The sequence below is a fragment of the Rutilus rutilus genome (assembly GCF_951802725.1).
Source record: "Rutilus rutilus genome assembly, chromosome: 1".
Classification (NCBI taxonomy): Eukaryota; Metazoa; Chordata; class Actinopteri; order Cypriniformes; family Leuciscidae; genus Rutilus; species Rutilus rutilus.
This window is the reverse complement of record NC_140209.1, coordinates 53017063-53301089: the sequence shown is the minus strand read 5'-3', so window position 1 is coordinate 53301089 and position 284027 is coordinate 53017063. Positions and strand designations below refer to the sequence as shown.

The 284027-nt window shown below is 37.4% G+C and overlaps 10 protein-coding genes across 19 annotated transcripts; 5 read left to right on the top strand and 5 right to left on the bottom strand.

The window, feature by feature from the left end:
- The first annotated feature begins 2377 nt into the window (after window positions 1-2377).
- grid2ipa (glutamate receptor, ionotropic, delta 2 (Grid2) interacting protein, a) lies at window positions 2378-32559 on the top strand. Of its 7 annotated transcripts, none has more exons than XM_084405745.1 (24): window positions 2379-2845; window positions 3132-3173; window positions 3812-4065; window positions 4982-5314; window positions 5439-5593; window positions 14904-15179; window positions 16876-16961; window positions 18119-18188; window positions 18775-19062; window positions 19187-19338; window positions 19432-19560; window positions 20033-20139; window positions 20249-20423; window positions 20569-20930; window positions 21062-22837; window positions 23237-23324; window positions 24590-24679; window positions 24986-25182; window positions 25357-25512; window positions 25723-25809; window positions 25948-26077; window positions 26298-26416; window positions 28859-29023; window positions 30078-32559. In XM_084405745.1, the coding sequence occupies exons 1-24, from the start codon at window positions 2758-2760 to the stop codon at window positions 30159-30161; spliced, it is 5409 nt and encodes a 1802-aa protein (XP_084261871.1). In that variant the 5' UTR covers window positions 2379-2757; the 3' UTR covers window positions 30162-32559. The 7 variants fall into 7 exon arrangements, with proteins under 7 accessions (XP_084261869.1, XP_084261868.1, XP_084261871.1 ...); XM_084405744.1 differs by having other exon boundaries at window positions 19429-19560; XM_084405743.1 differs by having other exon boundaries at window positions 2378-2845; window positions 3827-4065; window positions 19187-19560.
- Window positions 32560-32565: 6 nt separating this feature from the next.
- Window positions 32566-47932, top strand: slc5a11 (solute carrier family 5 member 11). Its single transcript, XM_084406734.1, has 16 exons — window positions 32566-32743; window positions 37274-37443; window positions 37584-37655; window positions 38258-38362; window positions 38488-38547; window positions 39575-39679; window positions 39755-39860; window positions 41287-41367; window positions 41466-41671; window positions 42181-42316; window positions 42408-42515; window positions 42618-42768; window positions 44550-44718; window positions 46311-46526; window positions 46651-46789; window positions 47604-47932. Exons 2-16 carry the CDS (start codon window positions 37309-37311, stop codon window positions 47825-47827), a joined length of 2013 nt encoding a protein of 670 aa, XP_084262860.1. The 5' UTR covers window positions 32566-32743; window positions 37274-37308; the 3' UTR covers window positions 47828-47932.
- Window positions 47933-48418: 486 nt separating this feature from the next.
- arhgap17b (Rho GTPase activating protein 17b) lies at window positions 48419-84009 on the bottom strand. Of its 2 annotated transcripts, XM_084406329.1 has the most exons (21): window positions 83696-84009; window positions 77361-77400; window positions 69287-69391; window positions 69134-69210; window positions 68578-68689; window positions 68419-68495; window positions 67271-67388; window positions 67122-67190; window positions 66631-66712; window positions 64786-64913; window positions 64058-64169; window positions 63643-63724; window positions 63049-63129; window positions 62847-62960; window positions 62633-62724; window positions 59972-60107; window positions 57873-58109; window positions 56081-56220; window positions 55455-55871; window positions 51098-51144; window positions 48419-50073 (listed from the first exon to the last, which is right to left on the bottom strand). In XM_084406329.1, exons 1-20 carry the CDS (start codon window positions 83746-83748, stop codon window positions 51137-51139), a joined length of 2280 nt encoding a protein of 759 aa, XP_084262455.1. In that variant the 5' UTR covers window positions 83749-84009; the 3' UTR covers window positions 48419-50073; window positions 51098-51136. The 2 variants fall into 2 exon arrangements, with proteins under 2 accessions (XP_084262455.1, XP_084262456.1); XM_084406330.1 differs by lacking the exon at window positions 57873-58109.
- Window positions 84010-85982: 1973 nt separating this feature from the next.
- aqp8b (aquaporin 8b) lies at window positions 85983-87819 on the top strand (the record flags this gene model as incomplete). Its single annotated transcript, XM_084421947.1, has 4 exons — window positions 85983-86284; window positions 87181-87307; window positions 87393-87607; window positions 87681-87819. 4 exons carry the CDS (start codon window positions 85983-85985, stop codon window positions 87817-87819), a joined length of 783 nt encoding a protein of 260 aa, XP_084278073.1.
- Window positions 87820-90393: 2574 nt separating this feature from the next.
- Window positions 90394-93110, bottom strand: cbx8a (chromobox homolog 8a (Pc class homolog, Drosophila)). The gene is made up of 5 exons (XM_084406842.1): window positions 92965-93110; window positions 92765-92808; window positions 92292-92357; window positions 92121-92187; window positions 90394-91976 (listed from the first exon to the last, which is right to left on the bottom strand). Exons 1-5 carry the CDS (start codon window positions 93031-93033, stop codon window positions 91209-91211), a joined length of 1014 nt encoding a protein of 337 aa, XP_084262968.1. The 5' UTR covers window positions 93034-93110; the 3' UTR covers window positions 90394-91208.
- Window positions 93111-96569: 3459 nt separating this feature from the next.
- On the bottom strand, window positions 96570-101950 carry cbx4 (chromobox homolog 4 (Pc class homolog, Drosophila)). The gene is made up of 5 exons (XM_084398366.1): window positions 101632-101950; window positions 101494-101537; window positions 101063-101128; window positions 99571-99637; window positions 96570-98948 (listed from the first exon to the last, which is right to left on the bottom strand). The coding sequence occupies exons 1-5, from the start codon at window positions 101698-101700 to the stop codon at window positions 97668-97670; spliced, it is 1527 nt and encodes a 508-aa protein (XP_084254492.1). The 5' UTR covers window positions 101701-101950; the 3' UTR covers window positions 96570-97667.
- A 33369-nt stretch (window positions 101951-135319) lies between these two features.
- Window positions 135320-170167, bottom strand: tbc1d16 (TBC1 domain family, member 16). Its single transcript, XM_084413912.1, has 12 exons — window positions 170028-170167; window positions 162535-162741; window positions 160944-161346; window positions 150338-150526; window positions 149549-149696; window positions 148386-148550; window positions 148073-148221; window positions 141838-141972; window positions 140878-141064; window positions 138628-138807; window positions 137494-137640; window positions 135320-136481 (listed from the first exon to the last, which is right to left on the bottom strand). Exons 2-12 carry the CDS (start codon window positions 162707-162709, stop codon window positions 136215-136217), a joined length of 2145 nt encoding a protein of 714 aa, XP_084270038.1. The 5' UTR covers window positions 162710-162741; window positions 170028-170167; the 3' UTR covers window positions 135320-136214.
- A 55-nt stretch (window positions 170168-170222) lies between these two features.
- gaa (alpha glucosidase) lies at window positions 170223-181422 on the bottom strand. Of its 2 annotated transcripts, XM_084413893.1 has the most exons (20): window positions 180484-181412; window positions 179424-179575; window positions 179091-179256; window positions 178921-179017; window positions 178724-178843; window positions 178524-178642; window positions 177535-177666; window positions 176017-176127; window positions 175743-175856; window positions 174876-174960; window positions 174666-174783; window positions 174417-174550; window positions 174004-174155; window positions 173102-173250; window positions 172884-173025; window positions 172358-172456; window positions 172102-172266; window positions 171609-171761; window positions 170843-170922; window positions 170223-170282 (listed from the first exon to the last, which is right to left on the bottom strand). In XM_084413893.1, exons 1-19 carry the CDS (start codon window positions 181015-181017, stop codon window positions 170860-170862), a joined length of 2805 nt encoding a protein of 934 aa, XP_084270019.1. In that variant the 5' UTR covers window positions 181018-181412; the 3' UTR covers window positions 170223-170282; window positions 170843-170859. The 2 variants fall into 2 exon arrangements, with proteins under 2 accessions (XP_084270019.1, XP_084270018.1); XM_084413892.1 differs by lacking the exon at window positions 170223-170282 and having other exon boundaries at window positions 170726-170922; window positions 180484-181422.
- A 463-nt stretch (window positions 181423-181885) lies between these two features.
- tnpo2a (transportin 2a) lies at window positions 181886-203246 on the top strand. Of its 2 annotated transcripts, XM_084417984.1 has the most exons (25): window positions 181886-182013; window positions 183304-183403; window positions 184898-184973; window positions 185109-185258; window positions 185605-185711; window positions 187520-187653; window positions 187761-187842; window positions 189701-189823; window positions 189903-190021; window positions 192388-192448; window positions 192647-192818; window positions 193038-193190; window positions 194203-194428; window positions 196492-196663; window positions 196753-196839; window positions 196925-197032; window positions 197126-197284; window positions 198396-198483; window positions 198612-198710; window positions 199116-199211; window positions 199415-199490; window positions 199611-199710; window positions 200197-200271; window positions 200380-200522; window positions 200608-203246. In XM_084417984.1, the coding sequence occupies exons 2-24, from the start codon at window positions 183305-183307 to the stop codon at window positions 200485-200487; spliced, it is 2670 nt and encodes an 889-aa protein (XP_084274110.1). In that variant the 5' UTR covers window positions 181886-182013; window position 183304; the 3' UTR covers window positions 200488-200522; window positions 200608-203246. The 2 variants fall into 2 exon arrangements, with proteins under 2 accessions (XP_084274110.1, XP_084274111.1); XM_084417985.1 differs by lacking the exons at window positions 199116-199211; window positions 199415-199490; window positions 199611-199710; ... (1 more) ...; window positions 200380-200522; window positions 200608-203246 and having other exon boundaries at window positions 181910-182013; window positions 198581-198710.
- A 688-nt stretch (window positions 203247-203934) lies between these two features.
- Window positions 203935-263682, top strand: tmem104 (transmembrane protein 104). Its single transcript, XM_084421015.1, has 10 exons — window positions 203935-204201; window positions 204458-204546; window positions 205839-205960; window positions 213259-213340; window positions 214707-214803; window positions 214908-214988; window positions 219072-219171; window positions 220646-220742; window positions 245726-245819; window positions 262044-263682. Exons 2-10 carry the CDS (start codon window positions 204502-204504, stop codon window positions 262805-262807), a joined length of 1482 nt encoding a protein of 493 aa, XP_084277141.1. The 5' UTR covers window positions 203935-204201; window positions 204458-204501; the 3' UTR covers window positions 262808-263682.
- Window positions 263683-284027: the final 20345 nt, after the last annotated feature.

Below are 284027 nucleotides of genomic sequence, written 5' to 3'. Positions count from 1 at the left end.
ATTTGTCCAGCTGGACACAGCAACATTGGCAATGACGTGAGTTTGGGATGGGACTATCTGTTTGACCAGTGGAAGACATTCACGATGCTTGAGGAAGACAAGTGACGCGATTCGGCTGTAAACATGCATCTGTCCAGTCCTAATACCCAATATTGTGAACTAAATTAGAATGTGAACTTAGTACACCAACATTTAAAAGTTTGCGTCAGTAAGATTTTTATATGTTTTTGAAAGAGGTCTCTTATGCTCACCAAGGCTGCATTTATTTGATCAAAATAAAAACAGTTGTGCTGCATCATATTTTTGTGGATACATTGTTCCTTTTATGAATAGAAAGCTCAAAACATTGAACTTGTGCCTGACTGATTGATATATTTCAGTCTACAAGCCCGCATTGGCTTCTGTCGTCTTGAGATTTGGCAAGGCAAATACAGTACGAGGTTGGTGTATTTTTCACGTCCGCTCTGTTCTTTCATTAGGCGATAGATCGATGTAGCAGTAGACGCTTCATTCTGGCAGATCGGGTTCATGATGAAGCTTTGGTCACCTTGACTCTACTTGTCCTCCTTCCCATCAGCTCATCATTGCACATGCGCAGTGCTTTGCCCCTCCAGGCCTTCACATATGCCCATATATTATGACATCTGTCTTTTATTTCCAGCTATAATTGAATCCTGACCTGACTTGCTACTGATCCGTTGAAAAGCCCTCTGGTTTGACATGTTTCAGCGTGATATTAAATAGGGTTATCAAGGGTCATCTTTTAACATCATATGCCTTTTAACACACGTTATATATTACTGTTATCTCTCCATTATAGCCAGCAAGTGCAATTGCTTTTGTTAAATGATCTCACTGGACGTTTATAGATATTCAGGTCACATTTCACTTCACAATCAAAACATACAAATAAGATGGAATTTTATATATATAAACAATCGTTCATATTTTTTTGTACAATTTAAGCACAATATCTTGTATACTCTCGTTGTTGTAATACGATATTTTCATATTATTTTTTTATTTACTTGTTTTATTTAATTTAGTTTTTTGTTTGTTTACATTTAGAATTTTTTTGTTTTGATTTAATTAACTTGTTTTTGTTTTGTTTACATTTTATAGATTTCTTTTTCTTTTAGTTTTATATATTATTTTAGTTTTGTTTAAAATGTATATATTTGGTTGTTTTGATTTTACTTGACTTGTTTTGTTTAGTTTTATTTATTCTTTTGTTTACATTTTATAGATTTATTTATTTTTGTTTTGTTTTGTTTTATATATTTGCTTTAAGTTTTATATATTTAGTTATTTTGTTTTGATTTTACTTGGCTTTTGTTTTGTTTATTTTATTTGTTATTACATTTTTTGTTTATTTTTGTTTTCTTTAAAATGTATATATTTATTTGTTTTTATTTTACTTGACTTTTGTTAATTTTAGTTTAGTTTTATAAATAGTTTAGTTTTGTTTACATTTAATAGATTTGTTTCTTTTTGTTTTGTTTTCTAAACTTCAAGGTTAACTTTTGTTTTGTTTAAAATGTATATATTTAGGTATTTTACTTGGCTTTTAGGTTTGTGTTATTAGTTTTTGTTTTGTTTAAATTGTATTTTTTGTTTCTTTTTGTTTTGTTTTTAGTTTTATATATTATTTTTAGTTTAAAATGTATATATTTAATTATTTTGTTTTTAATTTACTTTGCTTTTGTTTATTTTACTTTTATGTATTTATTGTTTTGTTGAAATTGTATATATTTGTTTATTTTTAAATATAATTTTTTGTTTTGCATAAATTTTGTATATATATATAATATTGTTCTTTTGTTTTTTATTTTAGTTAAGGTTTTTTTATTTTCGGTTAAATATTTGTTTTGTTGAAAAGTTTTGGGAGATCCTTTTATTCAAAGGTAATTGGAGTATATTTATTTACATGAAAGTAAACAAAGTACTTCACTGCACTTTAATTACTTCCCTACAACCTGAGGTTAAGGGCACAATTGTGATGTGCTGTTGCTTTTTCTTAGCTGAGGTCAAACCAGCAACCTTCTGGTTACCAGCCCTGAGTGCCACAGATCTCCTCATTACTTTCTGACGTCATGCTGTAAATGCTATTAATATCATATTAAATCATACCTCTCACTGCAGTGTTGGAGGTTAACCATTCCTGCTGTTCTGAGACCGTTTTTTTGTGCTGCATAAGGAACAGTTGGAAGAATGGATCAGATTCTTAGACTGGGAATTGGAGTTAAATGTACCAGACTATATCTAACTGTACCACAGCATCTCTGAGGATCTCTAATCGGAGCGCCATCCTTTGCTGCTCTGACAGGCAGTTTCTGGGTCAGTCCTCAGCCCTGAGAGAGGGCCCAAACCACCAGCATCACACAGAGAGAGAGAGAGAGGGAGAGGGAGGTATTTATAGAAAAATGGGGCTTCACTGTACCTTTTTCTTGCAAAAGAATCATTAAAAGACCCAGCTAGCTTGTCCCAGATTTCTGCTCGGTACTCTGCATGAGAGTTAGGACTGGACCAACTTAGTGGAGGATGTAGAGCCTCGGCTGCAGAGAGCTTGACAGCGCTCTCTTGATCTACACTGGACTGATTTCTTCATCGATGGAGGCTAAACCTGCTGGATCAGTTCTTTCACTGAAGGCTTTTTTGGTAAAAAATGGAGCAGTGACTTGTTGAGGAGGGCGATGACCTGACCTGAGGTGACCTCGTAGAGCTTGACTTCAATACCATTCAGAAGACCCAGAAGCCATGATGAGAAGATTTTTGAAGAGCCAGAAGGGCCGTTTCTCTCTTCGCCAAAGCCGATCAGGATCCCGCAGTGCCTCCAAAGATTTCTGTAAGTTCGTAAAGCAAAACATGGAGCTCTGTAAGGCGGTGACCGCATAGTCATTACCTGAGAAAAATATTCTTGTATTATAGATGTTTTATTAAATAGTTTAGATGCACTATATATATACTATATTATGTATATTTATATATAAATATATAGTCAATTTTTTTCCTCTCCAGAGTGTAGATAATACTTATGCCATTTTACCTTATATAATATGGTATATAATGCATACACACACAATCATTTCATACATACATACACAAATTAATGTGTTTCTTCACTTCCACAGACCCAAACCCTAACGTGCTGAGAGAATTCCCACTGAATATTGGTGCGTAAAGTAATTGCTTGACCTTCTTTTTTTTTTTTTTTTTATCTGTTATTAGGTCAGACAAGTCAAATGAACTAGATAGATTTGGATAGATGGATGGATGGGAGATGTCTTTTGGTGTGAATATTTTAAATATTCTAAAGTTAGAATTCTATATTTTTAGATATTGCTTTAGATATATTGTTGAGTATTTTGTGTGTGTGTGTGTGTTTACGTCCCTTTTTCAAGATACTGTATTTTAAGAAAGATGCCCAGGGTCTCTGATCATCTGCCATGTGATCACCTGTCAGTGTCTCTGAATATGCCATAGTCCTGCTGCAGACGTGAACAGAGCAATAAACTGCAATGTTCATAATGTAAGACAGTGAGACGGTGTTACAGGGAGAGAGAAAGGACAGCGGATCAACATGAAACCATGAATATGAGAACTTGCAGATGTCTTGGTGGAAGAGTGTAGTAACATCTCACAACAAGAACTGGCAGATCTTCTGCGGTCCATGAGGATGAGATGCACTGCAGCTGGTGGACACACCACACACTGATTCCTACTTTTGATATTGACCACCCCCTCCCCCCTTTGTTCAGGGTCTCATTATTCTATTTCTGTTCATATACATAATTTATTGACTTTTTCCCAGAACTGGGACTTCCAGCAAATAACCAGGGTTGGCCAGAGGACTTTGGCTTTAAGCTGGGTGGAGATGGACCCAGTTACATCCTCTCTGTGGTGGAGGGCAGCAGCGCTTACATGGCCGGGCTGCAGCCAGGTGACCAGGTTCTGGAGATCGATGGGCAGAACGTCTCCTCTCTCAGCACCAAAGCTCTCGTCGCTCTGGCTCAGACCCTCAAGACTGTGCCGCCCAGCATCGGAGTTGTGTCTAGAATTGAACAGGTCAGTTTGTTTTTTATTGATGTTATATTTTACTGTTAATAACTAAATGGATGGATGGATGGATGGATGGATAGATGGACATACAGACGGACGGATGGATGGATGGATGGATAGACGGACAGATGGATGGATGGATGGATGGATGGATGGATGGACATACAGATGGATGGATGGATGGATGGATAGATGGACAGATGGATGGATGGATGGATGGGTGGATGGATGGATGGATGGATGGATGGATAGACGAACAGACGGACGGATGGATGGATAGACGGACAGATAGATAGATAGACGGACGGACGGATAGATAGATAGATAAACGGATGGACGGACAGACAGACAGACAGACTGATAGATAGATAGACGGACGGACGGACAGATATTAGATTGATGGATGGACGGACGGATAGATGGATGGACGGACAGATAGATGGATGGACAGACAGACAGATATTGGATGGATGGACGGACAGACAGATAGATAGATAGACGGACAGACGGACGGACAGATATTAGATGGATGGACGGACGGACGGACGGATAGATGGATGGGCGGACAGACAGACAGATATTAGATGGATGGATGGATGATAGACGGACGGACGGATGGGTGGACAGACAGATATTAGACGGACGGATAGATAGATGGATGGATGGATGGATGGGCGGACAGACAGATATTAGACGGACGGACGGATAGATAGATAGATAGATGGATGGATAGATGGATTAATGAATGGACAGACAGACAGATATTAGACATAGATGAATGGACGGATGGATGGATGGATAGACAGATGGACAGACGGATAGATAGATAGATAGATAGATAGATAGAATAAAGGTAACCTTGTTGTCTAAAAGAGAATTCAGATCTCTCTTCTTTTTCCTTTGCAAAAACTAACCACTACAGCTGGACATTGCCCCAGGGCCTGATGGTCGTTTTGGCTTCACCATAGTGGGAGACAGTCCCCTGCTGGTGGAGAACTGCATGCCCAACTCTCCAGCGGGCCGGAGTGGACTGCGAGCGGGGGACTATGTGATGGAGGTGAATGGAATTCCAGTGAAACAGCACGAGACAGCGGCGGCCATGATCAAGGCCTCTCAGGGACGTACGCTGCGTCTCGGCGTGCTCCGTATTAACCGCTGGCAGAAGCGCACCAGCAGCAGCATGAAGGAGACCTATCAGAGCGGAGACATCGTGAGGCATGACCGCAAGCACAAAGCTCTGGAGTTCAACAAGAAGGTCAGTCCTGAAGGCATGTAAAAATGGTTCAACTGTAACTCCAACGCCCAAAAGTTTCGAACCCCAGTATAAAAAGTGTGTGTGTGTGTGTGTGTGTAAAATTGTCTGTTTTGAATTTTTATAGGTTGAGGAGATTTTAGGGGAGGAGCCTGAGGTGAAAGAGAGGCTGTTTGATTTGCTGAAGCAGTATGCAAATGAGAGGGATGTTGAAGGGCTGGCGTCCACTCTTCCAGAAATACTGCTCACCGAGGAGCATCAGCAACTGATTGACAGCATCAGGTACCAATGAGACCCGCCTCCTTTTGTCTTTTTTACCAATTCCAACTCATTGCATTATAAGTTTCCTCTTTGTGTTTGGATTGTAGACAATGCTGAATTAGTCCCACCTTGTCTTGCATTGCACACACTACAAGATTTGAAAATATCGCACCTCAAGACGGGCACAGATCGCATTGCTGACCTGCTCATACTTAAACATCGGCGACTGCAGAGAGTGCCGATTTGGCTGCTATCCAGGGGTTTTGTTGCAAACTTTGGAAATCATTCTGTAACCGCAGAATCCAGCCAAAGTTGTGTAATGTGAGCTTCAAGACCATCAGGACAGCCATTGAACTGGATGCTTTTGTTTTATATTGTGAATCTGAATTGTTCCGCCTGTAGTGGAAATGAATGGTGCTAAGAAATTGTTAACTGAATGTAGTACTACCTCTTCTAGTTCCTCTTGGATTTTTCAAAGGTCTGTATAATGTCTCATTATATATTTTCCTATCTAACAATAGAGGAGGTGCTGATTAGGATAAAAAATCGTTCATTAGAGATCATTTCTCTCCGAATTTTCATTAAAATGAGAGTAACACCATCTTTATAGCACTTGGAAACTTGGATCAATCCACTTTCACATAAGCAGCCGTGGTTAAGAAAGCTATTTGTTGTATTTCAATCAAAGCCATTGATAGTGTTGTATTTCTATGCATCTTCTGTTTTGTACCACTTCCTCGCACAAAAGATACCTCCTTAACTCTCCTCTGATGCTCAGCTTCAGAGTCTCCCTGTTAGTTTTATGCTTCAGTTTTGTATATTTTACATTTCTGGTGATTTCTGAGTCATCTGACCTGATCTGATAAGCTGCAATAATTCTTTCAAAGTGGATTGAAATATTTCAGAACAACTTGTTGTACAGTGAAATAGTGAGAGAGCAGCTTTATGTAACATTCATGTAAAATTTGCCATGTTGTCATTATGGACGGCTAACTTGAATCCAATGAGCTGGCTATTCTCTCCCATCCTTATTTAAAAACACTTTGTGGGGTGACAAACCGGAACACTGGTCTCATCGGATCCGCTTGTTAGAGAAAGTGTTGAACTGACGCCGATATCGATATCAGCTAACCCTACCTAGTTCACTTTGCTATCGGCATTTTATTCGCTCTAAATATCTAAACATTAGTGTGAAGAAGAAAAAAAACAAAAACACCTTTAGGGGCCGCTCACATATCGCGCATAAAAACGCGTCGAAAACGCTAGGCGCGCCGCGTTCTCCTTTTTCCAAAGCGCTCGGGTGGTTGCGCTCCGGAGGCGTCTGTCGTTGCTAAGCTTGGTTCTTGTCACGTGACCTGCGGTGCGCTTGCGGCATTCTGAAAAGTTGAGATGTTTTTATCTCGATGCGGCGCGGACGCGCTTGGAAAAAACGAGCGCGTCGCACCGCGACCGCGTCGCTTCCATTATGAGCGCGCATACCGCGCGGCTACATTTGAAATAACGAACTTGCGCGCGCAAAAGACGCGATATGTGAGCGGCCCCTTAGATAGCAATCTGCACATGCGAGGGACATTGGTTATGCTCATCTTTGCTCGCTCCTTTTTTTAAATGTTTTCTAATTTTTTCACGTAACACATAGAAAAGACCTGAACTAGAAGCGATGCGATCTGTTTTACCGATTACGGAAGTTAAGTTGCGCATAAGCCGTATAACATCATGTCAGCTATCTAAGTTTAGCTTTATCTGACTTATGGCTTAATGCAAAAAATTCTTTGCATATTTTTATATATAAAACCTTTGATCATAGATGATGTATTTCATCATTCCTTAACATTTTTATCATCATGAACAATTAGACCACAGATTGAATGTAAATATTATTCGATTTTAATTAGAGATGCGCCAAGACTGTCTCCGCCGATACAGATAGCAGATTTTTCTAAATATCTGCCGATACCAATACTTTGTTTCTTAAGGAAAAAAAATTATCTCCCAATTAATGCTTTAATCTACACAGGGAACCCTCTCAGTTGGTACACTATAATATTAGAGGTTAAAATTTTGCAACAGAGCCCAAGCTATTATATTTAACTGCTATTTATTTTCAGGTATAATAATTACACTCAAATAAAAACTGAAATATTTGTAGACAACTCAGCTGCACATAAGGTAGATTTCATAAACACTTATCTTCATGACAAATGTATTCAATCATACATATATAATTAACAGTAGATAAGCTTTTCTTCAGTGTTTTATAGCTAACTAACAAAATGTGAACATTGGCTAAATGCAAAGTTAAGTAACACTGTGCACAAGCTGTTTTATTGACGTCTTTCTGCGGTTCTCAACTTTTCTCTATTATTTATAGAGTGCAATTAAAAATTAGCCTGACTACGTCAGACTTCCTACTTCCGCTCAATTTCATTTCGCTTCTGTATTCAGTCTGAGAAAGCGTAATAGCTTTCCGTTTTCTCCGGCCTGAAAACAGCCGGCCAATCAACGAACAGAGGGCGGGCTGAGAGCCGTGACGTAGACACTGATTGGACCGTGGATGCGTATAGATTTACTTCACATAATCTGCAAAAGTCGTTCACAGCCATGTTCACTCCGGTATTTCGCTCGATGGTTTTGTTTTCGCATCATACATGTGTTTACAGTGGAAGTTAGATGCGGCTGAGCATGCGCATAACACACGCCATAACCAAACGTTATGTGATTGGCTTACGGGAACCAATGATTTTAAACTTCCGACAAGCGCCCCCCCGCGAGAAAGAAAACGCTTTTCAATTATGATATGCCAGACTCTGTCTACGAAGCAAAGCGAAGTAGCAGAGTTTGGTATTACCAGGCTAATTAAAAATAACATGAGTTTAATCAAAGTACTTTACAGTACACGTAACATAATATAACTCTTCTATAACATCGATAAATACCTTTTTCCGCAATTGAAATACTGATTGAGCGACTACATTGGTAAGTTGTTCTGTATCTTTCAACATACCTTCTGATGTTCATGCATGTTTTTTCGTGCTATTGTATTGAAGTGTATTGAAGTAAAGACTCGCGCTCTGCGCTGCTGCTTGAGCTGAGGCGTTACAGCGATCTGTCACGTCACATTTAAAAGCGTCAAAGCTCTTTGTGATTATTGGATAGGAAGTGCGCTACAAATAATGTTTGGTTTAAGGGAAAAAACGCGGATCTGGCAACCCTGGCTTGAACTACGGTGATTCATAGTTTCGAATAGATCCTGCTTTAACGGCGCTGTTAAGCATCAATGCATCATTGTCATGTTAACTTCGAAAGCCCTTAATTCAACTCAACACAAGAGACATTTTGCGGTCTGACATGTTTTTCAAACCCTTTTGATTGACAGGATATAATCGGCCCTGATCAATTAGCCTATGACAAATAGTGACAATAATTGCTTTTATCGGCCGATACCAATAATTGGCCAATAGTCGGTGCCTCACTAATTTTTGTATAATTAAATCTATTATTATTATTAGATTTATTATTAATTATTTGACATTATAGAGACGTTTATTATAATTAATTTATTATAATTAGGTTCAATATTATATTTTGTGAAAATAAATATGCTCTCTAAGAAATGTCTCTTTCTCTTAGGTTTGTCGGTTCTGTTGCAGTAATAACTCGCTGATGAGGGTTTTTGTCAGGAGAATTTGACTCGTCTCAAAGCTGAAAGGTTTTCAGTTTCACTAACAGAGCAGTTTTAACAGCAACCGCCTCTGGCTACCAGTGAGGAATTATCCCTGTGAGGTTTACCAGATAAAATACTGTTTCATCAAGTATTTATCATATAAAGATGTTATGATTTAAGTTTAAACTCTCCGAAATGGGAACTCTTTTGGAGTGCTCTTACCTTCATGAAGAGTGAATTATGAAGAAGGACAGCATGCTCCAGATACCTGGATTCACACTTCTCGTCAGCTTGTTCTGATTAAACTCTTGATAAGCCTATCCTTGTATTATCAGGAACCATGAAAGCCTTTTTTAGCAAGTAAGAAACATTTTTGTATTTGCACAAGCTTCAGTTTGCTGTCATTTTCCATTGTTCAGAGGCAGGTTACTCTTTTATAGGATATTGCTGCATGTCTTTATGAGAAGTTTTGGTATTAGAATACTATTGTTGGTGTTTGTTTTAAATATTGATCAATTGAATGAAAAGATAGTTCAGTTCAGACATTTTTAGCTCATTTTCCTCATTGATATCACTGCATTTTCACTGTCCTTCAGTGGACTCGAGCGCTGACCAGTTTGTGTGCTGCGCTCTGTCCCTGCAAAAATTTGCCCAGTTCTCCCCATGGAACCTCCCTATTTTTATGCAGCCTACTTCTTGTAATAAATCTCTCTTAGGTCCGTGACGCACCAGAAGTTTGAACAAAATCCACATAACAACTTTCTTGATTTAAACTACAGCTGAGGTGCAAAGATCCGGCTAACTAGATTTTGGGACCTTACCTTAAATGTTAAAAGAATCAGTTCTTCGTGGCTTCATGTTTTGCATTCAACTACGACTTTTTATCTGGTTGGTGTCGGTTGTGCAAACTCAAGAGTTTTCTGCTTTTGTCCTTGTGAACCTGGATACTTCAAGGATCTTAACTCATGCATTATCTGGATCGGATTGAATAACTCTCTCCTACATGATGACCTGCCTTAGATATCCAGTGGGACAGAGTATCTATCCTCTCTCTCTCTCTCTCTCTCTCTCTCTCTCTCTCTCTCTCTCTCTCTCTCTCTCTCTCTCTCTCTCTCTCTCTCTCTCTCTCTCTCTCTCTCTCTCTCTCTCTCTCTCTCTCTCTCTCTCTCTGTTCTTGCTGCACTCTTTTATTCTATTCTCTCTCTCTTCATCTTTGAAGCAGCTGCAACTTTGCCTCTCGTCTGCAGTTGAAGGCATCCGGTCTACAGTTCTGGATGTAGACTCCTTTCTAACGTTAAACTCCCCCAGGCAACCCAGCTTGGCAGTGTAGGCGATCTTGCCAAAGCTGACTCGATGATGACGTGAACTGAAGTTTCCTTCTTCATACGTGCAACGTCATCGCTTCTCAAGTTGGCGCTAATAAGCATCTCCTCATCTGGCTACTGGACATAATGGCTTTTCCAACTATCCTGTTTTATTCAGTGAATGATTATTTCAGCTCTATGAAGAATCCTGCACTGAGATCAAGAACATCTCATTGTTTCTTTGAGACGTAATGTGAAGGAGAGATGGGACTCAGGCGTTTTCGGTAAGGAGAACCTTCTCATGCTCAGAGAAACTAGTTTCAGAAGTTGGGGTTTGATTCATTTTCTAGAGAAATTATTACTCTTTAGTCAATTATGCCATTTCAAGCAGATCTAGATCTAGAGAGCGAGTAGAAAAAAAAAGATTAAAACTTTGAGCTTGCTTTCTTTAAAAATGCATTTTCCATCATTTTATGTGATTGAGGACTTGTTAAGGGGATGTTCATCAGTTTGTAAAGTGCATGGCATGCTTTATGTCGATTACAACTATACAAAGAGGAATTAAAACAGTTTGAAACAGGTTTAGAGTTCACGTGTGTTAATAGATGTCTTTTATAATTGAGATTCTTTAATACGGTCTTCATTCCCACCTTCATTCATTTTGAAAAGTGTGTCCTTGATCTGCGTTCCCTCCCCTCTCTGACTCGGGGTTAATTTTAGATTTAGTGTGACCTCCTTCTAATTGAGGGCATCTTGAACTAAATAAAAGTTAACTTTGAGAGAAATGTGGATTTCAGTTGCATTAAGAGTTTTTGGGGAAACTTTTAAGAAGGAATACACTGAGGAGAGTTCTGTTGCACAGTTGTACTTGGGTACAGTAAGTGTGAATGAATGACATGAATCTTAAAAAATATTAGTTTTAAGTTAGTATTAGTTTTGTTTTTGCTTGGAACGTAATGTCTCACAATTGCTGGGCTCTGAGGTCTTCAGAGGCTAGAAGAACAACATATGTCTGATGGAATACAACAACTTTATACAAACAGGGATAATGTAATGTAGAGTGAAAGCATTCATGCATATGAGGTTATTATTTATATGTACAATTGCAGTTTATAATCTAATCTTCACCTCAGTACTATTGTGATTAGATACAGTACAAGGAACGATTCAGTTTCTACAAATACAGATTGCAGATCTGTTCTGATCAGATGATGCTAAATGCAAGTAATAAAATAATCAAATAAATAAATAAACAGGCTAATCAACTTTTACAGAAGACAAAATTCTTCTAATATCCTTTATTGTTGAGGTCTGTGCATTATTGTTATTATTAAAATCACTTAATAGTATTTGTTATTTACACTGCCAGGAAATCAAAAGCCATGGTAACTAATAAGCACAGACAAAGGAAACTGATCTAGAAACAGTGCAGATCAATTTACTGGATAACAATAAACAACGACAGAGACAAACCAACTCAAAGTACTAAAGAAACACAGACAAACTAAACATTATCCCTGACATTACATATCCCCGGGAAGGCGCGTTTTCATGCTGTAACCAAAACAAAAGTCCAACAGAGGATAGTGGGCAGGGCTTTGGAAGAGGACGCAGTACTGGCAGACAGGACAACCCATGACGGAGGAGAAGCCTGGGAGGCGATGATGGCTGAAGGAGTCAGTGAGGAGATACAAGCAGGAGGAGACAGGTGGGAACTGTCAGAGAATAAGAGAACAGAGAATAACCAAGACGAAGGCCCTCGGTGGGGCCGATGCTAGGAGTAGTCAGGGTGGAGTCCGCGGTACAACCACCAGTGATGAAGCCAGGAGATCTGGAGACCCAGGCGTAGCAGAGGAGATGACAACACTGGAGGCCAAGCCGGAACTGCAGCGATGAGCGGCCGAGGTGGAGCCTTGGTCTTGGAGGACTGAGACGGAGCCGGTACGACCAAGGCGGAGCCTGACGGAGCCGAAGGGGTGAAGAGACGAAGCGCAGATGAAATCCGTGGTGGAGGCAGAGCGAAGACTGACCAATCGGAGCCGGAGGGACAAGGTAGCTCGTCGGAGCGGTAAGGACGACGGTTCCAGGTGAAGCAAAGGGGACGAGAAGCCAAGGTGGAGCCAAATGGTCGACGGGCCAAGGTAAAGCCAAGGAGATCCGCTTGCAAAGGCAGAGCTGGAGACTGGAAGACTCGAGGCGGATCCGAGTGGCAAGGCAGCATCAATATAGGAGCCAGCAGAGGTGGGGCCGAAGGACTGGCCTGCTTGGATAGAGGAGGCGGCAAAGGGAGTCTGGGTGGGAGTAACAACGGACTGTCGTGGCTGGGATGAGCATGGCGTGTGTGGAGTGGGCGTCCTTCTTAGGCTCCTCAACTGTAAGGGGAGATCCAGTCATCCACAATGCATATTCAATGTAATGAAGTAAAGTGTATCTCCTGTAGGCAAAGCCTGGGACGCAAAGGCAGCCTTTTCCACCTTCTGACCACAAGATGTCGAACCATTTTATGATACAGTTGAGGGGAAAGCCTCGATGCTTTGCAAAGCTTAATTTCACCATCACTCCAAAAAAGATAATCTACAACGAAAAAGATCACAGGAAAACACATGGCAGCATAAACGACACAAGACAAAGAACTGAACAAATTGAGGGCTGTATAGACAGGGCAAGCACAGGCAAGAAACAAGGTAAATCTAGAAACAGTGCAAAGTAAACCAAATAACAGGATAACAACTCAAAACAATCAACAACGACAAGGACAAACCAACTCGAAGTACTACAGAAACAGACCAAATTAACATATCCCTGACAACAGCTTTTTGTAACATTATAAATGTCTTTACTGTCACTTTTGATCTATTTAATGTATACTTGGTGACTAAAATTATTACTTAAAATCTTACTGATTGTTTGGTGGTCTATGCTGTTCATGATAATATTAATCAATTTCATAGTTTTATTTTATTTTAAGGACCTTATGTTTATTTTTTCACTATACACAGTTTTGGTGTTGTGTTGTTTCTCCACTTGTTGCCCAGAGTAGAATCTGTGTCCTGCAGCTAAACTAGTTTTAAAGCAGTGTTTGAGATGAGTGCATCTGGAGGATTAACCCAGACTGAAGCTCTTGAGCTGGTTCTGGGTTGTGAGTTGTGATTGTGTCCTTGCTGATGCATGGGTTCGTTCAGTTTTATGCAATATCTTCGGCTTTCTCAAAATAGTCCAGTGGGTAATGCACATTTAGTGCACTAAAAAAAATAAAAAAATAAGTAAAATGTACTAAATTTTCCTTTTTCCATATTTTTTAAGTAAATTTCATATATGGAATTAGGTAAAATCTCCTTAACTAAGTTAAGTAATTTAACAACGAAAATAAGTAACTTTAATTTGGCCAGTTAAAGTTTGTTGAGTAATATCTACTTAGTTAAAGTTTACTTTTCAATATTCTGTGTAAAGTACAAATTCTCAAACAATATAACACTGAATTAAGCCATGCTTTTAAAGTGTATGTTAATAATACATTGTCTTGTAGTCAACATGACTACATAATAGAAGTATTGTGGTACCCATTCAAACACTGAGATAATGATTATTACTGATAATAATGGCTATTACAAAAATGAGAATGAAATGACAATAATAATTGAGAATAATGAGAATTACAAAATAAAACCAATGCAAGAATGTTAATAGCCCTAGTATAGGCGCAATTTTCTTTATAGGCTAAATCAATAATATATTTTACTCATTTTGAGATGAAAAATATGACCTAGGCATATGCATATATATATATATATATATATATATATATATATATATATATATATATATATATATATGTATCTCAAGGCACAGCTTTATTTTTGTGTATCTAAGGTTGGTAGAAGCTAATGAGGTTGTTTATAACTTTGGACTTGGTTTTAAAGGATGGTGAGAATTAAAAATTCAGAGACGGCTTGTATCACAGAGGGATAAAAAGCACTCTCTTTTTCACTTTAATTATTTACCTCCCAGAACTTCAAAATACCCATCAGACATCTTTCAGAAGTCACCTGCTTACCTGCTTAGCTTTTGAAGTTGATCAAACAGGATATTTTTACCTGCACCTCTTCACAGGAGAGTAAAAAAAACAACAAAAAAACGCTTCATTGCATCACATGAGCCCCCTTTTTTTTTTCATAGCAGGTCACAAACATCTCCATAATCTGGTGTAATTATAGCAGACTCTTTCTCATAGCTGTCCCTCCTCCTCCATCTTTGCCTGTTTGTCTCTATCCAGTGTCTGTCTCAGTAGGCATGGAAGTGTTCACACGCCTGAACAGTTTCTCCTCTGTGACTCCGTCTGTTGTGTGTGTGTCATGTTTGTCAGGATCTTCATCCCTAAGAAGCACAGGCAGCGCTTTGATGAGATGGTCTCTCAGAGTTTGATCAGTCGGTTGAGGGGCCGAAGCTTCAGCGAGCACAGGAACAACCGCCTACGGCGCAGCCGGAGCGAAGACCACCCCGATCGACTGCTGTCTGTGTCCACTAGAGCCAGTTCTGTGCCCCGGACCTCAACTGAGGATGTGGTCATGCCTCCTGCCCGCGGCCTCCGCAAGACCACCTCTCTCATCGCAGGCCATTCCAGCTCCTTCTCTACCCGCAGGTCAGTGAAAGTGTCACTCTCAGAAGAATTACACACTTTTCTTTTTCTTCTGTGGTTTATTGTTGATGTGGTAGAAATTGGTAGAGCTTTTGTATTTTGGAATGTTTCATATTCCAATAAATCAGTTAGATTTCCTTTAACAATTTGTTTTACTTTTATGCTTTTTAATTGTAATTATTCTTATTATTTTTATTTATAAGTTTTATTTATGCTTTCATTTGATTTTTTTTTTATGCTTTTATTTTATTTAGCTATATATATATATTTTTTTTTGTTAGAAAATAGTTGTCATGTGTTACATTATTAGGTTCATGTAAATATAACGCTGAGTGATGGAAGCATGGATGGATGGATAGATGAAAGGATGGATGGAAGCATGGATGGATAGATGGATAGATGAAAGTATGGATAGATAAAAGGATGGATGGATGGATGGATGGATGGATGAAAGGATGGATGGATGGGCAGATAGATGGATGGACAGATAGATAGATGGATGATGGATGACAGATAGATAGATAGATGGATGGATGAAAGGATGGATGGATGGATGGATGGATGGATGGATGGATGGACAGATAGATGGATGATGGATGGATGATGAAAGGATTGATGGATGGATGGATGGATGGATGGACAGATCGATAGATAGATAGATGATCGATAGATAGATGATGGACAGATAGATAGAAGGACAGATAGATAGATGGACAGATAGATAGAAGGACAGATAGATAGATGCACAGATAGATAGATGGACAGATAGATAGATAGATAGATAGATCCCTTCTTGTTGGATTTCCAATTTTCACAACTGTTGTAGCCTGTAAATGCTGGAGATTTTATGTCACTGCAATATTTCACTCTTATAATTCATGTTATTTTTTGTCATATTATTTGACACCTGCGTATGTGTGAGAGAGTAAATATGACACATCACTAAGATTCGTCCGCATTATTATGCTTTAAACGTTACTACACGAGTGTATTTCGTAAGTATGAATTAATTATCTCTTAATTTTGTGTCTGATACATAAATAGGAAAAGGTGGGAGGATGTGAAATCCTGTCAGTCACTAGTACAATACACACTTAATGAAATATCTCCGGGAATGCAGGTGTAGTTTCTCTTTAATAACGTGGGTAAGACTGAATGTGTGGTTTCACTGGAGAATTGCTAGCTACGTATTTACATAATGACAGCATATGCATAATGGAGATTCCTTGAGCCACACAGGGAAAGCAAATGAAGTCTGTAGAAGAAGAAGCTCTTTATATGCAGCAGTAATCTGAGTATATGACTGTAGTGGAAGAAATTCAAAGAGATTATTTGACTATATCTATTAATAGCACTACCTTTAAAGAAAACAGCAATCAGAATAATATATGTGGCACATGAGCAGATTGTATCTGTATTCATTTGCTTTCTCTGTGTGGCTCAAGACTGAACAAACACAATATAAATAAATATATATATATATACATATACACACACACGTTGTTTACGGTATATATACACTGTGTAAACGTGTGTTTGTGTGTGTGTAGTTTCTATATAATATTTTCCAGAAATATAAAATTCATACTATTTTAATAAACAAGTCAGCCTGCATTATATAAATAATCAAGATATTCTACTTAGACATCTTGTTTTTTAAAGATATTTTCTATTTCTTTTCCCCATTGTGTTTCATTAGGACAGTACGCGTGTACAAAGGGAACCAGAGTTTCGGGTTTACTCTGCGTGGCCATGCTCCAGTCTGGATTGACTCTGTAATACCAGGTATGAAATGAACAAAAATGGTTATGGTTATAAGTAAAGTGTCTTGTGCCAATGTTAAAACATTTGATTAAACCTTAATATTTAAAGGTTTCACTATATATAGTATTAATGGATCAAGTGTTGCCGTTTAGAGAAAAACAATGGGCACATACGTACATATATATACACATATATACATATATATACTGTATATATGTATGTATATATGTGTATATATATGTACGTATGTGCCCATTGTTTTTCTCTAAACGGCAACACTTGATCCATTAATACTAACACTTTTTCTATTCTATATCTATTATCTTTATAAAAATACAAATAAAAAGTACACGTACTGCGTTAGATTAAACTGGGAAGGGTCATAGCACTTGCATATTGTTGTCCTATTGTTAGTTTAATTGCTTCTATTGTTCTCATTTGTAATTCGCTTTGGATTAATGTGTCTGCTAAATGAATAAATGTAAATGTAAACAACTTGGATTTTATAAATGAAAAAAAAAAAGCTTCCTTTTTACATTTGTTGTTTGACAGCAATATTATTGTTGCACTTCAAAATTATTCACAGAGTAGTATTTTCAAACGTTGAACTTTCGTCTTTATAAGGGAAGAGCTTGTGTCTTGTGATGCATTTATTGTAGTTGACATCCTACAACAAAACAAGTCTATTTTAGAAATATATAAAAAAAAATTGGACATGAAACAAGTGAAGGGGAGTCAATTATTAGACATATTACTGAAGCAGATGACGTGAATGCTGAAGTTCTGTCATTTCTGACTCATGGCGGCCATTAAAAAGTTAGGCAGCAGAAGCTGGCAGTGTGCAAGAACAGTAGGAGATGAGAGAGAGAGAGAAACGAGAAGACACAACAGCAGACTCTCCATAGGCTGATTCAGAGGGGCACAGGTGGTAGAGCTCTGTTTTTATCTAGCACAAATCCTTTTAGATTCACACTTTTCCCACAACCAGCACTCAAAAGCCAAAAAGAGGCATCCATTCTTGAGCAGGATGTGACAAACACCCAAGCTGCAGTGTGTTGACTTATAGATCTCACGTCATTTCAAAGGGCATCTTGAGCACAGCTTAATCTCAGTTGGAGCACACATGATCTGCTGTCAGTAGTTACTTTCTGCTTGGTCTGTTGCCATTCCTTCTCCAGGCAGCCCTGCTGAGAAGGCGGGTCTCAAACCTGGAGATCGCATCCTGTTTCTCAATGGGTTGGACATGAGGTGAGGCTTGTGGTCGGGTTGCATTGGAATAGATTGCTTTTATCCTAATGTGGATCTGCAATAGAGTTTAAAGCAAGCATCACTATTATTTTTATGCATAGGGTGGGTTAGAGATTTGAACAAACCCCTAAACATAAGTATTAAACTTTCTACATAATTTGGAAAATACTCAAATAGGTGTGCTGGTACTTCTCAAAGCCATCAGACTTGGTGGATAAAAAAAAAGGCAAAATAGCCCCATAGAGACCAGAATATGTGGTGGGTGGGGTCTTTTGACCAGTTAGTATCCATTTACAACCCCCTAGTGACACCCAGAACATCCGACCAGCCCCATAGGAGCACAATAACTAACAATCAGAACTCCTTAGCATCCACCTAGCAGTGCCATGGCAGCAATGCACAACACTATCATCGCAGTACTTGATGATTCAGTTCTCTTTGATACATTGGTTATTGGTTAGAAAAGATCTGGTCAAGTTCCACTAATATATAAATACCCTTTGTGATCACATTGAATCTTCTTTGCATGTTTATAATCCTGTAAGATAACACTGTATGTGTGTCGTGTATTTGTTCATTTTCTCAGGAGCTGTTCACATGAGAAGGTGGTGTCTATGCTGCAGGGGAGTGGGGCAATGCCAAGCCTGGTGGTTGAAGATGGCCCACCAGTCTTCACCATGGCTGAACCAGAGCAGGTGGAGATTTCCCCCCGCTCCCGTGCTCCTGTGCTCAGCTCCCTGCAGTGGGTCGCTGAGATCCTGCCTCCCAGTATCCGCGTACAGGGCCGCACCTTCAGCCAGCAGCTCGAGCACCTTCTCACGCTTCAGGAGAGATACACCATTTGCAAGGCCCTGGAGGCCTTCTTCCAGCACAGGTGAAGGACATGCCCATAATATTAAGTGAAAGAAAGTGTATTCTCAGATGGAAATGTTACGTTGCTTCTCTGAGAACATTTGTGTGAAACTTGATTTGATTCACTTTTTCTTTCGTGCCATCAGAAATGTAGACACTTTGATTGTGGACGTCTTCCCTGTGTTGGATACTCCAGCAAAACAGGTGATCTGGCAGTTCGTTTACCAGTTGCTGACCTATGAGGAGCAAGAACACTGCCAGAACAAGATCTCCCGCTTCCTTGGCTATAAAGTTACACGTGAGCACTACTTTCTGGTCATTCCTCTTCAGTCTGTACAGAATATTTGTATATATGCTTGGATGTACTTATTATTGATGGTGCCAACAGCAGATCCTGAACCTCCAGCCCATGAGCCTCACCGTCGCAGCAGCTCTATGAAGGTGACAGGAACCACCTACAGGAGCAGTGTGAGGGGACGCAGCTCAGATGATCTGGTTATCGGCACTCACCTGGGCATGGGTAGGCTGTCTTCAAACACTATGTTGTAGTGGTTTTCAAAATCTTTTGTATGCTGCTAATGCCCCCCAAATATGATTTATCTTACTGTTAAAAACTATAGTCAAAATAGTGGTTTAATCTCATGATTTCCGTTTAACCTTTACAAAAGAAAATTGGTAAGTATGTTTGAAAAATTGCTGTTAAACATGTCGTTTACCTTTGACAGCCCTAAAGAAATACATTTAACAAAATTCTCTATAATTTTTCCACTGACCCCCTAGGACCTGGAGGTCTGGCATGCTGGCATGAGTTCAAATGAAACACGTTTACACATGAAACACAACCTATATATATATATATATATATAGCGAAATTAGCATTACAGATCATGAAAACAGCACTGCAGAGATTATTGTAGAAACCTGGAGCTCATTTCTCATCAGCTTTCTTAGCAAACCAAAATAGTTGATGGGCTATTTTCTTTCGTCATAAGGAATTTGCACTGAGCCAGTGGAAATGGCGCCTATGAGACTAACTCCTGGAGAGAGACAATCAGGGGATGGAACATCCTTACCAGAGACACCCAACAATCTGACTAATGTGAGCGCTCTTCTTTGATTTGTACAGGTTTGCAAACACTGAAACGGTTGAGAAATTACACAAATGCACTGTCTTTATATTAACAACCCAGTCCCTGTGCTCTGTCTAGCTGTCAGCTGTGTATGCCGAGCTGGAGAATGTCTATGCCGGGAAGAGATCCAAATCCCTGAAGACTCGAGCTCCTCCTGCTCCTGACTCTCTGGTTAGCGTGGATGTCTTCCCGCACGCTTCCTCACAGTCTGTCAGGGCACACTCTTCCTCTCCATCTGTTCGGGCCACTTCAGGTACATTGTGCATTGTAGCTTCTGATTTTCTAGAATGTCCTTGTCATTTCTCTGTGTAATAGGTGGACATTTCATTTGAGGCTGAGTCTAATGTCAGAGACATTTTATCTTCCTAACCATTGGTTTTTCCATCTTCATCTCTCAGGTAGCCGCAAATCTGCATCAGCGCAGTCTGTGCCTCCTCCTCCGCCACCTCCGCCTCCTCCACAGCCTGACTCTTGGATGCAGGAGCCTCCCCTCAGTCCTCAGTGCCCCTGTTACCCTCCAGGTCTTCCCTCTCAAACAAGTGCTGAGTCCAACCCCTACATCAGTTTAGACAGCCCACCTCTCTCTCCACCCTCTCCTCCCGACTACCCTCCTAGTCCACCCATTCGCAAAAAGCGCTATACCTTCTCGCGTCCACCCCGTACCCCAGACACAGATCTGTTCATGGAGGCTCTGAGTGAACAGCTTGGACAGCAGTTATCTGTGGATGACTTCCTGTCACCAGAGAATGACTATGAAGAGGTTTGTATATTAGAATGGTTAATTGCTTTGCTATTTGCTTTTTATTGTTGTGACAATACTTCATTGGCTTGACAAGTACAGTGGCTAATCTTAAATGCCATTTGTATGTTTTGCTTCAAAAATAAAACCAGGATGTTGTCCAGATGACTTTCCAGGATGAGGAAGATGAGGTAGAGGAAGAGGAAGAGGAGGAGGAGGAAGAAGAGGAGGAAGAGGGTCCATACATGCCTCCCGAGTTAAGCAGTCCAAGCGAAGTGCATAGTAGCAGCGATGATGCCAGCTCTCTCACCTACTCCTCCAGCTCTGAGCACATTCCTCCACACCCTCTGACTCCTCCTCCCCCTCCCCCTGTCCAATTCAACGACCAGCCTACACCTGCTAGATTCACCCCTGACCACACACCTCGACAGTTGACCATCCGTCGCCACCCTGGACCACCTCCTCCGCCTCCGCCAAGGGCTAACCCGCCTCCAAAACGACAGTCCATTCACAAGGTGTTGCCCACACGTGATGAGCAGATGACTCAGCACCAAGTCCTTCAGGAGCACCACTCACTTCCAGTTCAACCAACAGCTGGCCACCCTCAGCAATTTCAGCAGCAGATGCACCAATCTCTGCCCCCTATGCTTTCTCCAGAAATAAACCAGTCATCCATCCCCAGTCATGCAATGTACGAGACGCACCATCAGGTTAATCCAGCTCACCAGGTTCATCAACACCACCAGATGGAACAGGATCACCAGATGCATCCAATGTATCAAAATAAACCAAGTCGCCAATCTCAGTCTATCAAAGTGCATCAAAACCGTCACTCACACCAGACTGTTCAGACTCAACTCTCTAGTTCTATGGATAGGCTTGATAGGATTGAAAGAAAAGAACGCTCGGATAGACATATATATGAGATGCAGCCCCAACCCTTGCCTTCAGATCAACAAATACAACATGCTTATCAGATACATCAGAGTCATCAGGCCCACCTCTCAAGCTCTATGGATAGACTTGACCGATTGGAGCACATCCAGCGCATGGAACGCTTGGAGAATTTAGAGCGAATTGAGAGATTGGAAAGGGCTGATAGACAAATGCACAGAGCACACATGGCTCAAGCCGTTTCTCAAGCTATTCAACCATCTCAGCAGACTCAGCAACAGTACCTCCAACAGATGAATCAAGCTCATCAAGCCTACCCACCCACCCAGCCTCCTCCGCCAAGCCGCCACATTCACCAGATCGAACACATACACCAGGTTCAGCCCATCCAGTCGGCTCCTCAGTACCACCAGATCCACCAGCCCCACCAAACTCACCAGAACCAACAGATTCTGTCAACCTTCCAACCTCATCCTTCACAACAGCCGCAGCAGCCACAGCAGCTTCAGCAGCAACAGATGCAGCAGCAACAACAACTTCAGCAGCAGCAGATTCAACAGCAGCAGCAAATTCAACAGCAGCAGCAAATTCAACAGCAGCAGCAGATTCAACAACAACAACAGCTTCAGCAGCAGCAACAGCTTCAGCAACAGCAAATTCAGCAGCAGCAAGTTCAGCAGCAACAACAGATTCAGCAACAGCAACAGCATCGCTCAACCCCTCAGATTCCCCCCATTGCACAGGCCAGGCAGAGCCCTCAACCCATGTATCACGAATATCGTCATCACCACCACCATCATAGCCACCATGAAGCCCAGTCCCAAACACAACCACCAAGTACTCCCCAATCTCAAACTCACCACTGCACTGAAGGGTCCACTGTGGAGCCACCTCCTCCACCACCATTACCCCCACCTTGCGTGCCTCCTCCTCTACCAAAGGCCTCACCGCAAAAATCTGATTCCAGTCATATGAGTGTAAAGAGGCTACGCTGGGAACAGGTGGAAAATTCTGAGGGAACCATTTGGGGACAGGTAAAGTAGTTTGCCTTGAAACCAGCCTGAAAAGCTGAGTGTTTGTGTGGTTAAGAATTGATTATGTCTCAAATAGCTGTTATTAGAGATTTACAGCATTTTCTCTTGACTCAATAAATTTAGACAATGTTCTACATCAGTTCTGGTAAGCTTTAAGGATATCTGATTCAAGTGGTTGTTTATTATATTTGCGGTTTCAAACTGGAAAAAGAGCATAAACCACTCACAACTGACAAATCTCTAATATTTGGAGGAGACCTTGAAAGGAAGTAGTATACCATTTGAGACATATATTGAGGTCTGTAGTAATGGGGAATATTTCATGAGGTCCATTGTCATGTGTTTGTCTTATTCCATTAGAATGAAGTGTGTAAGGACAGATGTGTTTTCTCACTGCAGCTGGAAGAAGACTCTGATTATGACAAGCTGAGTGACATGGTGAAATACCTAGACTTGGAGCTTCATTTTGGAACACAAAAGAGCCCTGGTGAGTAAAGTTTGAGTAAAGTTATATGTATTAATCATTTCCAAGCTGATGCAAACAAGCTGCTGACCAGCTTCTGACCAGCAATCACCAATTGCTTTAAAAGAGAAAGATACAGTGCAGTGAATAGGTAGTAGGCAACATTTGTTGTTTGTAGAGTGTACTGAACTCCATTTTGAATGAACAAAGATAATGGAATATTTCTGTGTCTTTTAATACTTAAAAGTACAGTAAAGTCCATCATTTAAAGTGAGAAAATGAGGAACACCTGTGATTCTGCCCAGAACTGGCTGTCCTTGAAAACCGAGTGTTCAGACAACAAGAGCCATAGTAAAAGAGGACACTAAGATGCCTACGGCAGCTTTTAAGGAGTTACAGTCCTCCTTGACTGAGACAACAATAGCTTGCACATATCATGAATCTAGCTCGAACTGAAGGGCTGCAAGAAAAAAAAATGGGGAGGGGGGACTCTCACCTTGAGAGACCTTGAGAAAATCTCTTTATAGCACATCTTGTGGAAGACAAAAAGACATAGAGGGAGATTCTAAGGTCTTATATGATGGAAAATTGAACTTCTGGGCCAATGAGCTGTTTGTCATTGACCTTTAATATAAATCCATAAAACATTTAGCCGCTTTTCCACCGGTGAGCCGATGGCTCTTAGAACGGTAAGGAACGGTTCCAGTTATATTTCCACTTGAGTTTGGTTCGGCACAGCAGGATTACCAACCATTTTCGGCCTGGAATTCTCGGCCCGCCAATGGAAAAGTGGCTTTTGATTTGTTTTTAATTTTTACATTTTTTAATTTTTTATAAAACCCAATAAAGAAATATGCAGGGGAAATTATTCCTTTAATCTTTTGAGCATCTCAAGTTATGTCAGAAAGATGAACACTAACACAATGTTGTGGTGCCAGTGGTAAATGTCTTCACGCCCAGACTTTCCGCCTTGCAGTGTGAAATGGGATTGTTCATAATTAAGTTTTAATTGTAAATGTTGGCTGTACAAATTATTTTTTGGTTTACTGTGGATGAAGAATGGTGGCAAAGCTTGCCAGAAAGCTCTTCTCCAGTCTATGAGGAGGCAGGCTTGTATGACAAAACTATGTTTTCCTATCATTTCCAACCAATTTCACTAACAAGCTCATATGTAGGAACTCCCCGAGAGGACTTGAAGGCACTATAGGACATGACTATTCTTTTTTACCAATTGAATCAGTGTTTACCCTCATAAGTTCTTTTCACTCACGGTACGATTCATGTCTCAGTCTCTCTTCCAGAGTTCTCACCTCAGGTGGAGACTTTCAAGAAGAAAGATGTGGTGGAGATTCTGTCCCGTAAGAAAGCCTACAATGCTTGTGAGTAACAAACAATGATTGAAGTCAGGGAATTTTTCTCGTTTTCCTTTTTCGGGCTGTTTAGATGATGTTCATGTGTGCTTCCCAGTCAAGTATATACTTATATATGACCGTGTCCTTTTTTGTCTTGAGTCGTCACAGTATTTTTGGTTTTAAATTAGACTTGCTAATTTCAATACAACAATACAACATGCTCTTTTCGCTTACCATCCCGACTGTTAGACGATGAGCATCTTAGCTTTTAGCCATTAGCATGCAAGCACATGGTCCTTGCACACTTTATCGTCTCTTCTATCATTTTTATAGCAATCTTGATTGCCCATCTGAAGCTGTCGCCAGGCGAGCTACACCAGGTGCTGATGACGATGTCAAGCGAACGCTTGGAGTCCCCACATATTAAACAACTGCTCCTGTATGCCCCAGATGATGATGAGGTCAGACAGTACGAGCAGTACAGTGATGACCCAAGCAAACTCAGCGAGCCTGATCAGTTTGTCCTACAGGTACATGAAGAATAAGAGGTGTAATGATAGAGTTTGATAAATAAATGATGATTATTTTGTTTTAGCAGGATATTTATCATTACGATTTTTTTGTTGCGCCAAATACTATGATTATATGTGTATTTTTTTTGTGTGTGTATAATTTTAACAATTTGTGCTTTTGTATATATTCAGATGCTTTCGGTGCCAGAGTATAAGACCCGCTTGAAAAGCCTGCATTTTAAGACTACATTGCAAGAGAAAACAGAGGAGATGAGAGGGGCCTACGACTGTATTTTCCAAGCTTCAATGGAGCTTAAGAATAGCAAAAAACTGGCCAAGATTCTGGAGGTATAATTCCTTCTGTCATTTAGTTTCTCCCCAGGCATGCATGATCATACATGCATGGTCACGCAATCAAACAAAGAAAATCATTCACAGATAAAAGACTGTTGACATGTTCTTAAGGCAGGCTGTTCATAATACACACTGAATACTGTTGGATAAAAATGACCTTCTTATCATGACATGTAGATTAACTTGTTTGTTTGTTTTTTCCAGTTTGTGCTGGCTATGGGGAATTATCTGAATAACGGCCAACCAAAGACCAATAAAACGACTGGATTTAAGATCAATTTTCTCACTGAAGTAAGCCTTGTCGCTGTATATGCATCTTTTGCAGATGAATTCATGAGGTTCATCATTAGGTTTCGTTCGTAAAAGTTTATTTAAAGCATTCATTTTTAACATTTATATAACTACAATTCTCCATTTTTCTGCTTGAAGCTCAGTACCACCAAAACAGTGGATGGAAAGTCAACATTTCTTCATATCCTGGTGAAATCATTGTGCCAGCACTTTCCCGAGGTTCTGGACTTTAGGAAGGAGCTTATGACGGTGCCACAAGCAGCCAAAGGTGAACATCTACTAGAGTCCAGTTCCTCAGGACGTTTTTCTTATGCAGTCCGAATTCATTCGGTTTTTTAGTGATGTTTCATGGATGAAGGCTAAAGACAAAATCCATGGTCCTCATCAAGTTATGTCTAAGACATGGATCATCATTCCCATTTAATGTTGGTTTCCATAGAGGGTGCTGCAGATCTCTTTAATATTTGCCATTGATTTGTTCTCCACAGTGAATCAGAGAAACATCACCTCTGACTTTGACGACCTACATGCCACAATCCAGGACATTCGGTTAGCCTGCCAGCAGATGCCAGCCGCCGCTGAGGATCGATTTGCTGTTGTTATGAGCGTATCCTTCATCAAAATATCTAAAATGGCTAGATATGATCTTATGGTGCATTCAAGTCCACATGGGAAGTTCATTTTTACCAGTTGGGAAGTCATAATTATGACATCGGCTGCGTTCAAATAAAACTTTGGTCGGAGATATTGATGTACCTTTTTCAACTAGAATTTAGCTAGATTTTTATACCACATTCACAAAATTATGCTAATGTGCATTGGGTGTGTTATTATTCAATTTATGACGGTGAATGTATATAGAATTGTTATAAATTTGTATGTAAATTGTACAATACTATGGTATTTTATGGTATTGTACATGTAACTTTGATGTAAATTGAAAGAAAATCATTAATTTGAACAAATTGACCATTAATACAGCTGCAGCATCTATTAGATGCAACATGTTTTCTCTCTGACATGTGGAAACTCTAGGTTTCCACCAAAGTCCTTGGAAGAGGAGTTCAAGGTAACGAGAGCTAGGGAAGTGTTGCTTTACAGAGACTCAAGTGAACCAAAGGTGGCAACGGCTGGAATTGAAGTGAGGACTGGTTGGAAGTAGAAGGCTGAGGAGGCTGTTCGACAAGCAGAGGCAGGATTACACCACAAAAGGCTGGTGGGGATGGTAACAAGAGGCAGGGCTGGACTGGGTTCCTTTTCAACTCCCCACATGGACACCACCAAAGGGAAGGAAAAGCGCTGCCTAGTCCAGGAGGAGGTGAGAGCAGTGGTCGAAGAGGAGAGAACCTGCAGGACAGTAGGTATGTGGCAACAGGGTGCCTGGACACGATGGGAGAACGCGATCGAGAGGAAGGTGACATGGGCGGAGCTGTGGAAAGCAGAGCCACAGCGGATCAAGTTTCTCATCCAGTCGGAATACAATGTGCTTCCCAGCCCATCAAACCTTCACATATGGGGCAAGGTGGAGTCACCAGCACACACACACACACACACACACTAATATGCTATTATACTCCATATAACTCCATGTAAAAGCCAGAAACTAAGCTTTTTTTTTGCACAGGCCTATCTAAAGGGTTAATGGTGCCACCTGGTTATCAACAGTAAAAATTACAAATTTTACCTCTTCCCAACAGGCAAAACCACCAACAATCAAAAATGCATGATTATATGGTGTCATGGCTTTGCAATCAAAAAATGTGGTTATAATGGAAGTCAATGGGGCAAAAACAGCCACGAACAGTAAATGAGGGAGAAAAAGTTAAAATCTGATGCTGCACAAAAACTACCAATGCATCAAAACCAATGTTGTTTCTAATCTTTGACATGTCCAAGACTGTGATAAAAGGTAAAAAAAAATCCAGTCCACAATCACATTTTATATTGAAAATAAGTCATTTTGTGTGTTTTTTTTCCCAAATCAGTGACATCATTTATGAATTTGGCAATTAAAGAGTTAAAATCCTGAATTTTTTTTAAACATTTAGTAGTTTTGATCAGGATTGAGGTTGATTAATAGATTTCTGCAAAAAAAAATTGAATTTTTTTTTTTATCTGATACATTTTTACATCAGTTTAAAGTAGTGGCTGTTTTCAGCCACAAACATAACGAAAGGGTAGTGAATTTGCCCACAGTGTACTGTTGAGTTTTTGAAAATTTTCAAAGCATTTTCCCAAAATATGTGTCAAAATAAGATTTGTCACCAAAAATCATTCCATTTGCTGAAACACGGAGAAAGTTATGGCCAAATTAAGACTCAAAAATACCCCATAGTGGATGAAAACATCCCCAACAGCACATAAGGGTTAAGGTCTGGTCTCAACCACCACCTTAAGACCAGATGTCGTTCTCTTGTCTGAGTCCACCAACCAAGTGGTTCTGTTGGAGCTTACAGTCCCTTGGGAAGACCGCCTGGAAGAGGTCTTTGAGAAGAAGCTTGCCAAGTACGAGGGACTGGTCAGCGAGTGTCGACAAGCCGGATGGAGAGCAAGGTGTCTCCCAATAGAGGTAGGATGCAGGGGCTTTTGAGCCCAATCCCTGTCCAGAGCCTTCAGTCTGTTAGGCATTGAAGGAGTGAGGAGGAGAAGAGCCATCCGCAATACCACTGAAGCGGCAGAGAAAGCCTCAAGATGGCTATGGCTCAAGAGAGGAGATCCATGGGTGCAGGGTAGCTAGATTTGCCAACTGGACACAAGCTGGTGTCTGATCCGCCACAGCTGGGTCGCCTGGATGAGGGTGTATGATATTAAAACACCCAATGACTCCAGGAACATCACTGAAGATGTGTCTAGTAGCATCAGTAGATGTATTTGCATAGAGAATGGAGTTTTAGTTGCAAAAATGGAATAGTGACACTTTGTATTAAACTTTTCCAAGCAGATCCAGGTCAGATACCAAGCAGGACAAGATTATATGAACATTTCGACCATGGAATATGCTTGATATTTGCCAAATTCATCACAAACCACCTTAACTACTTGCATGTAGGGATTTCTGGAAAACAGTCACCCTGCAGTGCAGTCTCTGGAGTCTCTGCAGCAGCTGGCGATGGAAGAGTTCTGCAAAGTCGCTTCATTCTTCGGGGAAGATGGAAAGACCACCGCCACTGAGAGTTTCTTTGGTATCTTCGCTGAGTTCATTGCCAAATTTGAGGTAAGCTTTTGTATTAGACAACCTGATGGATATTTATCTTTCAATTTGTCAATGTCAATCTAGTAAATGAGGTGAATGCTAGCAAAGAAATGCATTGAGGCTTTTAGCACAGACGGGTGGAAAAATAGGTCACTCATCCTTCCCTCATCAGAGCTCACTCGAGAGCTGTTTTTAGACATTCTCTACTCGCTAATGTTTTACCAAACATTAACAATGTCTGTTACAAGACTAACACAAAGAACGTCATTGATGCACGGTCAAAAACCAAAGAATTAAAAGTTGCAATATTCACAATAAAGAAAAGCATGAATTTCATTGTCAAATATATTAACAACTGATATTTATTAAAGATACCCAAGATGAATCGCGTGAAAATGTTAGTAAGAGATATCACCATACTTCCCCGGTTGACTGAGATTAAAAAGAATTGCAAAAAAAAAATTGTATTACAAATTTTCTAAATATGCAAATGAGGAATTATCTATTTAAATAAACACTAAATTTCCCAAAAAATTCGACATATTAGAGTTAAAGGTTTATTTACGGTGGGCTTTTTGGGTAACTCTATCATAAATTAGAAAATACACTCAACGGGGGAAAAATGTTGCATAAAATCAGGTAAATGACATATGAACAGACCCCTCCGTAAAAACCTTCAGAATATAGATAGGAATAAAACGGTAAAGTTTGGTGTATCTACAATGTACATTAAGTGCACTGAAATAGACATTTCTGGCATAGCTCTGGAGATAAAATATATGTACTTTAATTAAAACCTACACATGCAAAAAAGTGCAATAAAAATGAACACTTAAAAGTGTATTTTGAATGTTTTATTTCCACTAGTATGAAACAACACTTTATGAAAAGCCAAATAGGCCAAAATCTCAAAATTGACCAATGCTTGACAAAATCTTTTTGCCTGCAGTGTCTTGACTTAATAGTGAAAATGATTCGATTTTATGACATTTCTTATGTACCATGAGTCTGGATGAGGAGTTTATATTTTTTCGGTATTATATGTGTATTCCAATATGTTTGTTGTTGTTTTTAGAGGGCTTTGAGTGATATCCAGACCACAGAAAACCCTCCGCGCAGCCCCAGGAGCCCTCGCACAGCCTCTCCTGTAGCCTGGTGACGAAACCACCCAACATGAGGCACACAGACTTACAGTACATAAAACGCTCACTTACATACACTCCTATACCTGTCCAGTCTGATTTAGTGATAGCCTTACGGTAATTCAAGGACACGTGTACAGTAACAATATAATGAGTCCTGGTGAGTTGTACAGGTGAACTCTCGGGCACAGATCGGACAGGAAAATTTCTGTTGTAGAGCAAATAGTGCAGGGAAAGATCATAAATGGCTTAAAAACATTTGCTGTTTGATTGTTCTTGGTACTCAAACACCGGGACGTTTTTGCCTCTTGTAAATGGACGAGCCAAAAGTTGGTGCAAGAATTGCCGCCAAACTTTTTGCAGTGGATTTGTAAACATTAATAAGTGCAGTTAGATAAGATATATTAAAGTTTAATTAGGACTGTGAGCGTCTTATTTGGCTGACTTGATATATTAATAAAAGTGTTGTTTAGGAGAAAAGTGCTTTAACAATGTGTCTTAATTCTGCTTAAATGTATTTAAACAACTTGGTGCGGAGTTGTTTCTTGGTCATTGTACTGTAAAGCAGGTTATTTTGTTAAACTAATGTCTTAACTGATAAAAAGTAATTCCTGGTATGCAGAATGTTTAAGTGCAATATATTATGAATTATTGATGATGATTTCTTTCAACAACAAAAAACTGCATTGATAGAGAGATATTATTTTACAAGAGAGGCAGTTACTGTAGTTGATATAGGCCTATTGCTTTACTAGTTACAGAAACAATGCTGAGCTAGATTATGATTTCATAATATGCAATTGCTACTTTTAAATATTAACTTTTTATTAAAAATGAACCTTTGTGCTGCTTTATATCTGCTTTAATTCCTATTACCATAGTGAATCATATTATTCTTGTATCATTCTTTTAAGTGCTATTCTGAATGTTCAAAAACATTAAACTGGACTTGATTTGTATTAAACTGTCCGATTGTAAAAACAAATTGTGAAAATATCACACGTGGTTGAGCCTTCATCTAAGTGTTGACTGGTTTCCCAGATGTACAAATATTTATATAATATTTACCATGTGAATTCATTTTAATTGCATCATGGTTGAAATTAAACTAAATGTAAGGAAAATATTTTTACCTTATGATCAAATCACATTTCATCGCTTTCATTTATTACTGTTATTTATTGCAATGTCAGTCATGTAAAGTTTCCTATATGCTTAGAATTTTTCTTTTAATAGCTAATTTCTGTGCTCTCATCATGGATAGGACGGCCCAAAGAAAAATGTTATGTTTGATCGACTTCGGGCCCTATTTTAACGATCTAAGCGCATGGTCTAAAGCGCAGGGCACAAGTGCACTTAGGGCGTGTCCGAATCCACTTTTGCTAGTTTAACGACGGGAAAAATGGTTGGCACGCCAAGTACATGGTCTAAAAGGGTTGTCTCTATTCTCTTAATGAGTTATAGGTGTGTTTTAGGTGTAACGTGCAATAAACCAATCAGAGGCTCATCTCCCATTCCCTATAAAAGCCAGTTGCGTTCGCGCCATGACTGATTGCTATTTACATGGCGGTATTTGCAAGCGGAAAGACCGAACGCGTCTCCAGAGCGCTAATGGATCTACTCGTGCGCTAGGTTAAAGCGTGTGAGCAGACCATCTACGGGACAAGCCAGATTCCACCATATCTTTATGTACACAATATTAATCTTTTACATTGTAATCCTTTTATTTTTAATATTTGGCATGTTTGTGTGCTGCTGCGCGTCCCTGTGTGTGTAATAAGCAGAGTGTTTGCGCGTTGTGGACCCGCCTATAGGCGCACATTACTAACGCGCTCTTTAAATAACAAAATAAATACTGCGCCATTGACTTTAGACCAGGTTTCAGTTGGTTTGGTCAATGGCGCAGTCTATTTCAGTTGCCTCAAAATAGCAACGCGCCAACAATGCGCCTCAACACACCTCGTTTTCAGACCAGCAGCCCATGGGCGCACAAATGGGCGCAAATGCATTTGCTATTTAAACAACGTGGCGCAGGATGTGAAAATGATAACTGCGTCAGGCTGAAACTAGCAAAAAACACTTGCGTCACGCTCTCCGCTGCATTGCGCTGGGTGTATGATAGGGCCCTTTGTCTTTAAAGTGCCATAGAAGGCGAATTAATGGTTGGTGGTGATAAATGCAAGAAATATACAAACTTCTAGGGTTATGATCATTTACAGGGCAGTACAGCACTTTTACTATTGTTTAGTCATTTGAGAAATTACATGATGGCCTTTTCAGAGTTTGTTTTCCTTTCTTTTGTAATGTATCATGTATAATAAATGTTGGTGCCTCCCTCTACTAAGTAACTCTGTATAAGTGATGTTGCAACATCGTTCTGTTGTCATTACTGTTTTGGTAATAAAACGCCCTTACATTTTAACCAGCGTGTAGTGTTACATGAAGGCAAGTGGAGTTTGACCCCTTTGATCGGAGAGGGATCATCTCAACAGTACTGAGAGAAACTCTGGGTTCGTTCACTGGAGACCCTGTAAATTCCTGTTTGAATGGACCCTTGACTAGGATAGAGACCTCTGACTGTTTCTGACCCGTTATTCAGGTTAGTTTTGTTCATTTATTTATTTTTATTTATGTAATGGCCATATGTGTACAAGTAAGTGTACTCATCTTGAAAAAGTGTTTGCAGTCTTTGATTCAGCTTTGTTTAATTCTTTAGGCTGAAAAAGCACTTTTGATTGTTAGTATGCTTGTTTGTTTTATTTTTGGTGAGGGTTCATTATATTTAATATGAAATACAGGAGCATTAATGGATATTAGTGTCAGTAAGAAGAATTAGTAATGGGCTACTACTAATGCTGTAACTTTCATTTTAAAATTATATTTTTGCAAACACCTTTCATAACAAGTTTGCAGACTTCATTTGCAACTTTACACTTCTCAATACAATTCCCTTTCAATTCGGTCTCAACGTTGTGTCAGTGCTGACCCTATGGGGAGAACACCTTCCTCCTAGAAATACTGAAGCCTCATTGGAATAACAGCATTGTAACACAACGGCCAATGACGTTCAAGCGTGTGAAATAGGGACGCGAAAGCTCCCTAAAGTGGCAATATCTCTCCTTCAGACAGCTGTTCTGTATTTGGGCAATTCCACGCAAAACTGTCACATCCATAACGCCAACACAATGCCATGGTATTTAGTTGGCGTTATGGATGTGACAGTTTTGCGCGGAATTGCCCATTTAAGAAGCCAATTACTACTTGCCAATGACATTTACTCCAACCAGCGGACGGCACCTGGATTGCTGCTCCCCTGCATGCGTTCTGGTGAGTATGACATTTTCTTTCAGCTTTGGAAGGACGTGGCTATCCTCACTGTGTAGTGATGAGTGTCAGGATCCTTCATCTCTGTATCGACATCATCTTTGATGATAAACTGGCCTCCTGCTTCCGCCCTCCGCCACCCAAGAGCCACAGAGCAAGACGCAGCAGCAGCTGAGACAGGACAGTCAGGAGACGAGCTCATGCCAAGTCAGTATCCGTGTGCCTCGCATCCACCTGAACTACTTGTGATTTTCACCAGGGACAGTCTCCGCCCCTCTTATGGACCCCACAGCCTGGTCTCTTTTGGCATGTCAGATGATGATGATGAGTATGACCTGCAGTGAACCTTAGGAGTCCATATACACCGCCCCCCACCTCGAAGCGGCAATCTGCCCTGTATAAAGCAAAAAATATCCCATTGGTTTGCTCATTCACATGATATAAGAAGTCCCCGTCTCACAGCAGTGGTCTGCCATGTTCAGAGCTCACTACAGATATACGCAGCCCCCTCCAACCACCTCAGGCCTTGTATACAAACAGCTTGTATAAGCGCAAAATGCTCCAGTCACTCATTCACACAATGTAAGCTGAGATCCCTAGTTGTCTTTGTGCTATGATTGTTTCACTGTGCTGTGTGCTTGCCCCAAGGGAGTGGAACTGGGTTTTATTTTGATGTGAGCCCACCTTTCACTGGAGCACTCCCAATTTATAATTACTCTCGGCATAATTGCCGCCTTATTGATATTTGGGCATTATGTTGATGTCATGTGATTTATAAAGCACCAACACTGCAGTTGCTTTCCTGTCATTTAGGCACGGTGTCAAGCCAGATCCGGTAATTCAGCATTACTGTACTGCCACTTTGCTCTCATCCACTCATGACAACGACAGCAAGACTGTCCGCTCTGTTGTGCCTGTCTCTCACGTCAGCTAAACCCTCCTTGCCCATCTGGCCCATTTTGGGATTTGGCTTTAGTTCTGAAAGCCTTTATATGTTCTCCATTCGAGCCTCTCCATTCGGCATTGCTGAAAGTGCTCTCTTTCAAGACAGTGCTTTCGCTTGCACTCGCATGAGTTAAGCGTGTTCGTGAAAATGTGCTCTTTCAGTCAGCGAGTCCTGCATGTTTTTTTGGCCCGAGGTTACTGTAGAGTTCCTCTCAAACCAAGAAAAGGTTATGGTCCTGTTCAACACTGTTCAGAGCCAAGGTTATATCAGCTTTTGCACTGAGTAAACCTGCTGCTGGAGTTGCACTAAAGGTTTGTCGGTTTAAAAGCAGAGTCTATCCCATTGGATTGTGGATGCGATGGCTTTGGCTTACAGTTCACAGAACATGGAATGCCCTATAGGTGTTCGAGCCCACTCTACAGACTCTATAATCTGACGATTCTTCGCTAGCTTTTCGGATCCTGTCAGTGCAGGAAAGCTAGTTTTATGGTAGGAAGCCCATAAGTACTGTTTTGTCAGCAGCTGTTTATTTCTACTCTTCATAAGCGTTCATGTTATTATCATCTTAGAACGTGCTTGCGGCGGACGGATAGGCACAGCCCCTTCTCTTGGGCATGGTGTTTCAACCAGGTCCACTAGGCTTTTTCGCCATTGCAGGGCAGGTAAGTAAAACCTCTGAAACAGCAGGGACATCTGTTATGTTATCCTCATATTTATTTCATTGTCACTGCAGTGGTTTAGGTTTAGGCCCCTGACACAGCATGGTTCAACTGTAGTTGATTCTGTGTTAGCAAACTGGGATTCACTGCTTCCATGTCACTGTTGATAGCGGCTTGATATGCCGCTTGAACAAGCGTTATTTGACTTCAGTTGGTTGTTAAAGGGGTGATGAACTGAGAAATCAAATTTTCCTTGAGCTTTTGACATATAAGAGATCATCATACTATAATAATATCCTGTAAGTTTCAGAACTGAAAACTACCTTGTTAGTCCAATAAAAGCTTTTATAAACATCAGGCTTAGCAAACGACTCGTTTTTCAAAGTGGGGAACTATGACGTCAAAGAGGATAAAACACCGCCTCCACAAAAGAAGATCAACGCCTACTTCAACACGGCCTGTTTAGCCCCGCCCACCGATTCGCCCAAACATGCTAAATAACATAGGACGACATGATAATTGCTAAACCAGATCGAGCTACTTCCAAGCAATAAACATGCTGTTTACTAAATATTGTGTAGTGCCTGTTTGTGGAAGAAGACAGTCTGCATAAGCTTCCTTCGGATTCCAGCATGGTTAAACTTTATTAAATCAGTCAATCACAATTTCCCGACGGATCTGCCAGCAACATGTAAGTAACCATGTGTATTCTAATGCCTGATCTGCGATCAGCGATTTCTGATGTGTAATTATTCAAGTTCAGATATCTTTCTCTTAAAATCGTTCAATACTATTTATGCATCAGTGACTAAACGATCAACTTCACATAATTTCTCGTAGTATTATGAAAATAATCTTTTTTAAACTGTTATTAAATTATATACAGAAAGCGATCAAAGAACGATCCCTTTCCATTCGCCCAAGCTGTCAATCAAACAGCACAGCGCGATGAAATAATGACACTGTTACACTACACAACGAAGCTCTTACTGTGTATTCACATCGTGTTTGCATTGTGATTTGGTGTAAGCATTTGCGAGAGTGCAAAAATTGCGTTGCAATGATAAGATCTTTATTCACGCGATCAACAGACTGTCTGTCATCTGCTCAGTCAGTGCTCATCATGCTGCAACCTTTCATGCGATGTAATAGATTTAAATATAATGCTTTAAACGATACTTTTCACGATTTGTTAATCTCGATAGCTGTAATAGTAAAAACGTAGTAAAAGTTTTCGAGAGAGTTCATGTAATACTAGCTATTTCATATGCAAGCATGTCAGCCAATCACAGCAGTGGGCGTTTGCACTGCAGTCTCACAGCAGACACGCCCCTTAAAACGGAGCGTTCAAATCTGAGGCTGAAATCAGGCTTGGGAAAATGGCTTTTATTTATAAATTATGACAATTTTTGATGTAAAAATCATACTAACATTATAAGGGCACCCCAGGAAACATTATAAAATAATAAAACAATCCAGTTCATGACCCCTTTAAAGTCCCCCTGTGGTTAAAATCAAACTTTTAATGTTGTTTATGTCTATGTGGTATTTTTAAAATGCTTTAAGACAAGCTATTAAAATGCTTTAAGTCGACACCGTTGCTGAGTATTTTCTCCTTAAAGGTTGTATCAGTGATTTCAGGCCCCCCAAAAAATTATCACATTCATCTAATCTTTCCTAACGATCCGCTAGCTGCCCGCCCCATAAGCAGGCCGTCAAAAAAAACGTGTCTCTGTAGGCAGCCTAGGCTCTGAGATCTGCACACAAAAACAATTGGTTTCACCAACCACTCAAAACCAAAACAAATAGTGTTCCAACCAATCACCAACAGGGGGAGGGTGTTGTGAGGTTTTGTGCTCGTGCACGGCTGCACGCGAAGTCGGAGCTGAAGAAGAAGCTGGCTCAAAACCTCACAACACCCTCCCCCTGTCGGTGATTGGTCTCTATTTGTGCTTTATGAAATATTTGCCCTGTCGTCCTTTCTTATAAGTTAACTTTTCAGTTTTATATTCTGTTGGAAACCATTTGACATTCCTCTGTTGTAACATACCCGGTATCTTATTAAACGACAGAAAAAGCATTAACATGCGAATACAGGCTAGATAATGTATAATCAGTAAAGACATAGAGTCACGTCTGGACATCATTCCATTGAATGTGTGTATGTGAGTGAGATTATCCACCATCTGTTGTTTTAAAGTGACACACCTGAGAAACTCCTTGACCTTTGACCTCATGGCTGCCACCGAGCATCCCAATGTGTCCCCTTCCCCCACCGCTGAGGTCACATCTCCGCCGACCACCCTCGCCACCACAGATATAGTGGTGCTTGTTATCTACTTCCTCTTGGTTCTGGCTGTGGGCTTGTGGGTAAGCTTACTGAAATGACAAAATGCACTACTATATAATTTCACAGTGACAAAATGTTACTCCAGTAAATGTGTTACTTATCACATTTATGGCTTACCATCTTGTATCTGGCATATTTATAACCTTTGCTCACCCAACAGTCCATGTGGAAGACCAAGAGGAGCACAGTGGATGGATATTTTCTTGCCGGAAAAACCATGACTTGGTGGCCGGTGAGTAAAAAAGTGATGTTGTCTCCAAAAAAAAAAATCAACAAACAGACAAAATAACAAGCAATTACATTTTGTATTAAAAAATTATGCCTATTTTTAGGAACATTATTTTCATGAAAATTAGGCACGAATCTGGAGAGATTCATGTTATAAAATACTTTTTTGTTAGATAAAAATAAATCTAGTATTGAAATCGAATTTGAGCCTGTAGGGGTTCGTTTACACGACCACAATGTACAAAAAAATTGGGAAAATGTTCTTTGCTTTTTTTTTTTAAACAGCTGTATTATTCATTCCAGGCCAGTAGTTGGCGATGTCACGTTGTAAAGTAACACTACGCGTCTATAGAGTGAACATGTAATGCACTCACCGTTTTCACAAATTCTTTTAGTTTACAAGTTTACACAGTGACGATAACTGTATCATTTTCAAAAACTTGCACTTTGTTTTTAGGCTTTCAGGTTTTCAAAACGCCATTATCGTATAAATGAACGGCCAAAAAAACGCTTAAAAAGTGTTCTGTTTAGTTGTGGTGTAAACGGCCCCTCACAGATCAAAAGTAATTTCCAGCTCACATCTTTTCCATCTTCTATCATGTGCAGGTGGGCGCCTCTCTGTTTGCCAGTAATGTGGGCAGTGGGCACTTCATTGGGCTCGCAGGCTCTGGGGCGGCAGCTGGTATTGGTGCCACTGCTTATGAATGGAACGTGAGCACACAATATGCAATTTAAGAGATAGAGAGTACATTGATTTGCTGAATATACCACATTATAGAGTGCATTATGGAAAAAGGCAAAGGTGGATAAAGTGAATGTCTCATGTTCATTTGCAGGGCATGCTGATGGTGCTGCTCTTGGGCTGGCTGTTTTTACCCATCTATATTGCATCAAGGGTGAGAAAACAAACAGATATGATACAGTATTACATACATTTAGGGTCCCTTTAACAGATCTCAAACAACAGATTGGATGTTTTTTTCAATTTAAAACCGTAAAATGTTTGGGGTTGGTACAATTTTTTTCGGTATAAAAAAGTCACTTCTGCTCACCAAGGCTACATTTATTTGATCAACAATACCGTAAAAACAGTAATATTGTGAAATATTATTAGCGTTTAAAATAACTGTTTTCTTTTTAACTATATATTAAATTGTAATTTATTCCTGTGATCAAAGCTTAATTTTCATCATCATTACTCCAGTCTTCAGTGTCACAGGATCCTTCAGAAATCATTCTTTTATGATGATCTGATGCTTAAGAAACATTATCAATGTTAAAAATGTTTTTGTCAATGTTTTTGTGGAAACTATGATGATTCTTTGATGAAAATAAAGTTATTTAAAACTGAAATCTTTTGTAACATTAATTGTTAATGCCTTTATTGACACTTTCGACCAATTTAATGCATCCGTACTGAATAATCTGTACTTTAAACGTTGTATTTACTGACCCCAAACTTTTGGACTGAAGTGTACACACACACACACACACACACACACACACACACACACTCTTGTACATCTATCTTTATGAGGACATTTATTGACACAATGCAATCTCTAGCCGCTTACCCTAACCTTACCCATCACAACTAAGTGCCTAACCCGAACCCTGACCCTAAACCGACCCTTAACCTAATTATAAACTTATCCCTAAAACCAAGTCTTGACCCTCAAACAGGCCTTTAAAGGGGTCTCAGAAAGTGAGGACCAGCCAAAATGTCCTCACTTTACTCTCTTTGTCCTCACTCCAATGGTCTAAAACTCAAACTGGTCCTCACAAAGATAGTTGTACAAGTACACACACACACACACACACACACACACACACACACACACATATGCAACTGTCTTTATCTAATTGTTTTTGCAATTAGTGTGAATTAAATACAAATTAGGATTATTTTCCATTTCTTTTCAGGTCACAACAATGCCTGAGTATTTACAGAAAAGATTTGGTGGCATAAGAATACAGTTATTTCTTTGTGTTTTATATCTATTCATCTACATCTTCACCAAAATATCAGTAAGTAAGATAAATAAACTTGACTCTGACTTGGTAATCAGCTTTGAATAGATCTGCCTGAGTGTCTGTGTGCAGGTGGACATGTATGCAGGAGCTGTGTTCATCCAGCAGGCTCTGCAGTGGAACATCTACCTCGCTGTGGTTCTGCTTCTCGGCATTACGGCTCTGTACACCATCGCAGGTCAGATATTTTGTTACTCTTAAGGGCTGTTCACACCAAAGCAGGACAACATAAAGACACCATCTGCCGCTTTAAAGGGTGTTATTAAAGGCCTTCTGAAAGGTCAGAGGTCACTCTTCCGCCAGAACTTGACTCGAGTACGGCCGTTGCCGGAAGCCAGTGATTATAGTTTATAAAGTTATAAATAGGTATATTTTTCTTATACAAGCGCATCGTTTCACTTCAGGAGGCCTTTATTAACCCCCTGGAGCCATATGGATTGATTTTATGATGGATGGATGTGCTTTTTTGGGCTTCAAAAGAAGTCATATACACCTAGGATGGCTTGAGGGTGAGTAAATTATGGGATGATTTTCGTTTTTGGGTGAACTAACCCTTTTAATCTCTTTAAATTAGTTGGATTCTGATTGGCTGTCAGAGTTTTTATCGCTCATCGGTTCTGAAAGTGATACTAACGATATCGTTCCCTCATGTAGTTATCGATATGGTTTGGATATCTCTATTCTAATGGAATTAGAATGATTATTTATAGTTAGTGATAGGAGAAACGAAGCTTTTCGAAACTTCAAATGTTGAACCAGTTTCTTCTCAAACTGATGTACTGTTTCGAAGAGCTCGAAATGCCACACGCTGGTGATGGAGTCAACTATGGTCGCAAGTTCTGTTGAATTGTGTTTGTAACGAGGAATTTGCAACCATAGTTCACTTTGGAAAACACACCCCAGAAACGTATAAATGCATTGCGATGAAAACATGCATAAAAACACCTTTTACAAACCAATTGCCAATGTTTTATTGAAAGTGTAGTCTCAAATCGTCTTATACCATGGAATATAGTGCCTGTAGTGTATAATATGCTATTTTATTCAACTGTAGGACATTTTGTTTGGTTTATGGAGGGTTTGGTAAATCAAAACTTTTCGTTTTTATTATACAAATGTGTCATTAAATGTTTAAAAACTATGAACACTGGTTCATGGGTTCACAGAGATCGACATTTCAAAACTATCCTCCTATCTATATTACTGTATATGGACTATCTATCTATATTGATGTTCTAGTATCTAGATCAATCCATCTATTAAGAAATTATAGGTCTAAGTAGGTTTAAGTTTTAGATCTATCTCTAACTTCTCGCTTTAGAAGGTCTATATATACCTAGAGTTCAAGTTCTAACTACATAGAATGATGTTCTAGTTCTGTCTATCTAGCTACATCTCAGAAGGTTTCGAAATAGTTACGACTAAACAAAGCCTCATATACTGAAATCATGTGGCTTTGGCATGAAACATGCTCTGAGTCACTGGTTCTGAGAAAGTGGCCATCACTAGTTTTGGTTATCTATCTTGTTGTGAACGGCCCTTTAATCCTAGAAATGAGGAAGTCTTGTAATCTTCTAAACCATATCTTGACTGATTGTTCACAGGTGGTCTGGCAGCAGTGATCTACACCGATGCGGTTCAGACTGTCGTCATGGTGGTCGGAGCCTTGATCCTCATGGGCTTCAGTGAGTGACTAAGACAGTATGTTCACGGAACTTCTGAAACTTCTGTGCAATAATAATATACTCTTTTTTTTTTTTGTATTAATTTTTTTTGATGTCAGGTTTTGCAGAGGTTGGGGGATTTCAGGCTGTCCTGGACAAGTATCCTCAAGCTATTCCCTCCATCCGAGTGCCCAACACCACCTGCGGAATCCCTCGTGATGATGCCTTTCACATATTCCGTCACCCTGTGACCTCTGACCTGCCGTGGCCGGGAGTAATCCTGGGCATGTCCATGCCCTCCATGTGGTACTGGTGTTCTGACCAGGTGAGCGACCAGTAGTGTTGATTGAACTTATTTAAGACACATTACCCATGATGGGTATGATGGCTTCTATATTTTTATATTGATCTATCTCTAAGTTCTTGCTTTAGAAAGTCTAGATCCAGCTAGAGTTGAAGTTCTAGATTGCTAGACTTAAGTTCTTGATCTGTCTAGAAGTTCTAGTTCTTTCTATCTAGCTACTCTTGTGAAAATATAGTGCACTTAATCATACTGAATGTGCACATTACTCTTAATTGTAGCTAAAGCATAGTTTCTATCTAGTTTAGAACAACCCTTTACAACTCTTCTTTAGCAACCACCTTGTAATCATCCATAAGATCTTAGCAACTGCCTAGCAACAACATACCTTCCAAACATAATATTTTTATGACAACTCTGCTGCTGCTGTTGATTTATTGCTGTTGTTGATTATTGTTATAGATTGTTACTGCTGTTGATTGTTGCTTATATTTAGATTGTTGATTATATTTTATTGTTGTTCCTGTGTGCAGGTGATAGTGCAGCGTTCGCTTGCTTCCAAGAACATTCTGCATGCTAAAGGAGGATCTCTGCTCGCCGCTTACCTCAAAGTTCTGCCCTTCTTCATGATGGTGATTCCAGGCATGATCAGCAGGATACTTTACCCAGGTGCACCACTGAAGCAAACATCAGAGTTTAAGGCCTCTAAATGTACAGTTTGTTCTATTGAAATCCATATGAACGTGTGTGTGTACTATAGACGAGGTGGGCTGTGGAGACCCAGATGTGTGTAAACAGGTTTGTGGGAATCCTGTGGGCTGCTCGGACATTGCTTATGCCAAACTGGTGATGGAGCTCCTTCCCGCAGGTATCAGTGAGATTCTTTGATTTGTTTACGTATGTTGGTTGTTTTTCAGTTTCTAGATCTGCTGGCTGAGCTAACTAATTTTTCTTGTGTGTGTTTGTCCAGGTTTGAGGGGTTTAATGATGGCTGTGATGTTGGCTGCTCTCATGTCCTCTTTGACCTCCATATTCAACAGTTCCAGCACCATTTTCACCATGGACCTGTGGAGAAACATCCGCCGCACTGCCTCCGAGTGGGAGCTCATGATTGTGGGGAGGTGTGACATCAACAAGCTGTTATACACACATTAGAGTTTAAAGGCAAATTCATCAATTTCTTCAGCCTGTAAAGAGCCTATTTGTATTTAAAAGTAATTGGCTGTCAGAAAGACTCCAACATTCATTAAAATTTGGTTGAAATTGAAAATTGGGTTGATGCCGAAACCCAACGTTGGCTTGACGTCAACCTCCAACATTGGACAGATGTTGAATTTTGTTTGGAAGTGAAAATTGTGTTGATGCCCAAACCCAGCGTCGGCTTGACGCCAATGAAATATCAGCATCTACTGATATTATAATTTAATGTTGTGTGGACCTTATGATATTTAGCAGACCTTTGGTTTTGATTAACATACCTCATGACTGTCTGTGTTTGACATCAGTCATTGAATTTTAGTTCCTTTAGGCCCCGATCACACCTAACGCGTTTTTCAGGTTCGAAAACGCGAGGTGCACAGCTTTTACCATCACACAGAACGAGCAGTGCGCTGCGTTTTTTATGTTGCTAGGCAACCACTGAAACAACTATCCTGTCAGTCAAGTAAACGTCAAATCAGCCTTTTATTAAATATATTTACTTTCTGTTAACATTGTGGTAGTTACGGTCGTGAAGTCGTTAAGTTCCTGGTAACCTGCGAGAGCACCACAAGTTTATCCTCCATCATCGCACTCTCCTGGCGTTCAAGCAACTGTAGCTTTTATCACTAAAACGGAAGGCCCGCCTCTCACTTCATTCAATTGGACAGTGAAAAAAAACGCGATGACGTCGGGCGCTTTTTCCGCTCGGAGTTGCTTTTTTTTCAACTTCAAAAACGCGAGGCGCAGCGGGCGGTAAAACGCGAGGCGCAGCGGGCGGTAAAACGCGAGGCGCAGCAGGCGCATAAACAGCGCGCAGAACGCTCGCTGCCATAGGAAACCAATTGAAAACAGGCGCCTCTCACTGCAAAAAACGCGTTAGGTGTGATCGGGGCCTTAACTCTTTCACTGCCAGCATTAAAAAAAAAGTGACATGGCCCCCCAGAATATTTTGTTGTATGAATATCTGAACATGCAATCATTCAAAACAATAGTGCCTCTGCTTTTAAACATACAAACAAAAAACGTTTTATCTTAGTTTAATGCATTCTTTTTTATCAACACTTAAATGTGGGTAGATTTCATTAAAAAAGCAACATTTTGAGCAAAAAGCTGAGAAATTGCATTTTTGTCAAAGACTACTATGATCAAAACATAGATGGAGTAGATCGAGTCCCTCAACACCCCCAAATCTTCACAGTACCTAGTCCTGGGTGGACAATGACATTTCATTCCGTAGCACTAGGTGGTTTTGATTCATATGCCGTTTAATGTTGATGATCGCGTTATTTTACATATGCATCTGCTTACATATTGTGTTTTTATCAGGAGATTCTGATTCTGTACTCTTTCAGAAGATGCGTAATAGCGCCCCCTACCATATAACAGTGAAAACACGGAAAGCCGGAAGTTTCTGTCAATGGCGGGAAAAGAGTTAATAACACAACTTAAAACCAACGTGTGTCGGTATTCTTTGTCATATTGATATTGAACAGAACTTAAATTAAACCAAATATTAACGTCTTATGATGTTGGTGGCCCACTGGATAGTTAGAAGCTGTTAACCTGTAAAATTCTCTTTTGGTTGAGTTTTTACTTTTGGCAAATGAATCTAGTATTGTCATTCTAGAAATACTTAATATATTTAGCTCTCTGGTAAAGTCAGCTGTTTCAACTGCTGTGTGTGTGTGTTTCCATGTCAAAGAGTGTTTGTGTTGGTGTTAGTGGTGGTGTCAGTGCTGTGGATTCCTCTAGTTCAGGCCAGTCAGGGTGGGCAGCTCTTCATCTACATCCAATCCATCAGTATGTACCTGCAGCCCCCCATAACGGTCGTCTTCCTTGCGGGATGCTTCTGGAAACGGACCAATGAGAAGGTACAAAACCGATCAAGCATTGAAAGGTTTTTTTTTTCTTCCTTTTTAATGTTTTCATCAGATTTTGAAAAGTATTCACTAGTAATTTATGTAAATTCACACTCATATCATGGGTTAAATTATAAATAAAGTAATATCACAAGCACTGTTGGCTGAGATTTTGCCATAGTAATCACAGTGGATATCAAGACCAACAACACGATTGATAGTGTGAGGTATTAAAGATATTTTGCCGTTTGCTTTGTCTATTTTTGCACTACCAACAAAAATAGTTCAAAAGCGAAGCTACAGCATAAGTGTTGTGCTGTACAACAGACCAGAGTGAGTTCCTGAATTAATCAATGTTTGAACAGTCGGTTGAGTGAATGAATATATAATGACTCACTCATATAGATGGTAGTTGTGTCTCCAATGACCTATACACTATGAAGTAATGTGTAATATGGAAGCCCATTTCTGCCAAAAAATAAATAAAAAATGCTTTGGAAAATCATAAATATAGTTAAAGGGTTCTAATTCTGGTTACAATTATGACATACTAAATCATAATTATAAAAGCGAAATGACAAAAAGTATAACATTCTTTTTTTTTTTATTGACTTGTCTCATAATTTTATCATCTCATAATCGACTGTCATAATTTTGACTTTTTGTCATAATTATGACTTTTTGGCCTGGTTTCACAGACAGGGTTTAGATTAAGCCAGGACTAGGCCTTAGTTCAAATAGGACAAAAAAAAAACATAAAACTGCTGTGAATCTTGAGACAAAACAATGGCAGTGACATATTTTAAGATTTGTCAGTGCAAGTCTCTTTCAGTTAAAACAGCTCAAACATGCATTTTAGTCTGGAACTATCTTAAGCCTTGTCTGTTAAATCGGCGGTATATCTCATAATTATGACAGTGTCAATGCCAAATTTTTAATCTCATAATTATAACAATGTCACAATTTAGACTCTTTATATCATAATTTCTGCTTTTATCTTACAATTATGACAGCATGTCGTTAACTTTTTATCTCATAATTAACTTATCTCATAATTACAACACTGTCACAATGTCGACTTTTTAATCTCATAATGATGACTCACAATTTAGACTCTTTATCTCGTAATTTCTGCTTTTATCTTATAATTATGACAGCATGTCGTCAACTTTTTATCTCATAATTAACATCTCATAATTACAACATTGTCACAATGTCAACTTTTTAATCTCATAATTATGACAGTCACAATTTAGACTCTATCTCATAATTTCTACTTTATTTGTCATGTCAACATCTCATAATGACTTTTTATCCTATAATTATGACAGCATGTCATAATGTCAACTTTTTATCTCATTTACTAATTTCACTTAGTGTCTCATAATTTCTACTTATTATTGACCTTTTAACCTCATAATTATGATAATCCATAATGTACTGTTCTGTCTAGTATATGAACTTTAGAAGGTCACACACACACTCATACAGCACTTTATATACAGTGCATTCCTAATTAGTTTCTGAGGTATTTTATTAATATATATTATCAATAAATAATAAACACATTAACTGATTTCTTTTCTCTTGTGACGTTGGTGTAGGGTGCATTCTGGGGTCTGATAGTGGGCATGTTGGTGGGCTGTATAAGGATGATCCTGGATTTCGTCTATCCTACACCGCTGTGCTATGAGAGCGACACCAGGCCTGACATTATCAAATATATTCACTTCCTGTACTTCTCCATCATCCTCACTCTCCTCACACTCATCGTGGTGGTGTGTGTTAGTCTGGCTACAGAGAAGCCCAAACCAGAGCAGGTAAACACACACACACACACAGTTTGCAATTTCACAAAAAACATACTTTGTACTCAGAAATGTCTTTTCATAAACCTTAAGAACACACACACACGTCCGGTATAAAGGGCTTGTTATTTTGCAGATCAGTCGTTTGACGTGGTACACGCGCTTTGATCCTGTGAAAGAAAGCGAAGAGGTCGTGGCTTCAGATCTCTACACGATCGAAGGCGCCACACAGAACACAAAAGACATGGAAAATGATGCATATCAAATGAAAGAAGGTACTTTTTCCAGTTCACATGCATGATTTTGTCATTTTAATTAAACAGGGACAGATAAGTCTCAGTATGCTTTAGGATACATAATACATACATGCAATGGTTTGCCAAGGTGTTGTAAATTAAGTTTATCCTGATTTATTCTTAGTTTTATGCTTAATTCTTTGAATTTAATAGTCCAGTTATCCAGAAGAGGGAGACAAAGTCATTTAATAATTAAAGTGTTTAAATGAGGGGAGGAAGTAACAAAAATCTGAGTTATATGTGAAAAATTTGAACGTGAAATATAAGCATACGACACTTGAAATCACACTTAATATCTGAACATAATCTCGTTAAATTATAATATAAGTTATAATTATGAAATAAGTTACAATTATGACATACTAAGTCATAAATTAATCTAAATTAAGACAAAAAGTAATTTGTGTCAATTTCGACAATCTAATTTGTCATAATTTTTACTTTATCTCATAATTATGTCATAATTTAGACTTTTATGTCATTATTTTAACTTTTTGTCTCAGTTAACTTTCTATCTCATAATTTTTTACTTTTTGTCATTCTTTTAACTCCAAAAAACATTGACATAACACTTAATATTTGAACATCATTGCATTACATAGAAATCACAAAAGTGGCATCTGCAAACAAATGGCGTTGGACCATTTTTTGGGGCAATGCAAGTGTCTAAATGCATTTGGCAGGCAATATAAAATGCACTTAATCCATCATGTATATTCATGCAGGTCACACTTCAGAAAGGTTTAGTTTGAATCTGTTTACGTGTAATTCTGAGCGCTGCGTTTCTCCCCAGACTCCTGTAGGTCTGTGTCCAGTGAAGCGGGTTCCTCTAAACTCAAATCTGCTCTGTTCTGGATCTGTGGAATGGAGAAGCAGAAAGAAGAGAAGCCCATGTCTCCTCCTCCAGCGACTCCGATGTGTTCCCTCGAGGAAGATCCCTGTATGAGACACCTGGTAAACGCCAACCTCATCGTCTGTATGTCATTGGCTGTGTTTCTCATCGCCTACTGGGCATAGTCACTTGTCCTCTATCATGGATCGTTTAGTGTGATTGGTGTTAAAGTAAATCTTCACTGAGTATGTAATTAATAATTGACCGGTATGCTTATTTATTTATCAGTCAGTTTTTATTTGTTTGATAAAGACATTAAATGACAGTTTAAAGGTAGGGTAGGCAATTTCTGAGAGGCTAGCTTTGAAAGCATGAGATCCCACCCTCCCTTCAGAGCGTCTCCAAGTTTCGCCATAGTGTCGCCCAGATACGGCCCACATCTGGTACGCCTGGGATCCACATGTACCAGATGTGGCCCGGATCTGAGCCGAAACTATGTTGCTGTCTGGGTCAGAGCAGAGTCTGCAAAGCATCACAAGAGACACCGTTAAATTACCTCATGTCTCAAAGCACAGTGATTGGATGTACATTAATCCACCATATTTAATATTTAGACCACTTCTATTATTGATTGCTATCAGGATGTTTCAACCAGTATAACAAAAAGTGTATATGAAAAACATTGCCTACCCTAGCCTTAACTAATATGAAAACTATTTTGTCCTTGATGTTTCTGTAAATTAAACAGTGTTTGAAAAACAACTTTTGAGATCAAATTTGCTTCTGTAATCAAGCATTTTATTAGATATATAATCAGAAAAAAAGTTTGTGTTGAAAAAAAAGAAGAAGAATTTTTACAACATTTGTTCATCTGAGGCACTGGAGAATGTGAAGAACAAGAATTCAGAGGCAGGAAATGTGCACACAGATATACAAAAGGGGGATAAACAGAAGAAAAAAATCAATATGTACAATTAAGAAAGCACATTAAAGAGAACATAACCACAGAAATAAAATGCATAAAGGAATGAACGACTTTTGGCTTTCTAGCTGACGGTTCCTGAGCTTGACAGATCCATAAATCCTTTCATTCACTCGTTCACATTAATGTTGTCAGTGCTGTTTGTGCATTGCATACAACATGATGAAACAAACCCCTAAATCTCTGACACAGGATCTTCTTAAAGAGCGTCTTTGGTCATTTTGACAATGAACTATTTCATGATAGTATGTGCAGGGTTTATTTTAGTGGATCAAAAACTGTGTGTAGATGAATCTGATAAACTGATATTGGTATCCTCCACTAAAAATAAACCTTGTGAAACACAATTACCATTATTTTTAAAACAAATAAACTAATAGAAAACTGACTATAATGCCATAATACAGTCAGTATTGCACCCCAGGACAAATACTTAAAAATACTAATCACACATATCAAATGAATTGTATCTGTATAATCATTATTTTTCATTGTCAACCTCATTTCAATCCAAATTTTCTATTTCCTTTTTTTTTTTTTTTTAACAAAGTATTAAAAGAGAAAAGGAACAATTAAAATAAATGACATTCACCATGATAACCAACATAAACATGAAGTGAAGTGTGGAAGATCAGCCACACAAACTCAGTGATTTGCACATATATGTCGCTTGTTACACAAAACTCAAAGACATTCATATTTGATATTTGAACCCAAATCAGATTTATGCCATTTGTGAATGAAATCAAGATCGTAGAGCATGTTAATATGTGCGTACTGATTTCTTCCCGGCTTACGGTTACAATGAGCCAGCATTGTGAGGACAGAGAGACTCCAGGAAGCTTCTAGTCTGCTTTTGTTTCAAGTGGGACTGTTTCTGCAGGGGCTAAAGGTTAAAGTGGCTATGTTCGGAATAGCATACTACTATACTACTTTTACTGTATGTAGTATGTATACTTTGCATACTTTCTGTATGCTTCGAATATACCCAGATGACCTACTATATATGCACACTGTGCTGGGTGCCGTATCCCATAATGCAATGCATCAACTTGACCTTCCATTTCCAGTGTCGTTTGGACTAGAACTGTTATGACTCATTATTTGATCACGCTTCCAAAAGTTAAGGCATGTTTTACTTGAAGAACGCTTAACTATCTATTCACGAGGTAACCGGTATATAAAGAGGTCATGTGACAATGTTTGTCTCATGTTGGATACGTTCACATCCTTAAAAACGGTAGGAATATACGGTGCAGTATGCTAGTATTCCATTACGAACATAGCTTTCGATTGGCTGTGTGAAGACTTGACTCCGCCCACCTCACAGGGCGGTGTTTTCTGATTGGTGTTCATCCTCTGAGAGTTTTTCCATGGATTCATCCTCCGCAAGCTCCGGGACAAGATCCAGCCCTGGTCCCGTAAAAGATCTCTCCTCTCCATCTCCATCTGTGAAATCATAATGCATAATTATGAAATATTTTAGCATCTTTCCACCAAAACTAAACTTCATAAAACCTGCCCTTCAGGGAAAATAAGCAAAATTAGTGAAACCAAGAATGTATAATTGAACAAGAAGCACTTGAATGTATTTTGGATATCAAAATGCATGTTATATCACTAACATCAATATTAATATTATTTTATTGAATGATAACATCATGAAAATAATGTTTTTAGTTGTGATACAGCCCATTTATATCTAACCAACTACAATACTAATATTATACATCTTTAATATCCAAACATGATCAAATATACACTACTGTTCACAAGTTTGGGGTCAGTAAGATTTGCATTTATTTTAACAAAAAAACTGTAGAAACTGAAATATTATTACTATCTAAAATAACTTTTTTATTATTTGAATATATTGTAAAATATCATTTATTCCTGTGATCAAAGCTGAATTTCCAGCATCATTACTCCAGTCTTCAGTGTCACATGATCTTCTGCTATGCTGATTTGCTGCTCAAGAAACATTTATTTTTACTATCAATGTTGAAAAGTTATATTTAATATTTGTGTGTGTAAACCGCAATAAATTTTTTTCAGGATTCTTTGATGAATAGAAGGTTCAAAAGAATTTATAAGCATTTCATAAAAAAAAAAAAAAAAAATTTATTCTTGCATTACAAAGAGTTAATTCTGATCAATTAAATATGTCCTTGCTGAATAAAAGGTATTTCTTTCAGCAGAAAAATAAATAAAACTGACCCCAAACAAAAAAAACTTCAATAATGTTAAATAACAGTATCTATGGCACAGTTAACATTCACCCTGCAGAAGCAGCCGAGGTTCATGTTTAGTTGCAGAAAGCATGTGCTGGCACACTGGTTAGGCAGGTTGTCATGCATTAACTTGCTGTTAGTCGGGTTAAACAGCCACCAGGACGGCTGCTGCTGTGCAGAAAGCGTTCAGACACACAGACTGAGCTCAGAAAACAATCGACGGATACGCCCACAGTTCTTACCATCGCCTGTCACTCAAACCACACCTCACAGGCAGAAGATCACACATCTGTAACAGTGCAACAACGTCACAACATGTTCAAAGTCAATCACTGATGATGACCAACCACCAGGCAAAGTGAAGCCAATCATCATTCAGATGGCTGTGAACTTTCATAAACACAATCAATCACAATCTAGTGACCTTTAAAAGTCAACATGAAGGGGTCTGCAACTCATTTTACTTCTGTCAAAATAAGTGGATTATGTAAAGTTGCAAATATACTGTACACTTCAAAAGTTTGGAATAAATAAAGGTGCAGTGTGTAAGATTGCCAGCTAGTGGTTGAAATGGGTACTGCAGTGTAAAGTCACAATATCGTCAGATTCAACGCGGGTTGCCAGATTGAGGACACGCCAAGCACAACGAACAATGGAAGGCAGGCAAGTTGAGGAGTTGTTTTATCCGCGGTTTAATACAAGATTTTTAGATGGATGCCGAGAGTTTTTAGGTCGGGTGGAATCTGCGATCTCTGACCCAGTTTGTTTTTATGCAGTGTTTTCCACCAACTGGCAACCCGTGGTGTCGAGGATCACACAGACCAAAGCAAAAACAGACATTCCGACACAGAATGCACATTACAATACAGGAAAAACAGCAATATTGTGAAATATTATTACAATTTACAGTAACTATTTTCTATTTGAATATATTTTGAAAATGTAATTTATTCCTGTGATGGTAAAGCTGAATTTTCAGCGTCTTCAGTGTCACATGATCCTTCAGAAATCATTCTAATATGATGATTTGATGCTCAAGAGTTGCTCATTGTGAGATAAAAAGTCACAAATGATCTTTTAAAATGTTTTATTCTGTGGCAGAAACAAGCTTCCATAGAAAACAGTGATGCATTCGTCAGGATTCTTTAATGAAGAGAGAAAGCCTTTATTTGAAATTGAAATAGTTTGTAACATTATAAATGTCTTCACTGTCACTTTTGAGCAATGTGGTGCATTCCTGCTGAATAAAAGTATACAAAGTTTAAACAAAAAAAAAAAATACTTTTGAACAGAGCTTCATTGTTTTCGCAAAAAAATGCAACTGTTTTCAACACTGATAATATGTTTCTTAAGCATCAAATCATCATATTAGACTGACTTCTAAAGTGACACCGAAGGAGCAATAATGCTGAAAATACAGCTTTACCATCACAGGAATAAATTACATATTAAATGGTAATAATATTTGCTGTTTTTACTCTATTTTTGATCCAACAAAAGAGAATTCTTTCAAAAAACGTAAAAAAATCCAAACTTTTGACCTGTAGTGCAACGTGCTAATTAAGACCAGGAACATGTGTTAGGAGAGTAAACAGGCTGCACTTTGACTTCATGTTGACTTTTCGGATGAAGGTCTGATGCCGATGAACCATCAGAAAGTGTGTCATTAAACACTAGAAGTGGTGATTTCTTTAAACAGTGCTGATACGTGATTCACGCTGGTGGGAATGTCATTGAAGCGTCCGCCGTGAACGTGGCAGCAGAAGCAATGCAGTAAACCAGGAGATCCTGAACCTCACGCCAAACTGTGAAAGACTCTGGGCAGCTGCTGATATTTCCACAACCACTGGAAACGGTTCATCTAATCGCAGCATGTGGTTTCACTGACCCAAACTTACGACTAAGATTATTACACACGACGCATCCTACAGAGAGGCCAATGATGACATCTGTTGTTATAAGGGATAAATGTGAAATCCAGATACATATCTTGTGTGTGTGAGTGTGTGTGACTGAAAGAGGGTTCAGTAAATATCAATATTAAACACAAAAACGAAAGATTTGTGTTCAGCCATGAGCTGAAATAGATGGATAATTAAACATAACAAAGGAGCTGAAGGCATGATGAATGATGATCATTAACTGTCACGGAACATTCTGTTTTTAAGGAACAGAGCTCATCTTTTAAATTAAGGCGAGACACGGCAGGCAAAAACATCGATTTTTCATGCAGCTTTTTAAATCTTTAAATGCCGTTTTCTCAAAATGAGTTTTTTGTCATTTTCCAGTACAAACATCTCAGCCTATGTAGCACCAAACTTTCCAGTTATACACTTAGCAGTATTCTGAAGATATTTTCAAAGGGATTTGTTAATAAAACCATTCCTGGCCTGATTTATGTGACATTTTAATCAGAGAAATATGGCGATTTTTTTAAGGCTATGGACAGCATATTTTGATTTCCTAGGTAATGAAAGCATTGATCCTGAAATCCCTCTGAATTTTAATTTTTTTTCATCTTGTGTGTAAACAAAATGAAAAAATAATTTTGCGCCTGGCTTTATCATATGTTCAGATCTATCTATCGAAAATATATGCAAAATTGTGCATATTTAATGAGATAATGACTAATATGCATAGTTAAACATACAAATTTCATAATTTTTTTTTAATATACTTGTGTAAGTAATCAACTGAGGAAGTTTCATGGTGATATCTATTATTTTAAAATTTTACCCTACTCAAGATTCTTTCACCCTGTCCCACTTTGATTTCTTTGGATACAACTGTGTTTGATTTTCAGAAATGTTCTGTGTCAGGAAGACGAACAGAAGAATAGATATTCTGAGATTCATATATAATGATATTTGCTGCCAATTTTAACATTCAAATTCAAACATTAATTTTCCATCGATCGCGTGACATTAAAGGAATGGTCAGCACAAGTTAAGCTCAATCAACAACATCTGACATTGTGTTGATCATCACAGAAAATCATTCTGACGTTCAGAAGAAATGAACCAGAATCGTGTTTATATCTATAATATCTTTAATAACTGACTTTAGAAACTTCCATTTTAAGTGCATTATTTTTGCTTGTTTTTACCAATGTTTTATATTTCATTTTATTAATATTTTTATATTATTTTCTACATGCCATGGATGCTGTCTATAGAGTTTAACTTCTATTTAACACGAAACATTCAAATAATTCCGCAACCTTTGCATTGCATATTTAAATGTAAATATTAAATCTAAACTAGCCACAACTATACAGTATATAACGCATAAAACAAAGATGCTTTGGCCTGTATTAAAGACCACTGCTGTATGTACTGTTGAACACTACATTCATCCAGTGAAAATACAGCTTGTTAACTCTGGATCTGGGGTTGTTTAAAAACTGCAGCTCTCGTCTATAATGACCTGGCATGGACGCTGTCGTCTGAAGACGAAGTTCTTTCGTCATGTGAAACGATCCTAATGGAGGGAAACCCTCAGGGCAGCTGTTTGGCAGGGGCTAGCGTTGGGCTTCCAGCCCAATAATGAGCTTTTAATGAGGGCCATTATATACAGACACTGGACACCTGTGGTTTTATACACACTTTAGTTGTAGTTGATTGAGATGTCATAAAGTGAGTAAGCGGCATCCATTGACCGCTTGACATTCCCATAACACTTGCACGGACATGGTGAATTTTTGTTTTGTTTTATGGTCGTGTGCATTTGCCCTCAGGAAAAGGAAAACGTTATCTCTGGTACATCTATAATATAGAATGAAATTATAAAATAATTTATCATTTTTATTTATTTTCATTACTATTTATTATAATTATATTAGCTACACGATGTACAATATTTTGATCATATGCTGTGTTTTTGTTTTCTAGAAATAAAATAACCTTTTTTTTAAATAAAAAAATAGTTGATTATTTTTATTTATAAAAGTAATTATTTTCATTACTATTTATTATAATTATATTAGCTACACAATGTACATTATTTTGGTCATATGCTGGGCTTTTATTTTCTAGAAATAAAATGAAATAATCATTTTATAAATAAAAAATAAAATAATTTATTATTTTTATTCATAAATGTATTTTATTATTTCAATTATTATTTATTATAATTATATTAGCTATACAATGTACAGCATTTTTGTCATACTTAATATAAATAAAACAATAAAAATATATAAATTAAATATAAATATAAATTTAAACTAAATTAAATATTTATATTTAAATATAATGAATTCAAATTCTTAATTATAAAAATTATATAATATTATTTATAAAATAATGTAAGTATTTCCATTGTTATTTATTATTATTATTAATTATTATTATTATTTGCCAGCCTGTGGAAAAATGTCACAATGTTGTTGTTTTTCATTAATTTCCATCAAACTGCAAAGTTGAATTCTTTTAATACATTTGTTCAACTAACTTCAAGTATGAGCAATAATAAACCTTGCCTTAGTAAACACAAATAATAACAGTAATAATAATAGTAGTAATAATAATAATAATAATAATAATACAGATCGAAAAGCAGATATTTGATATAGTGCCAAATAAAAGTGCCTATTCTTACCCGAGATGATCTTGGATCCAGAAACACAGACACCATTGGCCCCGTCGCTCGTTGGTTGGGGTGGTGGCGGGCCGGTGGGTTTGGGGCGCGTGCGAGGGGTGGGTCTGGGGCGCGGCAGGGAGCCGGAGGGGTAGGTAGTGAGGGGGGTCTGGGAGCTGTCGTGGGGCGGTGTACCGGGTGGGGTGGGGGTTCTGGGAGGGGACGGGTCTGGTTCTTCAGTGCTCTGGGGAGAAGGCTGGGGAGGAGGTTGAGGAGGAGGGTGACTGGGCGCCTGGATGGGGGTCTGGTTGTTGCGACGGGGTGCGATGCTCGGGACAGAGGGCTGGCCTGGCGTGGGCTGGTTAGGAGCCGTCTTTACGCTCTGAGGTGTGGCAGACGTGGTCTGTTTGGGAGGTGCAGGTGCTTGTTTCTTTGTACCTGAAACAAAGAAATGACAGATTTAGTTAACAATAACAATATATTTATTTTAGTTCATTCGAATTACTTTCCACACACTATTAAGGTGAAATAAAGCAAACGTGAGATAAAAACCACAGCTTTACTGAGGAACGGGAAATGTTGTTTCGCTCACGGCCACGTCGTGATCAAAATGTTTGCCATCTGGGATAAGGGCGATTAAAACTCACCTCTGCGCACCATGAACGGACTGGGGCCCTTGGGACCTGAGGTAGGGGTCCCCACATTCAGCGCAGCGGGTGTCCCACTCGAACCTCCCGGTCCGTTCCTCACGGCTGGAGGTGTGGTCGCAGGTTCTCGGGTCACGTTACTGGGAAGGGAAGAAAAGCAGGGAACTCATATCATGGGATTACATTACAGACCAGTTAACATGCAGGGAATTAACATGTAGTGGTCCAAGTTGAGTTAATGACTTGCAGGGAAAAGTTAATACTGATGTCATAAAGAAAAACTGTTAGCGTAATTAGAAGTGGGGTTTTTTTCTGCATGCAGTGCATCTTTTCCACTATAGAAAGAATAAGCAATTGAGAAAGACAAGGCAGGACACACAAACTCGAGCAACAGAGAATATTCTACAGAAAAGATATGGAGAGAAAGACTAGAAGGATTTTTGCCCTGACCAGGATGAAATACTGTGAGACAGCATGATCGTTTGAAGAATCATCCTTGACTTGCATTCTGAGAGGCGTTTGTTTGAATCCTTCCAATTTGAAAATCAATATAGGTTGGGGGAACTCTTCCTTTAAAAGTATTATGGATAAAATATTGGGGGGAAACAATAATAAATTATAACCAATAATAACTGATTAATCACATGATTTCCAACCAGTCTTTAGAAAGCAGAATAAAAATGATTGAATAAATAATTTTCATTGAATAATTGAACACTATTTTTCTTGTAACCTCTTTATCCCAGTTTAGAAACCCTTCATACAGCCTATTATTTGGGTCTGAGGGCTACCCATAAAAATTTTGTCCCGGGCCTTTATGTATTTTCGCGACGACACTGTCAGGATAAATCCAGGGTAAAATGTCTTGACCAAGGGTACAAGTGTGAGAGTTTATTAGACTGGGTAAACCCAGCCTGATCTACTGGCGATTTGATTTCGCCTTGCAGCTCAAGCTGGAAACCTGTACATTTATCTATCCTGCTTCCGTTACAAATATGTGGGGACCAATCACAAACTTGCTTATCCACCTAGCGCGCTATTGGTTGGTTTAATCCAATCCAATTCCTTTTAACCTCTCGACGATGCTCAATTGCTTCTTTTTAGCAAACAAATCGCTCGAGTGGGTGTAAATACCACTAACTTTCATGGTTTTTTTTGCACAACCTGCAAAAATCGCTCGATGCCATTGCTGCTTCTGCAAACCGCTGATCAATGCTCCAAACCAACACGTTTGTTGACACGTTTCCTGCCTGGAGTTTTCGCATCGCTCTGCAAAGTACGTCACCCGGATCGTTGGTCTGATTGGTTGAAGGACTATCCGGTTGCGTACAGAGTCATTTGAACTATGCCCGTTGATCACGCCTCTTGTGCAGGAGAAAACACAGAGCAGACTCTCCAGACCAATGTTCAATCTTAAAAGACTGAGCTTGGTCTGGTGATAGCCAGACAAATAGTTTATAGCTGTAACAGGGATCATTTTCAGATTTTTAAAAGCGCTTCAAATAAAGAAACATGAGAATTTCACAAAGTCAATGTGCATGACACAGAAACAAATGACGGCATTTGATTATTGCCACCCCAGGTATCTTGAAATGTTTGCAAACCTTCTTCTGAGATTGTACCCAATTGATGGCAATTCGATTAATTTTAAAGCAGCGTTTTGAAGCAATAATCAAGTCAGCGGCACAAAACGATGTGCACACAACACACAGATTTTGGCGGGCGGCTCCTGACATCTGGCAGCGGATGGCATGGTGAGGTAGAGGGACTTTACGGTCGCACCAATCCTTACCTGTTCTCCGCAGCAGGGTTCTGCTGAACTAAAGGCTGCTGCATCTGAGACACCACAGCTCCCGCCTGCCCAGCCTCCAGACCCCTGCCACTGGGCGACTGAGGGGAGGGCTCAAACACGGGAACCCCCCCGGCGTCAATGGGAGGGAGAGGGGGCTGGAAGTTAGGCGTGGAGTGCTGCTTTTTATATATTGTGCCAGCTTTACGAGGGATGATTTCCGGCTGTTTGTTAGCAGAGCTACAGGGAAGAGGGGAGACAGTATGAAACACTCACACTAGAGAAGGACAGTGGGGTATTAGTCTCCACAGAAGGGAAGGAGGAGAAGGACAGGACCACCACCTGACCACTGGGACAGCAACCAGAGAGAGATACTGGGAATGGTTGAGATTTTAAATTGTTTTTAGAATTTAGCGCATTTTCAACATATTCATTTTTCAAAAGTATATCAAATTAATTCATTATACATATAAGTTGCATAGTTTTGTCAGTAGGTTTTAAGTAGGACTATGAGTAGGTCATTTGAATCATTCACTCAACCAATTTATTCAAAAAACACGGATTCATTTAGGAACAAAACAAGTCTTTATGACTAGGTCATTTGAATCATTCACTCAACCAATTTGTTCAAGAACATGGATTCATTTAGGATCACCACTACTTTGTGTTGCCCGGAGACCCACAATGGTTGACTTCATGTGGAACTACTTTTGTTGACAGAGCAAAAACAGCCAATATATAGTACAATACACACTATGCAATGGAATGTTGTATCCTTAAATAAAATTAAAAAAACTGGGTAAGTGTAACTCTTTACAAGGTTCATTAGTTAATTACCTAAGTTAACATGAACTTCAGCATTTATTAATCTTAGTTAATATTAATTTCAACATTTACTAATATGTCATTAAAATCAAAGGTTGTATTTGTTAACATTAGTTAATGTACTGTGAACTAACATGAGAAAACAATGAACAGATGTATTTTTATTAACTAACATTAACATAGATTAATAAATACTGTAACAAATGTATTGCTCATTGTTAGGCCATGTTAGTAAATACATTAACTAATGAAGCTTATCGTAAAGTGTTACCAAAAACTGTATAAATAAGGTATACGGTATATTTACGTTAGTAAATGACACAAACTTTGACACATTTAAGTATTTTTCCACGAAATTTAATTTCAAAACCTAGCTTAATTTTTTTTTGCATGCTAAGATTTATACCATAGTGCAAAAATGAAGCAGTCATTCATTAATGAAGCATTAATCAATTTTGTTATTGTTAACTAGAACAATTTTAAAAAAAAAATGTTTTTAATAAAGCTGAAATTTAATAAACAAAACAATAAAAATGACAAAAGCGCATAGCAAAATGACTAAAAATGTAACTAAGTAAAACAGGAAAGCTAAATTCAAAATATGAAGTGCTATATTAGTATATAAATAATGCTGACATTAATTTAGTTTATTAATGAAGCAGTCAAATCTCTTTTAGAGAGGCTGTGACATTCCCCTGAAAGGACTGTCCTGTACCTGAAGCACAAGAACATTCACATTTTCAAGCTCAGAATTTTGTTGGCATGATCGCCTGCGGGACGAGACAGAAGCATTCTGAACATACCAAGCTTATAAGAGCGGGTCTGAACACTTTCTGCTCATACACTCACTGGATAACTAAAATTGGAATAACTGAAATACAAATAATAACCTTTTATTCCGACAGATGCTGAATTAGTGTTTTGGAAACCACATCAAAAACGTGACTGTTTTTTTTTTTTTTTTGACTTTGGCACCAAGTTCATGATCATGAAATATATCAATAATGCGTTTATACATAGCTATAAGCATACACTTTATTTATTTCAGAAAGCATACAAATAAGCAACGGTTGACAAAAAAACAAAAGAAAAGCAAAGCAAAACAAAAGAAATTAGGAAAAAACACAGAAAAAGTTGCATGTGTCATTTGAAATGAACAGGTCTAAACAGCCCCCAGCTCTGCTTGGACTGTGACGGACTCACTGGCCACTACATATGACGCGGACACTACTGTGGAGCTGGAGTCATGTCTGTAAACGCGAGGGTAAGACTTGTACCTGTCTTTGCGGGGAGTGTCATAATCGAACGAGCCCTGGCTGCCTGGGCGCCTCCTGTCTATGGATCCGGCTTCGGAGTCAGGGGTACCCGGGCACCCAGGCATGGAAAACATGCCTGAAACGTTGAAGTCCACATCTGAAGAGCAAAAGAGCAAAGGCTATGAATAAACAGCCATGACTGGGTGAAAGGAAGTACTTCTTAAAGAGGACAAGCTCAGTTCCAAACCCTAGTGAGCTGCCTATTTTGGCAACATTTTAGGCAGAAATTAGCCGGGGGAAAATATGCTGCCTTGTTTTGACCCAATCTGAAGCAGTATTGCTTGAAGGTTTTATGGATAATGCGTAGTTATAACTAACTGGAACTACAAACTAAAACATTTTTGGTTAAACTTAAAAACTTGAATGGAAATTAGAAATGTAATGTTTAAGCTGAAGCACTGAAATTGCTAAAACTAAAGATATATTAAATATTTAAAAAACTAATAAAAAAATTATCTGATAAACTTGGTATTGTAAATTACAAATATTGCCTATTTTACAAATTGCTTTTGTTCATCTTTTGTAAGTTGCTTTGGATAAAAGCATCTGCTAAATGCATAAATGTAAATGTAAAAAACTAAAAGTTGATTCAAAATATAAATGAATACTATAATAATAATCTCATCAAAAATCATGATCTTCATTCTATCCAAGATGAAGAGAATGAAGTGGTGAAGCATTGGTTGATTATCGATATGTTTCGTTCAGTTTTGAAAAGTATTGATAAAATAGTTCTAATTAAATGTAATATTTATTAACTCATCAAGTCATTAGTTTAGACACATGCTAGATCATGCATGAGAGATCAATGCTCATATTAGACCATTGCTGCAAAATTTTACTTAGCTGAATTTGTTTTACAGGTATATAATAATTTACATAATAATTTACAGTCGGTTTAGAAAATTTCCAAGTTGGAAATCCAACTTTAAGTGTCACTTTAAGTTTCAAGTAGGAAGCTGGAAATTCCTGGTTTGAAATTTCCGAGCTGGAAAAGGCAGGAATGGAATGCAGCATAAATCGGAAACAACTGTGAGCATTAGTCAAGTCTGTAGTGTGTTCCTTATGAGCTTGCATCACAGTTAGGATGTTGTCTTGTAAGGCGCCAGCCTATCTAGGTCAAGTCACCTTTATTTATTTAGCTCTTTATACAATACAGATTGCTTCTAAGCAGCTTCACAATAATAAACATGAAATTAACAATCACTGACAAACTTCATTCATCAAATTTAAATTCCCCAAAAAAAGTCAGTTCCAATTCCAATGCTTCTGTCTCGCATAAAATTCTAGCAGTTCTCAACCTTTCTGACTCCTAGGCCCCCATAGTCTAAGACAAAATTTGACACTCACTAGGTTTAGAGCACAGCTACAGTCAATAGCCGCTTTCCGACCAAGTAGTTACAGGAACTTAGTTCTAGGAACTGTCCACTTCTAAACAGTTCTATGAACTACTCTCCCCCAAACTCAGTTTTGCTGTTTGCGTTCGCACTGGCCAAGTGGCCATAGGAACTGGTAGGAGGGGTAAGGGTGTGACGCAAGCACGGTGACTTTTATTTTGACGGCGCGACGGACCTTTATTTTGGCGGCGCTGAGAACGCCAGAGCAAACAATGCTCGCATTCTCTGTGTTTATTAGTTAGCGATCTGTCTAACAGTACTGTTTAATATGTTATTAGATATACTGTCTACTTTCTATAACAGTTCTATGAAAAAAAAGGTTATTAGCCTATGCCGTGTGGTTGATGTCCAGTGTTGCTTAGGGTGACCATACGTCCTGTTTAACCAGGACATATCTGGCCAGGATTTCGAGATCGCCCAAAATGCCCGGGATTCGTCTTTTGCTTTCTACAGTCACCATTCATTATGTTTACATTATTACGTTATTTGACACTGACACGTACGTGCCAGCTTTGCAGGTCATGCATTCTGATTCACACGGATCCCGATCGAGACGAAAACACAGGAATTTTCTTAGCAATGCTTAGACGCACATCAACCGATCACTTGTTTAGCGTTCATGTAAACACTACATTCAGATTAACCAATCGGAATTAATTCAGTACTACTGAATCAAAAGGTGTACATGTAAACAAAATGAATGGCGACGAGAAAGCAAAAGCCGAATCGCGGATATTTTGGGCGATCTCGAAATCCCGGCCGGACATGACCTGGAATATGGTCACCCTAGGCTAGCTGGGCAGATAAACATAATCATGTTTGGCTGGGTCCTCTCAAAGTTGCGTTGGATTTTCTCTTCAGCATAAAGGTTTAGAGACCCATCTATCACTGTTTTCCATGTTTGTATAGTTAGTTTCTGGAGTAAATATATAGGCTATAATCTGTGTGTTTACATTCTAGCTGTTTTAAAAATGGCGGGTGCTGGTGTTCCCGGGTGCGTTCGGCCAATCAGCGTACACTAACGTCACGGGTAGTTCCTATAGTGCTGGTTTAGACCCTACTCTGAAGTAGGACCTAAATTAGTTCCTCCAAATAGAGTTCCTAGAACTAAAATCATTCCTAGTTCCTGCGGTGCGAACACGCCGCCATCCGGGTACTTTAGCCAATAGTTCTAGGAACTGTGAAAAGGTTCCTCAGGTCGGAAAGCGGCTAATAGTAGTCTTACCTTCTGGAAAGAACCAGCTTGAATGGTTGATCATCAGTTCTATTATTGACACGACATGGACGGAAGTAGTGGCTGCCATTTCAGCGAGGCTTCTAGGAGAAGAACAAAACTGTAACATGTCAAGCTGCTCCACAAGAAGCATCAAAAAGGTCATGTAATCCTAACAATTGTATATAAACAATGCAATTTGGGAAGCATTGCGTGTGAATCTCACCCCTCTGTTTTGGCCCACAGCAAATTGGGGCCCAGTACGATGGAGATGTTGCTCGCAGTCATCTTGTTGACGTCGCTTTCCAGAGAAAGCTTGGCAAGAAACTTCACCAGGTACCTTCACAGACATGGATTAGCATGTTACCATCATAATAGTTTGTTAAAGGTCAATGCTAAAAGTTAGTTCGATGTAGTGGCAAGCAGACCTAAAATTGTTTTTGTTGGGCTTCGGTAACATGTCACACACCACCCACAGCGCCTGAAGCCTCTTATCAGAGTCAGAAATACTGCAGACGAGAGAAAAACAAAGAGAGAATATACACAATAAAAACTAAGTTTCAAATCTGAAACACCTTCATCAATATTATTTAAAGAACTGGGCACATTCATTTGGGCATATTTCAAGCCTGACACCCTTTGAAAAACTTTGATGTCAATCATTTGAAGCACCGAGACACTTCCAAGCTAATTCCACTTTACAATCCAGATCAGAAACCCTCTGAGTTGCAAAGCAATCGTCTTCCAGTTGAAAGGACAAATCGAACACATGAGCTTATGACTGCTGACGTCAGCTCTCTACCCTACTTGACGCAACCCTCTACCTCATTTTCTGAGGTATTTATGATCCTTGAACTTTAATGTTGAATGCTGCCTGAGGACTTCTGTTATGTTAGTGGACACCACACGTGGAATATTGGTGCATTTAAAGAGTGAAATTTCAAAAACTGGGAGAGATTCACTTAAAAAACCTATATTTTCGTCTGAAGTCATGGACATTGGTGTATGTGAATGTGCTTTACTTTGAGGCTTGAATCCACTCTTCATACAGCTGGTAGGTCATCAGAGGTTCAGGCAGCTCCCTCAGGTAAGATTTGAGGGCTCCTAAATAATCATGAGAAAAGAAACCCGACATCAAATGCATCTGCAAGCCCTCGATTGTGTTTGAACTTGACTTGTAAAGTGTAAAGAGTTAAAAATATGGCTCTAGTTGTGGTACTCTTAACACTGGTGACAGAAATGAAAGGTTTCAGCTTTCAAAATAGCTCAGTGCCAATATCCTGTTTTTATAATCAGCTACACAACCAAGCATGGTTTAAAATAAAACAAATCAAGTCTCGTTTACATTTTGGGAAGTCCTTCTAAATGCAGAAATGACATTTTAGCTCTGTAGCTAGCTGTACCTCAACAGCTCAATTTATGAAAAACAGCATGTACCAGCGACAGCGTGAGGGTCAGAGTAAAACTCCTCCAGTTGGGAAGTGGAACAGTCCAGTGCCGCCTTCAACTTCTTCAGTTTAGAGGCTCCAGCAGCGATACGGAACAAACCCTGGCACGAAAGCAGATGTTGTAAACGCACAAGACCTTTGCAGCGAGCAGTAAAATATAAACTGATATGCTTGTGTGTGAAAATGACTGAAAACACAGTTTTCGGATGGGTCAGTGATGGTTTCGCAGGGAAACGATTGTCTCCTTTCACTGCTATTATTAATCTGGGTTTGGCCAAGAAGGAGAAGTGAACAAATAGATGTCTGTAACAGATATACTGCTATCTCTCGCTATCTCTCTCTCTCTTTCTAACTGTGTCTCTTTATCTATCTGCCAGTCTGTCTGTCTGTCTGTCTGTCTGTCTGTCTGTCTGTCTGTCTGTCTGTCTATCAGAGAAAAAAGGAAGGCTTGATATTTATAAACTCATAAAATGTTAACTTGCAGCCCTCCTTCATTTGTATTCTGACAACTGTGCAACTTTATTTTTTTAAATGCATGTCAAATATATGTCATTCATCCTTTCAAAAAACTGGTTCTGTATAAAGTGCCCTTTGCTAAATATTTGAAAGGCAGAAAGATTGAGCCCTTCCCTGAAAATGACCACTCTCTGCCACTGTGTATGCAGTAATGTGCATCAGCTTCCCCATCATGTCATCTGATCTGACAGCGTGAGATACCTCTTCCTGCATGCCGGTCTCCAGCAGCATCATGACGCAGGCCTCTATGGGCAGAGCGATCTCTCTGCTAGTGCGCTTCAGATGTTCCTCCAGAGCTGTGCCAAACGCTGGCTTCTCTATCCATTTATCTATGCCAGGTCACGGGACAGAGTGAGAATGATTTGAGTTATGACAGGATACATTTAAGAATCATCACCAGGTGTGTGTGTGTAACACTGATTCTGTCAGACAGGATGATTTGCCGAGTGAAACAGGATACATTACAGTGACGGCCAACAGGAAGCTTTGAAAGAGAAAGAATGATTCATATCTTGATGACTAGCCAGATCGTTGGGTGCATATCATAAAACCAGTCAAGAGCATGTCTGGGTCATATTTCACCCCAAAATCAAAAGAAAATCTGTCTGTCTGTCTGAATTTTAATCTCATTACTGTAATATGAAAAATATATTAATAATTCTAATTATAAATTAAATATACAGTATTTCAACAAAGTACCGCCAGTGCAGTTAAAGCAGATTATTTTTCATTATGAGAATACGGTAATGACAATAATCATTGTGAAAAATGACAACAACAAAAAAATTTATCAAAAGTAAAAAGTCTAAACAAATGACAATAAGAATTTGGGGGGTGAAATGTGCCTAATTGTCAAAAAAATAAATGTCACAAACGCAAAAACGCTTACTTTATTTAGGCAATATAGGCTATATTAGAGTGAATATGACTCTAACATATTCTATATATTGAAAATAAATAAAATCAAGCTTTTATTAAATTACTGTGATATGAAAAATATATATACTAATAAATTGACAATATAATAAATTTATATTAATTTACAATATAATTATATATTATGCATCATTTATATATATTTTACTGCCTTTTTTATTTTACTGAGGTTATTTTGCATTACACTAATAAGATTTGGAGGGGAAAATGTCCCCCTCTATAAAGATATGGGACTTCCTGCTTAGAATGACGCAAAATGACGATTTTTGCGTCATTGTAAGCAGGAACTGCAACACTGAAATCCTTATTTCTCCCGTCTCAGGGGAAAATAAGGGAATAATGCACGACCATTCAAAAACATGACTGGGTTTCTAACGATACAAGGCTTGATGCAAATGGGTGAAGTGTCCCTTTAATATTATTGTGACAATAATGTCACAATGCAAAAAAAAGCTTACTTTTCTTTGTTCCTTCTTTTTTACTTATTTTTGGGTGAAATATGCGCTAGCAAACATGTTTTGGACAGATTATGTGAGATTCACCCTTTTAGTTTATAAGTTGTGAAAGTTTGAACATAATAGAGATCAGATTGACTCTGTTTCAGCACACACATCACTCCGTAAAACACTCTGTGTTTAATTGTTATTAAAGGGTTAGTTCACCCAACGCACGTTCACGTCTGCGTCGTGGTGCTCTTGTGAACGCACGTTGGAGATTAATATTTTGTAAATTAAGTAGTAAATTATGTCTTTTTGTGCAAATAAAGCACTCACGTCGCTTCATAAAATTACGGTTAAACCACTGGAGTCACATGGATTAATTCCATGATGTCTTTACAACCTTTCTGAGGCTTGAAATTGGTAGTTGCGTAGGCTGTCAATGGAGAGACAGAAATCTCTCAAATGATTCACTAAAAAAGATCTTAATTTGCGTTCTGAAGGTCTTACACGTTTGGAACGACATGAGGGTGAATAATTAATGACAGAATTTTTATTTATGGGTGACCTAACCCTTTAATAAGGCCACGATTTCATAAGTGCGGTGAGTGATTCATATGAAACATTTATCCAGCCAATGCTCTGTCCAGGAAGTGAAGAGTAAATATCACACCTTGCTGTGACTGTATGGTGGGCAGGACGCTCTCGATGGACGCCAAGGCTCTTCTGTGGTATTCAGCTTGAGCTTCTAACAACTGTCAAGACAAAAACAAGCCTCACTTTTTTATTTTTGTTTTGAGAGAAGTCAAGTTTGTGACTAAATGACCTTTAATCTACTAACTGGCTATATACTGTAAAATATTGCACAGTTAAATTGACTCCACTGGTTAGACATGCTAACTACTAGCATACAGTAAGAAGATCTATGAATAACACAAAAAACCCTTTCAGGCAAGTCATTTCAGTCGGCGGCCATCTTTGAAACGCCTCTCCATGTCTTTTTTTTTTTTTTATCTAAAGTATTTGATACCACTGAACTTTGACCAGTTTCCAACTGATAAATATGCAAGTTAAATTTATTATTCCTGTATAAATTCGACCTTTATCAGACATCATTTTTCTTGTGTGGTTCAAGCTCCCGTAAAGCTCATAGAAATGACTTACCAACACATAATAGCGTGCATATTCTCCTTCCTTGGAGGAAAAGTTGTACATTTCAGCTGCTAGTTGATCCTAAAGACAAAACAAGATCAGACTAGGGTCAATGTGCTACCTAAGGTCACCCAGACACCTCAAAAAAATCTGACTCATACCTTGCATATTTCCATTTTGTTCTGAGCTTCATCCATCTCCTCCTTAAGTGTGTCAATTTTGGCAGCCATTGCTTGAGTATTTGCAGCTGACGGAAATGCCTTTGAGGCCTGGTGATACCTGTATTACAGGAGTTTAAAGTGTTTTCTCTATTATTCCAAGCAATTTGCATTGCAATTTCATCAAATATCTCAAAGCAACGGAAGATAATCAGCAGACGCTGGTGTGGTTATAGTGTCATTCATTTACACAACCATTCAAAAGTTTGGGGTCGGTAAGATTTTTTTTTAATGTTATTCAAAGGAGTCTTTTGCTCACCAAGGCTGCATTTATTTGATAAAAACTACAGTAAAAACAGTAATATTATTACTATTTAAAATAACTGTTTTCTATTCTAATATATTTTAAAATGTTATTTATTCCTGTGATCAAAGCTGTATTTTTAGCATCATTACTCCGGTCTTCAATGTCACATGATCCTTCAGAAAATCCTTCTAATATGATGATTTGATGCTCAAGATTTGTTTTTTACGACAGTGACATTGGTTCCGGCATTGTTTGCAGAAGTCTGCATTAGCGCCCATCCCCCTTTTCTGTGGCGTTGGTTCCAGAAGTATTTTTTCCATTCATTTAGATTTTTAAAAAGTCTTCATTAAAGCGTTATAAGCCATGAACCAAGCCAATCAGCAACAAGGTGATTTACAACACAACAAACGTTGATTTGAAGCAAAAACATATTTGAAAATCTGATAAAAAGACTCTCTGATTGGTGTAATTTTCTGTACAGCATCATGGGTAATGTAGTTTTTCACAGTAAGGCTGTTTTTAAAGGTTTATAAGTTATCGTTCAAAATCAATTTCCTTATTACTTCCAGAACCCGACAGTTGCACTATTATCAAAATCAATGCTTAATATTCTTAATATAATCTTACTATTATCAATATCAATGCTTAATATTATTTTGTGTTACAATTTTTCATGACTCATGACATGAAAGAACAGCATTTTTTTTTAATAGAAATATTTTATAACATTAATCATGTCTTTACTATCACTTTTGATCAATTTAATGCATCCGTGCTGAATAAAAGTGTTATAAAAACAAAAACTGAACCCAAACTTTTGAACAGTAGTACGCCATCTACACACCTGGCTTTCGCAGAATCAAAATCCAACACAAGCTTGGCTAAATGTTTCCTCTGCTTCAGGATGTTAGGAATATCCACCTTCAAGCACAAAAATAGAGATATAACCTACATTGCCTGTTTAAAAAATCAGGTTATTTTGCAGGTCTTTGGCGTTACGTACCTCTGCTAGCTGGTTGAGAGGGTCTAGAATATCTCTCTCCAGCTGAACTTCATGTTGGCTCTGCTCAAAGGCTAGTTTGTTTTCAGCTTCTCCACAGACTTCCATCATCTTCCTGTAGACACAAACATGCTTAACATCATGCTGCCTGGTTGCTTGGATTAACCGATGCTAAATAATAGGGCTGGGCGATATGGACAAAAATATTCCTTAAAATAATATCAAACAAATCTAGCATAATTCAAAAACAATTTACTCTTGCTAAAAACAGTATGAACCAATCATAGTCAAGCAGCATGAGGTCACATTTTCCATCATGAACAATAATAATTTAGCATTTTACACCCGACTATTATGCATTTTACTGGGATAACAAATATTGTTGGATAATCATGATGCTTCCACTCTGTATTTTCACAGATCATGACCATAAATGAACCTCCTGCCTGAAAAAACAGATGACTCAGGGATGTTTGGTCACATTCAAAGTTTTCTCATTATGAGTATGAATCACAGATCAGGCGGATGGTTTTGTCAGTCAAAGAGGTCATAAACTCACCCAATAAAAGACTCTTCTCCGAGCTGATTCCCTCCATCCACCATGGATTGTGAAAGGGCCGTAAGAGGAAGCTTTTTCTAAGAGAATAACAACAACAATTCAGAAGTGTGTACTATGGAGGCATTTGAAAATATAAAAGCAGCTGTTACTTACATGTCTCTTCTCCGCATCCGTGCCCACGTTACCCTGCAGACACATGGTCATCTTCTTGTGTGCATTATGGGAGACCAATCGCATATTTTCCAGGCGCCGCTCAATCTGTATTAATGCACACATTTGATTCAAATTAAAAATGTATTGGGACTTCAGTAGTTCCCAGTTCCATCATCAAAAGTTCCATTCACCAATGTTCCATTATCATGGTTACATGCACACCTGTTCTGCATTTCCTGTAATGCTTACCACTTGAGTCTTTGCAAAGTATTGTGGGTCTTGTACACCACCACCCTTCAGTTTCCTGTTCTTATAAATGTGCAAAAAGCCTGTTCAGTCACTTCATCTGGACTGTGATTCTGGCAAAGCGGTGATGTCAGAGCTGAATTTTCAGCATCATTACTCCAGTCTTCACATGATCCTTCAGAAATCATTCTAATATGAGGATTTGATGCTCAAGAAACATTTCTGACTATTATCAATTTTGAAAGTAGTTGTTCTGTTTAATATTTTCCTCAGGATTCGATTAATAGAAAGAACAGAATCTTTAGTAATATTATAAATGTCTTTAGTATCACTTTTAATTGATTTCATGCATCCTTGTTGAATACAAGCATTAATTATTTTTAAGTGCCCCGTTATGCTTTTTCAGATATTACCTTTCATGTAGTTGAGTAATATACTGTAGCTGTTTGTGAATGTAAAAGGTCTGCAAAGTTTCAAAGATCAAACTGCACGATAAATGGAGTTATTTTCTCCCAAAAGAAAGAACCGAATCTGAACGACCTGAAACGAGTTGTTAGTCATTCCAGTCTCAGTTTCTGCTTGCCTTGAACCTACTGTATGTAGTTTTGTAAACATTGCCTACTTTGACCCTCAAACACTGTAGTTGTAGCTGAGGCCTGAAAGAGTTTGGTTTGTGTTGTCGACATGTCGAGAAGACGCTGATTTGTTCAAAAGCAAGTGCACTATGCTGCACTTCCAAAGGATGAGGACTCGCGCTCAAACTGATATAATAAAACCAAAACCATTGTCACTGTTCATATCACTATGTATCAAGTGCTGAGGTAGAATTGAAATCCAGATATGGTAATCGGCATTTCGTTTCCAGCACGTGCTGTAAGCAGTAGACCAATCACAACAGATCTGACCAATCAGAGCAGAGTAGACCAATCACAACAGACTGGGTCATCTGACCAATCTAAGCAGAGTAGACCAATCACAACAGACTGGGAGACAGATCTGAGCAATCAGAGCAGAGTAGACCAATCACAACAGACTGGGAAACAGATCTGACCAATCAGAGCAGAGTAGACCAATCACAACAGACTGGGAAACAGATCTGACCAATCAGAGCAGAGTAGACCAATCACAACAGACTGTGCAACAGATCTGACCAATCAGAGCAGAGTAGACCAATCACAACAGACTGTGCAACAGATCTGACCAATCAGAGCAGAGTAGACCAATCACAACAGACTGGGAAACAGATCTGACCAATCAGAGCAGAGTAGACCAATCACAACAGACTGGGAAACAGATCTGACCAATCAGTGCAGAGTAGACCAATCACAAGAGACTGTGCAACAGATCTGACCAATCAGAGCAGAGTAGGCTCTTGGGACATAGGGGTTTAGAGAGACTAAATCCTTTATCAAACCATTTCGGATTCAGACACTGTGAGAAAATAGATGATGCCACAATTTATATAATGGAAAATCAATGTGTTTTTTTTACCTTTGATGAATGTAAACCTATTGTAGCAGACCAATTAGAAACTTTAAAAATAGCATAATAGGGGCACTTAACAAAAATCTTTTGTGCATCTGTTATGAAAAGTATGGTCATCTCCAGAAAAATGGTGCTTTCTAGTTGTTTTTTTCATTGAGTTGGCCATCAGTTTATGTTTTTGACCTGCAGTCATAAACAGTAGCTACAGCGGAGCCTGGACTGGAAAAGCTTTTAAAGTGGACAATATGGTTAAAGAATTAAAGTTACAGTGAACATGAGGAACCAGGCAAGAAAAATGTCTGCACTGCGCCAGCAAAGTGTGCACTTTAGCACATACAAATGGCTGGAGTTTAGAGACAAGCTGGCTGTTTGCCTACATCTTTCAATATGAGAAAAACTCTGTCAAATGTCATTTCAGTTCACACCTCCTACCTTCTATCTGATCTGGTTCTATTCTTCCTCAAACCCTGAGCTCTGTGTGCAGAGGTGATATGTATTTTTAAATCTTAACAATAAGAGACAACTATAAGTCAGCCAATTGTAGGCTGAATTTCCTGTAAATGAAAAACTGTGCCACTATTAAAATATCTGATCATCCCTATCAGCCCGATACTGCAATGTCAGCTCAACCAATGGCATAAGTCTGTTTGTCCAACCATTGAAGTTTTGGGGAAACCTATTTGGGAAAAAACAATACACCAACCATTTAAACCAACACCTTTAAATTCACCATAAAATCTAAACGGACAAAAAACAGAAATTGCAGTATTTATTATAATTGATTATCCATGCACATCTTTCTTTCTTTCTTTTTTATTTGTGTCCTCACAATCTTTAATCAAAGCAACTTCCCCTCCATCTTGCAGAGACATCTCTCTTCTCTTCTCTGTTTTCAGGAACAGAAAGCTGCCAAACTGGCTGAGTGTTTTCTTGCAGAGACTTTTTCTTTTCTCTCATTCTCACGTGTATAAGAGGCGAATCCTCAAAGTGTGCCTGACAGCCCCTTAAATAACTTCAGACAGTCGGGGTGGAACTGAAACCCTTCGTGTGAGATGACTGCTCCTTTCAGCATCTCAGTCACGCTGCTTCTGTTTGCAACTCAAACCCATTTCTATAAAAGCTCACCACAAAGACAGCCGATTCAGAAGTCTCTCTGCATAGAAAACAACCGATATATGCAACCTACATTTAGACCTAGAATCGCACCGTTTATTTTGCACACTGCCTGTGTTGTTTTAGCGTCTCATTCACTAAAGGAATCATGCCAATCATACTATGCTGCAAACATGGGCAACGAATTAAAGCTGTTTTCACAATCAAGTCACAGTTTGTACAGGACAGCTTGCAACAGTGCAGAACAAAGAAAACAACAACGATCTGGTAACACTTTACACAAGGTTCTACAAGTTAACATTAGCTAATCTCTACCTCATCACACACACTATTATACGTTAGCATAAACTAACATTTAATTTAACTATTTAATTGAATGCATTCTGAATAAACAATAATTAAAAACGATTAACAATAGAATATTTATGAGAACAACCTAGAGAAATAAATGCTGTAAAAAATATGATACCTATTGCATTAACTATTCTTAATATTGTCTCAATTTAATATATATATATATATATATATATATATACATACATGCATACATACATACACACACACATATACATAGGTAAAAACTTTGGGGGTCAGTAATACTTAATACTTAGAATTTAATTAATTAAATGATCTGTTTCAACAAATATTAAAATATTAAGCAGGATAGCCATTTTTAAAATCGGTAATAATAAGAAATGTTAAAAAGGATTTCTGAAGGATCATGTGACACTGAAGACTGGAGTAATGATGCTGAAAATTCAGCTTTACCATCACAGTCAGAAATAAATTACATTTTAATATATTACAATGGAAAACCGTTGTTTAATAGTAAATTGTAATAATATTTTACAAAATTAAAGTTTGTTCAGTATTTTTGATCTTGGCATGCACACACACACATACATCTTAAAAATGGTTCCTGCTAAAAATTGCATATTAAATGTAACATTCCACTCATTTCCCATCAACCAGTTATCAGTGTTCAGATACAGGTTTGTACATGGAATGAGGAAAAGGGAAGAACTAAGAGGAAAAGAGCTGCAGTACAGATGTTCGGATCAGAGCCCCACAGTTCCAAGCAAAGCAAACGAGACAAACAGGAAATGATGACGAGGCCACACCGACCTGTGGCCGCAACTCATCCAGCAGGGGTCGAAACACACTTACTGAGAGTGACTCAATACCTCAAAGACTTTGAAACGGCCGTTAGTCAAGCTGCTCATAATTTAAACTACGGTCAAGCTATTCTGTTAAATGAGTAGTCGGATACACTGCAACCTACTAATGACCACATTGAAGCCATTTAAGGGGACAATGTATAGGCCTATCACTAACATACATAATAGATGATATTTAATCAGATATAAATGATCTCTTATTTTTTGCAATAATGGATGACTTAAAGGCACACTATGCAAGATTTGTACCTTAAGGTGAGACACTACAGGTGAATAGGGTAACATTTTTAGCTAGCAGATATCACCATGAAACTTTCCCAGTTGATTACCTACATTAAGATGAGAAAAAAATGTATTACAAGTTTTCTGTAGTTTAATGTTTAAATATGCAAATTAGGCTATATCTAATTAAATATGCGCTAATTTGCATATCTGAGTATTGGATAAAGCCAGGTTAAAAATAATTTTTTCATTGTTCACATATTAGATGGGAAAAAAATTACAGAGGGATTTATGGATATCTACTTTTGTTATCCTGTAAATCAGAAAATACTGTCAATAGCCTTAAAAAAAAAAAATGTTGCCATGTTTTTTGGAACAAAATGTTATATAAATCAGGCTAGGAATAATATATTTACAAATCCCTCTGTAAATGTCTTCATAATATAACTAGGTACAAGACTGGAAAGTTTGGTGTATATAGGTGCTACTCAAGTGGAGATTTCGGACTTGGAGAATGAGAGAAAAGTCATTTTGAGAAAACGGCCTTTAAAGATTTATCATCAGCCAATGAGATTGCGCATTCAGCCCTTTTACTTTCACGATTGGTTGCTGATAAAAAGGAAATGACCATATTTGGATCTGACAGCATTGTACAGGAGAGAGAGAGCTTCCTAACGGTGCTTCTGATGACAGGGAGCAGACAGCGATCGCGGAGCAGCATGTTGATTAAGAACGCCAACTTTTGTTGAATTTATGAGAAATCTACAGACGCAAACAGACAAAGTGTAGTAAAATAAAGACCTAAATGTGTATTTCGGACTTTTTTTCACCACAAGTCTAAAAGAAGACATGTTATTGAAGACAAATATCCCCAAATCTCAAAATTGACCAGTAAAAAAAAAAAAAACGATGTTTTTGGCAGTGTCTCGCCTTAATATAACAGCTTCGAAATAATTTTGATGGTAAATGAACTCGTAGTAGGGCGAATCATCCCGATAACAAAGCAGGGGGGAGGACGCCGCTGGCAAAAACAGCAATACAAGTTTGAGAGTGGCGCCCCAACAAATCTCGGGAGAATCACGACTTGCTTTACGGCACGACGTCACATACATCAACAACATATGAAGCAGCCTCTATGGAAAACACTAGCACGCATTTCAGACGTGAATCATGGCAGAGTCGACGAAGAAAGCGAAGACGGCTCTGCGTGAGTGCTATTTACGACAGTAACGTTAAATACAAGTACTCCACAGCGACTCTAGGGGGCGCTGTTTGAGAAAAACGGAAACTGCATAGTGTGAAACTGCATACCAAAAAACACAGTATTTTAAAGAGAACCCATATGCTTTTTTACATTACAATGTTGTGCTTGCGAAGGTGGTTCTGGATTTATCAGCTTGTTCTTCTTGACTGTCATTATCGGACCATATACGGACACCATATTTAGCGTAGTTATAGTATTTACAGCGCCTCAGGAAGCTTCCAAAGATGATACTCGCAGGTTATGGTAACGGGTGTTACATTTCCGACACGCTCTAAGCGGCAGACCAATCACAACAGACTGGGGCTGGCTGGCTGACCAATCAGAACAGACTGCACTTGTCAGAAGGCGGGTTTTAAAGAAATCGAAACTAAAACAGAGCGTTCAGTCAGAGGGTGAAAACAGGTGCTGCAACAATGTAAATTATAAGAAAAATTATACGTTTCTTGAACATTAAATGATGTAAACTTATTCTAGTAGCAGACCCCATAAACAAACATATAAACATGTAAAGGGGACTTTTAAAAATTTTTGCTACAAAACAAGACATAAAATGCAAAGCAGAGACGTAATGGAATTAATCTATGAATCTTCTTTTGACCAGTTCATTTGCATGAATCATCCAAACTAAAATGAAAAGGGACATTCCAATACTGTATAAGAGAGAAAATATATTTTAGATGAGTGTATGATTATTGCTTTAGTACTATCCGTTGTAGAGCTGTTTATGCAATACAATGTGTCATAAAAACAGCGTTTAGTGAAGCTACACTGCTAACTTTGGTCGAAAAAAGCAGCTCATTTTTGTTTTGAAACCAGCAACTGAAAAATATAGAGCAGTTCACAGTGTTACTCCCCAACGCTGGATCTCAAGAACTCCAACCACGACCAGGGAAACCAGCTCTAACGGGCCGTCTGCCAACACCACTGCCTTTTAATCTGGCAGACCTTCAAAACCCAGGAAACATTCCAAACCACTCCGTCTGAGTCATTTCAAGAGGGAGTTTATGGCCCATTATCATGTTCCTTTTCCCTCCTGCAAGACTTAGAGCAACCAGGCAGTTAAACTTTGACCCTTGGACATGGAATGCATGAATGAAGGTGAAGGAGCAGCATATAAAGCTCTGGCGAGAGTCCGTCGAGTCTCAATGATTTCCCTTTCAGTTGTGCACAGGCATGTCTGAACATGAGAGGCTTTTTCAACAATGAGGTAGTGACATTAGACTGATTTGTTTTGTTTTTAGAGTGAGTGTTTGCTTTGGAAGATTATGGCTGTCATGCAGTATATTGAAATTAACATCATAACGACCCGCGTCTACATACGCTATCACAAAGCTGCTAGCGCTTGGTGCTTTTCGAGCTATTTCAGGCTACTTTTTGTTCATAACAGCCGTAGCTGCGTGCATACTCGTGCAAACATGGCCCTTGTGACGTTAGAAATGCCTAAATAAGATCAATTAGTCTCAGACAGTCAGTTGCTTTTCTGCTATCTGCAAGATGCCAGGAAAAAAAAGGAGTGGGAGGGGTGTGAAGGACGAGAGATTGTGGGAAAGAAGATGATGAATGTTAACAATCAAAGTTCAACTCAGATAGTATTTCTATTACTGAAAGCAAAAGACACACACCCGGGAATCCCCCCATTAACACTGAATAAGAGCTTATGTCATGCTAGAGCGCAATATCTGTCTTAATATTCATTCATATATGTTCAATATTGATATCATATGAATACATACAGAAGATATGTAAGGGATAATGTACAGTCAGATGGTCTATATCACAAAATATAGTATTGTTTCACTCCAAAAGCATTTGTTTTGCCATAAATGACTGGTTGGCTGTACATTATCCTGCTTATTGCACAACTACTCACCGAATAAATGGACATAAATATTAAAATACCAATACATAAATATTGATTTGAGATTATATGTGAGAAAAAAGTCTGTGGAGTAACATGAGAGACATCAAATGACATGTGCTAGAGACATTGGTTAATTATATATATATATATATATTATACACCATTATATACAGTAGTATACAAAAATATTTGACCGGCCAATGTGGCGATAGACCAATCAGAATCAGGTATTCAAGAGAGACATAAAATAAAACATGATAAATGCTTTCTAAAGTAATGCTTAGTGTCTACATTTGGCCAAAGTAATAATGTAGTCGCTTCCAGGATTATTATCGTTAACTAAAGCTATTAAAAACTTTTTTGTTCATTGAAATAAAGCTGAAATACAATTAAATGTATTTGTTAGATGAAACATTAAATGACATTTAAAAATGTTACCAACTAAAACTAAAAATGAAATTAAAATAAATTAAACCTAAAAAGTGACATTTAAAAAACAACACCTAAAAAGTGGCAAAAACTAAATAATTAAAAATGTATTTGGAATTAAAATGGAAGCTGAAAATGTAAAAATAAAAGCTAATTTAAAATATGAATAAAATGAAATAATGAAATACAAATAATAGTAAAATCACACTGGAATGCTAGATGATTTGTGCAGTCTTTCACGGTTGTGATAAAGTCATGGAGGGAGAAAATAGTCACCATAAGAAGGTCGTCACTCAGTACTTCTGTCTTCTCTGCTCTGTGAACAAAAGAAAGGAAAAAGTGTTTGGTTATAAGAACAGACTACATAACGAGCAATGCTTTTTTAAGTTCTTCAGCTTGACTGTGAAAGCAGGTTAGGCCAGTATCACTATAAAAAGATGCCAAACCAAAAAATCTAAACAAGAATAAGCCTTGAAGCCTTCACTCCACATGTAAAAACACAAATTATCCGAAACACCCATTGCAGTTCAATATTCTAAATGGAAAATCATTTATTTTTCCAAGTGTGTCAACAAACGGTTGATTTGGCACACTTCACAAGAAAAAAAAAAAAAATCCACTTCCTGCTTTCTGCATTCCACATTGTTTGTTATGGCAACAGCAGTAAAAGGGGGCGGGGCTTCGGAGGGTTCACACACTCTTGTCAGCAGAAGAGGGCGGAGCTTCATAAAAAATGAGTAGGATATCCATAAAACACAGAGACCATAAAACTATTACACATTATGCCACGTTTGACATTGTACAATCTGAACGTTTCACATGGCATGATCTGTGATAGCATTTCCATTTATTTATATGAAGTTATGTGTAACAGTTATGCGTGTTATTTTGAACACAGCTAAAAAAAGAAAATGCCCTTTACACTGAAAAAAAGTCTTTAGGCTTGATGCTTGTTCACATCAAGGTCGATAACGATATAGATCTAAAAATAATTCTACATTTAAAAGAATAGCAGAGATCACAACTATAATTGTAACTACAGAGAAACTATCGTTGGAATCCGATTGTCTCCAGCTTAGGAACGATAAAAACACTGACAGCCAATCAGAATCCATCCTGCTTTAAAGAAGAGCATTTAAAGCGGCAGACGATAAAACTGCAGTGCGCCCTAATAATAAACAAAACAATATTGTCTGCTGATGTGGACGCGAATATAGTTATAGTTATCGTTCTTGGGGTGAACAGGCCTTTAATCTTTCCAGGAAAAATATCGAAACATCCTTAAAGTAAGAAAAACTTACTTGAGAAGTAGCATCGAATCAAAATTTTGTTTTTTATTTTGAAATGAATTGTTCCATTGGTTTTGTTTTTTTTGCTCAAACATTTTTTGAGGTTTATGTGTCAAACAAGAAAAAGGAAAATGTCTTATATTATAAGATACGATTTTTGCATTTTGGCTTCTCACAAGTTAATTTAAATAATAATAAGCATTTTATTATTATCAGTTTATTTGACTTTCACTGAGATAATTTTATAGTTTTTGTTAATATTTTGAATTATATTTTATGTTTATATTTAGCATTTTAACTTCAGTTAAAGTTTTAATAATTTTGTTGTGTTTTTTTGCCATTTTTATCTTTTTTGAATAGTTTGTATTTTTTACTTCAGATTAGTTTTTTAGTACATCAAGTTAAACTAAATGAAAATGGGAAATGTTGCCTTGTCAACTAGCTGATATAAAATATATATTTTAAATATTTTATTTTATTTCAGTTAAAGTTGTTTTGATTTCAACAAGTAAAAGTTTTTGTTTTAGATTCCTTTCTTGAATAATAATACTATTAATATGAATATGTCTGTTAATAAGGTGTACATATGGCTAGCCTTCAAAAACTAGGAGCAGATAGTTTTACTTCAGAAACTGGCTGTAAGGCTGAGTGTTTTTTCCCATGTGCTAAAACCATAGACTGTAAAAAATAGGCTAAAACTGCTGAGCCAGCAGTGAAGATCAGTCAGAACTAGGGTAAAAAAACCAAACATAGAATCTTTAACACCACACAACCAGCGCAACTGTTATTTATGTCTACAACTTTCATGTGATGGCACCAACTGACACACAAACGATCCATCGTGGTATAAGGACCTTTCTCAAGGGCACCATGGTGATTTTTTTGGTTCAGTAGATCAATTTTAAATGTCACAGACACCATTTTATTTCTAAAATAGAGCAAACCACATTCAGCACAGAAAACTTAGATAAAAGCCACAAAACTGGTCATGTAACAAGAGAAAATATCCCCAAGATCCCGTTACACAGGCTGAGAATGACCTCACATTATGTGGGAGAGAATTTTTAGATTTCCATCAATACTGAATTAGCATTGATCTTGTGTTCAGCCAATGCATATCGGGTTGGGTATCAACCTCCAGAAATACCACGGCTAACATTTCACACGTTGACAATACAGCAGACCGGCACCCAACTAACATGTTTAGACACTATTATAAAGATCTATGAAGATCTAAGCTTTAGCCCATCAAAACGTCCTTTAAGGAACAGATCTTGGAAGTCTGTAAATATCTCTAAGTAATCCGATTCGTACAAGGTGAACTGAATCATAATAAGTAATGTATTCGATTCTGTGATCATAGTGAAGCAGAATCTGAAACCTTAAATGTAAATACAGCATCTGATCAACTGCACTGGAGCTGAAATCTTGCAAAACGGTGCTCTACATTATCCCTAACAGACCGTTGCAGCTTTTGACCCAACAAAACAAGAGGTTTAATAAGCAATACGCTTAATTGAAAAGATTAAAATCTCTGTTAGTTGGTATTTGGTCACCCAACAAAACTAAAAACTGCTTGCACTATAATCTCCAGGGGTCTCATTTATAAAACTGTGCGTAGGATCCTTACTAGAAGTGTGCGTGCGCCCGAAACCCAAAAATATTCAGACTTATAAAGCCGTGCGTACGCCAGTACCTGTGCTGAATTCCCTTTATAAATCCCAGTCAGCGGAAGATTGTGCGCATATGCATCTCCTCCCCTAAATAACCATTATATGGAGCTTACAACGCCTAGTTTTACTATGCATATCATATGCATATTCATCCACGTAATAACATGTTTAACAGTTATCGTCAAACTGCTCCGGGTCATACGGGAGTTTGCATGCAGGTGCGCAAATTTTCCGGTCAAGTTTGTTTTTATAAATCACAACTTATGCGTCGGAAGTGGCGTACTACTCTTTCAGGGCTTGTTTTGTACGTACGCAATGGTTATAAATGAGGCCCCAGAACTCCCAGCTAACAAAATGACACCCTTTTCAACTAAAAACGGAGAACTTTTTATGTGTTTTGGCCGTTCATTTACACAACGAAGGCGTTTTGGGGGCCTGAAAACGTTTTTTGAAAAACGATACCGTTATCGTCTCCGCGTAAACTACAAAAACGTGAATTTGTGAAAACGGTGACGTCATGCGCATGCATGTTCAGTCAAGTGTTTCTTTACAAAGTGACCTCGCCAACTACTGGCCTGGCATGAGCAATACAGCGGTTTTACGCGAAAAACGAAAAACTTTTAAGTTATGAAAACAATATTTCTGAATGGGAATGTTACTTTTGAAAGTTCTCTGAACAAGTAGTAACATTTAAAAAGACGTTAGATGGGCATCCAACTAAAATGCTTTAGATTTTTTATTTTTTCATGAATATGGTATAAATAATGTTTTGAGAACATTATTAAAGACCAGAAAACTTTAAATGACTGTTCAATGACATATAAGAAAGCTTTAGACAGAGTGACTCTTGCCATGATTTTCATCCGACCAGCTCATTGAACATCTGTTTTTGGTTTCAGGAAAAGAAGGAAATTCAATGTTCATCAGCATGTTTTAAAAGTATCCTGTATCTAAATGGAGAGTTTTGATGAGTAGAGCCTTGCTGTCTGCACCAACAATTGTTTTTGTTTTTCAGAGTACAATGTTTAGGATGCAGTTGTGTATTTTTATGCCACATCTGATACAAAATCAATTACATTTACAACTAGATTTTTGCATTTTGCAAGTTACGCACCGCAGTTTAAAACTTCACTACAAATCCCTTTGTGCTCAAGTCTCACTAAAGACGCAGGATATCTCCTACTATAACAATGACTAAAAGTTATCAGAGTTCAAATAAATATCAGAAACTTTATATAAATCACAGAAAACAGAGCAATTCCAATGCATTTCAAGCATTGTAAAATCTCTGACAGTGTATTCTTTGCAGCAGAGGCCAAACTAAATGGAGCCGTAACCTAACCGACTGTATCGAAACGTGGCGTCTCTCTGGCCTGGAAAGCCGCCATGAAAGCTGGCCCGACTATTATACCTCCGACTCTGGATTACCCCGGATCTGCATTCTGCATCAGACGCTCTGATAGATTGTGACAAGCGAGTGATGAATCTACCAGCTGCCTGGGATGTTTAACTCTTAGATGAAGAGTGAATCTAAATAAAGACATTGTAAAAACAATGTATTGGCAAAAACAATATGGAAATGTCAATGTTTATGCAAAAAAAAAAAAAGCTCAATATGAACATAATGAAAAGCTTCTAAGATATTTTGACCTAACATAACCCTTTCACCCCTGTGCAAGTAAATATGCAAGGGAAGGCAACTTCGGTCATTCTCTGACAGGCCCTTGAAAGATCTCTGCAGGGAAACCAGTCAAGCCAACTCAAAGTTCCTCTTGGAGTTTGAGTGAGTTTGTTTCTTGGTTTCCGCCGAGATCAACAGAATGCTCCTGTATGCAGTAAAAAGGCAAGCAACAGTAAGTAACCATGTAGCAACACATAGTAGAAACCCTTAGGAACCGCATCAAAATGCCCTGGCAACTACTTTCAACATAAAAATGTAAAACTCTGATATTTAATTATTTTATTATTGCTAGGGATGCACAACATATATAAAACATTGGTTATCAATAGCTGGTTATTTGGTTATTCCACCGTCAGGCTGAACAGTTCAAAGAACGGTTCCAGTTACGTTTCCACTTGAGCTTGGTTGAGCGCGGCAGGATTATCAACCGTTCTCGGCCCTGAATTCTCTGCACGGTTGGCGAACAGTACTGGTAGAATGAGTGTAGTGACGTCGCAGCCCAGGATTGGTCACTTGTCTGTTGCCTGGCTGTCAGTTACTCCATACCTGGCCAAGCTCGCTATTTGAGCGATGTAAACACAAATTAATAATACAATTAAAATAAATATCTGATCTTACATCTCACATCGTCTGTAAACTCTTGTCGTACTAAGACAACGACTGACGCATTTGTATTACATTCGAAAGAGCTCCGTTATCAGTCCCACAGTGGAAAATTAAACCATATCCGGACTGGCTGGACCGGATCGGCACGGAACGGAACGGTTAAGCAAAGACAACGGTTTGGCCCAACGGTGGAAAGGCTAATATGGTTATCAGCTGATATTTAATTATATTTAATTTGATTAAGAGCACTCATTTCCAACTACTTTTTGATATTAGATTAAAAATGAAATGTTAATGTAAAGTCGGCATGAAATGGAAGTTCCCCATTGTGAAGTATATCGTCAAACGGCTTCTCAAACAAGAACAAATGTAGGGCGGGGCTTGATTTTGTCCATGGGGAATTGATTGGATGTTTGTGGTTTGCTATTGGTTGATTTTGTGTGAGTGACAGGTTGATTCCGCCCTTGCGCCAGTAAACACATCAGAGGAGGAGAGATGGAGGGAGGGGGAAGTTATTTTGACTAAAGGTTATGAGGGCACATGAATTCAAAAATAAATAATTTATAATAAATACTGCTATATTCCCTAAATAAACAACTGTCAATTTTGATTTCATGGTGACTTTAAGAGCGAATGCCTATAATAATGGTCCCAACCTGTACAACAGGAACCTTCTCAATCTTAACTTTTTTATTATCTACTCATTTTAAATCCATATTTTATACTGTACATTATGTTGTGATGTCTTAATTCACTTAAGCATAACATTATTTTGAAATTGACAAAGAAAAGGAATAAAGCGAGCGACAAAATAGCCTAGTATTTTTATATTGTCCATAGAATGAAAATAATTATCTTTAAGTTTTTCAATATAATGGTGCTTCCCAATTGCTTAATGAGCAAAATCACAGTACTAATTTATAGCTACCTAAAATGTCCCTTAATAGCTGCTACAGGGCTATACAGAATTATCCAACCACCTATATTAAGTTAATTTATTTACATTTATACAATTCATATATTAAATTGCATGTATTATTTCAGTCAAATAGATGTTTGATGGTCCCAATAGAGATATGCCCCTAAAATACAGAAGCCCAAAATGTTTCAATCTCAGTTCTGCAATGTAGGCTACTGTACATGGGAGACAATCCAAACGTCTACACAATAACGTCAAACTGTCAAATGAATGGAAAAATAAAATGTATGACCAAACAGCATGTGTAGTTTATAACTTTGACCACATCGGACCTTCCTTTTGCTCTGTGCACGCGCATACAGTGACACTCCCAACTTTAGTGTGCATTTTTAACACGAATCAGAGTAGAAATATTCAAAATAATCCGTATATAACACACTAACCTCCCAACAGTCTGGTTGGCGAGCTGTTTCATGCGGTTGAACTGCTTCTTCATCTTGATTCTTCTTCACCCGCCAACATATAAAACTTTTATGTCGCTGTTTATTTCAAACTAACGCCCGCACGCGCGACGCTCCCATTGCGCGCGCTCAACTGGATCCGAAGTTGAGAGTTTGTGTCATTTACTGCTCGTATTCATTTATAAACCGTGCGTCAAGCGTGTTCCTTTCGTTTCTCATCCTCTCAATCTCTGGTTTAATCAGTGGGCTGCAGTAACACTGAGGAAATAGGAAGTGCAGTTCACTTCCCTATTGTGGAGCACAGTGACACATGACACCTTCTTGACTGAAGGAGTCTGATTAAACTGGATGGTTAAAACTCTGGTTCAAATAACCAAATGATAATCATGTTATTGGCTAAGATTAATGATAACTTGAATTTGTTTATTGCACAAAAAAGTGTAATTGTAAAATGCAAACAATAGGCTAATTCACGCCCTTTAAAGACATGCATTAATGAAGTCACATTATTTATTTTCCTCTGTAATAGCGCCATCCTCAGTCCAAAGCGGAATAGCTGACAAAGCTAATAAGTTTCACATTTGCAGTTGTTCTCATAGGCCTAATAAATATACGTAAAGTTTATATGTGGAAATAAATGGGGATCTCATAGTCCAATGCATGCCATTTTATTTTCTGTTGTTTGGGGTCCACATTCACTTTCAACTATTTAAAGTTCGTTCTGTATTCTGTTCAGGCCACAGAAAAAGTATCATAATAATAAAATATTAAATGTGGGTTGCACATCTGATAATTCACTTAATGAGGCTTATTTAAGGAAAATATCTGCCATAATAAATCCACTCAAACTAAAGGCACTCTCTCTTGTCAATACCCCAACTTCTAATGTGTGTGTTGATTCTTGGGAAAATGTTTTAAAGATGCCTTTAAAAGATGCTTTTAAATATATATGATAATATAATAATATGATATGATATGATAATATATTATATGGATTTACTTTTCTGTCTGTTGGAGGCCCTGTCCCAAATGACACGCTAAACACTCACGGGCGCTGCGTCCGAAATCGCATACACTCGATTCTTAATCTCAATGTGCTTCTTTCCTGGTAAAATAAAGGTTATAATACGTCGCTTCACTGTCATTCATAAATCCTCTCCTGTGGCCTCATGAGATAGTAAAGTGTCCATTGAATGCACACTTCAGAATCTCACTGGAAGTAGTAGGTCATCCGGGGACTTTTTGCCTACTCTTTTATGAGTATAGGCTACTGTGAATTCAGACATACTTCTTTTGTCACATACTGTTTTTTGCCTATATAAGTATGCGATTTCGGATGCAACCAGTGAGCACCGATGCTCCCTGGTTTTTATTGTGATTTGTGGGACTTTTTAGGGAGCAAATTGTCACCATTATGTTCTGTTATTAGACTTTCAGTTTGTTTTCATTTCTCACTTGTGTTTCCCTGTCTGTTTCCCGCCACTAATCTGTTACCATGGACACTGATCACCTTTCTCACAGCTGCCTGCCGTTTGCGTTAATCATCACTGTGTATTTAAGTTCTGCCTGTCTTCAGTTCAGTGTCCGGTATTGTTCGTGTCTCACCTGTTCCCGAGTTTCACTTATTAAAGAAAGTGTTTGAACAACTTTGATCTCCGTCTTCCTTCCTTCAAACCGTGACACAAATGAGTGGAACCACTGATTAGACTTTTATGCTGCTGAGTGGCCTTTAGCCTTTTCAGGGTTTTTCATGTAAAAATAAATCAAATTATTATTTTTTTTATAAAAAAAAAATTATATATATATATATATATATATATATATATATATATATATATATATATATATATATATATATATAGTATATTCTTGCCACAATGAAATATGATCTATTAGTTTATGTTTACTCTTTGTTACAGAGTAAGCTTTGGATTTATTTACCTAAAATAGTAGTAGTTACAAATGTAACTGACTTTTAGTCTCCACTATTTGGTTAACCTTTAACTTTTCATTTTTATTTTTGGTGGGAAAATACATTTCCATTATTAAGTTACTGTGTCAGGTAATTTTCTAAACCTGAGCTTGTAATCCATGTAACCAGGACATGCTGCAGCACAGGTTAAACTTATTTTCTTTACCACTGGTCAGCATTTTACATTTATTATTAGTCTTACTCTTTTCAATCATCAATTGCCCTCAAAGTTCATTGAGCAATTTAATGCCAGCTTTCTGACACTCACATTTAAACGATGAGTTGACGGCCTCTAAGATGTTAGGACACGACTCTCAGAGAGACATACGTGCCTCGAAAAGAATGGCTGAAGACAAAGTGGAACTTCACAACATGGAGAAAGCTCTGATGGATAAGGTGGGACAACATACTGCGAGAGAGCAGAACCTATTTGAGCGGGTCTTTCAGCCGTGTGTGGCTGAGCTGGTGGGGACCACCTTCTTTGTGTTCATCGGATGTGTGTCTGTGATTGAAAACGTGGAGGATGCCGGCAGACTCCAGCCTGCGCTGGCTCATGGGCTCGCAGTGGCGGTACTGATTGCATGTATGGCAGAGATCAGGTGAGAAGAAATGTATTTTGGTACTCATGGATGTATGTTGGATAGACATATAAGCTAATCACTATGTTATGAACATTTCATCCCTTCTCTTCATAGAACATTCCATATATATTTTACTATTACTAATATAACAAATCTATTACAAAACACATACATTATTAAAAATACATAATTTACAAATTATATTTTTATATTAATTGTATATATAAACATAAATTACCAATTTCTGTATATATAAATAAATGTAAATTATATATATGTATATAAAATATTTTTTTAATATATTTTTAATTTGTATTAGGCTAAATGTATATTCCAATTTCAATAAATAAGAAATTGAATATATATATATATATATATATATATGTGTGTGTATATGTATGTATATGTATATATATATATATATATGCTATATACGTGTATATATCATTTTTTATTATATTAAATTTATATTATATTTATATTTACAAATGTAATACTTTAATGTGTGTGTGTGTGTGTGTGTGTGTGTGTATATATATATAATATTGTATATGTAATTGTATGTGTGTATATAAATTATATTTTATATGCAATATATATAGGCTATATACATATAATTTTTTGTTATATTAAATTGATATTATATTTATAATTACAAATGTAATACTTTAATGTGGATATATACACACACACACACACACACACATATATAAATATTAATCCGACCCACTGCAGTACCACCAGGGACCATCTTTGAAAACCCTGCACATTTGGGTTGATGTGTCTTGACTGATGTAGTCAGGTCAGTTTGCTCCAGGGGTTTCTACCAGTACTAAACATGTCCTGGGAGTTGCTTTGGATAAAAAGCATCTGCTTATTGATGAATAATGCAATGATCTTTTCCCCTGACACAGTGGTTCTCATTTCAATCCGTCAGTCACCGTAGCCGTCTACTTCTGTGGTGGAATGGAGCTGAAAATGGTGGCACCGTACCTGATCTCTCAGCTTAGCGGAGGTTTACTTGGTGCAGTCATGGCCAAGGTGAGATACATGTGTCATCAAGCCATTTCTGCATGCAACATTAAATCCACCAGTCACACTTCAATGGATTTGGATTTCTTTGTAGGGAATGACCTCAAATGAGAAATATGCAAAAGCTCAAGGTGCGGCGTTCACGGTTCTCAAGGCTGATGACCATATTGTGAAGGCATTGTTTGGAGAGATTGCCATGACGTGTCTAGTTGCCCTGGTGGTCTTACTGGGTGCAGTTAATGCCAAGAGCAAGAGTCCTTTGGTTCCATTTCTGGTGGGCTGCACAATCATTATTAACGTGCTCGTGGGGTGAGTTCATTGTTTATGTGATACATCATTTCCTGTGTGTGGTCTGGAGATTAACATCTTCGGTGGGCTTCAGGGGTGATGTTTCTGGTGCGTGTCTGAATCCTGCAAGAGTGCTTGGTCCTGCAGTGCTGACCAACTATTGGACTCACCACTGGATCTACTGGGTGGGACCCCTTACTGGAGGCCTTATTGCTGCTGCATTAGTCAGGTGAGATTACTAAGCATTTCCTTAGAAAGAACTGAAATCCTCATTAACATCAGACATTTCCTATATTGTTCCATTTTGACTGAATTAAGGGATTTTATTAAGCCACTTTTTTTTCTTTCAGGTTGTTGCTTGGAGACAACAATACCCGACTACTGATTAAGTAACATTCAGTACATCTTTCAAACAGACCTTCAATTTTTATTTTGTTAATTCTCCTCTTTTAAGAATGTAACAAATTTTTAATTCACATTTCTTTATCAGATATAGGCCTAATAGTCATTTGTAAATCCATGCTCTGAGAAAATAGAAATATGTGGAAAGGATGTTCAGGTATTAATATTTAGAATTTTACATTTTAAATTGAAAATGTATGTGCAGTGTTAATTCTAATATAATAAAATAAATGATATTCACACTTTAATTTACACACTCTATTACTTTATGTCATACATGCACATTATTTTGTATGCTTTTCTCTATCCATGTGTTGAAATTAATCAGTATAGCTAATTAAATAAATCGCTTCAACACAAATGTCTCTTTTACAGATTTCACATATTTGGAGAGCTCAAAAGGTTCTTACTAAATATATAAAAACAAGTCCCATACATTTATAAAAAACCTATTTACCAAAAGTAGTGGTACGTGTTTGAGCCTGTTAACATGGATTTAACACAGGTTATACATGAACACATTTTGGGAACCTTTCAAAGCACCATGTCAAAGGTGATGACCCTGCCATTTATGTCTGTTAGTTAGTTAAGGTTAGTCATCAGTTGAGTAAATGAGTTGGACATGTGGAGTAACACTTTAAGTTTCCTACTAAATAAAATAATGCATAAGACATAGCCTGTGCACATTAAAACAAAACATTATCAATTTCAAAATATGAAGGCCCTATTAACAACGTATACAAAATTGTATGTATATATATAGCCTATATATATAAATATAGATTTATAATCTGTAAGGTTAGCTTACATTAATACTATTTTAATAATAATAAATATTGAATTTCATATTTAATAAGAAAACGAGTATCAAACGAGTGCGCGCACATTAATTGCGCTCTGCGATCCCATAGGCCTAAGTCCATGAAATAACGTAGGCTACAACTTATAAACGTGGTCGAAAAAACTAAATACCGACATATAATCTTAATATTATTACCCTTCTGAAATTCTGATTTGGCAGAATATAGCGGTGATTATATTATTGAAATTCTCGACAATAGAAGCGGCAAAATAAGCTGCGCTTAAAATGTCTGATTGTCACTGCATAAGATAAGAAAAACCAATCTGCGGAGGGGCCGTAAAGTGCAAAGATATTGTCAAATTTAAAAGTTATTCATTGCAGTAAAAAAATAAATAAAATAAAAACATCGCAGCTTTTTTCTTAAAAAAACCCAAACAAAACAAGTAGCCTAGCCTAGCCTACAAATGTTCATTTAAAAACTCAAAACATTCGAATTAGGCCTACTTTAACATTTATTCCAGTGTTATATTGACTGTGGAATCCTCATGCCTCAGAAGCGTTTATTTTTTTTACATTTGAACTATAAAACACAAAACACTGACAGTCCAAAATTAAACCAATGAAAATACACAGTATATAGGCCTACAAACACGGCGACATTTGACACATTGAACATCTGTGACTGTTATATATCAGTGTATTCTTGAACATTTAATTCTGACGCAAAAATCACAACAGCCTATCAGTGATGCACGTGTTATTGAGAGGATTGGACTATATCTGCTGTATCAAGTTCATTCATGGCGACATCTTGTGGCTTTTGGTGGACTGAATTTCCTCAACAAGCGCTTATTAACGTTTAAATTTAAAATGATCTCGCTAATTAAACCCGTTTTAGCGTTTGCGATTTTTGTGTGTGACATTATTGGAAATATAGGCCTACTGATAATGTCGTTTGTTGCCTGACATTAAGCGCCAATCCATTATAGGCCTATTTTAGAAAGAATTTCTTCAGATCGTTACAAATAAATCCACAAGTTACAAATTGTGGTTATTGCCTTACAAATGTTTTTCTTTTGTTTACGCGACACTCGTGTGGCAGTGCGGTGGCATTTTATTCTTAATAATAAAATTCCTAAAATAAAACAAATACATTTGAATTGTTTAAGATAACATCAATTATAATATAATAGAAATAAGGCTGACACGGAGTTTCAGAATAGATAATGTGAGCTTACGACGAATGGACATGATCAGTTTTGACCAGTCGCCTGTTTTTTGTTTTGTTTTACTAGCTAACTTAATGTTTAATGTTTTGAAAGTCGTTAAAAGCGCACGAGGCTCTCGGTAAATATGATCTAATCATGTCGAAATAGGCCGACTGCTGTTTAAGCTATCATTTATCAGTTCACTATGAGGTCTTTAGTCTTTATTTACAGGCACATAGACTGTAATGAAAACCCCGACGTATAGAGCTTTCCGTTTTTATAACAATACGTGTTAGTTAATTTAATTAATATAAAGCTAGATAAAAACGGTCTACGCGGATTAGCCTACTGTGCGCGAAAAATGTTTAAAATCAATAATGGAAAAGGCTCCTAGACACAATTAAATTACATTTTTATTATCGATTTTGAGCTCCGAAACACATTGTCCTCTCTGCAAAAAGGCTGAACTAGACCGCTAAACAAGTTTACATCATATAATTGTAATTTATTTTATTTTTTTAATTTCACCACTTAAACCAGGCTGCAAGCGTACTTCAGCAATTTAGAAATTATTTGTACCAATCAAACAATCTTTCGTTTCTGACGGGGCCTAAAAACAGCATTATAATGAAACATTAAGACACAGAACAGACACATCAATTATATATTCAACAGAAAAACGAAAAATAACGAAATACGATTCTAAAGCCTGAATTATTGTGCCTTAAATATTTAGGCCTAAAATTGGCGTAATTTTATTCATAGCTTATTTCCCCTCTCTCTTTTTAAATGGTGTGCTTTACCTTTTGGACCTTAATATATATACAAAATCTAACCAGAAAATAATACAAAGTTCATAAAAGAGGGACTAAACGATGTGTCCCTTAAAAAGGTGCATTAAGTTGAAACGTTAATGTGTGTTAACAGCATCTATGCCTACATTCATAACAAAGCTGAAGAAGGCAACCAAAAGAAGAAACCAACTGGTGAACGTTACATAAAAATTTGGGAAATAGAAAAATAAGCTTCATTTTCATAGAAAATGTGAATGGAAATGTAGGCTAAAGATAGACTCTATATATATATATATGTATATATTTTTTTGCATTATGTACATGATTTCAAGACTTTACATTTATAGACTACAAATGATATAGAAATGTAGGTCGTTTGAGTACAATATTTCATACACACATACACTAAAATCACATCATCTGTTTTCTTTGAAGAAACCTTTGTCCGTTGAACTCTCTTTTATGGTTACAGTCAAGGAGTTACTTGTTACGTCAGTAACAACAATTTTCTCCATATTCTTCAAACAAGGCAACCAGGACTGGTCTGTTTCATCTACAAAACTCAGAGACAGTTGCTCTGTGGTTTGATTGGTGGATCGAAACACATTGTTTTTGGGAGGATGCTTCATCTTGGGTTGTTGGTTTATGGCACCACTTGAGCTTTCCTTCCGTCGATGTCCCAAAACACCAAGCCCAGCTTTTAAGATGGTGCCACCATGTGTGAATTTTACATCGCTTGACCTGCTTCCCATCTGCTTCTGAACGAGGCTGGATTCTGCTGGGAACTTCTGGGTTAAACGGATGACATCACAGTTAGAGGTCTCTCCTGATCTCTCGGTTTTGGAAGGCCGATAAGATAACGGTTCATCTGCCTTTCTTTTGACATTGGATGAACCTCCAGCTGGACGCAACTTTGGCTTTGGTCCTCGCTTTTTTGGTGAGCTGGCAAAATCCAGCGGGCGGTGAACTGGCATCAGTGGGTCTCTCTCGGGGTCTTGTGGATGCACACGAACACTTTCGCCTCTGTTGACGGTGCTCGGTGGGAAAATCGTTGGCACAACAGTCCGCAGTCCCTCGCGGGCTCTGGGAGTCACAACCGGTTCTGCTACCGGGAACGACACCTGTATTCCTCTAGACATCTCTCGTCTGAACTCGTAGTTTTTGCCTTTTTCTTTAGCTTTTGCCTATACAAAAAAAACGTCAAATGTGAAGAAAAAAAAAAAAGTATGCACATTTTAAAAAAATGCAATCACATTGAAAAGTTATACACTTCATTAAACAGAAAGTTTAAAGTTAAAAAAAATTTGGGAAAAAAAAATAAAAATCACCTTCATTAAAAATGTTTCTGGTTTGGGTCCCCTCTTTTTTGGACCATACATCTCCCTTTCACGCTCTCTGAAATAAATTTAAAAAAGAAATCAGAGAAATGCTATTTTAAAACATCCAAAACAATTAATTTGTCTACTGGAATTACAGAATTAACGGGAAAATTGAATTACCTTTCTTCAAAAGCAGCGAAAAGACGCTCATCCAAAATATTCTCCTCTGGTTCCCAGGTGCTGTATCTGCACCAATAATTGAATGTTTAATTATTCGCAAATCATAACGACCAAAAAACAATTCAAAGTGCATTTTTTAAAACATTTATTACTAATCAGTGCATGTTTTATCACTTCAGGAGATTTTTTTCGTTTTTTTTTACTGTGCATGCATAATATTTCTTGATTCATATATAAACGTATTGTTATATAAACATATGTTATTCGTGATTTCCCCAATATGAACCGTTTTAACCAGCCAATAAAGCTTGCATCTTATGACTGTCTCCCATCACTGGCCTTGTCAGCTAACGTTCTCATGAGCCCCGTTACACAGTCCGTGCTGCAGCCGTGCTAACGCTCAGCGAGCCCGGGGAGCCTGAAACCGCTCCCTCCGTTACAACAGCTGCCGTTAACGTGTCATTACCACTCACTTTTGAGACCAGCCTTTCCATTTGACCAGATACTCCATCCGGCCCTGCGGGTAAAAGCACAGGGAGATTCAGATTAGCAAGCTAACGCTGCTAAGCTAACCTATCGCGAATAAAATGTCACTTCGGCGGACATAAACAAATAACAAGGCGCCTCTATAACAGAGCCGAAGCCTCGACGAGCAGGCTGGTATGACACTTACTCTCCTTATGCGCCGTTTAATGATGGATTCGGCGGCGAAGACCCGCTCCCCGACGGCTGAGAGCTCCATGTTTACTTCAACCTCGCAGCTATTTTTCTCGCCTCAGCCTGAATAATCCCCGATAGCCCATAATACTCTATCCGAAGAGACGTCATCACGTTCTAAACTGTTACCATGGCACTGCAGGACGGCTCTGCTGTGTGAGTGGAGCTGCCGCTCGGGGAGGCGGAGTCATGTGATCGCGGAGCTCACTACAGGACGAGGCGAGCACAGATAAAATGTCATTTGTGAGTGTTGTTTTGAAAGCAAATACGTCGTGTTTATTTAGTACACTAGTCTAGACTAACCGGAGTCAGGGCTTTTTTGATAAGTCCCCTATTAGTCGCATATTTACGCATATTTATGTAACAGAAAGGGCATCTATAGATAGCCTACACGGCAGGTTTCTTGTTTGCGATGTCAAAACAACAGGTGTTGCGAGTCTATATTGTTGAGTTTTATTTAGGCTATATATTTTTTTGTATTTAATAGGACTGAAATCTGCACATGCGCACGCTCATTCTTCATTTTAACCACGCACGGATGAAACGCAAAAAGGCTAATCGAATCTGTGCTTCATATTCCCCGCCATGTCATGCAATCCCCTGTCAAATAACAGTAGAAAAAACGTTTAAAAACAATACAAATAACGAAATAAAAATTTGGAATAAAATAGCTAAGTAAATGCATAACAGTTGTAGCCTAGTTATGAATCTGCGGCGTATCGATATTTTACCCGCGCGCTCCGAATCTGCAGGCAAGAAAATAAATATAGCCTAGGTCATTTTGTCCATATATATTCGGGTTGCTGGCAGATAGCCTAATTCTGATATAACCTATTGTACATTTAAAAAATAATAATAATAGCCTAAACCACAGGGCTCTCAGCCTTATTAAACGATTTTAAGATTTTAATAATAGGCTATAGCCTGATATAAAGCTTGGCTTCCGTCGAATTTGGAAATTACAAACGTGTAGCTTTCTTTCTTTCTTTCTTTCTTTCTTTCTTTCTTTCTTTCTTTCTTTCTTTCTTTCTTTCTAATAAAATAATTAGAATAAATAATTAGAATTATTTTAAAACAATCAACTTGACCAAACAATAGGCCTAGTGGTTTTTATTTTAAGTCCGTCGTTTGACTATTAAGCCATTTAAAAAAATAAAAAAAATAAAAAATCAGTCAATATGTTTTTCTTTATGAAAATATATTAAATTATATTTTAAACACATGTGACATTTTAAGCCTAATTGTGTTCAGTGTTAAAGTGGAAATTATCTGCGATCTGATAAACGGCAACTAATCTTGTATTGATTTTAAAGATTCATTCGATTTTAATCCGATTCTTTCGATGCAACGGATAATACATTTATTAGATTAGATTGTTTTCCGTTTTCTCCATGTTTTCTTTTTATTTGTTTCGATTCGATGAATTCAAATTAATCGGAAAAAACATCCTTACATAATAATAATAATAATAATAATAATATGTATTAGGCTACGCATTTAAATAGGCCTAAGAAATCACACCATCAATTCGATTTTTCTAAAACGACTTTTTTTTATCGAAAAAACAAAAATATTCTATTATTAGTTATAATGACAATAATGACAAGAATTGTTCTAAATTCAGGCTAAAAGAGAGACAATGTGTCAAATTCAATTTAATGGTAAATTAGCTTATTTTTTTACCGTCTTTAAACAGCGATACAAACAACGGGAAATAACTGGAGTTCATCCTATAAAATATAACACGAAAAATAAACAACGAAACTGAATAGCTAAATTAAAGCGTTAATTGCTTGCGTTGTGGTTAATTCCACATATCTTAAACAGTCAAACAGTCTTATTAGAATATATATATATATATATATATATATATATATATATATATATATATATATATATATATATATATATATATATATATATATATATATATATTTATCTAATTATCATATGATAATAATGCATTTTTAATACATATTTTTATTTTATAGCCTAATAAATTAAATCTCAAACAAAGAGAGAGGTTCGGAGGGAAATAATTTTCATTTGTTTGTCATTTAATTTGTAGCCTATATTTTGTTGCTTTTAGCATAGATTTTATTTTGCCACACATTCGATGTTTGTCGGAAACAGTTGACAAGGCCTATAGTAAAAGAATAGAATAGAATAGAATAGAATAGAATAGAATAGAATAGAATAGAATAGAATAGAATAGAATAGAATACGTCATGTCAAGCAAAGCAGAATACAATGCATTAAACTCTCAGTGCATTATTATATCCTATTGGAACATGATTTTGGGGCAGAATTATGATGACAACATCTAGCCTACAACTCACAGAGGACATTAGCCTATCACTATGGATCCATGGTTCTACTTTTCCTGTTAATATTTAAAGATGATCTATTCTTGATTGTTTTAAAAAGCAGTAGGCTATATAGGATTTATTTAAGTCATCCAGAAAGATGGCATGCATGTATTTTAGATCGCTCATTTTCTAGTAGCCTAATCAATTAACTTTCCATTAATTATTTAGGCCTAAACGAGCCTATCGGGCTGCAGAATGATGTGCGGTGGTTTTCTGGTCTATAGACCTTATTCACTGCGGCGCCATGACAGGTATGAAAGCGAGGCTGTGAGGGATACACTTACCGTGTTTTCAATGGTAACTCACTTATAATTTTCCACAGCTTTGTGTTGGCTGGAGTTGTTTGTCTACTGAATTTTCTTGGAGCCTATTTTTGCAGTGTTTCGTCAGCAGAACAATCCAAAAACACATTAAATATCAGTACAACCCACTGAAGAGACGTAGCCTATGAATTTCACTTACAGCCTCGTTTGATTCATTCCCGTTAAATATCAAAGATGGCGCTGCTGTGATTGTGAATAAGGTCATACAGACATGAAAGTGCTATATGAACATGGTACTGCACCTAGGAGGCAGCATTGCAAAATTTCATTAATCACAGCTCTGGAAATCTTATTAGACCCTGTACAATTTTCAACCAAATAAAACAGTGTGAACATTAAAGAAGAAAAATGCTAATTTATTAGAGCCTCTTGCTGCGCCTGAAATCGCACACTGAGTAGGAAACCAACAACATTTGAATTTGAGCTTACTTCGCGACCATTAAAACGGTAAAAAAAAGTCCCTTTTGGTACGTTCTATGGGTAGTATGAATGTAATCTGGACGTACTACATCCGCAACGTTGTTACTGTCACGTGACCTACCAGCATCAGTTGCGTCGCTTCACTGTCATTCACTTCTCCCTTGGCCTCATGGGACAATAAAGTGTCCATCGAATGGCACTCCAAACTCTCTTTTGCCTTCTGTTTTCCAAACGGGTATTCGGACATACTACTCTGTTGGTGTAGTTTTTCACATACCATAGTAGGGATAGGGAAGTATTCGATTTCGGACGCAGTGCATAACATATTTAGAAAAAAACGTAAAGTTACCGATTATTTTTTCCTGAAGTCTATGTATGCAGTCAATTAGACAATATGACCTAACAAAAATCATTATAAAAAAAAAATTGAACACAGACTGACACATTATAAAACAAATCATTCGTTTTTATTATTGAACAGAATTTAATATTGATTTGAGAAGCATTTTCAAACTGACTCTTCAATGTGTGCATAAAACATGCCGTTATGCATATAAATGGCCTGAACCTTGATGGCATTATTGTGTAACTTGTACATTACATACTGTACATCTCATTGCGTACATTGCATCGACTGTAAATTGATCCCAATACATTACAAAATCTATAGCATTACACTGTCCAAATGTAAGCATCAATCGTACATTTACTTTCTGGTCACATGTAACAGTTTGCATGTTCTGATGATCTCTGGCCATAGTTATACTGCTGTTACAGAATTGATCTGCATTAAGGATTTATTATTATTATTATTGTATTAATTACCAAAAGAGATCCAGGAGATGATAAAGTGCAGCTTAAACGTCTTACGGATAGGGAACATCAAACAATCCAGTTGTTTTTTCTTCTAGCATTGCACGGTTAGACCTCACAGGCCAACAGCATCTGGAAATCCAGTCAAGTAAAATGTTTCAGCGAAACAAAATCAGTTACGCTAATATCCAAAAATACTTTTTTTTAAGGTACATTCATGTACATTATGATGACACCTTTCCAAGCAACTCAAAATGTATAGATCTCAATTATATGTACATCTGAAAAAAAATCTTAAATCCCCAACATTGAAAAAAAAAAAAGGAAAAAAAAACGTGGTCCACCATGGACATGAACGTTGAAAGGTGTAAGTGCATTTAACATCAATCTTCAATGAATTCTTCCACATCCCCCAGTGTGCTTACTCCAATTGGCAGACATTTTCTCAGGTAGAAAAATTCATTATCCAAAGTTTTATAAATGGTTTTACACACTATACAGTTATGGGATTTTAAATTCTATTTCAACAGCTGCGAAATCCCAAATTAATGTGTTAAAAAACATACAACCGGTATCTAAACAAACAAACCCTACATATGGTGTTTCTATATATGGATTATGTGTTTCAATAAATGTGTAAATATATCTTCAGGAATGGCTATGATCAGTGCATCTGAAACGAATCATCTTTGAGCTGGTTCAAATTAATAAATGACAGTCCCAACGTACTGTTGTCATTCTCCTTGCACGTACTCCTTAAAGGTCACAGTTAAGCAGTTCGTAGTGATGTCTGTGATTATAACGTTACCCACAAACGGTTTCAAATGGCTGTCTGTTTTCTCCACTTGCACTGAGCTTTCTGAAGTCTTCTCCCCGGTAGGAAACTGTTTTAGCGTTTTGGTTGGACCACAGCTTAAATCGATAGGCTCCTCAGGAATGGTGTCGCTGAAGTCATAACTGTACGTCCTGGCGACGTGACTGCCTCTGTAATGCAGGTTTATGGGTTCTCTCTGAGGGGAGGAAAGCACTGTGTTTGGTGCACTGATGCTCCTGTAGCAGAAGAACTGCTTAGAGTTCCTCACGTCCTCACTGGGTTCTGACAGCTTCCTCTTAAGGGGATTCGTTCTGGTGTCAGTGTTCGACGGGACAGCTTTCTCTGCTGCCGTGGGTGAGGAGTTCGGCTGGTCGCATATATCCATCACTTTTGGTTCAGTCTCTGCAGGCTTGTCTTTTGGAAGTTCAATGTTTTCGAGGGGCTTTTGGGGAACACATTCGCTAGCTGAAGAAAGATTCCTATTTTTCTCAACGGAACCATTCTCACCGCCTTCTCCTTGATCTGCCGTTTCCCCATCAGACAGATTGTCCGTATTAAGCAGTGTAGATTCCTCATTATGTCGCGCTTCCACGTCAGAAACATCCCTGTTTTTTACTTTGGAGGAATGCACACCTTTGTCCATGTATTTGCTCATTACAATGACAATTCGGCCGTTTTTGTTTTTGTTCTTGATTATTTTCATCTTGCTGCTGATGCCATTAGGAAGGGCAAACTCTTTGGCACTGGTTTTGAGTGCCCGCTCCGCTCTGCTAGCTTCATCCGGCAGACCCTTGAGCTCGATAGACAGATCTTTCACTTTACTCAGGCAGCCAGTGTCTTTGTTCCGAATCCACTTCTGTTGCAAGGCTGGAGGGAGGTTCCAGCCTTTGTTGGAAGGGTCTTGACCCTTGACCTCTTTGGGTCCCGTGAATGGCGTGTCATACATCTTGGGGTCCGGCTGGTAGTGATGATGTTTCTTGCTGTTCAACTGGTAGAAGTGTTTCTTTTTCCCGCTCAAATGCTGTTCTAAGGATATCTCCTTGCAGCTGGGCTGGTACTGATGGTGTTTTTTACTGTTCAGCTGGTAGTGCTGCGGCCGCGAGCGGATCTGGAGGGAATCCACTTTGGGCTGGTTCTCCTCATCCAGTGATGTGTCCTGAAGACCACCCAGGATGCTTGATCTACGAGCAAACGCAGGAAGCTGGGGACAAAGAGAGAATATTTATTGACATCTCAGATGAACTGGAAGTTCATCATATGTTATTTATAGTACAACACATTTAGCTTTACTCTAGGGGTTTTCATAAAGGTTCTTGATTGGCATTGATGGAACCTTTGGAACCATGGAATCTTTCAATTCCACAAAAGGTTCTTTATAGTGGATCAGATTATTAAAATGTTCTTCCAAGCTAAGAAAAAAATGGTTCTTTTAAGAACTGTCCACTGAAAGGTTCTTCTTTTAGAGAACCAAAAACGGTTCCTCTATGGCATTGCAGCGAAAAATTCCCTTTTGGAACCTTTATTTTAATAGTGTAGGCAGTCTTATTATGTGAATTTATGTTTTGAGCTTGCAAACGCCATTCTCATGAATATTTTATAGGTAAAATCAACTGCTGAAGCTAATTGAAGTCATATAGGACCTCAGTACATTAAGATGCATGCAGACAGAAAGGAGCCTTTTATTGATTCATAATGAAATGGAATTTTTATTCAGATTGTGCACAGGAATAACTTTAGCAAAAATATCGCCAACTTCTGCACTGACTGGAAGATAAAAACTGCATTTGGAATAACACATGCTGTCCATGTAAAAGCTGATGTACCTGGACCAGGGGGTGTTTGGGTTTAGGCCCTCTTTTTCGATATCCCACCATTTGCTCCTGCCTTTCTCTGAAAACAGCGCATAATATATATATATATATATAAATCCACAGTTTTCAACACAACATATTTAACATTCTCAAAACTGTTGAGTTATAAGAACAACTAAAGCTACAATGTTAAAATGCTTAAAGGAACATTCATTAATCCGTTTATGTGTAACAGAACCATTATTCTTTTTCACTCTTATAAGTAAAGGTTCTTTATTGGCATTGATGGTTCCACGAAGAATCTTTAACATCAATGGAAGCTTTCCAATGCACAAAAGTTTCTTTATAGTGGTAAAGGTTTTTGGGATTATTAAAATGTTCTTCACACTAAGAACTGTTCATTAAAAGGTTCTCTGGGGAACCAAAAATGGTTCTTCTATTGTTAAAACCCACTTTTGGAACCTTTATTTTTAAGAGTGTTCTTCTCAATAGTAGCGCAAGATTCAGATCTCAAGCCACAGACAATCTCTTTGATCACCAGGTTACAACACAAAACAAGCGCACAACGGGTAACACGACACTCTCACACTTCTAGCGCAGCTAAACCAGAGCGAAACTCAACAAATTTCTTGCGAAAACTGCTATCTGAACCTAACAATTCTGTTCCTTTAGTGTCTGGAATGCTTTGATACCCATTCTACTTTTATCTTAAGAACAGAACAGTGGGCTCAGAAGGGTGTGTGAACATCACAAGACCTTTGACACAGCAGATTAGATCATAGACATGAGTGTCCACTTGTGAGAACACAGCTACTGATGTATTTTTCATATATGCATGTATGTATGTATGAAATAATTTGATATAAGCTGTTCCAAAACAAAAGTTGTTGCGCTGTTCCAAAGAACAGTACTTCTCAAACTTGTTCCAAAGAACAGTACTTCTCAAACTTGTTCCAAAGAACAGTGCTTCTCAAACTTTTTGACTTAAGACAATATTAAAAGTCCTCTGTTCTCAAAAATTAGGAATGTCTGTATATTCAAATTAAAATGTGCAATTAATTTAGTGATCACAAAAGTTATTATAACTGTGTTCTTGAATAAAAAACAACAGTAGTTAAGGGAACAAGAATTTGCATTCAGATTTATACAGTTATTTAAATTATTAATTAAAAATAAATCGTGCAGTGACAAGTTTAATAAGGCTCCCAGAGGGTTATGGCCCCCTTATTGAGAACCACTGCCCTGGAACTGACAGGAAGAAAATTAAATCTTGATTGGTCAATATACAATGGCACGTTCATTTTGTACGACTTGCACTGGTAATAACAATGGAGTGTTTCCAAAACTGGATAAAAGGCAAGCATCAAGAGAGTCTTTGTAGCAGGCAGACCTGACCCATGGGGCTACCATTAATCTTCAGCTACACAGTGCAGGGAGTTGGCCCCGCCTCCCGTGCCCATATATGGGCATCACCACAAGTTCAGTTATTCGTCCTCCATCTCACCTGTTTTGGAAAGCGACAAGAAGGCGCGGATCCAGAATGTTTTCCTCGGGTTCCCATGTGTTATATCTGCAACGTTGACGGGAAAATATGATATTGTAATAAATCACATGTTAAATTCAACGCATGTTGCAATCAAATTTAGCTGTCGTAACATGTTAAGCAGATCAGTGCGCGAACAAAATACATTTGTAGCCTGCTGAAAATGTAAACATACGAGCCATAAATATACAATTGTACTACATAAACAAAGTAAAATGTCAGTACGATGGCAGAACGATATTCGCTCGCGTAAATTTTGTGATGGAATCCATACTAAACAGCCCAGCGCGCGACCGATGTGGGGTACCGGACGAACAAGACCAACATCGCGCGGCATTTTCTGTTAATGTGTCTAAAAAAAAATAACGCCTATAAACCAATTAAACACTTACTTGGCTGACCATCCTCGCCACTTCACCAGATACTCGATTCTGCCCTGAAAAACGATGAAAATGTGTTGGGTACAGCACAGGAACAACAAATATATCCTCTGCACCATTTACGGTAGTTCCAGTTCGCGGCAGTTTTACCTTCCGTAGGCGCTTCTTTTCGATGCCCTCCACCGCGAAGACGTGCTCCCCGACGGCAGGTAGATCCATTCCGTCTCTCTGCCGCCCGTTTGAGGCGAACGAGCAAAATAAAATCTTCACTGCAACGCTTTACTGTCTCGCGTTCTGCCACCGCTGTGGCCCAAGATTAATTTGTCCCTCACCCCTCCTCTTTCCCCCTCTCTCTCTCTCTCTCTCTCTCTCTCTCTCTCTCTCTCTCGTATTTGTCTTCACGTTAAGCGGCGGGCACTGGAAAAGCTCAGTGCTGCTGCTACTACAGAAAATAGTTCATGCAATAATAAGCCAAGGCAGGCGCGTGACGTCACGCGAGGAGGGGGTTGACAAGAACTGTGCCGAATATAAAGCAGTAGTGTGTTTAAACGCTGTTTGCTTTCTGTAATTAAGAACCTGGAAATATGCATGAATACTGACAAGCTTGCTTTGGTTAAAAAATCGCACTAGCCACTTTTAATCTATCTATCTATCTATCTATCTATCTATCTATCTATCTATCTATCTATCTATCTATCTATCTATCTATCTATCCAACGCTAAAGTCCCACAATCACATTTAGTTCTCATGCATTTTATAACCAAAAAGTTGTGTAGGCTATTTTCGATCTATAACAGCCTTAGAAACATGTTGTAGCCTACTGATCATCTGCAATGCACTATGAAGCAATAAGGGTTGTATATTTCATTTTTAGACGGGGTGTGACCCCCCCTCAAGGGATGCCACGCCAAAATACACTTTACTTTTGCTTCTTTATTTACCATGCAAAACGCACACAGTATGCCAAATATAGCGACAAAAAAACAAATATACACCTCTAAACGAGCTATATTCTATTAAAGGCACCTCAGTTTAACACCAGTAGGTAAATGAACCACTCTTTCACGACCAGCATGTAGCTGAAGGCATTAACACCTATTTTTCTTACAGTCTACAACTAATGTATGCAGTTTTATTGCCTAAAACTGTATATAAAGCGGAAATATGAGGCAACATTTAGCAGCTGTGGATTTTAAATTACATTCCTTGAAACGTAATATCCAAAGTACATCAATTAACATCTTTATCTGCATTATTATTTTTTACCAGCGAATAAAATTCAGCAACTAAAGGGTTAAAATGAGGTTGAAGCGTCAACAGCCAATCTAAGCTCCATATATGGCCATGAAAAAGAAAGGGCAAATATATCGTGTTCTTGCGGGTTTATTACATTTTTTTACACACAAATTGCAATATTAACACAAAAACACACCATGTTGCACAATTTTTGAGCAAAAAGGTGTGTTTTGACGAAGAGAAATTGATCGTCGCGCTGCATTTCTCTTCAGAGAAACACACCCTGCTGCCGTAGAAACAGAGAGTGGAAAATGATTGAATATATTAATGACAGAGACTGGTTGCTCTACACCTGCTGTAATGTGAATATCGACGACAGGTAAATGAAGTATAATTTCTAATAACATGAGGTTAAAACTGAACCCTATAAAATCACAGCAAGCCTGCAATCTTAGTCCATCATGCACAGCATTAAAATAAATCAGCCACAACTTCCTGCTGTCACTTTCAGTATTCAACTCATTTAGTCAACAGCATGCCGTAATTATCTTCCATTTACAGTACTACTGCAGAAGAATCTAAAACACATATTCGGAGCTGCACACTTTTATCCAACAAATTCAGTGTTGTTAAACACTTTTTGTTATTTTTTTTTGGTCAGACTCAATTCTCATTCTCTCAGATAGGCTACATCTGTTCAAATTCATGTAAGTTGGACCAGAATTCTTTGTGTTATCAATTAAAGTTATAATGAGTCCCTATATCTGAATATGCATAGGCTATTTACCTATTCAAGAGCAGTAAAGTATAGCTTATTCAAAAAGCAGTCTGTCAAATTAGTATATCTGGATTTGTATGAAACAGTAACTATTTTGAGACGACGTACTGAGATTATATTAACTTATATTTTCAACTAAAATGGACAGTTTTGTTCTCTTGTTTAACAAAGCCATGGATAAATTATTTTCATTCGTCACAGGTCGAAGCACCATAAGGCTAAAGAACAATACTAACATGGCGGATGCAGTATTTCCAGGAATATAGTTACACACCTGCATATACATTAGTGAGTCGAGAAGTCAGTTGATCAAATTCAGTACATGCACAGGAATTCAGACACCAGCTCATGATAATGACAATGACCTTAACCATTTCAAGAGCTCTTCGGTTGGCAGCAAAAGACAGTTGACTGGATGGAAACCTCTCAAAGAGATCTTAAACTGTGATTGTTGCAGAGCTTTTCCATGTATGGAATCTCATTCACAGAACACCCAAAATAGGGGTTCCACTTATCAAGTGCCAGGCACCAAAGCGCTAAAGAAAGAAAGGGATTGAAAGAGAGAGAGAGAGAGCGCAGTGTGTGCCAGACTATAAGTGTAGTCTCCATTGCCCAACCAAGCGTCTCATTTATCCCGCTATAAAGGGTCATGGAAAAGGATTGGTCGAGGACTGGAAGGGTATTAGAAAATGTTAAGAGGGGCCTACAGGCATTCTATCTCAGCTCAGTGGGAGCTCATTAAGTTCTGGTATCCTAATGAGCTGTTATCAAAAACTGTATGCAATTTGACAGAAAATACATTTTCGAAGAAGTTAAATATGCATTCTTTTCAAGAGCAATGTTCCTTTACTTAATGATAATCAAGATTTTCCACACAACAAGCCTTAAGAGAGAAACGCGATAACATCAGAAATTAATTTCCAATTTACTCTTCAGCGCTGCAAAGCTTTATGCATGCAGTCAGAATGCATCCATGTAATTTTCTCCCAGTGCTGCGAGCTCCAACTTCCATTATTTTTCAATTATTACATGATTGGTCAGATAAAATATAGTGTCTCGGTTAATTTTCTGGTTGCACTTTAATCTAGTCTTCTATCAATTATCAAGATGACTATGTCATTGTCATGCGCATCGCTGGTAGGAGTGCGGGCTCATCAGAAAGTACCATGGCGTGCCGCTCTTCTTCCCCCAGAGCACATGAAAGGGGGTTGGGATTGTCGGCAGAGGGGGAGGGGGCCCAAAACAGACAGCGGAGTTCCCCAGGGTGCAGAGGGATCTGGCAGGACTGCCGTGGCTGACCTGTCAATACTGTATCACGCACTGAAGCATGCTCTCTTCACCATTCATCTATGCTGACTGACTTTGGTTTAAAATACTGTATACTGTTTGTCAGTGAAGAAATATAAAGAGTGGTGGGACAGCTGAATATGCGCTGGCCTGATCGCCATCAAAGCCGTTGTGCAGCATTTTGATTCTGCATGGAAAATAATGCTGGCGATTTCACATGTAGGAAAGAAAAATCACATACAAGATATCCCATGTTTCACCATAAAGATTCCAAAAGGGGGGTTTGCAGCGATGCAATAGAAGAACCATTTTTGGTTATAAAGAACCGTTCCGTTCTTAAAATATAAACATTTGTCTTAGTGTAAAGACATTTTTTTTTATATAATCTAAAGAACCTTTATCCAGAGAACCTTTGGTGCAGTGGAAAGGTTCCATACATGTTAAATGTTCTTTATGGAACCATAGATGTCAATAAAGAACCTTTATTTTTAAGATGCAGCAAGTAGATTAAATGGATATCAAATGGAGACTATTGCTTAAAGGGATCGTCTACCCCAAAATAAAAACTCTGTCATCATTTACTCACCCTCATGTCGCTCTAAACCAAAAGAAGGTATTGTGTGAAATGTCTCAGTGTTTTTGTCAATACAATGAAAGTCGAAGGGGTTAAATGTTGTTTGGACCAATGTTGTTCAATATCATCTTTTGTGTTCCACAGAACACACACACACACACACACACACAAAAAAGGGATTTGAATAGGAATTGAATTTAAAGGTTCTTTATGGAACCATAGATGCCAGTAAATAACCTTTATTTTAAGAGCGTTTAAGTCACCTCAGATGTTTGTCCAGAGAAATACACTCATATGCATGGTAACATCTAAATGAACTGGTCTGACTGAAGTCAAAAATATCATTTGATGTTACTGAGTCAACCTGAATATTGGGTTACAGTAAATTAGAAATAGAGTGGTGCAGATATGACATGTTTATAGGCCAACCCTGAAGTTAGCATCACTCTGGTTCCCTCGCCAAAAACCCTTTTGGATTATTGCAGAAAGTAAGGGCTGTGACTCACAAAAGCTTATGATTCTTACACTGTCAGAAATAGGGGTACAGTAGGAGTCCATTTCTGTCCCCCAAGGTATATACACTAACGTACCCCATAGGGCTTATTATTGGACCTCATATATGTACCTTTTTGAGGGTCAAAAAGCATTAAAGGTTAAGGTACAATATTGTACCCTTGAGGGTACAGCCCCAGTGACAAGCCATTGTACCCCTAAAGGTACAATGATGTACTTTATTTTCTTAGAGTGTACATGTTTTGTTCATCATGATAATCTTCACTAATGAACACAACTTTTATGAATTTTGAAGCGTAAATACAATCGGCAGAAGTCAAAAGCTAAACGTAGGCTATGAACGAACTACACCACAGTCACATGACTTGAAGGTCACCACTAAGTTTCCGACAACTATTTCAGTCTTTGTTTAGAAACAGTTTCTGTGAAAGTTCAAGTTATAATAGTTTGCACAAGCTCTGTATATAGTCCCAATTAGCAACCACCTTTTTCAAGACAAGTACAGTAAGCACAGTAAAATAACAAGAGGGTAATACTGATGTATTTTATATCGTAGAATAAAACATGAAAATATCTTGAGATTGTGTTCACCCCAGACCTTATTTCAAGCATTTAACCAAAAACCCATTCAAAAAACCAATTGACTTCAGTGCTAAAATGCTAACCCGTTTCCTGGTTTTGGCCTACAATAATTTAGATTGCCACTATTTACAGTAATTTAACCTGTTTCTATCTGAAGAGCAAAAACATCTCAAACTGTGTCTATGTTTGCCAAGATCCCAAAGTCTTTTTTAGCTCAATACACTTACAGCATGCCAATGATTGTCTCAATTGCAACGATTTCCCCAAAGGAATTTCTAGAGAAATCTCACAGCAGGCAAAGTTGACACATAAATAAAACATAACTGAGATCTCTATTAAGTATCCTGCAACCTATGAGCAATAAAATGTTCCCCTGGGCAGTGCCATGCAAATCTAGACCGGCAAATGTGTACAATACAAGTGTGGAGTTGGCTTTGCCCTTCTCTTCCGTGACTCTCGGGAAAGACTATCTGACTGTTCCCCTTGCATTTTAATTCTCATTTCCCTGGCAGCGGAGCTTAAGGGATTCTCTGTCCACCTCAAGCCTTGACAGCGGACCATCCGGTCTCAGGGTCAGTGCAGCTATTCCACACTGCAACCTTGAGTTCTCGGTGCCCTATAACCATTTAGCCGAGGTTCCAGCACAGCGCGTTCACTTGGGCAGATGAAGCCAATCACACACATAATAAAAAGACGATTGTGGAAGTGCCAGGGAAGGGTGGGGAAGATGAAGAATATTAAAAAAAGAATATCTGGAACAAACGGTGATAGGATAAATGGACAATACAATGCAGTTTAATGTGGCGCTCCATCTATATGGAAATGCAGGCGTGTGGGAATCTGCCAGGGAATGTCGAGTAGCCCGTGCTGGTGATTGGATGGGGGTGTTTTGTTTCAAACTGTGATTGAAAAGATACAATCACATGGAATTACAATGAAGACAGTGGAATTTGGAATTGTCAAGCAGGAATAGATTGTCTTCCTTTCTTTTTAAGCAAATCACAAATGGTTTACTTTAAAGATCACTAGACGAGCCCTAGAGACACAGATCCTCAGCGAAGACCACCAGAACCAGACAAGTCCTCGACACAGACCCTATGGCCAGATTCAACTCCCTCCCACCACATGCTGGCAAATAATGTGCTGTATCCCAATCTTCAAGAAGAAGGAGCTGGATTACATATTCTGAATGATATCAATCCACAATCTGACGTGAGATGCAGCCTGGAATTAAACCACATCATGTTTGTTTTCCCTCCATTTTTGTCACCTAATGGAGTTTGTGTTCCTTGCCACTGTCGCCCTTTGGCTTCCTTATGGCGGACACTTAATATTCTGCAGTATTATTGACTTGAATGCTCTGACACTATTGGATGAGAGCTGGATGAAGACATCATCTCCAGAGCTGCTTTATAGATGAATTGAACTCAATTCATTATTGAACTTTACACAGCTATTGAACTGAAATTAATCAACACTACTGATTTCAACCGAATAATGACTTACTATTGTCTTTTTAGAGCTGCTTTACAGCAGAATTGAATTATGTTTGAATCACTGAATAATTATTTTCCTATGTTTATCCATGTAAAGCTGCTTTGAAACAATCTGTATTGTATATAGCGCTATATACAGTAAATAAAGGTGACTTGACAAGTCCGTTTTTCTTCATAGCACCAACATGTAAAATACAATTGCACACAAATACAAAGAATAGCTTTTTCCAGCTTAATGAAGTTGCTTGATCTAGCTGGAAGCTTCCAGAACCATGTATGCATAAAATCACACACTCAATATAAATAATTTGATTTAGGAGTTTGAATTGCATTTGAAATTTCCATTAATTTGGATTACACAGTTTTAATATGAACTAATAAACTTAACGTGATGCATATTTGCCACTCAGACATCAACAAGCTGAATAAACTGAATGTGTTTTAAATGCGCAAAAGTTTATATATTATCATCAATAAATCCAATTTCTTTCAATCTTATACTTTTTAACTAATTGAATTTTGCTTGTTCCACAGCTAGCCATATTTAAACCACAATCATACTTTTTAACGGAATAAATGTAATTGTTCTCACAATGAACAGATTTGTTCTCATTCGATGTGAATAAATGCATTTTGAAAAAAAAAAAATATTTAAATAAAACCAAACAGATGCAAATAGTTAATAACTATGCCAAGATTTGTTTAGTTTTTTTGTGCACAAATCTTATGTTTCATTTATGTATGACCGACAAATATGCATAACATACTAAAATTAGTTTGTTTACTACTAAACTGAAGATAAGCAAATAGTCACAGAGGTCGAATCTTGTTTTTGTTTCAAACAAACCACATTTGATAAGAGTATCACATGTTACATTGACTGCAATTCCCACTGCACGTCTTCCACATTTGCTTGAGCACGTCTGATGGTTATTTAAAGAGAAAGCCATGGATTTCTCATTCCCATTGAAGATAATGGTAAATCAATAAGCTTATTCAAATCATCCTGAGAATGTCTGAGGAGGAGTGGAAAAGCAAAACAGGATAGATATTTAGTCTAAAATAGATGTTTTGTGATGTTTAATTTATTATTTTCCAGCACACATTTCTGTATGCAAGTCTCTTGCTAAATTGCAGTGGGGGTCACAGTAGCCGTCAGCCATAAATCAATACGAGACTGAAGAAGTTTACAAGCACAGCTCAATTACGGTTTACATGCCTACAGTACATCTGGAAAACATGGATGGTGGTGTTTTGGTTTGTTGTATTTGTTCCCAATATGAATTCCTTCAGCTGTCAGGCCTTTGACTTAAGATTCCTCAGGCGAGACTTGTTTCTCCGGCTCTCTTTGATTCTGTGTGTATCAAACAAAACATATGGATTCCGGGCGATTGTTTATTTTTTTATACAATGGTGACTATTGGTTGAAGCCGACAGCTTCATGGGCTTCTCGGCGACCCGAGTTTTAGTTTATGCAACCATATTTATGATTTTTTTTTACTGGCGGAAGATAAAAGGAACAAAAAAATCCCAAAGACTTACACTGATGGAAGGATCTGAGCCATACACTGCAAAAAAAAAAAAGAAAAAAAAAAAGAATTCTTTCTCACATTTTTGTCTTCTTTTCCAATACAAATATCTAAAAATTCTTAAATCAAGATTCATTTACTTGAGAAACAAAATGACATAAGATATAAAGTCTTAAGTTTCTTTTTCTGAACCCATTAGTAGTATAAACTCACATTAGTAGCATAAACTCACTTAATTTTGATAAATATTTCAGAAAGAAATCTTAAGAAAAAATCATAAGTCATTTTGATTCTCAATTACAGTAAATATGTGTACTGGAAAACAAGACAAAACCAACTGAGTAGCCTAAGAAAATCCATTTACAGACTTCAAATATCATAGAAATTTGTAGATGGACTTGAACCACTAAGCATCCACCTAGCAACCACGTGAAGACCTTAGCAACCACCCAAATCATCCTAGCAACTGCATAGTAATGCCCTGGCAACGCATCTTGATGGTGAGTTTTGCATATGGGCCTATAATAAGGGCCAGATTTACTAAACAGCCCACTAAGCAAAATGATGTCTAAAAGACGTCTTTTCAACGTCTTTGTCACAAAAATCGTACGACTGAGGAGCCAGAATAAAAGTTTTTATGACGTCTTTTTTTGACGTGTTCTGCACGTCTGATGTATACGTTCATGGAACCTTCGTACAAGGTTAAAAACTAGTTCAAATGTGGTCATTGTGGACATATTTTCAACATCATTTAAGGTCTCATTTAGATATAATTTATACTGTTTCTGGACCATGAGTTAAAACTCATGTTTATTTCAGTGTAATTTCCATTTGTAATTGCAAAGCAATTCACAGACAGTTTGTGTTTGTCCAAAAATCGTGAACATAAAGGAAACATCTGTAAATCACACATCTTTGGATCATGAGAGAAACCAGATCTGAAGGAAAGACTTTCTGGCTCAGACACTTGTGCTGTCCTTAATCACAAACATAAAATACAGATAAATTGACTATTTTTGTCAGACATCTACAGAATATCTTAATGAGAATTAAAAGATGTTTAGATGTTGATATTTGTTTCATTTGAAGTCACCATTGTGGTGATCAGTGTTTGCTTTAGTTGGGCTCTTGGTCCCCTCTCTATTTGCGTAAGCTTTTCTTTCTTTTCTTTTTTGTCTGTGATTAAGTGTCTGAGCCAGAAAGTCTTTCCTTCAGATCTGGTTTCTCTCATGATCCAAAGATGTGTGACTTACAGATGTTTCCTTTATGTTCATGATTTTTGGACAAACACAAACTGTCTGTGAGTTGCTTTGCAATTTCAAATGGAAATTACATTGAAATAAACATGAGTTTTAATTCAATGCATCCTGAGAGTGTTTATTTGGTCCAGAAACAGTATAAATGATATCTAAATGAGACCTTTGAACTAGTTTTTAACCTTGTACGAACGTATATATCAGACATGCAGAACACGTCAAGAAAAGACGTCATCATTTTATTTTTTTATTCTGGCTCCTAAGTAGACGTATTTTCAACGTACGACTTTTGTGACAAAGACTTTGAAAAGACGTCTTTTAGACATAATTTTGCTTAGAAAACCTTAGTAACTCACCTTGTGTGATTCATTTAAATACTCTCTTCCCATAAATTTAACGCCTGAAAGGGAAACTCCTACAAATGCATATGCAATAAGTTCAGCCGCAAAAATAACCCTGTCCACGCCTTTTAAGCACTCATTTTTCACTGTGTGTCTTTAGTAAGTCCTGACTAGTTTAACACCAAAAGAGGGTTTGCGCAGGCGCAAGATGTTAGTTAAATCTGTCCCTAAATCTAATCATTGTCCCCACAATAAGATAGCCGAAACCCACACACAGCACATTTATTTATATATTTATAGTCCTTATCTATTTTCAAGTTCTTTCCCTTTGGCATTGTTTCATCTTCCAGTGACACATCATTCAATGTCAACAAACTGAAATGCTGCCTCCGAGCAACGTGAATTCCCTGCTATTAGAGAAGCACAATAAGCCAATGTTTACAAAACCCTGACTCGTGAGCTTTTCTCCTCTTCCTGGAGCCGGGAGGAGGGCACATGCTCACAAACAGCACTGACGCAGGTACGACGCAGAGCGCTGGAACAAAGGCTTTGTTCTGACCTCTATCCCCTATAGCCTCACATCACGGCATCCAGCCACACGAGTCCTTCAGATCGCTCTTCTGTTCCTTTATACGCTCCTGGGGATTCAGAAATATCTTCCACAGAAAAACAATCGAGACTGCAACCCTGACATCATGGAAATCTATGCTGTAATAAACAGAATAAACACACTGAGAAATAATGACATCGTTGAGTTGTGTCAAATGAGTTGAAGTACTATTGCATTTGCTTCTATCTATCTATCTATCTATCTATCTATCTATCTATCTATCTATCTATCTATCTATCTATCTATCTATCTATCTATCTATCTATCTATCTATCTATCTATCTATCTATCTATCTATGTCATTTTCATTTATATAACGCTTTTAACAATGTAGATTGTCTCAAAGCAGCTTTACAGAGATAAATGTATAATTTAACGTAAGATTGTTTTGGCTTGATAGCGGTTCTTTAATAAAGTTAAGATCTATCTATCTATCTATCCATCTATCTATCTATCCATCTATCTATCTATCCATCTATCTATCTATCTATCTATCCATCTATCTATCTATCCGTCTATCCATCCATCTATCCATCTATCCATCCATCCATCCACAGTGGGTACGGAAAGTATTCAGTCCCCCTTAAATTTTTCACTCTTTGTTATATTGCAGCCATTTGCTAAAATCATTTGTTAATTTTTTTTCCTCATTATTGTACACACAGCACCCCACATTGACAGAAAAACACAGAATTGTTGACATTTTTGCACATTTATTAAAAAAAGAAAAACTGAAATATCACATGGTCCTAAGTATTCAGACCCTTTGCTCAGTATTTAGTAAAAGCACCCTTTTGATCTAATACAGCCATGAGTCTTTTTGGGAAAGATGCAACACGTTTTTCACACCTGGATTTGGGTATCCTCTGCCATTCCTCCTTGCAGATCCTCTCCAGTTCTGTCAGGTTGGATGGTAAACGTTGGTGGACAGCCATTTTCAGGTCTCTCCAGAGATGCTCAATTGGGTTTAAGTCAGGTCTCTGGCTGGGCCATTCAAGAACAGTCATGGAGTTGTTGTGAAGCCACTCCTTCGTTATTTTAGCTGTGTGCTTAGGGTCATTGTCTTGTTGGAAGGTGAACCTTCGGCCCAGTCTGAGGTCCAGAGCACTCTGGAGAAGGTTTTCGTCCAGGATATCCCTGTACTTGGCCGCATTCATCTTTCCCTCGATTGCAACCAGTCGTCCTGTCCCTGCAGCTGAAAAACACCCCCACAGCATGATGCTGCCACCACCATGCTTCACTGTTGAGACTGTATTGGACAGGTGATGGAGAAGGAAAATATTCCAGCATTTTCTGAAAATACAATATGAGAATTAACTGCACAATTACTAGAAAAGCGTACCTTGGATATTATACAATTTGCATACATGCAAAATTTGTGGGAAAAAAACATAAAAATGTCAAGATGTTTCCAACTCTGACTTTGCACCAATTCTGTCAATGGCCTATATAGACAGGTGTGTGGCTTTCCTAATCAAGTCCAATCAGTATAATCAAACACAGCTGGACTCAAATGAAGGTGTAGAACCATCTCAAGGATGATCAGAAGAAATGGACAGCACCTGAGTTAAATATATGAGTGTCACAGCAAAGGGTCTGAATACTTAGGACCATGTGATATTTCAGTTTTTCTTTTTTAATAAATGTGCAAAAATGTCAACAATTCTGTGTTTTTCTGTCAATATGGGGTGCTGTGTGTACAATAATGAGGAAAAAAATGAACTTAAATGATTTTAGCAAATGGCTGCAATATAACAAAGAATGAAAAATTGAAGGGGGTCTGAATACTTTCCGTACCCACTGTATCTACTGTCTGTCTGTCTATCAATCTATCTATATGCAACCCCTATATGTCTATCTATCTATCTATCTATCTATCTATCTATCTATCTATCTATCTATCTATCTATCTATCTATCTGCCTGTCTGTCTGTGTCTATCTATCTATCTATCTATCTATCTATCTATCTATCTATCTATCTATCTATCTATCTATCTATCTATGTTTATCCATCTATCTATCTATCTATCTATCTATCTATGTTTATCCATCTATCTATCTATCTATCTGTCTGTCTGTCTGTCAACATATTGTATGAATATGAACATATTTAGTGATGTGACTAACCATGTACAGTGTACAATGTGTATACAGTATACTTGCTTGAATACTATTTTTGAAAGCATAAATAGTACACAGAGTATTTATTGTGGGTTACAGTAAAATACATTAAATTGTCAAGCAGATGGCAAGCATCATTTTGTACAGGCTGTCATTTACTGTATACCTGCGTTTATATACATCAGACAGAAACGCAAAAGTCATGATTAATAGCCTATGCAGTATTGATTTAATGTCTTCTATATTAGACAGAGAAATATTTGACACAGCAACTATGTAGTCAATATTAACATATTCTGTAATTTGAAAGTAAATGCTTTTTTTTTTTTTTTAAATATGCTTTTCTTTTAATTGTTAGTGTTTAGCCACATTTATATCGTCATAACTGCATTCGGAAAGATACGCCCTCACACTTCTGTGAATTTAAAAGTCACCGAGGTGATGACTAAGCTTTACTCTGAAAACACACCCAATGGAAAGAAAAAACACACACACACACACACACACACACACACACACACACGAAGATGGAATCACTGGCATTCGCAGCTTCTTTTGGCAACCACATGCTCCGGTCTTATTAAAATGCATAAGAGCAAATGAGATTTGGGAAGCTGCTGAAAGATGCTGCGTATAATCCACTTTTCTCCAGTTCCTACCGGAAAGGGGTTTGACGTAGCATTGATGTGCTCAGCCGCCACCTCGGAGTCATTAATATTCATTGACGATGTTTCTCCCGCTGCGAGTGGCGGATATTGTGATTATGAAGATCTGGATCTCTGAGGTGAAGGCCCACACAGAGAGCGTCAGTAACGTGTTGAGGGTGGGCTGTGGAGTTTGAGGGGTGGGGGTGTTGTAGTTAAAGGCGTGGAGAGGTGCTCATTATCCTTTGGGAAATGAATGACTCACAATCACTCCTGTACGTCATGACTCACTGAAGGCCTTGGACTGCTCTAATCCTACACCTATCAGCAGCTCAATTCTCATGAACTTCAAACAAAAGGACGACAGATTTCTGAAGGAGGTAGCCTACTTGAGGCGTTCTTGAAGAATTGTGTAGTTCTTCTGCATGTTGATGAAAGCTCATTTACATGTATTTATTTTGCCGCTGCTTTTATCTCAAGCGATTTACAAATGAGGAAAAACGCATGCATGTTATCGTAAAGGAAACAACAATGTTAGCAGTGCCAGAATACTACTTAACTTCAGTCATAAAGTAGAATAATTCACTGTAACCAAATATAATCATTGAATTTTAAATAAATTTGATTTTTTTTTAAATAATCTGTTTTACTTATTATTGTTAATAAACAAACAAATACATTTATTCAAAATATGCATTTATTTTAATCATAAAATATAAATAGGCAGTAAATATATGTATTTATTTTAGGGATGTCAAAATGAACACATTACAGTTGAACGTATAAAAAATATTTAATGCAATTAACTATAAACAATTATAGTTAGGTCTAGTAAGGTCTTAAAGGTGACATATTATGCCCCTTTTCACAAGATGTAATATAAATCTATGGTGTACGGTGTCCGAGAGAGCTCAACGCGCTGCAACTGAAGAAAAGACATGCAAATAGAAAAGAAAAAAAAAAAAACCCTGCAAATTAAGAAAACATCTTTATCAGTTTCACAACACACGTGTGCTCCAAATACTCACAACACAACCAAATGCAGAAACGCGCTGCAAATAGCACTGACCACAAGGGAAATGTTTCCAGGGGACCTCAATAAGTGACGAACCAGGCTGGAACATGCTTATTTCCAAAGTCTACTTTTTACTTTTATTTTTTAAACTTTATTTATTTATTTATTTTTGCAAAACATACAGAGATGACATGTTTATGGCATACAACTTTGTATACAATATATAAAATGTATTAACAATATGTTATGTCATCAGAATACAAATGAGGGATAAAAAACATGAGGGTAAGATATTGATCTATACATCAGTTACATTGTACAAATTTTGTCATGTTATGTTTGAATATGTTTCATAAGGAATGTTAGGTAATGCCGGTCCAAAGATGAGACGGCAAGTTTTAAAGTTGAGACACTCACACACATATACAGTGAGGAAAATAAGTATTTGAACACCCTGCTATTTTGCAAGTTCTCCCACTTAGAAATCATGGAGGGGTCTGAAATTGTCATCGTAGGTGCATGTCCACTGTGAGAGACATAATCTAAAAAAAAAAAATCCAGAAATCACAATGTATGATTTTTTAACTATTTATTTGTATGATACAGCTGCAAATAAGTATTTGAACACCTGAGAAAATCAATGTTAATATTTGGTACAGTAGCCTTTGTTTGCAATTACAGAGGTCAAACGTTTCCTGTAGTTTTTCACCAGGTTTGCACACACTGCAGGAGAGGTTTGCACACACTGCAGGAGGGATTTTGGCCCACTCCTCCACACAGATCTTCTCTAGATCAGTCAGGTTTCTGGGCTGTCGCTGAGAAACACAGAGTTTGAGCTCCCTCCAAAGATTCTCTATTGGGTTTAGGTCTGGAGACTGGCTAGGCCACGCCAGAACCTTGATATGCTTCTTACAGAGCCACTCCTTGGTTATCCTGGCTGTGTGCTTCGGGTCATTGTCATGTTGGAAGACCCAGCCTCGACCCATCTTCAGTGCTCTAACTGAGGGAAGGAGGTTGTTCCCCAAAATCTCGCAATACATGGCCCCGGTCATCCTCTCCTTAATACAGTGCAGTCGCCCTGTCCCATGTGCAGAAAAACACCCCCAAAGCATGATGCTACCACCCCCATGCTTCACAGTAGGGATGGTGTTCTTGGGATGGTACTCATCATTCTTCTTCCTCCAAACACGTTTAGTGGAATTATGACCAAAAAGTTCGATTTTGGTCTCATCTGACCACATGACTTTCTCCCATGACTCCTCTGGATCATCCAAATGGTCATTGGCAAACTTAAGACGGGCCTTGACATGTGCTGGTTTAAGCAGGGGAACCTTCCGTGCCATGCATGATTTCAAACCATGACGTCTTAGTGTATTACCAACAGTAACCTTGGAAACGGTGGTCCCAGCTCTTTTCAGGTCATTGACCAGCTCCTCCCGTGTAGTTCTGGGCTGATTTCTCACCTTTCTTAGGATCATTGAGACCCCACGAGGTGAGATCTTGCATGGAGCCCCCGTCCGAGGGAGATTGACAGTCATGTTTAGCTTCTTCCATTTTCTAATGATTGCTCCAACAGTGGACCTTTTTTCACCAAGCTGCTTGGCAATTTCCCCGTAGCCCTTTCCAGCCTTGTGGAGGTGTACAATTTTGTCTCTAGTGTCTTTGGACAGCTCTTTGGTCTTGGCCATGTTAGTAGTTGGATTCTTACTGATTGTATGGGGTGGACAGGTGTCTTTATGCAGCTAACGACCTCAAACAGGTGCATCTAATTTAGGATAATAAATGGAGTGGAGGTGGACATTTTAAAGGCAGACTAACAGGTCTTTGAGGGTCAGAATTCTAGCTGATAGACAGGTGTTCAAGTACTTATTTGCAGCTGTATCAGACAAATAAATAGTTAAAAAATCATATATTGTGATTTCTGGATATTTTTTTTTGATTATGTCTCTCACAGTGGACATGCACCTACGATGACAATTTCAGACCCCTCCATGATTTCCAAGTGGGAGAACTTGCAAAATAGCAGGGTGTTCAAATACTTATTTTCCTCACTGTATATAACGCATATTTTAAACACTTTTTTGTATAAAATGTATATTTATTTGCACAGTTATGTTAACAGCAATAATAAGAAATGTCTCTTGTAAGAACAGCTATTCAGCTGATGGACACCGTGCTGCGTTGTCATGAAAACATCCCAGGTGAAAATAATGAGGAAATTACGTTGTCTTTCGTTACTCCCTTTATTAAGTGCGTTCCAAACGGCTACATAATGGCACACTAGTGGCTCACTCCAAAGTCCCCACTTCAAAGGCTCTGCCGTCTGCCCTTCAAAGGGAGTAGGGCATAGGGATGCTCATGAGCTATAAGCATGTCATAGCCGTGTTCCTCACTTATTGGGGTCCCCTGGAAACATTTCCAATGTGGTCATTGCTATTTGCAGTGCATTTCTGTATTTCAGTGGTTCCCAATTCCAGTCCTCGTGCCCCGCTGCTCTGCACATTTTGTATGTCTCCCTTATTTAACACACCTGAACCAGATCATCAGCTCATTAGGAGAGACTCCATGAACTGAACTGAGTGTGTCAGATAAGAGAGACATACAAAATATGCAGAGCAGTGGGTCACGAGGACTGGAATTGGGAACCACTGCTGTATTTGGTTGTGTTTTGAGTATGTGGATCACACGTGTGTTGTGAAACTGACGAAGATTGTTTTTATTTGCGGGTGTTTTTCTATTTGCATGTGTTTTATTCAGTTGCAGCGCACTGAGTGAAATTTCAGCTCAAAATACCAACCAGATCACCCAGATCATTTATTATAGCGTGTCAAATTTGCCCCTTTTTGGGTGTGAGCAAAAACGCGCCGTTTTTGTGTGTGTCCCTTTAAATGCAAATGAGCTGCTACTCCGCGCCCCCATTCAGAAGAGGACGAACCTTTACACAAGCTTCGTAAACAATAATAAAACACTCCAATCTCACTCATCCAAAATCTCAGAAATAACTAGTAGCGGAGTGCAGCCTTATGGAGAGACTCAGAAAGAGGTCGCAACTTTTAGAGTGAACCTGGACGTTTCTGAATGGTTAGTGGATACATTTATATAGTTGTTGTGGAGTTACATTGATTCATCTCATCAACTTGCATGTACCGTCATGTTTAACCTTCACACAAGTTGACACAGTTCCCTGGGGCCTTTATAAGACAGCTGTGGCATTTTTTGCAACGACAGAACAGTTTGCATGCTTTGTTCGAACTTTAGAACTGGTTACACTGTTTTGTCTCTTGCAAAAACCAAATGGAGGCGCCGTGGGCGTAAACGTCTAGATTAAGGGGCGGTAATATTATAATAAGATCCCCTTCTGACGTAGAAACCTGATCAGCTTCTTTTTTAACATGCTTGCAGTGAAACGCTTACCAAAACAAAGTTACTGGGTTGTCACTTTTCATGTTTTCTGGGTTGGTAGATGCACCAGGGACCCGATTATAGCACGTAAACACGGAAAAAAAGTCCGATTTTCATGATATGTCCCCTTTAAAGTGAGGCCTAATAAACCTGCTCCTGTCTGTCATTAATGTTAATCAAAGAACAAAAGGCGAAGAGAAAATCACTCACTGCTCTTGACTTAATAACTTTTGTAGCTTAAATAAGGATTAATTCAATTTATAATTTATGCAGTGAAGACTGTGCAGGGTTTGATTTATTACATTTCTGTATATTTACCTGTTAGACTAACCTGAACATCTTAAAGCACTGTTTACAAAGTTAACTTTTAAAAAAAACTTTTTATAGTATTTTATATTATAAAGCTGGTGTTAAGTTCACTTTGTTGTAATATTTTTTAAAGCTTATTGAAAGTTAAAATTGATAGATATCAATTACTGTAAAGTTGAATGGCTATATTTAATGGCTAAAATTGAGAAACAAATCAATTTGATAGAGACATAAGTATCATTACTGATATCAGCGAATATCATTAACATTAAACAAATATGTAAAACATCCTGTCTTTATGTTGTTTCTACATTATTTTGGAGATTCAGTGTGAAAGTATTGCAATATGTTAGGTGCGATTAATCGGGATTCATTTCAGAAAAAAATGCTTGATAATTTTTTTTAATCGATTGACAGCACTCACTCATTTATTTATTTATTTATGAACAATAAAGAGTACCACGCATTAGCTTTTCCACAACGGTAATTTCTTAACCATTAAAAGATTAATAGAGATTAATTAGAATATAATAATAATAATGAACATTATTAATAAAATGTATATACTGTATATATATATATATATATACAGTATATACATTTTATTCATAATCTATGTTCATCCAGTGTTATTTTAGTGTCACTGAGATTGAATTTTTTTTTTAATTATTTGTATTTTATTTTATGTTCTCATTTTAATTTACTAATTAGTTTAGTTTTAATAATTTTGTGTTTTTGTCAGTTGTTTTTATTATTGTATTTATTTATTTTTAATATGTCTATATAATTCTTATTCAGTTTTAGTTATTTTAGCACATCAAGTTGAATTTCAATTAAAAATGTTGCCTTGGCAACTAGCTTAAAATAAGTTTGTTTTATTTGACATGTATAATGTTTACATTATTGAAATGTAGTGTGACTGCCCCTTAAGTCAGAGACAGTTTGAGACTCACACCTGTTATTAAATACAAAAGTTGTCAGTCCCAAACACTGGACTGTGTGAATGTAGTCTGTATAGACCACAACTCTGACTTTATCGACTCTATTTAGCTAAAGAAATTACTGTTTATGGTATTATTCCCAGTGTATATTATTACGTACAACATGCTCACATACTCACTTACACAAACATATATTAACAAATGTGAGAGGGAAGCAGCTGGCAAACAGCTGCATGTAGGGGTCCAGCTGTCCACCGCAGAACTGCGATTCTCAATCCGCACACAGGCCGCCAAACCACAGGTGCAATACTTTCTAACGGACAAAACTGAAAGTAAAAACACGTTCAATATGTACAGTGACCACCAAAAGTATTTGGACACTTACGGGGGATAGGTCACCCAAAAATGACAATTCTCAAGTGGTTTCAAACCTGTATGAGTGTCTTTTTTTCTGCTGAACACAGAAGAAGATATTTTGAAGAATGTCAGTAACCAAACAGTTGACTTCCATAGTATTGATTTTTCAATATATGGAAGTCAGTGGGGCCCGTCAACTGTTTGGTTACCGACATTCTTCAGTAACTTTAAATAAAATAATTTAAGTTAATAAAATACGGTTTTAGAAAATCTGTGGGAAGACGAGTGAGTGCCTCAACTAAGCATTAGTTCAGGGGTGTTAAGCAACTTTTAAATTTTTTCTCTGAAATGTGTCACTTAGGTTGTACTTTTTACATGAAATGTGCAAAAGTTTTGATATGATTGATCTTTGTTTCATCTTGTATATCACAAAAATCAGTTGTTTTAACAGGGTATAGACTTTTATATCCACTGTTAACTTAATTTACTAAAATAAATTAAGTGAAATAAAATGAATACAATTTTTTTTAACATAAAAATGACAAAAACACAGAACAAAATTTCTAAAATTAAAAGTGAAAACAGACTGTAAAAAAAAATTCTATTTAAAAAAGTAAGTGTTCATGCTTCCTTAAAATTTTAAGTTTAGTCAACTTGAAATGTGAATTTGTACTAAGTGACGACTTGGATATTTGAGTTGACTAAACTTAAAATTTTAAGGCAGCATGAACACATGCTTTTTTTTTTAAGTATTACAATGTATAAAAAAAAAAGACAAGAAATCTTAATGATACTTAAATAAAACTTCTTTAGGTGAACTGACTTACAGTACTACTAAAAATTACCAGATTAATTAAAAGACACTGAGCAAAAAGAAACCTCACATTCTGAGGAAAGATCCTGCAGCAACTTGTTTATGTTTTTGTAATCTCATGCAATGACATTCAGACATTGTGTCCAAATAATCACTGTACAATAGTCACTGTACATTCATCATAATTATAGGGTCTGCTATCAAAATTTGGCATTGATGTCATTTGTTTTCTGCTAACACAACACGGAGACATAAGCTACTTGTGCCCCAGTTCTAGCCTTAAAAAAATACCCACCTCCCTAAACACACACACACACACACACACACACACACTCAAACACAGTCACATTCAGATGCAAATTATGCTTTATTCTGAGCTCTCTAATAGACCACCATGGCAACAGAGATACAGCACTAATGAGGAAGATGTACAGGTTAATGGCAGCGCGGCGCATGAGCGACTTTCTCTATCCCTCGCACACACTTTGCAGCAAAATCTTTGCAAATATCAAACCTCCTCAAACACACACACACAACATGCATTAAAAGCAAACGCTGTTAAGCGACACGTGAAGTGTTAATAGGCCTGTCAGTATCACAGTGTCACCACGTGATTGACACTACAGCAGGCCTGACACTCATTTGAAAAGCGAATTAAAACCATTAGGCTAATACGTGATTTAACAAGACTCTCATTTTCGACAGTCAGTGAGTAAATGCTCATCTGCAGGGTGGAGACACACACACACACACACACACACACACACGCATGCAAACATTGCTGTGGGCCGTTATCAGCATGTCCTTGAGTGGAGAATGTGAGGTGTGTTTTCCCGCGTTCTGTCCTGTCAAGCACCTGCTCTTTACAAACAACAAATAGACACACAACTCATGAGAACAGTTCAACTTTGGAATAACTGCGTGACAATTGCACATTACACATGAGTCACATGAGGTGGACTGCCAAATAAAAAAGTATATGTCAGCTGCAAAAGTGTTGCCCAAAGAACACACTAATATACAAATTAGAGACAACGAATGCATTGTATTTAATGGGAAAACCCATTTTTACACACACGCATATTGTGTAAAGTAGTATATCAATTCATTCTAGAATATCTTTTATACCATAGTTTAGAATCTTTAAATCTTTGTGCATAGTTTCCTGGGGCTGTCGATGTCCTGAAAACCCTGATTTAACGCCTATTCTCTGTTTTACAGAGGACAAGTTGGAACTAAAAATTGACTGGTATACTGAATATAAAAATGTAATATAAAAAACATTGTTTAGGTTATAGAGTCATATTCCTGGTGTCCTCTACATTGGACATATGTGACCTTGGACCACAAAGTCACATGGGTCAATTTTCAAAAATTTTGATTTATGCATCATCTGAAAGCCGAAGAAGCTTTCCATTGATGTATGGTTTGTTATGATAGGACAATATTTGGCCGAGATACAACCATTCAACTGAAAATCGCAAACAAGCAAAAAAATCGAAACATTGAGAAAATCGCCTTTAAAGTTGTACATTTATGTTAGCGATATTGTTGCATTCACTCACAAAAATATTTTTTTATATATTTACGGTAGAAATTTTAAAAAATATCTTCATGGAACATGATCTTTACTTAATATCCTAATGATTTTTGGCATAAAAGAAAAATCGATAATTTTGACCCATACAATGTTTTGTTGGCTATTGCCACAAATATACCCGTGCGCGACTGGTTTTGTGGTCCAGGGTCACATATCATAAAATATTAATAAAAACGTTTTTCTCCCCGCCATTTGTTTCTTATACTCCAAACAATGTAATGATGTAAAAACAAACGGAAAATAAATTTACGAAACTTTCTAATTTAATATATTTTAAATGTAATTTATTCTTGAGATGGTAAAGCTGATTTAGAATGATTTCTGAAGGATCATGTGACACTGAAGACTGGAGTAATGATGTTGAAAATTCAGCTTTGACATCACAGGAATAAATTACATTTTAAAACAGATTTTTTTTATTTTTATTGTGAGCATAAGAGACTAGAGTCTGATATCCAACCATTCAGATGTGTTAATATTTGGAGAAAACCAAAAGATTCCTTCATGTAATGATCTGAGCAGCGTCCTCATGGGAATCATTACTCCTGGTAATTGCTTTTCAAGGTTGTATAATGGCCAAAGAAACATTTCACGAGACCAGGTGCACCCGATGTTGCTCAAACAGTTCCTGTAAAATATCCTTAACACTCCAGACAGCATTCCTAAAGCCTGAAAACAGAGATCTACTCTATCCACCTTATTTTGCAACACGGGAGTAAGCTGTTTTCTGTGAATGTGTGAGACTTAATCACGTTAGAAATCACGTGGATATGACAACTATACATTTTGGTCAGTCCTGATAGTGTGGCTGAAGTCGTGGCTCACCATGCTGGGACGCCGGCGTCCCTTTCCATCCTCCTTTAAAGAGTTCCAGGTGTTGTGTTCCCACTTGCCGCATCTGTTTAGTTGTGGTTGCTAATGGCAACGCTGGCATGTGCACAGAAGGGATGAAAGAGGAAGGAGAATGAGGCAGGGAAACCATGAATGAATGGATGAACAGAAGCCCCTTGCATGACAATTGTCTGAAATATTAGGAAAAATCTGCATTACTGACGATGAGACCTAGCCTGGAAATCCAGACCCAAATCCCAAAGCCAAATTTTCCAACATGTTTTTTCCAACATGTTTCTCCTTAAACATTTACATTTAGAGATTGTGTTCCCTTCAATTTGTTTCTTAAATTTCCGTTTCATGGTCTTAAAAAGGTCTTAAATAAGTCTTAAATTTACCTTCATAAAATCTGCAGAAACCCTGTGGAGTACAAGCATTGGGACAATTACACCAGAACCTGAAAGATGTTTTACTGTAATCACTTTACTTTCATATTTGCAAAGAAGTCATATGTATTTTATTGTGTCTGTATAAAAAAAAAAAAGAGAGAAAAATATAAAATCCTTTACAATTCTCAAAATACTTTAAGTGAAATACCTGCATAACACTGTCTATTTGTTAAAACGTTGAAAAATGAAGCAGACGAATCCGGTCTCTGGAGACGGCAGGACTGAAAAACAAGGGATCATGCGCTGGGGAGGACGGCCATGTGTGCTCAGGTGTGTGTTATGTGCCAACAATTGCTTTTCCCAACTTCATTTCAGAAACCACAAATTGTTCTCTGGGCTTTGGACAATCTGTTCTTCCAAGTCCACATTCACAACATGAAGTGAGTGTCATTCCTCTGATCATTCAATTACATTTTATCCAACGCATGGGGCTTATTGAGTCACACAGACTAAGAAAAATCAATTATATTTTGAACATAACACACATTTTGGTCCAACAATATGACATGCTGTCACAAGTTAGCCAAACAGAGATGCAATGGAAAATGCTGCTGTTTTTTTTTTACGGGTTTTCCAAACTCCACTCATCCATTGAAGCATGATGCAGTTGTATTGGAAAATTGAATATATTCAATACTGAAAGGACAATTTACAATTTCTTATACTGCAATTTGATAATTTGCTGAATGAGACATGTGCACAAACATGCTCAACTAAGTATGACAACACAAACCAACACTTCCTGTTTACAGTACAATATCTAATCAGCAGTGTTGAAATGAGCACACCAAACTCATTTATGGCATAATCAGTTTCATTCACACCTAAAAGTGAGTAAAACACACTAATCCTATGAATCCTGCATTGCTGATGCAAGTGAAACCGATAACAAGAAAAGGCATGGCCGGCAGTGGACTCATTCTTTTGCATTATTCACTTTGCTGTGTCATGGAAAGGACGGCAGGTTTTCGTTGGGTCTCATTGCAGACTTTGGCTCCCTGGAGAGACCACGTGAACAATGATTTTCAGTGGAAGAACAGTAATCAGCAGTGGAAGGCTTAGAGACAAATATGTGGTGTTTGGGCAGATTTTACAGTGTTTTGAGTAAGCTATCAGAAAGTGGAACAATCAAAACATTTATGGTCTGCCAAGATCATCGCATTCTCCTTCAAAGAGCTCATCCAAGAAGTAAATTCTTGTTAGTAAACAGACTTATTTGTCTGATTAGAGGCAGTTCTCCTATGACATCCTCTATCCTAAAGACATCTTAGAAATGTTCATGTACATGAAAGAAAACTAGGCTACAGTATCAGAAACAATGCACCTTGAATTACACAGCCTATAGGCTACAATGCACCAGTGGCCTGAAAACGTAGGCTACGTGGACAATGTCTCAATGTCAGTGCATTAGGTAATAAAATATCAAACCAAGTGTATGCTGGCAACATATAGCCTACACACACACACACACACACACACACACACACACACACACACACACACACACACACATTGCAGCATAACATTAAAAGATAAGACCTTTTTAGGACAAACCAACACTATCTCACGACCAATTCGTACGAATTCGTACGAATGATAAAAAGGTGACTAATTCGTACGAATTCGTACGACCTCACTCGTACGAATTTGTACAAACCCACGTGATGGGTAGGTTTAGGGGCGGGGTCAGGGGTAGGTCATTCTTATGAATTCATACCAATTGGGCAATTCGTAAAATATGTACGATTTTGCACAAATTGTACTAATTCGTACGAGTGAGGTCGTATGAATTCGTACGAATTAGCCACCTCGTAGAATTTGTACGTTTTCCCGTGAGATCAGGTTGGACAAACCGGTTCACTAGAATGAATCGGATCTAGCAGCGCTTCATGAGAGACAGAAAACCGAATGAACTGATTTACTCAAGTGATTCATTCAGATATTCCAACACTACACTCGAAGGAGCAAAATACGTTTAGGATGAACCGATTAAGAATGATTCGAACTTTAAAACGCAACGTGAAAATGACCGTTAGATTTACTAGAGTGACTCGGACCCTAGAATGATTTTAACTTTCAAGCGCTTGAGAGAAACGAACCAGATCTTCGTTATGAAGTTCAAGAATGAATCACTTGCCAGCTGAGCTCAGGTCAAAACGATTGACGAATGATTCGGATTTCCATCGCTACACACAAGAGAGATAGGGAACGAGCCGATTCACCTAAATATTTCCGCCTATGCAAGCGATAAAGAACCGTTTAGGACGAAGCAATTCCCTGTTCTACTCGTTTAAAATATTTTGTTGATGGAAAAGCCGAAATATCTTGGTAAAAATCGATAAGCTACTTTTACAGCATTTGATAAAACAATAGGCTACTGTTCAAATGTAGACAAAAGTAGGACTGTTTCAGTTTTCACAAATTAAATGAGTGAACACTCAGGTGAGCCAGGCACGAATGCCAGCTCATCCATTGTTTCAAATGACTCACACACGGTTCCCACCACTGTATCAACCCCCACAAACAACCATCAGTCACGCTTCTGTCCCTCTCAAGAAGTTTTCACGATCTATCTTCCTCTTTCATATAGACTTCCCGGCAGAGAGGATATAGAGTGGACATGGAAACCCCTTCATGAGAGGATTCTGACTCATAGAATCACGTCAATGCCATAAATGTAGGCTATATGAATCAAACAACTCCCATACATTCACATATATCCTATTCATTATCTACACCTACATTTCAAACTCAGAACATTCAGAATATAAAAGGCTTGGCATAAAACATTCTAAAAGGGAAATAGCATGGGGGCTATTAATATTATTCCCGGAATAGGCCTAGATGTTTGATTTATAGGCCCTGAGACACATTGAACATTTACTCCCATTATAACTTATGCTGACTGGGTTAAAATAATATGATTTGCATTAGTGTTAGTGTTACGAATGGCACTTTGTGAGACTGTTTTAGAATTGTATTTGTGTATATGCTGGATATAAACCCTACTTGGGGGTGACAGAAAAAAATGTGATAAAAAAAAGAAGCTCAGTAGGCTAGTAACCTTTTCAATTTTCCTTTCACAAAGTACACAATTTCCTGATAATTACCCATTTGAAGTTCCAGTGAATTCAGTATTACTGCAGTATTTGAAGTAGGGCCAAATAAGAGGACACAGACCATAATAACAGTTTAAGATCATTCGAATGGAAAAGGTTGGTTTCTATAGGCTTTTCAGGCGGGTTACAAATGCAAAAAAAGATATTTAAATAAATAAATCAGCACTGTTCCTTCTATCCCTTGTGTGAGTGGGTGTCCAACAGAGATGTGTGCAAGAGTTCAGTGTACAATCCTCAACCACTTGATAACATCTGTGCTTATGATTCATAATTATACAGAGAGAAAACCTCTTCTCTCCAAAACACATTGACGATCGCCTGTATAGGTTCAATACAGCACTGGCCTTCCATTGCACATATAAGACAACATGTGAAAGACCTAAAAGATAAAGAAAGATGTGATCTAAAAGAAAGACCATAACCTGAGGAAACAAAATGAATCAACATAAAAAACGCACTTGTGCAAAGCAGATGGATGCCTTACAAAGTCCTAAAATGACCTTTTAATTATTAAACTGACCATTCTAGTGAATGCTGTCAGCTGATTAAGATCTGACCAATCAGTACTAATTGATTAACAGATTCAGATTCAGCAGGAAGGGTGAAGAAGGGTTATGGAAGGACAGATATTAATGACATTCAGCAGAAACATTGAGATTATTTAGTCAAAACGACATCATTTTTAATGATTTTCATATCAGCCCAGGGAGAAATCTGGGAAATCATGCATAATCATAAGAACTATAAAACAGGAGGATGTACATTATGGGTGGGTCTGGGTGTTTACAGGGCACTTTAACCGCTCAAGTGCTCTTGTTTATCTGACCTGATGTAAGAGTTGATCTGGGAGTTAAACGCAGCTCCCTGGAAACCGTCGCCAAGGAAATGAAACACACCAGGACCACTGGGAACATTCTTCAGCTTAATTCTCCTAAAGATTTGATACATCTCTCTGCTGTTGAGCTTAATTCTTCGTTATTGAAATTCATGAATGCTCAGGATTTATTTCAAAGCCTGTACGGTTGAATAATTAAATGTATTCTTTACTAATCCTCTTATGTGAACAACAGAATGCAGAGCCCACCTCATCATATCAATGCGTTTTATATGAAAGATTCAACTTTGACCTGTCTACGTTTATGTGAACAAGTTCACAGTCTTCACATACTATACTGTTATGATAATGCATTTGTATTAATACAATCCATGATAATCTTGTTTCATAAATCCAGTTCTGAACGAGAAACAAATTTCTTCAAATAAATCACAAACCATTTTTTTTATTATTCTAACTATGATTTTAATTAATTCAACAGACGGCACAATTGTGACTTTAGTCTAAATGGTTTATTTGATGGTTATCAGTTTAAGTTTGCTATTTTGTGTCAGGTTATTATTATCTAAAACTAAAACCATACACTCTTAAAAAAAAGGGTTCCTCGAGGTTCTATATAGAACCCTGGGGTTCAGTACTTGGCCAATAGAACCTTTTACCAAAAAAATGGTTCTATGTAGAACCCTTGCATAGCAAAGAACCTTTTTTTATTAAAATGGTTCTATAATTCATGTTTTATGACTGAAGTGTAAACTAAAGATTACACAACACATTCACAAAGCTTTTTGAGTCAAGACCCATGAGAATGACTGCTGTAGTCAAAAACAAGAGTAAACAAATATTAATATGAGCTGTACATTAGCATGAAACTTATATTTCCTAATATATTATAGTTTAACTTTTTGACAAATCATTTTGGGAAGAAAAAAATAAACTAACCAGGAGTTTTCTTTATTTTGTATACCATATTGTGATGGTTTTAATCTATCGAAGGGAACATTAAAAACAAATAATCGTAAAAATGCTCCCTGGTGGTGTACATGCGTTGCGTTCTGGATTGTTTATATTTTCTTATTTAATAATAACTCGTTTAATAATAAAGAACCCTTAAATGGTTCTATTTAGAACCATCTAACTTGGATTCAAAGAACCATTTGGGGTTCTTTTTATGGAACCCTTTTAAATGGTTCTATATAGAACCATTTTGGAGTTCCATATATGAAGCGGGTGATAGAACCATTTCTGGTTCTAAATAGAACCATTTCTTTTAAGAGTGTAGAGAAAAAATGTTGCTTGAAATTAAATAAAATTATTTTATTTCATAGTTGCCAAGGAAACATTTCTCATGATCATTCATTTGAACTCGATGCACTAAAATGACTAAAACTGAAATAAAAATGAATAAAAAAAACAATATAGACAGTGCAACAAACATTTAATAAAAATGACAGTAACACAAAAAATTACTAAAACTTTAAATATTAAATAAAAGCTATTTAAAAACTATAGACCTTATGCACTAGAGAAACCGCGCAGCAGCCATCTTTAGAATTTTGTCTGTGAACTTGTATTTTTGCAGTAGCCCTGTATATGTCTATGGCATTGCTGTCGAAGAGCAGTTATCTGGTGAAGTAGATTTACTTATTGTAGAGTTAAATAAAGTTAGCATGAGCACTGTGATGTTTGAAGCGGATGTCATAACAAATGTCAGTAGACCGGGAACATTTTAAAATGGGTTCATTCATAAATCCGTAAGATCTTACCTTCATGCTGTGGAAATACAAACCAGAAGACAGAATAAACGAGTGCAGCGCTGAAAAGGGGCGGAGCTACATAAGGTATAAATAACACTAAAATAACACTGGTCTGTGTTCAAAAGTGCAGATTAATGAGGTGCACGTCAATTTTTTACTTTGCATTCACAGAGTAAACAGCTAATTAAACACTTGGGAATTTCTATTTTGCTCTCTCACACACTGCACACACCAAAACGTTTATTGTGTAATGCCCAATAACATATAGGCTAATAGTGCAGCCTGGGATTACGAATGGCTAAAAGCAAAGTATTCTTATGCATTAATCAGCCTAATCAGGCTGTTTAAACATACAGACCAGTAATCTTTTACAATGATACAATAAGTTTAAACAAATAAATGCAAAAATGCAAGATCAGAAATGAAGGCTAATATTTGAAGAGAGAATATCAAATGAAAAGCCAGTTTTTGTGCAAATAAATTATAATTCTATAATTGCTGCCCACACTGCTTTATCCCTATATATATATATATATATATATATATATATATATATATATATATATATATATATATATATAATTGTTGGATGAAACATACAGTAAAAACAGAAATATTATATAATATTATTACAATTTAACAGAAATGTTATCTATTTGAATATATTTTAAGGTTAAATTTATTCCTTTGATGGTAAAGCGGAATTTTCAGCATCATTACTCAAGTCTTCAGTGTCACATGATCCTTCAGAAATCATTCTAATATGATGATTTCATGCTCAAGAAACATTTCTGATTATTAATGTTGAAAACAGTGGTGCTGATTCATATTTCTGTGGTAGCTGTGATACACTACCATTCAAAAGTTTAGGTTAAGTCAGTTTTTACTTAAATAAATAAATAAATAAAACATTTAAATTGCATTAAGTGACAGTAAAGCCATTTATAATGTTACAAAATATTTCTATTTCATTTCTATGCTGTTCTTTTGAACTTTCCAAGAATCACTCATAAATCTGTATCACGGATAAGATTACTCAATTATTACATAATTAATAATTGAGCACATTAGAATGATTTCTGAAGGATAAACATTAAAAAAAAAAAAAACTAAAAAACAACAACAAAAGAAAAACGTAATTATTCCCTACCTAATTAGCAGTAATATTTGTAATACTGTTTTTATTGCATTTTCTTGAACACTTACACAACAATGTACATCACATGTCTGTAACAACACATATAATGTACAAAAACAAAACAAAACAAACAAACACCGGGGCTCATATTACATGAAAAGTGCAATAGCACAAACCAACATTGGATAATACAGTATGTACTTTGGAAGTCAGAGTTAACAATACACTGCAATCAATAATAGCCACAGATAAAAGCAATAAAATAGGGTTAGTGCAAAAAAAAAAAAAAAATATATATATATATATATATAAAAAGATATATATATATATATATATATTTTTTTAAATGAATATAATACCTAATCAAGCATTTTGTTCCTCCTCTATTATATTGTTAATATCCCCATGTTCAATAAATAATAAAAAGGGACTTTTTAAAAGAATATAGGTTATCTTTTCCATTGCAATGCATGAAGATATTTCTCTTAACCATCAAGTTATAGTAGGCCTTTCTGTCTTTTTGGCGATGAGCCGTTTGGCATGTAGAATACACACGTCTATCAATACTTGAGTGTCCTTTTTAATTTTCCAGTTATTTGGATGAATACCAATAATGAAAAGCCCAGGATCCAGTGGCAATCTCACTGAGACTATATGCCATATCATATTATTAATTTTTTTCCAAAACTCTTTTATTTGATCACATTCCCACATACAATGAATTAATGTGCCTTTTGCACTGTTACATTTAAAACAAGTATCTGGTATGTTGCTATACATTTTTTTTTGTTTTACCGGAGTTATACAAGTACGCATAAGCAAATTGTACTGTAACAGTAGTCTGCTGTTAACTCTCTGTGTTTGGGCTTTTGAATTAACAGTAATATTTACATACACATTGGTGGACTATCTGGTGCTACTACACTGCTGCTTGCTACTGCTAATAAATACACAGACACACTGCTGTGAGCATGTAAGATCTGCTGCTGCTGCATGAATAGACATGCATAAATCCCGTAGCAGGTCTAAGCAGGTGGAGCTGGGGGAGGTGGAGGGTTTCAGAGGATCTCTGATAGCGCTCTGCAGGACTAGCTTAGGGCACACATTGAACCAGACTGTTTAAATGTTGAGCAAGCAATCTCATTGGCTGCAGGATCAACAGAGACCAATCAGCTTGTGCCATGGTAATGATGTGATTGCTTGCAGATTGCATGTAAAGGACCTATCAGCCTGCGCCCTCTAGAAATTCATGACTGAACTATATATATATATATACACACATACATGCTGACGTTTTGACGTCAATGATTAGATTAATGGTGAAGAAATCCAAGAGAAAGACCCATTAGTCTAGCTGTCAGTCACCTCATGGCTGGTCCAAATTACCTGGGTTTATTAGCAAAGCAGCTTGCTGCAGGTGGGCCAGTCTGGCCCTGATAATTGATAATTAGGGGCAATAACACAGCAGTCAGTGCAGTTTCACCATAGGGGGCTCGTCTGCAACCTGCCCTGCCATTCAAAGACAGCAGAGGAGAGACAGCGACAGGTCTGAGGGACACCCGCGACGGGGAAACCAAAGACTAAAAGTAGGCCAGGGTGGAAATCACACGTGCACACACACACACACACACACACACACTAAAAGCCACTTTCATAAGGTCTGACATTTTTTCCAAAAAGCTTTTTTGTGATAATCCATGACAAATACAATATTAAAGCTGTAATGTTGAGCGAGTACACAGGTTTCATTTAATAAAAGCAACATGATCCCTCTTGGAATACAATCAAGGATGGACATGAAACGGCTTATGATATCTTCACGTTGTTACCGGGGTCGTGTTTTTATCAGATTTAGCTTTCCTGAAATAGCTCACTCACAGGAAATGGAAAAGGTATTCTTGGAAAGCCATTATGGAAAGCCAAAGGAAATTAAAGCTTATCCCAAACCTCCAACCTGTATATTTTAACAGTACATTGGCTAAATGCTCATATTAGCTGTCATTATCTGGGTCTTTAGTTGGGTAAGTGTTTGCTTTTGTGTGTGTGTGTGTTCATGTTTGTACCAAAAATAGTTTGTTCAGTGCCATTATGTGTTCTGACGTTTTTGCAAGTCAACGGAAAACGGATGACACAAGCGAATTAGCTAGTTATGCAAATAAACTGCCTGCAACACATAAAAACAGCAAACCAACCTACAAGCTTAAAAGATGTAGCCTACTGTAGAATTTCATGATCATACATACTGTTATGATCTTCCTTTTTTCTAAGACAAACAACAACAAACATAAACAAATTGCTTAGAGTCAGCATTGTGATGTAGCCTATCTGAGTAAAATAGCTTCAAGAAAAAAGGTAGGGTGGGACTTGATTTTGTCCATCAGGAATTGATTGGATGGGTGTGGTTTGCTATTGGTCGATCTCATGTGAGTGACAGTTTGCCACGCCCTCACGCCAACAAACACGTCATCAGAGAAGAGAAGAGATGACAAGAGGTAGCTAGGGTAAGTTATATTGATTAAAGACTACGCAGACACATGAATTAAAAAAAGATGTCCATGGATAAATAATATAATATATTAAATACGGTTTAAAATTATATAAAAAACAAACAAACAAACAAACAAGAATTGTCCATTTTGATTGCATGCTGACATTAAACGCAAAAACGTGTTCTGTGTGTCGCGGTAATACTGTGATTAATTGGCCAGAAAGAAATAATCTCTTTCAGGAGCATCACCCTTGTAGATGAAAAATCTTTTTCACAAATAAGCAGTAGTTTCCTTTATATGCGTCATTTGATGTTGCTAAAACAGGAGATGAGTAACCAGGGATGACATTCTCCCTATCAACAGTAGGCTAAATGAAACTGTATAGCGCAATCAGCAACAGCTTCGACGCATAGCTAAAAACAAAACTGTAAAGCAGAAGACAGATAGCATAAATGGAAAGTGCTCAGCACACTCTTGCACATCCTCTAATTATTTCATTAGTACCCTTTTTGGATCTCTCGGCAGTGCCTAAATGCTCGCTGGGACTCGAGAGAGCAGCAGCACGGTCGCCTAATGGCTAAACGAAAGCCCATAATGTCCGTCATTTACGGAGACTGCATGTTGAGAGGCAGAGCTGGTCTTATAGAGTCTAATGTTACCTTTTGACAGCAATTTGCCGATATCTGCCTTTAAAATGGGCTCTGGGGACGCGCAAAGACGCCAGGCACCTTCACGTTCATGCACTCGCACTCAAGCGCGCGGTGTCTAATCTCTGAGTGCGCGCGCCACGCTCTCTTTCAACCATTCAACCGCCATCACTAGATAAACTAATTAAAGTCAAACTCCCTCTTGGGTTTTTGGATTTAAGCTCATTCTGTTCTGGAGAAGAAGATTAAGACCTTCTGCTATAGCTGGGGGTTTACAACACGAACGCAACATTTCACAACAAAAACACACACAAATGCAAATGGAATTTTTTTAGGATTTAGGCTATATTAGGGCGGCTATGCTTATATATGCGTACATAGGCTATGTATATTATGTAGGCTATGCTCAGCTGGTAATTCATTCATTTGAATTCTAAATCTAATAATGAATTTACAATATTTTAAAAGTAACATCCCAGGTTAAAGAAAGACAGGCTGTAAAAAAAAAAAAAAAGAGCTGCTCTCTTAAAGTCCTCCTGTCCTGAACATCAAGCTTTTGATGTTGTTTATATCTCTATCTGGAGTTTTAAATGTATTTTAAGACAAACCATGTACAAATTCTTAAGTCAACACCATTGCTGAGTATTTTCTCTTTAAAACTGCAGAGAACCAAAGACAGTCTCAAAAACACAGATTGAAATCGCTGGTGTTTCTGACGTCACAAACTACATTGAGGTGTGTGTGTGTAGAGTTACATTCAAGATATTTTAAGGCATGAAGAATCTTTCTTTTTTTTTTAAGGAAAAAAACTTTAAATATGTAGTTTTGGTTTTAATTTTTAAAGGATAAAATTATTGACTACAGGGGGAATTTAAAGTTAAGTACAATCAACTTGGATGTTTAAGTCATTTAAACTTAAATCACATTAAACAGACTTAAAAATGAGTTGAATCTTGTATAACTTATAAAAAAGTTGAAAAATGCTTATTTTGATGAGTTAAAGCAATGTAAAAACATATATTGTCATAACCTTGTGACATGTTTATCACAAAAAATAATTACATTAAAAAATAAATAAATAAATGAGGCCCTTACGATGAAAGTAAATGGGGCCAATTCATTTAAACTTCAAAATACTGTTTCAAAATAGCCACAAAATGTAAACAATGTCCGTGATAATATGATTTTAATGTGAAAGAAAAATGCTTAATGCAATTCAAACCCTACTGTAAATATGAGGAACCCTATTCCTTTACCAACTGAAGTAAACATGTCAGAAAGACCCCCTTCATATAACACCAAACAGCTTATTGCTGAGTACTAATGATTTATTCTAGCAAATAATGGTAATAACTAAAAGGTTAACCACATTTGCTCCAGCTCAAAATCATCTTTTGGTGCTTTTTTGATGAATTGTGCACAATATATGTATAAAGTAAAAAATTTGGCTTTCACATTTCAAGTTCAAGCTCTCAAACCAGGTGACTCAATGAGAAGAGAAATATCTTTTCTCATCTATATATCATATTTATTGTGAGGATATGAAAGGCATAGATGATCGTAAATATCAGAGAGCCACTGATAACAGCATCCCACTTCATTTTGGATGATTGTTTGTTTCATAGTTGAGGACTGCACACAGTAGAAACAAAAATAAGTGATCAAACCCGCACTAAACTGAAAACACAAACTTCCTTCGACATAACACACACAAACATTAACACATGCATACATAGTAGATATAAAAAACGAAGGCAAAAACATTCTTGAGATGTCAGTTCGCTAGATGTGACTTCATGAAAGATGGATGAAGACTTACACTTGATTGTTTGTGATAATTGTACTTTTGAATTATTGATGTGACACGAGTTAATGAAGTTAATGATGTTCCTCAACCTCCAAAAGAGGCAGTCAACGTCGGTACCCCAGAACGCATTGATGCACGAGGCAGTGTTTCACACCAGGCATCGAGTACAGCTGTGAAGAACCTGAAATTCCAGCACTCTGAATGGCGGCTCAGAGGCTAAGCCTTATGGGTAACAGCGTTCCTGAGGAGTGCTGGAGTCAAGAGTGCTTGCGGAAAGTGAAAATGTCTCGTGTCTTGGAGCCCCTCTTGCCCTGGTTGGGCTGGTTGGGGCTGGGTAAGGGTGGGCTCTCGGGGGTGGCGGTGCCTCCATAGGGGCAGCTCTGAGAGTCGGGATGCTCTCCGGAACACTCTATGGCCGGGATGTAACGGCTATCCCACATTCCGGGCCCGCACAGTTTACACAGGTCGTGCAAGCTGCAGGGAATTCTGGGAAGAAGGCGGAACTGGTAGAGCAGACTACGTGCCTAAGATTAGAGACAGTGAGAGAAAAAGACAAAGAGAAAGAGAGATTGACTGCAGGGAATTGCAAAAATACCAGACAAAAACAGGTCAAAAAAAATATTGATTATATTATATTATTATGACAAATGCATAAATGTAAATAAATAAAATGTGCAAAATAAATTATTTAATTAATGAATGTTCAATCTACACATCAAGAGATAACTTGTCGAGGTAACTCATTCAGTAATCAATTCAGTGCCTCATTAAAATAAATAATTCATCTAAACGTATAACTTCATCATAATTTACTAACCCTTATGTCGTTCCAAACCCATATTACTTTATTTCTTCCGTGGAACACAAAAGGATTTTTTTTTTTTTTTTCCTGTAGTTTTTATATTTTATCATTAGACTATATTATTTATATTATTATTCGACTTCCTTTTATTCAGGAAAGAAACCTGAGATGAATTATTAATACAAGATTAATAGTGTTTTTAAACTGTAACACACAACATATAAAATAAAAATATTGAAAATCAATCAATCAATGAGTAAATAAATACTAATATTGAAGATCAATCAATCAATGAATAAATAAATTATTATATTGAAGATCAATCAATCAATCAATTAATAAATAAAATCTTTTTTGTTTTGTTTTAAATTCACTTTTTTTATGTGTTCTACTGAATAATACAGAAAATAATACAGGTTTTATTTTTGGGCAAACAATTTCTTTAACGTATTTTCAGTTGCTCAACCTAGTCTGCTTGTTGGTATTATGAGGTAATCATAATCACTATGAGACAAGTTTGATTTTGAGTAATATTTCTTCAGAGATGACTCCATGTTGGTTTGGACGCCAAAACTGGTTTGGCATGCTAACGTTGCTGTGAGAAAAAGATGTTTTGTATGCAGTGGAAGAGAGATGCATCACCTCAGCATGACAAAAAGACACAGCATACATAACCATGAGGAGCTCTGTCAGTGTGCGTGTGCGTGCGTGTGCGTGAGTGAGTGTGTTCATACCTTCCTCAGCACCAGTTCTCCATTCATGTGCATGGAGAGGTTACTAAAGTGCAGCAGCATTTGATCTGTAGCAAGCTGCTGCTCTGTGACATCATCGCCGTACAACACAATGATGGCTACACACAGGAACAGGTGGAAGTAGTCCGTCTGTCAGAGTACACAGAAAACATACAATTGCAAACCCTGCACCAAACACTGAGCGAAAACAACCAATTAAAAGACAGATCGCATAAGCTAGACCAATCAGGAAGGCCAAATGAGCCAATTAAAAAGCAGTAAATGCTGACATGCAAATGAGGGGCCAACACGGAGACAAACCACTTTGCTCCCCAAAATCACCTCGTTATTACCATGCCAATGTATGCAAATGGATTCTGTGGAAGCATGATAATTAGCATCTCATCTTAATTAGACACTCTGCAGATCCTTAAAATGATACAGACACCCATTCGTTTATCTGGAGGGGAAGAATTAGCATGTTCCCCTGTTTTATCCAACGGAAGTGCATTTAAGGAACAGCTTAGTCCTTGCTTTCCATGGCTTCATTTCTACATCATGCACTGGTTTAAACTTTCACCCGAAATCTCCCAGAATTTTGACAGTAAAAATCATAAGAGAAATAAACTTCTGCGGTCAAATACAGTCAGTTCCCATTTCTTTTGAAAGAGAAAAACTAACATTACCTCATAATACGTAACATTTAACCTAGGAAAACTTTTCAACACTATCTTTACATTTTTATGCACGTTCTGCTGATTTAATTGTGAAGAATGAGTTGAAACAGTGCACCAGAAATGCATTTTATTACAGAAATACATTACATAAAGCAATGTTATTTTACTAAGGTCTTTGAATAAAAATGGGACATGTTCAATGTACTGTTATAATATTCAACTATATAATAATATTGTGTGAAATGTGTTATGCTCACTGGAGCCCCATCATGGACTGAACATTCTGAAACAAACTAACCCTGGAACAGGAGCGGCCTCGGAGCAGGTTAGGTTGCTATGGCTACTTGCCCTGAAAGATACCTTCGCTTTTTGGAATGAAAGTTGAGGTTATCGTTTACTTTGAGTAATCTCATGCTGCATAATCACCTGCTTTCTGGAATACCCCCCCAGTGTGCTGTACCTGATAGTGTGCCCAGCAGGCCTCCCACATGCGCAGGGCTTCGGCATCAGGGAACTCGCGTTTGAAACACAAGAGAACCCAACGGTGGCAAAACAGCAACTGAAGCCCATCCTCACCCAACCGGGTCAGATGCTGGTGGAAGCGAGGCAGCATCAACCGCAAGAGCTCCCTTAGGTACATCTGGACACACATATGCAGATTGTCATTAAAAAAAAAAGACACGCTTTTTAGCTTGATTTGGGTAAATGTGTCATTGGACCTTAGTGCAGCCTATGACACAATTGATCATTCAATACTTAGAAAACGTAGTACGTTGGCATTAGGGGATCAGCTTTAAATGGGTTTTCGTCCTATCTTAAGGGGAGAACTCTTTCAGAAACTATTGAAAACCTTTCCTCCTTTTTCTTCCTTGTACATGTGGTGTGCTGCAGGGTTCTATTCTAGGCCCCGTTTTGTTCTCCCTGTATCTACTCCCATTAGCCAATATTTTTCATAAGCATCAGACTTCATTTCATTGATTATGTAGACAATTTTCAGCTTTACCTTCTGCTAAAATCAGATGAGAACATGACAAGAACATGATGGCGAAAAAACCCCCCCAAAAAATGAAGTGTTAGGATATTGGTATGTTCAGATGGACCAAAAACTTTCTAAATGTCTTAGCCCTACAGTCAGCACTGTAAGTTGTCAAGCAAGAAACTTAAAAGTCATTTTTGACTTAACACTCAAATTTGATAAACAAATAAATTCAGTTCTTATAAAGCATTTTTTCAGCTTAAGACGACTGCCAAAATTAAATCTTTCCTTCCATTTAAGGACTTAGAAACTGTTATCCATGCATTTATTTAATTGAGATTGGACTATTGCAATTCATTGTATTTAGGGGTCTCAATCTTGTTTTTCTCTTCTCCAGTTGGTCCAAAATGCTGCGGCCAGACTTTTAATGAGTACAAGAAAGACGGAACGTATTACACCTGTATTGGCTAGTTTGCATTGGCTCCCCGTTAAGTATCGAATCCAATTTAAGACTTTTTGTCTATAGTCCTTGAATGGTTTGGCACCTGTAATAGAAATTTAACATTTAGATGTGTTCTTTTACTTTTAGATGTGTTCTTTTACATTTAGACGTGTTCTTTTACTTTTAGATGTGTTCTTTTACTCTTAGATGTGTTTTTACTTTTTTTTAAAACAGCATTTAAAGAAATACAATTGTATAAGCTAAAGCACGTTATTAAAGATATGTAATCAAGTGTTAGAAATGCATAAGTTAAGACAAGCTTGCAGGGACAAAATGTCCTGAGTTATAGGAGACTGAGTAGCACAGAGTGTACTTCAAGTGACCTTTTGTACTTCAAGTGTCCTTTTGTGTACTCCAATGTGTGAAAAATATGTGTGCAGCGTTGCTCGAAATAAAGATAGACAAAAGGTGTGAATATGAGCGGCAGCTAAAAACAGGAACCTGTAGTAGGCATGGTATTGTTCTGTCTAGATCTAATTTATGTCAGACAAGAGATGTTGAACAAGGATGTTTCCTTTTAAGGTAAACAAAGCGATCTTTTGAGACAGATGAAGCCTACCCAGGATGTGTCTAGGGGTATATAACCTTGGCAAGGGAACTAACGCCTTGCCTTCTCATATCAGATGCGCTCTGTATGTGAATGTCAATTTCTTGCAAGAAATAAACATTTTTGATACTTTGACTTTTCAAAGGTCTCGACTTGTCTCCTTCCTCCTCTCGAATAGAATTATTTCCACAACACACCACACTATTTATCTTATCTTCTTTTCTTTCTTACCATCAGACCAATAGGTCTTTAAGGTCATCCAATACCCTGTTGATGTCTGTACCTACTGTAAGACGCGTTTAAAACTTAAGGGGGATCATTTTTGATGGCAGCACCTCAGTTATGGAACAGCTTGCCCTTGTACTTACGATCAGATCAACTCAACTCAACTCAACTCAACTCAACTCAACTCAACTCAACTCAACTCAACTCAACTCAACTCAACCCCATCTAAAAATAACATAAAACCTCAAATACACCACTTCAATATTTCTAGAATGTTGTACTGACCAATGAAATGAGAATATCTATGTGATGTAACCTAACAATAGGAAATAACATGCAAAATTAATTAAAGTAAATATTTACATAACCATATTACCAATAACAATATTTACTCTCAAATCACAACTATATAAGAGAGAACATGTGAATTATCCATTGACTACGTGTGAGAGATCCTCACCAGCTGCCTCTCCATATCCTCATCTCTTGGGGAACTGATGAAGATGGTGTTCTCCATGAGACCCACGAAGCACCAGAACGTGTCGCTCTCATCCTGGATCTCCGTCAGAAGAGGAGCCACCAGATCTGACATGCCCTGACAGTAGCCCATGTCTGGGTTAAACACAGCATAGTTCAACAGGATACGTCTGGGAGAGAGAGATGGAAAAATACAACTTCAGTGAACCTTATTTAAATAAATAATCATGTAAAACAAACACATGCTTTTTGTTGAATCAATTATTATATATCATTAATGGAATGCCACAGATTTGTTACATAGTACACTGAAATAGCCATAACCAAACATGAAAATAGAGATCTAATTTATAGCCACAGTGGCCTCAAAGGGTATTTGGACACTAAGATAATTAGATAACATAATATGATTATTATTAAAAGTCATATTTACTATCTATAATCTAATCTAATATAATATAATGGCATTTTAAAGTATCACTAAGCAGCTTCAATTCTAGAAAATTCTGTCAACATGATGTTTTCAAATATAAACAGTAACACTTTACAATAGTTAGTTACGGTTAGTTAATTAACCATTAGTTACGGTTAGTTAATGCATTAACTAACATTAAGTAACATTGAGCAATACATTTGTTTCAGTATTTATTAATCTTTGTTAACTTCAGTTAATAATTATGCAACTAGTCATTGTTAGTTCATGTTAACGCCGGTCTATTAAATAATATTAACAGGTGCAACTTTTGATTTTAAGATTGTATTAGTAAATGTCGAAATTAACTAACCAAGATTAATAAATGCTTTACTAGTATTTTCACGGTTGGTTCATGTTGACTTAATGCAGTTAACTAATGTTAACATACAGAAACTTACAGTAAAGTGTTAACCATGTACACAAATCTTTCTTTGGGAAGATGGATTAATGGATTTGTGGTTCTCTAACCTCATGATTTCTACATTGGGGTTGTTCTCTCCTCTGAAGAACATGTTGCTTCGGTCGGTTCTGACAACATCTTTATCAACTGTGAACTGGACCTTCCTCCAGAACTCACTGTGCTCCTCTGGACTCATGGATAGCCTGTACAGGGAATGAAGAAACGGAAGAGTTCAACCACTAAATTTTTTTTTTTTTTTTAAATAAAAAATAAAAAGATGAGGTGAATAAATATTAGCAGTTCTGAAGAGTCGATGCAAGACTAGAGACGGGACTCACAACAGAAAAAACTAAGTGAAAAAACAGGGAGGAAAAAAGGAAGGAAAAAAGAACAGGGAAAAGGGGGGGTAACAGAACAGAACAGAACATCAAGCACCGTGTCGGAGGAGAAAACAGAACAGAACAGAACAGAACATCAAGCACCGTGTCAAACGTGAAAACATTCCCGTCCTGAAACATTGCGGTCCCTCTGGCTATAGACATTCTCATAACAAGCAGGTGGGATTTCATTAACACTGTTTGTTTTGCTGGAATTGATGCCAGACCTGATGCAACTTCATGTAAGTGTTTCGAGACCTGTGTTTGTGTGAACTATTCCCACATCGCTCTCTGACTCCCCCTCTGGCCTCTTGAGGCTTAGAGCGCTTACTGCTCAGCCACACACACACACACACACACACACACTATTAATGATTAAAATATCTACAAAAATAATCACTACAAGAGAATAAGAGTGTTGACATTTATTACATTAATTCCCACAATTCAACGCTTCAATAAGAACACTGAAATCCTGTTTTACAAGTTGTACATATTTTCTTTGTACATTTTCTTTTTACTACCATTTTGTTCTATAAATATTTAAAAATGTATTTATTTATTTTTTTACAATATTTCAAATAATTTTCATTTTAATTTATTTTTAAGACATTTTAATTTCTTAACTGTGGTAGAATTACACACACACACACGTATATTCATAAAATAAAATAAATATTTTTTAGCTGGCAAAACATATTTTAACTTATAGTATAAGACTAATATATATATATATTATACACACACACAATCATGTTTGTGGCTGACTGACAGCTAAAAATAGTGTCTTTTATTTAAAAAAATAAATATTTTAAAATAAGTCTTATTTTAATAAAAAAGTCTTATTTTAATATTTTAATACATTTAAAATAAGTCTATAATGAAATAATGTTTTTAAGTGCTATAGTATCATATGTATACTGCAACTGTGCTAGAAATAAAGAATGAAAATGTGCTTAAATCTGAAACACAAGTATAAGTGGTCTATCAATGGCATGACAATGATTTAATAGATTGAGTTAATTATTTCCTCTGAAACACATTAAGCCACAGAGTGCATACATCTGCACACATTATTGATTGGTTATGGCTCGGTTGACACCACAGCTGCCAGAAAACCCTTCAGAGACTCACAGTGGATGTAAAATCTTGCTGTATATAAAAAAAGACAGAATGTAAGTAATAATCACTGTCAAATGACCATGTAATAAATGTAGTTGTTCATTGATTCCTATATTTAAGTAGAAAAACAGAAGACATTTGTTGCCAGGGCATATGTTGACAATTTGAGCAATTCTGGTTATTGAAATAACAAAAGTGACTATCTGCAGCCAAATAATGTTTAATAGCCAAACGTTTTCATCAGATTGCAGCAGAGATACGACTGAGAACAAAAGCAAGTGGTTTAAATGTGTACTAAAGCCACCGCTACACTGATTTCATGCTGAGGCTCTGAATGATTCAGAAACCACAAACCCAAACACAATCTAGCTAACTAGAAAAGCTTCAGGATTAGCTTCAGTTTCAGGTCACAGCAGCTCAGTTTACATAGAAAGTCTCCAGCTTCAGACTCCAGAAATATCACATTTTGTAAACAACAGGTTATGTCAGCCAGCCAATTTAAACAAAAGTGAGCAATCTAACAACTGGGTGTATCGCATACTGTACGTCATCAAAAGTCAGAGGGGAGATAGGCTTGCAACTAGAAGTCGCCATTCTCCTTGATAAACAGTTAATACTAGTCAAATCGCTGAAGCGAACAAGAAAGAGGCTTTAAACAGAAATTAGGCTTAATAGGCTAATACAGAAATAGGCTTTAAACAGAAATAATTATATAGTATTTCAATTCAATTTTAAGCTTGCCAGTGAAATTGCTGATGAAAACATTTGTCAGCAAATATGCATCATGATGACTGAAACCATTTTAATTTGTTTAAAAAAAACATGTTTACAGCCTGGAGCAAAAAGTGGCTTTGGTCTATACAGCTAATTTTGCCCTTCATGACAACTGTGAGGGGGGTGAATTTTTTTATAACTCATCAATTTAAAATATATTAAGCCTTAAATTTCTGCATAATTAAGGGTGTCCACTTTTGAGTGACAGGTGGATTCCCGCTGCTGTGGTCATTAGACATCATTAGCCGTTTGTCTGCTGTTTGTTAGCCGTCACGTTACCTCAGCTAATTGTCTGACTGTAAAAATAAATAAATTCGGGAGTGACGCGCAACCAAGATGGCGACGGTCGGCCACGCCCACTTTAGCCTTCAAAAACGGTCTTCAGAAACCTACGGGTGACGTCACGGACCATATTTTTTTACAGTCTATGGTTATAACGTTTTATTACATGGCTTGGTTGAAATCTAATGTAGAATGCGGTCTGTTATTTCTTGATATCAGACCGCTGCTAAGGATAACACACCGTTGCCATGATAAACAGAGCGTTGCTATGGACGCAGGATTCTAACCGTAGAGACGGAACGGACTATTTTCTTTAGCGGAAGCAATACAGTCGTTTTTAAATCAATAAACTCCTTTTTAAATCAATATTTTGTGTCAAATTTTTTATTTATTTGGTAGGTAGCCATGTAATAAGCGGGATAATGTAGAGCGAGGCGGTTGTTATAGTGAATACAACCCCTTCAGGCTGATTCAAGATCCTGATCAGCCTGTCGGGGTTGTATTCGCTATAACAACCGCCTCGCTCTACATTATCCCTTACATATTTTTTGTTGCTGGTGTATATTTTATGAATAAAATAAATATTAAAATGAATATTTTTATGGAGTAACCGTTTTATAAAAGCAATAAGCCCCTTGAAGCCGTGTTTTACAGTGGATTTAGAACAGCTAAGGGGCTTATTGCTTTATTCAACCACATCTACAACATACAACAACATAGAAAAATATGAGATGGGAGAAAAAAAATAAAAAATACTTCCATGCTTTTGCGTTCATTCACAGCGAGAGAACACAATGGAAGATTGACATATCATTTTTCCTTCCATCTCATATTTTTGTAGGCACATATTTTTTCACCATATCCCTTTAAAGGCTCTGTAAAAAACAATCTACAACAACATACTTAATTTACTCAAACAAAATGTTTATAAATCATTTTAAAAATGTTTAAATTATAAATGGTTTGGACCTTTTTATCAAAATAGCACATTTCTGACAAAAGCCCGTTCCTGAAGATCGACTGGTAGAACACGGAAAATAACCGGAAACACACATATTGATAAGATGTATACTTTGAATGCACTGGATAAAATTATCTGCAAAATACATACATTTAAAAGTAAAACAGATGTAAAATACATGAGAATATGACTAAACCAAACAAAACAAAAAAAGTAAAAAGATTAACACTGTCTTTCCACATTCCCACAAAAGTTGGGAAAGCTAGGAAAGCATAAAGTTCAGTCAAAAAAAGATCTGGCTTCTAGATCAGCAGCACTATTAGAAAAAAAGGTTCAATTGGGCCCTTTATAGAGCCCTAGGGTTCAAAAAGGTTCAATATTATAAGGAGGAATGTCTTGAATGATTGCATAAATGGGTTAATGATTGCATTGAATGGGTTTTAAGTGTGTTTACAAGCTGCTTAATTCATAAAATATAATTAAAATAACACCACAATGGTTTGTGTTCTTGAGCCAGATCCTGTTCTCGGCCAGGCAAACTTGGAGCCTGTCGCAAACCGGCTGCGTGTTTCCACTGACTTGAGGAATGAACGGTGACGTAATGCTGCTATGTGTTGTTTACCTGACTATAACCCGTCTAAAATCAAACAGTGCACGTCCCGGTGTTTGTGCACGCAGTGCGGCACTTCTGTTTTGCTGTTCACAGCACCAGGAGTGATACTCGCATAAACTTCCGGTACTCTCACCTGTCCTTTCTGGAGATAGTGAAACTTAAACCGCTGATTCAGTCGCTCTCTCGCAAACTGAGTCTCTCTTACGCGTAAAACTAACTTTTTGCCACACCTGCCAAAAAGCCGGTGACTTTAAAATGTACTGCCCATAAATATATTTCACCCGGCAATGAAACTATTTTTGCAAAAACAGACAGTTATGACATCAAAATATTAGATACCAGTGAAAATTCACTTTTCAGACATGTAAAATAACACTGCGTAGTCTCCACTGTTTTACAGAGATTAATTAAAGTTACAAAAGTTATTCAGTCAAGAGCAGCGAATCATATTTTTTTTCCTTTGTTGTTTGATTAACATTAATGACACAGATGGCAGCAGGATTATTAGGCTGTTGTCACTTTAAGACCGAATGCACGGTTCTAATATAATGATACAAACGTGTTTTCTTTCTCAACTGTTTACCAGAGACGGGCATTTTTTGACATAATTTTGTATGAATATTATTTATGAATATTATTTATGTATCCTCTCATTTCAACCAGATGATCCCACAGTAGCTGCACGGATCTCAAGCTGTCTGGCGGACATCTCGACATGGATGAAGGAACATCACCTGCAGCTCAACCTGGCAAATACTGAGATTCTCGTCCTCCCTGCAAATCCATCTCTACAACACGACTTCACTATCCAGCTAGATTCATCATCAATCACCCCATCAAGGTCGGTCAGAAATCTTGGAGTAATACTGGATGACCAGCTGACCTTCACAGATCACATTTCAAAGACAGCTCGATCATGCAGGTTTGCGCTGCACAACATCAGGAAGATCAGGCCTTTCCTAACTGAGCATGCAACACAACTTCTCATCCAGGCCCTGGTCATCTCTAGGCTTGACTACTGCAATGCTCTTCTGGCTGGACTTCCATCATGTGCAACTAAACCGCTACAAATGATTCAGAATGCTGCAGCTCGTCTTGTCTTCAGCGAGCCCAAGAGGGCCCACGTCACTCCTCTGTTCATCTCTCTGCACTGGCTACCTCTCGCTGCTCGCATCAAGTTCAAGACATTGACGCTTACTTACAGATCTATCACAGGCTCAGCTCCCTCCTACTTTCACTCACTCCTACGAGCCTACATCCCTACCAGAAGCCTACGATCGGTCAACGAGCGACGTCTCGTGGTTCCATCACAGAAAGCCACAAAATCACTTTCCAGAACATTCTCATTCACAGTTCCATGCTGGTGGAATGCTCTCCCCACCCTCATCCGGAATGCAGAATCCCTGACAACATTCAAAAGACAGCTGAAAACCCATCTCTTCCGTGAGCACAGCAACAACAACAAAAAAAAGCTGAAAACCCATCTCTTCCTTTAAATCCTCGCTTATCGGGCTTATGCTACTCTGAACAATGCCTGAACTTCGTATTTTGAGCACTTCTTGCGTTGTTTCTTGCCTCTTCGCGATGACTCGCTTAATTTAGTCCTAATTTGTAAGTCGCTTTGGACAAAAGCGTCTGCTAAATGACTAAATGTAAATGTAAATGAATATGCCTGTTCAAATGTTAAATGGAGCTTAATTCAGTATTCACGCGCTGTCTGAGACGAGGCTTTTCTGGGTGCGCGCTTTAGATGTTTGCACAGAAAACTTCCCGCATAGCTTGCGAGTAACGCGCTTGAATATTTAAATCAGCAAGGCTTAAACCTTTGAGACCTCGTTAACTGTCCCAAGCGTCGTTAACGTACATGTTCTCACAACATTGCATTGTTAGATTCATAAAAATGTTACTGGTAAATGTTACTCGCATTTGGCGAGCATTCATTTTAGGCACAGATTTATAGATTTCACTATAAAGAGCAATGAAGTGCAACGCCATAGACAGTTCCGTTCGAGACCAGCAAGTATTTAGGGCCGGAGCTGAACCGATCTTTCCTGTCCGGAACCAACGGAACGGTTCGAGGGCGGACACAGGAACAGTGTTGGTGGAAAACAGAACTCTTTAAAGGTTCTATATAGAAGATATAGTTATTGTAAGAGTGTAGTCTAACCACTAACCTCCTCTGCTGGATCTCCTGGTACTCCACACGCTTCTGCAGTCTCCAGGCTTCACGCTCCTCGGAGGAGGAGTCGTAGCTGTAGTAGTGCAGCAGGAAGGGCCACACTTCGCCACGGATGGACGGATCGATACCCCCGAAGAAGATCACCTGATTGAAATGCCCGTCAGAATCAAACAGGACCTCTAAACATGATCCACACATCTCAGACAAACATTGTTACAATCAGAGCCATAATGCCATTCCAATTTAACATAGCTGAAAAGAGCGACTTAGAAAAGTAATGTTGAGTGACAGCTGTCAGTCAGTCTGACCTTCCTGAGCTTGTAGTCCTCCACCACCTGGCCACTGTTGTTCAGATGCCGGAGCCAAGAGCTGACGTCCAGCCGCCGATACAGGCGCTCCTCTGGGTGCATCTCGGCAGACGGTAACGTGGGTCTACGGATAGAAAAGTGCATGCACGACTTCTCATCCGACACCTGGAGCGGGAAGAGGTAGAACGGGAGAGAAAATGCATGAGCAATAACGTGTATAGAATTAATCCGCTTATGTTCATACTCCAAACTAAACGTGATACATTTAAGACAACATGAATTCAAAATGAAGCCCATTAACCTTCTGAATAAATGTCCCTATAGTCTTATTCACATTATTGAAAAAAATTGTTTCTCCACCAGCGAAAAGACAGGCTTAATAATATGTAAATGTGTAATACGCAAATATTGTTATTATTTAATTATTAATATTAATTATGTATACATTATTAATTAATAATATAGTGATCCTGGTATTTATGATACAATCTAACACTGACCTATAAAACCAATAACAAATTGATTCAAAAATAAATAATTTCCCGCCACATTATAGAAATTAAATGTGTTTGGCCATATGTGAATGGGTTTTGTTTTTCTCCACTAACTATTTAATTTAACAATTAATTTAACGATAACTTATTCAACTACTTTAATTTAAACCAATAACTGCCAAGAAACACTACAGTAGATTTTTTTGATACAAAAAAATAAAATATCTATTTCAAATAAGGTCTGATCTTTTGAACTCTATTCATAAAAGAATCCTGAAAAAATGAATTACTGTTTCCTAAAAAATATGAAGCAGCATCACTGTTTTTAACATTGATAATAATAATAACTGTTTCTTGAGCATCAAATCATCATATTAGACTGATTACTGAAAGATCATGTGACACTGAAGACTGGAGTAATGATGCTGAAAATTCAGCTTTGTCATCACAGAAATAAATTATATTTTAAAATATATTCATATAGAAAACAGTTATTTTAAATTGTACTGTTATCTCACAATATTACTGCTTTTACTGTATTTTTTTACTGCATTGATGAGGATAGAGAAAAACCAACCAACCCCAAACTGTTGAATGTTAGTGTACTGTAAATGAGAGTCTGTTGTTCACATGATGTTTAAAACTGAAAATGCGTGTGTGTGTTCAGACCTGGTCTTTGAGCTGTGTCTCCCTGCAGCATTTCCACTGCTGGAACACCTCGGCCAGTTTATCCAGCCCCGTGTGGTGGAAGTGAAGGATCTTGTACTGGCTCTCTCTGCTGGCGATGACCAGCTGCCCACAGGTGCAGGCCTCATCGCTGAAACACACACACACACACACACACACACACACACACACACACACACATGAAAAACAAGCACTCTCATAAGGCTAGTCTGGACACAAGATGAACAGTGATACCAGTTCACTAAAGGACCAGGATGTGCTGTTCCTGTGAGTACCTTTATGATGATTTCTTTTATTTTATTTTATGATTTTTAGTTGGTAATAATATTTGTTATATTGAATTTCCTTTTCATAAAAGGACTATTAATGCATAAATAGTTCCATAAACCACAGAAACATTAGATTTCTATTCACACCTCAGAAATAGTTTAATACCTTGAACAAAATCAGCCTGAGGTTAAGGAATAATGATGTATACCTTGCATCAATAGCTAATTAAATTCCCTAAAATGAGAACAGTAATATAATACAAGGAGGTGAATTAAATATATGAGGTGTTTCATAATACAGACAGAGCCTTATGAAAAAGATTTAACACAACAGTCGAAAATATAACTTTAAAAAAGCTAGAGACTATTACATTTAGTGATATACATTTCAGAAAGTACAAATAAATAGGAAACTTTAAAAATAAAATATAACTAAAACATTTTATTTTTTAAAAGTAGGGTTTTAAAATCAATTCTGGACGCTGGTAGGATCTCGTCTGACCTGAAGAAGAGACGCAGTGACCTCATGTGACCCAGGTCAACTCTGAACACCCCACACAGGTGCTCTAATGCCATGACCTTCTGCTGCTCCTCCCACCGAACTCCCTGTGATTGGCTGCAGTCGGAGGGGGCGTGGCTGTCCAGGCTGGAGGCGGAGCTTGCCGAGTGAGCCATGGGTTCATCGCACTCCCTGGAAATAAAGGTGTTATAATCTCTGTTAATATTTATATAATAAAAAGGAGAATGGTGATCAATTGTAATTGTTAAACTACCTGAGCATTTCTATTAATTCCTATTCATTTTGGAACAATGTATATTGTAAAAAGCACTATATAAATAAAGTGAAATTAAGAGGAAGAAGGGTGGAAGGAGCAATTATCTAATTATTTTTGCAATTACATTAGGTGTCCATTGCGCCGCAGAAAAACAAATGCCACTAGCGACCCATTTAACTCTTGAAATGCATTCCTGAAAAGAAAAATTAAGGTTCCATTGGGAATTGACTGGATTGTGAAAATGCATTATAGTAGGCTATATGCAAGAATCGAGTTCGACTAGACTGACAATTTGCTAAGACAAAATCTAAATGGCTATTTGGCTATGTTTAACATAGACGTCAAACTATGACCCATAGATGTGCAGGTGATACCAAACAAAGTCATTTCAGATGTGAAATATCTACATTTTGATGAAAGACAAATGCTTTGTCCTTTCATGTTGCCATCATGTTGAGACTAAAAGAATAAAAGATATATACGGTACATGTGTGTGTATTTTAGTCATAGAATATACAGTATATCTATCTATAAATTACAGAAATGTCAGTCTGTGTGTCTGTTATTCGCATATCTCTCGATTTTAATCAGCTATTTTCATTTGATTAACATTTTCTATCAAGTTAATTAAACGTTAACTATCTAAAACCTTTTCGATGAGCTCCACATGACAGCTTAATTCAGCTGCTCTCTCAATTGTAAATCTGCGAACCAATTCATCCGTTCTGCCGTTGAGTTTTCAGTGTGAAATTCAACGACAGCTGTAGGTATGGAATCGCGCGCGTGAGCGTGTGTGTGTGTGTGTGTGTGTGAGGACACTGGAAGTGAAGAGGAATGAGAGGAATGCTGGGAGGTTATTGTGCTGGCAGGAGCCAAGCAGAGACACAAATCAAGCAGCCTGGCAGCCAATTTCCCCTGACAGCCCTTTTCTCTCTCTCGCTGCGCGAGTCTCTCTGTAACTGTCTCTCGACCTCTTGCTGTAGCCAGAGCTGTAACCTGAACCGTGGGACCTCTGCATCTCTCTCACGCTCGTCTTTTTCTCTAACAGAGCACGTCTAACAGTCCAAACGCACCTCCAGACACGTCCCCTGTCACTGATCCACTCTGGGAGCCGAAGGTTTATGGGTCATGTGGTATTTGAGAGGTCTTTCAGAGTCCACACTACAGCAGGATCACACACACAAGGCCATATGGCGGGCTGAGGCCGTGACAGAGAGCACACGGTGCAAAGTTACATCTCATGTTCTTTACAGACCCTTGTTTTCTACTCTGTGAGCATCAGTGGCTTTGCAGACAGGAGAAAATAAGGTGGATAAACTGAACTAACCAACTACATGGACAGGTAGAAGTTAGTTGGTTGATTGATTGAATAGTTAGAAGGACAGATGGATGTATACCTAAATGGATGTTACTAAGGAACAGGAGAAACAAGTTAAAAATAAAAAAACCTAGGTAACTAAACTGATCTAACCAACTAGATGATAGAAGTGAGTTGGTTATTTGTTTAGTTGGTTGGATAGATGGATGGACAGCGACATAGATAGATGTTAGTAAAGAACAGGAGAACGGTGATAAGGTGACTAAACTGAACTAACCAACTACATTGACAGGTAGAAGTTAGTTAGTTAGTTGGTTGGTTAGTTGAATAGATGGATGGATAGCCACATAGGTGTTTACTAGGAACATGAGAAACAGGAGAAAATAAGGTGACTAAACTGAACTAACCAACTAGATGCACAAGTGGAAGTTAGCTGGTTGGTTGACTAGTTAGTTAGGGGGATAGATGAATGTATACTAGAGCTGCACAATTAATCGTAAAAAGGTCGCGTTCTCGATTCAAACACCCATGTGATCTTATTCCTAAATGACAACGATTTGCTTGTGTCTATTAAAGCTTTGACAAAATCATACCGGAGAATTCAATTATCGATTACATCGTTACACCAGTAGGTGGCGACAAGAGACTGTTAAAAATGTATTTGTCATTGAATCAGTTCAAATCATTTGAGATTCGCTCAAAAACAGTGACTGATTCAGTAATGAAACAAGCAAAGTATTTATGGGTGAATTATTGAATCACTCATTCAAAAGATTCGTTCAAAAACGCTGATTCATCCAGTAATGAATGAAAAAAACTAACCAACTAGATGAACAGATAGGAGCTAGTTGGTTGAATGGTTAGATAGTTGGATAGATAGATAACCACATCAATAGTAATTAAGATCAGGAGAATCATAAGGAAATAAGGTGACTAAACTGAGCTTACCAACTATGGAAAGATAGAAGTGAGTTGACTGGTTAGTTAGTTGGATAGATTGATGATATGCCCATAAACGTTGGTTTGGGAGAGAGAAAAAACATGAGAAAATAAGGTAACCTAACTAAACCAAACTAACCAACTATATGGAAGTTAGTTGGTTGATTGATTAGTTGGATGGATAGCCACATAAATGTTAGTGAGTAAAGGGATAAACAGGAGAAAATAAGGTAGATATAATTTAGCTTATTGATTGGTTAGTTAGATGGATATCCATATAGGTGTTAGTTAGGAACAGGAGAGACATGAGAAAATAAGGTAACTAAACTGAACTAACCCTACTTGATTGATAGACGTTAGTTGGTTGATTATTTAGTTAGTTGGATAGATGGATGGATTGTTAGGAACAGGAGGAAAATTATAAATTAAGGTTAGATCGAGATCCAACTAACTATCCATCCATCTTTGTAATAACCGGTAAGTGTGAATCTGTACCAGTGCGATTTCAGGGAAGTTTTTCCAGGGACTGAACTCCCACTGGGACAGGCACTACCCCTCAGGGGCTGTTTATTACATCATACTGAAACAAATTCCCCCAGAGCCAGAGCGGTCCAACACTGTTAACACATTACAATTACATCATCCTCAGCAAAACATCACCTCAAAGTCTGCAACTGAGCACAGGATCTAGAGTTTTTATACCTCTGCCATCCACACGGACCGATTTCACTTCCAGCTTTTCTGTCTCTCAAACCTGGGGTTTTCTTGCTCTAACGAAATGAAAGAGTTTGATGTACTAAGTAGACACAGAAATATTGTAAAAAGATATAAATAAAGCAGGTCATTACCATAGTATTGACAGACCCATGAGCACATTTACACACGACCACCCGTGTTTACAATGAAAATCAGCATTCAGCAACTCAGTGTGGATTCTAACTTCACATAATAAGAGGCTAGCCAATCATAACAGAGGTCATTTACATATTGAAAAACAGCCTGTGTTATCTAGAAATCAGAGACAGGGTGGAAAATGGTCGAAACGCTACAAATATGGAACAGATCTCAAAGATTCATTCATGATTTCTTTATTCCTTAAATCCTATACTGAGCGAGCCAAACCATGACAAGGGAGAAAAAGAAAAACAGCAGAGAAGGAGGGAAACAAAACATCTAGTATGAAACTCGCAAGTAACAGTGAGAAAGAGGAGGAGGATGAACACTATACAGGCAGATTAAAAGAGAAGCCAGAAACAGGCAAATATAAACATTAAGGATCCAAAGAGGAAGTGGAAGCCAGAAAATGAATGGCAAAAAAAAAAAAAAAAACAGGCCAAAGAGAACGTTCTCCACCCAAAGGAACACAGAGGAATGAAGCAGTCCATCACAGTCTCAAGTCAGACACAAACCACTGATATTTATGATCCGATGGGCAGCTCATGTCCCGGCCTCACCCCCGCAGCTGAGGCCAAATGACAAAGGGAGGAAATCATAGTGAAAGAGGGAATGTTAGATGAAGCAGCAGGGGGAGGGAATCTGTGGAGGATCACAGACCGAGATCTCTCCCTGCCAGCCTGCACTTCTGAAACGCTCTCTCTCATGCATATCGCCCTGTAATGTCACCTCCATGTGGTCACAGTGGAGCATTACAAGTATAATATTCAGAGTGTATTATATTCAGAGAATAACATTTAAATATAACATTTTTAAAAAGTGCAATGAAAGAATTATCTTATTATTTACCGTGAAAAACAGTAAGCAGGATTTCCCAAAAATATGATTATATTTTATTGAAATAGCTATGTTTATTTTATTTATTTATACATTATTTTATGTTATATAAATTATATATATGTTATATATATATATATATATATATATATAAAAAATATATATATTATATATATATATATATATATATATATATATATATATGTTTCATATATGTTTAAAACATACATATATATATGTATGTATGTATGTATGTACATAAAACAAAATAATGTAAAACATAAACAGCTATTTAAATAAAATATAATCAAATTTGATTATATTTTATTGAAATAGCTGTGCTTATTTTATTTATTTATACATTATTTTATTATATATATATATATATATATATATATATATATATATATATATATATATATATACATTATTTATAATAAATAAAATATATATTATTTACTTCTGGGTTAGCAAGTATAAATATTCTATGTCTTAAAACACTTCTTGCTGCATAATGTGTCATTTCACATACTTAAAAAAATATAATCAGTACAAATATATACACTAATCAGTAATCATGCTGGTATTCCATTACAAAAACTGTTGACAACAAAAGCATTATATCATTACATCTGTGGTAACACTTATGGGAGACGGACCGTGATCACAGGATGCTGTAGAGGTTCAGAGCAGAAACACATGATGCTGTACTGAAAAATGTAATAAGTCATGCCGAGCTGATCTATGAATTATGAATAAGCTCTGAGCAGCTCCTCTTACTACACACAGACCTGCAGCAGCATGACAGATGCATGCTAACATCTAACATCCACTGAACACACCTGGTGCAATGCAACGCCTCACACGCAACTTCAATTCAAAAGGTTACATGGTCTGGTAAGATGATAAAAAGATATTATAATTTAAGATCACAAATAAATAATCATAATAATAGTTCCGTTTTTAATAAATTATCAGGCACCAGGACATAAATTCAAATAGCAGTTTCTGCCAAATTATAATGGTTATATATATACACAGTGCCCTCCACAATTAATGGCACCCCTGGTAAATATGATCAAAACTGGCTGTAAAAAATTAATCTGCATCGTTTATCCTTTTGATCTTTCATTCAAAAAATTTGCAAAATTCTAACCTTTCATTGAAGTAAAGGAATTGAAAGTGGGGGGGAAATCACATTATGAAATAAATGTTTTTCTCCAAAACACGTTGGCCACAATTATTGGCACCCTTTTATTAAATACTTTTTGCAATCTCCTTTTGACAAGATAACAGCTGTGAGTCTTCTCCTATAATGCCTGATGAGTTTGGAGAACACCTGACAAGAGATCAGAGACCATTCCTCCATACAGAATCTCTCCAGATCCTTCAGATTCCCAGATCCATGTTTGTGCTTCTTCTCTTCAGTTCAGCCCACTCATCAGGTCAGGGAACTGGGACGGTCATGGCAGAAGCTTCATTTTGTGCTCCACAACAAATTTTTGTGTTGATTTTGATGTTTGTTTTGGATCGTTGTCCTGATGGAAGATCCAACCACAGCCCATTATAAGATTTCTAGCAGAAGGCGTCAGGTTTTGATTTTTTATCTGTTGATATTTGATAGAATCCACGATCCAACGGTATATTAAATTGAACACATGGGGTACTTTTTATCCTTGTGTTCACCAAACCCATCTAGCTATTTTTTTAGTCTCATCTGACCACAGAACCCTGTGCCGTTTGAAGTTCCAGTCATGTCTGACAATTAAATTTGCTGGAGTTTGTTTCTGGAGGAGCGAGGAGGATTTTTCTTGAAACCCTCCCAAACAACATGTGGGGATGTAGTTTTTTTTTTTTTTTTTGCTTTCTGACCCCAAGACTCAACTAATCTCTGCAATTCTCCATCTGTGATCCTTGAAGAGTCTTTGGCCACTCAAACTTTCCTCCTCACCGTGCATTAAGACAGTATAGACACACGTCCTCTTCCAGGCAGATTCGTAACATCTTTAGTTGATTGGAACTTCTTAATTATTGCCCTGATGGTCAAAATGGGGATTTTCAATTCTTTAGCTATTGTCTTACAGCCACTTTCTATTTTGTGAAGCTCAACAATCTTTTAATGCACATCAGAACTATATTCTTTGGTTTTACTCATTGTGATGGATGATTAACGGGATTTGGACAGTGGACATTTTTTAGCTGGACAGTTTCATGTTCCTAGTGTAAAGGAATTTCCTTTATCCTGACTATCTAAAATAAAACTGTTGCGTCTACTGTCGACACAGAGCGTCTACTAATCGACACTTAATAAATAATAAAACTGTTGCGTCTACTCATCGACACAGAGCGTCTACAATCGACACTTAATAACCTTTATACTCCAGCTCTTGCGTCTTCAGTCGACATCTGGCCGAGTTTCTTACTCTAACTTACTTGATTCCCTAAACTGACCTGCTGCGCAGCAGAAATGAACAGACAGACTTTCAGCAAATGTCCTCTAAATGCTTTAATAACGGCCGGGAGAGTCTTCGAGCAGTTCTCAGAGAACTCTCCCAAGAAGAATCAAGGCCGGAGGATCTCAGACAAATTCCATTGAGACATCCCACCGTAAAACACATATACAACAGTTTTTATAGTATAGAGGTATGGCATAAATGTCAGGCTGCATTACATAATATCCCCACTATTTGATTGGTTCTTCATATGCAAACCCCTCTGTTACTAGGTAAAGCAAACTCTGATCTTGTGGTGACTTCATCTGTAATCACAAGATTCTAACAGACTGTCTAGTTTCATTTCCCAAAACTAAGTTATTTTTACATACATACGCACATAGTCAAAGACACAAGTTTTCCATTGGTTTCGTACAGTACATCCTGTTCCAATGTTAGATGTTAAATAAGGTTAGATGTTATAAACATGGTTAGTTTAATATACAGTTTAAAATTTCCACGACACTAGTCACCCTGGTGTGCTAAAAAAAGGTAAATATTAATGGGAATATACTTCAGAGATATTTTACTCGTAAAAAATTCTAGGGGTGCCAATAATAATGGCCAACGTGTTTTGGAGAAAAACATTTATTTCATAATGTGATTTACCCCCCAATTTCAATACTTTTACTTCAATGAAAGGTTAGAATTTTGCACAGTTTTCGAATGAAAGATCAAAAGGATAAACAATGCAGATTTATTTTTTACAGCCAGTTTTGATCATATTTACCAGGGGTGCCATTAATTGTGGAGGGCACTGTATATATATACACATATCTATATCTATATCTATATCTATATAATATATATATACACATACATATATATATATATATATATATATATATATATATATATATATATATATACACAGTGCAATGCATAAGTGAATACACCCATGCTAAAGTTGACTAAAAAGAGGAATAAAAAATCATATTTTGGAAATTGAACTTAATGCCTTAATTTAAAAAATTTGGAAAAATCCAACCTTTAAGGACACCAATTTTCTTTGTGAATGAATAATGTATCGTAAATAAATAAATGTTCTTCCTTAAAATACATGGTGCATAAGTGAGTACACCCCTATGTTAAATTCCCATAGAGGCAGGCAGATTTTTATTTTTAAGTATTTTTTTTATTTTTTTTTTAGGATACTATGCATCTTGATAAAGTTCCCTTGGCCTTTGGAATTAAAATAGCCCCACATCATCACATAGCCTTCACCATACCTAGAGATTGGCATGGTTTTATTTCAGTTAGCCTAAAAGCTAGTTTGATTTGCATTGAGAGATGATCTTATGGAAAGTACCCCATGCCAATCTCTAGGTATGGTGAAGGCTATGTGATGATGTGGGGCTATTTTAATTCCAAAGGCCAAGGGAACTTTATCAGGATGCATAGTATCCTAAAAATTTTTTTTTTTAAATACTTAAAAATAAAAATCTGCCTGCCTCTATGGGAATTTAACATAGGGGTGTACTCACTTATGCACCATGTATTTCAAGGAAGAACATTTATTTATTTATGATACATTATTCATTCACAAAGAAAATTGGGGTCCTTAAAGGTTGGATTTTTCCTAATTTTTTAAATTAAGGCATTAAGTTCAATTTCCAAAATATGATTTTTTATTCCTCTTTTTAGTCAACTTTAGCATGGGTGTCTAAACTTATGCATTGCACTGTATATATATATATATATATATATACACACACACAAAGTGATGGTCAGAATTATTTGCCCCCTTGGTAAATATGATCAAAGATGGCTGTAAAAAATAAATCTGCATTGTTTATCCTTTTCATATTTTATAAAAAAAAAAAATAGCACAAATCTAACCTTTCATTGAAGGAAAAGAATTGAAAGTGGGGGAAAATCACATTATGAAATAAATGTTTTTCTCCAAAACACATTGGGAACAATTTTTTGCCCCCTTATTTGCAACCTCCTTTTTCCAGGATAACAGCTGTGAGTCTTCTCCTATAATGCCTGATGAGTTTGGAGAACACCTGACAAGAGATCAGAGACCATTCCTCCATACAGAATCTCTCCAGATCCTTCAGATTCCCAGATCAGTGCTGGCGCTTCTTCTCTTCAGTTCACCCCACTCATTTTCTATTGGGTTCAGGTCTGGGGACTGGGATGGCCATTGCAGATGCTTGGTTTTGAAAAAAAAAAGAAGAAGCTTTTTTGGCGGCAAACACTTAAGATGGGTTTGGTGCACACAGGGATAAAAAAGTAGCCCATGTGTAAAATGAAATACTCTGCTGTATCTTTAATGCTGTGGGCCTAATTTTCTGCTGGAGGTCCTGGACATCTTGTTCAGATACATGGCATCATGGATTCGATCAAATACCAACAGATAAAAAATAAAAACCTGACAACCTCTGCTAGAAATCTCATAACGGGACATGTTTGGATCTTCCAACAGGACCGTGATCCAACAACAAACATCAAATTAAAACAAAAATGGGTCACTGAGCACCAAACCAAGGATCTGCAGTGGCCATCCCAGTCCCCAGACTTGAACCCTATAGAAAATGAGTGGGGTGAACTGAAGAGAAGTCGTCCCAACATGGATCTGGGAATCTGAAGGATCTGGAGAGATTCTGTATGGAGGAATGGTCTCTGATCTCTTGTCAGGTGTTCTCCAAACTCATCAGGCATTATAGGAGAAGATTCAGAGCTGTAATCTTGGAAAAAGGAGGTTGCAAAAAGTATTTAAAAAAAGGGGGCAAATAATTGTTCCCAATGTGTTTTGGAGAAAAACATTTATTTCATAATGTGATTTACCCCCACTTTCAATTCTTTTACTTCAATGAAAGGTTAGATTTTTACTTTTTAAAAAAAATAAAATATCAAAAGGATAAACAATGCAGATTTATTTTTTACAGCCATCTTTGATCATATTTACCAAGGGGGCAAATAATTCTGATCAGCACTGTATATGTACTGTAAAATCATAATATACACTACTGTTCAAATGCCAGGGGTCAGTAAGATGTTTTGTTTTAATTAATATTTTTATTCTGCATTGTTGATGCATAAAACTGATCAGTTGTACCAGTAAATAGATTTATTACTTCAAAGAAATGCTGTTATTTTGATCTAATCATCAAAGAATCCTCTTTTTTTAATCAGTTTCCACAAAAATATGAAGCAGCACAACTTTCAACATTGACGATAATCATAAATGTTTCTTGAGCATCAAATCAACATATTAGAATGATTTTTGATGGATCATGTGAGACAGTGAAGACAGGTGAAAACTTAAAAAAAATGTTAAGCAGTTACTAAACCTAAAATACACATTTTAAGTCTTAAAGCTGATTAAAACAAGTCCATGGACACATTCAACTAGCCTTACGCGTTTCTTGTCTCGTCACATTCAATTATGAATGACATAAATTCATCCTACTGTACATTTTTAATTCAGAATGGTGAAATTTGAGTAGTTTGCATCACTAGATATTGGCCGTTTAACATGTATATCATAAGACAGTTGGCAAATATTAAATGCTTAGCTACTTACATCTTACCTCGCACTCTTTCGCGTTTAAAAACTAAAGCGACGTGCTGGAATTCATGTACAGTATCTGTAACAGTAAGCCCCGCCTTCTGTGATTTAATTGGCCGCCTCAATCATTTTGACATTGACGAGCGCTGTTAGACCGCCAAAGCAAACCAGCCTAAATTTTTTACTTTTAAAACATTTTTCCATCCTAACATCAACAGTATCAAATCAAATGACCATATCTATGACGTTTACAGCCTTGAAATGACCCTGTGTAGCACAAATGCAGACCCTTTATCATCAGTTCTGTCTATTTCTGCATGCATATGTTTTCTCACCTGCTCTCATTATCCAGGAACACAGAGCTGCTGCTCTCGCCCAGAGCCTCGCTGACCGGAGACAGGCAGAAGGGCGAGGAGAAGGTGTCCGAGTCCGAGCCGAGGGTGCTGTCGCGGCTCACCTCGTCCGCAGAGAGCTCGCAGGAGCCTTCATCGCCCTCTTCCAAAAGCTGCTGGTTCTGTAAAGCCGGCTCTTCATCCTCCTCTTCCTCAGGGGCGGGTGGCGGGCGAGAGAGGCTCCGGTGGGCTCGGCGTCGGGGGTTGCGACGGACGGGTGAGCTTTCGGGCGTGATGTAACGGAGCGCCTCCTCGTCCTGCCGCTGGATGCGAGAGTTGGGCACCCAGGTGAGGATGAGGGTGGAGCCGAGGGCCTCGTCTTTCTCCAGGTGCACACACAGGTAACCTGAAAGAGGACACAGTCAGAAGAAGAAGAAAAAAATTCTCAATCTGGCAGGCTCTAAGCTGATTGGCCAACTTCACGCAACTTGCCGGGTCACGGTGTGCTGGGATTATTAGAGGCAATAGATCTCTGAAAGAGTTTTATCTGAGGCATGTTGTAGCAAGGCTACTTGTTAACTAGACATCCACAAGCAGAACAACACTGCGTCACTTTTACTTCTTATTTTACAGATTCATATATAAAAAATAAAATATTAATACAATTCCAAAAAAAGACTGAATCTATAGGTCTAGTGCAAAATAACAAGAGAAATCTGTAACTGTGATTTTTTTTTTTTTTTTTACACAAAAAGATATCAAAAATACATTCACAAATGTATCATGTTTTCAAATATATATATATTTTTATTAATACTGTAAACACATTTCTAAATTAGACACAATTAGTGACAATTAACAGTGAAAAGCAAAATTGGTTCTGTAATTTTACACTCCTGTTTATTTATGAATAGCCTACTTTTAATCAGCAAGGACACATAAAATTTATCAAAAGTGACAGAAAAAGTATTTACAGTGTTACAAAAGATTTCTGTTTCAAATCAACGCTGTTCTTTTGAACTTACTATTCATCAAAGAATCCTGAAAAAAAAAAGTATTACAGTTTCCACAATAAATAATATTAAACAGCAAAACTGTTTTCAACATTGATAATAATCAGAAATGTTTCTTGAGCACCAAATCAGCATATTATTATGATTTCTGAAGGATCATGTGACACTGAAGACTGGAGTCATGATGCTGAAAATTCAACTTTGATCACAGGAATAAATTACATTTTAAAATACATTAGAATAGAAAACAGTTCTTTTAAATGGTAATAATATTTCACAATGTTAAAGTTTTTACTGTAAGTCTGATCAAATAAATGCAGACTTGGTGAGCATGAGAGACTTCTTTCAAAAAAATCTTACCGATCCCAAACTTTTAAACAATACTGTATCTAAACACGGCTCAACAATATCTGCAAAAAGCTGATGTTTTACAGCTATAACTCATTATAAATGAATTCATAAAGACACTTTTGCAGAAGATTATGGCATACGATGGCAAAACATTACTGATCATATGACCAATATTTATAAACAGGTGTACTGTAGATTACGGGGTGTGTGTGTGTGTGTTTGTGTGGTACCTGGGTGATGTTCAGGCAGTCCAGGCAGGGGCTCGGCCGGGTGCACACACACATTGTTCTTGGAGAAGATGATCTCTCCATCCAGCACAGTCCGTGATCCCCCCATGCCCACGTTAAACGTCAAAAGGTCCGAGGCTTTGGATGATGCACGTCGCAGGAGTCGACCGAATGACATCTCCTCCAGTGAGCGCTCACTGCTCCCATCCTCTGACAGAGCAACAAAAAGAGAACCAAGCGTGTTCATTTTCCAAGCAATCAGACTTTTTCACTTGCTGAACAATAAGAACAATAAAATGAGAGCGATTTAGAAAGCAGAATATCATAGAGACTTGGGGGTGGTAACTTTATACGGTGCGTCCAAAATCACATACTATATGAGTATGTACTACATTTGATTTTGAATAGGAATTTACTGCAAGACCTTTAAAAAAAAGTGCGTTCTATGTAAGGGATAATGTAGAGCGAGGCGGTTGTTATAGCGAATACAACCCCGACAGGCTGATCAGGACCCCGACACGTAGCCACGACCGATTTGGTAGGTAGTCGCTTATTACAGTATGGCTACCTACCAAATAAATCAATCATTTGACACAAAATATTGATTTAAAAAGGAGTTTATTGATTTATAAACGATTGTATTGCTTCCGCTAAAGAAAATAGTCCGTTCCGTCTCTATGGTTAGAATCCTGCGTCCATAGAAACGCTCTGTTTTTCATGGCAACGCTGTGTTATCCTTAGCAGCGGTCTGATATCAAGAAATAACAGACCGCATTCTACATTAGAATTCAACCAGAGAACGTCTAATGAGGGGAGAAGTGCCACTCAATAAACTTCCGGTTGCAGTTCCACTCTTGTTCCATATGAGGGCGCTCACATGACGAGTGCAGAATGAATGGAGGTCTATGGAGCTATACCGCTCAAAATCCACTTTACTTAGGATATAATTTTTTGTCTAGTAATTTGAATGTTGTTTTCGAAAGGGAATGCAAAGAAATTACACATTGCTTGGTGTTAGATTTTTTAGAGTCACTTATTTGCTTTAAAAAGTCTTTCAAAATGTCAATGACGTCATTAGCAGAATGCTAGCGTGTTATGGGCAACAACAACTCAACCTGTAAGAAATCGAAAAGAAATAAGTACTCGTTCATTCAACTTTCGATCTATAAGTTATAACCCATGTTGAACTTGCAAAACCTACAATCAAATCTGAGATTTCTCAACGGCAATCGGGTGAGGGAGACAAATTTAGCCGTCTAGCCCCATAGACTCCCATTCATTTTACACTCATGGCGAGCGCCCCCAGTGGAACTCTGATTGGAACTACAACCAATAGGACTTAATAGGGCGTTGGAGTGAACAGGCCTTCCGTAGACGGGCTTTGATTCAACCAAGCCATGTAATAAATAGTATTAATATGGGTAGTATGAATGAAATTCGTAGCGATAGCAATGTGCTAAACACTCAAAACAACCACGTAGCAACACTTTGGCAACCATCAAGAACACTCAAGCACTGCAGAGGCGACACGAATAATTTTTGAATAATCTAGGTAACGTTAGGTATTGAATTATTTGAGACCATCATAACAATGTATGATAATGTCACCTTCTTGAAACTGCATGGTTAGTTGTGACTAAGTCACACATAGACACACCTTAAAACAAACAGACACACAAATGTGCCAACTCACAGGAGGAACCCAAAGCTACAGCTATGTTATCTGTTCAACAGACGGAAGCGTAAGTTACCAAATGTTATTAGAAAAAAACAACCTTTATAAAACCACTTGATTATCCTTTTTTTTTTTTTTACCAGACTCTGCCAGAGTCTTAATAATGTTCAAAATCCAACAAGCTACAGGCAAAATGCTATACCTCACCTAAACTTTAGACACTACTGCCAATTCTAGCATAACTATACATTTTTATGACCATGTTAACTGAGACAGACTATATTGAATAATTTGAGCTACCACTACTGCACATTTAAAATTTTTTAAAAATAAATCTTGCTTCTGTTTGTGCTACAGACATGCATGGTTCCTCAAATACTTTTTTAATTCCTCAAAAAAGCGATCAGAACTACTTGGGTCAGTAAGCAACAATCTAGTGAAGGGAGTGGATTGGAATCCACTGCTGCTTCAATGTATATGTAATGAGTGATTATAATCAAGGTATTAATCAATATTTTTCCTTCTAAATATCAAATGAGTTGAACGACTTCTCTGGAGATTTTACTTTGTTATAGAAGTTACCAGTGTGATTACTGAAATGTTCTTTTCATGTATTCTTTAATGCCTGTATTTGATATCTGAATGCAGTAACAGTGCTTGCTCATTTAACCCGGCTTCAAGAAATAAAATAGGGAAATGTTTTGTGTTTGAGAAAGGTCTTCAACATGTTAAAACACATAGGGGTTACTGAAGCCAATAGTTTAAGGGACCATTTCTCAGTTAAAGCCTTACTTTCCAGTTAGACTAAAATGTAGCTCTTCTTGAGAAAGAATGCATTATCTTGATGTTTTGAGACTCCTGTTTATAGTTAGAGCCTGGCCAAATCCAACCTTGGAAAAGCTGTGTGTTGGTGTGTGTGTTAGTCTTCTTGCTTACAGGTTAAGGAACCACTGGCATTGTTGGAGATTGACTGAGTTATTGTTCTGGACATGCTGGCACCCAGCAATCCAAATCTGAGAACTGGAAGGCCACGGCGTGCCTAACTTCAGGGTCCGAGTGTCAGCTGCATAATCTATGGAGATATGCTTCTGTCTATCTGTATATGTTTATCAATTTCTTAGCAAATCAGAATCATTCAACCTGTAAGCAATGACGTAGCTTAGACCTTGGTGAAGGGTATAACTGCTGTGATCTTTGTAACTGTAAGCGGGGCGGCCTACGAACTCCTGTGTGAGTCTTGAAGCTGACTTCTGCTGATGAAACTGCAAACTATCTTCAGTAAAACTTTTCTTCAATTTTTTTATAATTCTGACTCCGGGTCTTCTTTCAAACATCTGGTCCTTGGGTCCTAAACTGTTAAGCCCTAACACTAGCAACCCTATGTAAATGCACTAAAACCTAGAACATCTTAGAACCCACTATTCACAAATGTAAAAATACTATAAAAATTGTATCTGTACTGCCATAGGACTGATTAAGTGCACTGCAAAAACACTAAAAGGCAAACTTTCAAAGCATCTAAAACATACATTCATATTTTTAACTGAAAAAAAAATAGATAAGTCAACTGTTCAAAAAACAAATTATGCAACATTCAGAATCATCCATCACTTGTGACTTTCTCAATCTTCCCCTTCTGTCTTGTGATCTCATTTTTTTTCCTGTCAGCTCTTCCTCTACCGGAAAGGCAATGCTCAGTTGTGCTGATTAGAGGTCAACTTCCTGCCACAAAACCAAAGTACATGAAAAGCTAAAATCTCATCTAGCTACAATAGTTTCTAATGGTGAGAAACTTTACAAATTATTGTGAACCATAAAATAGGCTGAAGACACTCACTACGCAACCAGTGAAAACTCCAGAGAAAACTTCCTGAGACAATCTCAAACCTTGATAAAGCGAATGAACAAATTTGCCAACACACTTGGCAGGTTTGGTTCAATTAAAACAAACTCTAGTGCGATTGCTTTGTTAGTGCGGTTCATTTCAATGAGTGTGAGTGCCATTCGAACCTTGGTGCGCGCCAAACAAGTGTGCCTTTGGACAAGTCTCTTTGGTCCATGTCGTTGCGTTCATATTTCAGTCAAATTGCACCAGAGCTCGTTTGGAAGCAGACCGAGACCCAAATTTTCACATTTCAGCTGAACATTGGTGCGGGTCAACTGAAATATGAACGCAACCAAAGGGCCTGTCCAAATACCCACACTTGAGAGCGCATAGACGCAACAGGAAGTAAGTGTGCAAGAATATGATTGAAATCACTTCCAAAAGGAAAATACGGTGCGACATGTCCGTCATATAAAGACTACATTCGATTATAATGAGAACATTGTAATTGTGTGCTTGGGACATGGCTTTTAATGGTGAGACTTTTGTTTTCATAATCAGACATTTAGATTTATCGACCAATATATCGATTATCGGCTTTCAAATATAAAGAATTATCGGTTATCGGTATCGGCCAAAATGTTCATAGTCCCATCGGATGATCAAAAGTTCTACACACTTGCGGTCTTCATGCCCACTTGAACACAGGCCAAATATGTCATGGAAAATATGGAAATATGTCATGTAGCTAAATAGACAAATGGTCAAGTGCCAAGACCGCAAGTGTGGGAATTTGGACAGGTCCATAGACATCTAAACAAACCAAAAACTGGATGTGATGTCACAAGATGCGACCGGACACACTGCTCAAGCACACCTGGTTCTTCTCGTCACAGTTGCCCTTTACATTTTGGCACAGGTGTCAGAACCGCCTCTTCCTTGCAGCAGATCTTTACACATTTCACAAGCTTTTTGTGAGTTCTCAGCTGGTAAAAATACCACCATGTGTACATGCATTCAACAAGCACATTTAGCCCAGCACACAGCATTGTTTTGGATGTTCCATCTCAAATATCCGTCATTAAATCGGTCCAATAATCAGGTTGTGACCTTATTCTTATTTCTTTTGTTTTGTACTTTTAGGTTCGGTGTTAAAAATTACAGTGTGCATGCTTTTTTTCCAATGCGAACCAGGACTAAATGTATAATACCTAAGCGAACCAAGAGAACAAGAGAACCGAACTAGTGTGAACACACCATAAGGCAATTTCTGGGAAATTAAGGAAAAGAACAACAAGTTTGTCCAGAAAGCTTAAGACTTGAGTTCAATTATCCTGTATTTTTACAGGAACTATTCAGGTGGATTCATGGCCGCATATCATATGGCTATAATTACAGTGCAAACACGACTCACACGACAGTGAATAAACATGCCACATCATGGCACTGGACTACCAGACATGCAGGCCAAATCAGGAGAAAGGGATCGTGCACTAGTATCATAAGTGTACTAAGAAGAGAGTGCCACTAGTAGAAGCATGTGTTGTTTCTCTTCGGAGCTGTCAGCACTGCTGCAATCTCAAGCTCCATACAACAGAGTCACCAGGAATGCACTTCAGAATCTACACAGAAGTTCATTTGGTGTCTTGCTTTCAAATCAGATCAAATGAAATTCACAATAAAGAAATCATAGCTCACCCAAATAGGAAAATTCCCTCATGTTATTCCAAAGATTTATGAAAATCTGACGAACGACCATTGTAATGATTCAATGATTGCACTATAGGCAAGATATGACATAACACTTATTGAGCACAAGACATTTTTAATAAATCAGCCGATGCATTTCAGAAATTATGGAAACGTTTTCTGCTTACAATTTTTTTTCCTCTCTCACAATTCTGACTTTTTTCTCGGAATTGTGAGTTTACATTTCGCAATTCAGATTTTTTGTTTCCGCCACAAAATAATAATAATGATAAGGTAATTATCTCACCTTTTTTGACTTGTTTTCTCACAATTTAGAGTTTTGGTCTCAGTTAACATCTCGCTATTGCGCGTTAACACCTTCTATATTCAGTTTATATATAAGCAGTTTATATCTCGCAACTTCAAGTTCTAAACTCGTAATTGCCAGTTTACATCCCACAATTCTGACTTTTTTCTCGGAATTGTGAGTTTACATTTTGTAGCTAATTCAGATTATTTTTATTTTTTTGCCACAGAAAAAAGTAAAAAAGTAAAAAAATAAATAAAAAAAATTAATTGAGACTTTTTATCTCACAATTGTGAGTTTATTTCTTGCAAAAGGAAGTTATAAACTCGTGATAGCCAGTTTAGATCTCGCAATTCAGATTTTTTTTGTTTTCGCCACGGAATAAAAAATTTAAATGCCAATCAAAATGGCAATTGGGACTTTATTTCACAATTCTGGCTTGTTTTTCCTGCAATCGTGAGCTTATATCTCAAAATGTGGACTTTTTGTCTCAGTAAAAATAACGCATGTTAACATAACTCCTTGCAATTTTGAGTTTATATTTCATAATTCTGAGTTGGGGGGGGTTCAAATTCAAAAATAATTTGAATTTTGTCTGATTCAAAATTGTGAGAATTTTTTCTTTCTGAATTGTAAGATAAAAAGTTAAATAACTTTTTTGCTGTTGTTATTCCGTGGTGGAAACAAGCTTCCATGGAAATGGCAGCACATCTGGTTGTATTTTATTTCATAATTTCACAAAATGATGATATCAGATAGCCTATCAGATCAACATTTGTTAACTAAATGGAGATAAAAGGACAAAACCTTAAAGCCAAACACATTTTTTCAAACAATATTTATCTTTCTTGAATTGAATATGCCAAAAAGCTGTCAAATTAACCCCTTGCTTGTATTTGACTTGGTTTGTTAGTGAATTATTAGTTTTAGTTTTAGTTTTTTAGTGAAAAAAAAAAAAGTGTCTGTTCCTGTTCACATGGCTAATTTTATGGTGCATTTTAGTGGGGTTTTTTTCTTTCTTTTTGTTGAGCTTGACAGCCCCTGATCCTATGCTTTATATGAAGTAGAGCAGAACATTCTTGAAAACATCTCCTTTTTGGGACCCACTTTATATGAAGTGTCTTTGACTACTATGCGACATTTAAATTCACAATTTGATACAATGCACTTACTGTGCAGATTCATGTACATTTTAAATACATTTACATTATACCTACATGAAATTACAGCTGTAATTATTTTGTGTAAATACATCTGTAATTACAATGTTGACCCTTCCCTTAACCCACCCTTAAACCTATCCTTACCACCAAACATGTCCCTAATCTCACCTGTATCCCACCTCAATAGCAGCAAAAGTGTTTCTCAATGCAACACAAGCACATTATATTAAACAATTATTTCTTTATTTTTTTATACGAATACATAATCATTAAAGGCAACTAATATAAAGTTGGACCTCTTTTCGTGCTCTACAGAATAAAATAAAACTATAATGCAGGTGAGTGAATGACATAATTTAATTTCCTTAAGAAGTGCCTTTATATGTCATATTATTGGGGGCAAAGGCATATTAATCCCAATGTCAAAGTACAAAGTTACAAGTCTTCAGCAAAAAAAAAAAAAAAAAAAAAGCAGTAGGCTACAGTAGATAAATAATACATCAAGAGATATCAAACAAAACTACATCAGACACATAATAAGAAAAGACATGTGTTCACATTGATCGTGTTCAGGCCTGTATCAGCAGGTTGATCAGGGTGATTGACCAGTATCAATATTGTATTTTAATGGACAAGCCCTTTCGTCCCACTCAGGATCACATATCGCATATGAGGGCTCATTTCAGATGGAAGTCGCGATGGGGTCCCGTTATATCTGCTATAATAGACACATATGCACTGCTGTACCCCATATGGGACGCTAACTAAACTACTTCCAATAATGACAGCCGTTAAGGATGAATTTGTAATCGAAAATCATACACGCTGCGGTCTTACCTTCGGTACCAGAAACGATTACAACCGTCGCTACACGTCCATGTCAGAAGTGGCGCGTCCGGCTCGTGCATTAAAGATCCAGGCTACACTGAATGACGCGTATGTTTATTGGTGACACTCTTCACTCCGCACGCCGCCGGTGACGACAGACTGAAGCCCCGCCCACTGACATTCCGTTGCTTCCGGGACGACACTGCGCTTCCTCTGAACCTCTGAACGCAACGCTCGAGGCAGGACCAGGGCAGGACACTGGTCCTGCAGTTATCATGACCACAGAAAACACAACTTGGTTAAAGTGCTATGATTAGCATTTATAAAAGTGTAAAAAATTAACCGCATATGGATCATAAAAATAAATAATAAAAAAATAAAACTTATCCACTGACAAATTGTAAGAATATAAAAATAATAATTGCAGTGTCAAATCACTTAGCCTAATTTTAATTTTATAATATTATATGTTATTTTATAATATAATTACTAACCTAAGCTTACATTTAAAATCTTTTATTCAATAACCAAATGCATATGTATTTAGTTATCACCACCACTACCAACAACAATAACAATTCTTTATATAATTATTTCTCTGACATTTAAAATAAACAGGTAAAATTATTATTATGATCTAGAGTCATGGGAAATTCTTATTAGTCTGATTATACCTATCACTGTCACACAACAATAAAAGCATTAAGAACATTTAATAAACATTTATTTTTTAACAAAAATGATATGATGAACATTATTACATTTATGCATTTGGAAGACCAAAGCAATTCACATTCAACAAATCCAAAGCACAGAACATTTACAAAGCAGAGATTTGTCATCAGCTCCACTGTACGGTGAACATGGCTGCCATGGGTAAGTCCAGTCCAGGCACTGTAAGAACCTGGAAAACACACACACACACACACACACACACACACACACACACACACACACGCAGAAGTGGTCAAAGTTGGGTAAACAATTGGCGACACTGGTGGCCATTAAGTGAAGTGCAACCAGCAGCTTATTGCTCATGCTCGTATCAGTCTCTGAACATGATCCAATGCCCCGATATGCTTTCATTCTTTGTTTAGAAGTAAAAATAAGTTTTATGAAATACCTTTGCAGCGTTATACTGTTAACGAACATCCAGACCTAGTCCACGCTGCTGAGAGCGATTTTTAGATGATTATGTAAATATGTGTTGCGAGCTTTGCTCTCAATAACAAAATAAACACACAACAAAAAAGACAGCGGCGTGAAAGCAGAGGTTAGAAAGCATCTTATCATAGCCACGTGGATATGTTTGCACAAGCTGTGCGATTCAGATGAGGTCATTAAAATTACAATGTTATGAAAGTTTGATTATAATAAAGTATAGCCTATTGAGACCCATCTCCATACCATAAAAAATGGAAATATACAAATCTTTACTAGATTTGTGATGTTGATAACTGTGGAATTGTGTCTGTGTAAAAGGTCCATTAACTTAAATATGAAATACATATTAATCGCCATGATTTGTACATACTAACAGGAGTGGAAGTAAACCAAAATAGGTAGACTAACACAGAACTTGACGCATACCTTGGTGTCTGTGCTGTACGAGAAGTCATGAACCTTTTGCCCGTTGGCCCACACTGCTGTTGGTCGAGTCTGAACTCCGAACATACGCACTTCCCCGAGGATCAAAAGATCGAGAGATCTGTTTAATTTGACTGGCTTACTGACCACATAAGTCTACAGGGGGATAAAACATCAAATAAATAATAGATTACATTTCAAATTAATGCACATATCGACCATATTTTTTGAGTATTCTACTATAATCCATTTGTATGTTGAAATTCAACTTGTGTTCTAGTTGTCTTAATTTTTATAAATTGCACATAGAGTATACAATCTGTTCATAGCAATAACAGCACTTGATGTTTTTTTATTTTTATTTTACTGCCTGCTGAAGCAATTCATTTTGGACTGCTCCAACACAGAGTAACAATGGGAAACAGATGTTCAATAGAAAAATCCTCATCAAAACCATTCAATTCAACATGCAAGCAAATTTCACCCTATGTCGTACCTCTTCAGCAAAGAAGAGAACATATGAGTAATCGCCCCTCTCAAAAGTGTCCAGACTTTCCCCATCATCCCAGAAAAGATCCCCTTTGGCCCAATTTTCTGCAGACAGTGCCACGATCAGAGTGAAAGGGTTTCTGCGAGATGCTGTAGTGGTCAATGCGGGAACCTGGGAAACGAAGAAGAAATAGCAATAGTTCACTTGCTACACAGCATAAACGAGATATTATGATTGTTCTTAGATCTAGTCTTTACACCACCTGCTGCGGGATGATGCTCCCCTCTCTCACTTGAATGTTAATGGTGTCCAAAGCGGCAGGAAACAAAATGTATTGCCCTTTGCTGTAATATGCTTGCCCCTATAAGAAAACCAGTCTCATCAGTCAATTCAGTCTCATTTACCTTAAAGGCATCATATCATATGTCTTTGAATTACATTATACCATAATAACTTTGTAAACGTATCACAATGTGAAGCAGGCTATGCAAAAAAGGGGTAAAAAAATATGGTGTTTACTTAAAAGGCAAAAAAAAAAAAATTCTATGGTAATTGGTTACAGTTTATTTCAGTATACATCACAGGAATAATATATATATTTTTTAATATATAAATAATAGAAAACTGTTCTTTTAAATTGTAATCATATTTCACAATATTACTATTTTTACAGTTGTTTTTTATGAAATAAATGCAGCCTTGGTGAGCATTAGAGACTTCTTTCAAAAACATTACCAAATATAAATTTTTCCAAACTTTTGACTGGAATGTATAAGACGAAGGCTTACATTGTGCAGACTGTACCAAGTCCCCAGGGGGAGATAAGCCGTCACCTCCACTGCTCCCTGTTCCAGGACCGGACTGATAAGCAGTGAACTCCCCCACAGGAACTGCCTGTCAATGGTCTGGCAATTTGGATCAGTGGGAAACCTAAAAGAAATGAGCAATCTCAGAGAAGAGGTCATTGCTGAGATATTGAGCTAGAATGAGCGTGTGTGTACTGTACTCAAGGAAGAGGGAGCGCGCCACGGTGCTGGCGGAGATGTGCGCGTGATGGAACAGTGTGTAGAGGAAGGGCAGGAGAGAGTATCGCAGTGTAGTCACAGTCCTCATGGCATCTTGGGCTTGCTGGCTAAATACATATGGCTCTTGGGGCTGAGAGTATGAAATATGAGAAGAAATATTCATATATTACTAATAATGTAAAATTATTGACATTTTTACATTTTTATTTAAAAATGTAAAAAAGAAAATTGTGAAAATGATATATATCATTTAAAAAGGGGCATAATAGGTCCCCTTTAATGCTTACAAACCTTTGAGTCCTGGTCAAAGGTTTGTAAGCATTAAAGGGGACCGATTATGCCCCTTTTTACAAGATGTAAAACAAGTTTCTAATGTCCCCAGAATGTGTATGTGAAGTTTTAGCTCAAAATACTCAACAGATCATGTTAAAATTGGCACTTTTTGGGGGTAAGTAAAAATGCGCCGTTTTTGTGTGTGTCCCTTTAAATGCAAATGAGCTGCTTTAAGAGCTCATGCAACAACAAAACAGGACAATCTCACACACTGAAAATGTCAGAATTGTCAGTGGCGGTGTTTAGCCTTATATGTTCATATTCCTTACATGTTCGTATAGCCTTATATGTTTATGTATTCCTGTGATGGAAAAGCTGATTTTTCAGCAGCCATTACTCCAGTCTTCTGTGTCACATGATCTAAAATCCAGTTAATTGTTTCCAAACTTTTGCTTGGTAGTATTTATATATATTTACATTTAGTCATTTAGCAGACGCCTTTATCCAAAGCGACTTACAAATACTATATATATATATATATATATATATATTAATCTATGATTTTTTTCTTTTCTTCTAGATGACTGTAAATTGTTGACCGATATCTCACAGCATTGGGTTTGTCGTTATGGTTTCTCATGAAAGGGTAAAAGGCTCCGAGTTGTGTCCAGCGCACACACAGTTCTTCAGTAGTGTCTCCACCAAATCCACATACATCAGCCCCCACAAAGGGAATGCCATAGAGTCCAAACAGGAGCACAGCTGGTACACACACACACAAACACAGCAATAAACCAACAGTGGGAACAAATCATGCTTTTCAAGTATTAGGAACAAAAAATGAAGACAAGATATGTACATGTCATTTCTCAGCTTATGTATGCATTGTGAATGTTAGAACAGTGGATGTATGTTAGCATATGTGGATGTTGGCAAGCACTTGCAGGGCCAGGACTAAGCAAAACTTCTTTTATCCTCTTTGTAACCATATATTAGCATATGTTTATGATCTTTCTCTCTCACCAGGTATTGAAAAGCGCATTTGCTCCCAGTCACTCTGCACATCTCCTGTCCAGTGTGCAGAGAAACGGCCCAGTCCTGGAAAAGACGACCGGGATAGGACAAATGGACGAGTGCCCTTTACTTTCAACAATGCCCTGAAATACAAATGAATGGAAAGTTGGTAATAATGTCAAACCATATCAAATGGATCTGTTCACCAATTAACTTTTCTTTTACTGTTTGTATAAATGGAAGAGGCATTTCTCTGACCTGTGGGTGGCGATGGCCTCGGTCAGCCCGTAAAGATTGTGCAGATTGTAATGATTGGACAGATACTGCTGAGCGGACATACACACAGTTCCTGAGTTTAACTGACATCCTATTACACCTGTAAACCCAGACAGATCTCTTCATGCAGGTCACATAAAAACAGCGATAGTCATTTTACAAGAGAGTATATTAAGACTTTACTGTTCTTACCTGGAGTATAAGGAGGTTTCTCCAAGTCAGAGTCAGGACATCCATCCACAGATCCCTGGACAAAATTTGATGGCTCATTCATGTCCTGTAAGCAGAATTTCAAAAGAAATTTAGAAGTTACCTATAAAGGCCTGATCACACCAAGAACAATAACTATAAAGATAACGATAATGATATAGTTGTAAAATTCATTCGAACTATTAAAGAATAGTAGAGTTCACATCACCACTATAACGATAACGGCACAGAGAAACAATATTGTTGGAATCACTTTTAGAGCGATTTTTTTCCAGCTGACTCCTTCCGAACGATAAAAACTTTGACAAACATTAACAGCCAATCAAAATCCTTTCTTCTTTAAAGAGCTCGAGCATTTAAAGCGGCAGACGACAAAACCGTAGTGCGCACTTGGAATAAACAGAACGATATTGTCCGTTCATGTGGACGCTAATATAGTTGTATTTATCTATATAGTTATCATTCTTAGTGTGAACAGGCCTTAAGTTATATATGTGTGTATTTAATTCAGGTCAATTTGTTCACTTTTTAAAATGAAATCAAAGGCAAAAGTGGTCAAATTACTAAAGTTACTAAAAATAGCGTTTATAGTATAATTATAATATTCTATTATAATACAATATAATAGAAAAAAATTCCCTGCCATTTCAATTTATTTTGATTAAATATGTCAGTTACATTTAGAGATCTTAAAGGTACACTACAAAACTTTTTTTTTTTTAAATAACATAATTCAGGATTTAAAGGGAAAAAAAGAGTGTGGCCCCTTTAAATTCATAATTCATGTTTTGTCGCCTTTTTAAAATACCCTGTGTATGTTTATTTATAGTTTACTCTGTAAGTACTTACTATCCAGAGTCCATCCACAGGTACCTTGTTGTGAAAGGCTCTGATACAGTCCATCCACCAGTCCTGTGTTGTAGGATTGGTGAAATCTGGGAATGCAGTTAGACCTGGCCATACCTGGTTATAAATACATGCAAAACCTTTATAGTCCCCACCATATTCTATCATGACTATAATACTACTAATAATACAGTGGTGCAGAAAGAAAATACATCTTGTAAATGGCATTATCACGACTAACTTTTAGTGAGGGTAATATTCCATGTGTGGCACTAACCTTCCCAATTAGGATCTGTCCAGTGGAGTTGGTGATGAACACTCCCCTCTTCAGCCCATCATCAAAGGGTTTGTATGAACCAGGAGGACTCGTACTGCTGATGCCTGGATCCTAACACAAGACCACAGGCTATTCGACACTGATGTGCTTATTTGTGTACTGTGACTAATGTGCTTTTTTGGTGTATATATGTATACTCACTGGCACCTTTATTAGGTACAACTGCTTGTTAATGAAAATATCTAATCAGCCAATCACATGGTGGCACCTCAATGCATTTATTTAGGAGTGTAGACATGGTCAAGACGATCTGCTTAAGTTCATACTGAGCATCAGAATGGGAAAGAAAGGTGATATAAGTGACTTAAATGTGACTTGGTTGTTGGTGCGAGATGGGCTGGTCTTAGTGTTTCAGAAACTGATGATCTACTGGGATTTTTACTCACAACCATCTCTTGGGTTTACAGAGAATGGTCCGAAAAAGAGAAAATATCCATTGAGCGGCATACTTAAAAGTCTTGTTAATGCCAGGGGTCAGAGGATAATGGCCAGACTGGTTCAAGCTGATAGAAAGGTAACTGAAATAACAGTAACACAAGCAGAAGACACACCGGTGACAATCCTGTCAGATGAGAACTGGAAACTGAGGCTACAATTCACACTGATTCACCAAAAATGGACAACAGAAGATTGGAAAAATGCTGCCTGGTCTGATGAGTCTGGATTTCTGCTGAGACATTCAGATGGTAGGATCAGAATTTGGCATAAACAACATGAAAGCATGCCATGCATCCGTCCTGCCTTGTATTAGTGGTTCAGGCTGCTGCTGGTGTAATGGTGTGTTAGACATTTTCTTGGCACACTTTTGGCCTTTAGTACCAATTGAGCATCATTTAAACGCCACAGCCTACCTGAGTATTGTTGCTGACCACGTCCATCCCTTTATGACCACAGTGTATCATCTTCTAATGGCCACTTCCAGCAGGATAACTCTCCATGTCACAAAGCTCAAATAATCTCAATCTGGTTTCTTGAACATGACAGTGAGTTCACTAAACTCAATGGCCTCCACAGTCACCAGATCTCAGTCCAATAGAGCAGCTTTGGGATGTGAAGGAATGGGAGATTCGTATGATGGATGAGCAGACGATAAATCTGCAGCAACTGTGTGATGCCACATGACAATATGGACCAAAATCTCTGAGGAATGCACAATGTTGAATCTATGCCATGAATATTTAAGACAGTTCTGAAGACAAAAGGGGTCCAACCCGGTACTAGCAACTTAGGTGTACTTAATAAAGTGGCCAGTGAATGTGTGTGTGTGTGTGTGTGTGTGTGTGTGTGTGTGTGTGTGTGTGTGTGTATGTGTATATATATATATATATATATATATATATATATATATATATATATAGAAAAGATATTGTTATCACTGACATTTTAACACACAAGCATCACGCTATGAAGTTAAAATAAGGATGAAAGAATCTCCATCACAGAATATTATCCACGTACCAGAATGAGCACATACTTCATGCCCAGCTGATGGAGCTCTTCAACCATCTGGGGCAGATCTCCAAACCGTTGTGGATCAAAAGTAAACACTCTTCTTTGGTCCGCATAATCAAGGTCATTCCACTGTACATCCTAAAGAAGTCAATTGAAGGTTATTTAAATGATCATGTAAAACTTGCTTGGTTACCGGTACTTGGTTCTCTCTCTATGCAGTATATATATATTTCTATATTTTTACTTTTTTTCAAAATGGCATACTACCATACTACTTTACATTTTTACAGTATGTATGCTGCATAATCTGGAATTATCTGGATGACCAACGGTACTACATCTGCAATGTGCAGTATACTATACTATGTTATAATTTATACACTGTGTGTGAATGATTATTATGTCAATATTCTGATTATATATATTTTTCCAAGCACATTTTACCAATTTCAAACCACATATGTTGACTTTAACAGAGCATATCAAACTGGGTACTGTATCCCACAATGCAATGTACTCAACTTAACCTTCCATTTCTAGTATGATGAACAAAACAGAAGCAATATGAACAACAATTTTACATAAAAAAAATATTATATAGTATTATAATATTATTAGAGACGATAACTGGGTGATATTGTCATATGACAACAATATAGCATACAACAGTTTGTATTAAAGTACTTCTTAAAATATATCAGTGAGCACACAGTATATACCAGTAGTTCTCAACCCTTTTTTTTCCCTCAAACCTTTTTGACTCCAAGGCCCCCCGCGGTCATAATATTCATTATAAATGTAGTTTTAAGATTGTATTAATTTGCATGGCTTTTCCAAGTCTAGACTTATAAAATGAAATTTTAAAATAATTTTAACAGGTAATCTTGAGGTCCACTTGGAAGTATGCTGTGGCCCCCCGGTTGAGAACCACTGGTATATACTGTTCCGTATTTAGTATCTTCCAAACACAGCCATTATTTATTTCATTGACATACTAGAGGGATCTTGGCCTGGCGCATGAGCTGTACCACTGTTCTTGTGATGTTGGTGGACGTATAACCCCAGCGACAGAGGTGGAAGCCCAGTGACCAGTAGGGTGGCATCATAGGATAACCTCAAAGACACAACACAATAAGTTACACTGTGGGTAAACGACAATTCTAATGCAGTATGTGGACTGTCTATTGTTAAATACCTATAACCTCATGGTACTGCTGTATCACACTCTGAGGACTGGGGCCTAAGAAGATGTAGAAGTCCAGTATTCCTCCGACGGTCACCCATGTCAATGCTGGGGAGGGCTGCATAAACACTTCTACAATTGGCAAATTTTAAAACTTTTAGTGAAAGCCAAAATTGGAAGAAGCCAATTCAGACAACAAAACACTGTACCCATTGTGTTGCTGTTGAGAAGAAAGACTCCATGTGCCTGTCCATCACCTTCTTGGACTAGGAAGAAAGGGTGGGAGCCATACAGGTTGGCATTTCTCTACAAAGGGCCATATAAAACATTAAGTACAGCTGTGAATAAAAGGGAATGTGAAATGATGTGACTGTCTTACATGTGGTGCCATGTCCCTGTTCCATAATGAAACAGAGCTCCAGTTGAGGTCCAGCGTGATGGGGGTGTAATGTTCACCCAGTCCAGAGATCACCGAGGAAGCCATGCTGGTGGAGAGCTGTAGATACTGATCCGCAAACAGGAGAGGGCCTATTGTAGTATTCAAACTAGGGGGGGAAATACAATGCATTTGTGCAATGTTCTGTCCCCAACACATTATTTTATTTTTTTACCATAAAGATCTGTGGACTGTCATTGACACCCAGAAACAGAAGAGGCACAATATAAGCAGAAAACATACAATACAAGAAAAGAAAAATGGAAGTACACTTACAGAACACGGCCATTGGATTTTCGCCGTACAATAAACCCAAACGGATCTGGTTGGAAGTCAACATCATAGAGGGGGTTTTGTGTGTCTTTGTGGCCCCTGGATTTGGACGTCACAAAGGGGACCGCGTATCGCTGAGATGCTGGATCTTTCAGCTGTGGCAAAGTGAAGTCAGCAAGATAAAGTAAGATTAGGTCATCTAAAGGCTGGAATACACTACATGACTTAAAATCTGAACAGGTTTTCAAACACTAGGCATCATACACTTGCAGATTTTGTAAATGGTTACAGAGAAAAACGGGAATCGTACACTAAATGACTGGGTGTATAAGGGAAAGTGTTTTAAAATCGTCTCAAAATATCGAACATTTCTGATCATCTGCGACTGGATGGAGTCATAGTTTGAAGCTAAAAATCAGAGTCTATGGTCTATGCCATCATACACTACTACGCACTTTAAAGTTAATGTGTGAATGTCTGTTTTTTTTTGTAAAGACCCCTAAAATCATTTGTCATTTATTTTAGGAATGTCCAAAGTTACCTATTATTGGAGAGAATTACACAAATATTTACAAATATTTAAAGATGCTAAGATTGTTGTTGACTTTGTATAAGCTGATGTGATGTTAAGGTGTTTCTCATTGGATGGTGATACATATCTAGTATTAATTTTTTTATTTAAAAATTATATTTGCTTGTTATTATATCTATAAAGTCAAATGGTCTGAACATTTTTTATTTTAGAACAATTTAAAACTGACATTAAAATGTATTTGGAAACAATATATAAAGGTAAATCTTGAAAAAATTAACTATGCAATTATTTAAGATGTAGCCTACAATAATAATAAAAGCTACTGTCAACTACTCCAGACATAAAATCAGGGCAAAAATCTGGGCAAAAGTCATGTAACTAAATGCTAATAGATTTAATCAATCATTTCCCATGCTCATTTCAGTTTATATTTCCAAGAATTCAAGGAAAGATCATGTGAATGTATTAAATTCCTCCAAAACGTACAATATCTGATTTGTAATTGAAAAGACTGAAAGAAGCGCTCACAGTGAGGTGAAGACGACCCAAGGACTCGGCCATCACATCTAGCTGCAATGTGGGGATGTCCCGGGGCAGGTATGAGGGTGCAGAACGGGTCAGCGTGGCCCTTTGGCCCCTCTCTGTGGGCAACAAGGGCCCCATTTTGTAGCCTGGGTAACGGACTGGGTAGAAACACCATGGTGGTCCTCTTGATCCAGACTGAGGTAGAGGCACATAGCAGCATCCTCTGCCCTCACAATCAGCCCGACTCAAAGATCTGTCACGGCCACAGTCGATGCGGCTCTCCAGAGCTATGCTACACTGATCTCTAACAGAACTAGTGTGAGTCCTGGGATCAGCAGATAAGTGAAGATTATTGCTGAAGTTGTTCTGGGATTGAACGCTCCTGTGTGAGATATTTGAACTATGTCGCCATTCTTTTGATGGTGAAAAGGCTAATGAAACACTCTTGTCTTTGTGCACCAGGATATGAAGTACAGAAGTCAGAAATATTAAGGTCAATAGTGCAAATGTGTGCAGGAGCCAACCAATTCTGGCCATTTAAAGGGGTTGGGTTTGGCTCTTCCTGCATTAAACACGAGTAAACACGACTTTACACGAGTTAGAAATGGTAAAATAAGAGTAAAAGAGTAAAACAAGAAAGCATGTAAGATCGTTCCCTGGCAAATCAAGAAAATGACGCATGCGCAGTTGCGCACCCACAAAACTTAAATCTTCTTCATGATGATTCTACAGACGATCTTTTAAAGACGCATATGAGAATCTGAATTATATATTCCTGCACCTGTGACTGCAAGCGCTTAGTAAATCATTTTAATTGTCGTGTAATTTTGGAACCTTGCCTTACTCATGCATTTTATTAGCTTAAACGTGTATCGGTGTACTTCTCTCTCCGGGCGCCGACATGTTCCCATGACGTCACGAGCCTGAATCTCGGCAAAATGTATTTGATCCTTTTCTTTTTGGAAGTCTTGTTATACTTGTAAATGTTTTTGTTTGTCCTTAATGTTTAACCATAATCAGTTTATTTTATTTTATTTTATTTCTTGCCTTTGTGAGTTTGTGAATTAATTCAAATGGTTCAATTATATGAGCGCACTTGTTGCATATTGAATGTGTATTTCGGAAAAGTTTAATAAACAAAAAAGTTTAATATTTTTATTTATTTTAAGTGCGTAGACATACAAATTAAACACGACACAAAATAAAAATAAAAATACTTAGAAATGATTAAGGGGTTATATAAAATCATAAGTCTGCAGATAATACAATTTAGTTGCTAAGTCATAATCATAATCAGAGTAGCACGTATCCAAACTGAAACAAATACATGCAACCATTTCAAATATTTTTGTTTACTAAAAACTCGCAGATTCCGTTTATTTGAAACTGGCTACAGGGTTGCGTTGACCGAACACTCGTCATTTCCTCGTTGTAGCGCTCGTCCTGCGGAAGTGTTTGAAAGTGCCATTGCGCGAGACGAGCGCGAGCTCCACGCTGCACGAGCTGATCAATAGGCCTCCGCACGCGGCATGTGTAAGTGAACACGCTCGAGTCTGATGTTTATAGTGTCTATGTACTGTAATGTATATGGAGATTAACATAGTAATAGATGGTAACGTGGATTAGATCGAGTATGCTCGCTAGATCGTGTACTAGAGATATTCACTTATGTATCATGTGTATAATGCTACTTAACTGGGATTATATAGTCTTTACCTGTTGCTTTAATATTTGAAGTCTCGCGTGATGTTTTTGTTTTTGTATTGGTCGTCTTATAAGGGTTTTTCTATCGCGTATTAATGTGGGTCGTGCCTGAGGGTTTGAGCTACTCTTGCATGGGGTGAAAGAAAGACAAGGCCTCGGTATGCAGGGACGACCATGTGCATTTCCTGATTCTTCACGCTTTTTTCTTCAAAATGTCTCAAGTCAGATGTTTGTTAACAGTTTTAGCCAGATATTTTTTCCAGTATTCAAGTATTATTTTATGTGCTACGTGCATTTATAATTTTCTCTATTATAAACTACACGCATACATTAGTTCTGAGATCACAAAGTAGAGAAAAGATTCGTCCTAAAAATGTTAATAGATTACATGTGGAATAGATTATACATGTCGAATATATTTAAACCCTTATTTTGGGCTAATCATAAAATGCATTCATTTTGAAAATGTATTTCAAAATAAAAGCCAGGGGTTTTATGTAAAGTATTTTTTTTTTAATTGATTGTTAAATATGTTGTGTGTGTAATATATATACATACACACACACACACACACACACACACACACACACACACACAAAGAAGTGAATGTGGACTGAAAAACAAAAATACTTTTCTAAAATCTGAAATTGAAATGAAATCAAACCATACCTGGATATTTTATTACATTGGATATGATTGTCTTTTACAGTATTTTATTTAATATACTTGTGTATCTGGATCTGTGATCTTTTATTGCTAATTAACTTTAACATGCAACATTCTAATTTCTTGCAGTTCAAATTTTTGGTCTAACCTGTCTTAAAACAATCACTAATGCAGAGATGAAGCTAAACCCAGTTTTGCTGGTTTGAAACACTTGCAGGATGTGTAAAAGGCCTTTAGCTTTAATCATGTATACTGATATTGTATGTTTCTCTATGCCTTCCCTTGTCCTCAACAACATTATATGTAATGCGCTGGTAGTAGTTGTGGATAAATTGGTCTGCGGAAGTTAACAAACCGCAAAAAAGTTGTTTTGGTGTTGCAATGGTTTCACAGGAGGAAGTATTTTGTGAAAGCGTGAAGGATTTGTAATTGTCTTTCGTGGTTCGTCTGCAGGATGGAGTGGCAGCCGGATGAACAAGGCCTCCAGCAGGTCCTGCAGCTCCTGAGAGACTCCCAATCTCCAAACACAGCCACACAGAGAGCTGTGCAGCAGGTATCCTCATCAACACAACTCTCTGTTTGCTGCCATTCACACAACTCAAGGGATCCACGATATATGGGTCGTGATGATGACCATACTGATGCTAAGAATTTGTAGTATTTTTATTAAAGTGCCTCTATTATACGGTTTTGAAGGTCTCCTACAATAGGTTTACATGCATCCAAGTTACTTGCTGCATCACCTCTTTTTTTTCACAATATCTGAAACGGTTCAATAAAGGATTCAGTCTCTCTATACTTGATTATAACAAACTTGAAACCATTTGTATGTTTTGTTTATTCAAATTTCAGTAATCAAAAACATGTCTAATCAGTTAAATGTAGTAATTGATTTTGGATTAGATTAACAACTTATTTGTGTCATTGATAATTTATTATGAAAAATTTAAGATAACATGTATTTTCTTCAGATAAAAAAAAAAAAGATTTAATACAAATATATTTTCAAAAACAGTGGTAATCAAGTGAATGCATATGCTTTTATAATGCTTTTATTCTAAGTGCTGCACAACAACAGAGGTTTACTAAATTAAAACATGGACAAAAAATGAAATTCCTTAAGTAATGTTGAAATTGAATTTTACAATAGTAATATAGTTCTGTCATTATTTATTCAAGTTAAACCAAACTTTTATTTTGACGGCTTGTAGTGAAAGACCTTTGAGTTTTTCTCAAATACAATGATGAAATGCTCTTTCCTGGATTTGAAACGTTGCTGACATTTCACATTCACAAACCGCTATATTACACACTACATGAAAGGTAATATCCGAAAAAGCATATTAGGGGCACTTTAAATTATTCATAAGTCTGACAAGGGTATTAGTATGAACATATTGATATCATTATGTAACGTTACACCCTTATTTATTCATTTGTGAACTGTAAACTTAGTGTGCCAGATTTCAAAAGCACTAAACCGTTAGCAAACTTTTTTTCAGTGTACAATAATGTTTGGATAGCTGATTTTAAATGGGCCAAAAATATTGTCATAACTATCGGCTGTGGGTCTTTTATTTCAGTACAGTGAAGTTAAATAGAAAAATCTTGGTAACACTTTACAATAAGGTTCCATTTGTTATCATTAGTTAGTTAACTACATTAGTTAACATGCTAAATAACAATCAAACCTACTTCTAAAAGCATGTTTTAATGTAATGGTAAATTCAACATTTACTAATACATTATTAAAATCAAAAGTTGTATCTGGTAATTTTTAGGGGACCTGAGGTGACATGAACTGACAATTGTATTTTATTACCTAATGTTAGCAGAGATGAATAAATACTGTGTCAGATGTATTGCTCGTTGTTAATTCTTGTTAGTTAATGCATTAACTAGCGTTAACTAATGGGACCTTTCTGCTAATTGTTAAATATATTGTCATAATATAGATGAAATATACTTTTCTAAAATGGTGTCAATGTGCATGTTGAACTGCAGCTATTATAACAGTAACGGTAATATTCTTAAACTTTTCTCTCAGAAACTAGAGCAGCTGAATCAGTTTCCTGATTTCAACAACTATCTCATCTTCGTCCTGACGAGGCTGAAAACTGAAGGTTGGTGTCTGGGTTTATTTGTGCGTAAAGCTCACCGTATCGCATGTTCTCATATTACACGTGCATGTTGTTCCATGAGGTTTATATGCGACTATAATAATATAAATGTCTGTTGCCTTCCTTCACACTCCACAGATGAGCCCACTCGATCCCTCAGCGGTCTGATACTGAAGAACAACGTGAAGGTGCACTATCAGAACTTCCCTCCTGGAGTCGCACACTTCATCAAGCAGGAATGTTTAAACAACATCGGAGACCCTTCCCCTCTCATCCGCGCCACTATCGGTGAGTCTCTCCACGCGCTCTAGAGTAAGTCAAGCATCTACATGAACTCAAATGTTGTTGACTGGAAATTGCACTTTATTTTTTTTAAAACAACATTATCTTTAGCAAATATCAGAACGAATATGACTTTTTCGTACTGCACATTATAAAATTGTGATGCTTAAATTTTAGATTTCACAAATTAGTATGTTTGTTTTTGTCAATTTTTCGGTTAACAACATGAACTTAATTACTGGTATCGGACTGTATTTGCGCATCCCTACAGCTAGCAGTTATCATATCGTTCTGTTGCTAGTATGCTCTCAGTATCAGGAAATGTGACGATTCTTGTTCTTTCTGTCTTCAGGTATCCTCATTACAACGATTTCCACCAAAGGGGAGTTGCAGACATGGCCGGAGTTGCTGCCCCAGCTGTGCAACATGCTCAACTCAGAGGACTACAACATCTGCGAGGTCTGTGCCTTGCCTCTGCGCTCTTCATAGCTGCCTTAAAGGGATAGTTCACCAAAAAAATTACGATTCTGTCATTTACACTCCCTCATGATGTTCCAAACCTTTAAAGGAGAACTCCGGTCAATTTTAACATTAAGCTCATTTTTTTGTACATTTGGAGTGCTGTCAGTACAGAGAACAACGACAAAAATCGGTGTTGCCTACACCGTGTTATCCTCTTTTTAAAATTTGCACCCTGTTGACTTCAATGGGGCAAGTTTTAAACCTGCTTTTAGGCTCTTAACATCCTTGATGTGTCATTACAAGTGCACAGGTCATGTGAGTGATTCCTTCTGAGTGAACGTGGGTGAATCTGACTGCAGTAGGCAACATGATGTAGGCAACACCGATTTTTGTCGTTGTTCTCTGTACTGACAGCACTCCAAATGTACAAAAAAATGAGCTCAATGTTAAAATTGACCGGAGTTCTCCTTTAAGGTTCATCTTCGGAACTCAAAAGATGTCTGAATGAGATCTGAGAGATTTCTGTCCGTCCGTTGAAAGAATATTCACCCACAACTCTGAAGCTTCATAAAGAGATTGTAAAAGAAATCCGTTTGAATTGAACGGTCTTCTGAAGAGACATGATCGCTTTTATATAACGAACAGATTTTATTTAGGCTTTTATTCTCATATAATCATTGATTAGCAAATGTACATGGTGTATTCAGATTTGGGAAATGGAAGCTCAGGTATGCTTGCTTGAGAACCAGTGAGGTTTAGTCACGCCATCACGTTTTGTTCCCGCGCCTCTAGCAAGTACGGTTGAGCTTCCGCTTACCATATTTGAGTGCTCTGTGTATGTTTACTGATCAATGTTTAAATGTGAACAAAGAATCCACTGAACATTTAACATTTTGCTGGACTGTAATACGTCTCCACCTTTGAGAATTAGTTTATTCTGTTGATACTTTTGAAAAGGTTCTTAACCAAGTAAATCCAGACTTAGTCTCAAGGTTTTTAGAAAAAAAATAATCTTAAACATCTTTAGTTTTATTTTTGAATAACTATACCTGACTCTCGCCATGAACATAGCCATATAAGCTGGATCATATAAAGCAATCGTGTCTCTTTGGAAGACTTGGATTAAACCGCTCTTCGTTCATTTTTGGATCGTAGGGGAATTAGTTACCCACACAAATAGGCCAGTATGCGCAATGAAGGCCCGGAGTCAAAGTTGAAGTTCAATCATTTGACAGAGTTTACTGAAGACAAAGTTCTCCACGCTTCCATAGGCTGTAGAAAATGAGTACGAGTATCCAGCCTCAAACTAACTCAGGATACAGAAACGCTAATACTTTCAGGCCTGGTTTCACAGACAGGGCTTAGATTAAGCCAGGATTAGGCCTTCGTTCAATTAGGGCATATAATTAGCTTTTATAAACGTGCCTTGGATCAGTGCAAGTTGCTTTCAGTCAAATATCCATTTTAGTGTGGACTAGCTTAAGCCATGTCTGTGAAACCAGTGGATAATCAGTTGATGTCTTTTCTACAGGTTCTGAGAGGTTCTCTTAAATTTCATTGAAAATATCTTAATTTGTGTTTTGAAGATGAACGAAAGCATCTTATGGTTTTGGAACGATATGATCCTCTTGCTCATTTATCCTGCTTTTCCTCTTCTATTTTGTCTTGCACATTCTCTTATGCAAATGTGTTTGGAAATGATGCAAGACACGGCCAAAGTGGTCGTGATTCTTCCTGGATCAGATCCAGAAATGTTCCCCACAGGTGTGAGTTGTATCTTAGTTTGTTCTCATTCACACACACAGGGCTCGTTTGGAGCTCTGCAGAAGATCTGCGAGGACTCGTCTGAGCTCCTGGACAGTGACGCTCTGAACCGACCCCTCAACATCATGATTCCCAAGTTCCTGCAGTTCTTCAAACACTGCAGCCCCAAGATCAGGTCAGTCAAGGGAACGATGGGGATACTTTTCATGTCCCGAATTCTGTTCTTGAATAAAACTTTGGCATATTTCTTGGAGTCTAATGGTCGTTCATGTGGTTCTGCAGATCTCATGCTATTGCATGTGTGAATCAGTTTATCATCGGAAGAGCGCAAGCCCTAATGGACAACATTGACACCTTTATTGAGGTAAGCATGCTGGATTTAATAATCATTTTATTAAAGGGGTGGTTGATTTATAATTTAACTTTTTTAACTTTAGTTAGTGTGTAATGTTGCTGTTTGAGCATGAACAACATCTGCAAAGTTTTTAAGACTACAACAAACGGCTGATAGGGACTACACGACATTCCTCCCGGGTTAGTGACATTACTAACCCTAACATTTACATAAATGTATGATAAATTATTTATAGATTATCATGACAGAATATGCTAATAGGGCTGTGACGGTGGCAGTTGGTGGTAATGGTAAAACCACCAACCAACTACCGGCGGGGTTGTTTTGAAATAAATTAAAAAACAAAGAAACAACACACTAAAGCCTGTAAAGCATTGAAATAAATATCAGTAAATACTGGTAACTTACATAATATAATAAAGTTGAATCTATTTAAAAAAAACTTTCGCTTAATATTTCCACACAAAGACGCGTGATACAGCTCTTCGCTTTGAGAGGGATGTGGGACACGAGCAGGAAAGAGACCATCGATCTCTTTTCTGATATCTTCATGTTTTCTACTTGTTGTAAAAGGTATGAAGAGCTAATTTTATCTTCCACAAGGGCAAGGCATTTAGGCTATGTTTGCGCGCTGCCAGAGAAAGCCAAACTAAAATCACCCGTGCGTGTGAAACGCGCTTTACAAATCAACTTGACGAGCCTTACCAATTACCATATGTCTAATAACAAGCACAAACCTGGTTAAAAAGAATTTGACGTACAAGTAAAAACGTAGGCTATCTGTCCTACAGCGTTTTTTCTACTTTACCCCAGTAAAGAATACGAAAATAATAGGCCTAATTAAAAGCGAACAAAGGAAGAAACGTTTATAATCCCCTTCGGAAATGGGTGAGACACGAGAAAGCTTGAATATAGAAAGCTTGAATTGTCTACTTTTAAACAAAACAATTCAAAACGAAAATAAACCGACTAGCGTATGCTTATGTATTCCGTATGAACTTCTATGAAGTGTGCATTTCTCTCTATAGGCGCGCGTTCACTGCGAAGATGGTGCGGTTGTCAAGTTTACCGGCACAGCCCTATATGCTAATCAATGACTAGAAGATAACTACACATAAGCTACATGCATTCATCAACTAACCATTCAGAAATGTTGTCTACATGTCACTTCTTCTTGAGTCTCCATCATTGTCTGACTCCGGTTTGAACATAAAAGGCTAAAAGTTTTTGCATTTTTTTACTGCATGTCATATGGAGGTAATTGAAGCTCCGCCCTCTGTGCCGGGAGCAGCAGCTCATTTGCTTTTAAAGGGACACGCTCAAAAAACAGTGTTTTTGCTCACCCTCAAAAAGTGAAAATTTGAACATGCTATATAAAAATATCTGTGAGGTATTTTGAGCTCAAACATCACATTAACACTCTGGGGACATCAAAGACTTATTTCACATCTTGTGAAAAGACCATTATACCACCCCCTTTAACATTATACACCCTATTTGGACAGTAATTATTTCTCATAGTTCATTCAGATTTGCATGCATTCATTTATTCAAGGTGCAGAAGCAATTTCTGTGATCCTACGAACATGAGAATAATGCTGCTCATGACATCAGTAAGCTATTGTCAGTCTGTTATTGCTTATACAGTTAATAGACTCATGTTTTATTTAATAAGAAGAAAAAACAACAAAACACAGGTTGTGGGATTAAAACACAGACATTTTGGATTCTGTCTGCAATAAAGTCACTGACTAGCACCTGTAAATGTCAAAATGACCTTTCGTTCCCATGTGAAACAATTACCGCCTGAATACGCTATACTGTAATCGCTGTTTTAATCTGTTTTCCTCCTTGGCTGTTTCTCCAGAGTCTGTTTGCGCTGGCCGCAGACGAGGACTCAGAGGTGCGGAAGAACGTGTGCAGGGCTCTGGTCATGCTACTGGAGGTGCGAGTTGACCGACTCATCCCCCACATGCGCAGCATCGTTGAGGTAAGAAGAACTTGATGACCCAGAAGTGGTGTACATGTTGGCCCATCAGAGATGCTGATGTTGTCGACTGTTCCCGCAGTACATGCTGCAGCGCACACAGGACCCGGATGAGAACGTGTCTCTGGAGGCCTGTGAGTTCTGGCTTACGCTGGCTGAGCAGCCCATCTGTAAGGATGCCCTCTCTGGACACCTTGCACAGTAAGTGACCTTTCTCTTTCCTTGGAAGAGTCATGCAATAAGTGCATTTGCTTCAGATGTCAACCGCACAACGTGACGTGAAATGCAGAAGACAAGGAAAAAAATCAGTTTTATGCTTTTTGTGAGCCCAAAGGTTGGATTACCCGGGTAAAACTTTTGTTTAATTGAAGGAATAAAGCTATACATTGTGACTAAAGCTTGGTACATTTACAAATTCTTTAAATTTTAATCTGTTGAAATGCATGGCTGCGTTAGCCTGGGTTTCCCCATGCTGCCTTGAGCGCAGCGCGATTTTATTCACGCTGCTAGTCAGCATGGATTCCATGGACCAGATTTTCGCCTCAGCTAGGGAACCAATCACAGAACGGGGAGGGAGCAGCAAGACGATGACGACATCTATGCGACACACCGAAGCAGTTTGTTTATATCTATGGATCCAACATGACAGATGTAAAAATATATGCATATTTTTAGGAACACATCTACAAAAATATGCCTGTATTTCAAGTTGATAAAATAATTTAAAATCCACATCAGTTTATTTGTGCCGACGCGCCACGCCCTCCCAGGATCTATAAAGTTACCTAGGCTACTTTCACTTTTAAAAATTCATCATAACCGCGCGCGCGATCTGCTTGCAGTCGTCGAGAGATGGATGCTGAGGAGTTGAAGAAAAGAATAGCTAGTGGAGATTGTAAAGTTGTCGACAATACGTCATCAAAAGTCCAGTGTGTGGGAGAAATTTGGAGTTATCTGAAGAAAATATTGTGAAAGGCATTTTCGTGTTGGATAGCCGCAAATGTGGAACTTCATCCCCGAGGAAGCACGCAGAAACTCTGGTAACAAAGCAGTTCTATCGAACGGTATTTTTCATATTTAACACTGTTAAGTATGTGTGGTGTGCAGGGCGTGTTTGAACCCAGAATTGTCAGATGTAGGCTAGACGAAATTGCGTGGCATATAGTGTTGTAGCCGCGTCTGTTCGATTGGTAAAATGTTATAAGGCTACTCAGTTTTGTGGTAACGTTAGCCATGTTCTTCATGTACCGGCCTTTTGACAGCTTCGGCTGAAGTTGTCCTTGTGTTAATTGTTGTGTAATAACTTCTGTATGACCTGGCAATAAACATTTTTGTAAGTGTGTCTATAATGTGATAGTCTAAACTGATTTTATTTCGGGTGCGGGTCGGGTGTCGGTTCTATTTTAAGCGGGTCGGGTGCAGATTTTAATTAGTGCTGCTGTCAGAAAACGGGTCGGGTGCGGTTTTAAGCACTGCGGGTACGGGCGGGTGCGGATTTACAAAATCGGACCCGTGCAGGACTCTGGTGTACACATAAATCTCTGACTCATCGTCGTCTTCTTCGTTGAATATCTGTCGCTCTACATACGTCATCTGGTATAATTGAAACGATTGGCTATGAGCTACGTACAGGCACATTTGATAGACATTTGTAGCGCCCAATAAACGGCTCTGGGTAAACCACGCCTCAAATGCGAGAAAATTAACATGTGGTTCCCAGACCACGTCTCAAAGAGAAAGAGGTCTGACGTTAGCCAGGCTATGGCTGCGTTTGAATCTGTGTCAATCAAGAAAAGGAATTGCAGCCAGTTGGTGTAGTTAGCACATCTACCAGCAGGGGCTAACTGGATCATAACCAGCCAAACCTTGACCATTTGATTCACACCAAGTCCAAATGATGCTTGGTCAACATAAAACTTAGCCAGGCATTAGCAGCCAGTTTAACTTCTGTAGTGACTTATTTCCAGGTGGAACAGGAATTTTTTTTTTTTTTTTTTTTTTTTTTTATATATATAAAATGCAGTGGTAAATAACTCCTAGGAATTTAAGAGAAAAATGTATACCAAAATGACTTAAAATTATATATATTATTTTATTGGACTTTATTATATTGTATTCCTTTTGTTTTTTCTTAATTTTTTAAAAACATTTTAGACAATTAAAATAGCTGCAGATCAAACAGTATAACAGAATCTGAACAAGTTGGAACCATTTGTATTGTTTTATTGTAATAATAATAATAATAATAATAATAATAATAATTTTTCATCATTATTATCGGTTTTAATGATTTATTATTATTATTATTATTATTATTATTAATTTAAGATAATTAGATCATTTAAAATAGCTGCAGCATAAACAACATAGCAGAATCTCAACCAGTTAGCACATTTCTATTGTTCTATTTCTATACAGGTTCTAGCATTTGAACTTCCTGTCTGTTGCGATAGAGATTATCTCATGTTTCCTTTATCGTCAGAGATGCTCTTGACCGTTTCACATCCATCTTATACCTCAAGTATCTTGATTACTAATTTTGACTTCCTGTCTTTAATCTCCCGTAGACTAGTTCCTGTTCTGGTGAACGGAATGAAGTACTCTGAGATTGACATCATTTTGTTAAAGGTTAGTTACTTTGCTTCATAATCTTAAGAAGTTCTACATCAGTCTGGCCTCGGGTATGATTATATCATTATTCCTGATTTTCTCCATGATTTTCAAGTATTCATACTGTCTGACCCAAGGCCTTTGTCACTCAATCATTGCTGTCCAGAATTGACCAGCTGTGTTTCATCACATGGTGACTTTCTACTTCCTGTTTAGGGTGACGTGGAGGAAGACGAGGCCGTGCCGGACAACGAGCAGGACATAAAGCCTCGCTTTCACAAGTCTCGTACGGTCACCCTTCGCCACGAAGGTGATGAAGCGGAGGAAGGAGAGGACAGTGATGATGATGACGACGACGATGACGACAGTCTCTCCGACTGGAATCTACGTAAGTGTTTTAAATGAGAAACCAACCTGATGCTGGGGAAATATTGCCAATTTAAGCAAATATCACATACTTGGTGTTTTCTGTGGAGATGATTACACTCATAAATGTCATGAATGTCAGTGATGTTTCATTACTCATACTGTCTGATCCACAAAGCTTGCAGTTAGATTGGTGCTTGGAGAAATCCAAGAGGTCTAACCCTGTTCATTTGCTCTGTAGGTAAGTGTTCGGCAGCCGCCCTTGATGTCCTGGCAAATGTGTTTCGGGATGAGTTGCTGCCCCACCTGCTCCCTGTGCTGAAGGAGCTGCTGTTCCACCCGGACTGGGTCAGTAAGGAGTCTGGTATCCTGGTGCTTGGAGCCATTGCTGAAGGTATAGTCCACTGGATGAGGATGTGTAAAATGTAACCCTCTTTCTACTAAACCTTGACTTTGTTCTGACTTGAATTCTGTAATACAGCATACTAAATGCTATATGTGCTGTGTACTGCCTACTATTTTTAAAGTTTAAATAAAAAAAATTTAAATGCGCAATATAGTGAGGTCATGTGATAGTGTCGCATATTTAATTCAAGTTCAATTTGGTAATTTTTGCTTTTTTTTTTGTGTGGCAATTTAATCTGGTCACTTTGGCTAAGATTGGCAAATCTATCATTCATAGCAAATCTGTAAAAAGGCTAAATGTAAAACGGATGAACATGCATACCACTTCTATTTAATATCCAAATTGACAGCAAAACAAGTTCACAATACATACAAGATCACAATATTGCACAGTTTTGTCTACTTGTACACTAAAGATAATTACAACATTATTATATAATAATATGGTAATTTCTACCCCTATATAAAATGCATTTTAAATAATCTGTGTACAATGGACTATCTATCTATCTATCTATCTATCTATCTATCTATCTATCTATCTATCTATCTATCTATCTATCTATCTATCTATCTATCTGTTCAAAAAATTGGGGTCAGGGAGAGTTTTTAAATATGAATATAAAAATAAAATAAATCATTCAGTTTTATTAGATTTTTTAAAAATATATATTTAAAAATGTAATTTATTCCTGAAAAGTAATTTTCAGCATCATTACTCCAGTCTTCAGTCACATAAACCTTCAGAAATCATTCTAATATGAGAATTGAATGTTCAAAAGAACAGCATTTCCTTTTAAATAGAAATCTTTTTAATCTTTTAATTAACATTAGAAGTGTCTTTACTGTCACTTATCAATTAAATGCAACTTTGCTAAAGTATTAATGTCTTTCAAAAGATATATTTCTGACCTCAAACTTTTGAACTGTAGTGTATGCTCTGCAAAAATATTTGAATGGAAGTATGACTGTTCTGACCCTGTTCTCTCTCTCGTCCCCAGGCTGTATGCAGGATATGGTGCTGTACCTGCCTGAGTTAATTCCTCACCTGATCCAGTGTCTCTGTGATAAGAAAGCACTGGTCCGCTCCATCGCCTGCTGGACTCTGAGTCGCTATGCACACTGGGTGGTCAGCCAGCCGCCCGACTCCTACCTCAAACCCCTCATGACCGAGCTGCTCAAACGCATCCTTGACAGCAACAAGAGGGTTCAAGAGGCCGCCTGCAGGTGTGTTTGACCCGTTGTTGAAGAACATTCAGTTACTCCATCCAGACCAACTCATAAATGACTGTCCAACCATGTCTGCTAGGGGTGTAGCAATAAACTCGTGTTACAATTTGATACAAATCACGATATGATCTTGATATTTTAAGCCAAAATAAGTTTTTTTTAAAACTATTAGTTATTATAGTGCTGTGAAACGATTAATCGCATCCAAAATAAAAGTTTGTGTTCACATAAATATATACATGCATGTGTGTATTTATATATACAAAATAATTATGCACAGTACACACACATTTATTATGTGAACACAAACTTTTGTTTTGGATGCGATTAATCGTTTCACAGCCCTAATTATTATAATATTATTATTCCCCCATTGCAGCATTATACATTATATTCAACATATATAGTAGTGTCACTGAAACGCATGCTTTTATCCAAGCAGGCATTAGTTGGATTTCTTACAGACTCGCTATTAATGCACTATAAACCATCTAAAACGCTTTGAATAATCATGCTACTAAAGTAATACTAAAGTAAATGTGATAAAGTAAAAGCACAAACTTGATTTAAATCACCATGAGTTCCAGCGCACGTATCCTCTTTTCACGTATCACGTTTAATCATATTTTCTGTAAGAGCGCTTTGGATGTGTGTGTGTGCAGCACAGAAAACAATGCGCAAGAGGAATTCAAATTTTAGTTTCATATAGGGCTGGGCGATATGGCCAAAAAAAAAATCCCGATAATTTTTTTTTATATCAGTCGATATCGATAATTATCACGATAAAAGTCAAATCTTTATTTCTTTCAAGTTTAAAGGCAGATTTTTGCTCCTAAGTGAAAGTTGTAGAAACAAGAGCGTTAATTGTGGTTTTAAACTACTCTTTATTTGTCAGAACATATCATGACAAACACTTGCCAAACAGGTGAACATTTCACAAATCTAGAACATTCAAACATTTGTCATTTTTCCTTAACAAAATACATATCTTTATTGGACAATTCATTTCTTAGTTTCTGCATGTGCTAATTTTAATTTGGTAAAATGTAATATTCTGACTGCCTGAGTTTTATTAAACTTAACCATTGGTCATCCAGTATTATGCATTTAGATCATGATAACCACAGATAAAACCAGGCATAGCCTGTAGCACCTCACTATCATGGCAAAATGTAACTTTATGGTTTCTATGGTATTTGTATGAAAAACAGTAGCCTAAATACATTAAATACTGTAATTATATTCCATTAGTCCTTTGATACATTGTCTACATTAATAATATAATACAATTCAATATGTATATCCCACATTTCATGGTGCAGTTAATATTACTAGGCTAACGTTACAGTAAATCCATGGTAAATGATGGGAATTTGTAGACGGAAAAGCCTTCTGCGCACAGCGTTTCTCCTGTTTGTCAGCGCTGTTTCATCTGCCTTTAAACTGGTTTAAATCACTGAGACATGTGTTCTTCGCTGAATTCAAGCGCTTCTCACTGGATCTCGCGACGAGAGCGATCAGAGTAAACGCATCTTCTCTAGTGAGCTCGCGCTGCGCTGCCGTTTGGACTTTGAGCCGAGCGGATAAATGGTCCGTGTGGCGCGCGGTTCAAATGAGTTTCATTCCGCTTTTGGCGCATAAACATTATCGAACATTTATCAAACTCTTGATATCGTTTTATCGGGAAAATGATATCGCGATAATTATCGTTTTAGCGCCCAGCCCTAGTTTCATAACAAGTATCGTAATCCTGACCTCAAGTATGATGCGTTTTAGTGACCAAAAACGCATTCTGTGTGAATGGCCCCTAAGGTGAGTTTCTGGTTTACAATGGTATAGCTCATCACCTCGTCCTGGCAAAGATTGAGTTCTGCTGGTTTATCTGGTTGGCCAGTCAGCCTCCCAACCTCAAGCTAGAAAGTGCCTAAAATCCTCTTAAACGCATCAAACCAGACATTTCCTTGCTGAAATATCTTTAACCAGTCACCTTTCAGATAGGAAATGTGTTTCTGAAGATGTCGGCACGTTGAGCTAATGCAGATCCTTTTTCTTTCCATCAGCGCATTTGCGACCCTGGAAGAGGAGGCCTGTACAGAGCTGGTTCCCTACTTGAGCTTCATTCTGGACACACTGGTGTTTGCTTTCGGCAAGTACCAGCATAAGAACTTGTTGATCCTCTATGATGCCATCGGAACCCTTGCTGACTCTGTCGGACACCATCTTAACCAGCCGGTAAGATCGTGTTCATTTTGAGCATGAACATGATTCTTGAACGTTTTCGTCTTTAATTGTGACTTTTTTTTGTTGTTGTTGTTGAGCAGGAATACATCCAAAAGCTCATGCCCCCTCTGATTCAGAAATGGAATGAGTTAAAAGATGAAGACAAAGATCTGTTCCCCTTGTTGGAGGTAAAGTACTTCTGCCCTTTTGGATTGAGATATTCATACTTCAAAGACCGAAATGTCTTAAGAGTTTGTCCCTTTTTCCTTGTAGTGTCTGTCTTCAGTGGCCACAGCACTGCAGAGTGGTTTCCTGCCTTACTGTGAACCAGTTTACCAGCGCTGTGTCACCCTGGTCCAGAAGAACCTCGCTCAAGCCATGGTCAGTCGACATGCACGCTTGTTTGAGAATGAACACCATAGCATGTTGTCTTTAGTTTATTCCCTACATCTGTTTGTCCTGTTCTTGTTGTAGATGTATAACCAGCAGCCTGACCAGTATGAGTCCCCTGATAAAGACTTCATGATTGTGGCCCTTGATCTGCTCAGCGGTCTGGCCGAGGGACTCGGGGCTCATGTAGAACAGCTGGTCACCCGCAGCAACATCATGACCCTGCTCTTCCAGTGCATGCAGGTACGGTTAAATCAGTTGGGATGAGCCCTACTCAAATCGGTTTAGTGGTCTTGCAGTCTGGTTTAGTTTATCCTCAAGTGCTAAAATACATGAAACTGAATAAATGAAACATAATTAAAAATTGTTTTTTAAATTATAAAGATAGAAAATGACAAACACAACAAAACTTAAAATAAAGAATATAGAATTAAAATCTAATTCAAAATATTGACAAAAACCAATGATGCAAACACTGTATATAATACACACTTGCAAATATTACATATAAATATTATCAGTAATCATGTGGTTTTATTAAACCACACTGTTAAAATACATAATGTAATAAACATAATATAAACAATCAATGTATTTATGTATTGTAACAAGATCCTGCAGAGGGCGCCAACTGCCTTGTGATTGTTACACGTTACAGCATGATCAAATCCTTAGGCATTTCTCAAAACCAAGTGTGCAAAGTTTGGTACAAGTTTGGACTTGGCAAGTTCGACTCAGTCTGGTAATTCTGCAAAAGGAAACAGCAGCGTACTTGATAACGTCACTCACTTTGCCTTGTCTACGGTTATCCTCACTGCATACAATAAAACAAAATATGATATAAAACACCATTATCTCTGCATATTTATAACAATACAAAATATAAAACGCAACCCTGCCTCTTTTCGTTGTCATAAAAAAAAGAAACATTATTGTGGTTTAGGCAATATGTACACATACTCTGATTATCTTCGCTGTATGTATAATAAAATAAAATGTGACAAAACACAACCCTTTCTCTTTTCATTTTTCTTTTTAAAAATTATGTGCACACATAATCTGATTATCTTCACTATATGTATAATAAAATGAAATGCGACATATAAAAAAACCCGTCTTATTTTGTTAGATCTCAGTTTTAAAGTATAAAGTGTAAGAAGTAAGTTTGACTGAATTGTTTGCTTGTATTTATTTCCTATTTATACAATAGGAAATAAATACAAGCAAACAATTCAGTCAAACGTACAAAGGCAGCGCTCTAGTACAATGGTGTATATATAAATAACGTGATAGAAATGCTAATTGTGTGCTGTGTGAACGATGCCTAACTGGTTTATTTGTCATATAATTAAAGGACACCATGCCAGAAGTGCGACAGAGTTCGTTCGCTCTCCTAGGGGACTTGACGAAGGCGTGTTTCCTTCACGTGAAGCCATGCGTCGGTGAGTTGTGTTCTTTGACATACTGAGTAAACCTGACAATTGGAGAGCCGGTTTCTCATGCTAGCTGTTGCTTGTGTGTGTGTGTTGTGCTGGTCAGTTTGTCATTGTTGTCCGTTTACCCTCTCCAGCTGAGTTCATGCCTGTCCTGGGTGTCAATCTCAACCCCGAGTTCATATCTGTGTGCAACAATGCCACGTGGGCCATCGGAGAGATTGCTATTCAGATGGGTGAGTGTTTGTGCGCACACAACTCCCACCCATATACACAATATTCGTTGCGGTGCAGTTATTTTCTCTGAATGACATGTAATGCATTGTGATTCTGCAAATCCGATATCTGTCCTGTGTTTTGGGCAGCCATACAAAGTTTTGTTTTTTAGATAGTATTGCTCACTCACTGTGCGGATTTGTTTGCTTATTTACTTCAAATTTTTATTAATTTGCAAGGAAAATGCTTTTGAAATGGGTTTGTTACTCTCCAGATTGTGACTCTCCAGATTGTGACTCTCCATCTAGCAGTTAATTAAGCAATGAATCCATCTGTCAGAGCATATTTTTTTAGGCAGTGGGCCACATTTAGGGAATCTGCTTTTATCATTAATCTTGCATTTCATTTGTCTGGTGTTTTTCCAGGTACGGAGATGCAGCCTTTTGTGGCCTTGGTTCTCAATAACCTCGTGGAGATCATCAACCGACCTAATACACCCAAAACTCTACTGGAGAACACAGGTGATTAGATCCAGCATGAACAATTCACACAATCACTGCATTAAAATCACACTGAATGTATGATGAACTCTAAAAACAGACATTCGAATCCTGAATTATCTGTAGAAATGGTTCTTCTGATTTGTGTGGCTTTGACTGGTGCTGATTTTTAGCTTGAAACTTTGAGACGCGCTCACGTCCCTTTTTTTGTGCTTTTGAAACAGCCATTACGATTGGTCGACTGGGATATGTGTGTCCACAGGAAGTTGCCCCCATGTTGCCACAGTTCATTCGCCCATGGTAAGACGTTGATTGAACCATTGAGTGCATCTTATGTGTGAACTAGTTCTGTTTTCATGTGTCTTAAACTATTGAGTCTAACGAACCTCTCCATTAACATCCCTTTTTTTTATTACCTAGGTGCACGTCACTTAGGAACATTCGGGACAATGAAGAGAAAGACTCCGCCTTCAGAGGCATTTGCATAATGATTGGGGTAAATCCGGGAGGAGTCGTACAGGTGAGAGGGAAACCAAATCCATTGTCCAAATGGGGATAATTAAAAATGTAATGATTGAGTTTATAATTTAATAAAACGTACTTGCTGTATAGCAATATCATAAATCAATGCATTCATGACTTCAGTAGATCATAAATCACCCCAAAACCTTGATTATTTCTGCAGCAATATTACGTACGTCTTAATTATTGCTATAGTAATATATGTGACACATGTGACCCTGGATCACAAAACCAGTCATAAGTCGTAAAGATGCCATTAAACAAGTATTTAAAATATACTGTCTTCATGTTGTTTCTAAATTAATTTGGAGAGTAACTGTGAAATTATTATATTAAAAAATGTATAAAAACGTAAGTGTTTTTAATCGTGATTAATCACAGAAAAATGCGATTAATCAAGGAAGGACTTAAAAAAAAAAAGTTTGGACACTAAATATTACAGTTTAGCTTTCATAAAGGTTTTTTTTTTTTTGCTTTGACACAGGACTTCATCTTTTTCTGTGATGCTGTGGCCTCCTGGGTAACTCCAAAAGACGATTTGAGGGACATGTTCTACAAGGTACGAATGCGCTTCTCCAGTAACTAAAACTTTGATTTGTTGGCTTTACACAGTTGGCCCGAGATAGAAGCACTACGTTTCAACAGCATTTGTCCATACCCTCTCTAGATTTTGCACGGCTTCAAGGATCAGGTTGGCGAGGATAACTGGCAGCAGTTCTCAGAACAGTTTCCACCACAGCTGAAGGAGAGACTTTCAGCCTGTTATGGTGTGTAGATGCCGCCCCTGCTGACATGAGATTCTACTATTAGGTGAGAATAACCCTCAGTGATAAAGTAACATTTCGAAATCATGCTGGAGAAACATCGAACCACCTTTTTTTTTCTTTACTTGCAGGTCAAATCTGCGGGAGGGTTACTGTCTGTTTGTGGGAACTACCTGCTGTCGGAGCCAAAGACGTGTGACGGTTTGCGATCTGTTGTGATCCTGCTTCAAGTAGTGAAAGAGGATTTGATAGAGTTAATGTGAAATCAACCATTTTATTGTCACACTTTGGCTTCTTACTCGCTCATAACGGGAATGAAACCTGAAGCTCAGGGATCTTGATCGGGAGGGAGGGATCGTTCAGGCAAGATTCACCAGCTGCTTATTGGACAAAACGACGCCATTCAGTAGTCCAAGCCTTAGCAAAGCATGGCTTCTCAGCTAGATGCCAAAAGCACACATACACACACGAAAAATGCAACGAGCGGCATACATGCTTAAGGCAAACTGCCTGAACAAAATGAGGTTTTCTTTGAGATAGATCACCCAAAAATGAAACGTTTTCATCCTTTTGTTACTCAAAATCTGTGCGACGTTGGTTGGCACAATCCTTTGCTTAAAACAAAAAAGTGGATTATATCTCCAAATAGGACAGATGTTAGCATTTAAGAGTAGTTACGCAAGTGTTTGAGAAACAGGCAATGTTTCTGAAGCCATGCAACGCGTGAGCGACAGGCTGAAATTAAGTAGTTATTGACTGAAAATGTTCCTCGATTATTTAACACAAGATGTACTTAAACCTTACTAACTTTTCTTGTGTATTCTTATACCTTTTTTTTTTTTTATGCTTTAGTCATTATCCACTTTTGTGTTTTATGCAAATGTTCATTTTTGGGTGCACTTTCACTTTAAAAGTTATTAGTTTTGCTGGTAATTGTTTAACACGTGTTTGCTAATGACAAAAGCATGCAATCATTATGACATAAGTACATATTTCCGTATTTTCTGCCTGCTTGATTTCTTTCCGCGGCGGCACATTACATTGAGCTGTATTTTCATTCCATGAACAAAACTGCTATTAATGCATCGATAATTCTGCTTTAGCCTGTAAGAACCATAATGGAGTTGCTGATTTTTACGATGTTCACGTGATGTTTCATTAAGCGGATACTTGGTTTTGTTTTCTTTTTCTTGGTTCATCTAAAACGCATGGCAAAGAAGGGCAATGAGGTTTCTTTACAAAGTAACTAACAAGTGATCTTTTTCCGGTTTGATCGATGCGATCCGTTTAAGCATTATTCCTTTCGTGTTGCAAACATCACAAGTAAAGATTGATCTAAGAAGCCTTGCACCAAGAATTCACTGTAGAGATTGAGTGTTTTGCCTCCGCTGCTTTTAAAATAAATGATAGGGAGTTAAATAACTATAATTCTTAAGGAACTTTAGTTACAGGCGTTATTGATAAGCACTTTCTCTAAGGAGTCGGACTGTCAGGTTCCCCCTCGTAAGATGGGGAGCTATTGAAGTTATGAGTAAGAATGCTTGGCTTGTGTAGGGACAATCTAACATGAGTGATAAAGCGGTTTCTTTAATGAGCTTCGATTTAACACTGGGGTATACTTTTAGCGAAGAGAACTAGCCTGTGTTATAGCATGTAACGTGGTAAGATTCTCCTACACGATATGCAATTGTTCTTTTAGACGGACTGATGAATTGTGTGAAAACGTGCAGTATAGGTTATCAGGAGTAAAAGAGAAAATAGAAAAAAATGTTCTTTTGATTTTAAGTATCATGTAATTGGAAGTGCATTGCTCTGTTGATGGGGTTTAGGAAAGGGTTCCCAAATCTTTTTTTTGTCCCTTCTTTTTAGTTGTTTGATCATGCTTAAGCTGTTGTCCTAGTTTTAAATGCCTTTAAAGCAATATGCATGTTCGTCTCTATGAAAAGTCAGTTGCATCTTAAGGTTTCTTCTCTCATCACTAAACACTAGCTCTGACAATCTCATTTTTAAAATGTATACTTTTTTTTTTTGTAAGCTGCTCCACCCTCTAGGGTTGTTTTATTTTTTTTATTTTTTTTATTTTGTAAAAGCCTATATTCCAACATTTAGACTGTATTTCAAAGATTAAAAAAAAAAAAAAACTTTCTTTAAAATGGGATGTGACCTACTTTAACATTTGATTAAAGAAAACTGAAGTTTAACCTTAAATAAAAATAAAAAAAATAAAGAAAGTGTAAATGCAAAGTGGATATTATTGAAAATGGTGTGGTCCTATTTTACAATCATGCTGTTAAGGATTTAGAATTGGGAGAAAAAGCCTCAGTTTCTAAATGATTAGTGCATTTGCTCCAGTTACTGTAATAACAAAATGCTGCCAAGCAGAACCTGTGTTCCTCCAAGGCCGTGGTATCTTTTTATTTTCATTTTTTTACTTTTACTTTTTTTTTTTTTTTACTTTTTCATTTAACATTGATTTTAAGTTTGTGTTAATATAGTTTTGTTTAATATATTTTATTTTGTGCACATGCACAAAGATTTTTTTAGACTTTAAAAGTTTTTTTTTTTACTTTTTGATTTCTTTTTGTTTAAAGAATTTAGTCAGATTTAAAAGGACAAATGCATTTAGCTTATGATTTTCAGAAAGTCTGCTGAAGCATTGCTTTTCCTCCCCCTTTCCCACTCTTCTTTTATGTTGACTTGTTTTTCAGTGATCACCTTTCTTTAAATTCTTTGAATGGAGAAATAAAATTTTCTGTCAAATGAAAACAAATTGTGGTCTCTGATTTTTAACTTTAGCTGTCCAGATTCTGACAAAATGGCCTCTAGACTCACTAGCGGTGGCAAAACTACATGAACACATGCATACACGCACATAAAGTGAATCTTTTTGGTTCACTTTTATTGAATGCCAACACTATAAAAATGACAGTTCCACACAACTTAATTTTTTCAATTACACATGGTTTATTTACTTAATAATTTTAAGGCAACTGGTTTCCTCACTTTTTTTTAAGTTGTCAACTGATTTACACTGAAAACATTTCTCTATACTGGACTGAATGCCAAATAATTTGTCTTTAGTGTGGGACAACTGAAACCACTGACCCCACCTACTATAATCTGCAAATTACCTAAATGTTGGATTGTTATACATTCAAAAATTACTTGAGAACCAGTTATACATATTGTCTGTCACAAAAACTCACCTCAGTGATCAGCATCATGTATTAAATACAAATCAGACACTGGTGTTGACATTCGAATCAAGCATTAAAATATATATATATAAATAGCTACTTTTTTTTCATTTTTTTTAAACCACGTTCTGCATTGCTTTCTAAATGAGTGAATAACTCACAATATAATTAAAATCTCTTGCTTCATTACCGCAAACGTCACCTAAACGTCACCACAATTCAGCCAATCAGCGAGCACTTCCTATCTCTACGCCACACGTTCTCTCGGGAACGGGAACCGTTTCCTGCTGACGTTCTGTTTACTCTTTAATGGATATGATTTCTCAAACAGAAGAACTTCTGCAGGCTGTCTTATTAACCGCTAATAAAATAATGGGGAGGTGTGCACGATGCGCTCTACTTTGTTAATACATTGTATCTGCGCACGAGCTCCGTTGCTGATAGCGAGGACGTTACAAGAAAACAGTCTCGTGCTTTCCTAACGATATCACTTCTCTTTACCAGTAGAGTTGCTTCACACGGTGACAGGTGAGCCTTTCTGTTAGCAAAATAATGTTTTTGCAAAGTTGTCTGATTATGACATATTTGCTGTGGTAACATAACATTGCATAACATGAACACTGAAAAATCTATACTGATAAAACCTGCCTGTCAGCCTGAGTGAGTAACGTTATAAATAAAACATAAACAACGGTTGTTGCTAGTCATGTTACACTAGCCTTCTTATGTCCCTTTGGCAAAATTGTAGTGTATTAAATATTAAAACAGTATTTTCTTTCCTCAGGGTGGTGAAATTTCAGGTTTGAGGGTTGTGTTTGTTGCTTCGAGATGGCTGGGGGCATTACAGAATCAGGGGAGCCTTACTCACCATTTGTAAGTATTCCTTCTGACTGAGTTGTAGCACATGGAGTTGGTATTGATTCACATTTTTGAACTACTTTACCTAATCACACTGGTCAGTTTAACTGTTCCGCACACTCAGCTGTTTGTGTCCTTAGAAAAAGTCTTGTGACAATACCATAGTACTGAAAACTATCATGTCATGCATGTGATGTGATGTTATTTCTGCTGCTCTGTAATGAAAGGCTTCTGACCCGCATTCATGAAAAAGTACAATATATGTTAACCTGTAATTAAAGCAATGATAGACATTGCTAAAATGTAGTTCTCCGTTTTTCAATAATGTAAGTTACAGTTGTCATGAGTTTGCTAGGTGCCTTTATGTCATTTGGAGTCATGTGATTTAAACCACACACTTTGTGTTACTCATTTAAAGAGGAAATGAAAGCTCAGGAACCAGGAGAAACATGCTCTAATGACTTGAATCAGCAGAAAGCAGTGCATGATCCAGACTCGTGGGTTTTTGGCATTTAGCCTTGTGGTTTCCTTGAACTAATTTTCCCGTCTGACGATATGGGAAAATGGCTAGACGTGTGTGCAAATTAATTGTGTTAAATTGAACAGCAATAAAGATATCTTTAGTCTTTAACACATTAACTTTTCCTCTAAACTATATCTATATGGGGCTTTAGGACCTACTTTTATTTACTTTTTTAGACAGTTCAAGACATAAGCTAAATAAGAGCCTGCAAATCTGTTTGTAATGCAAAAAGTATTCTTGTTGCTCCCAAAATACTAAAATGTGTTTTGGTTTTCATTTGCAAACTCTTTGAAAAGAAACCCCTTGAAATAAGCCCAAATAAATCAATACGTTTAAAGTAAGGTACGTTGTGTGTCAATTTGAGAGTACAGTATGTCCATTACCTAGTTTGTTTTGCTCACATTTGTTAATTTGAAAAAAAAAATTCAGGCAGTCATAAGGGAGATACTCATCGCTTTCTAATGGAATTGACAGTAGATACTGTATGTCAAGCTCATGACTAATTTTTCAGCAGACGTTTTATGTGATTTGTGCACTCAAGTGGGAGGAAATGCAGTGCTGCTCAAATGAGTTATCACATACATCAGCTTATTAAAAATGCATGATGGTGAACAATTCCAGACGTAATCTTTACAAGAAAGACAGACGATGCATAATGGGAACTTTGTGTGATAAAACTTCAGTGCATTGTAAAACCTAAGTGCTCGTTATACATTTTAATTTGATCTGTGATCTCTGAAAACGTTGCATCCGCTATAGACGTGTTTGTTTTGTGTTTTTATAGGTTGGCCTGGTGTACATGTTCAATCTAATTGTTGGGACTGGTGCCCTGACCATGCCCAAGGCCTTTGCAGCAGCTGGCTGGGTAGTCAGCGTCTCCCTCATCACATTTTTGGCTTTTATGAGGTATGCTCTCCCTCTATTTTGCTTTTGTTTTATTTTTATCCATCACAATCTCTTTCTTTCTCCCTTTTTCTCTGTTAAGGCTGCCAATACCTGCTTTTAACAGTTGGGTTGTGTTGTATTGGTGCGGTGTGGTGTTTGTTTTGAGTCAGTATATAAACCATAGGGGTGTGAATCTTCGCTGGTCTCACGATTCAATTCGATTTCGATTATCACGTCAACGTTTCGATTCGATATCACGATGTGTTGCATCCTCAATTTTCAATATTACTGCACATGGCTACGTTTTCATCAATGAATACAAGCAGTCAGATATATGAAATCCCTTTTTATTTTATCTACTCCAAGAAAGTACACTTCCTAAATGTAGCAAACATCAAATAAAACTTCCGTCTGAACACAGCACACGACAGGGGCATTTACAACTAATAAACACTAGTAAATACTAAAAGTGCATGAGACTGCCGAGTAGTGTACTTAAGTTACAATAACGCTTACACACACACACACACACACACACACACACACACACACACACACACACACACACACACACACTGTAAATGTTAAAACAGTAGGTGCATTTTTTATTATTTGCGTCTGCATCGCGTTACATTGTAGAAACTATTAATTTGAACACCCCTAATGAATCATCCTAGTTTACACTGCCAAAGCATTGGGAAATAGTACACACAAACACACACGCTGATGTGGTATCAATGATTCATCAAATTTATTACAATGCACAGTATTGGGGTACAAGTATTGTATTCAATGTACATATTTTGGGGATAATTGGTAAAAAGCAAAAACAGTGGCCCCAAGGACATTTAAAGGGGTCATATAATGCCATTTTTGCACAAGCTAATATGATTCTTTAGGGTCTAAATTAAAAGTTTGTAATATACTTTAATTAAAAATTCTCATTAGTATTGTAAGAAAACACACATTTTACCTGGTCAAAAACAGCTGTTTTCAGCATGCCGTTTAAGTGCATGTGTCTTTAAATGATAATGAGCTTTGCTCACCCCGCCCCTCTGTTCTGTGCGTACACCGGTTTTAATAATAACACAATAACCATAACGCGTTGTTCATTATAAAGTGGGATTATGAATTATATTGAGAACGTCGTACATAGAAAACATGCCGTAATGTACCCTGAGTGTAAACAGCCGCATTCATCGTGAAGCATGCAGCAAAGATTAATATAAAGATTAATATAAAGGTTAATAAAACGTTACACTCACTTCTTCTGGAGGTGCAGCAGGAACACGAATAGTTGGTACCGATCCTTTTTTCAGGAGCAGCTTCTTAGCAAAACCAGCTTTATAACATTACTGACCCTCGTTTGTAAAGCAGTCTGGTGTGTGAAATGATTCGCGCAAACATGAAAGCATTGACGTTGATCGTGGGGAATATTCCCTTCGAAAACAAAACTCAGCCACTGCGTCTTCAGCGGTTCGGATTTAGGAACATCAAAATGACTGCTGTGTTCCTTATACACCCAAGAACAGAACAACACAATCGCTTAGACGCCATTCTGCTCATAGACAGTGCTCCAGCGTATCAACAATGACCACGCTGGTCCGCGCGGACTATGATTGACAGTTCGCTCACGAGCGAGGGCGGGTCTGTGTTGAAACGCTGCTGTCAATCAACAATCGTGGGAGGGGCATCGATTTTGTGATGTCAAAAAATCGAGCGGCTTGATTTGAGATGGGGGAAAACATATAAGGAGATTTAAAAAAAAAAAAACACTGGATGGATTTTTATCATTTTATGATGGTTGTGTACAGGCACTGCCAACACACATTTCAGTACAATCAACTTGTAAAAGTGCATGTACCATTATATGACCCCTTTAAAAAGGTCTGAATTGGGTTGCATTATAAAACAAAATGTAGGGCTCTATGTCTATTCTCTTTTTGTAAATTCATTTTTATTTATTTTTCCAATTTCTGTTTTCGATATACACTTTTTTTTCTTCCATTTTAATGGCTTAAATATTGAATCATTCATTTATCATTTAAAAGATAATCCAGTGAAAATTGAACTATTCCTTTTGTTACAATTCTTTTGCGCTGCACAGCAGAGGTTTAAGGCCCGTTCGCACCAAGGACGATAACTTGGCTATAATGATAGCAGAGCAATAAAGATATAGTTGTACAAATTGTTCTAAATGTAAAAGAATAGCAGTCCAATACCAGTCTCAATCCATCCTGCTTTAAAAAGCTCGAGCGTTTAAAGCGGCAGATGACACAATTGCAGCAAGTCCTTGTAATAAATAGAACCATTCCCGCGTTGGTATGGATGCTAATACTGTTATTGCTGTAGTAATCTTTATAGTTATCGTTCTGGCTGGGAATGGCCTTTACTGGTCAAATTAAAACACTGAATAAAAATTGTGGAATGTCCTTAAAGTTTTAATAAACCGTATTATTGTTATTACTTTGAGAAGTAATACTTTTTTTTTTTTTTTCATATTGGTGTTTGCGTTCTTCTAGTTGCTGTTTTCTTATTGCTGTTACGCTTGATTATTCAGGGGTTTTGACATATCAGGTTTAGGAGGGTGTGTGTATTAGATTTCCAATCTTTTCTGGTGGTTTGCCAAATGGGGTCAGAATGGGTCTCTAATTTGTGTGTAGTTAGGGCATGAATTTGAGAAGTGTAATTCTGTCTCTACCTCATGTTGTGTTCAGTGAGAGCACAGCGTGTCTTCATCTGGTCTTCTTTGCATGCTATTTCTCTCTGTCACTCGCTCATCTTTAGCTGACCTCTCAACCCTGTTACTGCTGCCGCTGGTGCTGTGGCCATCAAAACACATTTATCACCCCTGCCAACCTGCCAGCTGTCTGAGCCACTGACAGAGCCCAGGGGAGAGTTATGAGTGTTTAGATGCAACAGAATGGAGCTGTATATCAATGAAACAGCTGAGGAAAGAAAGCAGACAACAGTTGGTCTTTAAATGCAGGTTATGAGTGGAGATGTCCGAATGAGACTGACGTAATGTATATGACATACAGTTTCTCATATTTTGCACTAGGACTGAGTGATATATTTAAAGGGGTCGTGACACGAGATATCAAATTTGCCTTGATCTTTCGACATATAAGAGTGCGTCTCTGTACAGACTTCAGAAGGATCCCAGCGTCAGAACCAAGGGGTTGGTTTATTTGAATGGTGTCCCAGATCGCGTTGAAGAATTTTATGTTTGTTCTGAGCATTTTGTCTTGCAAATGAGGCACAGTGTAATGGAGAGTTTGCAAAGAACCTTTTGTTGAAAGATAAAGCAGCTGACTGTATTGGATCTGACAGCAGCTGCTTTACAAACCGTAAATTATTTCATAATGCCTAGTCTGTAAATGAGGGTTTTATATGGATAATGTTTTCTAAACACTCACGTGCAATAGCAAGGGGCCATTGATACCGTTTCATATGCAATGACGTTAGCCAATCATAACAGCGTCCGTTCACTGACAAGCCTTAAAGGGGCCGCCCCTTAAAAACGGATCATTTCAGACAGAGGTTCAGAATGAGGGTTGAGAGTTTTTATGCATGTATATTTGTTTTGTTTTTTGCAAAAAAAACTTTATAAGTGAACCTCAAGAACCCATTAAAATTAAAAAAATGCATGTCATGGCCCCTTTAAAAATGTATGTGTGCATATATAAAAATATATAGATTAGGGTTGTGCCGATAGACGATAGTATCGTGTATCGACGATAGACAGAGATATCGCCGATGGCAGATGCCTTTGCCGATATCAATACGATAATTGGCTCGTTTTTCCATTAATGTATTAAATCATTATTATTATTATGAAGCTAGTATAGTTATTAAATTAATTAGGAACTACAATTATATTTGCCTTGCCTAAATTCATAACGACATCACCACATAACCACACTTGCGCCATATCACGCGCGTATGAGGACTCCTCAAAGAAAATGTTTTTAAAACAGACAAAACAAAAACTACATCCCACAATGAAATTTCATTGCAAGGTGATCCATTCACAAATTGTCAAGAGTGCTTTAACAGACGCATAATTTTTATACAGAGCCTAGATGAAGACGCGGCATCGTTGTTCGTCAGTATTTTGTTTCCATAGCACATTAACAAAATATTTAATGACACGAATAACACTAAAAACAATACAATTACAAAATATTAATTATAATAATAATATCAATAAAATGATATAGGCCGCCTAGGCCTAATAAAAGTCTTTAGTTCACGAAGCATCTGTGAAACTCTGCCATCTGTGAAAATCACAAGCAACTTCAAACTTGTTTAACAAGAAATATTCTTCTAATTTTTTCGCTGTCAATAATGTAAGTCCACAAGAGAAATATTCAGCCAGTAAATTAAGATAGTTGCTGTACCGTTATCCACCGTCGACTCTGAGAGAACGTGCTGTTAATGCAGCGAAAGCTCAGTCCGTTTCTGCTTTCGTTTTCAGGGATTGAGCGCGTTTACATGCACGTTATTAACTCGATTATGCTGAATAAACTGACAATGCATGTGGTCATGTAAACGGATTAACCCGTTTTCCTTTATCAGAGTCAAGTCATAAGTTTAAGTCGGCGTATAACCGATCGACTTTTAGATTTTTGCCTCTGATTTCTCCTGGCATTTAAAACACCTGCGTTATTGAAGTGCGGTGCGCATGTGAAGTGCATCCAGACAGAGAGAGCACTGGTAGGAGGACTTATGGTGCGTTCAAGTCCTCCTGGGAATTTCGTATGTACGAGGTGGGAAGTCGTGTTGACGACGTGAGGTGCGTTCAAGTCAGTTTCGTCGGAGCAAGATGGTGGTGTACCTTCTTTTAATGAATAACACGAAAATATAGCAAGGTTTGTTAACTCTGCTTATAGAAAATTAAGAACAAAGAATGCGCATCAGGTGTGTTTTTCTTTTTATGTTTTTAATTAACTTAAGCCAATGTAAATTAACTGTATCATTATATAATTAGTATATATAATTGTTATATTACAAGTAGGCTATATCATATTTTGTGCAGAGAGCTTACTTTGTTATAAATGAAAAAGCCTTACAATGTCACTGCTAAATACCTGTAAGTATTGTGATATATTTTACTATCACTTTGCTCAACTACAGACGTTGCATTCATTGATTCCGCCATGTTTCTCACTGACACGCCCCCAACTCGTACAGATCGGGGCTTAAAGAAAATCCCGAGCTCCCCACTGGTATTTACGACATTGTGGTGGCGTTCATGTGCATTCAACTCGTAAATACGATCTATACGAGATGACTTGAACGCACCAATATATCGCAGACTCCGACTCTTTCTTGAATCAAGAAATTAAAACGTGTTCACATCTCGTCAAACAGTCAAAATGCTGCAGATCTGTAACGGCATGAGAGGATAATGTGTGTCCGTAAATTTCCCGCTGACATGTTGAAATACTCCGAGTCAGATACAAGAATGATTAGGATCTTTTTTTTTTTCCTCACTATACCAGGAAATAACCTGATTTAGCCTATTAATAAACACTCCACCTTTGCTAGCAAAATAGAAAAAAGATTCTCATTTAAAACGAAGTAATAAAACAAGCAAATTGATGAGTAAATAAGCAAGTTAATAATCAAATAAGTAAGCCCCGCCCCCTCACGATAATATCGTGTATCGCCGATCTCACAGGCTGACGATAGGACGATATGAAAATGGAGCATATCGCGCAACCCTAATATAGATATACTTTAGATATATAATGCATTATGCCTTGTAATGCATCTTATAATGCATTGTATGGTCTCAGGAATAATTGTAACCACAGTTATAATACATGATAATACTACTGTTACGCCTTTAGGAAGTATAATGCATTTAAACGTGACAAACAACCAATTTCAGATGTAACAAGGAATCTGCAAATATTATAATGTATTTTAACTTTGGTTACAATTATTTATAAAAAGATGTAATGAATTATAAAGTACATTTATGAATACCTTTTATAATGCATTACACATAAAGGCTTTAAGTTAAAAAAAAGGTAACAAAAAGTAAATAAAATAAAAAATTGGCAAAAAAAAAACACGGGCAGTAAAACTTGAAATTTTCGTCAAAATTTTGGTCTGCATGAGGAAAACAGTTTATAAATCATACTAACTGTACGTTCACACCGCCGCCAGCGAGAGCGGCAAAATTCGCTCTCGCCGCCCTGCCAACGACGCTGGAGAAAGATTCGGGGCCGCTCTGATGTAGATCGAAGGCGTGATCTTTTTAAACCAGTGTTGACAGGATTGCGTTCTCTGGAATCCTCTCAGGCGGAGGACTTCTACATTCTGATTGGTTGCCGCCGAACCGCGTCAGAGCTTATTACCATAAAGTTGACCTGACTTCAACTCTTCTCGCCGCTCTCACCATCCAAGACGCAGCTCGCCGCCGGCTCTCATTGAAAATGAATGACTTCCGGCCACTTTGACGCTCTCGCCGGCTTCGGTGTGAACAGTAAATGTTATTTTGTGAAAATGTAAAAACGCAGAATGTTTTCTGTAACACCGTGTCTATACCAGACTCGAGCAGCACGACGCAACACAACAAAAGTAAATAGAACCCATTATAATCAGAGATGCTGTCTACACTTCACTTCAGTTCAGTACAGTTCAGATCTGACCCTGATCCAACACACCTGTCTGTAATTATCAAGTGCTCCTGCAGGTCTTTATTAGCTGGTTTAGTTGAGTTTGATCTTGGTTGGAGCTGAACTTTAGGGAAAGTAAATCTCCACAAACGGGATTGGGCACCCCTGGGAAAGAATGTTTGAACGGTATAAAAATTATGGAAAGTCCTCATAAAACACAAAAACCCTACGTGTGTGTGTGTGTGTGTGTGTGTGTGTATTCCACATTGTTTTTGACTAAATAAACACAGGGATGAATGATATTGAATCATTTTCATTCATATGCACCAAAGACAAGTCTCTGAATCAGACTTTTTAAAACAATTCTTTCTGCTTAAAGTAGTTATTTTTTTTTATTTTTTTTGGCAATATTATTGTTTCCACTCACGCAGCCTTATGTCAGCATAGCAAGTTATCTCAGGCAGGGAAATGTGTATGACATTTTAAGAAACAAAATTATTAAAAAAAAATCTTTAATATAATGTGCAAAATCGTGATGGTCAGTTTGTTATTTTATTTTGTCTTTAAGAATTTTCTTTCTGCTCTGTATCTAGTTTTTCCTGCATCTTGTTTTCCCTGTTTTTATTTTATTTATTTTATTAAACTTGCTACACATGAAGTGTGTTTAACTTTTCTGTCTTCCCTCAGTTTCATGACCACCACATTTGTGATTGAAGCCATGGCTGCTGCCAATGCCCAGCTACGCTGGAAGAGGAGAGAACAGGAAGAGGTTAGTGACATCACCTGATAAGCCTGGTTACCCTGAACACTGTGTCGTTATTCAGTATCTATTCCCTATGAAAATTACACTTATCAATGGAAATGTTACAGGTCCCAAGTAGGGCTGGGCGATTTAAATCGTGAGATTGTTATGCGCATCTCGTCAGTAAAGCCGGTTCCTTGATTAGTAGTAAATCGCCATCACCTGCTTTCAGATGGAGCGGCATTTACTACACAGAGCCGTAGTTAACTGACAAGCTGAGCCATATCGCATTAATTATCGCTGGCGATACGTCCGCGATTTTAATGCGATATGGCTCAGCTTGTCAGTTAACTACGGCTCTTTGTAGTAAATGCCGCTCCATCTGAAAGCAGGTGATGGCGATTTACTACTAATCAAGGAACCGGCTTTACTGACGAGATGCGCATAACAATCTCACGATTTAAATCGCCCAGCCCTAGTCCCAAGCCAGAAAGTCGATGAAACTTTAAATCATACTGACTTATAAGTGAATGAAACGGGGCCATTTAGAGAAGATGTACTAAAATCGCTACATGTTGACAAACTCAGAACGAGGCCCATGGTTAGTATGTTTCTAGACAGTTTCACCCATACAAACAGAATACAGAAAACCTATATTATGGCCTGTACAACTATAAAATCAGAATGTTTATATTTTAATAGATGATCTGCAACAACAAATATTGTGTTTATGCTGAATAAGCGTGTCAAGATAATTTTTGACACATTGCTTCTTTGTTTTAGTCACGTTATATTGCGCACACAACTGTACACCTGAATAAACTGAGGCAATAATCAAACGTGTTCTTCTAGAACGCCCTCACATTCATATGTAACATTGTTTTAAAGGAACAGTTCACCAAAAAAAAAAGAAATGTTATAATTTACAAGGCTGCATTATTTGATCAAAATACAGTAAAAACAATACAAATGTGAAATATTATTACAATTTCAAATGACCGTTTTCTATTTGAATATATTTTAAATGTAATTTATTCATGTGAGTGCACAGTTGAATTTTCAGCATCATTACTCCAGTCTTCAGTGTCACATGATCCTTCAGAAATCATTCTAATATGCTGATCCACTCATTATTATCAAGGTATTTTGATGAATAGAAAGGTCACAAATCTTTTGTAACATTATAAATGTCTTTACTGTAACTTTTGATCAATTATTGCACCCTTGCTGAATAAACTATTATTAAAAAGTTGTGTTCAACTGTGAACAAACTTGCTATTACCAAGCTCACACATATGTACACTTTTAGTGTTTTTTTTTTTGGTTGTGAGCGTGTTTGTTCAGGGCCTTGAATTAGGAAACTAATCAATTTTATTGTTACAACCATTTTAAGATTAATGACAGCGACTCCAGCTCGGACTATTCAGATGATGAGGTCACTATCCGGGGACGTTCGGAACCTGTCGAGACGCGGCCCATTCTCTCTGTCCGTAAGTGCTGTTTGTATTGTACTGTCTTTGTCAATAATGGTTTGCAATGTTACCCAAGATGAAAATCTCAAGGTCATTGTTGGTTTTGTCATCTGATGTAACAGAGCGTGCTTCGAATATAGACCACTTTGACATTGTCGAGAGAGTCGAGATGGGACAAATGGCCTCCATGTTTTTTAATAAAGGTAAGACTTCTTGCGTCATTATGCACTACAATGTAATCTTCAGCTAAGACGTTTAGCTTTTATAAGACTATTAAAACAGGCCTTAAAAGATGGTTTCCAGAGGTCAAGTTTTGCTTCAGTGTTCAGTAACATTGAACAAGGTTATTTGCTGTTAATGGGGTGCAATTAGAACTAGTTCAATTGCTTTTGGTTGTAATTACCTCACTGTAGATCTTTTATCTACTCTAATATAAGGAAACGAGAGGTTCGCTTAAAGATGGAGAACCCAGGTAATGAAAATCGTATGATGAATATGAAGACGCGGTGTTCACCTTGAACTAAAAACCGAGGTGTCATTTATACTGATTCCTATTTTCAGAATTCTTGCCCTCCTAAGCATCATTTCACGAGCAGTGCTACACAAAGGCTGACTCAACAGTGCCCAGAGCAGCCTTGCAATATCTCAACAGCATTGCTTTTGGCATCTTCTCCAACCATCAAGCAAAGGACGGACATCAGAAATGGCCTGCTGAGCTGTTCCATACGGGGTTGGAAATTAACTGGGCTTGCCTTGGGGCAAAAATGCCACAGAAATGAACAAAAATGCCCCTGCACAATTAAACGAATTCTGTTACGACAATCGTGGTTAAAGTGAAATGTGAAAATGAATGTAAACTGTCGATTGCGCGTATACGTGTTTTTTTTTTTGCAGTGTTGAGCATTATAATCAATCACAAGGGTTTCTGTTGAGAGTATGGATTACAATAGCTAATCAGAGGCTTTTTGTTTAGTCATCGGAGAAACGCTGGAGTTTTGTTCAGTGCACACGTTTGCTGACTGAATTCTGCATAAACAAACATCAAAGTGCAGAAACGATGTAAACGAGATTAATTTTGCAGTGTAGAAAATGTTATCTTTTCGCAGCTTCTGTGAATATAACAGGAGATTTTGCGAGAGGGCATAACTCTGTGACCTTGCGCTAGGCTGAAGTGATGACTCACTTTCTGTATTTCATTTATTCCTAGTTTGAAGAACCGTTTCTTTCTTCATGCTGCTAAGAAAACCAATGCGATGTTTGTAATTCATAAACTATCTAAGTTATATTAACTTGTTTCGTCTGTGTTGCCTAGAAGAATATATGATTAGACGTTTCTCCACCCATAAAACCTTTATGTATTCTATTAAATGGCATTAATAATCATTATTACAATGTTGATAGCAATAATCGACAATAATGATTTGTCATAATTGCAGTTCTGCCCTGTAATGATTTCCTGATTTTTTTCATTTTAGAATTTATATACTTTATGTAAGCGATTTACACTATGCAACATTATTCAGTTGTCATGTAAATGTACATTTATTAGAATTCAGTCTAAATACATGTATGCCACCTTTATATTAAACAGTATATGTAATTGTCAGATGCAGTTTCTGTTCCACCTTTACAGTGTAAATGTGACTTCTGTTGATGTCGAGAATTTGATTGGTAATAGTCTATAGTATTTTGACAAAAGTAATTTAGTTAAATATAAGTATTTGACATAAAAGATAACACCTTTTATACAGTTATCACTAAAATTGCCCTTTAGAAAAGGAAAAAATTAAAAGGAGAAATATATACATTGCCTGATCATTTCTGACCCTGGTTCCATACATCCACAGCATGTGATGGCAAGTGTTATGCACTAGGTGACGCACTTGTTACACCCTCAAACAAACCAGCACTGCCTCTTATGCGCTGCACGCACTCTCGTTTGGTGAACACAAGCACGCACTTGTAGCTTCAGAGCGTTGTGTTTTCTCGGCACAGACGTCACACGCTCGCCCTGTCGACTTTTTATTATTCTATTAAGCGTGATGTGTTAAAATAGCTTGCTGTGCTCTGACCTTTCCCAGTGTAGAATGGAGTGAAGTGGCCACTTTGGATGTGCACTTGGGAGAAACGAATGACTATCTGAGCAGACTCTGACCGTAAATGTATTAAATGGAAGCGCAACTCACTGTGAAGGAGATTAGTTTAGTTAGTGTGACTTTAGTATTGACTGTAGCTTTAAATATAATACTCCTGTCTTAGGACATGCTGTCTTTTTAATCCAAGTGCAATTGCTAAACGCAGCCATTGTAATGGGGGTGATCAATCCATGAGCTGCCATTCAGCGGAAAGAAACTGCAGGCTTTTATATTGAACTGTAGTTAAAGGCTTTTACGTTTGTACTTTAGGATTGTTGAGGTAGGTGGGAGGTTGTTTTTCCAGAAAATACACACAGCGATTCTTTAGGTTCAATTGCTTTTGTAAGTTAAAGCAGATTGTGAATCCGCTCTGGTCTGAAATTAACAGCAGGAAGCCTGGCTTCTGTCATTTCATCATTGGACCGGTTTCTTAATGGCCGCTGGTTTATCTGGGTTGCTCACAGTGGCTGTAACCTTCCCACTGACAGGTTGATTAGAAGACTGCTTCGAATAATGCCACAGAGGAGATAGATTAGCTCATGATTGATTTTTGTTTTTAGGTGTGCTATTACTTTTGCTCAGAATGGGGATTTTTTTTTTTTTTTTAGTAACCCCTAACCATAACTATTAGACTTTGGTGTGTACCTCATCTTGAACTGTAGCCTACATGCATGTTTTTGCTCTTTGAGGAGAGGCTTGCTATTACTTTTCAAAAATGACTTAAATTTTAAGATTTAGGCCTGGTTTCACAGACAGGGCAAAGATTAAGTCAGGATTAGACCTTAGTTTAATTAGGACATTTTAGTAGCTTTTATAAACGTGCCTTCGAAAAAAAAAAAAAACCTTGAGACAAAACAATGCCACAGTGATATATTTTAAGAAATAATCTGTGAAACTGGGGGAATGAATGATAAAACTGGATCAAAATCCTATAGAATTGAGTTGAAGGAAGAAACTGAGCCATGTTTATCATATCTGTGCATATATATATATATCATTAGGCTATTAAGTAAAGATCATGTTCCATGAACATATCATGTAAATTTCCTACCGTAAATATATAAAAAAATTGTTTTTGTGAGTGAATGCAGCACAATCGCAAACATAAATGGACAACTTTAAAGGCGATTTTTCTCAATGTTTTGAGTTTTTATTATTTTTTGCACCCTTTTTTTTACAAATCAATAGTTGCATCTCGGCCAAATATTGTCCTATCATAACAAACCATACATCAATGGAAAGCTTTATGATGATCAGTTTAAAAAAAATTTACCCATGTGACTGGTTTTGTTGTCATCCAGGGTCACATTTGAATTATCAGTACATCTCTTCTTTATTACATTTAAAGGCATATACAAAAAGAAGCTGCTATTTCTCTTCAAAGAGTGATATTGCCGCCCAGTAAAGCAAGAAGGTTGGATTCAAATTCAGTGAAATGGTGTAAAAATGACCTTTTTAAGAAACATCAATATTTCTATATTTAAAGTAACAGACTCTTTCTCCTTTCAAAAAAAAATTGTATAATAATGAGCACTGCAACTGATTTTGCATTCATAATTTCCCATGTTTTCTTCACTCATCTTTATATAATGAACTGGAACTGACAGCAACATTTGCTGCTTTTTTCTAATGTGGACGGCTCAATTAAGCTCGTACAAATGTTTATCGTAAAATTTTCTTTATTTAAATCTAGTTTAAATAGTCTGCCAGCTCTAGTCAACTTTCAGGGTAATTAATGAGCTGATTGGTTGGCTGGACCGTTTGAGATCCTCGTAGGAGCTTCTGTGAATGATGAATGTGTGTTGTGGTGAAGCCGTTCTGTGTTTCCTCCTGAATGCTCTCCATCTCATCTCCAACAGGCAGGGGCTGAGTGATGGATGGATGGAAGAACAGGTGAAGAGGAGTGTGGGGTTAATGGAGAGAAGAGCAGGGGGGATTTCATAATGAAGTGCTTGCTTGCTTTAATTAGGATGATTTATACAGCTCTATGCATTTAGCGGCTATATTGTTTGGGGAGGAACGTCAGATGAATCTTCTAGGGAATGATGCTGCCTATCTTCATGTTCTGTGAAGCTCTCCGCATGTTTGTATTTGAAGTGATGTTTTATGTAAAGCCATGAATCTTCAGAATGTGATCGTTTCTCTCTGCAGTTGGCGTCAACATGTTCTACATCTGCCTAATCGTGTACCTGTACGGAGACCTGGCCATTTATGCTGCTGCTGTACCTGTATCACTGATGGAGGTCGCGTGGTGAGTTCAAAATCTCTCATCTTGCTCTTCTTCTAGACATTAATTAATGAAACATCGGCTTTACTTTTTGAATGATAACATTTGTTCAAACATTAAAACAAAACTAGATTTATTTCATATTGGTTGCAGATCAATAAGAGACTGCCCAGTCAAAAAATCACAGCTAATTTCTTATGCACTTTTTCACATAGAAAATAATGTTTAAAACCAATAAGAAATGCGAAATGTGAAAATTGGTCCACGCCAAACAATTGTATTGGTGTGAACAGGCCTAAACCCTATAAAGCCTACTATTGTGTCATATTTGATATGCATGCATATTAGGGGTGTAACAATATATCGTGTCACAATACATCGCAATACATAAATGCAACACTACGTATCGTCCCTGTGAGGAAAAAAAATTACAGAGTTTACAGAGTTTTAGTGTCAGTACTACATTAAACTACTATATATAATGTATAATAATGCAATGGGGGAATATTTGTGGGTCCTGATAATGCCAAATGTCTTATGTTACCAGTAAAAAGTGGCCTACATTTATTTTAAATATGTCTAGCCAGTGACAGAGTGAAAGCATATTCATCTAAAATAATTCTGTGTTTTCAGAATCATGAATATTTTTATTCTGGTGTCTCCATTGTCCTGTGCATTGGGTTACCAGCACCAAGTCCAAGCCTATTCATTTCCACCCCCAATGTAATACCACATTTACCATTTAAATCAATAGTTAATTGTTTTTGTTACCATTTACAATATGTATTGGAGTATTACAATAATATCATATCGTGATATGTATCGATTCGTGAGTGAGGGTATCGTTACACCCCTAATGGATATGCATATCTACTAAATGCCCTCTGTCTTTTTTAGCAAGTAAAAGGCCTTTTAATATAATTCTAACAACATTTAGGTCGTTTAGGTCGTGGTACACGTCTCTTTTTGCTGTGAAATTTTTACTGAATGCATTTTTATATTGTTAGTAATATTTCTAGATGAGCATTTACTGGACTAAAGCAACTTGGGTTTACTTGATAATCACATTTTAACATGATTTTTCTAGAAAATTATCAATTGCTAATCAAATATGATACATCAGGCTTTTAAGCAACGTTTATTTGTCTGTTATATTATCTCTCAATCATTATTGTATTGCATTGCATTGCTTTATATATTTTGCCACCCACAATAAAAACGACTGACCTTTCATCATAAAACTAATCATTTTAATATTGACATATTTTTGGGAGAAATAGTGACGACTGATATTTATATGCACTTTATGCAAGTAGTTTGCTTTACTGTTGTAAAGATATCTCTGAGTTCATCTTACTTTTTGGCCATATAAATATCAGCAACTGCACCAAATTGCATATTTTTGCTTGGTTTATAATAAAAACAATTGAGGTGTACTTTATAAACTCCTGAAATCGATTCGCAGATGTCAGAAGTGTAATTGTTTGCCTTCTCGCAGTGGGAATCACTCGTGCAGTGCTGGGAGTGTGAAATACAACGATACCGAGTCATGCTGGGGCCCTGTAAGACGCAAAGACGCCTACAGAGTGTTTCTGGTGAGTGCAGCAGCACCCGTTACACAGTCAAACATACGCTCTACGTTGGCAGCACTTATGTCTCGGCAGGGTGCTAGACTCACACTGGCTGGAGGTAAGAAAGACAAACGAGACACTTAATACTTCTTTGTAATCTCTGTGGACTCCTCACCCCATCCGTGTATCAGGAGGCTCTTGCGTGCCCTTGAAATTCACATAGAGCCACAGCACAAGACGCCGGTGTGATTTCCTCCTCGGCTTTAGCTTCGCAGCAGTGATTGATGCGCTTATTCATTTCGCTCTGCTCCACCCTCCTTCATCTCCAGAAATGAGGGAAGTGGCTATCCCAACTGCCAATAAAAAGCATTGTTTCAGCGCTTTTTTTTTTTTTTTAAATCTCGCTTGTATAAGCCTCTTATTGCATGTTAACCACAGGAAATGATGCTGATTTTAGAATATGTGCCAATATTTGCTTGCCTTAAGCCCTATTTGGACGGGATTAGTTTAACATGGAGAGGTTGGGGTAAAGTAATTATTACCAGAGCTTCTCAGTGATTTTAGTCCCGTCCAAATGTACCATCTCAGTGATGATTACGGACAATGTCAGTAACGATTACGTCGATTTTTACCTTCTGTAAAAAGGTCCGGAAAAATGACCTCAGGTGATACTAATCCCATGCGAATAGACCCGCTGTAGATATGTACGTAAATATTCCGTAATTTCCTGTTTAAAAGTAGTTTTCCGCAGTTTATTAAGTATGGAGGTGCTTGAAAAAGCATTCAGTTGCGTTCTAGACGCTGGGACGAGTCTGTGGCAAAACTCAAGTGTTTTCCACACACACCATTCAGATCAGAAAGTCCAAAGCACTTGTTAGAGGCACGAAACTTCTTTTAGCGTTAGGTAAGTGCCTATTACCAACATAATCCAATCTGAATTTAATTAATACATCATTCGACCGGACTTAACAGTTTTGTATATATAAATATCAGGAAGCAACATAATACGCACATGATGACGGTGCGTAAATCAAGTTACCCCTCCCACTTCTGCTAGTTTTACTGAGATTTCTTTTCCCGTGCGAATTGGCCATTATTATTATTACGGACGTCCTGTGGTAAAATTACATAACTCAGTCTACTCTTGTAAAACTAAACCCATCTGAATAGGGCTTTAGAGATTAGGATTTTTATTCCCCTTCATGCTCGGTTTGTCATCCCTTGTTGAGGTGTAAGATGAGGTCACATGTCGTGTCTTTATGTATGTTGTGTATCGGCTGTAATTGAGTTTAGTTTAATAGATCATTTAGGAAGCTAGAAGACACAACCTACATCTTCCATCCCCAAACTCTGAATCTTTCGACTAGAAGGTCATCATTAGTTTTTCTTCTGGACATGCCCTTAAATAAATCATCTTTTTTTTTTTTTTTTTTTTTTTTTTTTTTTTTTATATGAAAGATTAATCCAACCGGCTTATGAACCTAGTGTCACTGTACTGGGGCTGTTCTCTTCCTCTCACTTTCACCTCAAACTGTCTCTATTGTTGTGAGGAAGGAAAATTGCCCAATTTTGAGTCTAAGGAATGTCCAAAGGGGACGACTGTCTAAGCCACCAACTTTATGAGCTTTATCAGACCAGGTGAATCTGTGCCACAGGATGTTGTCTTCCTCGAACACTGAATCCAGCACTTGCCAATTCTCATTACTGTAAAAACATTTTTTAATTGGTAACACTTTACAATAAGGTTTCATTAGTTAACATTAGTTAACTACTTTAGTTAACATGAGCTAAGAATTAGCAATACTTCTACAGCCTTTATTAATCTTAACTTCAACATTTACTAATACGTTATTAAAATCAAAGGTTGTATTTGTTAACATTAGTTAATGCACTGTGAACTAACATGAACAAACAATGAACTAACATTAACAAAGAGTAATAAGTACTTAACAAATGTATTGCTAGTTCATTGTTAGTTCATGTTAGTTATTGCATTAACTAATGTTAACAAATCAGACCTTATTGTAAAGTGTTACCATGTAATTAATAATAATTGGTTAAATAATAACAATTATTTCAAATTCTATTGTATAGTTGCATTGATTTGTACTGAATTTAGTTTATTCTGATTTTAATAAAGAAAATTAAATAAACAAAAGTGTATGGAACAGTATTATTTTCATTACTTAAAGAGAATAATGAGTGGGAACTTTTCTGCTTTACAGTAATGAGAATCTTGGGGGAAAATGTGCATATTTGTCATGAGTGAGACATTATAATTAAAAAATCATCTTAATGGTGCTAAAAAAGCATTTTTTTTTTTTTTTTTGAACGTTAACATTTCTTAAGTTGTTTTTTTTTACCCTTTGAGATTATGCCGTCAAATTGACCACGTCAGCAAAATTAAACGCGCATTGGTGCTTCTGTGTTTTACCATGATCACAGAAATGTCAGGTCACATTTGCATGCAAATGAGTGACATTTACATAAATCCACCGTCTTGGCACTAAATTTGTTTTCAGTTTGAGTTTATACTTGGCCCTGTCCAGACCCCTCTGGGGTCTGAGGTGTTTTTGGGGTCCTTGAGATGTTCTGACATGCCCTGACATTTGTGCTTTTTTCAGTTGCTTATAAACATAGTAATGGCAAAAAAAAATTACACACTATTTAGCACAAACAGGGCTACCATAATATGTGAGCAACAAGAATGTACATGTCTGCATTTTTGAGAGAATAATGTTTATGCGTGGTTATTGAAAAAACTAAAAACTAAAGTTTCTGAAATAAGACCACAAAACACACACTAAATATGTGCCAATAAGACTTTTGTCTAATGGATGTCATCGCCTAGTGTTTTTTCTTCAAAATTATGTGAAAATCACCCTGCCTAATCCTTCACATAACACAATACATTGATTTGAATTTTGCAAAGCACTTTCTGTTTGGAAAGGCCATATGCGGAGTGGGCGTCACAGATCATGCATATGTAGTGGTTCACACCTGAGGACCGCATACTTAATGAGCCATTCATTCAGGTGAGTCACTGAGCCACAAGAATGCAAGAGCAACAGTTGGAAGCATCTCAATTCTTTTTTTATTTTTCCACATATTGTGCTTGCAATTTGGCCTATAATATCCAAGGAAAACATGTAATTGTGCCGTTAATTCTCATACTGTATTTTCAGTTTTGGAATATTTATCCTCTCCCCAAATTTGTCACTAATAAAACACAATAAAAATTATTTAAAGAAAAGGCTTATATTTACCTTTTAATAGTTTGTTTACATCTACCTTGTAAATATTTAAATAAACAACAATTCAAGTGTAATCTTTCTTTGTACAAACTAAAGTATACATTTTATCATACATATTTCAAAGTTAAGGATTTGATTGATTATTTGATTATTTTTGACAAAAAAATTGGCAAATAAAAGCTTATTTGAGGTGGCAGATATTTTACAGTAAAAATGTATAATCTATCCAAAACTAATCAACGAAATGTTGTCTTTCATATGTCTGTAACATAGGTCTTTCATTTTTATTATAAGGAATATAAATGCTAATTTGCAGTTTAATACGTTGCTTATACAAATATATATATGTGCATACACACACACACATATACATGTGTATATATTTATACACAAAAATAAATTTTATTTATATTTTTTATATACATTTTTTTTTCCACAAATTGTGCTTGTAAATTGTATAATATCCAAGGTAAACATGTCTAGTAATTGTGCAGTAAATTCTCATACTGTATTTTCAGTTTTGGAATATTTATCCTCTCCCCAAATTTGTTACTAATAAAACACAATAAAAATTATTTAAAGAAAAAAAAATTATATTTACCTTTTAATAGTTTGTTTACATCTACCTTTTGAGGGACATTTTCCCTTATTATTATTATTCCTCACAGCGCTGCGAGACGGTGTAAACAAGTAATGATCTGAATAAACTTGTTTTCTTGAGCTGATATGGGGCTCGAGAAAACACAGCCCCTCACAGGTTTGCGCCGTGGATTCCCGCGAGTCAGACGCGGATACTGTGTTTGTTTTAGGCTCGCGCAGTCTTCACTCGGACGCGCGCTTCAATCCGTTGTGGAGACTCTCTTTTCGTTCCAGTGAAATTACAAAACAAAATACACACACACACATGTCTCTGCCTGATATACAACCACTGATAAACATAATCTGATTTGACAAAAAAAAAAAAACTATGAGTGCAGATTCGAACTCAGAACCTCTGACACGCTAGGCAAATGTTCTACCACTAGACCACTTGAGTTCACGTATTTACTCACGTGAAAACTCGGTGTTTACTCGGCGTGATCAATTCACTCTTGAACATGCTGCCGTTCGTCTGAGTTACAATCTTCCTCATCATTCATGATGATCTCCAGTTCAAGCACCTTATGTTGTGATTGCTAGCCTATTTACTTTTTATGTATTAAATCCAGGAAATTTGTTAATGAAAATAATATTAAAATTAAGATACAATTAAAACAAAACGAAATTCGTTTTAAAGAATGGATTTGTGCTTTCTGTTTTGAAGTCTCTGTGAAAGTTTGAAAGTCTTTTAGTGCTGCTTCAGAGCGCTCGCGTCCATAATGGAGAACTGTCACGTAATATTGTTTTTTCCTCATAAATGCGAACATGTGTCAACTAATGCAAGTAAATTTAAAAAGACTTACCCGAAATATTATCCACGGCTGGATCAAGTCGCTCAACGTTCGTCGCTCAAAATACAAACGTTCGTCGTCAGAGTCCTGCTCTTCTTCTGAGCAAAATTTGAACTCGTGTCATCTTCCAACAGCACAGGAAAGTGAATAAATGAAACTTGCTGGTTTTAAGGCATTTCAGGGGGCGTTTACCTTATTTTGCATAGATCACCTCAGCTCATTATCTTATGAATAGCGCGCTCTGCGAGTGGGTGTGAACTCATTACCGATAATTAGGTGAGACGGGAGAAACTGTACTTCTCTTTAGTTTCTTACAGATTACATTGCAGGAGAATATTTGTTTTGAATGTGAATTGTTTTATTTAAAAGTAGAAATTTAAAGCTTTCTTTAGACGCATGTTTCATGGTTGTGTGATAAGTATTAGCTGAGTTTCAGTTCATTTTCCAGACTTGTTTCAAAAAGATTTTTGCGGAGACAGAGTGAGCTGAAAGCGCACCCTGTTTATTTTATTTATTTAAAAATAAAAACAAGGTTTTGATGTTAATGTGAGTGTACACAAAAAAAGAAGACCCTCTATAGTTTATAATCATGTATTTATTTTATTAATATGACCGTAAATGACGGACTTTTTTAAGTTTATGTTGCTTCTATGTGAAAAAAATCCAGCAAAACGCGGGGGCGCGTTTGCCGACCTCAGAGGGTTAACTGATGTTAGTTTATCGCTATGATTGCATTTTAATTGCCTTTTTAATTAGCAGTTCCTCACTGGCACTCTGTAAATTTCTTCCATATCAAAGCAAGCTAGTCAGGGTCTAACCAGAGTCCTTGTTCACTTATCTGGCCTTGCGTTTTAGATCAGTGCTGAACATGCCAAATCTATCTCCTGTCCTATTAAGGAGACTGCTGCTGAGATGTAGCGCAAATCTATTACAGGCGCCATGATGTGAGGAAAATGAGGAGATTTAACAGTTTCACCTGTTATTATAACTGAAATCTTCAGAAATGCATTCATGGCAGTTTTTGGGATGTCTGCTAGGGCGTCATGTTTCTAGGAAATATTCCAGATTATTGAATTGTATCGAAGTGCCCATGTGTCCTTCTAACATGTCTTTATAGTGTTTTTATATATATTCCTAAATCATCATGCTAACTTTACTTTTGAAACCTGCCTTTTGCAGACAGTGTGAATTATGACCCTACAGCTACTGTAGCACAGATGCATTTGTGTGTCTTGACTTTGACTCAAAACGGTACGTGGTCTGCATGAGAGTATTTGAGAGCAGTGGTCAGTTGTATTCCCCCGTGGCTAGCGGGATTGATGTTGGACACATTAGTGCAGCCTCATGGCATAAGCTTTAGAAAAGGAAAAACGGAAGATTAAGAGGCATATTATGCCTTCGCATAACACCTTGCCTCACTATAATCCCTGAGTGGGTGGCAGACCGTGACACTGTTCTTTCTCTACCTGTGGCACACAAAGAAGGATGTTATACATGTCTTTCTTCAGGGGAACGTGGCCAAAGAGTTTCCAAGAATGGAGTCTATTGGACTAAAGATTCTCAAACTGCCTATCTCAGAAAAGGCCTTTATAGTTGCTGTTTTGCTTTGTATTGCTTAACGGCCACTCTGTACATTGTGTAAAACTTCCTGCCTCAGCAGAGTATGACTGTTACTTTACCCTGACATATAGTAGGGATGGGTCTGGACGGATGACTAGTTGTCTTTGCTCTTTATTTATTTTTTATTTTTTTAAGCAGTGGTGCTTAAAGGAAATGGATTTGGTAATGAACCCAGCTATGATAGTTGCCATGAAATAGTGCAGTCAATTTCTGGCACGTGAGTATAGCTACACAAATTGGGTGTCTAACTGTTTTCGAGCAGTTGCATCTTTAAAAGTAATAGGGGCTTACAATACAATAAAGCCACAATAGTGGCTTTCACATCGGAGGAACCTTTTCATAGTTCCTAGAACTATTGGAGGAAGTACACGTTTTTTGTCGTGTTCGCATCGCAAAAACTAGGAACCACTAGGATTTTAGTTCTAATTTAGCTCCTACTTCAGAGTAGGGTCTAAACCAGCACTATAGGAACTATCCGTGACGTTAGTGTTCATGGATTAGCTGAACACACGCGAAACACCAGCACCCGCCATTTAAAAAAAAAAGCCATGTAAATACACAGATTATAGCCTATATATATATATATATATATATATATATATATATATATATATATATATATATATATATATATATATATATATATATATATATATATATTTACTCCACAAACTAACTCTACGAACATGGAAAACAGTGATGGATGGGCCTCTCAAACTTTACGATAAGGAGAAAATCCAAAGTAACTTTGAGGGGACCAAGCTAAACATGATCGTGTATTTCTGCTCAGCTAGCAACACTGGACATCAACTAATACCTTTTCATATACTGTCTACATTCTTTGTATAACAGTTATATCTAATAACGTATTAGACTGTTAGACAGATCGTAAACTAATGAACACATTGAATGCGAGCGCTGTGTGCTCAGGCTTTGGTGTTCTCAGCGGTGTCAAAATAAAAGTTACAAAATCAAGCACGGCTTATGTCACTTTAGAGTTCCTACTGGCTGTGCGAATGCAACCAGGAAAATGTTCCTAAGGGAACCATTAGTTCTCGGAGAACCACGCTAGTTCCTAGAACTAAGTTCCTAGAATAACCTGGTGCAAAACCCCTTTATGTAACGTTTGGCCATTGAACATTGTTTTGTTTGTGCTTTGGCTCTGCATGACTGTGCAGATGAATATGGTTATCCTACTGTTCATAAAACATTATATAACCAGTTTAGATGAAAAGGATCTCAAGCTGACTAGCTGAAGACGTTACTGTAGCTTTACCCATTAATAGACCCGGTACTTACTTGAAAATAAATCCGAGCCAGGGTTTCCGTTGTCCGGTAATTGCCGGACATTGGCCGAAAAAAAAATGAAATGTCCGACAAAATTAAATCTCTCCGGTCAAATTGTCCGATTAAAATAGCCTAATAATCCCGCCCCCCTAACACAATCTGAATTTGAGAATAAGCCTAAAATGTATAAAGCAAAAATACACCGACCTTTGGCTATGTTATAAAGGAACAGGCTCTACCGTTTGAAAGTTATTAAACATTATTACATGGCTTGGTTGAATTCCAATGTGGAATGCGGTCTGTTATTTCTTGATATCAGACCGCTGCGAAGCACTTGCGGCGCCAGGATTTTGTTTGTAGGTGGGCCTCCAGAAAACTGGATGGGCCAGTAAAATAAGCCAAAAATTAAAAAATAAAATAAAAACGGGTTCCCCTTCATCTCCGTTTCAGCGCTTTTCTGGGCATTGAGGACAGCGACTCAGTAGCCTACCTGAATTTAATGCGTAATTAGCATAGGTAAAAATAAAATAAAAAAAACCATTAAACAGGATTTTTTTTGTTGCTTTTTTAATACAATTACAATTTCATTTAATTTATTGTTTAATAAAATTATAGGCCTATTATTTTTAGTTTATTAACAGCAACAACAGCTGTAAAGATGAAGTTGACGATCGCCATGTCCTTAGTGAACGCACCTATAGAGAGAAATGCACATCATGGATTACATAATCAGAGAGTAGCCTATTTCTTTTCGTTTTAAATTGTTAAAAAGACATTTCAAGCTTTCTTAAGATATATTTCATGTCTGTGAGGCCTAAGCTGAGTTTCGTTAAATTAGGATGAGATGCGCTCCAGTTCACGAGCAATGCAAGTGACCGCGCGGGCGCCGTCATGATTAGGCCTATCGTCTGCTTTATTTTGCTGCTTATTTATTAAATACAGGCAATTGGTTGATAAAAATTTTTTTTTTAAATTAAGATACAATTTATACAAAACGAAATTCACTTCAAAAAAGTCATTCTACAAAACCAAACTTAATTAAGTGGTCAAAATCATGTCTGACCCGGTCCATGTCTCTCGATATTGCGCATCCTACTCGTGCGGTTCACTTTTCATAATCAACATAAATTAAAAAATAACATTATAATATTTTAACAAATATTAAACTAAATGAGCTTTTTTAATGGCTACAACACGTATAGTAGACATAGACTCTCTATTTGTACAAATTGCTGCACATTCATTTTATTCTGAATTTTGCACACATAAGTTGAAAGGCATTTGTTTGTGCATAGCAAAACATATCTGCAACATTTATCAAGTTCACTGATAATTATGCACGCATTTATTAATTATTATCTTAATGAATAATGAAACAAGGACGAAGCATATAAACTGCGTTGTTTGTTTAGAATGGAATGGATCGCAAATAGATCCGAATGAAGAAACGTACAAAACCATAGTAGAAAATGGGTCTCGAGTGTTCCTACAGAGAGTGGGTTCTCGCTGCAGAATCGGATCAAGACGAAGCAGCGAAGTCGCCTTGCGGAGAACAAGGTTACGCGGCTTATGCGCATTGCAAGTTGTGGAGAGAAACTGGGAAGTTCGCTTGAGTAAAAACATAGGCTTCAGATATTTTATGTGGGGAAGGGGGATTGGTTTGTTAAACTATGAATGTGAAACCATAGTAAAAACAATTGGCGTTGATTGACGCCAATCGGACGTTCATGTTTTTTTTCCGTTTTTTTATTTGAAAGTTAGGCTAATAAACATGTTGCATTCGGCCTGATTATGTAATTTTTTTTAAGTTACATAGCCTTCCTCCAGTTTTCCTCAACTTGACTAATTAAGAGGCGATATTTGACCGGCATATCTTCAAAATGTCCGGAAAACGAAACCTCTGCCGGTCACTTTGACCGGCACCATTTTTTTCTAGCGGAAACTCTGATCCGAGCACAGCTGAAAAGACTATAATGAAATGACCCTTCACAACAGGTAATGCTTTACAATGAACTCTGTTAGAGAGCTACATATGGCAATTTATCTTCAATAAAATACCTCACTCACCTGTTAAGTAATAAAAACACCTTCTCTGTGTCACTTTTACAACATTTCAAATCCGTCCGTTCTCGCCATTTCCGAAAAATCAAGCCAATGTTGATTCTGGTTTTATTACGAGCCCTGTCACGTTCTCTTTTTGCCAGCAAACTCTCCTCTGTGCTGCTTTTTTTTTTTTTTTACGGGTAATTCCCTGAAGGTTCGAGATTTAGCGTGATGTCAACCTTTCTCGCTTGTTGTAATCACTAACCTATGTAGTTCATATTTTTCCGTGTCTGCGCTGATTTGCTTCATCAGTAACATCATTAACTCTTAACAGGAGTAATTTTCTTATGTAGAGAAAGATTAAAATTTTTTTTTTTTTTACATTTATCTTTCTCTACTTCTGAAATAACCTTTATATACTTTATATTATTTACATTTTAATAGTTTTATATTAACCAACCAAATGTATATTACCAACTCCATGTTTCATAACTCGTTGCACATTAGTTCTTATAATGAACTGTGTGTATAACAACGTGCTTAATTCATTTAGTTCTCTCTCTCTCTCCTCAATTCTTCAAACTGTTCTGTTTTAAACAGTTTTTAAGTGTTATGTAGATCACTGCTGTCACTATTTGATCCCATCCTTAAAATAAATCTATTCCAGCGCTTGCTGTTCTAGTGGCACAGCAAACAAAGAGCTATTTTTGATCTCTGGCTCAACAGCTGTCCCTGAGCAATGCTATATTTTTAAAGTCCAAGACGCTTGACACACAAACCTCAGGGTTGCGGGACAAGGACAAAAATGGCATTTCGGAGCATAGTCATTTATCTACTCTTAATTAAGCAGTTTTGTCAACTGTGAAACACTTCAGTAAATCTATTTGGGTTGTCTGAAACGGGTATGGCTAAGGCCGAAATCTTTTTGTTTTCTCTCAAGTTAAACAGACCTGTCTGCCCAGCAAGCTGTGGCTTTGATCAGCAGTAAAGGTCCACTCTGTGTAGAATCCTGCAGTTTTATCTGTTGTTTGCTGAAAGCTGTTAAAAAGATCAGTAGACTGAGACTTCATCTGCTGTCGATTCATTTCAATGTGCAGTTTAAAGAGCTTTTTAAAGAACTGGAGTATCTGTTCAGGTTTTAATGGCATCTGACAATTTATGACTGAAATGTTGTCAAACAAGCTCTCGAATGTTCAAAGGATAAACTTGAGTTCAAGTCCAAGACATTGTTGATTCATTTAGGGAATGTATTGAGAGTATTCCATGGATCTGCCTATGGCACTTTTCCACTGCATTGTACGGCTCACTTTTGGGGGGTTTTCCACTGTGTACATTACCTAGTACCTGGTACTTTTTAGCGCAATTTTCCACCGGACAAAATTGCGATTAACAACTCATGATTTCTGTTCTGTTCTGTCTGTGCGCACCAATCTTGCACTTCTATCTACTCCTCAACCAGACCACCTAGAGACTTCGGGTTTTCGGCATTATGTTAAGGAAGGTCTAATCTCGGGAACGCACAAAAAAAATCCAGGAAAAGATTTTGGATTTCCTGGAAATCAGTTTTTTGCAAATTTCTCGGCAACCATAATAGCTATCGAGTTGAAACAAATTGCAATCGATAGCTTCCAAAATTTACAATAATATTAGAAAAAAAGAATTGATCAAAAATATTTGCTTTATGCTTCAAAAATTAATTAAAACTTTATATGAAGGGAAATAAGAAAAATATTGCCTTTTCACCTATAAAACTATTGTTCCACAGAAATACGTAAGGAAGGTATTCACAAGAGTCATGAGCACAATTAATTCCACTGAATTACGGCAAGAAATCAATGAAGGTATCGATCAAGATTTGGAGAAGGAGCAAGAATATATGAGAAAACGACAAGAGGTTGTTGCAAAATAAATGGAAGAACGTTCAGCAAAGCGACAAAAGATGGCGACATCCACACCAACGGCTTCCTCATCAGGCGTATCTGATTTCTACGATGACTCGTGGCTTTCAGAGGATGTTTTGGCAAATATCTCGAAAGCAGAAGAAGAGTTTACAAAGTCACAAGCCAATAGTCAAGCAGAAAAGAAGGAAGAATCTGAAGAGGACAAAGCAGAAAAGGAAGCTGATACAGAGAAAATCGAGGATATTGAGTGAACACAAGATGTAAAAAATAATGAGCTAATAAAAAAAATGATGTTCAACTAGTCAAGTGATTGTGCCTTTTTTATTATCCATTGCTGATTTGATTTCAGAAAGTTCATTTGAATTTCAAGACAAAGTTATATTCTCGAGCAACTTATTTTCTCTTTCATTTACTATCTCTTAGTGTTGTGATCCCATGAGGTGAGAAAATTGCGCTAAAACACTCAGAGTTTTTATTACTTGTTTAGTACCACCTCGGTTGAGGTTCCAAGTGAGCCGTACCGATACTAAAATGTGACGTGTAAACACTACAGATCACTGATTGGTAGTGTTGCTTTCATCAACGAAAATTCTGACTAAATATCGTTGTCGTCAAACCTTTATCACGTGACGAAAACGAGACGCAACGTAAATGCTGGTCATGTGACGATAACTATAATAAAATGTATAATGCAATATTGTTGACGAATAAAAACGAGACTAAATGTGGTTTACAAAATAAAAACTATGCTAAAATGTCTCTTCATTTTCGTTGACTAAAACGAGACGAGACGAAATGTTATGACGTTATTTCGTCTCGTTTAGTCACGTTATTATTATTTTTGCAGTATTTCTGTTTCCCGTGTCTCACTTCAGGGGCTGCATCAGGTCGCACTGCGCAGACGCAGGCGATGTCACTTCCTCAAGCCACACTCGCGGCACTATTTAGAAGATGCAGCTGCGGTGAGTTAGCGTAAACGACAACAAACAAAGTTAAGTCTGACGCCCGTTTCACACATACTCCGTGTGTATTTGTCTTTGTACACGTATACACTCTTTAAAAGACGTAATTCACCTTTAAACACAATTTAAACAACGTATTATTCAATGCATTACTTTTATATAGATTTATATATTAAGTTGCTCAAGCAAGTGGTAAAATATACTTATAACCATGTACTTATAATAAAATCGCAAACATTTTAAATTAAAACTTAAAATTGACATTTTTTTTATTTAATGCAATAAATCTTGCATGTCACAAAGAATTTGTTTATCCACCTCCACGAATGAGACGAGTGTTACTTTTCTGTTCGCTATTTTTGCTATTTTCCCATAGTGGTACACTATGTTGACTGGGTTAAATAGAATTGCATTACTAAAAAGAGACTAAAATACAATTTTCATTGACTAAAACTAGACTAAATGTCATCATTTTTTGTCGACTAAAACTAGACGAAAATAGTCATGGATAATTCTGACTAAAATAAGACCAAAATGCTCAGACTTTTAGTCGACTGAAACTTGACTAGACTAAAAAGAGTATGAACGTGACTAAAACTAATAAATACTAAAATGACAGCTTGACACAAAGACTAGACTAAAACTAAAATTAAAACAGGCTGCCAAAAACAACACTACTGATTGGTCAGAGATAATGACTTTATCGTGGTCAGTAGACTAGGTGGCGGCACAAATATAACGATCAGTCTGTAATCAGTAGTACTAAAGCAGGACTAAACTGCAGTGTGAAAGTAAAGCGAGCCGTGCCGAGTCGTACCATGCAGTGGATAAGCACAATTATATATGGAAGGGGTGATGTGTAGTGAGGATGTAAATTGTATCAAGGACAGGAAGGTGTCCTCCCTTTTCTCATTGGGCTGGTAATTATTCTGAAGGGGAAGCTGGATTAATGGCTGTACATGATCACCTTTATTCTGTGGGTCCATGTAAAATGAGCTAATTTCCTTAACCATCTTGATGGGAGGATCCTTTGTACAAAACAGTCAGAAGCTACATTTCTCAAGGAGTCATATGATGGTCATTTAACACATTGAAACTGCTCATTGATCACTCCAAACCAGCAAATTGTTGTGGCAGAAAGTTGCTGAACAATCAAGAGATCTTACACTTGAAGTCCACTTGCAATGTTAGCCATGTCAATGTTACAAAAGATTACCGTTTCTTTTTTTTTTAACCTTTATGTTGTGTTCGGGTCATTTTGACCAAGAGAGAATATTATTTTTCCCGAAAACGTTAATGTTATCGCTTACTGACTTTGCTCACACAGGGTATAACTACTTCCTGATCATTTTTGAACTTTTGGGATTCTATTTTTCCCCACCTTGTTACACAGGGTTATTTTCGCAGCTGACCTTATTGCATATGCATTTGTAGGAGTTTCCCTTTCAGACGCAAAATCTATTGGAGGAGAGTATTTAAATGAATCACGCAAAGGTGATTTACTAAGGTTTGTGCAAGTCAGTTTACTTGAATTTGCGCTATTTATCGCTTGTCTTAAACCAGATGCTTTTTTGCGCTGCTCTTGCGAGATTGCGTTGGTGGTTTGTGGAAATGATCCGGCTGCGTCTGTGTTCTTTAATTTGTGCGTCGTCAGTAGATCACGCGCAGAACTTTCCACTCCCATCGGCGCTTTTATGGAATTGCACTCTCACGCTAATTTGCCCTGTTTAGTAAATCTGGTGTAGGTGTTACAGGGTTTTCAACACAGCGTAAGGGTTAAGTTATATTTTGGGCCTTTTTATTCCTTCAGTCTATGTAGTATATGCAGAGGCAGAATGTTCTCTTTTATTATTTTTCTTCTTTTTATCCCCCTGGTGAGGAAATCTGCCCACTGAGTGCAGAGATTGTCTTCCTGGCTAACCATGTTTAGAGCCCATCCTTTCAGCAACCTTCAGTATCCATTGGCCTCTCTCCTAGGACACACATTTGCTCACTGTCTCGCTCGCTCTGTGAAATATGGGTCACAGCGTAAAGATTTGCAAGATAAAAATAAAATAAAAATTCTCATCTTTGGAGGGAAAAAATACACCACCATTCCCCTTGATGTACACAGGTTATTTTATACATATGTTTTAGGAACCCTTATTTGGACCAAAAAGTTGCAAAGTTGGTTTAAAACGTTTAATGCAATAATAGAGAAATATTTACCTGGATATTTTTGTGCTAAACATTTGAAAGGATTCATAATTTCTTGTAGGGACTTTCTTGAATATTTCATTTTGAATGAATTGCTTAACGGAGTCAGATTTCCTAGTGTATTCTACATATTACAAATGTTTAAATTTTCTCCATCTTGGTGCTTTCATGCTTTTGAAAAAACTCTCCTAAATGATGATTGTTCAATTTACTTTTCCAAAACATTGAAACATTTGAAAGCTCAAGTTGACAGCAGTAGATTTTTTTTTTTTTTTTTGCAAGTGATGTAGTTGAAGCTGTCTTTTAGAAAGCTCTTATGCTGTGGGTGGATCTGCAGGAATAAGACAACGCAGATGGTTTAGTGGATATTAGCTCAGCAGGATGAGGAGTTTGAGCAGTGGCCCACCAGGCGAAGAGTCCTCTCTCTAATCCACAGTGGGACTATCGTGCCAGTGCAAACACTGGCTGACCCACAGTCACACTGGTGATTCTTGCCAAGCGGGGAAGGAGTTGTCGAGGAGGACTAAGAAAAGATGTGGCAGATAAACTAGACGGGGAAGTAAATGCAGATAAAACAAACTCAGCCTTGGGTTAAGATCGTGATATACCACGTCTGTTGCACACTTGACAGCTCTTCATATCTTCTGTAAGATATGCAAGGATGAACCTGTCAAAATGCTGTAAACATTGCATAGTTGATGTAACAGCAGCAGTTCTGGTCCCAACCACTTTTAAGTATCCCACAGCTGTCGGCACATTTTAACGTCTTGTTTTGTGATTCGCTGTGCTCGCTGCCAGAAAAATCCCATAGATTTACACTAAAGAGACCGGAATATCATAGAGACGTGGTCCAGTAAATAACCTTGTAAACCACCTAGAAAATACCCACAGTGCCCTGGCAATCACACACAGCCCTCAAAGGTTTGTGTCTAGTGCTCATTCAGGTTCTGTTCTGTCTTAATCTGCTGTTGCCCATTATTATAATTTCTTTTAATTTCCCTTAAATCCATTTCTGCAGGCTTAACTTCAGTCCACTGAACAGCTTGTGTGTTCACCGGGGCTACCTGCTGGGTACAATATTGTTCTCGGTTTGGAAAAGCTGGTTATCTTGTCCAAGGACATCGCAGAATGATGTAATGGTCTTCCTCGGTGGGTGTCAGGACGAGGCTGTACGTGATTTCCATGAAATGAAATCCACAAGCACAACCGATGTCTCATTATCAAAACATCCTTCCGGATGTTACCCTGAACACAGAAGCTACTTGCTTTTAACCTTCATACTTAATGTTTGTGACTTTTGTTTGCCTGAAAGGTGTTCAGACTACTGTTTGTTTGGCCATTTTAGATTTACACAAATATTTGTAGTACAATTTTTTTTTTTTAGCTGATGGCAGTGAATTTAAGTGTTTACTGTACTGGAGCTTTACTTCAGTGCTTGCCAGATGGAATACATGTTAAAAAGAAAGGAAAGATTTACTATATTTTAAATTATTTGTGGAAGATTATTCTTTTTTATTATTATTATTTAAGTCACAGTCTGAAGTCCTGACCTTTCATTTGCTTTAAAAATATCATTAGGACCCTTGTCTGCTCTAGAGTTGGCAAGGTCTGAATTATATATATATCCACATGAAAATGATTTCAATCCCTCTGTATTGCCAGTTATGAATACAAAAATATATAAAAAAATATATATGATCAGGTGTTAGTTAGACACATTTAGTGCAGAGCAAATTATTCAGTAACATGACCTTTTGTGATTGATGCATGTTTACTCTGTGATGCACATTTACTTGTTAAATAATATTTTTTGTTTTTTTTCATTGTAGTTTATGTGCGTCTTATACATTTTCCACAAATTCAATTTAAAGGTGCAGTAAGCGATTTCTGAGAAACACTGTTGATATTTGAAATCAACCCAAACAAACACACCCCTCCCTTCATTGATCCGCCCCCAAAACTCACAAACACACAATGCGAGAGCTTTATCTTAGTTGAAGCGAAGCAAAAATAATGCTTTGTGAAAAATAAAGCAAAGATGGCAAACAAACGAAAAGAAAGAACAGAAAATGAACACCGTACACAAGAGTAAACACAAGCAAGAGTGGGTTGTTTGTCGCCAGCAGCACAGCAGCTCTAGACAAACAATGACACTTAAAACTGTCCTGTTACTAGAGCTAACATTACAACAGCAGCATATCTTGGTCCTTGGTCCTTTTTTTTTCTTTTATATTTTCCTTTTCTTTCCTTCCCTTTGCCTTTCTGTTATCGTTTCCTTTTTTGGCTGTACAATATATCGTTTCAGCATCAACATTGCGTTGTGCGCATCCGTGATCGTCACATCGCAGGATGTGTGATATCAAGTAATTAGGGATTGAAGTCGATCCGTGATCCGCACGGACCAGACCCCACGGTTCGGAACATGTGATTCGTGGATTAATTGCAAAGTTGAACCATCATAGAGTAAATTTATCATTTGCACCCGTTTTAAGCCCTGTCAGTTTAAAGCATTCAAGCACAAGAAGCGAAAGAGAAGTCAATTCAGAACTCGCAAACTGTTTTCTGTGCGCAGACACAGAGGCGCATAGACAGCATGTGAACACCGAATTCAGTCTTTTTGTGCTTGAATGGACACATGCATGCACAATTATTTTAAAAAGCCTCTCTCTGCGAGTAAACCCAGTCGTTAATGTCTTATGTGAAAGTAAACAAGTGTGAAAGTAAACGAGTGAGAAAGAAAACGGATGCGTATCAATATAGTGGATCCGATCATTCGTTCTTAAAGTGACAGCAGCCTAATGTACCTGCTGCTCTCTGTGACATTAATGTTAATCAAACAAAGAGAAAATCACTTTTTTTTTTTTTAAACAAAGATTAATTATATTATTTTACACATTGAAGACTATGCAGTGTTATTTTACATTTTATTATTGATTTGTAATTTATTATTTATTAATATATGTTCAAACACTGCATTTGTGAAACTTCAGCTATCACTGTTGTGCCCTTGATCAAGGCACGTATCGTCAGCTTGCTCCAAGGACTGTCCTTACGACTTAATGTGGTGATGTGGAGTGAAAGTCATGTCAGCCCCGATCTTGATGAAAAAAAGATCCTATTCTAATTAGCTTCTGTTGAACTGGACAAAACTTGAGAGCTCTATGGTTATAAGAGATCTAAGTGCTTTGGTGAACTTGACACAGTATTACAAAGTCATGAGAATTAGTCCTGCTCCTCAGTGGCTCCCATTGTTTTAGAAAGGTTTCGGCTTTGATTCACACCATAGTTGCCAGTGTAATCATGCTGCAAATGACTGTAAATGGATGAATGGTTTCTTTGTAAAAATATACCAACCTTTTTCTTCTTTTTTTTAACCAAAGGCCTTTAGGAGAGAGCTGTTGACCCATGAATAGCAGAGTAATGCAACTGTCCAGCCTTAATGAACACCGCCTGACTCATGACAAGCACTTCCATAATGATTTATTGGCTCTGTGACTGTTAGGTTACAGATATGAATGAGAGTGAGGTGAATTGAGACCCATTACAACAGATTTGTTGATCATATTTCAGAGATATTCCTTGAGCCTAAATCTTGAGTTGGTTGTGTGTAAATTAAAGAGTCTTAAGAAGATAATTAGTATTTATTGGTCTTAATTTTAAGCTTTAAATATGAATGTTCACTGTACAATTTAGCTTGTTCGTTTGTTCTGTTATTAAAGAAAAGTGTTTAAAGCATGTAAAGCAGGCTAAAATTATATTAAGGATCAGTTACTCATCTAATGCACAAGCTTTATATCTTTGTTAGACGTGTTGGGCCATTTATTTCTCTTTTTACGTGCTATTTGCTATTTTATTGTTTTGTCGGTTAGGAAAAGTTCTAACTGGAAAATTTAGTCATGGATGGAGACCAGACAAAAGACGGTCTTTTGCCCTTTCCTGCTGTCAGATTCAAGCAGACAAAACCAATGACCTCTCCAAAGAGTCAGATACAGCATTGATTTTATGACACTTGCTGTCTTAATATGGAAATCCACTGGGACAAACAAATATTCATGTTTTCTATTATTGTAAAGATCAATATGCAGGAAAGATCTGTCTTGACAGCTTTCAGCTTTCCAGGAGTTCTGGGCATATTTGCTGCTTTTTATATACTGTTTTGCCTCGTCTCCCTCGTGGGATCTAGGGGCCTTATGTTGAGCATCCTTTACCCCCTGCCCCATGGCTCTGATGACTACGTTTTTGAATTAAGTACCAGTGCTATTTTGCAATAAATTAATGCACAGTATCTGTTCTAGGCCGTGCCATGTGTGACCTTGCAATGATCATTTAAGCTCATTTCATTGCAAATCTTTGAGTTGTTGTTGTTGTTGTTGTTGTTCTTGTTGTGTATCATACATTTGTATTGTTTAAATCCAGTATTCAGTTTGTGCCAATATGCTGACCTCAAACCAAAACTATGCTTTTATTGCTTTTCTTACTTCCTGAAGGATGGGTCAAGCTGCGGTTGCATAATTTCTTTCTTTTCTTTTTTTCACTTTCATGAATGCGCTTGTTAAGCATCCATTTATTCATTAATTGAGCTCTTAATTGTGGCAGCATATTGCAGCTCATTTTGGAGGTTAATGATGCTTTCGCCTGACAGATACGAGCTGAAAAAAGCTCAATTACTGAGTCATTATTGGTTTACAGTTTTTACACTGGCTTTGTAGCAGGTTTATTCTGCCTGTATATATGTATTGTGTGTGTGTGTGTGTGTGTGTGTGTGTGTGTGTGTGTGTGTGTGTGTGTGTGTGTGTGTGTGTGTGTGTGTGTGTGTGTGTGTGTGTGTGTGCGTGTGCGTGTGCGTGCACAGTCATGTGAAAAAGAAAGGTCACCCAAATTAATTCTATGGTTTTAAATATTGGTTTTTAAATATTAAATATCTTGAGCAGCTCTTAAAATATGCTGCATTTGGTTTTCACCAAACGTTGGGCTGTGCATTATGGCCAGACATCTCCACTTAGGTCTCATCTGTCCAGAGGACATTGTGCCAGAAGTCTTATGGTTTGTTCAGAAGCGACTTTGCTAACCTAAGCCGTGCTGCCATGTTCTTTTTAGAGAGAAGAAGCCAACCCTTCCTAACATGCCATACTTGTCCTGTCTTTTTCTAATTGTACTGTCATGAACTTCAACATTTAACATGTTAACTGAGGCCTGTAGATTCTGAAGTGTTAGTTCTTGGGTGTTTTGCGATTTCCTCTGAGCATTGCACAGTCTGACCTTGGGATGAATTTTCTGGGACGTCCACTCCTGGGAAGATTGGCAACTGTCTTGAATGTTTTCCACTTGTCAATAATCTGCCCTACTGTAGAATAATGGACTTCAATTGTTTGGAAATGGCCGTATAACCCTTCCCAGATTGATGGGCAGCAACAATTGCTTCTCTAAGATCATTGCTGATATCTTTCCTCCTTGGCATTGTGTTTTAACCAAGCGGCAACCTCCCTGTCTCTCTCTTGAAACCAACACGGAAGTGAATTAAACGGCAATTCATCGACTGGCCGCTTGAGGCTGGCTGCAGAAGTGAGTCAGGTCTGTATCTCCCCCATGTTAAAATACCCAACTTTACAGCAGAAAAAAACACGTTTACAGCCTGGTGCAAAAAGTGGCTTTGGTCTATATAGCTTATTTTTCCCTTCATGACAACTGTGAGGGGGGTGAATTTTTTTAGAACTCATCCGTTTACATTATATTAAGCCTTAAAGTTCTGCATAATTAAGGGTGTCCACTTTTGAGTGACAGGTGGATTCCCACTGCAGTGGTCATTAGTCATCAATTAGCCGTTTGTCTGCTGTTTGTTAGCCGTCACGTTACCTCAGCTAATTGTCTTGACTGTAAAAAAAAAAAAAATCGGAAGTGACGCGCAACCAAGATGGCGACGGTCGGCCACGCCCACTTTAGGCTTCAAAAACGGTCTTCAGAAACCTACGGGTGACGTCACGGACACTACGTTCATATTTTTTTTACAGTCTATGGTTTTAACACACCTGAATGTTCCAGACCAGCAAACTGCCAAAACTTCTGCTTTCATAGCGGTGATCGCACTTGCTGATGATCAGTTAATCAAAGGCGTTTGATTAGCAGCGCTGACTGTTACTTACACTCTTAATTCCTATTGAGGGTATACTTAGATTTTCACACATGGCTTCACCATTTTGGCCTAGTTTTTGTTCAACAAATAATGACATGGCATAATATGCCATGTGTTATTGTTCATCTGAGGTTGTATTTACCTGATTTTGAGACCTGCCAAGGACCAGAAGATTTTTTTTATTATGTCCTGAATCCTGATACCATAGAACCGTAAAACCATAGAATTCAATAGGGAGGGTGTCCTTTCTTTTTTTACATAACTGCAAATGTGTGTGTGTTGTCGTGGTTGTTGTTATAAAAAAAAAATGTATATATAATTTAATTTGCATTTTTTTTACATTTTTAATTTATGTAGTAGTAGTATGTCTCTCATTTTTATTTTAGAGAGTTTACTGAATTGATGGATCTGTTCTGAGTATAAATTCTTTAATCTGTCCGTTCTGTTAGCCGATGTAGTAGCAGCGTATCTGCTTCCCATTTGTTGATCCTGTCTAGAATGTCTAACAAAGATTAGCACTGGAGACAAATGCCACTGGGATCTTGACACTTTGGGGATTTGGGGAAATATAATCCGTTTTGCATGTTACTATCAGTTGAGTTATAATCCTGCATTCTGTGCTGCCACAAGGGCTCACCCAAAGTCCATAGACACAAATGTCCCATAGAGCTGCCCACACTTGGAATGAAGTTAGCGGAGTACATTAAGAAGAAAACCATAAACTGGCTTTGCTCAATGTACATTCAACAGACGATGACAGGTGTTGTAGATTGGTCCGTTTCTGGAGTCCCACCTTGCCCAGTTATGTTAAGGGTGAAGGATTCCATTTGATGCCACAAATTGCAAAAAATGGAACCGGAAACTCAAATGGTTATGCTAATATCTCAATTGCTCAGAGATTTGTTATTCTGAATTATACGTGTTATACCATGACAGCATCTTCTGGTGCCAAATAACGGTCATCGACTGTTGGTTTCATTTCACTCATATTGATGTGATGAGTCAAGTCCTGCTCTTCCATCAAGCTATTCACCTTTGCATTTTCTCATTAAATTTTGGGGTTTATCTCATTTCAGTCAAATGTTGCTTTTAAATGAGCTCAGTATTGCTGAATTTGTTATATGATATTGCTTTGGGAACATTACAGTCATCCAAAAGAAGATATACACATCTGGCCGAATGTCCCAATTTTTGGCCAGCAAAAGGTCAAAATTAGCATGGAAATTGACTCGGTTTACCCAGCAACAATATTTTGATCCCAAAAGATAAAATATATTAAGAACAACATTAAATGTACATATTCCTTTTTTTTAAAGAAAGCAATAAAAAATTCTAAATATTCTGCACGGACATTTTGGGGATTATTGAGTTTTCCCCCTGTATGCATAGTATACAGTATGTACAATATACAACCTGAGCAGACTAATATACAGTTTTTTTTCCCACAATACACTTCTCCCAACTTGCACTGGCAAGTAATATGAGACCCAATTTTCTGCACTGGCAAGTAATATAAGCACATATTATTTCTTTGGAAGTTTTTTTTATTTTTATTTAATAATTATTAAGCCACTGAATAGAATCTATTTTGATTTCAGGTTAAAGATTATACATTTACCCCAAGCGTGAGCAGTACTACTAGTGATGCCTGCTAACACATGGGGTTCATGCTTGGCTATTTTACACTATTAGAGTGTGAATGCGCTCTGTGTTCTGATAACAAGTACAGTATGTCACAGTGCCTCTCTGTCTCTCTTCATGTCATGTCTGAGTCACCCAGCACCCCACGGCTCTCGCTCTTTCTGCTTCCCTTGATGCCCTCTCTGCCTGGCCCTGTCCCTCCATTTCTCCCTTCACTCCTATTCATTGCCAAACTTCCTTCCTGTTGTCCTTTCCTGGCATGCGTTGTGCACCAGCATGCCAATGTTGCACCATTTTTACTATCAGCACCAACAACACTCGTCGACTGGGACAGAGAATGGAAATCCATTACTATCGCTCTGCACTCCTGGCATGAGTGGGCGAGCTCCTGTCAAGTTTCCAACCTTTCTGCCAGCGTCCCTTTTCAAATCGGAAACTGCGGCATATGTTATAAGTTAGGCTTCGAATAAGAAGCTACAGCAGGCCCGGCCATCAAAACTGAGATTGGGTGATGTGTTAGCTTTGACATCGCTTCCTATAAAGAAACTGAGATGTTTTACAGGGTTTTTATTTCTTTTCAGTTTCATTATTTGTTGACATGAGATTGCATATGGTATTTTATGGCCATTCTGGGATGTAGGAGTTCTGCTCAGGAATAGATATTTATCGTTAGGATTGTGTGTGTTGTCAACCATCATGAAATGGGATTGGGGGGGGTTGTATATTTTTGTGTGGTGGGAGTGATGCAGGCATGCACTTTGATATAACTCATGCAGACAGCAATGCATTATGGGGATTTATCAAAGTGCATTTCTTGCTCAGTTCTCCTATTTTTCGCTTTATTGGTTGTTCTTAGGTGCCTTTTAAATCCCTTATGTATATAATGACTTTAATAGTTGACATTAACTATTTATTATTTATTTGTTTATTTCTAAGAACTCTTAAAGACCTTCTTTGTCTTCAGGGATGTTTAAAATCTTCAACATCTCTCCTTAATCATCAAATGAGTCCAAACCTTTTCTTGCTCACTGTTTAACTTCTGCTATATTGTTTCATGTCCCGTTACAACCCTTTATAGGAATGGCAAATGAACTTAGATCCTTCTGCTCTTTTGTCTTGTCCCTTCAGGGCTTTAGCTGTTTAGCAGCCTCTCTGTCAGCTCTTTTATCAGGACAGACATTCAGGCATCTTGATGGACTGTTATCTCACCCTCATCCTATCTGACTATACAAAAAACCAAGACACTTCTCTCCTCTCAAGATAATGCATGAATGGTGTCATGATGATTTACAATTCACAGTTTAATGAGAGTCATCCATCAATAATGTGCAATGTATTAATTAGAACAAACTGCAGTGTGTTAAATTGTGTTGTTGGCCAATAATCTGACTCCATTGACTTCAGTGGAGTCAGATTAATGGCCAAAAACACAATTTAACACACTGCAGTTTGAATCAAAATTGATTCATTTTACTTAAATTCACATTCTTGGTCTGATTGTGAATGAAACGGGTGAGATTTGTATTCAACTGTATTGGAAAACAGAACTTATCTGCATGCTAGTTGCCTGGAAAACCAAATCACAGTGTGTCAGTTGTTCTGTAATGTACCAGAAGAGGGCAGCTGAATCAGAGTACAGATTACTTTTAAGAAAAAATTACCACAGAGATAAACAAACACATAAGTCACGAATATTAAAATGTGTTTTAACCTCTTGCTTTTTGTGATTGTTTCTTTTTTAATGGAAATTTGAAGATCACGCCTAAAAGTAGACGTGCGGTTTCACAGGTGGGAGGCGTTTGCCTTGTTAGAACAGTTAAATGTATTTAGGACGGATACCTCCATGCCATAATTTAACTACGCTGTAAGCTGATAACCACACATGATGGGAAATACACAAAAAGTATATTAAATGTTAGTACTAGTGGTAGTAGTTGGACATTTCAGATTCAGAGTAAACGCCACCAGGACTGGGAGGTCCAGTTCTTCTTGCAGCCGTCTGTGAAGATGCTAAAGTCTAATATAAATATCAAAGAGACTGACATGTCTCTCATCAACACTCAACCCAATGCAGTTTATTAGAAATGAGTCATGAATCCATGTGCCTAGTGCCTACACAGAAGCACATAAAAAGCAATTATATGCGTACCATAAGAGTCATGAGCAGACCCATGCAGACTCTGTTCCCTCAGAGCTCAGAGAAAAGCTCCTCAGATTCTGTAGAATTGGAACACCCTTCATTCATGAAGTTCTGTGCATCCCTGGCCATTTTATACACTTATTTTATTGCTAGAATACGCATGTCTACTAGTTTTGGCCATTTTAGTAGTGCAGTTGGTCTGTCTACGTCAGGTTGAGATGGTCATGTTTCTTGGATATTCTACTATGTACCATGTGAAACCACGTTTGTTCGTTATTTAAAGGTCAACATATTATGTCTACTGAGATCTACCTTGGTCTCCTACTTGACTTGACCTGAATTTTTTTTTTTTTTTTTTTTATGCTTTCATTGACTCGTTCTCTGTATTTTTATTTATTTTCAGGGTGTCTTCACGCTGTTTTTGGGGCCCTTCACCTTTTTTAATGCGCAGAAGACCAAATACCTCCAGATCGTCACCTCTGTAATGAGATGGATTGGTAAGTTCCGTACTATTTTTTTTTTTGTTATTTTTTTATTGATTTCATTTATTTCTTTTTTATTTTATACGCTATACAAATAATGTTTTTGTTATTACGTTGCAACAAAACATAGCCTTTTGCATTCAAAATTTACCTTATGGACAAATTGCATAAATTACATGGTGTTTTGAAGGAGGTTTGAAATGTTTCTGCAAGTAGATTTCGTTAAAGCTTAAAAAATATCTGTAAAGAGCAACATCCATCCATCCATCCATCCATCCATCCATCCATCCATCCATCCATCCATCCATCCATCCATCCATCCATCCATCCATCCATCCATCCATCCATCCATCCATCCATCCATCCATCCATCCATCCATCCATCCATCCATCCATCCATCCATCCATCCATCCATCCATCCATCCATCCATCCATCCATCCATCCATCCATCCATCCATCCATCCATCCATCCATCCATCCATCCATCCATCCATCCATCCATCCATCCATCCATCCATCCATCCATCCATCCATCCATCCATCCATCCATCCATCCATCCATCCATCCATCCATCCATCCATCCATCCATCCATCCATCCATCCCGCCCATCCTCTCAAATCACAGCCGCACTGAATCCCATTTAATGTGCATGCAGTGGTGAATGCACATACAATGTGCAAAGAATGCTTATTCTTGCACAAATATTCTCAGTGCATAGAAACTTCAAGGAAACAACCATTTGTCCTTTTGCTCACCTTTCTCTCCTCTTCGTCTCATTGATTCACAATAAGACGTGTATGCGAGTCATTGACGATTGGATACGTTTCCTAACAGCTCCACAGGCACTAACAAGGCAAAAAAATAAAGGCAGTTGTTCTAGCTGTGTAGGTTTCAGTAATGCTTGTAGAGTGGTGCTATGCAGCATTGTATAGCAATTACTCAAAATTTATGTATCAAGAAATGCATCGACAGACTACAGAAATCTGCTGATTAGCATGTGCACCCATATTTCTGCCATCTGTGTTTTAATGTATTGCTCATTTAAGGGCACTATAACCTGAGGGGTGAAGTAGCACATCCTGCTTGCTTCAGCAACATTAAACTGCTCAATGCAGGTGATGAACTGCTGTTATTTCTCAAACTGTTTTTCCAGAACCTGTTCATGTTCTTTTAGTCATTTGAATCAATATGGGGTCATTTGCACAGTGCATGTATTATGCATGATTCCACTCGGCAAAAGCCATCACTGGTCTAGCTGGTTGCTGTTTTCTTTTTGCTTTGTATTGCAGTTTTTGTTCTTTTTGCAGGGATGTATCATGGATGACCTGCAGAATAGTGGTCATCTTTTTATATGTGTGCTACTCTTATCTTTCTCTATTGCTGTTTTTCCTTCGCCTGTTCTGAACCTCCAGAGAGCTGAAGTAATTATTTGATAATGCATTCTTCACATTATAGTCTATAGTGTGATTTAGAGCCGTTCAGATCTAGAACTTGGGGATCTGTGGGCCCTAAAGTATTAAAATGTCTTAAATTCACTCTTAAAACTAGGGCTGGAAAAAAATTTAAATCTTGCCTAGTATAAAAACTCATTTTACAACATAAAATTGAATATCAAATTTCTTCAAAAATAATTTTTTTCATCTAATTTGCCAATTACTAACCACCATAAATGTTTGATATATCTGTATTTCTATTGCACAAAATTGTATAATGTTATACAAAGTAGTACCCTATTTTAGGTTTGTTTTTTTGTTTTTTACATTTAGAATCAATTGGTTTTTTGTACAAGGTTATTCAGGTATTCTGCAAGGTTTACTTGTTAATCAGTCTTCCGGGTAGAAAAAAATCACTCTCGGACAAAACAAACAAAAAGACAACAAATCTTGTCTAAGCTTTAGACCGGAATTAATGTGATCCAGCAATAGTCAAGGGTTTTAGTTCCCTTTGACTCTCATTAACAAACATTTGGACATTTAATGTGCAGAGTAATCCATGAATGATCTCAGTTTCTAATTAATAAAAAAAAAAAAAGCCCTATCCATGCTAATGGAACTTAAAAGTCAAGCGAAAATGACTACTTTACCATAGATTGAGCCACTGGAATTTATCCCTGAAGAGGAAACCAGGTAGAGAACAACTGCCATATCCAATAGGGATGTGCCTGAAGCCTAAAGCCTAAAGGGACATGGTTAGGCTTGCTGCAGTAGTTGGTTACATTACAGTTCATCAGATTTCACTTATAACGTGAAGATAATATAGAGAAATGACTGGAAGGACGATGCCGGATGATTTGGTGCACAACAGATCCTGAGCATCATTGACAAAAAAACGTATCTTTTAAAATATTGGTCAGTACCGCCGCTCCCTATACAAGGAGTACATGTGATTGCGAATTCGGAAACTATTTCAATTCCCCGCATATTGATAGCAGCTCTCTGATGCCCGCAAATTAGATACAATATAACAACCCAACTATATAATTGCGAGAGAATGCAAAAGCATTGAAATATATTTTTTCTTCCTATCTCTTTTTTATCTCCCATCACCGTGTCCCTTTAGGGTCTCCGTTGAATGCTTAATTTCCTTATTTCTGCACAGACGTTATAATGACCAACATTTGTTGTGAATATAAAATGCTTTTTTTAAATTTTGTAAGCAGTCTTGAAGTAGTTCCAAGAAAAAACACTTGGAATACTTGATTCTGATTGGTCAGTCACTGCATTCTGTGGATAGATATTTTTGTATAATGATGCTAAACTGTATATTTCACTGGTTTCCTTGGCAACTAATTTCCTACATATTGGTGCTAGTGTCATGTCTCTCGTATCACTCCACGGCCTCTTTCTTTCCACAGAATACGATAATTTGATCTCAAATCAATATCCCATGTCCATTTAATTTATTTGATAATAACAGGGAGAATGTACTGCCAAGCAGTCATTATCCCCAAATAAACCCCTTCAGAGTGATACAAGATGCTTTCAGGCCTTGGCCATCCTCATAGGGTTTCTTTTGTAATGTGACAGTACTTTTATTCATTATACGCTGTGCTTACTAACCGATTAAGCGTATATAGCGCTATTATTTTACACCGAAACCAAAGCTGTCAAAATTCTTCCACATTTTTCCCTTCCGTCGATGAATATCGGCATATCTGTACATTAGCGCAACCATCCTTCGCTGTTCATTTGAACCAGACAAACTTCTCATGCTGATTCTAAAGATTTGTCAATGGGTTGGGTCAATAGGTTGACCAGTCGCCTATCAAATCTTTTGCTTTTTCCATTCACCCTTTTCAGTCTTGTGCTTTTTCCTATGATCTTCTCTGCTCTCAGTCATTACTCACAGCAGACAGCAGGACAAGCAGGCACGTCCCTTGTGTGCCTTTTCACCCATAATGCACAGGAGGAGAGACCGTGCCTGCTCCTGTGTCAAATGAGATGTGGTAAGTAGGATTCGGTTCAGTTGGCGCCAAGGGAACCACTTTGTGTTTTAGACTCAATGCCATCTACTGCCAGCGCCGTCACTCTGCTGAACCTTGCGTGCTAGAAAGCGGAGCTCAATTATTAGCTCAATGAGCATAACAGCATCATACTTGACTTAATACTGCTTGTTGTGTGTCGTTACTCATCTAGGCACATATGTAAAACCTCAGCAGTCTCAGAACCCGTAGCCCTTCACAACCACTTGTATGAAATGCATAAAGTGACTTGTTTATCAGGAACACAGATATGGCATCTTGTCTTTGTATGCAAAGCTGTGCATTTTTGTAAAGGCGGTTTTAATGCAGGTGTAATTTAAATGGGAAGGATCACCTCCTCTCAGCACTGAACTAGAGAACATTTATCAGCTTTTGACATGGAGAGCGAAATGAGTCAGTGAGGTTGCCGCTTTAATTCATATTTAGTGTGAGCGCTGAGGAACGGACAAAGAGCGTGTGATTACTCACTGGAGATTTATGACTTCATGTTGCATTGCACAACGTTTCTTGGAGACTGCATTACTGTTAATGGTGCTAGAGCAAGGTGCTCAAGACTCAGAATCTGTGTTGTTCAGATTGAAGACATCAATGCGTCATTACATATTTTCGTGTAGCTCAAACAGAAGATCATGGTGCTAACAGTTTCATTGGTTCGTTTCCCAGGGAATTCATTAAAAAATAAATCACTTAAATGCAATGCAAGTCGCTTTGGATAAAAGCATCTGCCAAATGCATAAATTTGAATAATGTAAGGAAATGTGTGTGTGTGTGTGTGTGTGTGTGTGTGTGTGTGTGTGTGTATATAAAGGTGATAGATGCAAAGAATTAAGTGTAGATGTGCCAACTATGATCTTCATCAAAATTCTGTAATTGCTAGTGTGGTAAAAATGTACAGTGCAGATGGACTGATTCGAGACGTGCACAGTACAATTGCTTTTCTATACTCTATAAGACATCAGAGGGCAGCACTGAGTCGTGTCATTTTTTTGTTGGTATATTTGCTTGGAAGGATAAAAGAAGAAAAGTAGTGGATGCGCCATGTAACAAACAAGAACCAAAACAAAAAGTATGGAAAATGATATACTGCTTTGTTCACTGTTCTTGGAAGGAACAGCATATTGCTTTGTTACGCTCTTTCCGCACTCTTCTTCGACTCCTGCACAATACATCTCAACTGTGTATTGCCACCTAGTGGAATCTTCTGTCTCAACATTTACCTTGAGCATGCGCTGTTGTCCGCGAATCACGGACACAAAAATTGGGCTGCATGTGGGCCGTGTGCGCGGACGTTCCCTCCTGATGAGGGAAATGATGTCCCGCGGACTGTCACCGAACGCGGACGGCCGAAGTATACTTTTGGCTTAAAGGGTTACTTCAGGATTTAGCATTAAGCTTTGTATTAGTAGAAAACCTGTAGTATTTTCGAATTTTCAAAAGCCGAATCCCGGACATTTTGGACGATCTCTAAATCCCTCGCAAACTCATCACGTAGGCTAGCTTTGTTGTTTTCAACTGCAGTGCGCACTCTTACCGGTAGGCGTGGCCTCCTAAGGCAGCGAAGCAAGTGCATTCTGGGAGTTGTTGTCTTTCATCCACATAAGCCAAAAATACATTTTCTGGCTTTTCTCAGTCTAGAAAGCTCCAAATTCAAAAATTTCTTCACATTTCTGCTACTTAAATGATCTATTTTAAATACACATTCATCTTCCCAGAGGTGAAGTATCCCTTTAATTGAGCGTGTCAAAGCTGAAGTTTAACAAAATACTTACTTGCTGTCAGGATGAGCTTTTTGAGAAAAGAAAATACTCTGAATTTATAGCATTTACAGATGTGAATATAATTATCAAACGTAACGTATTGTGCAATGTGCCAAATTTATTTCTTTTTTTGTCGCAGTTTTCGCTACTGGAAAGTGTTTCTCTGTGCACAGACTAATTGATAATGAAATTTGTTGTCAGTATTTTTTTTTTTCCTTTTTAATATTTTATTGATTAGTTGCAGCCCTACTTCAAATAGACAACATGATCGCCACTAAAGAAAAGCTGCAGGACAATTGAAATGTTAAGGGTTTTGAAAATCAGACTTGATAGTGTTTTTATAGGTCAGATATACTGTAAAGGTGTTGGGTCTGAAACGGCATCGGTGTGGGATATTCTGCAGCAGTGTAGTCTCAAGGTGAAATATAGCCGTGCCTTAATGAATACCCCAGGAAATGGTTCAGCTCATAGAGCCTGAAAATTGCTCTCAAGGAAAATGTGTTGGTGTCTCTCATTTAGCAGGGCCTACAATATGGACAAGCTACAAACTACCGTACACCGCTTTCCTTAACAGACCATAAAACCACTCGCTCATTTGCTTGAAAATTTCAGAGGATCATCAATTGGTTTAAAATGGCTTTGGCTATCCATATTGTGGATGCTCTCTACTGGGTTTCTTATCTAAATTGTGGTAAGATAGATGTCTTAAATTTTGCTCTCCCTTAAGCCTGCTATGTATTGATGTCCACATTTGCCTCCTTAATGAGTTTCTGTTATAACTTTAATTACTTTAAAAATTAGGTGCAGAACAAAGTTTAGGGGATTAGGGAGATTTATGTATGCTGTGTATTCACCCTCTGTTACATGAGCATATTCAATAATTAACAGACCTATATCACATAGACAGTCCAAAAAAAATCAATTCATGATGATTCCTAGTGACTGTTTTGGCAGCACAGAGCTGCGCTGTAGTATTGGGGTTAAAGATCTGGGCTGGGTACTGAACCAGAAGGCTGATCCATGAACTATCACCACTGCACCCTTGAGCAAGACCTTATTGATCAGTTGACTGGTTTTTCCCCCTAAAGTATGTTTGCCCTGAAACAGCATTCCTGTAAAACACAAAATCTCCTTAACCTATGGGAGGCTGTATACATATTTATGGAAGCTTGTTTCCGCCACTGAATAATAAATAAATAATAATAATTGCGACTTTTTATCTCACAATTGCGAGTTTACATCTCGCAATTCTGACTTTATTTTACAGAATAGCGAGATATAAAGTCAGAATTGCGTGAAATAAAGTCGCAATTGCGTGTTATAAAGTCAGAATTGCGTGTTATAAAGTCAGAATTGCGAGATATAGAGATATAACGTCAGAATTGCGTGTTATAAAGTCAGAATTCTGACTTTTTTTTTCTCGCAATTGCCACTTTATATCACGCAATTCTGACTTTATAACACATGATTGCGAGTTTATATCTCGCAATTCTGACATCTTTTCTCAGAATTGTGAGATATAAAGTCAGAATTGTGAGACATAGTCCAATTCTAAGGGGAAAATCTCTTTTTTTTTTTTTTTTACTCAGAATAGTTTATATCTCACAATTCTGACTTTATAACACACAATTGCGACTTTATATCATGGAATTCTGACTTTATATCTCGCAATTGCGACTTTATTTCTCAGAATTGTGACTTTATATATCGCAATTGCGACTTTATTGAATTGTGACTTTATATATCGCAATTGCGACTTTATTTCTCAGAATTGCGACTTTTTATCTCGCAATTGCGACTTTATTTCTCAGAATTGTGACTTTATATATCGCAATTGCGACTTTATTGAATTGTGACTTTATATATCGCAATTGCGACTTTATTTCTCAGAATTGCGACTTTTTATCTCGCAATTGCGACTTTATTTCTCAGAATTGTGACTTTATATATCGCAATTGCGACTTTATTTCTCAGAATTGCGACTTTTTATCTCGCAATTGCGACTTTATTTCTCAGAATTGCTACTTTATTTCTCACAATTCTGACTTCATATCTCGCAATTCTGAGAAAAAAAGTCAGAATTGTGAGATAAAAAGTCGCAATTATTATTATTTATTTATTATTCAGTGGTGGAAACAAGCTTCCATACATATTAGCTATTGTGCGAGACATTTATTTTTATTTATAACTAATATTTATTTATATAAATATTTTTATATTTAAAAATGTCTTTAATTCATTAATTTATAAAAAAAAAAAAAACATTTTTTATTATTTTTTCAAATACATTTTGGTCATGATTTTAAATATATAAATCTTATTGCATATATACTAGAGATTGCTTGGGGTCAGTATGACTTTGACTAAAGTTTTTGAAAAGAAGTCTTATGCTTACCAAGCTTGCTTTTATTGATCAAAAATACAGTAAAAAGTAATATTATGTTAATTTTATTTTAAATGTGATTTTATTTCTTTGATGGCAAAGCTGAATTTTCAGCATCTTTACTCCAGTCTGAGCCTCACATGATCCTTCAGAAATCATTCAAATATGCTGATTTGATACTCAACAGACATTTACTAATATTTTAAATGTATAAAACAGTTGTGCTGCTTATATATTTTATATTTTTGTAGAAAATGTGGGGTTTTTTTTCATCCTTTTATGAATGGAAAGTTTAAAAGAAAAGCATTTATTTGAGACAACCTTTGAATGGTAGTGTATCTGAATGTCATATATACTGTATATATACATTCAGATATATATATATATATTTTTTTTTACTGTATATTTATATAACACACACACACACACACACACACACACGCACACACACACACACACACACACACACACACACACATACAAATATGTATATATCCCTGAAATTTGATAGGAATGTTCAAGGACAAGCAAGAGTGTTGATTCAGGAACCTGTCCTACTTGGCAAAATCATAATTACTGTAAGTTGCTTTGAATAGCTAAATAACACCGTTTATGGATGATGATTGATTGATAATTTCACAGATGGGATGTTTTTTGACGTCTACTTAATGTTCTCGGCAGTCATCGTTCTCCATTCATACTTTATGGTCACAGTTGGTCATGTGACCGATCAACATCCCATGGGTGCTTTGTTAATGAAGAGTGTCCTTCAAAACTCAACACATCGTCTCTCTAGGGAAGCTTTAGCAATCAGTGTCGTTTTGATTGTAATGCCAGGACATGTTTGACTTTGCTGCATGAATTTATCCCCCCCCGCCCTTTTTTTTTATTTCCTCATCTACCTGTGTGGTGTTTTCCACCCAGGCTCTGTTGGCACCGGTGTCAGATACAAACATATCATGATGAATAAGACTTGAAGACACAGATACCAGTGGCATTTTCAATGGCCATCAGCATGTACACTGAGGGAATTTATAGCATGTGATGAATCGCTGGGCCGGGATGCAATCACATCTCATCCCTAAACAACAAAAGGCCTCTGTGCTGAAGGTTAAGCGCCTATAGAATGACTTGAGTTGTGTTGTGAGATGTCAGGAGTATTTGGATTAAGTGTGCCCTTGATTATTTTTCTTTTTTTTTCCTCCTCCTATTCTTTCAGTGAAGTTGTTATGAAAAGGAGTAATGCATCTTGAATCTCACTCCATCCCATCCATGCTTGTACCCTCTCTGGTTGGTTCATCGGCTACATTAACTGTGTCTGACGTTTCCTCTAATGATTTCCAGGTCCATCATTGTGTACGTCTGCTTTTGTCCTCTAGTTGAGCTATTGCGTATCTGTTTTGCTATATTAAGCATATTGCACATGAAGGTTGCCTGTTATTGCAGTTGTTGCGCCTTTGGCTTTGTGTTCTATATATTTTTTCCGTCCTTTCTTAGCTGACATGTCTGTCATGGTACAGTACTTCTACAGCATGCAGATGTGAATTCCTAGCATTATGTTCTATAATACAAAAATAAATAATCAGTAAATGATTGAATAAAATAAAAATATATATTTAATAAATAAATAAACACTACTGATATAAAGTCAGTGAGATTTTTATTTTATTTCCTTTTAATACTTTTAGGTTTTTTATTTTTTATTAAATTGTATTAAATTGATCGAAAGTGACAAAGACATGTAAGTCAGACAGTGGTTTTACGTCTTCATCGAGGCTACGTCTACATTAATCCGGATACATTTGAAAACGCTCCATCAGTGTGGATGAGAAGCTTTTGAAAAACGAATGAAAACACTAAATTCACCTTATGCGTAAATCCTTACAAAAGCTCACTGAGATGATGCAGACGGAAAAATAAATAATAGTTATTGCACAATTCATCTGACAGGATCATTTTATTTAGCAAAATATCTCATTCACTGATGCGTCCAGGTCGCACTCACTCCCCGCTCTCATGTATTGCCGCAGGACAGCAAATGTGAGTAAATTTTCTGTCATCTTTGCAGGACTGTGATATGAAACCCATATACATATAACACATATAACACATTTTAGCAAAATGTGAAAGTGAATAGCACATAAACAGGCACAATACCGGTATATAAATGAATATCTATTGGTACAATATGTGTCACCTGACTAAACTTACGTCATCGTTTTTACATACCTCAGTTTTCACAGTCCACACTACAACGCGAAAACAGTGTTTTTAAATGTATCCACTTTGGAGGCTACAATGGAGAGAAAAAGATGTGTTTTCAAACGAAAACGTATTAGTGTGGACAAAGCCTCAGTCTGTCTTGCCATTTTTTTTTGTTTAGACCAATGCAAAAATTGACTGAGAAAGGCTTAAATGTTTTTGACAACTTTTGTCAACTTTTTTTGAATAAAGTGTTAGTCATGTTAGTAGATGCATGTTATGCAAACAAAAACTACATAGTGCTGCTGATATATTTGTTGTTTATTGGTTTTTAATATTATACTTGGTGAAATTATTTCAGTGTGTGTTTCAGTACTTTTTGAACATTTCCAGCACATTTTGACAATACCTTGATGAAAAAATCATTTTGGTCACTATATTCATAAAATGAAATTTTCATATTGTTTCATCATATTGTATTGTATTGTATTGTATTGTATTTTTTTGTAATTTATATTTAATTTAGCATAGGACTGCTGTGGTATGGTCACATGACATGATGTTCTGCGTCATCCCTAGATTTGGTGTAAAATGAGACCTGACTTTCACTGTGTTTGTCACTGCTTTTTCTCCTCTTTATTATTTGTTCTGGTTTTCATTTGTAGATTTACTGCATCTCATTGCGAGGGGAAGCAGCATGCAGTATGTCTTGAGACCATTGCGTGGTTTATTTTTTGTAGCTAGTAAATTATTTATTCCCCTTACATGCAACCTGCCCTTGATCAATAGACTTAGTGTGACATATGCACTCTGCCCCTTGTTTGCTGCCAGAATGTTGTACTCCTACTCCTGATGAATGCATCTGTTTTAAACACTGAATGAGCATGTGTGTGGACACCTTTAATGTTAATGGAGACCTTTGGGCCAGAACTGCTCTTGGGAGCACCTCCGATTAATTGCACGTCAGCTGGACTCTCACATGAGCAGAAGGACCCAATCCATTTTCCCCTTTGAATCAGATCAGCATTTCACATTTCCACATGTACTCCTTAACCTGGCGCTGTGATGCATTAGAAAAGAGCATGAGGACTGGTACAGATAGTATTTTATTGAGGAGGGAAGGACACAGCTCTACAACAAGAATATCTGCTTCTTTTGGGACTTTGGGACTTTTTTAACAGCTACCCATTTGTTGTGGATTAGAAGTTTAACCAGTAGAGCAGGGGTGTCCAATCCTGCTCCTGGAGGGCCACTGTCCTGCAGAGTTCAGCTCCAACTCCAATTAAACACACCGGAACCAGCTAATCAAGATCTTGCTTGGCATACTAGAAACTTCCAGGTAGGTGTGTTGAGGCTAAAAGTTGGAGATAAACTCTGCAGGACAGTGACCCTCCTGGACCGAGTTTGGACACCCCTGTAGTATAGTATAGCATAAGAGTATAACAGGGCTGCCAACTCTCACGCATTCCACTCACGGAGCAAAGAGGACACTGACACCGACAGTCTAGACAGAGCAGGTTACTTTTGATATGAAAACAATTCTCAGCTCTCAGATTCTGTCCATTTTATTACGAATTTCAGACAATAAATACTGTTTTGGCGCTTGTAAATGTGACGTGACAGATCGCTGTATCGCCTCAGTTCAAGTAAACCGATCATCTGTTACTTTTTATTTAAAGATACAGTACAACTTACTGGAAAGGTATATATGCCTCATACATAATAGCGATCAATCAGTGTTTTTCAACCACGGAAAGAGGTCAATAAAACAGCAGGAGAACAATTACGGCACAGAACGTTACATTTACCTCAGGAAAGCCATTTAATGACCATAGCACGTTAGTTGACTTGAAAAAAATAAGAGTATTTTGCTAAATATGTGCACTATATTACATATTTATTATATTTTTACTTATTAAATAGTTTAAAATACTTGTTAAATAGAGTTTTACTTTACTCATTAAATAATTATTATAATGAAAAACGCATTATATTTTATTTTATTTGTTATTTTTAACTTTAACAATACCAGCTGATAGGGCTCTCTGTATGTTTACAGAATTATGTGAGAGATTTTTTTTTTTTCTTGAGAAAAATTAACATGTAGGCTGTCTTCTGTAGCCTACCTAATATTTATCCAAACAGTCAATATTGAATCAAGATTGAAATCAAATCCCAAGAATTGAATTGGAATCGTGAAAATTGCGTTACGCAATAATACAAACAGTGGCCTACCAGTCATTGTACCATGTAAACATTAGCCGCTTTCCGACCGGAGGAACCTTTTCACAGTTCCTAGAACTATTGGCTAAAGTACCCGGATGTCGGCGTGTTCGCACCGCAGCAGAGCCATATAGAGAGCCTAAGTCCCTCCCCTTCCGGTCGACCACCATGGGACCTTATTTCGGAAAAATATTGTATGGTAGTCAATGGCGAGAGACAACAAATATTTTGATCTCGTTTGAATTGTGCCCTGATTTACACATATGATGTTTGTCAATTTAAAAGATACATTTTAAAGTCAAGAAAGTCGCAGCTTGATGTAAAACTGCTGAGGTATAAGACTGTGAAAATACGTAATTACAAAGACTACAAACCCAAAAGGCGCACATGTGACGTCATAACTTTTCTCTCAATGAATGAAGCTAACTTTACTGAAGCTAACGTCTGTCGTTTTTTCTTTAGTCTTACGTTATAATTGTAACGTAACGCCGTCATGCCTGAGTGTTTTGAGCCAGAATACACACATACGAGCAACGGATCTTGTGACGTACATAGTGCGAGACGAGAGATGTAGTTCATTGAGCGATTTCCACATAAAACTAAATGTTACTCTTCTGTTTTATGACAAACTGCGACTTTCTTGACTTTCATAATTACCTTTTAAATTGACAAACATCATATGTGTAGTTCAGGGCACAGTTCAGACGGAATAAAAAGATAAGTTGTCTCTTGCCATTGACTTCCATACATATTTTTTCCGAAATAAGGTCCCATGAGCCGGAAGCGGAGGGGCGGGACTTAGGCTCTCTATTGAGAGAGAGTTGCGACAACTCCATTGACTACAATGGAACGCTTTTTTTACAGCAATGGCGGCTCGTAGAGCCTTTCAATAGTTCCCGGAAGTAACAGCAGCGCGGTAGAACAGACCGTTTGTGATGCAGTTTTAAAAGATAAGACGTTTAAAGAATAAGATTGTATATTATCAGAATCAAATAAACTTGTGTTTTAAAGCATGCTAGTTGATTCCGAAGCACTTCCTGGAACTATCTGAGGTCTACGCGAATCACGTGACAACTAAGCATTTTGAACTTCCGTTGTCGCAACTCTCTCTCTATATGGCCAGAGCCCGTCTACGGAGAGCCTGTCCACTCCCTATTAAGCCCTATTGTACCGAATTTTGGTTGTAGTACCACCAGAGTTCCACTGGGGGCGCTCGCCATGAGTGCAGAATGAATGGGAGTCAATGGGGCTAGACGGCTAAATTTGTCTCTTTCACCCGATTGCCGTTGAGAAATCTCAGATGTGATTGTAGATTTTGCAAGTTCAACATGGGTTTTAGGTCGAAAGTTGAATGAACGAGTACTTATGTCGTTTTGATTTCTTACAGGTTGAGTTGTTGTTGCCCATAACACGCTAGCATTCTGCTAATGACGTCAGCATTCTGACGTCATTGACATTTTGAAAGACTTTTTTAAAGCAAATAAGTGACTCTAAAAAATCTAACACCCAGCAATGTGTAATTTCTTTGCATCTCCTTTCGAATACAACATTCAAATTACTAGACAAAAAATTATATCCTGAGAAAAGTGGATTTTGAGGGGTATACCGCCATTGACCTCCATTCATTCTGCACTCGTCCTGTGAGCGCCCTCATATGGAATCAGAGTGGAACTGCAACCAGTTCAGAAGCCGGAAGTGTAGTGAGAGTGAAACTTCTCGCCATATTAGACATTCTCTGATATGGCTCTGCACCGCAGGAACTAGGAACGATTTTAGTTCTAGGAACTCCATTTGTAGGAACTAATTTGGGTCCTACTTCAGAGTAGGGTCTAAACCAGCACTATAGGAACTATCCGTGACGTTAGTGTATGCTGATTGACCGAACGCACGCGGAACATCAGCACCCGCCATTTTTAAAACAGCTAGAATGTAAACACACAGATTATAGCCTATATATTTACTCCATAAACTATACAAACATGGAAAACAGTGATAGATGGGTCTCTAAACCTTTAACCTATAACAGTTCTATCTAATAAGATATTAAACAGTACTGTTAGACAGATTGCTAACTAATAAACACAGAGAATGCGAGCATTGTTTGCTCTGGCGTTCTCAGCGCCGCCAAAATAAAGGTCCGTCGCGCCGTCAAAATAAAAGTCACCGTGCTTGCGTCACTCCCTTACCCCTCCTACCAGTTCCTATGGCCACTTGGCCAGTGCGAACGCAAACAGCAAAACCGAGTTTGGGGGAGAGTAGTTCTTAGAACTGTTTAGAAGTGGACAGTTCCTAGAACTAAGTTCCTATAACTACTTGGTCGGAAAGCGGCTATTGTAACATGTTGTCACTAAACTTAATACAGTTCTGTTTAGTTACCAAATGTTTTAAATATGAATATTTTCATTCGCTTCAGAAGGCCTTTATTAACCCCCCAGAGCCGTGTGGAGCACTTTTATGATAGATAGATGCACTTTTATGGACTTCAGAACAGAAACAGCAATTCACTGCCATTATAAATCTTGGAAGAGCCAGGACATTTTTTTTTATATATATATAACTCTGAAAGAAGAATGTCATATACACCTAGGATGACTTGAGGGAGAGTGGGCTAATTTTCATTTTTGGGTGAACTATCCCTTTCAGCTCTTTTTCTCTAGATGTTAGAGATAACAAATGGTGGAGTCTTTTGAGGTTTTTACCACCTGGATTCTCGCTCTACCTGGTTGCCCATGCATCACCTTGGGGAGTTATTGGTCCGTTCCAACCAGCTCAGCATTTTCCAGAAGCCCATTAGATACTTAACAATCTCATCTTGTTCAGCATTGATTGCAACATTGATCAGATTAGAAATACAGGAAGACAAGCATTTTTCTCTATAAATTCAAAATTATAGATATAATAAAGAGCTTGAATAAGACGAAAAGATTAGAATTAAGAGACTTAATAATAAGGGTGCTCAATAAAAGGGCTTTATTTGATTCTGACATGTGGCTGTTTTTGTGTGCAAACCAATTAGTCCAACCTAACCCAGGGTTCAGGGTTAATAATGTATGCCCATTGGTGCATGTGTGTGCGTGAATACAGTGCTAGCTTGCAACATGGTGGAAACTTGTACAATTGGTTTAAGATCTTTTAAGACTGGTTTCTTTGTATGGACAATGCACTTAATTTCCTCTAATGTTTACATTGGTTGTTATAGTAAAGTATGTGTAATCATGGTTCCAGAAGTCTTTCTGTTTCACTGTTCTAAAATGACCCAAAGTCAACTTTTTATACCAGTGCATTACTATTAATGTTGCATGGCTAAATAAACTTTTAAAGTCAGATTTTTATAGCTGATTGGCCCATGGTTGGTTAACACAGGATACAGTAAAGATGTGCGTCATGCCAGTGTTTACAGACTCAAGTGTTTGCGTCATTGGCTTCCAATGTAGACACTGTTTATGAGCAGCAAGCTGTCAATGTGGAGAGACCAGAACTGGAAATTTGGCCTCTGCTTCACAGAACCATCATGGCAACTAGTAAAGCAGGAAACATAAGCAACAGAGACCTTACTTTTTCCCACATCCATATTTAGTTGATGGGAAGCAAGCTTTTTACAGTTCATGCTGAAACGGATCTACAAAAATCCAATTTAACTGGATTTCAAGCCACAATGGACTTGGATTGATTTAGTAAAAATCTAATTTCATGCTTCTTTTTTTGCGCAATTGAGGCTACAAAAAACTAAATGGATTTGAGTCTTCTGTGCCTAAAAATCGGATTTAGGCGGCCAGTGTTAACAAATAATCATCTCAACTTGGCACACTTGTGTGTATGAGATAAATGTACAGCACTAGATCTACATTGTTTATATGAAGAGTTCAGATGCAAAAGCCTCTAAGTGCCATCTGAAATTTTCTTCTAGAATGATAATTTTGATCAAGCTCGTATTTTTAAGTTCAGTAATTTCACTTAAATGACAATTTATAGGTCATCTTCAGTGCCATTTAAGTGAAATTACTGAACTTAAATATACGAGCTTGATCAAAATTATCATTCTAGAAGAAAATCTCAGATGGCACTTAGAGGCGTTTGCATCTGAACTCATCATATATTCGTCTATATTATAATATAATTTTATATAATTATTTATATATGAGTTTTAATTCCTTTTTTTTTTCTTTTTTTTTTTCTCTTTCTCTTTCAGCATTCACCATGATGATCATCCTGGCTTTGATTCGCATTGGCAAGGGGCACGGTGAGGGCCGCCCATCTGTGGCTCAGGTCTCGGGTGTGCCCAACCTCTTCGGGGTGTGTGTCTACTCGTTCATGTGCCAGCACTCACTGCCCTCACTCGTGACGCCCATCTCCAACAAGCAGCGCATGAGCGCCCTGGTCATGGCCGACTACATCCTCATCCTGTGCTTCTACGCCCTGCTGTCCCTCACAGCCATATTCTGCTTCGACAGCTCTCTCCTGCGTGACATGTACACTTTAAACTTCACAGATAACTGTGACGTTTTGGGCATTCCAGTGTTGCGCTACTTCCTGGGCCTCTTTCCCGTCTTCACCATTAGCACCAACTTTCCCATAATAGCCGTCACACTGCGCAACAACTGGAAAACTCTCTTCCATCGGGATGGCGGCACGTACCCTTGGGTGGTGGATCGTATCGTCTTCCCACTCATTACTCTAGTGCCGCCCATTATCGTGGCCTTCTGTACTCACGATCTGGAGTCGCTTGTGGGTATTACTGGAGCATATGCCGGAACTGGCATTCAGTATATGATCCCGGCCTTTCTGGTGTATTTCAGTCGGCGTCATCTAGAACCCGTGTTTGGAAGGGATGTTGTGAATAAGCACCGGTCACCTTTCCATCATGCTTTCTGGGTTTGGTTTGTGATATTGTGGGCAACGTTCTGTTTAATGTTTGTAACGGCTAATATTGTCCTTACAGAAACCAAGAACTGAGTATAAAAGCAGATTTGTTTTGTCAAGCTGCGTTTTTGTTTAAATTTTTGAAGGGTGTTTGTTTGTGAGGGTCTAATGTTATAAGAATGGCATTAGCTGAAATGTAATTCAGTGTCTAAAAGGGACCAAAAGAGGTTTTGGCATTACTTCAGTAGGACTAACGTGAGACTTTTCTCTCACAAATCCACAGTTTTATTAATACATTCAAAACGCTACTTCAGTTGTTTAAGTTAAGGTGTTCTTGGTCAGGTGAATCTCATGAAAACATGCCTGGGTCATGTTTCACCCCAAAAGCAAAAATAAATAAACAATACAAATATATTTTATTTTGCCTAAGGAAGAAAAAGTCTTTGAATATGTGATGTTATTTACATGACAATCAAGCACATTTACACCAAATTCTGTTCTGAATAATAATTCTCATTACTGCAATATAGTAAAAAATACAGCAAAAATACTATAATATAGTGAGTAATTTATGACTTAATTAAAAATAACACCATCTATAAAGGCAAAAAGATATACTACACTCTAAAAAATGCTGGGTTGTTTCAACCCACGTTTGGGTCAAATATGGACAAACCCAACCGTTGGTTTAAAGTCCCCCTTTGGTGAAAAACATTTTTAATGTTGTCTATATGCCATTGCTGAGTATTTTCTCCTTAAAACTGCAGTGAAACAAACACAGTCTCAAAATCACGATTTGAAATCGCTGGTGTTTCTGACGTCACAAACGATCAACGTGTGATCGTCAACGAGTGGATCTCTGAGCTGGTGCGAGTGAGTGAAGGCGGGGCTAATTTGCATATTCATAGAACCGCTTGTACTAAATGAGGCAAGGGTGCAGAGTTACATTTAAGCTATTTTAAGGCACGAAGAAAAAAAAAACAAGGAAAAAACACTTAAATATGTAATTTTGGTGATCAAAGATGAGATTAACTAAGGGATGCAGTTATCGACTATGGGGGGGCGTTAAACTTTTAAACCCAACAGTTGGGTTTGTCCATATTTGACCCAAACATGGGTTGAAACAGCCCAGCATTTTTGTGTAAATATTTCACAATTTAAATATGTAAAATGTAAATAATATTCCCAGTTTATATTAAATAATTTTCTGAATTGTTCCCAATTAATTTTATATTATGTTAAAACTTGAGGGGGAGGTGTGGTTTAATTGTCGTCTTAAATCGCAGTGTTCTTAAGAAATAGCCTTTGATTTTGTTAAAACGAAATATAAGCCCTTATTTAAATCTTTTTGATATCGGGGTTGAATGTGGCATTGTTCTTGACAGATTTCATCACCCTCTGATTTGGTTGATCTTAAGAAGAAACAACGAGCTGGTGTTTCTTTGTTCTTTTGGACTCACCAAAAACACTATTCATAATATTCATCAAGTCAAAGCCAAACAGACTGACAGTAAACCGCGCTGACTGATGGTGACACGTGCGCAACGGTTGAGCCCAGACCTGCAGTTCAACCTCAGTTCATCAGCGGATTGATCGAGGCGTTGAAAGCTTCAATATGTTCTCCATGTACTGACGTCTTACCCGGAGCTCACGGGTTCTCTAACGGGCCCTTAGGGGCGACAGGAAGGGAAGATAAACCTGATATTAAAACGACACATCCTTCTCATGATCTACAGAGACAAATATTTATCATTATCAATATGGAGCACCTCATCATGCTTGACGGATCACACTCACGCAGTTATTAATGATAATGTCACTTTAGTTCTGACGACGTTGTCTTGAATTTGGCTTGAATTGACGGCAGCTGATTCCCACCCTGCTTTGCCTTTTTTGCACATTTTGGTCTTTTTTGTACCAAATATTTTAATTCTCTCATCATTTAATCACCAATAGACATGTCATTCCAAACTGTCTGACTGACTGACTTCTGCAAAAACACAAAATAAATTATATTAAAGAATGTTTCAGCTTTTTGTTGCTTTTGATAAACATCAGTGGAGTTCAAAACAACATTGGACCCCATTGACTTTCATTATAAGAGAAAATGTTTACTTATTTTATCTTTTGTGCGCAGACAAAAGGTCATTCAGGTTTGTAATTCCATGAGGGTCAGTAAATGATGACCGGTTTTTCATTTAATCTAAACTGTTCCTTTTATGTCTTTAATGATTTCCTATATGTGTGTGTATTTTTGCTCCACCCATCTCATGTCTGCCTCAGGTTTTTTCAGGCAATATGAATGTGACTCGTTAGTTTGACACTTCATGTTGTTTGTCAATGGTAGACTGGTTTGATCATCTGTGACGTGTTTGATACTGTAAACTGATCGCTGCTCTCTGTGAGAGCGCTGTCTGCTGATCTAAGAGAACCGTATCAGATCATGCGCTTGACTCAAAGGGAAATATGTCTATAAGAGCTTGTTTGTGGGAAGAACGGACGTCTCCTTATTCAGTTCTTCCTCTGATGTGCTCCACAAGCATTCTGTTAAGGACATGCATTAGCATTCATGTCACCCTAAAGCACAAAAGCAAGTCATTTCACATGGGTGGAATGTTATATTACCAAATACTCATGTAATGTGTCCATTTTTTTTTTATTAAACAAATGTGCCTTCTTACCAGGGATCTTCTTCTTTCACCTAAATAACTATTTCTCTCTCTCTTCCTCTCTCAGATGTCTTTTTCTTGATTGTATTTTCTGTGCCGCCTGTCGCTTGCATGTAACTTACTTCATATACTTGACAATCACGTCCACCGATGTCTCGTTAAAATAAAAATGGAAATGCCCTTTTTGATCTTTAAGATTGAAATGTATTCTGTTTGTCATTGTCACAAAAATCATAAAGTATTTTTAATAAACTCAGAAATTCTCAGTGTATGTAAAGGATTGTTTGGCATAAAAAAAAATCTTTCACATTTGTCTTTTTATATTGCATTGCTTCAAAATGGTAATGACAGCTAATTATGTCAAATAATTGATGCATTATGATTGAAAATTAAACGAGTCATTAGTTGTTTTTTGTTTTTTGTTTTTGTTTTTTACATACTTTGTGGACACTTTTGAAATGAAATCTTTTTAATTTTACTAATTTAAAATAGGCAAAAAATACCCTCCATAACTCTGACTTATTATTATTGGATGAAGATTATTTATTATTTTTGGTATATTTTTTAAACTGATATTGAAACAACAGATCTATGGACTGTAAACACAGCACAAATCACTCTAGAGGACAACAGTGAACATATACTCAAGAACATTTTCATTTCACAATTTTGAATCCAAGTTCTAGCTCTTTATTGTGACCATAAACCTCTGAATTTGAATCCCAGCATGCCTGTGACATCCTGTCCTTTCATGTCTGTACTGGGCTGTGGTGGTGTTTAATTAAAACGTCCCTCTTAATTCAGTCTTGTTTTACCTTAATTTGCTTTAATGTATTCCACATTCTCCGAGCCGCTTGAAAAGGCAGCGCATGTTGCTGGTTTGATTGGATGAAATGTGGCATTTTTATGGGTTTAGTCGCTTTCTGTAGCATATGCCCTGAGTAATGATGCTGGAGAGGCCAATTACTACTTCTTCATAAACCTTGCCTTACCATCATGTGTTTTTATTTATTTAAAATGAACTTCTTATTTGCATCTTTTTTTTAAATAAGTCTCATATTTGCTCATTAAAAATGACATGAAGGTCTTGACCAGAATTCCAGACGCTACTTTTTAACGGTCCATCCATCAATCTCGTAGAAGGGCGTCTTCCGTCGGGTCAGTGGAGTACGTACACCTGCATTCATTTATGTCCTACCTTTATGCCAAGCTCTATTGATTATGAAGGAGGATATTGATCCACTCAAACTATAGACCTAATCGAGTTCAGCACGGGACGTGAACATGGACTATAGCCAATCTGTGTTTTACAACCGAATTACAGGGAAGAATTTGCATACACACTGAAAAAATAAATAAGTAAAATTGACTTAATTTATCTTTGGTAAGTTTTTGCACGCATATTCACATAGGGAATTAAGTAAACTCTACTTAACTCAGTTAAGTAAATTATCAAAGAAAATAAGTCATTTTTACTAAGTCAGAAAAAGTTTGAGAAATACCTATTTAATTGAAGTTTCCTTTGCAATACATTTCACTCAACTCAAGCAATATAACATTGAACTAAACCACACTTTTGAAATATTTACTTTAATAAGAAATTTCTTTTTTTTTATATATGATTTATTTATTGAATTTTTTACAACACCAAAGACAAACAATCAATATAAAAACAAAAATTAAATTAAATAAAAAAAAAAAGCACAAAAAACTAAACAAAAAAACAACAACAACATTAATACAAAAACACCAACACAAAATCCCTCACAGTACTAACAGGTTTAGTATAGTATATAATATATAACAGAGTTTTATGTCATAATACAGAAATAGGTCAGCCTTAACTAGGTCCAGCAAGTAAAGTTGAGTAACCTCAAAACTTAGAAAATAATGTGTGCTGCTAACGATAATACCAGTTGAAAAAAGAAAAACCACTGAAAGTGCAGGGTTGGGCGGTCAGTCAGACAGTTGAGACTGCATCCAGCTGCAGAGATTTAACATGCTCAAAAAAGGGTAACCAAATTCTTGAAAATTTAATCATGGAACCACGAAGGCAGTGTTTAATTTTTTCCAATTTAACAAAAAATAAGGCATCTTTTATCCACCGAGTATGAGAAGGGACTCGAGGACCCTTCCAGTTCATCAAAATGCAACGTCTCGCTAGTAGTGTAAGAAAAGCTACCAGCTCAGCGAAATGAGATGGCAATGAGTAATTAGGAGGTAAAACTCCAAACAAGCCAGTTAGCGGAGAGGGATGGATATTGACAGAAGTAATAGCGGAAAGTGAGTCAAAAACCGACTCCCAGAAAAGAGATAAAGCAGGACAAGTCCAGAACATATGAGTTAGATTAGCCGGTTCTAGATGACACTTGTCGCAGCTTGGATCAATGTCAGGGAACATACGGGCTAATTTACTTTTGGACCAATGTACCTTGTGGACCACTTTACACTGTAAAACCCCGTGGCGAGCACAAACAGATGACGTGTGAACACGTTTCAAAATCGAATGCCATGTTTCTGTCTCTATCTCTATATTAAGATCCCTAGCCCAGGTAATCCGCAGACTATCAGAATCCAAAGGGCAACATGTGAAAAAGGTATTATAAATCGTAGAGATGGCCCCTCTTTGATAAGGATTGATATTTGATATGGTATCGACAATGGTGGAGGGTGGGATCGAGGGGAATCCCGGAAAATGCTTACGGACAAAGTCACGGACTTGCAAGTATCTGAAAAAGTGGAACCTTGGTAAGTTAAAAACTTGAGTCAATTGTTCAAAAGAAGCGAATGTTCCGTCAATGTAAAGATGTTTAATGGAAATGATCCCGTGGTCCACCCAGGCCGCAAAAGCCTTATCAATGAGAGAGGGAGGAAAGAGGGGGTTAGAATGTACAGGGCATAGAAGAGGTGTTGACTGTAAAGTGAAATGCCGCCTGAGTTGACGCCAGATCTTAAGACAATTTTTAACTATAACATTACTGGAGAAGGTTAAAGGTGATAACGAGAGAGGAAGACACAAAAGAGACGTAAGCGAAGTGCTGCCACAAGCAGCCTCCTCGATCCTTAACCAGGGTGGAGGTTGATCGTTGGAACAGCACCAGATTAACATATTACGAACATTTGCAGCCCAGTAATAAAACAAAAAGTTAGGAAGTGCTAAACCCCCCAGCTCCTTAGTTTTTTGTAAAATGCCTTTCTGTATTCTTGGAGGTTTTCCATTCCAAATAAATTGAGAAATAGTGCAATCTAAAGAGTGAAAGAAACGCTTTGGAATAAAAACCGGTATGCATTGAAAAAGATACAAAAATTTAGGCAGTGCATTCATTTTTATACAATTTATCCTACCCGCAAGAGACAGAGGCAATAGAGACCAACGATGAAGATCTTCGGTCAATCGATCCAACAGAGGAGAGAAATTACAGTTAAACAGGTCAGAGTAGTTCCTAGTTACGCAGATGCCCAAATAGTTGAATTGATTTAATGATGTCTTAAATGGCAATTTTGAAAGAGGGTTACAAGCTATGGCTGCGGAATTTATAGGCAAGAGTTCACTCTTATGAAGATTCAGTTTATACCCCGAAATCTGCCCAAATTCCTTCAGTAGATCTAAAACGTGCGGTATAGATCTGTCTGGCTCAGAGACGAAAAGTAAAAGGTCGTCAGCATATAAAGACAGTTTGTGCACAGCGCCCCCTCTTATAATGCCCATCATTTGACTAGATCTAAGGGCCACTGCCAATGGTTCAATAGCGATGGCGAACAATAAGGGGGAAAGGGGACAGCCCTGCCGAGTACCACGTCCAAGGGGAAAATAATCGGAGTAATCATTGTTTGTGCGGACACGGGCCAAAGGAGAAGCATAAAGAAGTTTAATCCACGAGATAAATTTACAGCCAAATCCAAACTTTTTTAATGTATGGAACAAATAAGGCCACTCCACACGATCAAATGCCTTCTCTGCATCCATCGAAATAACCAACTCAGGGGTGGTAGAAGTTGAGGGAGAGTACATTATGTCAAATAGACGCCTGACATTGTGAAAAGAGTGCCTTCCCTTGACAAACCCTGTTTGGTCTGTAGAAATGATTGAGGGCAAAACAGCCTCTAGACGCCTTGCCAGCATTTTAGCTAATATTTTAACATCCGCACATAATAAAGAAATAGGGCGATAGTTACTACAGAGAAGGGGATCCTTGCCTTTCTTCAATAAAAGTGAAATGGTGGCCTGTCTTAAAGTAGGAGGGAGTATGCCGCATTGTAAAGATTCGTTAAACATATTTAGCAGTAGTGGGGAAAGTTTATCTGTAAATGCTTTAAAAAATTCAATAGGAAAACCATCAGGCCCCGGACATTTCCCATTCTGCATGGAGTGTAACGCATCTTTAATTTCGTCTACCGTAAAAAGCTCATCCATCCTAGAAGATGCCTCGGAGTCAATGGAAGGAATGTTTAGGGGCCCAAGGAAACTATCCAACTGAGCCTCATCAGATGAACACTCAGAAGTGTATAACAAGGCATAAAAATTCCGGAATTGGTCATTAATAGTTTGAGGGTTAATAGTTGTGCCATTGACCGTATTAATTTTTAAGATATGTTGAGCCGAGACAGATTGTCGGATTTGGTGAGCCAATATTTTGCCTGGCTTATCACCAGATTCATAATAGCTATGACGAGACTTAAGTAATGCTTCTATTGCACCGTCGGAAGCCAATATATCAAATTCAGACTTTTTAGTAAGCAATTCTTTTATAAGTTCGGGTTCAGGTGCATCCTCGCATCTGGACTGCAGGTCAGCCAATTCCCTAGAGATAGAGATACTCCTTTCAACAGTGTTTTTTTTCCGAAAGGCAGAGAAAGAAATGATCTCTCCACGTATATAAGCTTTGCATGCCTCCCAAATTGTTGATGCTGACACGTCTGAATTAACATTAGTAGAAATGAAAAGATCAATGCGACCATCAATATTTTTTATGAAATCCGGGTCAGTAAGAAGAAACGAGTTAAAACGCCACGGGGATCGCGTAAAGGACACACCAGGAAATAAGATATCAACTATGATAGTAGCGTGATCTGAAATAACTATAGGACTGTAGAAACAATTGTTAACAGAAGAAAGAAGCTTGTTGTCAATGAGAAAGAGGTCAATTCGAGTAAAAGTACCATGTACGGGAGAAAAAAAAGAAAACTGCTTATCACTGGGATTGAAGAAGCGCCATACATCCGAGACAGCATACTGCTCCATAAACAGTTGAATAACTTTAGATGATTTAGATGGAGAGATGGGCTTAGTGGATGAGCGATCGAGTGAGGGGTCTAGACAGCAATTAAAGTCTCCACCGAGAATAAGGTGACTAGACACTATATCAGGAATTGAAAAAAGAAAATTTTTATAGAAATCCTCATTATCCCAGTTTGGGCCGTAAACATTAGCTAGCGTCAGAGAAATGCCAAAAAATTTACCTGTAACAATAATAAAGCGACCATTGGGATCCGATATGATTTTAGAGACGGACAGAGGTACTGACCTATGCACTAATATTGCAGCCCCACGGGCCTTACTTGAAAATGAAGAATGGTAGAGTTGGCCTACCCATCCTCTACGAAGTTTAAGATGATCAGATGGTTTAAGGTGGGTTTCCTGCAAAAAAGCAATTTTAACGTTTAAATGTTTTAAGTGATCAATCACTTTATTGCGTTTAACAGGTGAATTAAGCCCCTTCACATTCCAGCTGACAAACCTCAACCCACCACTAGAAGCCAACTTGGCATTACAGTTTAACATAGAAAGGATAAGTTAAAGGCGATATAATCCAACAAATCTGCACCCATGACAGATTTACAGCAGCAGAAGAGAGGGAGGAGCAGGCAGCACACAAAATTAAAGAAAAAAGAAAAAAAGAGGGAAAACACGCACACAGAGCACAAGAAACCAAACACACACACAAACACAAAAACCATACTAACCCCAACCCGGTTGCTGTAGAGAACAAAAACAGCAACGAACACACCACCGATACAACGATCAGCGAATATTACTACTTCCCTAATACAATCGCACTGCCCCCACAAACAAGTGCAATTAAACCTTAAGAGAACAAGATAAACCATATCAAACAACTCGAATAAAACACATTGAAAGAAACAAGGCCTGAACTTATAAGACCCATGAGGTCATATATAGTCAACAGAAAATATACCAAAACAGCATTCACCTTAAAGCCGGTGTACGGTGCAAAGGTGCATGTTATAAGAAACTAAATACACAAGACTTAACGTTATATATATAAAAAAAAATAATAATAAATAAATAAATAAATAAATAAATATATATATATATATATATATATATATATATATATATATATATATATATATATATATATATATATATGCATAAAAAAAAACGAAACATGCATTTACCGTCCGTAATAAGGCAGGAAAAAGGTCAGCACCGTTTTAGCAACATCAGCCGCAGACTGAAAGTGCCAATTTGCTAGCTCACGAGTTCTTGTTTAAGTCCTGGTCCTGGATGAATTTAACAGCATCTGAAGCGGACTGGAGCCATGTTTTATCTCCGTTGGGTAGAGTGATGCGCAGTCTGGCCGGGTAAAGAAGTGCCGGCTTGAACCCGCGCTTGTATAGCTCCGTCATGGGACCTCTGTACTCGGCGCGCTGCTTCACCACGTCGGGGCTGTAGTCGTCAAACAGACGAATCGTATGGCCTTTATAAAGCAGGACACCCCGTTTACGAGCCTCGCGAATTACGACGTCTTTAACTTGGAATCGGTGGAAACGCAAGATAACAGGCCGCGGTCTTCCTCCCGGAGCCGGCTTAGGAGCAAGGCTCCGGTGCGCACGATCTAACTCAGGGGGCGAAGTGAGGACCTCCGTACCAAGAACATCAACAAGTAGTTGAGAAAAGAACGTTGATGGACGAGGACCTTCAATCGATTCAGGTAGGCCTATAATCCGAATGTTTTGACGTCTGCTACGTCCCTCCAAATCAGCTACTTTGAGTTTGAGCAACTCGTTGTCTTTCTGCAAAGCGGAGTAGGCGCCCTCGAGATGCTGAAGTCGTTGGTCAACTGAAGTGGCGTTAACTTCCAGAGAATCAATGCGTTGCCCGTGATCAGTAATGGTGGAATGAATGCTGTCCAGTGTAGATGCAAGAGACTCGAATGAGGATTTAAAATCAGCCGAAAGGGCCTCTCTGTGTTCATCCAGTAGTGAGCTAATGTCAGCCATGGAAATGCTAGCCGTTGGAGAACCCTCCTTATCTTTTTCTGCGTGTTTTCCTTTAGCCTTAGACATGATGAAGTGTTCCGAGCACTTACAAACAGTTTATTATACTTTTGTTGACAGTATAAATTAAAATTCGAAGGTTTGGCAAGAAAATTAAAAATGAAACGGCGGGAGCAGGCTGAGCGCGCGACTATTCTGCACTCCTCATAACCGGAAGTCCCCCAATAAGAAATTTCTAAGTAAATATCACAATAGATATTGTGTGAGACTCCATATTTACATAATAATAAACGATATATCTTACCTGAACACAGAGACCTCAATACTTACTACAATACACAATGACGGTAACATTTGATGGATCGTTTTTTATATGAATGTGTCATTTTGAGTAGGAAATTAACTCCAAATGTCACAAAATGGCAAGTTACTAATCCTAACAACACAAGCAATGATAAAACTGTGTAAATACAGCTGGAAAACAGTGAAAAATCAACCTAATTAATTATTCAAGGCCCAGTGCATGATGGGAACGCCAGTATCAAAAAAGTTGAGTAATCTATCTATAAATTACAGAAACGTCTGTCTGTCTGTCTTGTCTGTGAGTGTGTCTGTTATTCGCATATCTCTCGAACCGTTAGTCCGATGGATTTCAAACTCGACAGGTGTCTTGCTACGGGCACGAGTAAGTGCAGTGCCAAGTTTGACGTTGTTTGGATGAGAAATGCAAAAGATATCGTTAAAAATGCCAATAAAAGAAGCCCCAAGAAGGTTGTGGTTTAAAAATAAACATTCTGACATTAGAGGGTTGTATCGGTCAAAGAAGCCCCAAGAAGGTTGTGGTTTAAAAATAAACATTCTGATATAAACACTCTGTCAGCTACACTGTTTACTTCGGAATATTAGATTTTATTCACGGCCATCATTTGTAGTAACCTATTCACAAACTGTTTGCTCAAGTGTAGCGTTTTTTCGGAGTTCACTGTGTAGCCTGCTCCCTGAATCGTCGAGTTCACTGTGTAGCCTGCTCCCTAAATCGTCGCGCTTATCCATTTGTGGATGTTAACTGAATCTGTAAGTCACCTACGCTGTTTACTTCTGTATATCATATCTATCTATAAATTATGGAAGGTCTTTCTTTGTGTGTGTGTGTGTGTGTGTGTGTGTGTGTGTGTGTGTGTGTGTGTGTGTGTTATTCGCATATCTCTCGAACCTTTAGTCCGATGGATTTCGGACTTGACAGGTGTCTTGCTACGGGCATGAGTAAGTGCAGTGCCAAGTTTGACGTTTGGATTAGAAATGCAAAATATATCTTTGGCTTTTGCCACTCTAGCCGCTGGCCACTCCCCCTCTCACACTGCACACTGAGTGAGCACAGCCCAGGACCAGAGACAGAGAGGGTCGAAGAAAGCAGTGGCGCTTAAGTAGCGTTTTCTCTGAGTTCATTGTGTAGCCTGCTCCCTGAATCGTGTAGTTCAAATTTTCCACATTTATTGTATGTCAGTATCAGTATTTCCTTTCTACCATGCACAAATAAAAAAGTCACTGAACTTTTGCTGTGTAATTGTAACAGTGAACACTCAAATACACCAAACCAACAATTACTAAAAACACACACAAAAACTGATTTTGCACGGTCACTTTGCACTGCTCCCTGAATCGACGCGCTTATTCATTTCTGGATGTTATCTGAATCTGTAAGTCAGCTTTGCTGTTTACTTCTGAATATTATATTTCATTCTGGTGCGCTTAAAGGGATAGTTCACCCAAAAATGAAAATGCTGTCCTCATTTACTCACCCTCATGTTGTTCCAAACCTGTATGATTTCCTTTCATATTTTAAAGAAGGTTGGTAATTAAACAGTTGCTGGTCCCCATTGACTTCCATAGTATTCTTTTTTTTCCTACTATGGAAGTCAATGGGGTCCATCAGTCGTTTGGTTACCGACTTTCTTCAAAATATCTTCTTTTGTGTTCAGCAGAAGAAAGAAAGTCATACAGGTTTGGAACAACATGAGGGTGAGTAAATGAGGACAGCATTTTCATTTTTGGGTGAACTATCCCTTTAACGTTATCGCTGCTGTGTAATAGTAGCCTATGCTATTCACCAACTAAACATATCCTATTCAATGCGTTCACAGTCTCTTTCACCGGCATCATTTGTAGTTGCCTATTCACAAACTGTTTGCTCAAGCATAGCGTTTTCTCAGAGTTCACTGTGTGCTTTCTACCATGCACAAATAAAAATGTCATTGAACTTTTGCTGTGTAATTCAGCACTCAAACACACCAAACCAACAATTACTAAAAACACACACAAAAACTGATTTTGCACGGGCATTTTGCACTAGTTACTAAAAACACACACAAAAACTGATTTTGCACGGGCATTTTGCACTAGTTACTAAAAACACACACAAAAACTGATTTTGCACGGGCATTTTGCACTAGTTTGACTTAATTACAACATTTAATATTTACGCTTTAAATTCTACACGCTTGAATTAAGTGCTAATAATAAAATTTACTTAGTTTTTTTTTATTCTTGCCTGAACTAACTTTTTCATGTAGAAATTACATTGTTTTTTTTTTTGTTTTTTTTTTCTGTAGTATTTACTTCACCACAAAATATTTTTTATCAGTGCAGAAAGAATTTCTTTATGCAAGAATCATTTATGTTGCTTATGCATCATATTCATATTTCTTCAAGGTTAACCTACTTAGAACAAAATAGATAATATGTTTGACTTAAAGTAAATATCAGATGAAAAATATGGAAGTTTTTGTGTTTAATAAAGATTGATAAGGACTTCAGCTCACCAGATAGTGTTGTAAACTGGCTGTTTACATGCAGACCATCTCACCATCTATTGATCAACTGTGCGACAGCTGCCGCTAGAGTATTGCAAAGCCAGAGCCAGGACAACATGTCATTGTTTGATTTATGACTGTGCTTCTCTACACGACACTGTATTAAAACCGTCTTAATCATATTCTGCATAGAGGTTTGAAATGCTTTTTATCAGAAAGTGTTGATAAGCACAGGTAGTGACCCATGAGATTCGTTTTTAGGTTCACCTGTACACCTGAAAATAAAAATGAATAATGACTATAGTTCCACACACGGCTGTATAATATGTAATGTGGAGTTGACAGTCATGGACATCATCATCTACTTTCATTAGGCCAGAAGAATAAAGCATACGAGTTTGGAACACCTGGAGTAAACGATGACTAAACTTTCATTTTTGGGTGAACTATCCCTTTAAGAGGATAGTGTGTGTGGTAAACCCTACATTATGGGGACAACATGTCGCCACAAACATGGCAATATCGGAAATGTTTTGGTCCTCATGAGGAAAACAGCTTATAAATTATCCTACAGTAAGTTATGTTTTTTGAACATGTAAATGCAGAAAGTTTTCTGTGATGGGTAGGGTAGAGTGGGGGAAAACGCCCCCCTTAAGGAAAATGTGACATTACAGTGAAACAAAACATAAATGTGACTAGAATTGCCATCCCGGTTTTGAGTGACTATGGCAGGAGTTATTCACCAAATATTAAAATTGCTCAGCCTTCATAATTAATTAGTATTTCCACTGAAAATATTTTTGTACAAAGGGGGCGTTTTGCCCCAGCGGTGGGGTAAAACGCCCCCCAAGGTGGGGTAAAATGCCCCCTTTCTTACCAACCAGTTTGCTTCATAGATAAACAGCAAAATTAACAGACAATAGTTTTTAATCTCTAAAGGTAAAAGGCAAGTAATGTATCAACATGTATATATATTAATATTTATTTCAGAAATGTTCAAAATAGGCAAAATTATTTTAGTTTAATAATTAGTTTTAGTTTTTAGGGCATAGTTTCTCTATCATAATTACTATAATAAAATTATTTTTATTATAGGGCGTTTTACCCCTCAGCGTAGGGGGCGTTTTACCCCACAAGCTATGAGTTTTTTAAAATAATGTTTAATTTTTTAAATATAATTATATTCCTTATAAATAATATATGATCTCAAACTACAGACTTCACTATTCATCTATCATACATCACTGTGATATCCTGCAGAACAATATTCTCTTAAACACTTATTTACTAATATCTGGAAATTATAGCATTTACCATGTAATCCTCTTCTCTTCAAATGTGTCGCTGGTGTCAGCTTATCCATAGAGATTTGTATATCCCCGTTATCAACGTAGTGCATAGCAACAGTAAAAATGTATTTTGACTACTTTTAGTGGTTATTTTGGGAAAAACAGGTGGGGGGCGTTTTACCCCAGGGGGGGGCGTTTTCCCCCACTCTACCCTATAGGTTTATGGTTAGGGGATAGAAAAGTTTGTACGGTATAAAAATCATTGTCAATGGAAATTCCCCATAAAACATGAAAACACAATATGTGTGTGATTTCCACCTGGCCACTAAGATTTATGTCTGTGTTCACCTGTAAATCAAGTCAATGGGTTTATATGACTTTTCCGATAAATAATATTATTCTTAAGGCATTGCAAATCGATGATTGATGCTTAATGTTTCTGTTCATTGTGGCATTAGTCGATTGTTCATTTTGATAAATAATAACTAAACTGAACTATTGATTTTGCTGTTCCCAAGTGAATTACTAGATCAGCAGATTCATTTTTTATTATTATATATGACCGCTCTATGGTTTTTATTGATTGATATTGAGTTTTTTGGGTTTTTTTTAAACAAATGTATTGCATTGGGTTGAATTAACTTATTGCTCTCAACGTTGATGGATGTTTTGGGACTGGTGTAAAAGACTGGTGTTTATTCCAGACAGTTAAACCAGTCTTGCGGGATACAAGCGCACATGGACCGTATCTGATAATGTATCTGTTACGCATCTTATGATCGATCGTAGGCTTTTTACCTCAGTGTCATGAGATTTTCTTTTAGACATGAATTTTTGAGCTGGGGGCGGTATTATTTTTAGATGTTTGTATTTTGATGAAAATATCCTTGACATATAGTCAATATTTCAACATGTCATAATTCATTTTAGTCAATTTTACTGACTAAAACGGCATCTAATATGGCCTATGGATGAAAATAGTGTGTTGTTACAGAAAGAGCGCAACGTTGTTCAAGTTCAAGTTCACAAGACTCAACTAATCTCTGCAATTCTCCATCTGTGATCCTTGGAGAGTCTTTGGCCACTCAAACTTTCCTCCTCACCCGTGCATTAAGACAATATAGACACATGTCCTCTTCCAGGCAGATTCATAACATCTTTAGTTGATTGGAAATTCTTAATTATTGCCCTGATGGTGGAAATGGGGATTTTCAATGCTTTAGCTATTTTCTTACAGCCACTTTCTATTATTTTTGATGGATTAAGGGAATTTGGCCTTTGTGTTTCCTCATATTTAAACTCCTGTGAAACAAGAAGTCATAGCTAGACAACTTCATGTTATAGTAACCCTGGTGTGCTAAAAAAATAGGAATATATAAATGGGAATATACTTCAGTGATATTTACTAAAAAAAAAAATTCTAGGGGTGCAAATAATTGTGTCCAACATGTTTTGGAGAAAAACAATTATTTCATAATGTGATTTTCCCCCCACTTTCAATTCTTTTACTTCAATGAAAGGTTAGATTTTTGCAAAAAAAATTAATGAAAGATCAAAAGGATAAACAATGCAGATTTATTTTTACAGCCATCTTTGATCATATTCACCAGGGGTGCCAATAATTCTGACCACAACTTGAAGTGCATTTGGGTGAGTTAATTAACCTGCTAACAAAGTGCTTTATAGTTTACCAATATTTGCTGTTCACCATTGACTATGATTGGACTATTTGAAACTATTATATGCTATATATTTATGAAACTATATATTTCATCTTTAAAAGATGATTCTTAATATATTCTTAATAGGCCTATGTCAAATTTTCTAAACTCTTTTGATTATCGTCAGTCAGAGCGAGCATATAGGAAAATGGATTTTTAAAGTTTGGCCTATTCTGAATCTTTAAAGACTGACTTACTATTAGCTCTGATGTTGGTAATCACTGGTATATGCTTTTTTTGAAGCCACCAGCCCTCATAATTTCAACTTACATAATCATATTTAACAGTGGAGTTCCTGGTGGGAAAACTGCAAAGAAATCATTTTGCAAAATTCTACCAAAAGACCTCTGCAGCGCCCGTCCATGGCTCTGTATGCCATCATAATAGAATTAAATGAAACAATCAAGATGAAATTGAAGTGCAGACCTTCAGCTTTAATTCAGGTGTTTGAACAAAAACATCATGTGAAACGTTTAGGATTTGCAATCATTTTTAGACACAGCCCTCCTATTTTCAGGGGCTCAAATGTAATTGGACAAATGAATATAACCATGGATATCACCAAAGACTGGGTTTCCTCCTTTGTGATGCTTTGCCAGGCCTTTACTGCAGTTGTTTGTTTGTGGGTCTTTCTGCCTTTAGTGTTGTCTTCAGCAAGTGCTTGATCGGGTTGAAATCAGGTGACTGACTCGACCGTTGCAGAATATTCCACTTCTTCGCCTTCAAAAACTCCTGGGTTTTGCAGTATGTGTTGGTCTTTGTCCATCTATACTGTGAAGCACCGTCCTTTCAACTTGGCCACTCGTGCCACTGGAAGTTTTAAAGATGATGTTATATGCTTTGATCATGAGCTGCTCCAAGCCTTCTTGATGTTAGTTTCATCCGTCCAAAAATGCTTTTCCAGAACTGGTCTGGCTTTTTTCAAAGTCTAATCTGCCCTTTCTATTCTTGAGGTATATGAGTGATTTGCATCTTCTGGTGAACCCTCTTTATTTGCTCTCGTGAAGTCCTCTCTTGATTGTTGACTTTAACAATGACACGTCTACCTCCTGAAGAGTGTTCTTCACTTGGCTGTATGTTGTGAAGGGCCTTTTTATTTACCATGGACGGATCCTGTGTGATCATCCACCCCCAGCGATGGGACGTTTCACTCGCATGGAGCGCTCCTTTGACCGCACGATACGGGTTCAGCTTCCAAATGCAAATGTCACACTTAGGCTGTGTCCAAATTCAGGGTCTACATCCTTCGGAGTACTCATTTGAAGGATGTTACGTCACAGCGCCGCGACGAAGGCTGTCCAAATTCGTAGGATCCTTCAAATGCGGCCCACAAATACGTCCTCCTTTTCCCCGAATTGGAAGGATGGGTGTGGTGGATCCTTTCCCGTCCTACCTATCCCATAATTCTTTTCGGCAGAGCGTAATGGCGGACGAAGCGAGCGGTAGCGGAGTGGGAGAGGAGTATGCTTTTCGATGTAAGTTTTTTAAAAACTGGCTTTTCAAAAAAAATAAATAATAATTTCAGTGGTTGAAATTTTTTATTTTTATTTTGTTTTATAAGGAATGGCCAAAGCTCAGGCTTGTCATGTATTTGGCTTTTCATTCTTGGATAAGAATTGTGAACACCCCCATACTGAGATATAATTTAATTTTCACATTAAATTAAATAAAGTTTTCTTATTGTGGGAAAAGCATATTCTGTCATTGACCCGATTTTAGCAATAACAAAGATAACTGATGGATCCTTTATGGTAATACATATGATATGGTACAACTACAGTGCAATGCAAATAGTAAATATAAGATAAAGTGAGAGGTAGGCTAATAGTAAATAGTTTAGTCAATAAAATAAACAAACAGTATACAGCAAATAAAATAGTAATGAAAAGTATAATTATATAATAGATCATAAGTACTAATATAATAATAATAATAATATATTGATAATAGCATATAGTTTATGTATAATACTATAATAATAGCAATAGAATATGAAATATCAATTACAGAATATAGACAATAAAAAATAAGTTAAATAGTTACTATGAAGAGTAAAATAATTTAACAGCATAACTATAATAGATTGATAATCGCAAGTGGTATATTATTATAATAACAATAATAAATAATGTAAATTTATACATTTTAACATATTATTACATAGGCTATATAAAATAAAATGACGCAACCCTGTCTCTTTTTGTTAAATTTCAGTTTTTAAAAGGTATAAGAAGCTACAAGTCAAGAAATAAAGTAAATGATTCAGTCAAACACAGCAGGCTACACCGTTAAAGTTAAATAAGCCTAAATATATAAAGTTATGAAACTTCACTTTGCCCTCAGCCACAACAATCTGCCAAGGAACAAATTAGATTAATTAAACCAAAGATCGCCCGTTAGATATACACAAGACGAATTATTCTCACTAGACTGACAGCGGCGAACGTCAGAACGGCACTAGCCGAGGCAAGGCTGTTCTCGGCGGGGTACATGAGCGCTGAGCGCCCGGTGATCCCTGGATCTCACAACTCCGAAACCGTCAGATAACATTTTTAAAATGGCGCTCTCTTTATAAATAAACCACAGATTTGAGCTTTAAACAACTACATTGTCGACTGAAAAACTCTTAAAACTACATTTCGTGACACAGTAACATTAGTATTTTTAAATTTCGCGGCCTTTTCTCCGCTGAAAATATGTGAAAGAAGGGTAGGCTGTCCAAATTCACAAACACCGACTTCCGGGCTTTGCGGTCGTCGGAGGACCCCTCCTCCTTCAACCGGGTAGGAAGGATCCTAAGGAGGATGCAGACCCTGAATTTGGACACAGCCTTAGAATCAACTCCAGACCTTTTATCTGTTTAATTGATGAAGGAATAGCTCACACCTGTCCATGTCCAATTACTTTTGGTCCCTTGAAAAAGCAGCAGCTGAAATAAAGAAGGATCAGGTGCTTACAGCATCAGTGGAGATGTGGAGAGAGAGAGAGAGAGAGAGAGAGAGAGAGAGAGAGAGAGAGAGAGAGAGAGAGAGAGAGAGAGAGACGAGGAGGAAGAGAGAGCTGCATTTGATCTCAGTGATAAAGCTCGCTGCATGTATGTGCCCTGCATGGACAATGAGGACACTCTTTCACTCAAACGCTCTGTTATAACTCTGTCACAGCACTTGACCATTGACCGATGCTCATTCACACAAATAATTCGGTAGTTGAGTCATGGAACTGGTTTTACATTTCTCGTAAAGAGTAGATGATAAAATGGGCAAATCAAGCCTTTTGTTTAATTGATTTAATTATGCCCTCTTTAGAGCATTTAGAGCATCCGTCCCAGTTCACCCAGAGCGTGTTTTTGCATGCCACTGTGCTGTTTTTATAGTTTTTTCTTTGTAAACAAACAAATTAATAATTTTTGACAAATGTAAAAGGCACTTTCCCACCAAAAATGAAATGAATAAGCGTCAGGCTGAAGGGAATGCAAATTCACGTCAGTGCAGAGAGGGCACAGCAACAAACAAAAGAATGAAACACAAATATTATTTATATCTAGTCATTTTCGCTTGATTTGGATCATGAAAGATCAGCAGCGAAAACATTGACAAATAAAGTGATATTAAATACATAAAGTCTATTTCTGTTATTTAACATTTATTGCCGGTTTGCATAAGTAATAAGTAAGAGTAAATGCTCTCGTTTAGTATAGATTAACAATAAGCATCATGTTCACACAGCACACACAACGCCTCTGCACTTACTCACGATTTCTCTCAAGGAGAGCTGTCAGACAATACATGGGAAAACAAAGTAACTTGCGTTACTTATTTGAAAAAGTATTCAGATATTTTGTTAATGCATTACTTATTACTTAATCTGATTATGTAACTTACATTACATTACACTGGTCTTAAGCTAAAATAGTTTTCCCCTTCGACCTCCCCAAAACACATCTGATCAACCCCAAACCATGCTATTTATTACTATTTTTAACCTTTTGCACTTTGTGTTTTTTTGGCACACTGCGGTTGACATTCTGTTTATGGCTGAACTGTTGTGTCTGCTTCCAGTTGACTGGGATGGCTGTAACAGGGCAATCATTTACTGGCTTGTTGGAAAGGTGGCATCCTGTGACAGAGCAATTTTGACCTTGATTGTGTGGGTCATTGTAAGTGTTAATGGATGTTAATTGCTGTCAGCCGACACATCCTCTATTAGAACGTTTTTGGACATTGGCCACTGTAAGTTGGTACTCTGCGGTTAGTTAACACGTCTACCACCCTAAATACTGTACATACGATTTGTTCCAAAACCTAGTGAGCTGCCGGTCAGCAGCCTAAAAAGAATTGGAATTAGATTCTAACAAAGTTAGCATGTTGCTAAGTAATGATGTTGCAAGCATAACATTTGATTAGATATGCATATGTTTTAGAAAATAATCCATTTGTATTGATGTCATCACAGTGCGTTCTAGGATTCACATGCAATGCTGCCTTAGATTTTTGGCCAAAAGGAGCAGCGTAATGTTTCTGCCAACCTTTTGGATTGGTCTATACATTGTATAGGTAGGCAGCTTGGGTTTTGAAACAAAGTTATAAAGTCTGAATTTCTCAAGGGTCAGGGTTCCCTAACATTTAATTGCAACATAAAAATAAAAATGCAAGATGAAAACTTTGGGCAGTTTAGAGAGTGTCTATGTGCACCTCATCCCTGGATTCCCCATTCCTCTTGAGGGCCTCCATCTGGGCTGGTGCCGCTTCAGAGAAAACATTTGGATTGATGTTGTCCGACAGAAGGGTCAAACCGACAGCCTCAAGCTCATCATGTCAAGCTCGGGTATTAATAGTTTTGCCCTAAATAAGCAAACAAGACAGGTTTTGTCTGTATTGATGGTACATAGCAGACTGCATATTTGTTTCTCCGTCTGCACAGTAAAGTCTAGACACTGAACAATTTTTTTTATGTAGAAACAATTTTCTCTCAGAAATAGCTAGTAAATTACACAAATAATTACAAAGAAACACCAAATTAGCACATGGAATTAATTTTGGAGGATAAAAGACTGAATTTGGTAGTTCAAGGTCACAACATGCTGACAGGGCATCTATTGATTGTAAAGTTCACACCTCTAAAGGAGCGTTTAACCTTTGTGTTTAACCTCTCTTTGTGCTGATCTTATTAATCTGTTCGATTATATCTTTCGCTGCTATCTCTGAGGAAAGATTATGCAAAACGTGTATTCAGTGAGCAGAATGCACATGACACGTATGGCAATATCAAAGCTATTTCAGTGGCTTCTAAGCAGACGTTTGATTAATTTTATTCATGTAAACATTTGGGCACAAAACAGTTTTCAGATCTGAAATGTTAATGCTTTCAAAAGGTATGTTGGTTGTCAAAATAAATCTATTTTTTTACAGAAAAACAAAGTAGATCAGTCCTGACCCTTCTTTTGGAACAACAGATGTTTATATAATTTCACCAGCCTGTATGTGAGATTGGATAGAAGCTCCCATATTGCCAGTCAAAACACAATTCCTGGCCTCAATTAAACCTTCCTGTCAACGTCTCCTAACAGGTCCTGTGTCAAATAT

Bases quoted from the DNA above. Each gene is read 5' to 3' on its own strand.
- grid2ipa (XM_084405742.1), top strand. From the start codon at position 2,758: ATGATGAGAAGATTTTTGAAGAGCCAGAAGGGCCGTTTCTCTCTTCGC. The intron at 15,180-16,875 runs GTCAGTGAAAGT...GTGTTTCATTAG, and splicing joins AGCTCCTTCTCTACCCGCAG to GACAGTACGCGTGTACAAAG. The intron at 18,189-18,774 runs GTGAGGCTTGTG...TCATTTTCTCAG, and splicing joins CTCAATGGGTTGGACATGAG to GAGCTGTTCACATGAGAAGG.
- slc5a11 (XM_084406734.1), top strand. From the start codon at position 37,309: ATGGCTGCCACCGAGCATCCCAATGTGTCCCCTTCCCCCACCGCTGAG. The intron at 41,368-41,465 runs GTGAGTGACTAA...TTTTGATGTCAG, and splicing joins CTTGATCCTCATGGGCTTCA to GTTTTGCAGAGGTTGGGGGA. The intron at 42,317-42,407 runs GTGCACCACTGA...TGTGTACTATAG, and splicing joins CAGCAGGATACTTTACCCAG to ACGAGGTGGGCTGTGGAGAC.
- arhgap17b (XM_084406329.1), bottom strand. From the start codon at position 83,748: ATGAAGAAGCAGTTCAACCGCATGAAACAGCTCGCCAACCAGACTGTT. The intron at 67,389-68,418 runs GTGTGTAGATGG...CCTGTAATACAG, and splicing joins TTTGATTCTGCGAAAGCCAG to GTATCACCAGGCCTCAAAGG. The intron at 64,914-66,630 runs GTGTGATATTTA...GACCTGGCATAG, and splicing joins CACCATACAGTCACAGCAAG to ATAAATGGATAGAGAAGCCA.
- cbx8a (XM_084406842.1), bottom strand. From the start codon at position 93,033: ATGGAGCTCTCAGCCGTCGGGGAGCGGGTCTTCGCCGCCGAATCCATC. The intron at 92,809-92,964 runs GTAAGTGTCATA...TTTTACCCGCAG, and splicing joins TTAAACGGCGCATAAGGAGA to GGCCGGATGGAGTATCTGGT. The intron at 91,977-92,120 runs GTGATTTTTATT...TTTTTTGTATAG, and splicing joins CAGAAACATTTTTAATGAAG to GCAAAAGCTAAAGAAAAAGG.
- cbx4 (XM_084398366.1), bottom strand. From the start codon at position 101,700: ATGGATCTACCTGCCGTCGGGGAGCACGTCTTCGCGGTGGAGGGCATC. The intron at 101,538-101,631 runs GTAAAACTGCCG...ATCGTTTTTCAG, and splicing joins AAAAGAAGCGCCTACGGAAG to GGCAGAATCGAGTATCTGGT. The intron at 98,949-99,570 runs GTACATCAGCTT...CTTTGTCCCCAG, and splicing joins CCAAACACCCCCTGGTCCAG to CTTCCTGCGTTTGCTCGTAG.
- tbc1d16 (XM_084413912.1), bottom strand. From the start codon at position 162,709: ATGTCATTCGGTCGACTCCTGCGACGTGCATCATCCAAAGCCTCGGAC. The intron at 141,973-148,072 runs GTTAGTGGTTAG...TTCCCTGTACAG, and splicing joins CAGGAGATCCAGCAGAGGAG to GCTATCCATGAGTCCAGAGG. The intron at 137,641-138,627 runs GTACAGCACACT...GTACTCTGACAG, and splicing joins CCTGCTGGGCACACTATCAG to ACGGACTACTTCCACCTGTT.
- gaa (XM_084413892.1), bottom strand. From the start codon at position 181,017: ATGGCCAGAATTGGTTGGCTCCTGCACACATTTGCACTATTGACCTTA. The intron at 178,844-178,920 runs GTACAGTGTTTT...TGCCAATTGTAG, and splicing joins TCTCAACAGCAACACAATGG to AAGTGTTTATGCAGCCCTCC. The intron at 171,762-172,101 runs GTACGACATAGG...ATCCCCCTGTAG, and splicing joins TTCTCTTCTTTGCTGAAGAG to ACTTATGTGGTCAGTAAGCC.
- tnpo2a (XM_084417984.1), top strand. From the start codon at position 183,305: ATGGAGTGGCAGCCGGATGAACAAGGCCTCCAGCAGGTCCTGCAGCTC. The intron at 192,819-193,037 runs GTAAGTGTTTTA...TTTGCTCTGTAG, and splicing joins TCTCTCCGACTGGAATCTAC to GTAAGTGTTCGGCAGCCGCC. The intron at 199,212-199,414 runs GTGATTAGATCC...CTTTTGAAACAG, and splicing joins AACTCTACTGGAGAACACAG to CCATTACGATTGGTCGACTG.
- tmem104 (XM_084421015.1), top strand. From the start codon at position 204,502: ATGGCTGGGGGCATTACAGAATCAGGGGAGCCTTACTCACCATTT. The intron at 204,547-205,838 runs GTAAGTATTCCT...GTGTTTTTATAG, and splicing joins GGGAGCCTTACTCACCATTT to GTTGGCCTGGTGTACATGTT. The intron at 245,820-262,043 runs GTAAGTTCCGTA...TTTCTCTTTCAG, and splicing joins CTCTGTAATGAGATGGATTG to CATTCACCATGATGATCATC.